Here is a 220,227-nt window from a genome sequence, read left to right as displayed (position 1 = left end):
TAATGTGGTTGGGGGGGGGTGGGGGGGGGAGAGAACGTAGAATAATGTTCATTCAGCGAGAAATGGGCCAAATTTTAGCTCTGCAGATTTGCAGGGTGATAACGTGCCCAATGGCAAGGTGCGATGTTTTTATAACTATCCAAGAACCCTATTCTGGTTACTTTTGATAGCGGCTTTGGGGGCGATTCTCAGCTTTTTCTCCTGCACTATATGAACATTTTGGGAGTGTGGCATTTTTCAGTCCAGCTGTTGAAAGGGCGAGGACCGAGTTTCCAAGTTGGTTGGGGCATGGGTCACAATCGTTCCTGCAAGGTGCATGTGGCTCTCTCAAGCTAACCAAGCTGCTTCGGGCAAAAGGGAAATGTGTTTGTACCGAAGCAGACAGCAGGGGAAGGTGAGTTATACATTTTTCATGAGCGGGGAGGGCGGTATCATACATCGAGAGACTTAAGTGCCTCAACTTAACTTGTAAAAAAAAAAAACTGAGTGAGATGGGGAGGTTGTGGTGACGCTTCAAATAGGGAGAAAAATACCACAATGGCTGGATTATGTAATTGTATAAAATGCTTCCCTTGCAAATTGCTGGATGCTTTACACCAGCGTGTCTAAGCTCTTTGTCTTCACTGTTACACCAGTGCGCACCATGGAGTCTCAGACTGCATCGAAGCACTGACCACACTTGACCAGCTCCGTTGGGTGGGCCGCATTGTCCGCATGCCCGACACAAGACTCCTAAAGCAAGCGCTCTACTCGGAACTCTTACACGGCAAGCGAGCCCCAGGTGGGCAGAGGAAACATTTCAAGGACACCCTCAAAGCCTCCTTGATAAAGTGCAACATCCCCACCGACACCTGGGCGTCCCTGGCCAAAGACCGCCCTAAGTGGAGGAAGAGCATCCGGGAGGGCGCTGAGCACCTCGAGTCTCGTCGCTGAGAGCATGCAGAAAACAAGCGCAGGCAGCGGAAGGAGCATGCGGCAAACCGGGCCCAACTACCCTTTCCCTCAACGACTGTCATCCGCCCAATTTACACACCGCCTGATTGTTAATATCCATTGACTTTGATGGAAATCGGGCCACGTGTCAAACCAACGGCCAATTCACTATGGACCGTCGCGCGATACCAGCCAAGGCACATTTTACCCCGATAAAGTTTAATTCCACGCACATTAATTTGTATGCATCTCAAATACAAAAAGATCTTAAAAGCAAAGTACTGTGGATGCTGGAAATCTGAAATTTAAAAAATATAGAAAATACTGGAAACACTTAGCAGGTCAGGCAATATCTGTGGAGAGCGGGACAGAGTTAACGTTTCGGGTCGATGACCTTTCAGTAGAACTGGAAGGTGTGATTTAACAGTTTTTAAGCAAGTACGGGAAGGGGGAGGAAAGATTAATAGAGGAAGAGCCGTGATAGGGTGGAATGGGGTAGGGCCGTGATAGGGTAGAATGGGGATGGGACGTGATAGGGTGGAATGGGGATGGGCTGTGATAGGGTGGAATGGGGATGGGCTGTGATAGGGTGGAATGGGGAAGGCAGTGATGGGGTGGAATGGGGATGGGCTGTGATAGGGTGGAATGGGGATGGGACGTGATAGGGTGGAATGGGGAAGGCAGTGATGGGGTGGAATGGGGATGGGCTGTGATAGGGTGGAATGGGGATGGGCTGTGATAGGGTGGAATGGGGATGGGCTGTGATGGGGTGGAATGGGGATGGGACGTGATAGGGTGGAATGGGGATGGGACGTGATAGGGTGGAATGGGGACGGGTCGTGATAGGGTGGAATGGGGATGGGCTGTGATAGGGTGGAATAGGGATGGGACGTGATAGGGTGGAATGGGAATGGAACGTGATAGGGTGGAATGGGGATGGGACGTGATAGGGTGGAATGGGGATGGGACGTGATAGGGTGGAATGGGGATGGGCTGTGATAGGGTGGAATGGGGACGGGTCGTGATAGGGTGGAATGGGGATGGGACGTGATAGGGTGGAATGGGGATGGGTCGTGATAGGGTGGAATGGGGATGGGCTGTGATAGGGTGGAATGGGGACGGGTCGTGATAGGGTGGAATGGGGATGGGCTGTGATAGGGTGGAATGGGGATGGGACGTGATAGGGTGGAATGGGGAAGGGACGTGATAGGGTGGAATGGGGACGGGACGTGATAGGGTGGAATGGGGACGGGACGTGATAGGGTGGAATGGGGACGGGCTGTGATAGGGTGGAATGGGGATGGGCTGTGATAGGGTGGAATGGGGAAGGGACGTGATAGGGTGGAATGGGGACGGGATGTGATAGGGTGGAATGGGGATGGGCCGTGATAGGGTGGAATGGGGAAGGGCCGTGATAGGGTGGAAAGCTGTCTTTTCCCAGCCACCATTCTCGCCAGACAAACTAGCGAGTAAGAAACTAGCCACATGCAGAACTGAAGCAAAAACAAAAGTTTGCAAGTCAGTCAACATCTGTCGAGAGAAAAAAAACTGCTTCGTAATTCGGAAAGTGTCCTTCAGAACTGAAGAGTGGAAAACGATTACACATTCTAACACAATCAGGCTGTGTAGAAACCGACAACAGATTGTGGAATCACAGAGAGGTCGTTGGTAGTTGAATGGCCTTCAAACTGAAATAAAAGCAGGTGATTGTTGGATGATACGAAGGATCATCTCAGTCAAGCGATAGGCGTAAGTTAAAGAAACGGTTGAACGTGCATATAGTTGAGAAAATGTTGGAGCATTGTAAAAATACGGAGAAAACCTAGAATTAAAACTCTGGTGCTGGGAAATGGAGCGTGTAGCTAAGATCGGACGTTGCGAAAGTCAATGGCTCGGAATTTGCGGTCAGCGGTGAAGCTAACATTGAAGAAAGCTGCCCACAAGCTAGCGATATCTAACGGTCTCTGTGGCGTCGAGTTCAGCTCTTTCGACCTTTGTTTGAATCTGAAGCCAAATCAAGCAAATCCTAAGCGACCAGAGTCATCAAGCTGGCTAAGCAGCCAATCACATTGAAGAATTCTCAGATAGCAAACCAGGAAGTAAGATGCATAGATAATTTACTTCTTATAAATTTTACAGAGAGCAAAATAAAGATTGGGACATACACATGGGATTAAATTCAACAAACTTTTTTTAAAAATAGCTTAAAAGCCATGTAATTCTTTTTATATTAATGGGAAAATTTGACGTCCCACAAATACAAAATTAGTTTTTCAGTACAGAATGGCTGTTCTGAAATCAGTACACTGTTAAAAAAAACCAGTTACCCCTATTTCAATATAGCTTAACTTTTCTGGGGGTTTTAACAGCGATAGTCCAGAGTAGTAGGGGAAGTTTTCGCCAGGAACTGTGATTTGAATTGATTGCTGGCTCCGGGGAGTTCCACAGTGAAATCCTGTGGTGGAGCAGGGAATGACTGACAGCAACTTCTGGGTTTCCACATGTATCTGCACATGAGCTGACTCTGGAAATTGCGGTGACTTTCAGAGGAGAGGCTGACACATTCACCGTCATCACCGCCACAAAAGCCAGGCCATTATTGGGAGCAGAGAATTGAAAATTTCCTGAAGCTTTTGTTGACCTGGTTTTAAACAATGTACAAGAGTCGAGGACGGAGTGGAAATGGAAGGACGAGCTGAAGGTGGCAAGGCACAGTGAGCTTAGGGTCACATTCGTGGAAACAACTGAGGTGGAAAGTGGCCCCTAATCTGCACTTGATCTTCCAACTTGGAGGGGTACACACCGTGAACAGCCAATGCAACACATTGGGCTAGACTTTACCGAGAGCCCCTCAACGCCCGATTGCCCGTTCAGAAAAACCGGTAACATTTGGTAAGTAACGCTGGTGAAAATTTGCACTTTTAAGTTAAAGCTAATTAAAAAGGGAGTTAGATGTGGCCCTTACAGCTAAAGGGATCAAGGGGTATGGAGAGAAAGCAGGTATGGGGTACTGAAGTTGCATGATCAGCCATGGTCATATTGAATGGTGGCGCAGGCTCGAAGGGCCGAATGGCCTGCTCCTGCACCTATTGTCTATGTTTCTATGTTAAAACTAATCGCCCAGCGAGAAAATGGGTCTTGCACCATTATTCTCGGCGGTTAAAGGGGAAACTAAGTAAAATGGGCGTTTTATTAAAAATTTAGTCCGAGGCTGTGGTTGGGCCGAGGGAGGGGGGAAAACTTTAAAAAAAAATTTTCACTAAAAAAAAGTTTAAAAACATTCCCATGACACTTTTACACATAATCGCCATTTAAAAATTTTTTTTAAATAATAAAGAACCTTTAACTTACCTTTCTTTGCAGAGTGCTCACTGACCGCCCTGTTGGAGCAGCTTTCACAGGGCGGTTCCCGCGGCGATCTGGACGGGCTTCCGTTGAGGCCAAACTTACTCCCTGCCGATTTTCTCGGCGGTGCATGTCGGTGGTTTGGTCCCGGCGGGCATTTTCAGATTTGTGTGATACCATTAAAAAACGAAGGGGGAAACTTTTGCCGGGCGGAAAAACAGCTGTACCGCCGAGAAAATCGCCGAAAACGCAAGAAACGTTTAGCCCATTGGCTTAGACGCAGCAGGTGCATGGCTGTCTTGCACAGAGAGAGCGTCTGGGGCGAAGAGATGGGCATTGAGAATGTTTTTAAAAGTGCTGAGAGAGTAGGGGACAAGGCAGTGAAAGGCTCCCACCAATGCAGGTGCAGAAGATAATAGCTGCAATGTTGAGTTGTGTAAAATTCTAACTACATCCTGTATTTACATAGCGTCTTTAATGTAGTGGTCATTGTAAACTGTGGCAAATGGAGTTCAAAGTAGGCAAATGTGAAGTCATCCACTATGGACCTAAAAAGGATAGAACAGGGTACTTTCTAAATGGTGAAAGGCTAAAAACGGTGGAATCCAAAGAGACGTTATGGGTTCCGGTACATAGATCATTAAAATGTCATGAACAGGCACAGACAATAATCAAAAAGGCTAATTGGATGCTGGCCCTTATATCTAGAGGACAAGAATATAGTGGGATAGAAGTCATACTGCAGCTGTACAAAACCCTGGTTAGACCACACCTGGAGCACTGTGAGCAGTTGTGGGCACCACACCTTAGGAATGATATATTGGCCTTGTGAGTGGTGCACCGTAGGTTTACCAGAATGAGTCTGTCGTTGAATTACAATATGCAGACGACGCTTGCGTTTATGCACACCCGGAGTCCGAACTCCAAACCATCATTGACACCTTCACTGAAGCATACGAGAGTCTGGGCCTTACATTAAACATCAGTAAGATAAAGGTTCGCTACCAACCTGCCCCACCACACAGTACTGCTCCCCGATTGTCAAGATCCATGGCGAGACCTTGGACAATGTGGACCACTTCCCATACCTTGGGAGCTTACTGTCAGCAAGGATGATGAAGAACCGCCATCCGTGTGGCAGTGCAGCCTTCGGCCGCCTGAGGAAAAGAGGTTCGAAGACCAGGATCTCAAACCTGACACCAAGCTCTTGGTCTACAGAGCAGTAGTGATTCCCGCCCTCCTATATGCTTCAGAGACATGGAATATGTATAGTAGGCGCCTCAAGGCACTGGAGAAGTACCACGAACCTGCCTCCGCAAAGTCCTGGAACTCCACTGGGAGGATAGGCACACCAACGTCAGCGTTCCCTCAGGCCAACCTCCCCAGCATCGAGGCACTGACCACACTCGATTGGCTCCGATGGACGGGCAACATTGTCCGCATGCCCAATACTCGACTCCTGAAACAGGCGCTCTACTCTGAGTTACGTCACGGCAGGCGAGTCCCACGAGGGCAAAGAAAACGCTTCAAGGACATCCTCAAAGCCTCCTTGAAAAAATGTAACATCCCCACCGACTCTTGGGAATCCCTGGCCCAAGACCGCTCAAAGTGGAGGTCCGGGAAGGCGCTGAACATGTCGAGTCTCTTTGCCGGGAGCACGCGGAAGCCAAGCACAAACAGCGGAAGGAGCGCACGGCAAATCAAGAACCCCGCCCTCCCGTCCCTCTAACCACCGTCTGCCCCACCTGTGACAGAGACTGTAGATCCCGCATTGGTCTCATCAGTCTCCGTAGAACTCATTTTAGTGTGGAAGCAAGTCATCCTCGACTCCAGGGGACTGCCTAAGAAGAAGACCCTGACTTCAAGGGTTACAAGAAGCGGTTACCAAATTAGTGTTGTATTCCCTGGAATTTAGAATGTTAATGGGTGGTCTGATTGAAGTTTTCAGGATATTAAGGGGAACAGATAGGGTAGATAGAGAGAAACTATTTCTGCTGGTTGGGGATTCTAGGACTAGGGGGCATAATCTAAAAATTAGAACCAGACCTTTCAGGAGTGAAATTAGGAAACACTTCTACACACAAAGGGTGGTTGAAGTTTGGAACTCTATTCCGCAAACGGCAATTGATGCTCGATCAATTGTTAATTTTAAATCGCAGATTGATAGCTTTCTGTTAACCAAAGGTATTAATGGATATGGGCCAAAGGTGGGTTTATGGAGTTAGGTCGCAGCTCATCCATGATCTGAATGAATGGAGGAACAGGATCAAGGGGCTGAATGGCCTCCTCCTGTTCCTAGGTTGCTAAAAAAAATTAACACCGAGCCACGAAATCATCATCACAGGCAGTCCCTCGAAATCGAGGGAGACTTGCTTTCACTCTAAAAGTGAGTTCTCAGGTGACTGAACAGTCCAATACGGGAATTACAGTCTCTGTCACAGGTGGGACAGACAGTGGTTGAGGGAAAGGGTGGGTGGGGAGTCTGGTTTGCCGTACACTCCTTCCGCTGCCTGCGCTTGTTTTCTGCATGCTCTCGGCGACGAGACTCGAGGTGCTCAGCGCCCTCCTGGATGCTCTTCCTCCACTTAGGGCGGTCTTTGGCCAGGGACTCCCAGGTGTCAGTGGGGAAGTTACACTTTATCAGGGAGGGTTTGAGGGTGTCCTTGAAACGTTTCCTCTGCCCATCTGGGGCTCGCTTACCGTGTCGGAGTTCCGAGTAGAGCGCTTGCTTTGGAAGTCTTGTGTCAGGCACGCGGACGATGTGGCCCCGCCCAATGGAGCTGGGCGAGTGTGGTCAGTGCTCCGATGCTGGGGATGTTGGCCTGATCGAGAACACTGACGTTGGTGCGCCTGTCCTCCCAGAGGATCTGCAGGATCACGTAAGGAGATATTAGGACAGATGATCAAAAGCTTGGTCAATGGGGTAGGTTTTAAGGAGCATCTTAAAGGAGGAGAGAACGGCAGAGAAGTTTAGGAAGGAAATTCTAGAGCTGAAGGCACAGCCGCCAATGGTGGAGCGATTATAATCAGGGATGTGCAAGAGGCCAGAATTAGAGGAGTGCAGAGATCTTAGAGGGTTGTGAGGTTGGAGAAGATTATGGAGATAGGGAAGGGTGAGGAATGGAGGAATTTGAACACAAGGATGAGAATTTTAAAATTGAGGCATTGATGGACTGGGACCCAAGGTAGGTCAGTGAGCACATGGGTGATCTGTGAATAGGGCTTGATTTGAATTAGGATATGGGCAACAGGGTTTTGGAGTTATGGAGGGTGCGAGGTTGGAGGCCGGCCAGGAGAGAATTGGAATAGTCGAGTCTGGAGGCAACAAAAAACATAATCCAAACAATTTTATTATCCCATCTTCATGGTCAGCTGGGTCTCAGTGGGCAACACACTCGCCTCTGAGTCAGAAGGTTATGGGTTCAAGTCCCACTCCAGAGACTTGAGCACAAAAATCTAGGCTGACACTCCCAGTACAGTGCTGAGGGAGTGCCGCACTGTCGGAGGTGCCGTCTTTCGGATGAAACGTGAAAGAGGATTTGAGTATAAGAGTAAAGATGTCTTACTGCAATCAAATATTCTTACAGGGCTTGACAGGATAGATGCTGAGAGAATGTTTCCCGGGGCTGGGGAGTCTAGAACCAGGGGTCACAGTCTCAGAATAAGGGATTGGCTATTTAGGACTGAAATGAGAAGAAATTTCTTCACTCAGAGAGTGGTGAATCTTTGCAATTCTCTGCCCCAGAGGGCTGTGGAGGCTCAGTCATTGAGTACATTCAAGGTAGAGATCGATAGATATTAAGGAAATCAAGGGGTATGGGGATAGTGCAGGAAAGTGGATTTGAAGTAGAAGAATTAGCCATGATCTTATTGAATGGCGGAGCAGGCTCGAAGGGCCGAATGGCCTATTCCTGCTCCTATTTCTTATGTTCTTATGTAAACTGAGGGCCCCGTCTGCTCTCTAGGTGGACATAAAAGATCCCATGGCACTATTTCGAAGAAGAGCAGGGAAGTTATCCCCGGTGTCCCGGGGCCAATATTTATCCCTCAACCAACATCACTAAAACAGATGATCTGGTCATTATCACATTACTGCTTGTGGGAGCTTGCTGTGCGCAAATTGGCTTGCTGCGTTTCCTACATTACAATAGTGACTACACTTCATTGGCTGTCAGGCTGTACATGCAAGGAGTGAGCTACAATCTTAGCAGGGGACGTTAAGGTCAAAAAAGAAAGAGATCCGTAATTTTTTAACTTCAGTAATTGAAGTAAAATGTGAATAAGAACTAAAAAGTTAGTCTTATGTATAGACATCCTGAGGTTGTGAAAGGCGCTATAGAAATGCAAGTTCTTCTTTTAGCAGGTAAGTGGCTGGAGCGACGTGTCTTCAATTTTACTTTAAGTTATTTTTTTATCTAAATATTCCAGGAGTTAAGTAAGAGTCTGTTGCTGAGCCTTATAAAAGTGGTGTCTGTGAACTAAATAATTCTGAGTTATCAATTAACTAGAGTTTACAATTTTGAAGTCCCTCGCTATTTCCTTTGGGTATTGGCCACGTTCAAAATAAAAAAATATATTTTATTGAATTTGTCAGAATTTACCTGAGTTTCTTGGAACCTAGTTTTCTCCTGGGATTTTTTTTTGTACTACAAATAAATTCTGATTTAAAAAAAAAAGGCTTTTAAATTGGTTAGTAAACCCAACTTCAATAATTATTATTGATGCACCGATATTCTTCCTGGTTTTGGCAGTCAGTAACACACAGATTGTTTTCATCCTCCCTCCAGAAATAACCCATAAAAATGTCATCATTCATTTTAAAATATTCAAACATTATTTACTGAAGGCTGCATTAAATTTAAAGGGCTAGATAATTAAACGAGCCCCAATTATTCTGCCTGTCCAAGAAGTCGGCTGTGAGTGGGCTAGCTTTGATCGTGCAGGTTGCAATTTGCCAAAAAAAACACTGAGAAGAGAATTTACAATATGCTCTGATAACATTGAATGATTACTAAAGTTAAACAAGCATTGCAATAAGTCCATTTTTTTTTAAAGAGACTGATGTTAAGAGGCCAAAATCAGAATGTTAATTTGTATTTGGGGGTAGGAATATAACCCCCCCTGAGATTTTTGCGCTCCTCTAATTCTGACCTCTTGCAGTCCCCGATTTGCATCGCTCCACCATCGGTGGCCGTGTCTTCAGCTGCCTAGGCCCTAAGCTCTGGAATTCCCTCCCTAAAACCTCTCCGCCTCTCAGACATTCCTCAAAGCCTACCATTTTGACCCACTTTTTGGTCATCTGCCCTAATATTTCCTTACAAGGCTCGATGTCAAATTTAGTTTGATAATGCTCCTGTAAAGCGCCTTGTGACGTTTACTTTGAAATAGTGCCGTGGGATCTTTTAAATCCACCCGAGAGAGCAGACGGGGCCTCGGTTTAATGTCTCATCCGAAAGACGGCACCTCCGACAGTGCAGCACTCCCTCAGTACTGCACTGGGAGTGTCAGCCTGGATTTTTGTGCTCAAGTCTCTGGAGAGGGACTTGAATCTGTCATGGATCCAGACATGTTTACTGCTTGTACTATTACATATGATGTGCCACCAGAGGGCACTACTATGGGAAACTTGTACACCAGCTGTATGGTCACTCAGATGTGCCACCAGAGGGCACTGCAGTGGGAGACTTGTAGGTTACCTGTACAGGTGTGCCTGGCCTAGTATAAAAGGCAGGCCACCAGGTGTGATTCTCACTCTGGAGTTACCAATAAAGGACTAAGGTCACTACAGTTCAAGTACAATACATAGCCTCGTGGAGTCATTATCAGAGCATCTAAAGACATAACAGAATCCACAACCTTCCGACTTACAGGCGAGAGTGCGACCCACTGAGCCACTGGCTTACATGCAAATGATCCTACGAAAGAGCTGCGAGTTTGTGTAAGGGTGATGGGTGATCAGGGAATGTGAAATATGTTGAGAGCCCATACCTTGTGACATACAATCTCAGACTGTCTACAGGGTAATGTCTGGTCATCGCAACCTGGCAGATTCCTTAGTGTCGGCCGTATTTCAGTTGGTCGTTAAACCCGAGGCCCCGTCTATTCTCGCAGGTGGATGTAAAAGATCCCAGGGCTCTATTTCGAAGAAGAGCAGAGGAGTTATCGCTGGTGTCCTGACCATTATAGATAAATATATCTCAATTGGAGGAGCGCTGAGAGATCGTGGCGGAGGTGAGGTGAATATTTGTGACGGAGAAGCGACGAGAGATTGTGGCGTAAGCGGCAAATGAGGGTACGGGACCCAGAAGAGGCGAGGGCCCAGGGGCAGCACGGGCCCAGCCCACACTGCGATATGTGCGCGCACTAGGTCCGTGCAGCAGAGCAGGTCTCCAGCCGTCCTGGTTAACCTTTGCCACTGGATAAAGGCCCAGCTCTGTTGAGCCCGTGTGGTGGCTGGTGTGCAACGGTCACCCCACGTGGAAAAAATCCATGCACAGGCATCTTCCACCCCCTCAATTGGAGTTCAGGACCGGAACATCGGGTCCTTCATTGAAACATCTGTGAACTCTCGTGGAAGCAAGTCATCCTCGTTCGAGGGACTGCCTATGATGATGATGATATATCTTAATTAACATCACTAAAAGCAGATTATTTGGGTCATTATCACCTTGCTGTTTGTGGGAGCTTGCTGTGCGCAAATTGGCTGCTGCGTTTCCTACATTACAACAGTGACTACACTCCAAAAGTACTTGGCTGTGAAGCGCTTTGGGACGACCGGTGGTTGTGAAAGGCACTACAGAAATGCAAGTCCTTCTTAAAATGTGCTGTTTGCTGCATTTGATCCCAAGTCCCTGCAGTTGGTGTAAACAGTCTGGTGGCAGGACAGGTGAACTGCTGTCCTTCGGGAAGAGTGCCCTGCCGTGTCTAGCAGGGAAATCCTCCTTTGCACCCATCCATCTCTTGCAGGCAGCAGCAACTCCACATTGCCAGCTAGCAAACCATCTACAACAACAACAACAACTTGTATTTATGTAGCGCCTTTAACTTAATGAAACGTCCCAAAGCGCTTCACAGGAGTATTATGCGATAAAAATTTGACCCCGAGCCGTATAAGTAAAAATTAGCGTAGGGAATTTGGTCAAAGAAGTAGGTTTTAAGGAGCGTCTTGAAGGAGGATAGAGAGGCAGAGAGGTTTAGGCAGCGAGTTCCAGAGCTTGGGGCCCCGGACAGCTGAAGGCACGGCCAGCAATGGTTGAGCGATTATAATCAGGGATGCTCAGGAGGGCAGAATTTGGAGAGCACAGACATCTCGGGGGGTTGTGGGGCTGGAGGAGATGACAGAGATAGGAAGGAGCGAGGTCATGGAGGGATTTGAAAATAAGGATGAGAATTTTGAAATCGAGGCGTTGCTTAACCGGGAGCCAATGTAGGTCAGCGAGTACAAGGATGATGGGTGAGCGGGATTTGGTGAGGATTAGGGCAGGGGAAGCTGAGTTTTGAATCACCTCTAGTTTACGTAGGGTAGAATGTGGGACGCCAGCCAGGAGTGCGTTGGAATAGTTAAGTCTAGAGGTAACAAAGGCATGGATGAGGGCTTCAGCAGCGGATGAGCTGAGGCAGGGGTGGAGACGGGCGATGTTACGGAGATGGAAATAGGCGGTCTTAGTTATGCTGCGAATACGTCGGCGAAAGCTCATTTCAGGGTCAAATGTGACACCAAGGTTGCGAACAGTCTGGTTCCGCCTCAGACAGGAGTTGGGGAGAGGGATGGAGTCGGTATCGAGGGAACGGTCAGGAGTGTGATGGAATACTCTTCACTTGCCAGGATGAGCGCAGCTCCAACAACACTCAAGAAACTCGACACCATCCAGGACAAAGCAGCCCGCTTGATTGAGACCCCATCCACCACCTTCAACATTCACTCCCTCCACCACCGGCGCACCGTGGCTGCAGTGTGTACCATCTACAAGATGCACTGCAGCAACTTGCCAAGGCTTCTTCAACAGCACCTCCCAAACCCGCGACCTCTACCACCTAGAAGGACAAGGGCAGCAGGCGCATGGGAACACCACCACCTCCACGTTCCCCTCCAAGTCATATACCATCCTGACTTGGAAATATATCGGCCGTTCCTTCATCATCGCTGGGTCAAGATCATGGAACTCTCTCCCTAACAGCACTGTGGGAGCACCTTAACAATTGTACATCCCTGTCTGGAGTAAAAATAAAACGGGGAAGGTGGCTCAACCGTGGCTAACAAGGGAAATTAAAGGAAGAGGCATATAAATTGGCCAGAAAAAGCAGCAAACCTGAGGACTGGGAGAATTTTGTAATACAGCAGAGCAGGACAAAGGGTTTAATTAGAGTATGAGAGGAAGCTTGCTGGGAACATAAAAACTGACTGCAAAAGCTTCTATAGATATGTGAAGAGAAAAAGATTAGTGAAAACAAATGTAGGTCCCTTGCAGTCAGATTCAGGTGAATTTATAATGGGGAACAAAGAAATGGCAGACCAGTTGAACAACTACTTTGGTTCTGTCTTCACGAAGGAAGACACAAATAACCTTCCGGAAATACTAGGGGACCGAGGATCTAGTGAGAAGGAGGAACTGAAGGAAAGCCTTATTAGGCGGGAAATTGTGTTAGGGAAATTGAAGGGGTTGAAGGCCGATAAATCCCCAGGGCCTGATAGTCGTATCCCAGAGTACTTAAGGAAGTAGCCCTAGAAATAGTGGATGCATTGGTGATCATTTTCCAACAGTCTATCGACTCTGGATCGGTTCTTATGGACTGGAGGGTAGCTAATGTAACACCACTTTTTAAAAAAGGAGGGAGAGAGAAAATGGGTAATTATAGACCGGTTAGTCTGACATCAGTAGTGGGGAAAATGTTGGAATCAATTATTAAAGATGAAATAGCAGCACATTTGGAAAGCAGTGACGGAATCAGTCCAAGTCAGCATGGATTTATGAAAGGGAAATCCTGCTTGACAAATCTTCTAGAATTTTTTGAGGATGTAACTGGTAGAGTGGACAAGGGAGAACATAGAAACATAGAAACATAGAAAATAGGTGCAGGAGTAGGCCATTCGGCCCTTCTAGCCTGCACCGCCATTCAATGAGTTCATGGCTGAACATGCAACTTCAGTACCCCATTCCTGCTTTCTCACCATACCCCTTGATCCGCCTAGTAGTAAGGACTTCATCTAACTCCTTTTTGAATATAGTTAGTGAATTGGCCTCAACAACCTTCTGTGGTAGAGAATTCCACAGGTTCACCACTCTCTGGGTGAAGAAATTCCTCCTCATCTCGGTCCTAAATGGCTTACCCCTTACCCTTAGACTGTGTCCCCTGGTTCTGGACTTCCCCAACATTGGGAACATTCTTCCTGCATCTAATCCGTCCAACCCCGTCAGAATTTTAAACAGTTGGTGTAAACAGTCTGGTGGCAGGACAGGTGAACTGCTGTCCTTCGGGAAGAGTGCCCTGCCGTGTCTGGCAGGGAAATCCTCCTTTGCACCCATCCATCTCTTGCAGGCAGCAGCAGCTCCACATTGCCAGCTAGCAAACCATCTACAACAACAACAACAACAACTTGTATTTATGTAGCGCCTTTAACTTAATGAAACGTCCCAAAGCGCTTCACAGGAGTATTATGCGATAAAAATTTGACCCCGAGCCGTATAAGTAAAAATTAGCGTAGGGAATTTGGTCAAAGAAGTAGGTTTTAAGGAGCGTCTTTGGTCTCCTAATCTGAGGAAGGACATTACTGCTATTGAGGGAGTGCAGTGAAGGTTTACCAGACTGATTCCCGGGATGGCAGGACTGACATATGAGGAGAGACTGTATCGACTGGGCCTGTATTCACTGGAGTTTAGAAGGATGAGAGGGGATCTCATAGAAACATATAAAATTCTGATGGGACGGGACAGGTTAGATGCAGGAAGAATGTTCCCGATGTTGGGGAAGTCCACAACCAGAGGACATAGTCCAAGGATAAGGGGTAAGCTATTTTGGAATGAGATGAGGAGAAACTTCTTCACTCAGAGAGTTGTTAACCTGTGGAATTCCCTGCCGCAGAGAGTCGTTGAGGCCAGTTCATTGGATATATTCAAGAGGGAGTTAGATATGGCCCTTACGGCTAAAGAGATCAAGGGGTATGGAGAGAAAGCAGGAAAGGGGTACTGAGGTGAATGATCAGCCATGATCTTATTGAATGGTGGTGCAGGCTCGAAGGGCGAATGGCCTACTCCTGCACCTAGTTTCCATGTTTCTATGTCTATGTTTCACCACACGGACTGCAGCGGTTCAAGGAGGCGGCTCACCACCACCTTCTCAAGGGCAATTAGGGATGGGCAATAAATGCCGGCCTTGCAGCGACGCCCACATCCCGTTAATGAATATCAATGGCAACATTTCCTCCAGTTTGATCAGAAGCCAGAGAGCATAGAGCATAGGGCATGTTGGGTTTGAGGACCAGGGTAAAGGGATATCTGTTTCCATTGTTGAAGATGATTGACAATAAAATTGATTGTAAATGCTGTGATGGGCATCGTTAGGATCAAGGCCCTCGAGACTGCTGGACCTGATGCCATTAATCTAGAGTACTGTTTGAACTGAAGATACATTTTACAAGGTATTGATTAATACATTTATTAGCTCCTTAAGATCTGGGCTCGTTCCAACGAACTGGCAAGTGACTTGTGTGGTCCTAGTGTTTAGGAAAGCAAAGTAATCAGAACCTTGAAATGATCAGCCTATTAGTTTGATGTTGGTTGACGGGGAATTGCTGGAAGGGATAATAAGGAATGTAATCTAATCTAACTCAGAGAGAATCGCAGCACAGCTTTAGGAAACCGAGGTCCAGAATGAGTTCTTCAAGGACTGCAAATAAGTGGATGATGGCAGTGCAGCAGAAGTTAAATAGCTAGATTTCCAGAAAACCTTTGATAAAGTGCTACTGGAAAATATGTCATCACATGAAACACAAAAGGTTAGTATGCAGGTACAGCAAGTAATCAGGAAGGCAAATGGAATGTTGGCCTTTATTGCAAGGGGGATAGAGTATAAAAGCAGAAAAGTCCTGCTACAATTGTACAGGGTATTGGTGAGGCCACACCTGGAGTACTGCGTACAGTTTTGGTCTCCATATTTAAGGAAGGATAAATACGGAGGTTGTTCAGAGAAGGTTCACTAGGTTGATTCCGGAGATGAGGGGGTTGACTTATGAGGATAGATTGAGTAGGTTGGGCCTGTACTCATTGGAGTTCAGAAAAATAAGAGGTGATTTTATTGAAACTTATAATATAATGAGGGGGCTTGACAAGGTGGATGCAGAGTGGATATTTCCACTCATAGGGGAAACTAAAACTAGGGGACATCGTCTTAAAATAAGGGGCCGCCCATTTAAAACTGAGATGAGGAGGAATTTCTTCTCTCAGAGGGTTCTAAATCTGTGGAATTCTCTGCCCGAGAGAGCTGTGGAGGCTGGGTCATTGAATATATTTAAGACAAAGATAGACAGATTTTTGAGTGATAAGGGAGTGAAGGGTTATGGGGAGCAGACAGGGAAGTGGAGCTGAGTTCATGATCAGATCAGCCATAATCTTATTGAATGGCGGAGCAGGCTCGAGGGGCCAAATTGCCTACTCCTGCTCCTATTCGTATGTTCTTATGTTCTTTCATGTGATTGTTGGTCAGCTGTTGTGCCGGTTAGGAAATTGGTTGTCATCTCATATTCAGAAGGTTGTCATAAATGGGAATAGATCTGTATGGACCCAGCTAAATACTATTGTTTTTTTTTGGTCTCCTTAGCTAAGGAAGGATATGCTTGCCTTAGAGGGAGTGCAACGAGGGTTTAATACTGATTCCTGGGATGAGGAGGGATAGAGTAGATTGAACCTATATTCTCTAGAGTTTGAAAGAATGAGAGGAGATCTCATTAAAACATATAAGATTCTGAGGGGGATTAATAAGAACATAAGAAACAGGAGCAGGAGTAGGCCATACGGCCTCTCGAGCCTGCTCCGCCATTTAATACGATCATGGCTGATCTGATCATGGAATCAGGTCCACTTTCCTGCCCGCTCCCCATAACCCATTATTCCCTTATTGGTTAAGAAACTGTCTATCTCTGTCTTAAACTTATTCAATAATTCAGCTTCCACAAATATACTGGGACGCACCAAAATCAGTGTTCTTGATCAGGCCAACATCCCCAGCATCGAAGCACTGACCACACTCGACCAGCTCCGTTGGGTCGTACTCTGGTATGCAGACTATCAGGCCCTGGGGATTTATTGGCCTTCAGTCCCATCAATTTCCCTAACACAATTTCCTGACTAATAAGGGTTTCCTTGAGTTTGTCCTTCTCGCTAGACCCTCGGTCCCCTAGTATTTCCGGAAGGTTTATTTGTGTCTTCCTTAGTGAAGACAGAACCAAAGTATTTGTTCAATTGGTCTGACATTTCTTTGTTCCCCATTATAAATTCACCAGTGATCTAACGCTGCCCTTAAAAAATAAGAGCCGATTTTTTTCCAGGGAGGATTTTCTGACCTCACTCAGTGTCAAACCCACCGATAGGTCAGGCAGAGTCAGCATGGATTTATGAAGGGGAAATCATGTTTGACAAATTTGCTAGAATTCTTTGAGGATGTAACGAACAGGGTGGTTAAAGGGGAACCAGTGGATTTGGTGTATTTGGACCTCCAGAAGTCATTTGACAAGGTACCACATAAAAGGTTACTGCACAAGATAAAAGTTCATGGGGTTGGGGTAATATATTAGCATGGATAGAGGACTGACTAACGAACAGAAAACAGACAGTCGGGATAAATGGTTCATTCAAGGGTTGGCAACCAGTAACTAGTGGGGTGCCACAGGGATCAGTGCTGGGACCCCAACTATTTACAATCTATATTAACGACTCGGAGGAAGGGTCTGAGTGTAACGTAGCCAAGTTTGCCGACGATCCAAATTTGGGAGGAAAAGCAATCTGTGAGGAGAACACAATAAATCTGCAAAAGGACATAGACAGGCTAAGTGAGTGGGCAAAAATTTGGCAGATGGAGTATAATGTTGGAAAGTGTGAGGTCATGCACTTTGGCAGAAAAATCAAAGAGCAAGTTAATATTTAAATGGAGAAAGATTACAAAGTGCCGCAGTACAGTGGGATCTGGGGGTACTTGTGCATGAAACACAAAAGATTTGTATGTAGGTACAGCAAATGATTAGAAAGGCCAATGGAATCTTGACCTTTATTGCAAAAGGAATAGAGCATAAAAGCAGAGAAGTTTTGCTACAGTTATACAGGGTTTTGGTGAGGCCACACCTGGAATACTGCGTGCAGTTTTGGTTTCTATATTTACAAAAGGATATATTTGCTTTGGAGGCAGTTCAGAGAAGGTTCACTCGGTTGATTCCAGCGATCAGGGGGTTGACTTATGAGGAAAGATTGAGTAGGTTGGGCCTCTACTCATTGGAATTCAGAAGAATCATATAAGATTAGAAACATAGAAACATAGAAAATAGGTACAGGAGTAGGCCATTCGGCCCTTCTAGCCTGCACCGCCATTCAATGAGTTCATGGCTGAACATTCAACTTCAGTACCCCATTCCTGCTTTCTCGCCATACCCCTTGATCCCCCTAGTAGTAAGGACCTCATCTAACTCCTTTTTGAATATATTTAGTGAATTGGCCTCAACAACTTTCTGTGGTAGAGAATTCCACAGGTTCACCACTCTCTGGGTGAAGAAGTTCCTCCGCATCTCGGTCCTAAATGGCTTACCCCTTATCCTTAGACTGTGACCTCTGGTTCTGGACTTCCCCAACATTGGGAACATTCTTCCTGCATCTAACCTGTCTAACCCCGTCAGAATTTTAAATGTTTCTATGAGGTCCCCTCTCATTCTTCTGAACTCCAGTGAATACAAGCCCAGTTGATCCAGTCTTGACAAGGGGACTTGACAAGGTGGATGCAGAGAGGATGTTTCCACTGATGGGGGAGACTATAACTAGAGGGCATAATCTTAGAATAAGGGGCTGCCCATTTAAAACTGAGATAAGGAGAAATTTCTTCTCTCAGATGGTTGTACATCTGTGGAATTCGCTGCCTCAGAGAGCTGTGGAAGCTGGGACATTGAATAAATTTAAGACAGAAATAGACAGTTTCTTAGCCAATAAGGGACTAAGGGATTATGGGGAGTGGGCGGGGAAGTGGAACTGAGTCCATGATCGGATCAGCCATGATCATATTAAATGGCGGAGCAGGCTCGAGGGGCCATATGGCCTATTCCTGTTCCTATTTCTTATGTTCTTAGAAAGCCACTTTTTGTGAGTTTTGCCAATAAGGACATTTTTAAGGACAGTGCTAAATGCCAATTTGGAAAAGCTTGCCTTACCTGGTGGAATCGGAAGGAAATCCGCCCTAACGGCACCATCTTGGGCTATCTTCAACATAAATGCATTCACTGGCACCTTTACAATGGATCCGTTAAAATGAAATCACAGCAAAGCACTCCGAATGACCTGGTATTTTTTTTTTAATTGTCACTTTGAAGAAAATAATAAAATTATTTTATGGGACAATATTTTTACCTCTCTGCAATTTCCACACATCAAAGTTCCTCTTTTAAATCAAAGGTCTGTTATAAAAAGAACAGGAGCAGCTGATAAATAAGAAATTCGTTATAGATGCAGCCTTTGCAGGTTGGGTGTTAAAACGGCTGTTTTCTGAACAGTTTTAAAAAGTTGTAAAACGTCAACACCGCCATCTTGGAAAACGGAGCTGAGAGAAAGCTTTTGGAGGGAAGGCTGCATTTAATAATTGAGCTTCTTGTGAGTCTAAAATCGTTATTAAGGACATGTTAAGGCCATTTGACGAAATTGAAAGAATGGGTGGCATTCTATCTCTGAGCATGCTTAAACTGTCCTCACCTATCATCGAGGGGGGCTTTATTCGGGAGTGTTATCGGAGAAGAGCTCACAGAATGGGGAGGAGGCCCGAACGAGGTTACAGGGAGAGGCTCTCATACCTCCACCTGACTGAGGGACAGTATGCATTTCGCAGCACGCTACTCATAGCTGCATGCGACAAGTGACTCATCATCATCATAGGTAGTCCCTCGAAATCGAGGAAGTCTTGCTTCCACTCTAAAAGTGAGTTCTCAGGTGACTGAACAGTCCAATACGGGAATTACAGTCTCTGTCACAGGTGGGACAGACAGTGGTTGAAGGAAAGGGTGGGTGGGGAGACTGGTTTGCCGCACGCTCCTTCCGCTGCCTGTGTTAGATTTCTGCATGCTCTCGGCGATCAGACTCGAGGTGTTCAGCGCCCTCCCGGATGCACTTCCTCCACTTAGGGCAGTCTTTGGCCAGGGACTCCCAGGTGTCAGTGGGGATGTTGCATTTTATCAAGGAGGCATTGAGGGTGTCCTTGAAACGGTTCCTCTGCCCACTTGGGGCTCGCTTGCCGTGTAGGAACTCTGAGTAGAGCGCTTGCTTTAGGAGTCTTGTGTCAGGCAGGCGAACAACGTGGCCTGCCCAACGGAGCTGGTCGAGTGTGGTCAGTGCTTCGATGCTGGGGGATGTTGGCCTGGTCGAGGACGCTAACATTGGCGCGTCTGTCCTCCCAGGGGATTTGCAGGATTTTGCGGAGACATCGTTGGTGGTATTTCTCCAGCACGCACGCAGGATGGAGTTTATAAATTTCCCAGTTACAAGGGAGGCACAACAAGACAGGGCTTTAGGCTTTGCTCGAATTGCTGGCTTCCCTAAGGTGCAGGCTTCGGAGGATCAGGAGCATTACTGAAACACAATTGGATTCCACTCGTTCGACGTGACGATCGTCTGCTTTGATCCTCCGAGAGAGCAGTGTGTCACAGATGTTTCAACAGCAGCCAGAAGGGCAGAGCTGGATGCTGGGGGACAAAGGTCACTGCCCCGCCACTTGGCTCATGACCTCCCTCCGGAACCCTCGGACACAAGCCAAGCAGCGCTATAATGACAGCCATATAGCCACACCAGACATCGTGGAGAAGACAATTGGAGTGCTCAAGCAGCGTTTTCGATGCCTGGACCACTCTGGAGGCTACCCACAATACTCCCCTCAGCAGGTCTCTGAGTTCACTGTGGTGTGCTGCATGCTACACAATTTAGCCATTATGAGGGGATAGATATTCCCACTGGAGGACATTGCAGAACCAGCTCCGGCGACGGGACTGGGGGTGGGGGGGGGCAGGGAGGGAGGGAGGAGGACGAGGAATCACTACAACCTACAGGAGGACGGGAGAGGAGACCTCGTACACCATACGCCATTGTACCAGCCTTGAGTCAGCATCTGATACTTCACCGCTTTGTATGACGGCTGAACGACACGTTTGATCAGCGTGTGTACCCAACATGTTGACTATTTCCAATTCTGTGAATGAAATGCGACACTACCTAAGTTGAAAAAAATCTGGTAAATAAGTTTGGTTTAGTTGAAGAAATCATGTAAATAATTGTTTTACTTGAAAAAATAATATACATAATGTCGTTCTCGTTGAGAAAATGATTTGCAGTTTATTAAATATTTGTACACTTCACTTAACTTTAGTAAAAAAGTTTTATGATAAACTTCAAACTTTTCACTTAACAACATTTAAATAACAATAAAAGAACAAAAAAGCAACAAAACAACAACAACAGCAGCAAACAAACTTCAGCTGCAGCCATCTCTCCCCCACCCTCCCTATTTAAAGACCACCGTGCCCCCCCCCACCCGCCCTTTCCCTTGACCCTTGCCCTTAGCCCTATTCCCGGTGAGCCCAAGGTTTTTGACAAGTGTCTGAGGTAGGATGCTGCTTTTGTTGGGGGAGGGGAGGGGGGAACAGACCCAGGAGGCGGTAATGGGAGCTCTTGAAAACCTGCGGAAGGCCTGGCTTGGGACTCCTCAGCCTGTCGAGCAACCGGCACACTGACACTGAGTGCTGAGGTTGGTCTTGGGGATTGGAGTGGGATTGGCATCACTTGATTGCCGCTGGGTAATGACAGCCTGGGTATGCTCCCGCATTGCAGTAGCCATCTCCGACATACACTCCCTAATCGGTGCAGATATTGCTGCTATTTACCCCGACATGCCCTCCCTAATGTCAGCAGAGTTTGCTGCCAGTCCTCTAGACATAAGAACATAAGAAATAGGAGCAGGAGTAGGCCATAAGGCCCCTTGAGCCTGCTCCGCCATTTATTAGGATCATGGCTGATCTGATCAGGTCCACTTCCCTGCCCGCTCCCCATAACCCCTTATTCCCTTATCGCTTTAAAAAACTGTCTACCTCTGTCTTAAAAATGTATTCAATGTCCCAGCTCCCACAGCTCTCTGAGGCAGCGAATTCCACAGATTTACAACCCTCTGAGAGAAGAAATTCCTCCTCATCTCAGTTTTAAATGGGCGGCCCCTTATCCTAAGATTATGCCCTCTAGTTCTAGTCTCCCCTATCAGTGGAACCATCCTCTCTGCATCCACCTTGTCAAGCCCCCTCATAATCTTATACGTTTCAATAAGATCACCTCTCATTCTTCTGAATTCCAGTGAGTAGAGGCCCAACCTACTCAACCTTTCCTCATAAGTCAACCCCCTCGTCCCCGGAATCAACCTTGTGAACCTTCTCTGAACTGCCTCCAAAGCAAGTATATCCTTTCGTAAATATGGAAACCAAAACTGCACGCAGTATTCCAGGTGTGGCCTCACCAATTCCCTGTATAACTGTAGCAAGGCTTCCCTGCTTTTATACTCCAGTGCTCCGATTTCTCCCTTGATCCCACCAATGGCCTCCAAGAGCGATCTGTTAAGCTCAATTCTCTCCCCGCTCATTACCATGAGCTCTAACACCCCCCGTGTAGCCTGCATTTCAGGAGAGCGCTGTTCAGGTCCCTTCCTCCTCCTCTCCCATACAGACAGGCCTGCTGATGCTGCCCCTGGGTGTGCTGTGCTGCAACCCATTGGGACCCGCCGCGATCTCGGAGGGTGTACAACCATGGAATGTCCCCTCGAGCAGACAGCTGCCGAAAGCGCTTGGAACATGCGTGTCGTGCGCCGCCTCCGATTGCAACGTCGCCGTCTCAAACCCCAACCCCAACCACCGCCCGAATAAAAATATCCTCGTCCTCTCCCTGCTCCTCCTGATTCTGTTCCTCGATCTGATTGGCCGCCTCTGCAACTTCTTCATTATAGCCGAGTTCGGCGAGCTCATCCAATTCTGGTTGTGGCAAGGTGGAGGAGTCTTGACCTTCATTATTGGATGTCTGTGCAACATCTCCAAAATATAACAGAACAGGCGAATGGTTAGCAATCAGGGGAGGGGGCAGGGTGACAAGGGTAGGCTCACGCAGCGCAGGCTCATTTGACGGGACCGCGACGAATGACAGTACATCCCACAAACCAAAGCTTAGCCGACTGAGAGTACATCGCATAAACCGAAGCGTAGCCCACACAGTACTTAACATTGAGCCAAACCGGACTGTGGTATTTGCAGGACTTACCCGCTCTCTGTAACCTGGACCCAGCTTCTGCAAGGGTGGTTGATCTTCTGGCACTAACCAATAATGCCTGCGATCCTCATTTCCAGGGGTGTTAGTGGGCACACCCTTGCCGGACCTCCACCGGTTTTCATCCGCTGTCGGACAACTTCTTATGCAAAGATGGCAATAGAAATTTTTAACAGAGGGTCATCATCAAAGGCAGTCCCTCGAAACAAGGATGACGTGCTTCCACGCCAAAAAAAAGGATGAGTTCACAGGAGTTTCAATGAAGGTCCCGAACTACATGTTGAAGGGCGGAAGATGCCTGTGGGTGGATTTTTTTAACGTGGGGTGACCGTTGCACACCAGCCACCACACGGGCTTGACAGAGCTGGGTCTTGGTCCAGTGGCAAGGGTTAACCAGGATGACTCGAGACCAGCTCTGCTGCACGGACCTAGTGCGCGCACACATCGCAGAGTGGGCTGGGCCCGTGCTGCCCCTGGGCTCTTGGCCCCGAACTCGCGCCTCTGCTGGGCCCCGATCACAGTCCTCCACAGTCTCTTGCTGCTCCTGAGTAAGAACAGAGGGGCCTTCTGCTGTCGTGGCACACACAGATAATCACATTTACAATTCAAGTAATTGTAGTGCATAAATAAAAACATTACTTACTCTAACTACTTGGCGAAAGTCCTGGCACTTTTCTGGCACAGCTTGCCGTCCCCCTGGATGGGTGCCACTGCTGAAATCTGCTCTGCAACCCGCTCCCAAGCTTGAGCCATTGCTGCAGGTTTCAGTTTACCAGCACCCTTCCTGCCAATGTCTCGCCATCCACTTTCTACAGCGGCTACCAGGGCATCACTGGCATCTTGTGTGAATTTTCTGGCCCTTTTCCTTTCCAATTCACGATCTATTTTTCGTTTCGCAGCTCTTGTGTGGAAATACTCAGAAATCTCCTGCTAGTTACAGCTGCCTTTAAAAAATTGGCTGATCCAGGCCAGGAAGTGTACTGAGCATGTGCGGGCACACCCTTCACGTGGGAAACGGACGATTTTTTTTTCTTCTTTTAGTTTTGCGCATGCGCAGAACGGTTGTTATTTTTAAACGCAAAATTTTTTAGCTCCATCCTTAAAAAACAAAGGTATTTTAGCGCCGCGACGAAATTAAAACATCTTTTGTCAAAACTTGGTCCTTATTTTTTTGGCGCTATCTCGGAATTTAAAAAATTGTCCGTTACTCGGAAATATTTGGGTACTGTTGAGGGGGATGACTCATCAGGGGAGGGCAGCAGCAGCCAAGTTCATGGCACCGTGGGTGGCTCTGCTGCACAGGAGGGCAGGAAAAAGAGTGGGAGAGCGATAGTGATAGGGGATTCGATTGTAAGGGGAATAGATAGGCGTTTCTGCGGCCGCAACCGAGACTCCAGGATGGTATGTTGCCTCCCTGGTGCAAGGGTCAAGGATGTCTCGGAGCAGGTGCAGGACATTCTGAAAAAGGAGGGTGAACAGCCAGTTGTCATGGTACACATAGGTACCAACGACATAGGTAAAAAACGGGATGAGGTCCTACGAGACGAATTTAGGGAGCTAGGAGCTAAATTAAAAAGTAGGAGCTCAAAAGTAGTAATCTCAGGATTGCTACCAGTGCCACGTGCTAGTCAGAGTAGGAATCGCAGGATAGCTCAGATGAATACGTGGCTTGAGGAGTGGTGCAGAAGGGACGGATTCAAATTCCTGGGGCATTGGAACCAGTTCTGGGGGAGGTGGGACCAGTACAAACCGGATGGTCTACACCTGGGCAAGACCGGGACCAATGTCCGAGGGGGAGTGTTTGCTAGTGTTGTTGGGCAGGAGTTAAACTAACATGGCAGGGGGATGGGAACCAATGCAGGGAGACAGAGGGAAATAAAAGGGAGACAGAGGCAAAAGATAGAAAGGAGATGAGTAAAAGTGGAGGGCAGAGAATCCTAGGGCAAAAAACAAAAAGGGCCACATTACAGCAAAATTCTAAAGGCGCAAGGTTTGTTAAAAAGACAAGCCTGAAGGCTCTGTGCCTCAATGCGAGGAGTATTCAGAATAAGGTGGATGAATTAACTGTGCAGATAGCAGTTAATGGATACGATGTCATTGTCATCATGGAGACATAGCTCCAGGGTGACCAAGGCTGAGAACTCAACATCCAGGGGTATTCAACATTTAGGAAGGATAGACAGAAAGGTAAAGGAGGTGGGGTGGCGTTGCTGGTTAAAGAGGAAATTAATGCAATAGTAAGGAAGGACATTAGCTTGGATGATGTGGAATCGGTATGAATGGAGCTACGGAATATCAAAGGGCAGTAAACGCTGGTGGGAGAAGTGTACAGGCCACAATAGTAGTGAGGTTGGGGAAAGCATAAAACAAGAAATAAGGGATGTGTGCAATAAAGGTACAGCAGTTATCATTGGCGACTTTAATCTACATATAGATTGGGCTAACCAAACTGGTAGCAAAACGGTGGAGGAGAATTTTCTGGAGTGTATTAGGGATGGTTTTCTGGACCAATATGTCGAGGAACCAACAAGAGAGCTGGCCATCCTAGACTGGGTGATGTGTAATGAGAAAGGACTAATTAGCAATCTTGTTGTGCGAGGCCCCTTGGGGAAGAGTGACCATAAAATGGTAGAATTCTTTATTAAGATTGAGAGTGACACAGTTAATTCAGAAACTAGAGTCCTGAACTTAAGAAAAGCTAACTTCGATGGCATGAGGCATGAATTGGCGAGAATAGACTGGCAAATGATACTTAAAGGGTTGACGGTGGAGAGGCAAGGGCAAACATTTATAGATCACATGGATGAACTTCAACAGTTGTACATCCCTGTCTGAAGTAAAAATAAAACAGGGAAGGTGGCTCAACCGTGGCTAACAAGGGAAATTAAGGATAGTGTTAGATCCAAGAAGCATATAAATTGGCCAGAAAAAGTAGCAAACCTGACGACTGGGAGAAATTTAGAATTCAGCAGAGGAGGACAAAGGGTTTAATTAGGAGGGGGAAAATAGAGTATGAGAGGAAGCTTGCTGGGAACATAAAAACTGACTGCAAAAGCTTCTATAGATATGTGAAGAGAAAAAGATTGTTGAAAACAAACGTAGGTCCTTTGCAGTCAGAATCAGGTGAATTTATAATGGGGAACAAAGAAATGGCAGACCAATTGAACAAATACTTTGGTTCTGTCTTCACGAAGGAAGACACAAATGACCTTCCGGATGTACTATGGGACCGAGGGTCTAGTGAGAAGGAGGAACTGAAGGATATCCTTATTAGGCGGGAAATTGTGGTGGGGAAATTGATGGGATTGAAGGCCGATAAATCACCAGGGCCTGATTGTCTGCATCCCAGAGTACTTAAGGAGGTGGCCCTAGAAATAGTGGATGCATTGGTAATCATTTTCCAACAGTCTATCTACTCTGGATCAGTTCCTTTGGACCGGAGGGTAGCTAATGAAACACCACTTTTAAAAAAAGGAGGGAGAGAGAAAATGGGTAATTATAGACCGGTTAGCCTGACATCAGTAGTGGGGAAAATGTTGGAATCTATTATTAAGGATGAAATAGCAGCACATTTGGAAAGTGGTGACAGGATCGGTCCAAGTCAGCATGGATTTATGAAAGGGAAATCCTGCTTGACAAATCTTCTAGAATTTTTTAAAGATGTAACTGGTAGAGTGGACAAGGGAAAACCAGTGGATGTGGTGTATTTGGACTTTCAAAAGGCCTTTGACAAGGTACCACATAAGAGATTGGTGTGCAAAATCAACGCACATGGTATTGGGGATAATGTACTGGCGTGGACAGAGAATTGGTTGGCAGGCAGAAAGCAGAGTCGGGATCAACGGGTCCTTTTCGGAATGGGAGTCAGTAACTAGTGGAGTACCGCAGAGCTCAGTGCTGGGTCATAAGAACATAAGAACATAAGAATTAGGAACAGGAGTAGGCCATCTAGCCCCTCGAGCCTGCTCCGCCATTCAACAAGATCATGGTTGATCTGGCCGTGGACTCAGCTTTACTTACCCGCCCGCTCCACATAACCCATAATTCCCTTATGGTTAAAAATCTATCTATCTGTGATTTGAATATATTCAATGAGCTAGCCTCAACTGTTTCCTTGGGCAGATAATTCTACAGATTCACAGATTCTGGGAGAAGAAATTCCTTCTCAACTCAGTTTTAAATTGGCTCCCCCGTATTTTGAGGCTGTGCCCCCTAGTTCTAGTCTCCCCGACCAGTGGAAACAACCTCTTTGTCTCTATCTTGTCTATCCCTTTCATTATTTTAAATGTTTCTATAAGATCACCCCTCATCCTTCTGAACTCCAACGAGTAAAGACCCAGTCTACTCAACCTATCATCATAAGGTAACCCCCTCATCTCCGGAATCGGCCGAGTGAATCGCCTCTTTACCCCCTCCAAAGCTAGTATATCCTTCCTTAAGTAAGATGACCAAAACTGCATGCAGTACTCCAGGTGCGGCCTCACCAATACCCTGTACAGTTGCAGCAGGACCTCCCTGATTTTGTACTCCATCCCTCTCACAATGAAGGCCAACATTTCATTCGCCTTCCTAATTACCTGCTGCACCTGCAAACTAACTTTTTGGGATTCATGCACAAGGACCCCCAGGTCCCTCTGCACCTCAGCATGTTGTAATTTCTCCCCATTCAAATAATATTCCCTTTTTTTTCCCAAGGTGGATGACCTCACATTTTCCGACATTGTATTCCATCTGCCAAACCTTAGCCCATTCGCTTAACCTATCTAAATCTCTTTGCAGCCGCTCTGTGTCCTCTACACAACTCGCTTTCCCACTAATCTTTGTGTCATCTGCAAATTTTGTTACAATACACTCTGTCCCCTCTTCCAGGTCATCTATGTATATTGTAAACAATTGTGGTCCCAGCACCGATCCCTGTGGCACACCACTAACCACCGATTTCCAACCCGAAAAGGACCCATTTATCCCGACTCTTTGCTTTCTGTTTGCCAGCCAATTCTCTATCCATGCTAATACATTTCCTCTGACTCCGCGTACTTTTATCTTCTGCAGTAACCTTTTGTGTGGCACCTTATCGAATGCCTTTTGGAAATCTAAATACACCACATCCATCGGTACACCTCTATCCACCATGCTCGTTATATCCTCAAAGAATTCCAGTAAATTAGTTAAACGTGATTTCCCCTTCATGAATCCACATTGCGTCTGCTTGATTGCACTATTCCTATCTAGATGTCCCGCTATTTCTTCCTTAATGATAGCTTCAAGCATTTTCCCCACTACAGATGTTAAACTAACCGGCCTATAGTTACCTGCCTTTTGTCTTCCCCCTTTTTTAAACAGAGGCGTTACATTAGCTGCTTTCCAATCCGCTGGTACCTCCCCAGAGTCCAAAGAAATTTGGTCGATTATAACGAATGCATCTGCTATAACTTCCGCCATCTCTTTTAATATTCTGGGATGCATTTCATCAGGACCAGGAGAATTGTCTACCTTGAGTCCCATTAGCCTGTCCAACACTACTCTCCTAGTGATAGTGATTATCTCAAGGTCCTCCCTTGTATTCACTGGAGTTCAGAAGAGTGAGAGGGGACCTCATAGAAACGTTTAAAATTCTGACGGGTTTGGACAGGTTGGATGCAGGAAGAATGTTCCCAATGTTGGGGAAGTCCAGAACCAGGGGTCACAGTCTAAGGATAAGGGGTAAGCCATTTAGGACCGAGATGAGGAGAAACGTCTTCACCCAGAGAGTGGTGAACCTGTGGAATTCTCTACCACAGAAAGTTGTTGAGGCCAATTCACTAAATATATTCAAAAGGGAGTTAGATGAAGTCCTTACTACTCGGGGGATCAAGGGGTATGGCGTGAAAGCAGGAAGGGGGTATTGAAGTTTCATGTTCAGCCATGAACTCATTGAATGGCGGTGCAGGCTAGAAGGGCTGAATGGCCTGCTCCGGCACCTATTTTCTATGTTTCTATGTTTTTCCCATATTTCCGTGACCAGCAATTTTTGGCATGGTTTTTGTGTCTTCCACTGTGAAGACCGAACAAAATAATTGTTTCAGGTCTCAGCCATTTCCACATTTCCCATTATTAAATCCCCCATCTCATCTTCTAAGGGACCAACATTTACTTTAGTCACTCTTTTCCATTTTATATATCGGTAAAAGCTTTTACTATCGGTTTTTATGTTTTGCGCAAGTTTACTTTCGTAATCGATCTTTCCTTTCTTTATTGCTTTCTTAGTCATTCTTTGCTGTCGTTTAAAATTTTCCCAATCTACTATTTTCCCACTAACCTTGGCCACCTTATACGCATTGGTTTTTAATTTGATACTCTCCTTTATTTCCTTGGTTATCCACGGCTGGTTATCCCTTCTCTTACCGCCCTTCTTTTTCACTGGAATATATTTTTTGTTGAGCACTATGAAAGAGCTCCTTAAAAGTCCTCCACTGTTCCTCAATTGTGCCACCGTTTAGTCTGTGTTCCCAGTCTACTTTAGCTAACTCTGCCCTCATCCCAGTGTAGTCCGCTTTGTTTAAGCATAGTACGCTCGTTTGAGACATTACGTCCTCACCCTCAATATGTCTTACAAATTCAACCCCAGCTCTTCACAATATACATTAATGATTTGGATGAAGGAATTGAGGGTAATAGCTCCAAGTTTGCAGATGACACTAAACTGGGTGGCGGTGTGAGCTGTGAGGAGGATGCTAAGAGGCTGCAGGATGATTTGGACAGGTTAGGAGAGTCGGCAAATGCATGGCAAATGCAGTATAATGTGGATAAATATGAGGTTATCCATTTTGGTGGCAAAAACACGAAGGCAGAATATTCTCTGAATGGCGGCAGATGAGGAAAAGGGGAGGTGCAACGAGACCTCGGTGTCATGGTTCATCAGTCATTGAAAGTTGGCATGCAGGTGCAGCAGGTGTTGAAGAAGGCAAATGGCATGTTGGCCTTCATAACGAGAGGATTTCAGTATAGGAGCAGGGAGGTCTTACTGCAATTGTACAGGGCCTTGGTGAGGCCTCACCTGGAATATTGTGTTCAGTTTTGATCTCCTAATCTGAGGAAGGACGTTCTTGCTATTGAAGGAGTGCAGCGAAGATTCACCAGACTGATTCCAGGGATGGCTGGACTGACATATGATGAGAGACTGGATCAACTGGGCCTTTATACACTGGAGTTTAGAAGGATGAGAGGAGATCTCATAGAAACGTATAAGATTCTGACAGGACGGGACAGGTTAGATGCGGGAAGAATGTTTCCGATGTTGGGGAAGTCCAGAACCAAGGGACATAGTCTTAGGATAAGGGGTAGGCCATTTAGGACTGTGAAGGGGAAATCATGTTTAACTAATTTACTAGAATTCTTTGAGGATATAACGAGCATGGTGGATAGAGGTGTACCGATGGATGTGGTGTATTTAGATTTCCAAAAGGAATTTGATAAGGTGACACACAAAAGGTTACTACAGAAGATAAAGGTACGTGGAGTCAGAGGAAATGTATTAGCATGGATCGAGAATTGGCTAGCTAACAGAAAGCAGAGAGTCGGGATAAATGGGTCCTTTTTGGGTTGGAAATCGGTGGTGAGTGGTGTGCCACAGGGATCGGTGCTGGGACCACAACTGTTTACAATATACATAGATGACCTGGAAGAGGGGACAGAGTATAGTGTAACAAAATTTGCAGATGACACAAAGATTAGTGGGAAAGCAGGTTGTGTAGAGGACACAGAGAGGCTGCAAAGAGATTTAGATAGGTTAAGCGAATGGGCTAAGGTTTGGCAGATGGAATACAATGTTGGAAAGTGTGAGGTCATCCACCTTGGGGAAAAAAAACAGTAAAAGGGAATATTATTTGAATGGGGAGAAATTACAACATGCTGAGGTGCAGAGGGACCTGGGGGTCCTTGTGCATGAAACTCTTTTGAGTTTACCTGAAAAAAAACACGGCAGACATTTTCAAGGCCCCTTTTTTTTTTCTTCTTTGTGTTTTTTTTTTGTTTTTCTTTTTTTTTTGGTTTTTTTTTTTGGGCGCTAAAATCACAATTTTTCCCCAGTGCCCCCTATAAAAGGGAAGGAGGACACTAAAAGCACCGGCAATTAAAACAAATTAAACTTTAAAACGTAAAATCAAATTAAAATTTGGTTGCCGGGCGTGATGATGCACTCCAGTCCCTCCGGTGCCCACCTCTCGCGGAAGGCCGCGAGCGTACCGGTGGACACCGCGTGCTCCATCTCCAAGGACACCCTGGACTGGATGTAAGAGCGGAAGAGAGGCAGGCAGTCAGGTTGAACGACCCCCTCGACCGCCCGCTGCCTGGACCGGCTGATGGCACCCTTGGCCGTGAATCCCAAAAAGTTAGTTTGCAGGTGCAGCAGGTAATCAAGAAGGTGAATGGAATGTTGGCCTTCATTGCGAGAGGGATGGAGTACAAAAGCAGGGAGGTCCTGCTGTAACTGTACAGTGTATTGGTGAGGCCGCACCTGGAGTACTGCGTGCAGTTTTGGTCACCTTACTTAAGGAAGGATATACTAGCTTTGGAGGGGTACAGAGATGATTCACTAGGCTGATTCCGGAGATGAGATAGATTGAGTAGATTGGGTCTTTACTTGTTGGAGTTCAGAAGGATGTGGGGTGATCTTATAGAAACAATTAAACAATTAAAATAATGAAAGGGATAGACAAGATAGAGGCAGAGAGGTTGTTTCCACTGGTCGAGGAGACTAGAACTAGGGGGCACAGCCTCAAAATACGGGGGAGCCAATTTAAAACTGAGTTGAGAAGGAATTTCTTCTCCCAGATGGTCGTGAATCTGTGGAATTCTCTGCCCAAGGAAGCAGTTGAGGCTAGCTCATTGAATGTATTCAAATCAGATAGATAGATTTTTAACCATAAGGGAATTAAGGGTTACGGGGAGCGGGCGGGTAAGTGGAGCTGAGTCCACGGCCAGATCAGCCATGATCTTGTTGAATGGCGGAGCAGGCACGAGGGGCTAGATGGCCAATCCTGTTCCTAATTCTTATGTTCTTATGTTCTTATATGAGGAGGAGATACTGCTTCACTCAGAGAGTTGTTGACGTGTAGAATTCCCTGCCGCAGAGAGTCGTTGAGGCCAGTTCATTGGATATATTCAAGAGGGAGTTAGATATGGCCCTTACGGCTAAAGGGATCAAGGGGTATGGAGAGAAAGCAGGAAAGGGGTTCTGAGGTGAATGATCAGCCATGATCATTTTGAATGGTGGTGCAGGCTCGAAGGGCCGAATGGCCTACTCCTGCACCTTTTTTCTATGTGTTGATGTTTCTATAGCGCTAAACAAATGGAGCTATTTTTCAACGTGGCATTTCCAGCCCGTAGCCTTTTACAGCTCACAAAGGGGCACTCTGCCCCAACTGCTCCGTGCTGTTGTTTATTCTCCACATGAGCGTCCTCCCACCCTGCTTCATCTCACCCTGGTCAAGAGGTAGATGATCTGGTCATTATCATATTGCTATTTGTGGGAGCTTGCTTGTGTGAAAATTTGACTGCCACGTTTCCTACATTGCAACAGTGACTACACTCCAAAAGTACTTCATTGGCTGTAAAGCGCTTTGAGACGTCCGGTGTTCATGAAAAGCGCTATATAAATCCAAGTCTTTCTTTCACCCTAACAACATAGCCTCTATTCCTGTAAAGTCCTTACACAATACCACAAATCCACACGAGGCACATTCTATGGACAAGGTCACTCCATGACCTGAACCTTTATTCACAGGACCCAGAAGTGATGACCCTGCGTGGGACCTCCCTTTATATACCTGGATGACCAGGTGAGAAGTGTCTTCCACAAGTTCACCCCCTGTGGTCAACGTGTGCATTTCTTATGTATATACAGTATTGCAGTGTTGTTACATAAAGGTTACATACATGACATCATCTCCCCCTCAACATCTTATTGGGGTCATAGTATAAGTCTCTCGGGTGGTCTGCGCTCTCTCGTGGAGCGCCGCAGTTGGGGCTCTGGTTGTTGAGCCTTGGTATGCGTCTCTGTCACCTGTGGTGATTCCGGCCTGTCCGGGCTGGCCGCAGGGACTGTGCATGCTGCTGAATGTTCTTGTTGCTCGTTCACTGGCGGTGGTGTGGGCAACATCTCACGATCTTCCTCAGGTTCCTCAGTGTCCATGCTGAACCTTTTTTTTACTTGGTCCAGATGCTTGCAGCATATCTGCCCATTGTTAAGTTTAACCCATATGACCCTATTCTCCTCTTTGTCTATTACAGTACCCTCAAGCCATTTGGGCCCCACAGCATGATTGAGAACAAATACGGGGTCATCAATTTCTATACATCTCCCCCTTGAATTTCGGTCATGGTACTCATTTTGGGACTGGCGCTTGCCCTCAACAATGTCGGACAGGACTGGATGAATGAGGGTCAGCCGAGTTTTGAGTGTTCGTTTCATGAGTAGCTCTGCAGGTGGGACTCCTGTGAGCGAGTGCGGTCGGAACCTATAGGCCAGCAGGAGGCGCGATAGGCGGCATTGAAGGGAGGGTCCTTGAATCCGGAGCATGCCTTGCTTTATGATTTGGACCGCACGTTCCGCCTGGCCATTGGAGGCCGGCTTGAACGGTGCTGTCCTGACATGATTAATGCCATTACCCGACATGAGCTCCAGGAATTTGTAGCTTGTGAAACATGGGCCATTATCGCTAACAAGGGTGTCCGGCAAATCGCAAAGACCGCGCGCAGACTCTCCACGGTGATGGATATCGTGCACGAATTCAAAATGATGCACTCGATCCATTTCGAGTAGGCATCAACCACAATGAGAAACATTTTTCCCATGAACGGGCCCGCGTAGTCTAAGTGAATACGTGACCATGGCCTGGTGGGCCAGGGCCACGGGCTGAGCGGGGCCTCCCTGGGGGCATTACCAAGCTGGGCACACGTCGTGCACCTGCGAACACAGTGTTCCAGGTCCGAATCAATTCCCAGCCATCACACATGTGACCGGGCAATGGCCTTCATCAGCATGATGCCTGGGTGCTTGCTGTGGAGTTCCCTGATGAATGCTTCCCTGCCCCTCTGGGCCATGACTACCCAGCTGCCCCATAGTAGGCAGTCGGCTTGGATGGAGAGCTCATCCATCCGCCTGTGAAACAGTCTGACCTCCTTTGGGCATGCTCCATGTGCGGGCGCCCTGTCATGTATTCAACCAGCATTGTAACCCATGTATAAACTGACCTAACTTGTACACTGTGAGAACACTGACCACTAGGTGGGAGACATTCCTAACCTGGACCTTCAGGTATAAAAGGGGAAGCTCCACCCACCTTCATCACTTGAGTGCTAAGGAATAAAGGACAGGTCACAGACTGACCTTCTCTCAAGCATGGGCCTCGTGTGCATTTATACTGTGTAGTAAGGACGCATCAATGGCGACAAGAAACTGGGATTTAAACCACTCGAGCATGGCCACTAGCAGAACAGACGAGAGGTACTGTGTTAAGGAATGGTTGGGACAGAGATTCAACATTGTTAAAGCAGCACACAGTTCTCCAGGCAGACAAAGGCAGTCAGGCATGCCCCAACATGTAGTCGAACCCAGAGGGGGAGTTCGACAGAGACAATGGCAAGCTGAACAGCGATTCACGCCATTGCAAGGGACAATGCGGCCAGTAATGGGGCCATCAACACCTGTTAATGGTGCACTCAAAGACAATAACAGGGGCAGTCAGGGACGATCGACTGGCAAGGGATCTTTTGTTTCAAACCGCAACTCATGCTGGAGGCGTGGAGGCATACATTCAGCCGGAGTTTGCAGAGATGAGCAAAGTACCTGCAGAAATTGCAGAAATGGACACTGGGGGAAATCGCTGGAAGCTGAAGTTCAGCGAGTTCATGTGGAGCACGTATACAGTTCATACACCAGGACGCCACCGATAATGATGAAAGTGCTCCTCAATGGCATCCCAGTATCAATGGAGTTAGACACGGGTGCCAGCCAGTCCCTGATGGGTATCAAACAGTTCGAAAAGTTGTGGGCATCCAAGGCCAGGAGGCCAAAATTATCGCCGATTGACGCACAGCTACGGACTTACACAAAGCAGATCATTCCGGTGCTAGGCAGCGCCACGGTAGTCGTGACCCACAAAGATTCGGAGAACAGGTTGCCACTCTGGATTGTCCCAGGGGACGGTCCCGCACTACTGGGGAGGAGTTGGCTTGCTGTCATGAACTGGAAATGGGGCGATGTCAATGCAATTTCCTCTGTGGAGCGAATATCATGCTCACAGATCCTGGACAAATTTGACTCATTATTTCAACCCGGCATTGGCACTTTCATGGGGGCCAAGGTAGTGATTCACATAAACCCGGACGTCAGACCAGTACACCACAAGGCCAGAGCGGTGCCGTAAGTGATGCGGGAAAAGATAGAAGGCGAATTGGACCGCCTGTTGAGGGAAGGCATCATCTCGCCAGTCGAATTCAGTGACTGGGCAAGCCCGATTGTGCCGGTGCTCAAGGCGGATGGGTCAGTCAGGATATGTGGCGATTACAAGGCCACCATCAATCGGGTGTCACTCCAAGACCAGTACCCGCTACCGAGAGTGGAGGACCTCTTTGCGACGCTATCCAGTGGCAAACTTTTTTCAAAATTGGACCTGACCTCAGCTTACATGACCCAGGAGCTGGCGAGTGAGTCGAAGAAGCTGACCACCATCACGACACACAAGGGGTTGTTTGAGTACAACAGATGTCCGTTCGGGATTCACTCGGCCGCCGTGATCTTCCAACAAAATATGGAAAGCCTTCTCAAATCGATTCCAGGGACGGTGGTTTTTCAGGACGATATCCTCGTTACGGGTTACGATACTGAAGAACACCTCCACAACCTGGAGGAGGTGCTACGCAGACTGGACCGGGTAGGTCTGCGACTGAAAAAGGCGAAGTGCATCTTCCTAGCTCCAGAGGTAGAATTCCTGGGGATGAGCGTAGCAGCAGATGGGATCAGCCCTACTGCATCCAAGACGGAAGCGATCCAGAGAGCACCCAGACCCCGTAACACGACGGAGCTGCATTCGTTCCTGGGGCTCCTGAACCATTTTGGTAACTTTCTTCCCAAATTGAGCACGCTGCTAGAGCCGCTACACGTGCTCCTATGCAAAGGTCGCGAATGGGTCTGGGCGGACAGCCAGGAAAGGGCTTTTAATAGAGCACGCAATTTCTTATGTTCCAACAATCTGTTAATGCTATATGACCCATGTAAGAAACTTGTGTTAACGTGCGATGCGTCGTCCTATGGTGTCGGGTGTGTGTTGCAGCATGTCAATGCCAAGGGTCAGTTACAGCCGGTAGCTTATGCCTCCAGGAGTCTGTCCCAGGCAGAAAGGGGCTCCGGGATGGTAGAAAAGGAGGCGCTCGCATGTGTATATGCGGTAAAGAAAATGCACCAGTACCTGTTTGGCAGGAAATTTGAGCTGGAGACAGATCACAAACCCCTAACGTCTCTTTTGGCCGACAACAAGGCCATAAATGCAAACGCATCGGCCCGCATACAGAGGTGGGCACTCACGTTAGCTGCCTATGACTACACAATTCGGCACAGACCGGGCACCGAAAACTGCGCCGATGCACTCAGCAGGCTCCCACTAGCCACTACTGAGGGGGCTACCGAGCATGGTGCTGAGATGGTCATGGCTGTTGAAGCTTTCAGAAGCGAAGGCTCACCCGTGACAGCCCGTCAGATTAAAGTCTGGACAAATAGAGACCCGCTATTGTCTCTAGTCAAGAAATGTGTCCTGAATGGGGACTGGGCAGCCACGTACAGGGCATGCCCTGAGAAATTTAAACCATTTCACAGGCACAAGGATGAACTCTCGATTCAGGCCAATTGCCTACTGTGGGGAAACCGCAGATGGGCAGAGAGGTGTTCATCAGAGAACTCCACAATGGGCACCCGGGCATTGTCACGATGAAGGCAATTGCCAGGTCACACGTTTGGTGGCCAGGGATAGACGCAGATCTGGAACTTTGTGTTCGCAGGTGCAACACGTGTGCCCAGCTGGGCCATGCGCCCAGGGAAGCCCCCCTTAGCCCCTGGCCATGGCCCGCCAAGCCTTGGTCATGCATCCATGTGGACTACGCAGGTCCTTTCATGGGGAAAATGTTTTTGGTTGTAGTAGACGCCTACTCCAAATGGATCGAGTGTGACATTTTAAATTCAAGCACATCCTCTGCCACGGTAGAAAGTCTACGGGCAATGTTCGCCGCCCACGGTCTACCGGACATCTTGGTCAGCGACAATGGCCCGTGCTTCACAAGCACTGAATTCCAGGACTTCATGGCAGGCAATGGAATTAACCATGTTAGAACGGCACCGTTCAAGCCGGCCTCAAACGGCCAGGCAGAACGAGCAGTGCAGATAATCAAACAGGGGATGCTCAGATTCCAAGAGGGTTCCCTACAAACCCGCTTATCACGCCTCCTGTTGGCCTATAGATCCCAACCACACTCGCTCACAGGGGTTCCACCCGCAGAGCTGCTAATGAAAAGGACGCTCAAAACCCGGTTATCCCTTATACACCCCACCATGAAAGAAATTGTCGAGAGCAGGCGCCAATCACAATATCACTACCATGACAGGAATGCGAGGGCGCGATGTATTGATGTAAATGATCCTGTTTTTGTCCTCAACTACGCTGCAGGGCCCAAATGGCTCACAGGCACTGTGGTTGCCAAAGAGGGAAATAGGATTTTGGTACTTAAACTTACCAATGGATAAATCTGCCGCAAACATGTGGATCAAACAAAAAGGAGGTTCAGCAACCCCATAAAAGAAGCAGAGGAAGAACACGATATAGAGTTCACTCCACCACAGGTGACCGAACACCGGAACCAAAGGGAGGAGAGCCCAGTCACCGTGGGCAGTCCGGACAGGCCTGAGGCACTGCAAACAGCACAACAACCGGAGCCCCAACTCAGGCGCTCTACAAGGGAGCGTAAACCACCAGAGAGACTCAACCTGTGATCCCAATAAGACTTTGGGGGGGAGGTGATGTCATGTATTCAACCAGCATTGTAACCCATGTATAAACTGACCTAAGTTGTACACCGTGAGAACACTGACCACTAGGTGGGAGACACTCCTAGCCTGGACCTTCAGGTATAAAAGGGGAAGCTCCACCCACCTTCATCACTTGAGTGCTAAGGAATAAAGGACAGGTCACAGACTGACCTTCTCTCAAGCATGGGTCTCATGTACATTTATACTATATAGTAAGGACGTATCATGCCCAATCCCTAGTCAGGACACATTTCTTAATCAAGGAAAGGAGGGGGTTTGTCCAGATTTTGAACTCAGGGGGGTTGTGCAGATTTTGATCTGGCGGGCTGTGATGGGGGAGCCTGCACTGTCAAAGGCATCGACAGCCATGACCATTTCAGCGCTTTGCTCCGCTGCCCCCTTGGTGGTGGCCAGTGGAAGCCTGCTGAGCGCGTCAGCGCAATTTTCAGTGCCGGGCCAGTGCCGGATGGTGTAGTCATACGCAGCGAGCGTGAGAGCCCATCGCTGTATGCGAGCTGACGCATTGGCATTGACAGCCTTGCTCTCTGACAGCAGGGATGTTAACGGCTTGTGGTCCGTTTCTAATTTGAACCTCCTGCCAAAAAGGTACTGATGCATCTTTTTCACCCCATAGACACATGCAAGCGCTTCCTTCTCGACCATCCCATGTCCCCGTTCAGCTTGAGAGAGCGACCTGGAGACATAAGCCACAGTTTGTAGTTGGCCCTCAGCATTGCCCTGCTGCAACACGCACCCAACCCCATAGGACGATGCATCACACGTCAGAACCAATTTCTTACGGGGGTCGTACAGGGTCAACAACTTATTAGAACAAAGTAGGTTCCGCGCCCGATTGAAAGCCCGTTCCTGACAGGCCCCCCAAAACCAATCACAACCCTTACGCAGGAGCATGTGTAGCGGCTCCAACAATGTGCTCAAGTTCGGCAGAAAGTTCCCGAAATAGTTCAAGAGTCCCAGAAATGAACGCAACTCCGATGTGTTGCAGGACCTGGGTGCTCATTGAATCGTCTCTGTTTTGGATTCGATAGGCCGAATCCCATCTGCAGCAACCCTCCTGCCCAGAAACTCAACCTCGGGAGCCAAAAACACACATTTAGACTTCTTGAGTCGCAGGCCTACCTGGTCCAGTCAGCGTAGCACCTCCTCCAGGTTGTGGAGGTGTTCCTCGGTGTCACGACCGGTGATCGGGATGTCGTCCTGAAATACGATTGTTCCCGGAATGGATTTAAGCAGGCTTTCCATGTTTCATTGAAAAATTACGGCCGCTGATCGAATGCCGAACGGACACCTGTTATAAACGAACACTCCCTTGTGCGTGGTGATGGTGGTCAGTAGTTTAGATTCGTCGTCCAGTTCCTGGGTCATATAGGCTGAAGTGAGGTCCAACTTGGTGAACAGCTTGCCGCCTGCCAGCGTGGCGAAGAGGTCCTCCACTCTCGGGAGCGGGTATTGGTCTTGTAGGGACATCCGATTGATGGTGGCCTTGTAGTCGCCACAGATCCTGACAGAGCCATCGCTTTTAGGACGGGAACGATGGGGCTCGCCCAGTCACTGAATTAAACGGGCGAGATGATACCCTCTCTCAGCAACCGGTCCAACTCGCTCTCAATTTTTTCCCGCATTACATACGGCACAGCTGTGACTTTGTGGTGCACTGGTCTGGCATCTGGGGTGATGCGTATCACTACATTGGTACCTTTGAACGTCCCGACGCCAGGTTGAAATAGTGACTCAAATTGCTGTAGGACCTGTGAGCATGAACTTCACTCCACAGACGACATGGCGTGCACATCCCCCCATTTCTAGTTCATCTCAGCTAACCAGCTCCTTCCCAACAGTGTGGGACCATTTCCCGGAACAATCCAGAGCGGCAGCCGGTTCACCGATCCATTGTGTATGACCGCCAACATTGCACTGCCTAGCACTGGAATCATTTATTTGGTGTACGTCCGTAATTGTGTCTCAATGCATTCTAGTTTGGGTCTGCTGGCTTTGAGTGGCCACAGCTTTTCAAATTGTTGAACACTCATGAGTGATTGGCTGGCCCCCATGTCCAGCTCCATGCATACAGGGATGAAGTTTAATAGGATTTTCATCATAAGAACATAAGAACATAAGAATTAGGAACAGGAGTAGACCATCTAGCCACTCGAACCTGCTCCGCCATTCAATAAGATCATGGCTGATCTGGCCGTGGACTCAGCTCCACTTACCAGCCCGCTCCCCGTAACCCTTAATTCCCTTATTGGTTAAAAATCTATCTATCTGTGACTTGAATACATTCAATGAGCTAGCCTCAACTGCTTCCTTGGGCAGAGAATTCCACAGATTCACAACCCTCTGGGAGAAGAAATTCCTTCTCAACTCGGTTTTAAATTGGCTCCCCCGTATTTTGAGGCTGTGCCCTCTAGTTCTAGTATCCCCGACCAGTGGAAACAACCTCTCCGCCTCTATCTTGTCCATCCCTTTCATTATTTTAAATGTTTCTATAAGATCACCCCTCATCCTTCATAACTCTAACGAGTAAAGACCCAGTCTACTCAACCTATCATCATAAGGTAACCCCCTCATCTCCGGAATCAGCCTAGTGAATCGTCTCTGTACCCCCTCCAAAGCCAGTATATCCTTCCTTAAGTAAGGTGACCAAAACCACACGCAGTACTCCAGGTGCGGCCTTACCAATACCCTATACAGTTGCAGCAGGACCTCCCTGCTCTTGTACTCCATCCCTCTCGCAATGAAGGCCAACATTCCATTCGCCTTCCTGATTATCTGCTGCACCTGCAAACTAACTTTTTGGGATTCATGCACAAGGACCCCCAGGTCCCTCTGCACCTCAGCATGTTGTAATTTCTCCCCATTCAAATAATATTCCCTTTTACTGTTTTTTTTCCCAAGGTGGATGACCTCACACTTTCCGACATTGTATTCCATCTGCCAAACCTTAGCCCATTCGCTTAACCTATCCAAATCTCTTTGCAGCCTCTCTGTGTCCTCTACACAACCTGCTTTCCCACTAATCTTTATGTCATCATCATAGGTGGCGTTTTGGTATATGAGCTGTGAATGTTTGCCACATGAACCCGTTGAACTTCAGCATCCATTGATTTGCCCCATGCGTCATCCTGCCTCGCAGACCCCTCATCTGGTTCATCCGCCTCGTATATTAGCCTGGTTACAGGCTTTCTGCATATTCTGGCTAAATGGCCACTGAGGTTACAATTTCTGCAGACGAACTGTTGAAACCTGCAAGTCCTGGCAGAGTGTTTGCCCCCACACCTCCAGCATGGGCTGAGATTCCCATTGTTGTGAACAAAAGAGCTGTTGCAAGGCATTCCTCGCTGATTGTCCCTTTGAGTGCTCTTGAGCACCCTGTTAGTGGGTGTCAATGGCCCCATCCCGGGCCGCATTGTCTACTGGGGGGGCGTAAATGTCCGTTCAGCCTGCCACTGTTTCTGTTGGAGGCTTACTCTTGGGTCTGTTGCTGCCTGGGGTGCATCGAACTGCCCTTGCCTGCCTGCGGGGCTCTGTGTCGCATTTATAATATTGACTCCCTGATCCATCCATGGAGACAGAGTTGCGCGCATATATTATCTTGGTTTCCTCCTCCCCCGCCATAACAGTCTAAGCCATCAACGTCGCCGCTTCCAAGGTCAAGTCCTTGGTCTCGATTAGCTTTCTGAAAATCTCAGCATGACCGATGCCCTCAATAAAGAAATCCCTTAGCATCTCCCCCCTGCAGGCGTCTGTGAACTTACAGAGGCTGGCCAAGCGCCGGAGGTCCGCAACGAAATCCGATATGCACTGTCCTTCCCGACGTCGGTGTGTATAGAATCTGTGTCGGGCCATGTGTACGCTGCTCGCTGGTTTGAGGTGCTCACCGATTAGTTTGCTGAGCTCTTCGAAGGTTTTGTCCGCCGGCTTCTCGGGTGCTAGCAGGTCTTTCATGAGCACGTAAGCCTTAGGCCCACAGCTGGTCAGCAGATGAGCCCTTCGCTTGTCGGCCGCTGCGTCTCCCAGCCAGTCTTTTGTGACAAAACTCTGCTGGAGCCTCTCAATGAAATCCTCCCAGTCCTCACCAACACAATACCGTTCATCTGTGCTGCCGGTGGCCATTCTCGTGGGTTGTTGATTCCCGTTTCTCGTCGCCAATGTAAAGTCCTTACACAATACCACAAATAGACACGAGGCACATTCTATGGACAAGGTCTCGCCATGACCTGAATCTTTATTCACAGGACCAAGAAGTGATGAGCCTGCGTGGGACCTCCCGTTATATACCTGGGTGACCAAGTGAGGAGTGTCTCCCACAAGTTCACCCCCTGTGGTCAAGGTGTGCATTTCTTACATATATACAGTATTGCAGTGATGTTACATAAAGGTTACATATATGACAATTCCTATCTCCCTCATATATTCACCTAGCTTCCCCTTAAATGCTCATTTGAATTCAGAAGAATGAGAGTTAATCTTATCGAAACGTATAAGATTATAAGGGGGCTTGACAAAGTGGATGCAGAGAGGATGTTTCCACTGATGGGGGAGACTAGAACTAGAGGGCATGATCTTAGAATAAGGGGCCGCCCATTTAAAACTGAGATGAGGAGAAATTTCTTCTCTCAGAGGGTTGTAAATCTGTGGAATTCACTGCCTCAGAGAGCTGTGGAAGCTGGGACATTGAATAAATGTAAGACAGAGGTAGACAGTTTCTTAACCGATAAGGGGATAAGGGGTTATGGGGAGCGGGCAGGGAGGTGGACCTGAGTCCATGATCGGATCAGCCATGATCGTATTAAATGGCACAGCAGGCTCGAGGGGCCGTATGGCCTACTCCTGCTCCTATTTCTTATGTTCTTATGCATCAACTTGGACTGTCATCATCATCATCATCATAGGCAGTCCCTCGTATCGAGGATGACTTCCTTCCACGCCAAAAAAGGGATGAGTTCACAGGTGTTTCAATGAAGGATCTAATATTCCAGATCCTGAACTACATGTTGAAGGGTGGAAGATGCCTGTGCGTGGATTTTTTTAACGTGGGGTGACCGTTGCACACCAGCCACCACACGGGCTTGACAGAGCTCGGTCTTGGTCCAGTGGCAAGGGTTATCGAAGACGACTGGAGACCAGCTCTGCTGCATGGACCTAGTGCACACACATATCGCAGTGTGGGCTGGCCTGTGCTGTAGGGTAGGGCCACTATTTCTCCAGTTTTGGTCCCCACAAATTGAGAAGGTATCACGGCCCAGTCAAAGGGACAGAGAAGGATGATTAAAACAATGCCTAGAATTAGTGCTCAGTTATCACGATGGGCTCAAGGAGGTGAGACTTCTTTCATTGGAGAAACACAAGGTTAGAGGAGCTCCGATTGAAGCTTTAACTTAATTCCATCCATTAATGTAGGTCATTCGAGATGGATAAGGATGTGAGAAACATAGAAACATAGAAAATAGATGCAGGAATAGGCCATTCGAGCCTGCACCACCATTCAATATGATCATGGCTGATCATGCAACTTCAGTACCCCATTCCTGCTTTCTCTCCATATCCCCTGATCCTTTTAGCCGTAAGGGCCACATCTAACTCCCTTTTGAATATATCTAACGAACTGGCCTCAACAAATTTCTGTGGTAGAGAATTCCACAGGTTAACAACTCTCTGAGTGAAGAAGTTTCTCCTCATCTCGGTCCTAGATGGCTTACCCCTTATCCTTAGACTGTGACCCCTGGTTCTGGAATTCCTCAACATCGGGAACATTCTTCCTGCATCTAACCTGTCCAATCCCGTCAGAACTAAGGGGCATGTGTGAAAAATCTGTAGACAAAGCGGTAAGATAGATGTGGCTACGTATTCCTTTTCACGAATATTGTTCGCCCTCTGGAACAGATTACCAAGGCATGTGGTGAGTTTGGACTCCCTGCAGTCCTTCATGAAGAAACTTGATACATTCCTGAGGGACGAGACATTTGCAAATTATAACGGGTAAACCTCAGCATGCCTGAGAATCATGAGGTTCGACAAGCCTTGGCCTCCTGGAGTTTGCTTGCTTTCCTTACTGAGTCAGAGGCGAATGTTCCAGAGTTTTTCCGAAACTGACCTCGGATCCTTCCTGGATTTTTCTTTTTGCCTCTTCGAAGAAAGAATGCACATAAGATAAGAATTAGGATCAGGAGTAGGCCATCTGGCCCCTCGAGCCTGCTCCGCCATTCAATAAGATCATGGCTGATCTGATCCTGGCCTCAATTCCACTTCTTTGCCCGCTCCCCATAACCCTTATCGTTTAAAAAAGGTCTTGCATTTCTGTAGCGCCGTTCATGACCTCAGGACCTCCCATAGCGCTGTAGAGCCAATGAAGCACTTTTTGAAGTGTAGTCATTGTTGTAACATGCAGAAAGTGCGGCAGCCATATTGTGCACAGCAAGATCCCACAAATCATCATCATCATCATCATCATCATCATAGGCAGTCCCTTGGAATCGAGGAAGACTTGCTTCCACTCCTGAAGTGAGTTCTTTGGTTGCTTAACAGTCCAATACGAGAGCCACAGACTCTGTCACAATTGGGAAACGGTGGGTGGGGAGTCTGGTTTGCCGCACGCTCTTTCCGCTACCTGTGCTTGCTTTCTGCATGCTCTCGGTGTTGAGACTCAAGGTGCTCAGCGCCCTCCCGGATGCACTTCCTCCACTTAGGGCGGTCTTTGGCCAGGGATTCCCAGGAGTCGGTGGGGATGTTGTACTTTATCAGGGAGGCTTTGAGGGTGTCCTTGTAACATTTCCGCTGCCCACCTTTGCCTCATTTGCCGTGAAGGAGTTCCGAGTAGAGCGCTTGCTTTGGGAGTCTCGTGTCTGGCATGCGGACAATGTGGCCTGCCCAGTGGAGCTGATCGAGTGTAGTCAGTGCTTCGATGCTGGGGATGTTAGCCTGGACGAGGACACTGATGTTGGTGCGCCTGTCCTCCCAGGGGATTTGTAGGATCTTGCGGAGACACCATTGGTGGTATTTCTCCAGCAACTTGAGGTGTCTGCTGTACATGGTCCACGTCTCTGAGCCATACAGGAGGGCGGGTATTACTGCAGCCCTGTAGACCATAGCAATGTGATAAAGGCCAGATAATCTGTTTTTTGGTGATATTGATTGAAGGATAAATATTGGCCCCAGGACACCGGGGAGAACTCCCCTGCTTTTGTTTGAAATAGTGACATGGGATCTTTTACGTCCACCTGAGAGAGCAGACGGGGCCTCGGTTTAACGCCTCATCTGAAAGACAGTACCTCCGACAGTGCAGCACTCCCTCAGCACTGCACTGTAGTGTCAGCCTAGATTTTTTGTGCTCAAGTCTCTGGAGTGACTCTGTAATTCCTGGAGACTCCAGGACAACCCTGGAGGGTTGGCAACAGCCCAGGTAAAGGTGGCAGAGCTATGAAAAAACAGAGCAGGTCAGGCAGGGCAATCGTTGGAAGATGATTAGTCAGGGTGCAATAGCACCACCAACTGTTGGGAGGCCTGCACTGCATGGTAAGTCATGATGAGTCGGTCGGTATTGAAACTTTGAAAAATAAAAGTACCACAGGCGTTAACACATAAAACAAGAGCGCTACTCACTGAGCTACGGATGACTCGAATATAACATTTCTGACAGTATATCTGTAATTTATTAAAAATATTGCAACTGCCTACACTTCTGGTTTGTCACTCTTGTTTTATGTGTTAACGCCTGTGGTACTTTTATTTTTCAAAGTTTCAATACCGACCGACTCATCATGACTTACCATGCAGTGCAGGCCTCCCAACAGTTGGTGGTGCTATTGCACCCTGACTAATCATCTTCCAACGATTGCCCTGCCTGACCTGCTCTGTTTTTTCATAGCTCTGCCACCTTTACCTGGGCTGTTGCCAACCCTCCAGGGTTGTCCTGGAGTCTCCAGGAATTACAGATTAAATCAAAATATCAGGCAAGGCTCAGTCAGTGGCACCCTCACTTCGGAGTCAGAAGGTCAGGAGCCCCACTCTCAACCCAGGGACTTGAGCACAAAAAACCTAGGCTGAGACTCCCAGTGCAGTGCTGAGGGAGTGCTGCACTGTCAGAGGTGCCGTCTTTCGGATGAGACGTTAAACCGAGGCCCTATCTGCTCTCTCAGGTGGACGTAAAAGATCCCATGGCCACTATTTCGAAGAAGAGCAGGGGAGTTATCCCCGGTGTCCCGGGGCCAATATTTATCCCTCAACCAACATCACTAAAAAACAGATTATCTGATCATTATCACATTGCTGTTTGTGGGAGCTTGCTGTGTGCAAATTGGCTGCCGCGTTTCCTACATTGCAACAGTGACTACACTTCAGAAAGTACTTCATTGGCTGCAAAGCGCTTTGGGACATCAGGTGATTCTGAAAGGAGCTATATAAATGCACTTGTGGCCTGAGTTTGGTGGAAGCTAAATTCTGCCACCGTCCACAGGACCGCTGGGATTCTGACAGTACGTTGGGCGGAGGTTTCATGGAAAAATCTGGGAAAAATGGGCGATTCTGGGCGGCAGCTCCCATTCTGGGCGGCAAATGCGATCTTCGGCAAAGTACCGCCAAAAACCGAGTCGGGTCCAGGGAGGCGAGAACTGATCAAATAAAATATTTTCAAAATATTTTTAAAAAACACTAGAAATCCTTCAGGGGACCCTATCCAGCTGATTCCCTGCAAAAAATAAAGAAAAGAAATGAACTAACCTTTTTTTGCAGGTCTTCATACTTACCGTTGAGGTAACGATGAGGTCCAATGCCGCCTCCAGTGCGCCAGCGCAGCCTTCAGCCGCCTGAGGAAAAGAGTGTTCGAAGATCAAGACCTCAAATCTGCCACCAAGCTCATGGTCTACACGGCTGTAGTAATATCCGCCCTCCTGTATGGCTCAGAGACATGGACCATGTACAGTAGACACCTCAAGTCGCTGGAGAACATAAGAACATAAGAATTAGGAACAGGAGTAGGCCATCTAGCCCCTTGAGCCTGCTCCGCCATTCAACAAGATCATGGCTGATCTGGCCGTGGACTCAGCTCCACTTACCCGCCCGCTCCCCGTAACCCTTAATTCCCTTATTGGTTAAAAATCTATCTATCTGTGACTTGAATACATTCAATGAGCTAGCCTCAACTGCTTCCTTGGGCAGAGAATTCCACAGATTCACAACCCTCTGGGAGAAGAAATTCCTTTTCAACTCGGTTTTAAATTGGCTCCCCCATATTTTGAGGCTGTGCCCCCTAGTTCTAGTCTCCCTGACCAGTGGAAACAACCTCTCTGCCTCTATCTTGTTTATCTCTTTCATTATTTTAAATGTTTCTATAAGATCACCCCTCATCCTTCTGAACTCCAACGAGTAAAGACCCAGTCTACTCAATCTATCACCATAAGGTAACCCCCTCATCTCCGGAATCAGCCTAGTGAATCGTCTCTGTACCCCCTCCAAAGCTAGTATGTCCTTTCTTAAGTAAGGTGACCAAAACTGTACGCAGAAATACCACCAACGATGTCTCCGCAAGATCCTGCAAATCCCCTGGGAGGACAGACGCACCAACGTTAGCGTCCTCGACCAGGCCAACATCCCCAGCATCGAAGCACTGACCACACTCGATCAGCTCCGCTGGGGGGGCCACATTGTCCGCATGCCTGACACACGACTTGCAAAGCAAACGCTCTACTTGGAACTCCTACACGGCAAGCGAGCCCCAGGTGGGCAGAGGAAACGTTTCAAGGACACCCTCAAAGCCTCCCTGATAAAATGCAACATCCCCACCGACACCTGGGAGTCCCTGGCCAAAGACCGCCCTAAGTGGAGGAAGAGTATCCGGGAAGGCGCTGAGCAGCTCGAGTCTCATCGCCGAGAGCATGCAGAAAACAAGCGCAGGCAGCGGAAGGAGCGTGCGGCAAACCAGACTCCCCACCCACCCTTTCCCTCAACCACTGTCTGTCCCACCTGTGACAGAGACTGTAATTCCTGTATTGGACTGTTCAGTCACCTGAGAACTCACTTTTAGAGTGGAAGCAAGTCTTCCTCGATTCCGAGGGACTGCCTATGATGATGATGATGATGAGGTTAGACCTGCCTTCGCACGACGGTCTCTTCCCCTGCTGCAGCGGAGGACTGCCCGGACCAAACTGGCAACGTGGCAGCCGGGAGGACTCTTGTGGGCATTGCACGCCGGCGCACACCAACGGACGGTCCCCAGCAGTCTTCACTCCCCGCCGGCGGGAGGTCTCCACCAAACTCGCACAGAAACCAGGGTACCGCCTGTTATATATGCAGACTATCGATATGCTCTCTGTGTAGTCACTGTATAGTTGCATAAGATGGAGACTTGTTTACCTGATGTACTATCAATAAGGTTTACACTGTGTATATACTATGCTGGCACCACTAGAGGGTGTAACTGGTGGAGACCGGGGGTTTCCTGCCCTGGTGGCAGGGGCTGTATAAAAGGCCGCTCGCCATGCTTGTGCCTCACTCTGGAGTTTGGAATAAAGGACCAAGGTCACTATAGTTTGAGTACAACACATTGCCTTGTGGAGTCATTCATAAATACAGTACAGACATAATACCGCTGAGAAAACTTGGCTGGCAACGGACAGTAAGTCATAAGAACATAAAAACAAAAGAAATAGGAGCAGGAGTAGGCCATACGTTCCCTCGAGCCTGCTCCGCCATTTAATACGATCATGGCTGATCCGATCACGGACTCAGGTCCACTTCCCTGCCCGCTCCCCATAACCCCTTAATCGCTTATCGGTTAAGAAACTGTCTATCTCTGTCTTAAATGTATTCAATGTCCCAGCTTCCACAGCTCTCTGAGGCAGCAAATTCCACAGATTTACAACCCTCTGAGAGAAGAAATTCCTCCTCATCTCAGTTTTACATGGGTGGCCCCTTATTCCAAGATTATGCCCCCTAGTTCTAGTCTCCCCTATCAGTGAAAATATTGTCTCTGCATTCCTTTTGTCAAGCCCCATCATAATCTTATATGTTTCTATAAAATCACCTCTCATTCTTCTGAATTCCAATGAGTAGAGGCCCAACCTACTCAACCTTTCCAATTTTGGGCCCCAAGTCATTCATTCCTTATTTCCAGGACACTGCTATGAGCAACCCAGCAGAAAAATCATAGGACCAATTAAAAATTGTGTTTTTAAAAAGAATCTTTAATTAGTAATATTGGACGTGGGAAAAACTGACAGTCAAGAATCTTTCATAAGTAAAAAACAAAAATGCTGGAAATACTCAGCGGGTTCGGGCAGCATCTGTGGAATGAGAAACAGAGTTAACGTTTCAGGTCGATGACACTTTGTCAGAACTGGAGGTGTAACAGGTTTTTAATCAACTGCAGGGGCAGGGAAAGGGGGAGGGGAGAAAAGAACAAAAGGGAAGGGCTGTGATAGGATGGAAGGCAGGAGAGATTAAATGAGAAGAGGTAAGATAGTGTAAAGCAAAAGGACATGGTAATAGGACAAGTAAAGAAACAAAAGATAAGTCTAGAATCATAGAATGGTTATAAAAAGAAAAGACTTGGATTTATATGGCGCCTTTCACGACCACCGGACGTCCCATAGAAACATAGAACATAGAAACATAGAAAATAGGTGCAGGAGAAGGCCATTCGGCTCTTCGAGCCTGCACCGCCATTCAATAAGATCATGGCTGATCATTCCCTCAGTACTCCTTTCTTGCTTTCTCTCCATACCCCTTGATCTCCTTAACCGTAAGAGCCTTATCTAACTCCCTCTTGAATATATCCAATGAACTGGCATCAACAACTCTCTGCGGCAGGGAATTCCACAGGTTAACAACTCTCTGAGTGAAGAAGTTTCTCCTCATCTCAGTCCTAAATGGCCTACCCCTTATCCTAAGACTATGTTCCCTGGTTCTGGACTTCCCCAACATCGGGAACATTCTTCCCGCATCTAACCTGTCCAGTTCCGTCAGAATCTTATATGTTTCTATGAGATCCCCTCTCATCCTTCTAAACTCCAGTGAATAAAGGCCCAGTTGATCAAGTCTCTCCTCATAAGACAGTCCAGCCATCCCAGGAATCAGTCTGGTGAACCTTCGCTGCACTCCCTCAATAGCAAGAACGTCCTTCCTCAGATTAGGAGACCAAAACTGAACACAATATTCCAGGTGAGGCCTCACTAAGGCCCTGTACAACTGCAGTAAGACCTCCCTGCTCCTATACTCATATCCCCTAGCTATAAAGTCCCAAAGCGCTTTACAGCCAATGAAGTACTTTTGGAAATGTAGTCACTGTTGTAATGTAGGAAACGCGGCAGCCAATTTGTGTACAGCAAGCTCCCACATACGCAATGTGATAATGACCTGATAATCTGTTATTTTGTTATGTTGATTGCGGGATAAATATTGGCCCCAGGACACCGGGGATACTTCCCCTGCTCTTCTTCAAAATAGTGCTGGGGGATCTTTTACGTCCACTTGAGAGGGCAGATGGGGCCTCAGTTTAACACATCATCCGAAAGATGGTTATAGCACAGAAGGAGGCCATTCAGTCCATCGAGCCTGTGCCGGCTCTCTGCAAGAGCACTTCAGCTAGTCCCACTCCCCCACTCTTTGTCCGTAGCCTTGTAACTGTTTTTTTCCTTCAGGTCCCTATCCAAAGCCAGTTTAGAAGAGATGGAAATGGAAATGGCTGAATCATCGACAGCTGCCATGTGAAAAAATAGGAGCAGAGGTGATGGTCTGAAATTGTTGAACTCGATGTTGAGTCCAGAAGGCTGTAATGTGCCTGGTCGAAAGATCTTTCCATTGGGTAACTGCTATAGATGCAGACTATAGATATACTCTCTGTGTAGTCACTGTCTAGCTGCCTGAGATGGAGGAGACTTGTTACCGGATGTACTATCAATAAGGTTTACACTGTGTACATACTATGCTGGCACCACTAGAGGGTGCAACTGGTGGAGACCGGGGTTTCCTGCCCCTGTGGCAGAGGCTGTCCACCAGAGGGCACTATTGGTGGGAGACCTGAGGGTCACCTGCATAGGTTTGCAGGGCCCAGTATAAAAGGCTGCCCACCATGCTTGTGCCTCACTCTGGAGTTACGAATAAAGGACCACGGTCACTACAGTTTGAGTACAACACATTGCCTCGTGGAGCCATTCATAAGTGCATTACAGACATAATAGTAACGAGTCTATTTGCTTTCCAATTGGTGTGGGAAGTTTGGGCATATTGGGCAGGATAGTGGGGTTTGGGCAATTGGAGGTCATATGGTGGCACCTCCAGGAATATGTCCAACCCTATCGTTACCTCATTTCTTGGCCTGCTATTTTGCTTGTCCATTCCAAGCCTGTTTTGCCCTGGCATCTGTTTTTTTTTTACCAACACGATCAGTGAAGCAGTTGGGTCTTTAAAACAACCCAGCCGCTTCCAAGTGTCAGTGTTCCAGTAGCAGCCCGCAGATTACCACATTTACTGATTATTATACTTTGCTATGGTGGAATTTGGACTCATGAGGGGCCAATTTTGATGAATTTATCGCCCACTGCCGCCCAGATTGTCGGCGTACGTCGTTAGTTTGCCGCCTGCCGACCTTCGAGGGACCTCGGCGATGAAAATCCCGCCCAAAGTACCGTCTGGCACCCCGCTGGCCATTGACGGCGCTTTGGGCGGTATTTGGGCAGGCGGAGGCTTTGACCAAATTCGGGCCCTATGACTCTTTGGGCTGCTAGTCCAGCAGCATAACCAGCAGGCTAGCATGCTACAAAATCAAACAACTGCTGATGCTGGCAATCTAAGATGAAAGGGTGGTGGAGGCAGACTCAATCGTGGCTTTCAAAGGGGAATTGGATCAGTCCCTAAAGGAAACATTTTCGCAGGGCTACGGGGAAAGGGCGGGGGAGTGGGACTGGCTGAAGTGCTCTTGCAGAGAGCCAGCACGGGCTCGACAGGCTGGATGGCCTCCTTCCGTGCTGTAACCATTCTATAACAGAAAATCCCATTAGTCCCACTCCCCTGCTCTTTCTCTGTAGCCCTGCAAATATTTCCACGTGAAGGATTTATCCAATTCCCTTTTGAAAGTTACTCTGAATCTGCTTCCACCGCCCTGAAAGTCAGGCAGTGCGTTCCAGATCACAACAACTCGCTGCGTAATCACTAACTAAGCTCCCACATGGCCACAGTGTTTCATAACAAGAGCTTTCTAATTGTCTATTATCGTTTATATGATTTCACTGCAATAAAAGCGACTGAAGTGAATCAGAGGAGATTTGATTCGAAAGTGGAGTCTTCTCTTTTTTGACAATAAGCAGGTTCTCCTCAGAAATACGAAGGTTAAGAGGAGATTTGATCGAGGTGTTCAAAATCAGTTAATAGGATAAATAAGGAGAAACTGATTCCACTGACAGGAGGGTCGGTAACCAGAGGGGGCACGAGCTAACATTTTTTTTTACACAGCGAGTTGTTGTGATATAAGAACATAAGAAATAGGAGCAGGAGTAGGCCATACGGCCCCTCGAGCCTGCTCCGCCATTTAATACAATCATGGCTGATCTGTTCATGGACTCAGCTCCACTTCCCTGCCCACACCCCATAACCCTTTACTCCTTTATCGTTCAAAAATGTGTTATCTCCGTCTTAAATACATTCAATGACCCAGCCTCCACAGCTCTCTGAGGCAGAGAATTCCACAGATTTACAACCCTCTGAGAGAAGAAATTCCTCCTCATCTCAGTTTTAAATGGGCGGCCCCTTATTCTAAGATTATGCCCTCTAGTTCTAGTCTCCCCCATCAGTGGAAATATCCTCTCTGCATCCAACCTTGTCGAGCCCCCTCATAATCTTATATGTTTCGATAAGATCACCTCTCATTCTTCTAAACTCCAATGTGTATGGGCCCAACCTACTCAACCTATCTTCATAAGTCAACCCTCTCATCTCCGGAATTAACCTAGCGAACCTTCTCTGAACTGTCTCTAATGCAGGTATATCCTTCCTTAAATAAGGAGACCAAAACTGTGTGCAGTACTCCAGGTGTGGCCTCATCAATACCCTGTACAGTTGTAGCAGGACTTCACTGCTTTTATACTCTATCCCCCTTGCAATAAAGGCCAACATTCCATTGGCCTTCCTGATCACTTGCTGTATCTGCACACTAACCTTTTGTGTTTCATGCACAAGGACCTCCAGGTCCCGCTATACTGCAGCACTTTGCAATCTTTCTTCATTTAAATTATAATTTGCTTTTCTATTTTTTCTGCCTGAATGGAATCAGATGGAAGCAGATTCAATAATAACCTTTAAAAAGAGAAGTGGATAAATACTTGAACGGGAAAAAATGTACAGGGCTGTGGGGAAAGAGCAGGGGGAGTGGGACTAACTGGATCGCTCTTTCAAAGAGCCGGCACAGGCACGATGGGCCGAATGGTCTCCTTCTGTGCTGTGATTGTAAAGATATTTGGCTCTGTCCCAATGGTTATTGCAGATGCTCAGAGAATTGTGAACCTGTGGAATTCTCTACCACAGAGAGTTGTTGAGGCCAGTTCGTTAGATATATTCAAGAGGGAGTTAGATGTGACCCTTACGGCTAAAGGGATCAAGGGGTCTGGAGAGAAAGCAGGAATGGGGTACTGAAGTTGCATGATCAGCCATGATCATATTGAATGGTGGTGCAGGCTCGAAGGGCCGAACAGCATACTCCTGCACCTATTTTCTATGTTTCTATGCAAAAAATGTTTTTGAGATTTTAGAAAAAACTGGTAGATAGGGTTAAAAGCAAAAGGAATGAAAGAGGCCTGGCCTCGTTTTAAGAGAGGAAATGATGAGGATGAGATGCAAATCCGACTGAGAGATTTGACCCCTGAACCTGTGATTTTTAGCAAGGGGGGTGGGGAGGAATCTGTTCTTTGAGAGCAGCGACTGTCCAATGGGAAGTGAATGCTCGGTCGTTAAGGACATTTGCTGATTTGCATTTGCTGTAGTGTTTGTGTATATTTACCAGAAAATACTTGTCCAGGGGGCAAGAAAGAAAGAAGAGTCGGGGGGGAAGGGGCGAGGGAAGATGCAGCATACAAGCTATGGAGGAGAGGATGAAGAGAGGCTGTCTAAAAGCTCGATTTCAATACATGGATGGGAGGACTGTGGGTGGGGAGAGGGTTAACTGTGGCTCTCTCCTCCCCCTGCCCGTCTGCGACAGGCGGTACACGAGGTACTGAGTGACAGGGCAGAGCCTGGGAAGGGAATCAGCGACAGGAGAGCGGTGCATTGTCAGTGTTGCTGAGAGAGTGACACACATAGACAGACCACACATCATTTCCAGCTCTGCGGGCTGCTGCACAGAGCAGTTTTCTAATCTCGGGTCTGTGTGAGAGTGTGGGGCTCGCTCGGTTTTGTGTTTTTTTTGGGGGGGGGTCAGGAGTCATGAGGATGATTTCGCCCTTGGATCGCTGGTATTCAAACAGCTGCTGCTTCTGCTGCCATGTCCGTACAGGCACCATCATCCTGGGAGTCTGGTACATGGTGAGTGAGGGGGCGAGGGAGTGAGGGAGTGGGGGAGAGCGGGTCGGAGAAAGGGTGTGAGGGAGTGATGGATGGGGGGAGAGTGAGGTAGGGAGTCTGGTACATGGTGAGTGAGTAAGTGAGGGAGGGAGTGAATGAGTGGGGGAGAGCGGGTTGAAGGAATGGTGTGAGGGAGCGGTGGATGGGGGGGGAGTGAGGTAGGGAGGATGTGAGGGAGTGGAGGAGAGCAGGTCGGAGGAAGGATGTGAGGGAGTGATGGATGCGGGAAGTGAGGTAGGAAGGATGGGAGGGAGGGAATGAGTGAGGGAGTGAGGGTGGAAGGGAGGGAGTGAGGGAGTGAAGGTATGAGGAAGGGAGAGTGGGAGGGAGTGAGTGAGGGAGGATGTTAGTGAGGAGGGGAGTGAGTGGAGGGGAAGTGAGTGAGGAGGGAGGGAGTGTGTGGGGAGGGGAGTGAGGTGGGAGTGATGGAGTGAGTGATGGTGGGGAATGTGGGGAGAGGAGTGAGATGGAATGGGTGAGGATGGGAGTGAGCGAGTGGAGGGAGCGAATGAGGAGGGGACAGAGGTAGGGAGTGAGGACGGAGGAGTGGGGAGGGATGAGTGAGTGAGAAGGGGAGTGAGTGGAGGGAATGAGTGGAGGGAGTGAGTGAGTGAGGGGGGGATGAGTGAGGAGGGGAGTGAATGAGGAGGGAGGAGTGAGTGGGGAGGGGAGTGAATGAAGGGGGAGTGAGTAAGGAGGGATGAGTGAGGAGGGAGGAGTGAGTGAGGAGGGAAGAGTGAGTGAGGCGGGGAGTAAGTGAGGAGGGGGAGTGAGTGAGGAGGGAAGAGTGAGTGGGGAGGGGAGTGAGTGAGGGAGGAGTGAGGGGAGGGGAGTGAGTGTGGAGGGAGGAGTGAGTGAGGAGGGGAGTGAGTGAGTGGGGAGGGAAGTGAGTGAGGAGGGAGTAAGTGAGTGGAGGGAGGGAGTGGGGTGGGTAGTGAATGAATGGAGAGGGAGTGAATGAGCGGGGGGAGTGAGCGGGGGGGAGTGAGTTGGGAGGGGAGTGAGTGAGTGGAGGGAGTGAGTGAGGAGGGGAGTGAGTGAGGAGTGGAGTGAGTGAGTGGAGGGGACAGAGGTAGAGAGTGGGGAGGGGAGTGAGTGGGAGGGAGGAGTGAGTGAGGGAGGATGAGTGGGGAGGAGAGTGAGTGAGGAGGGGAGTGAATGAGTTGAGGGAGTGAGTGAGGAGGGAGGGATGGTGTGCGAGAGTTGAGTGCCAGGCGGAAGGGCCAGGTTACTGTCTCTATCATGATGCTCTCTCAGTGAGCTGGCGATCTGTGGGGCCAGCCCAGCCTAATCCTGATAAACACCCAGATAAGGCGATGCGATCTCGCGCGGTTGTGATGTTTATGACTGCAGTCTGTTGGACAAAAATGCAGAAAGTAACTGTTCATCTTCAGCCCCACCGCTGGGCAGGGAGATCTCCCCGGTCACTGTGAAAGGTCTCTCAGTCTTGGGGTAACTCGAGATTGTACATTTGGTATCATTTATCCCCCATACAGTGGTGAAAATGCAGCTTATTGAAAGCCGGACTATTAATGGCCTTGGATGGATATTTCTGGAACTGTGTAACCGTCATACGGCTTTATATCCCGAGCGTTATTAAGATAATACTTTAGATTATACGCTCCTTGTAAGTCTCAGAATATCTTATAATGTATTGCAATAGGTTGGATAAGCACGACTGGGTAAAACGGCACAAATTGAATTCCTCGGATAAAGTAGAAAATGCACATTTATAGCACGGCTATTTCACAATTTGTGCACATCCTACTTCAAAGAATTAAAACAGTGTTTCCGTCAGTGAACCAACTGAATTAAATAAAAAATATTATAAAAGGTGTTGTGCTTTAACTGTATAAAACACTGGTTAGGCCACAGCTGGAGTACTGCGTGCAGTTCTGGTCACCACATTACAGGCAAGATGTGATTGCGTTAGAGAGAGTGCAGAGGAGATTTACAAGAATGTTGCCTGGACTGGAGAATTTTAGCTATGAGGAAAGATTGGAGATGCTGGGTCTGTTTTCTTTGGAACAGAGGAGGCTGAGGGGAGACCTGATTGAGGTGTATAAAATTATGAGGGGCCTAGATAGAGTGGATAGGAAGGACCTGTTTCCCTTGGCAGAGAGGTCAACATCCAGGGGGCATAGAGTTAAAGTAATTGGTAGAAGGTTTAGAGGGGTTATGAGGGGAAATTTCTTCACCCAGAGGATGGTGGGAGTCTGGAACTCACTGCCTGAAAGGATGGTAGAGGCAAAAACCCTCACCACATTTAAAAAATACTTGGATGTGCACTTGAAGTGCCGTAACCTACAGGGCTACGGACCTAGAGCTGGAAAGTGGGATTAGGCTGGGTAGTTCTTGGTCGGCAGGTGCGGACACAATGGGCCGAAATGGCCTCCTTACGTGCTGTAAATTTCTATGATTCTATGTGAGTTAAAAAGTGAAGTGTCGGTGTTCGATCTGCCCACGGTGTCCCCAGGGTTGGATTAATTATTTTGAAGTGTGTGTTTTTTTTAAGCTCGGCATTATTCCGCAGTCAATTCGTTGTGCTTGTAGATAAAAGCACAGTGCAAATCAAAAAGGAGTTAGATGTAGTCCTTACTACTAGGGGGATCAAGGGGTATGGCGAGAAAGCAGGAAGGGGGTACTGAAGTTGCATGTTCAGCCATGAACTCATTGAATGGTGGTGCAGGCTCGAAGGGCCGAATGGCCTACTCCTGCACCTATTTTCTATGTTTCTATGTTTCTATCAAATGGATTCTTTTATGTAGGTAGTTGGGCTACTGTTCCATTCATTGATGGGCTTGGAATTCTACCTGACAACCATCTCCTCATACTTTATCTCACACAGAATCCCAGTTATCGGTTTCTCTACCCACTGCCTCCAAAACATAATGAAACGTGTGGCGGGGCTGCATGAGTTACTGAAACAAGCCAAAGGAATTCCCTCGGTCTGTATCTCTTAGCGAAAAGTGCTTTATAATGAAAATGGTGTTCCAGCAAACATAATTACTGTGTCAGATAATTTGTTCGTTTGTGGTTTACTGCAAACTGCTGCAGAAGCATTTTCCTTCCTCTTAATATGTTGACCCAACACTAAATCTACAGGCGAGTGAAAATAATTGCCTTCGTCATGAAATCGGAAAGAATGCACAAAAGCAAAGCAGAAATTCCTGTTGGTGTCAATGAGGACATTTTAGCGACGAGTAAAGATTGGATAAGTTGGGGTTGTTTTCTTTGGAACAGAGGAGACTGAGAATCATAGAGGTTTACAGCACGGAAGGAGGCCATTTCAGCCCATCGTGTCCGCGCCGGCCAACAAGAGGCTATCCAGCCTAATCCCATCTTCCAGCTCTAGGTCCGAAGCCCTGCAGGTTACATCACTTCAAGTCCACATCCAAGTACTTTTAAAATGTGGTGATGGTTTCTGCCTCTAACACCCTTTCAGGCAGTGAGTTCCAGACCCCCACATCCCTCTGCGTGAAGAAATTTACCCTCAAATCCTCTCTAAACCTCCCCCCAATTACTTTAAATTTATGCTCCCTGGTTGTTGACCCCTCTGCTAAGGGAAATAGGCCCTTTCTATCCACTATATCTAAGCCCCTCATAATTTTATACACCTCAATGAGGTCTCCCCTCAGCCTCCTCTGTTCCAATAAAAACAAATCCAGCCTATCCAATCTGTCTTCATAGCTTAGATTCTCCACTCCCGGCAACATTCTCGTAAATCTCCTCTGTACCCTCTCCAGTGAAATCACGTCCTTCCTGTAATGCGGTGACCAGAACTGCACGCAGTACTCCAGCTGTGGCCTAACCAGTGTTTTATACATTTCAAGCATAACCCACCTGCTCTTGTATTCTATGCCTTGGCTAATAAAGGCAAGCATTCCGTTTGCCTTTTTAACCACCTTATCTACCTGACTTGCTACCTTCAGCGATCTGTGGCCCTGCACTCCAAGGTCCCTTTGTTCCTCTACACTTCTCAGTATCCTACCATTTAATCTGTATTCCCTTGCCTTGTTAGTCCTCCCCAAATGCATTACCTCACACTTCTTTGAATTAAATTCCATCTGCCACTGTTCTACCCACCTGACCAGTACATTGATAACTTCCTGCAATCTGCAGCTTTCTTCTTCATTATCAACCTCACACCCAATTTTAGTATAATCTGCAAACTTCTTAATCATACCCCTATATTCAAGTCGAGATCATTGATATATACCACAAAAAGCAAGGGACCCAGCACTGAGCCCTGTGGAACCCCACTGGAAACAGCCTTCCAGTCCCAAAAACACCCATCAACCATTACCCTTTGCTTCCTGCCTCTGAGCCAATTTTGGATCCAACTTGCCACTTTGCCCTGGATCCCATGGGCTTTTACTTTTGTGACCAGTCGGTCATGAGGGGAGGCTTTATTGAGGTGTATAAAATTATGAGGGGCCAAGAGAGAGTGGATAGGACAGAACTGTTTCCCTTAGCAGAGGGGTCAATAACCAGGTGGTGTTGATTTAAAGTAGTTGGTAGAAGGATTAGAGGGGAGATGAGCAAAATGTTTTTCACCCAGAGGGTGCTGGAGCTCACTGCCTGAAAGGGTGGCAGAGGCAGAAACCCTCATCACATTCAAAAAGGACTTGGATGTGCACTTGAAGTGCCGTAACCTTCAGGGCTACGGACCAAGAGCTGGAAAGTGGGATTAGGCTGGGTAGCTCTTTGTCTGCCAGCGTGGACATAATGGGCCGAATGGCCTCCTTCTGTGTTGTTATTTCTATGATTCAATGCTAATTCTTTAAGATATAAAGTTGCTTAAGAGTTAGAACATAGAAACATAGAAAATAGGTGCAGGAGTAGGCCATTCGGCCCTTCGAGCCTGCACCACCATTCAATATGATCATGGCTGATCATTCACCTCAGTACCCCTTTCCTGCTTTCTCTCCATACCCCTTGATCCCTTTAGCCGTAAGGGCCACACCTAACTCCCTTTTGAATATATCTAACGAACTGGCCTCAACAACTTTCTGTGATAGAGAATTCCACAGGTTCACCACTCTCTGGGTGAAGAAGTTTCTCCTCATCTGGGTCCTGAATGGCTTACCCCTTATCCTTAGACTGTGACCCCTGGTTCTGGACTTCCCCAACATCGGGAACATTCTTCCTGCATCTAACCTGTCCAATCCTGTCAGATTTAAAGTCATGGTTTCCTCAAGAATGAAGACCTTTATCTGAAGCTAATGCCTCAAGAATCAGTGCTTGGGACTCAGCTATGTACAGTCTACATCAAGGACTTGGGTGAGGGCACCGAGTTTAATGTATCTCAAGTTTGCTGATGTTACATTGCTAGGTGGGACTGTCAGCTGTGAGGAGGAGGTTGCAAAGTGATATAGACGGGCTAAGTGATGGGTAAGAAGGTAGCAGGTGGAGAATAACATAGGGAAATGTAAAATGATCTACTTTGGTAGGAATAATAGAAAAGCAGAATCTTTTTTAAAAGGTGAGAGACTAGTAAAGGTTGGTGTTCAGAGGGATTTGGGTGTGTGTGTACACGAAATACAGAAAGTTAGTGTGCAGGTACAGCAAGCAATTAGGAAAGCAAATGGTATGTTGGCCTTTATTGCAAGGGGGTTGGAGTATAAGGGTAAGGAAGTCTTGCTGCAATTATATAAGGCATTGGTGAGACCACACCTGGGGTACTGTGAACAGTTTTGTTCTCCTGACCTAAGGAAGAATATACTTGCCTTAGAGGGAGTGCATAAAGGTTCACCAGACTGATTCCTGGGATTAGAGGTTTGTCCGTTGAGGGGCGATTGAGCAGAACAGACCTGAGTTTAGAAGAATGAGAGGTGATCTTATTGAAATATATAAGATTCTGAGGGGGATTGGCAGGGTAGATGCTGAGAGGTTGTTTCCCCCTGGCTGGAGAGCCTAGAACCAGGGGAGATAGTCGCAGGATAAAGGGTTGACCATTTAGAAACATAGAAACATAGAAAATAGGTGCAGGAGTAGGCCATTCGGCCCTTTGAGCCTGCACCACCATTCAATAAGATCATGGCTGATCATTCACCTCAGTACCTCTTTCCTGCTTTCTCTCCATACCCCTTGATCCCTTTAGCTGTAAGGGCCATATCTAACTCCCTCTTGAATATATCCAATAAACTGGCATCAACAACTCTCTGCGGTAGGGAATTCCACAGGTTAACAATCTCTGAGTGCAGAAGTTTCTCCTCATCTCAGTCTGAATGGCCTACCTCTTATCCTTAGATTATGTCCCCTGTTCTGGACTTCCCCAACATCGGGAACATTCTTCTTGCATCTAACCTGTCCAGTCCCGTCAGAATTTTATAAGTTAATACAGGCCCAGTCGATCCAGTCTTTCCTCATATATCAGTCCCGCCATCCTGGGAATCAGTCTGGTGAACCTTCGCTGCACTCCCTCAATAGCAAGAATGTCCTTCCTCAGATTAGGAGACCAAAACTGAACACAATATTCCAAGTGAGGCCTCACTAAGGCTCTGTACAAATGCAGTAAGACCTCCCTGCTCCTATACTCAAATCCCCTAGCTATGAAGGCCAACATACCATTTTCCTTCTTCACCGCCTGCTGTACCTGCATGCCAACTTTCAATGACTGATGTACCATGACACCCTGGTCCCCTTTTCCTATTCTGCTGCCATTCAGATAATATTCTGCCTTCGTGTTTTTGCCACCAAAGTGGATAACCTCGCATTTATCCACATTATACTGCATCTGCCACTCGTTTGCCCACTCAGCTAACCTGTCCAAGTCATCCTGCAGCCTTTCAGCGTCCTCCTCACAGCTCACACCGCCATGCAGCTGAGTGTCATCTGCAAACTTGGAGATATTACACTCAATTCCCTCATCCAAATCAGTAATTTATATTATACATAGCTGGGGTCCCAGCACTAAGCCCTGCGGCACCCACTAGTCGCTGACTGCCATTCTGAAAAGGATCCGTTTATCCCGACTCTCTGCTTCCTGTCTGCCAACCAGTTCTCTATCCACCTCAGTACATTACCCCCAATGCCATGTGCTTTAATTTTGCACACCAATCTCTTGTGTGGGACCTTGTCCAAAGCCTTTTGAAAGTCCAAATACACCACATCCACTGGTTCTCCCTTGTCCACTCTACCAATTACATCGTCAAAAAATTCTAGAAGATTTGTCAGGCAGGATTTCCCTTTCATAAATCCATGCTGACTTGGACCAATCCTGTCACTGCTTTCCAAATGTGCTGCTATTTCATCTTTAATAATTGATTCCAACATTTTCCCCACTACTGATGACAGGCTGACCGGTCTATAATTACCCGTTTTCTCTCTCCTTCCTTTCTCAAAAAGTGGTGTTACATTAGCTACCCTTCAATCCATAGGAACCGATCCAGAGTCGATAGACTGTTGGAAAGTGACCACCAATGCATCCACTATTTAGGACTGAGATGAGGAGGAATTTCTTCACTCAGAGGGTTGTGAATCAAAGGACCATGTGCCATAATCCTGCTCCTATTTCTGATGTTTCTCAGGGCACTTAGTTCAAACATGTTTAAGAAGCATTTCTGATGCAGTGCAAGTTATTCACAATGTCTCTATATTTTTGCACCGGTTAGCCTATCATCAGTAGTGGGGAAAATGTTGGAATCAATTATTAAAGATGAAATAGCAGCACATTTGGAAAGCAGTGACAGGATCGGTCCAAGTCAGTATGGATTTATGAAAGGGAAATCATGCTTGACAAATATTCTAGAATTTTTTGAGTAACTAATTTACAGAAACTTCAAAATCTACCATTTCTTATTTACTGAACAACACCAACAATAACTTATATTTATATAGCCGCCTCTAACGTAGTAAAATGTCCCTAGACGCTTCACAGGAGCGATTATCAAACAAAATTTGAAATAGAGCCATATAATGAGATGTTAGGGCAGCTGACCAAAAGGTGGGTCAAAGAGGCAGATTTTAACGAGCATTTTACAGGAGGAAAGAGAGGCAGAGAGATTTAGGGAGGAAATTCCAGAGCTTAGGGCCCAGGTAACAGAAGGCATGGCCACCAATGGTGGAGTGATGAAAATCGGGGATGCTCAAGAGGCCAGAATTAGAGGAGCGCAGGAGGTTGTAGGGCTGGAGGAGGTTACAGAGATAGGGAGGGGCGAGACCATGGAGAGATTTGAAAACGAGGATGAGAATTTCAAAATTGAGGTGTTGCCGGACCGGGAGCCAATGTAGGGGTCAGCGAGCACAGGGATGATAGGTGAACGGGACTTGGTGCGAGTTAGGATACGATCAGAGTTTTTGAAGAGCTCAGAACCCTACTTTGGGAGGGCTAATAGGGAAAAGGTATACACATTAAGCGGTAGGCCATTTAATAGTGTAGATGAACAAAGGGACCTTGGAGTGATTGTCTACAGATCCCTGAAAGTAGCAGGCAGGTAGATAAGGTGGTTAAGAAGGCATACAGAATGCTTGCCTTTATCGGCCGAGGCATAGAATATAAGAGCAGGAAGGTTATGCTTAAATTGTATAATACTTTGGTTAGGCCACAGCTGGAGTACTGGTGCAGTTCTGGTCGCCGTATTATAGGAAGGACGTGATTACACTCGAGAGGGTGCAGAGGAGATTTACTAGGATGCTTCCTGGAATGGAGAATCTTAGTTATGAGGACAGATTGGATAGGCTGGGTTTGTTCTCATTGGAACAGAGGAGGTTGAGAGGAGACCTCATTGAGGTGTACAAAATATTGAGGGGCCTGGACATAATAGATAGTAAGGGCCTATTTCCATTGGTGGAGGGGTCTATTATGAGGGGGCATAGTTTTAAGATGGTTGGTGGAAGGTTTAGAGGGGGGCGCTGAGCACCTCGAATCTCATTGCTGAGAGCATGCAGAAACCAAGCGCAGGCAGCGGAAGGAGCGTGCGGCAAACCTGTCCCACCCACCCTTTCCCTCAACGACTATCTGTCTCACCTGTGACAGGGACTGTGGTTCCCGTATTGAACTGTTCAGCCACCTCAGGACTCATTTTAAGAGTGGAAGCAAGTCTTCCTCGATTCCGAGGGACTGCCTATGATGATGATGACTGTGGGAGTATTTTCTTCTTCTCTTCTTCTTAGGCGTCCTCCGGAGTCGAGGGTGACTTGCTTCCACATGAATATGAGTTCTCAGGTGACTGATGAGACCAATGCGGGACCTACAGTCTCTGTCACGGGTGGGGCAGGTGGTGGTTGAAGGGACGGGTGGGTGGGGTTCCTGGTTTGTCGTGCGCTCCTCCCGCTGTTTGTACTTGGCTTCCGTGTGCTCCCGGTGAAGAGACTCAGGTGTTCGGCGCCTTCTCGGATGCTTCTCCTCCATTTTGAGCGGTCTTCGGCCAGGGACTCCCAGTGTTGGTGGGGATGTTGCATTTTTTTAAGAAGGCTTTGAGGGTGTCCTTGAAGCGTTTTCTCTGCCCTCCTGGGGCTCGCTTGCTGTGACGGAGCTCGGAGTAGAGCGCTTGTTTCGGGAGTCTAGTATCGGGCATGTGGACAATATGGCCCGTCCACCGGAGCTGGTCGAGCGTGGTCAGTGCCTTGGATGAGGGAATTGAGTGTAATATCTCCAAGTTTGCAGATTACACTTAGCTGGGTGACAGTATGAGCTGTGAAGAGGATGCTAAAAGGCTGTAGGGTGACTTGGATAGGTGAGTGGGCAAATGAGTGGCAGATGCAGTATAATGTGGATAAATGTGAGGTTATCTTTGGTAGCAAAAACACGAAGGCATAATATTACCTGAATGGCAGCAGATTAGGAAAAGGGGAAGTGCAACGAGACCTGGGTGTCATGGTATATCAATCATTGAAAGTTGGCATGCAGGTACAGCAGGCGGTGAAGAAGGCAAATGGCATGTTGGCCTTCATAGCTAGAGGATTTGAGTATAGGAGCAGGAAGGTCTTTCTACAGTTGTACAGGGCCTTGGTGAGGCCTCACCTGGAATATTGTGTTCAGTTTTTGTCCCCTAATCTGAGGAAGGGCGTTCTTGCTATTGAGGGAGTGTAGCGAAGGTTCACCAGACTGATTCCTGGGATGGCAGGACTGATATATGAAGAGAGACTGGATCAACTGGGCCTGTCTTCACTGGAGTTTAGAAGGATGAGAGAGGATCTCATAGAAACATATAAAATTCTGATGGGACTGGACAGGTTAGATGCAGGAAGAATGTTCCCGATGTTGAGGAAGTCCAGAACCAGGGGACATAGTCTAAGGATAAGGGGTAAGCCATTTAAGACTGAGATGAGGAGAAACTTCTTCACTCAGAGAGTTGTTAACCTGTAGAATTCCCTACTGCAGAGAGTTGTTGATGCCAGTTCATTGGATATATTCAAGAGGGAGTTAGATATGGCCCTTACGGCTAAAGGGATCAAGGAGTATGGAGAGAAAGCAGGAAAGGGGTACTGAGGTGAATGATCAGCCATTATTGAATGGTGGTGCAGGCTCGAAGGGTCGAATGGCCTACTCCTGCACCTATTTTCTATGTTTCTATGTTTCTATGCTAGGGATGTTAGTTATGCATATTTGCTTTATTAGTTGTGCATAATGTCCACAGCCTCTTAAAGTGCTTCAGTATTGGTGCATTGGTTTGTGACGGAGGAGCGGCGAGAGATCGTGGCGGAGATGTGGCAAATGAGGGTACGGGGCCCAGAAGAGGCAAGGGCCCAGGGGCAGGACGGGCCAGCCCACACTGCAATATGTGTGCGCACTAGGTCCGTGCAGCAGAGCTGGTCTCCAGTCACCCTGGTTAACCCTTGCCACTGGATAAAGGCCGAACTCTGTCGAGCCCCGTGTGGTGGCTGGTGTGCAACGGCCACCCCACGTTAAAAAAATCCACGCACAGGCATCTTCCATCCTTCGAGTTCAGGACTGGGACATTGGCTCCTTCATTGAAACATCTGTGAACTCATGTGGAAGCAAGTCATCCTCGTTCGAGGAACCACCTATGATGATGGCCTGAGAGAGACCATCATCATCATAGCAGTCCCTCAAAGTGAGGATGACTTGCTTTAACACCAAAACGGATGAGTTCACAGGTGTTTCAATGAAGGACCTAATATTCCAGGTCCCGAACTACATCCTGAAGGGTGGAAGATGCCTGTGCGTGGATTTTTTTAACGTGCGGTGGCCATTGCACACCAGCCACCACACGGGCTTGACAGAGCTAGGTCTTGGTCCAGTGGCAAGGGTTAACCAGGACGACTGGAGACCAGCTCTGCTGCACGGACCTAGTGAGCACACATATCGCAGTGTGGGCTGGGCCTGTGCTGCCCCTGGGCCCTCGCCTCTGAGAGAGAACGCTGACATTGGTACACCTATCCTACCAATGAATTTGCAAGATTTTCACCCGGACTGCAGTGGTTCAAGAAGGAGGCTCGACTCTACCTTCTCAAGGCCCATATGGGACGGGCAATAAATGCCGGCCTTGCCAGTGATGCCCACATCCTGTGAACGAATAAGAAAAAAGGTTTCAGGACAGTTTGGCGCGGGTCAACAAATGATTGACAGGTCTTTAGATGTCGGAAAAATTGCAACATGAGCTGCAATTGTGTTGGAAATGCAAGGACTGGAATTTGAGCTGTTGGGAAGATTCATTACTGGGATTCGTTACTTCAGCCAGCTTTGTATTTGAAGACTGACTCATTGACGATGAAGGCGGCTGTCCAGCAGTTCAGCAAATGTGGCAGAGTTAAGTCTGCCCGTAACGTGCAAGTAGTAATTTATATCCACCCTGATCGGCATCAGAGTGCATGAGTCACGTGGAAAGCTGATCAAGGAAACTGAAACACTATCACCATTAAATTTTCAGCAGCCCCTTTAAGCCTTGGCAAGATAATTGACACGGTGAAATGAGGCAATAAAATACTCATATTTTCATTGAATCCATCGCCTGTCAAGACTTGAATTGGCAAAGGGCGATTCTCCATTTGAAAGGCACGTAACCATTCCTAAATTGCATTTTTTGCTGTAGATTGCTGGTGATTTTGCACTTTGCAGTTGCAAATTATTTTTGAGCTAAGCTGCTGCTCTTGTGATTGGGCAAGTTTCCCTTATCTCCAGCCCGGGCCCCCTGCAAAAAATAACGGCCTCCAATTAAATTGAAATCACCTCGCAGGGGATCGCTTCTGACATTTGAAATAGATTTTATGTCACATCTTTCCAGCTCTTCAAATGTTTACGTTCCAACTGTATTTGGACTTTCAAAAGGCTTTTGACAAGGTCCCACACAAGAGATTGGTGTGCAAAATTAAAGCACATGGTATTGGGGGTAATGTACTGGCGTGGATAGAGAACTGGTTGGCAGACAGGAAGCAGAGAGTCGGGATAAACGGGTCCTTTTCAGAATAGCAGGCAGTGACTAGTGGGGTGCCGCAGGGCTCAGTGCTGGGACCCCAGCTATTTACAATATACATTAATGATTTAGATGAAGGAATTGAGTGTAATATCTCCAAGTTTGCAGATGACACTAAGCTGGGGGGCGGTGTGAGCTGTGAGGAGGATGCTAAGAGGCTGCAGGGTGATGTGGACAGTTTAGGTGAGTGGGCAAATGCAGTATAATGTGGATAAATGTGAGGTTATCCACTTTGGTAGCAAAAAAGCGAAGGCAGAATATTATCTGAATGGTGACAGATTAGGAAAAGGGGAGGTGCAACGAGACCTGGGTGTCATGGTACATCAGTCATTGAAAGTGGGCATGCAGGTACAGCAGGCGGTGAAGAAGGCAAATGGCATGTTGGCCTTCATAGCGAGAGGATTTGAATATAGGAGCAGGGTGGTCTTACTGCAGTTGTACAGGGCCTTGGTGAGGCCACACCTTGAATATTGTGTACAGTTTTGGTCTCTAATCTGAGGAAGAACATTCTTGCTTTTGAGGGAGTACAGCAAAGGTTCACCAGACTGATTCCTGGGATGGCAGGACTGACATATGAGGAAAGACTGGATCAACTAGGCTTATATTCACTGGAATTTAGAAGAATGAGAGGGGATCTCATAGAAACATATAAAATTCTGACGGGACTGGACAGGTTAGATGCAGGAAGTCCAGAACCAGGGGCCACAGTCTAAGGATAAGGGGTAAGCCATTAGGACCGAGATGAGGAGAAATTTCTTCATTCAGAGAATTGTGAACCTGTGGAATTCTCTACCACAGAAAGTTGTTGAGGCCAGTTCGTTAGATATATTCAAAAGGAAGTTCGATGTGGCTCTTATGGCTAAAGGAATCAAGGGGTATGGAGAGAAATCAGGAATGGGGTACTGAAGTTGCATGATCAGCCATGAACTCATTGAATGGCGGTGCAGGCTCAAAGGGCCGAATGGCCTACTCCTGAACCTATTTTCTATGTTTCTATGCAACTTGGCTAATTTCTCTCCTCCGTCGGTATTTTACGCTCACAGAATCACAGAGGTTTACGGCAAGGAAGGAGGCCATTTTGGCCCATTGTGTCCTCGCCGGCCAACAAGAGGCTACCAGTCTAATCCCACTTTCCTGCTCTAGGTCCGTAGCCCTGCAGGTTACGGCACTTCAAGTGCTCATCCAAGTACTTGAGGGGTTTCTGCCTCTAACACCCTTTCAAGCAGTGAGCTCCAGATCCCCACCACCCTCATTGTTGTCAAAAGCCTTTCCCATTCCTTTACTGTTTCTAGACACGACATCTAAGAACATCGGAACATGAGCAGGCCATTCAGCCCCTCGAGCCTATTCCGACATTCAAAGACATCATGGCTGATTTATATGTCTTAACCACATCTACCCACCTTGGTTCCGTAACCCTTAATTCCCTTCGCCTAACAAAAATCTCAGTTTTGAAATTGTCAGTTGAGCCCCAGCCTCAACAGGGAGAGAGTTCCAGATTCCCACAACCCTTTGTGTGAAGAAGGGTTTTCTGACATCACCCCTGAACGGCCTGGCTCTAATTTTAAGGTGACGCACCCTTGTTCCGGACTCCCCCACCAGAGGAAACAGTTTCTCTCGATCTACCCCGTCAACTCCTTTAATCATCTTAAACACCTCAATTAGATCACCCCTTAATCTTCTACACTCCAGGGAATACAAGCCCAGTCTGTGCAACTCATCCTTATAATTCTGGTGAATCTGCGTTGCTCCCCTCCGAGGGCAATATATCCTTCCTGAGCGGCGGGGCCCAGAATTGAACACAGTTACTCCCGATGGGGTCTGACCAGAGCTCTATACAACTGCAGCTTAACTTCCACCCCTTTATATTCTCCAATGCCTTCATTGCCTGTCTCCTGTCCTGCATCCTACATAAGCCCTAAACCCATCGCTTGCATCCTGACCCGCGCGATGTCCTGCTCACCATCACCCCATCCATATTTGATTTGAGGTTTTTAAGATTTTGAAAGGAATTGATAGGGTAGATAGAGAGAACGTTTCTCTGCTGGTGGCTTGGGGGGGGTGGGGGGGTGGCGGGGGGGTGGAGGGCAAGGGAACACAACCTTAAAATCAGAGTCAGACCATTCAGGAGAGAAGTTAGGGAACACTTCTTCACATAAAGGGTGGTAGAACTGTGGAACTCCATCCCATAAAAAGCAACTCATAATTTTAAATCTGAGATGGGTAGATTTTTTTCTAGACAAGGGCATTAAGGGATTATGGAGCCAAGGCAGGTGGATGGAGCTAAGATACGGATCAGGCAGGATGCACTGAATGGCGGAGGTGCGACGACTGATCGAGGCGGAGGAGCGTTGAGGGATTGTGGCTGAGATTCGGGCGAATGTTTGGTGCGGAGGTGTGGTGGGTGATTGTGGCGAAGGTGCGGCGAATGAGGGTACGGGGCCCAGAAGAGCCGAGGGCCCAGGGGCAGCACGGGCCCAGCCCACACTGCGATATGTGTGCGCACTAGGTCCGTGCAGCAGAGCAGGTCTCCAGTCATCTTGGTTAACCCTTGCCACTGGATAAAGGCCGAGCTCTGTTGAGCCAGTGTGGTGGCTGGTGTGCAACAGCTACCACACGTTAAAAAAATCCATGCACAGGCATCTTCCACCCCTGGAGTTCAGGTCTGGAATATCGAGTCCTTCATTGAAACATCTGTGAACTCTTGTGGAAGCAAGTCATCCTCGTTCGAGGGACCGCCTATGATGATGATGAATGGCGGAACAAGCTTGAGGGGCTGAATGTCCTCCTGTTCTTATGTTCCATCCTTCCTAATGTAGCTCCAATTCTACATCTCCAGCCCTTGGTCCCTTCCCGTATCCTATGTTCTTGTGACTCAGTCCCTCCCACTGTTCCAGCAGATCTCAGGCCTGCTCTTTGGGGCTCACTTGCCAAGCATCTCCATCTCTACAGTGTCTCCCCTTCTTCACCAGCCTGCTGTAAGCACAACTCTTTGCTCAAGCTTACGGCCCCCTCTCCTAACCCGTTGTGAATGCTGGGAATCTACTCTTGTTCTCCCCTCTTGGGATGTTTTTCAATAACATCAACTTGCATTTATATAGCGCCTTTAATGTTGTAGAATGTTCCAAGGCGCTTCACAGGAGCGATTATTGAACACCGAGTCACATAAGGAGATATTAGGGCAGATCACCAAAAGCTTGGTCAAAGAGGTAGGTTTTGAGGAGCGACTTAAAGGAGGAGATAGAAGTGGAGAGGCAGCGAGGTTTAGGGAGGGAATTCCAGAGCTTGGGGCCCAGGCAGCTGAAGGCATGGCCGCCGATGGTGGAGCGATGAAAATCGGGGATGCTTAATTTTTTTTAATCCATTTATGGGATGTGGACATCGCCGGCTAGGCCAGCACTTATTGGACATCTCTCATTGCCCTGGAGAAGGTGGTCCACCGAGTGTCTCGCTGGGACATTTCAGAGGGCAGTTATGAGTCAACCACATTGCTGTGGGTCTGGAGTCACATATCGGCCAGACCGGGTAAGGACGGCAGAATTCCTTCCTTAAAGGGACATTAGTGAACCAGTTAGGTTTTTACGATAGTTTCATGGTCACCATTACTGATACTTTCTAAACTCCTGATTTATTTAATTAACTGAAGTTAAATTCCCCCAGCTGCCATGGTGGAATTTGAACTATTTACAACATACATCAATGATTTGGACGAAGGAATTGAGTGTAATATCTCCAAGTTTACAGATGACACGAAGCTGGGTGGCGGTGTGAGCTGTGAGGGGGACGCTAAGAGGCTGCAGGGTGACTTGGACAGGTTAGGTGAGTGGGCAAATGCATGGCAGATGCAGTATAATGTGGATAAATGTGAGGTTATCCACTTTGGCGGCAAAAACAGGAAGACAGAACATTATCTGACAGATTAGGAAAAGGGGAGGTACAACGAGACCTGGGTGTCATGGTACATCAGTCATTGAAAGTTGGCATGCAGTAAAGCAGGCGGTGAAGAAGGCAAATGGCATGTTGGCCTTCATAGCGAGAGGATTTGAGTATAGGAGCAGGGAGGTCTTACTGCAGTTGTACAGGGCCTTGGTGAGGCCACACCTTGAATATTGTGTACAGTTTTAGCCTCCTAATCTGAGGAAGGACGTTCTTGCTATTGAGGGAGTACAGCGAAGGTTCACCAGACTGATTCCCGGGATGACAGGATTGACATATATGAAGAAAGACTGGATCGACTGGGCTTATATTCACTTGAATTTAGAAGAATGAGAGGGGATCTCATAGAAACATATAAAATTCTGATCAGATTGGACAGGTTAGATGCAGGAAGAACGTTCCCAATGTTGGGGAAGTCCAGAACCAGGGGTCACAGTCTAAGGATGAGAGGTAAGCCATTTAGGACCGAGATGAGGAGCAAATTCTTCACTCAGAGAATTGTGAACCTGTGGAATTCTCTACCACAGAAAGTTGTTGAGGCCAGTTTGTTAGATATATTCCAAAGGGAGTTAGATGTGGCCCTTACGGCTAAAGGGATCAGGGGGTATGGAGAGAAAGCAGGAATGGGGTACTGAATTTGCATGATCAGCCATGATCATATTGAATGGTGGTGTAGGCTCGAAGGGCCGAATGGCCTACTCCTGCACCTATTTTCTATGTTTCTATATTTCTATGAACTCATGTCACCAGATCATTAGTCCAGGCCTCTGTATCATTAGTCCAGTAACTTAACCTGCTCTTAGGCAGTCCCTCGAAGTGAGGATGACTTGCTTCCACGCCAAAAAGGGATGAGTTCACAGGTGTTTCAATGAAGGACCTAATATTCCAGGTCCTGAACCACACGTTGAAGGGTGGAAGATGCCTGTGTGTGGATTTTTTTAACGTGGGGTGACCGTTGCACACCAGCCACCACACGGGCTTGACAGAGCTAGGTCTTGGTCCAGCGCCAAGGGTTGACCAAGACGACTGGAGACCAGCTCTGCTGCACGGACCTAGTGCGCACACATATCGCAGTGTGGGCTGACCCTGGGCCCTCGCCTCTCCTGGGCTCCGATCACATCGCTCTACGATCACTCGCCACTCCTTCGTCCCGACCCCGCCGCTCCTGCTGCACCTGCCCACGCTCCAATCACCAACCTGGACCTTGGTGACATCCAGTCCAGTCGACCAGTTCACTGCTGTCGCCATCTTGCACCAGCCTGCATTGCTCCCTGAAGTGGTACGCCTCCAGGCTGTCCAGGCCGTCGCTCACCGCTCCTTTTATGGCCCTGACCGGCCGCTGATGTTCTCACACAGGTTCTAACTTTACCACTATGCTACCGTATCCCATATAGTTAATTGCATTTAATGAATTTTGTATTTAACGTCAATAGGGAAGAGAAACGGATCCTCTACAAGATGGGTGTGAAAGGTTGTGAGCACTCTTACATCTGCCCATGTGTCGCTGTGTAAGCTGGACAATTAATATCATAGGAAAGACCAAATTGGTCGCATGGTATAGTCTCAAACGGTGTGGCTCCATATAGCCAACACATTTTAGTAAATATTACATTAGTCCAAACGATACCTGGTGGAGTATGTAATTATTGCATCATTTAGTTCCCCCAACTTAAATTCCTGATTCTAAGGTAGGCTATAAGAATTCTGGCTTTGACAGACTCCCGAGTGACATCATTTGATTAGTTTCAATTCACATTTGCATTAAGATATTTAAAAACTCTATAAATAAAGAACTTGTCTTATATCGGACCTTTCACAGCCATAGGATCTTCCAAAGCGCTTTAAAACCAATTAAATTCTTTTGAAGTGAAATCACTGTTGTAATTTTTAAAAATTTGTTCACGGAATGTGAGCATCACTGGCCAGGCCGGCATTTATTGCCCATCCCTAATTGCCCCTTGAGAAGGTGGTGAGCCGCCTTCTTGAACCGCTGCAGTCCGTGTGGTGAAGGTGCTCCCACAGTGTTGTTAGGGAGGGAGTTCAGAATGAAGAAACGGTCGATATATTTCCAAGTCGGGATGGTGAGTGACTTGGATGGGAACGTGGAGGTGATGGTGTTCCCATGCGCCTGCTGCCCTTGTCCTTCTAGGAGGTAGAGGTCGCGGGTTTGGGAGGTGCTGCCGAAGAAGCCTTGGCGAGTTGCTGCAGTGCATCTTGTAGATGTAGGAAATGTGGTGGAGAATTCGTGCACAACAAGCTCAGACAAACAGCAATGAGATAATGACCAGATAATCTGTTTTAGTGAGGGATAAATATTGGCGAAGTCACTGGGAGAACTCCCCTGCTCTTCTTCGAACTAGTGCCGTGAGATCTTTTACGTCCACCTGAGAGAGCAGGCGGGGCCTCGGTTTAACGTCTCACCCAAAAGACGTTAAACTTCGAGATCATTTCCATAGTTAAGTCTAAGGTGGGCAAAGTTTAAGTAAAATTAAGTTACAATTTTGAATTTCAATCTATGCTTTGATTTTTTGGAGAGTCAGTATGGCACTTATTGCCATCACTATAGCTGCACAATTTGCTTCAAGAGAACTAATTTTGTAGGATTAAGGGTAAAAATCTGGGGTGTGGGACTAAATTGGACCGCTCTCTCATAGAACCAGCATCAGTACAATGGGCTGAATGGCCTTCTTCTGTAAAATTCTTATTGTGTCTGTAAGCACTCTCGTAATGACTCCACGAGGTAAGGTATTGTACTTGAACTGTGGTGACCTTAGTCCATTTATTGCAGCTCGTGAGTGAGGGTACTGTAAGGTGAGCTCCCTTTTATACCTGGTTACCTGTCGTGTGCAGGTGTCCCCTAGATCTCCACCAGTTGCACCCTCTGGTGGTACAGGCATACTGTATACAGTGTGAAGGTACAATAGTCTTATGTAACTATACATTGAGTGTACAGGGAGTATACTTATGTTATACATACACAACAATTCTATGATTCTATCTCACTGCATCTTTTATTTATTTGGGTGAATCATAGTGAAGGATGTCAGTATTCTGGAACGGAACATTCTACCCTTTTTTTTGCGGCCATCAACATCACTGGTAAAATAAATCTCCCTCTACTCTAATCCAACAGTGTATCTCTGACCTCAGAATAACATCCCACTTCCTGCTTAGTGTCAGCCGTGGCTCAGTGGGTAGCTCCGTCGCCTCGGAGTCAGAAGGTTTGTGGGTTCAAGTCCCACTCCAGGGACTTGAGCACAAAAATCTAGGCTGACACTCCCAGTGCAGTGCTGAGGAAGTGCTGCACTGTCGGAGGTGCCGTCTTTCAGATGAGACGTTAAACCGAGGCCCTGTCTGCTCCCTCAGGTGGACATAAAAGATCCCACGGCACTATTTCCTAGAAGAGCAGGGGTGTTATCCCCAATATCCTGGGGCCAATATTTATCCCTCAATCAACATCACTAAAACAGATTATCTGGGTCATTAGCACATTGCTGTGTGTGGGAGCTTGCTGTGTGCAATTTTGGCTGCCGCGTTTCCTACATTACAACAGTGACTACACTCCACAAAGTACTTCATTGGCTGTAAAGCGCTTTGGGAGGTCCGGTGGTTGTGAAAGGTGCTATATAAATGCAGGACTTTCTTTCTTTCCACAAGAAGAAGTTTGTTATGGCCTCTCGAAGTGAGACAACAACTTAAATGCACTTATACATTGTATTTAAAGAAGCCCTACTTCCCGAGGTGCTGCAGTGGGATGGGAGACGGAGCAGGGATTGGGAGAGAAAAATATGAGGCAAGACCGAAGGCCGAGGTTGTGAGGAAACATTTGACAGAGGGGAGAAATCTAAGACAAAACCTGAGAGCAGAGCCCGGATGGTTGAAAGCTACGCGACTGATGGTGGATGGAGGGGAGCGGGGGAACACATAGTTGTGCAGATTCAGAAGAGCGCGAGGAGGTTATAGAGATAAGGTGGAGTTAGGCCGTGGAGAAATATCCAAACCAGGCCCAAGAATCTTGAAGTCTGTGAGGATAGGGGTGATGGATGGGCAGGACTCAGTGTGGGATTGGATGTAGGTCACGGAGAACTATTTTCCATACCTCGGGAGCCTCTGTCAACAAGGACAAACATTGATGACGAAGTCCAACACCGCCTCCAGTGTGCCAGTGCAGCCTTCAGCCGCCTGAGGAAGAGAGAGTTTGAAGACCAGGACCTCAAACCCAGCACCAAGCTCGTAGCCTACAGAGCAGTGGTGATACTCGTCCTCCTGTATGGCTCAGAGATATGGACTATGTACAGCAGGCACCTCAAAACACTGGAGAGGTATCACCAGCGCTGCCTCCGCAAGATCCTGCAAATCCATTGGCAGGATAGGCGCACCAACATTAACGTCCTCGCTCAGGCCAACATCCCCAGCATCGAAGCACTGACCATGCTCGACCAGCTCTGTTGGCCACATCATCTGCATGCCTGACACAAGACTCCCAAAGCACGCGCTCTACTCAGAGCTCCGACAAGGCAAGCGAGCCCCAGGTGGGCAGAGGAAACGCTTCAAGGACACCCTCAAAGCCTCCTTGAAAAAATTTAACATCCCCACCAACACCTGGGAGTCCCTGGCCTAAGGCCGCCCAAAGTGGAGGAAGTGCATCCGGGAGGGCGCTGAGCAGCTCGAGTCTCATCGCCAGGAGCAAGCTGAAACCAAGCGGAAGGAGCGTGTGTCAAACCAGACTCCCGCCCCCACCCATTCCTCCAACCACCGTCTGCCCCACCTGTGACAGAGACTGTAATTCCTACATTGGACTGTACAGTCACCTGAGAACTCAGTTCTAGTGTGGAAGCAAGTCTTCCTCGATTCTGAGGGACTGCCTATGATGAATTTGATGGATGAGTAGGACTTAGTGTGGGATTGGATGTTGGTCATGGAGTGTTGATCGAGGTGTTGGAAATCATGAGGGGTCTGGACAGAGTAGATGGAGAGAAACTGTTCCCATTGGTGTGGGGGTTGAGAACCAGAGGACACAGATTTAAGGTGATTGGCAGAAGAAGCAAAGGCGACACGAGGAAAAACCTTTTTACGCAGCGAATGGTTCGGACCTGGAATTCATTGCCTGAAAGGAAGGCAGACTCAATCGTGGCTTTCAAAGGAGAATTGGATAAGTACCTGAAGGAAATCATTTTGCAGGGCTCCGGGGAAAGGGCTGTGCTGGTGACTCGGAGTGACGGCCCGCTCCGATCCGAGGGCACATCTGCCCCGCAGCCGACAGCAAGACCGCCCCCCCCACCCCCCCACCCCAAAAACTAAACAAGCAGCTGAACATCGCTCGAGTCTCCGCTCCATGGACTGGAGCGAAGAAAAAACTACAAGGGCCCGAAATTGCCCCTTCCCTTAAGGCCTGTTGGGGGCGGGCGGACTGTCCTCCGCCGTCAGTCATCAGCGGAGCGCAATGGGCGCCGATTTCTCGTGGAACGGCCGCCATTTTGAAAATTCCGCTCCTGCGGTATCCCGGCGGTGACCCGCTCCCCCCGCTACCGCTTCGCTGCTGCCGATCCGTCCTAAGTGCGTCATCAGAGCGCGCACTGCCGATGTTCCGGCCCCCCCCCCCCACCGAACGCGAAATTCCGCCGAAAAAAATCTTGCGCCCGCCGCTCGGTGCCAATGGCAGCGATTTCTGCCGGTGCGCTGAGCATGGAATCCAGGTAAAATGGCGGAGCGGCTCCCGTTAAAGGGGAGGAGGGGGGGGATCCCCACTGCCGCTGCCGCCATGTTTTTTTTTTGTCGTCGGCTTTGTTGGCAGCCTGGCGGCCCCCTCTTGGGTGCCAGGCCACTGGCCCGGCTGAAACCCTCGCTGGTGGCCCAGCGGATCGAACTTAAAGAATCGCGCAGGCTCTTTAAGTGAAGAGGAGCGCCGTGGTGACGTGATGACATCATCAGCGCTACGCTGATGACTGACAGCGGCGGACACTCCGCCCGCCCCCAACCTCCGCCCCTCCAGTGCATAACCTCGGCTCACCACCGCACATTCCACCCTCGTTAGGACCGACTTCCGGGCCGCTCGGAAAAAAGCCGAGGAGCAGAATTTCGCTCAAGAGGCCACTGCACCCACTGCGCCGGTAAAAACAACAGAAACACAGCAGGTGTGCCCCGTTTCCAGCAGTGGCCAATCTCGGCCCCTTGAGTGTGGCACTTTTCCGTTGGGGGTTAATTTCTGCCCCCAGAACTGGAGGAGCGCAGAGATCTCAGAGGGTTGTAGAGGCTGGATGAGGTTACGGCGATAGGGAGGGGCGAGGCCATGGAGGGATTTGAAAGTGAGGCTGATTATGTACGTTAAAGGCTCGATATAAATGCAAGTTGTTACTTTTGAGAACTTTCAAAAAGGTTGCTTCCATGTGGTAGCCTCGATAGTGCTGTTCAGGTGATAAGGTGTCAGTACAATTGCCGGCACAGACTCGATGGGCTGAACGGCCACCTCCTGTGCTATACTATTCTATAAGATGCAGCACTGTATTTCATTGCATAACAGGGTAGATTTTCAAGTTGGCGCCTGGGAGTAAAACTGGAATTTTATTGCAATCGGTACAAATGAAAATCAGGTGGTTTCTGTAATGGCCAATCTGCACCTGGGTGACGAATTGAAAATATACTGTGTCAGATTCTTCTAATATTCATTCACAGGATGTGGGCATCGCTGGCAAGGCCGGCATTTATTGCCCATCCCTAATTGCCCCTTGAGAAGGTGGAGGTGAGCCGCCTTCTTGAACCGCTGCAGTCCGTGTGGTGAAGGTGCTCCCACAGTGCTGTTAGGGAGGGAGTTCCAGGATTTTGACCCAGCGACGATGAAGGAACGGCCGATATATTTCCAAGTCAGGATGGTGTGTGACTTGGAGGGGAACGTGGAGGTGATGGTGTTCCCATGCGCCTGCTGCCCTTGTCCTTCTCGGTGGTAGAGGTCGCGGGTTTGGGAGGTGCTACAGAAGAAGCCTTGGCGAGTTGCTGCAGTGCATCTTGTAGATGGTACACACTGCAGCCACGGTGCGCCGGTGGTGGAGGGAGTGAATGTTGAAGGTGGTGGATGGGGTGCCGAGCAAGCGGCTGCTTTGTCCTGGATGGTGTCGAGCTTCTTTGAGTGTTGTTGGAGCTGCACTCATCCAGGCAAGTGGAGAGTGTTCCAGCACACTCCTGACTTGTGCCTTGCAGATGGTGGAAAGGCTTTGGGGAGTCAGGAGGGGAGACACTCGCCGCAGAATACCCAACATTGCGGAGCTAATTAATGTCAATGACGGGTTAAGACAGCTGAAGTACTGCCCAGGGCAACTGGTGCAGACAGGTAAAGGTCACTGCCAATCCTGCTGATGTATCAGTGAGGGCTTAGGAGTAAGCAGCGCTATTTGTGGGATCAGTCTTCATCACAGCATCGGACAGGTTTGAGACGTGACACTTACAAATGCACAAGACTCACGATCCGAGATTTCGGGGGAGAAACATAGAAAATAGGTGCAGGAGTAGGCCATTTGGCCCTTCGAGCCTGCACCACCATTCAATATGATCATGGCTGATCATGCAACTTCAGTACCCCATTCCTGCTTTCTCTCCATACCCCTTGATCCCTTTAGCCGTAAGGACCACATCTAACTCCCTTTTGAATATATCTAACGAACTGGCCTCAACAACTTTCTGTGGTATAGAATTCCACAGGTTCACAATTCTCTGAGTGAAGAAGTTTCTCCTCATCTCGATCCTAAATGGCTTACCCCTTATCCTTAGACTGTGACCCCTGGTTCTGGACTTCCCCAACATCGGGAACATTCTTCCTGCATCTAACCTGGCCAACCCCGTCAGAATTTTATATGTTTCTATGAGATCCCCACTCATTCTTCTAAAGTCCAGTGAATATAAGCCTAATCGATCCAGTCTTTCTTCATATGTCAGACCTACCATCCCGGGAATCAGTCTGAGACGTAACCTGCACCAGATGTGTGACCGAGTGGGACATCTGCCTGTCTGACCTCGTGCAGTGCCGACTCCCGCTGGGATCTCTGGGATCAGCCTCATTTTACATAGAATGGCACAGAACGTACGTCACCGAAACAGACCATTCAGCCAGACTGGTCCGTGCTGGCGTTTACGCTCCATGCAAGCCTCCTCCCAATCCTCTTCATCAAACCCCGTCAACAAGTAACGGGAGTTGAGGAGCACCTTATTCACCCAGAGGGTGGTGGGGGTCTGGAACTCACTGCCTGAAAGGGTGGTAGAGGCAGAAACCCTCACACATTTAAAAAGTACTTGGATGTGCACCTGAAGTGCCGTAACCTACAGGGCTACGGACCGAGAGCTGCAAAGTGGGATTAGGCTGGATAGCTCTTGGTCGGCCGGCACAGACACGACGGGCCGAATGGCCTCCTTCCGTGCTGTAAATTTCTGAACATAACCCTCTATTCCTTTCTCCCTCATATGCTTATCTATCTTCCCCTTAAATGCATCGATACTATTCGCCTCAGCCACTCCCTGTGGCAGCGAGTTCCACATTCTCACCGCACTCTGGGTAAAGAAGTTTCTCCTGAATTCCCCATTGGGTTTCTTCGTGACTGTCTTATGTTTATGGCCCGGTAGCTTTGGAATTATCCCCCCCCCCCCCCCCCCCCCGCTGCCCTCCCACCCCAACCCTGCCCCCTGCGCCCCCCCGCCCCGACAAGGGGAAGCATCTTCTCTACATCCTTTGAACAGTTAGCTCGGGGATTGGAAAGTCCTGTCGTGGGGAAGCTTGCCCACTTGCCTGCCGAAATTGCCTGCTGCGGCAGCTTAAAGGGCTCGACGTCATCATAATCACTTCTGGCTGAAGCACAGGAACACAGGCTTGTAAAGATGTGTGGACTGCTGCAGAGTTCGCTGATATATGGATCCTGATGTGGAAATACTGCCGCAGATTAGAAAGAACGAAAGCCTTGTATTTATATAGCGCCTTTCACAAGCTATCTGTCCCACCTGTGACGGGGACTGTGGCTCTCGTATTGGACTGTTCAGCCACCTAAGGACTTATTTTTGAGTGGAAGCAAGTGTCTTCCTCCATTCCGAGGGACTGCCTACGATGATTCACAACCTCAGGACGTCTCGAAGCGCTTTACAGCCAATGAAGTACTTTTGGAATGTAGTCACTGTTGTAATGTAGGAAACGATTTGCGCACAGCAAGCTCCCACAAACAGCAACGTGATAATGACCAGATAAACTGGGTTTTTTTGTTATATTGATTGAGGGGTAAATATTGGCCAGGACACCGGGGATAACTCCCCTGCTCTTCTTCCAAATAGTGACATGGGATTGTTCACACCCAGCTCAGAGAGCAGACAGGAGCTTCGGTTTAACGTCTCATCTGAAAGAAGGCGCCTCTGACAGTGCAGCGCTCCCTCAGCCACAGCCGACACATTGGTTAGGTATAGGAAGGAGGCGTTGTTTGGGATGTCTTTGACACTGTTACCCGCGAGGGATTATGGAGCGTCGTACTCCGTTTCAGATGCCCGCAAAAGTTTGTCACCATCCTCCGCCTGCTCCACGACGACATGCAGGCCGTGATCCTGACCAATGGATCCACCACAGACCCAATCCACATCCGGTCCGGGGTCAAACAGGGCTGTGTCAATGGGCCAACCCTCTTCTTAATCTTCCTCGCTGTAATGCTCCACCTCACTCTCAACAAGCTCCCCGCTGGAACTAAACTACAGAACCAGTGGGAACCTGTTCAATCTTTGTCGCCTCCAGGCCAGATTCAAGACTACCCCAACCTCTGTCATTGAGCTACAGTACACGGACCACGCTTGACTGTCTGCGCACATTCAGAGGCTGAACTCCAAGCCACCGTCAACATCTTCACTGAGGCATATGAAAGCATGGGGCTTACACTAAACATCCATAAGACAAAGGTCCTCCACCAACCTGACCCCACCACACAGCACTGCCCCTTGGTCATCAAAATCCATGGCGTGGCCTTGGACAACGTGGACCATTTTCCATACCTCAGGAGCCTACTGTCAACAAGGACAGACATCGACAATGAGGTCCAACACCACCTCCAGTGTGCCAACGCAGCCTTCGGTCGCCTGAGGAAGAGAGTGTTTGAAGACCAGGACCTCAAATCTGGCACCAAGCTCATGGTCTACAGAGCAGTGGTGATACCCGCCCTCCTGTATGGCTCGGAGACGTGGACCATATACAGTAGACACCTCAAAGTGCTGGAGAAATACCACCAGCGCTGCACAAGATCCTGCAAATCCCCTGGGGGGACAGACGCACCAACATCAGCGTTCTCGATCAGGCCAACATCCCCAGCATCGAAGCACTGACCACAGTCAACCAGCTCCGTTGGGCGGGCTACATTGTCCGCATGCCCGACACAAGACTCCCAAAGCAAGCACTCTACTTGGAACTTCTACATGGCAGGTGAGGCCCAGGTGGGCAAAGGAAATGTTTCAAGGACACCCTCAAAGCCTCCTTGATAAAGTGTAACATCCCCACCGACACCTGGGAGTCCCTGGCCAAAGACCGCCCTAAGTGGAGGAAGAGCATCCGGGAGGGCGCTGAGCACCTCGAGTATTGTCGCCGAGAGCATGCAGAAAGCAAGCGCAGGCAGCGGAAGGAGCGTGTGGCAAACCAGTCCCACCCACCCTTTCCTTCAACCACTGTCTGTCCCACCTGTGACAGAGAATGTAATTCCCATATTGGACTGTACAGTCACCTGAGGACTCACTTTAGAGTGGAAGCAAGTTTTTCTCGATTTCGAGGGACTACTAGGATGATGATGCTGTTTGGGATGGACCAAAAGAGGCTACAATGAGAGCAGCTCACAGTCAATAGAAGGAGATGACCCGGGCAACTGGTGCGAACTTAAAGCACCCTAGCACTTCTACTCTACAGGAAGATGTTTAATGACCTTACCAGGCCAGGCAAGTCAGCCACATCTTTTAAGGTGCTTAAGCCACTGACAGTGACCTCCCCATCACATTAGATGTGGGCCTTATAGCTAAAGGGATCAAGGAGTATGGAAAGAAAGCAGGAATGGATTACTAAAGTTGCATGATCAGCCATGATCATATTGAATGGCGGTGCAGGCTCGAAGGGCCGAATGGCCTAATCCTGCACCTATTTTCTATGTTCCTATGTTTCTATGTATCGAAACGCTTGCATGGCTCACCATCCACTAGGCCCTTTACACCCCAGCCTTCCTCTGGGACTGATCATCCACTCACATCCTTGGATGCGGTCATCCCATGAAATGTCGTTGTCGGTTGAATGTATCTGTCATCACGTTCATTATGGGCTGCACATTGACACCTGGGTGCATGAAACTAATACAGTTTATCCTTTCACAAGGTCAAGATAATCCGTAACAACACAATGAGATGAAGCCCTTTTATTAGGGGGACATTTTTTTTATTCGATCATAGAATGCCGGCATTGCTGGAAATGCCAGCATTTATTGCCCATCCCTAATTGCCCCCAGGAAGGTAGTGGTGAGCTGCCACTCTCAGTTAAGAGTCAACAACATTGCTGTGGGTCTGGAGTCATAAAAACATAGAAAATAGGTGCAGGAGTAGGCCACTCGGCCCTTCGAGCCTGCACCGCCATTCAATAAGATCATGGCTGATCATTCCCTCAGTACCCCTTTCCATACCCCTTGATCCCCTTAGCCGTAAGGGCCATATCTAACTCCCTCTCGAATATATCCAATGAACTGGCATCAACAATTCTCTGTGGCAGGGAATTCCACAGGTTAACAACTCTCTGAGTGAAGAAGTTTCTCCTCATCTCAGTCCTAAATGGCCTACCCCTTATCCTCAGACTGTGTCCCCTGGTTCTGGACTTCCCCAATATCGGGAACATTCTTCCCGCATCTAACCTGTCCCGTCCCATCAGAATCTTATACGTTTCTATGAGATCACCTCTCATCCTTCTAAACTCCAATGTATAAAGGCCCAGTTGATTCAGTCTCTCCTCATATGTCAGTCCTGCCATCCCGGGAATCAGTCTGGTGAACCGTCGCTGCACTCCCTGAATAGCAAGAACATCCTTCCTCAGATTAGGAGACCAAAACTGACCACAATATTCCAGGTGAGGCCTCACCAGGGCCCTGTACAACTGCAGTAAGACCTCCCTGCTCCTATACTCAAATCCCCTAGCTATGAAGACCAACATACCATTTGCCTTCTTCACCGCCTGCTGTACCTGTATGCCAACTTTCAATGACTGATGAACCATGACACCCAGGTCTCGTTGCACCTCCCCCTTTCCTAATCTGCCGCCGTTCAGAAAATATTCTGCCTTTGTGTTTTTGCCCCCAACGTGGATAACCTCACATTTATCCACATTATACTGCATCTGCCATGCATTTGCCCACTCACCTAACCTGTCCAAGTCACACTGCAGCCTCTTAGCATCCCCCTCACAGCTCACATCGCCACCCAGTTTAGTGCAAACTTGGAGATATTACACTCAATTCCTTCATCCAATTCATTGATGTATATTGTAAAGAGCTGGGGTCCCAGCACTGAGCCCTGCGGCACTCCACTAGTCACTGCCTGTCATTCTGAAAAGGACCCATTTATCTGCTTCCTGTCTGCCAACCAGTTCTCTATCCATGTCAGTATTTTACCCCCAGTACCATGTGCTTTGATTTTGCACACCAATTTCTTGTATGGGACCTTGTCAAAAGCCTTACGAAAGTCCAAATACACCACATCCACTGGTTCTCCCTTGTCCACTCTACTAGTTACATCCTCACAAAATTCCAGAAGATTTGTCAAGCGTGATTTCCCCTTCATAAATCCATGCTGACTTGGACCGATCCTGTCACTGCTTTCCAAATGCGCTGCTATTTCATCCTTAATAATTGATTCCAACATTTTCCCCACTTCTGATGTCAGGCTAACCGGACTATAATTACCCATTTTCTCTCTCCCTCCTTTTTTAAAAAGTGGTGTTACATTAGCTACCCTCCAGTCCATAGGAACTGATCCAGAGTCAATAGACTGTTGGAAAATTATCACCAATGCATCCACTATTTCTAGGGCCACTTCCTTAAGTACTCTGGGATGCAGACTATCAGGCCATGGGGATTTAGTGGCCTTCAATCCCATCAATTTCCCTAACACAATTTCCCACCTAATAAGGATATCCTTCAATTCCTCCTTCTCACTAGATCCTTGGTCCCCTAGTACTTCTGGAAGGTTATTTGTGTCTTTCTTCGTGAAGACAGAACCAAAGTATTTGTTCAATTGGTCTGCCATTTCTTTGTTCCCCATGACAAATTGATCTGAATCTGACTGCAAGGGACCTACGTTTGTCTTTACTAATCTTTTTCTCTTCACATATCTATAGAAGCTTTTACAGTCAGTTTTATGTTCCCGGCAAGCTTCTTCTCGTACTCTATTTTCCCCCTCTTAATTAGAAACATAGAAACATAGAAAATAGGTGCAGGAGCAGGCCATTCAGCCCTTCTAGCCTGCACCGCCATTCAATGAGTTCATGGCTGAACATGAAACTTCAGTACCCCCTTCCTGCTTTCTCGCCATAACCCCTGATCCCCCGAGTAGTAAGGACTTCATCTAACTCCCTTTTGAATATATTTAGTGAATTGGCCTCAACTACTTTCTGTGGTAGAGAATTCCACAGGTTCACCACTCTCTGGGTGAAGAAGTTTCTCCTCATCTCGGTCCTAAATGGCTTACCCCTTATCCTCAGACTGTGACCCCTGGTTCTGGACTTCCCCAACATTGGGAACATTCTTCCTGCATCTAACCTGTCTAAACCCGTCAGAATTTTAAACGTTTCCATGAGGTCCCCTCTCATTCTTCTGAACTCCAGTGAATACAAGCCCAGTTGATCCAGTCTTTCTTGATAGGTCAGTCCCGCCATCCCGGGAATCAGTCTGGTGAATCTTCGCTGCACTCCCTCAATAGCAAGAATGTCCTTCCTCAAGTTAGGAGACCAAAACTGTACACAATACTCCAGGTGTGGCCTCACCAAGGCCCTGTACAACTGTAGCAACACCTCCCTGCCCCTGTATTCAAATCCCCTCGCTATGAAGGCCAACATGCCATTTGCTTTCCTAACCGCCTGCTGTACCTGCATGCTAACCTTCAATGACTGATGTACCATGACACCCAGGTCTCGTTGCACCTTCCCTTTTCCTAATCTGTCACCATTCAGATAATAGTCTGTCTCTCTGTTTTTACCACCAAAGTGGATAACCTCACATTTATCCACATTATGCTACATCTGCCATGCATTTGCCCACTCACCTAACCTATCCAAGTCACTCTGCAGCCTAATAGCATCCTCCTCGCAGCTCACACTGCCACCCAACTTAGTGTCATCCGCAAATTTGGAGATACTGCATTTAATCCCCTCGTCTAAATCATTAATGTACAATGTAAACAGCTGGGGCCCCAGCACAGAACCTTGCGGCACCCCACTAGTCACTGCCTGCCATTCTGAAAAGTACCCATTTACTCCTACTCTTTGCTTCCTGTCTGACAACCAGTTCTCAATCCACGTCAGCACACTACCCCCAATCCCATGTGCTTTAACTTTGCACATTAATCTCTTGTGTGGGACCTTGTCGAAAGCCTTCTGAAAGTCCAAATATACCACATCAACTGGTTCTCCTTTGTCCACTTTACTGGAAACACCCTCAAAAAATTCCAGAAGATTTGTCAAGCATGATTTCCCTTTTACAAATCCATGCTGACTTGGACCTATCATGTCACCATTTTCCAAATGCGCTGCTATGACATCCTTAATAATTGATTCCATCATTTTACCCACTACTGAGGTCAGGCTGACCGGTCTATAATTCCCTGTTTTCTCTCTCCCTCCTTTTTTAAAAAGTGGGGTTACGTTGGCTACCCTCCACTCGATAGGAACTGATCCAGAGTCAATGGAATGTTGGAAAATGACTGTCAATGCATCCGCTATTTCCAAGGCCACCTCCTTAAGTACTCTGGGATGCAGTCCATCAGGCCCTGGGGATTTATCGGCCTTCAATCCCATCAATTTCCCCAACACAATTTCCCGACTAATAAAGATTTCCCTCAGTTCCCCCTCCTTACTAGACCCTCTGACCCCTTTTATATCTGGAAGGTTGTTTGTGTCCTCCTTAGTGAATACCGAACCAAAGTACTTGTTCAATTGGTCTGCCATTTCTTTGTTCCCCGTTATGACTTCCCCTGATTCTGACTGCAGGGGACCTACGTTTTTCTTTACTAACCTTTTTCTCTTTACATACCTATAGAAACTTTTGCAATCCGCCTTAATGTTCCCTGCAAGCTTCTTCTCGTACTCCATTTTCCCTGCTCTAATCAAACCCTTTGTTCTCCTCTGTTGAATTCTAAATTTCTCCCAGTTCTCAGGTTTGTTGCTTTTTCTGGCCAATTTATATGCCTCTTCCTTGGATTTAACACTACCCTTAATCTCACATCTCACGGCAGAATTCCTTCCGTAAAGGGACATTAGTGAACCAGATGGGTTTTTAGTGATAAACGAGTAGTTTCATGGTCACCATTACTGATAAGAACATAAAAAATAGGAGCAGGCGAAAGCCTTTTGGCCCCTCGAGCCTGCTCTGCCATTCAATAAGATCATGGTTGATCTGTCGGGCATGCGGATGATGTGACCCGCCTAACAGAGCTGGTCGAGTGCAGTCAGTGCTTCGATGCTGGGGATGTTGGCGCGTCTGTCCTCCCAGGGGATTTGCAGGATCTTGCGGAGGCAGCGCTGGTGGTATTTCTGCAGCCCTTTGAGGTATCTACTGTACATGGTCCACATCTCTGAGCCACACAGGCAACTCCTCAGCTTTTTTATCCCCTTTTGAAAATTTCTTTAACATTGATTGAATTTAAATTTCCCAGCTGCCGTGGTGGGATTCGATAATGAATCTGATCATCAATCCAGACCTCGGGATTACTAGTCCAGTTACACAACCACTATGCTACCGTACCCTTACATGGCTGCTCATCCTGGAGAGGGAGGCCATCGAGGACGTGGAGATGGGAAAGTAGGAATGCATGTGCCAGCTATGGGTTCCCCATGATGCTCTGCTCTCTCCCTATTGTCCCCTTTGTTAACTGCTGGTAAACCATATCATGGACAACCTTCCTGTCATTCCTACTGAATGAGATTTGTGAGCCGTGCTCAGGAAACCATCTTCGTTTTTCTCTTTACTTGTTCTTCTAGAATGGTGCAAGGTCAGAAGTGGGGATGTTCGCTGATGATTGCACAGTGTTCAGTGCCATTCGCAACTCCTCAGATAATGGAGCAGTCCATGCCCGCATGCAGCAAGACCTGGACGACATTCAGGCTTGGGCTGATAAGTGGCAAGTAACATTCGTGCCACACAAGTGCCAGGCAATGACCATCTCCAACAAGCGAGAGTCTAACCACCGCCCCTTGATATTTAACGGCATTACCATCGCCGAATCCCCCACCATCAACATCCTGGGGGTCACCATTGACTAGAAACTTAACTGGACCAGTCACATAAATACTGTGGCTACAAGAGCAGGTCAGAGGCTGGGTATTCTGCGGCAAGTGTCTCACCTCCCGACTCCCCAAAGCCTTTCCACCATCTACAAGGCACAAGTCAGGAGTGTGATGGAATACTCTCCACTTGCCTGGATGGTTGCATCTCCAACAACACTCAAGAAGCTCAACACCATCCAGGATAAAGCAGCCCGCTTGATTGGCACCCCATGCAGCACCTTAAACATTCACTCCCTTCATCACCAGCGCACCGTGGCTGCAGTGTGGACCATCTACAAGATGCACTGCAGCAACTCGCCAAGGCTTCTTCGGCAGCACCTCCCAAACCCGCGACCTCTACCGCCTAGAAGGACAAGGACAGCAGGCGCATGGGAACACCACCACTCCACGTTTCCCTCCCAGTCACATACCATCTTGACTTGGAAATATATCGTCTGTTCCTTCATCGTCGCTGGGTCAAAATCCTGGAACTCCCTCCCTCTGTCACCTGAGGAAGAGAGTGTTCGAAGATCAGGCCCTCAAATCTGGCACCAAGCTCATGGTCTACAGGACTGTAGTAATACCCGCCCTCCTGTATGGCTCAGAGACATGGACCATATACAGTAGACACCTCAAATCGCTGGAGAAATACCACCAACGCTGCCTCCGCAAGGTCCTGCAAATCCCCTGGGAGGACAGATGCACCAACATCAATGTTCTCGATCAGGCCAACATCCCCAGCATCGAAGCACTGACCACACTTGTCCAGCTCCGTTGGGCAGGCCACATTGTTCGCATGTCAGACACGAGACTCCCAAAGCAAGTGCTCCACTCGGAACTCCTTCACGGCAAACAAGCCCCAGGTGGGCAGAGGAAACATTTCAAGGACACCTTCAAAGCCTCCCTGATAAAGTGCAACATCCCCACCGACACCTGGGAGTCCCTGGCCAAAGACTGCCCTAAGTGCAGGAAGAACATCCGGGAGGGCGCTGAGCACCTCGAGTCTCATCGCCGAGAGCATGCAGAAATCAAGTGCAGGCAGCGGAAGGAGCGTGCGGCAAAGCAGACCCCCCACCCACCCTTTCCTTCAACTACTGTCTGTCCCACCTGTGACAGAGACTGTAATTCCTGTATTGGACTGTTCAGTCACCTGAGAACTCACTTTGATAGTGGAAGCAGTTCTTCCTCGATTTCAAGGGACTGCCTATGATGATGAGATTCTATTACATAGGATTACATAGGGTATACAGCACAGAAACTCCATGCCGGCTTTTATGCTCCTGTCTTTCCTCATCTAAATCAATCAGCATAACCCTCTATTCCCTTCTCCCTCATGTGCTTGTCTAGACTCCCCTTAAATGCATCGATACTATTCGCCTCAACCACTCCCTGTGGTAACAAGTTCTACATTCTCACCACTCTTTAGGTAAAGAAGTTTCTTCTGATCCTCCCTATATGTATACCCTCGCATTTCTGGTAACATCCTTGTAAATCTTCTGTGCACCCTCTCCAGTGCCTCTATATCCTTTTTATAATATGGCGACCAGAACTGTACACAGTGCTCCCAGTGTGGTCAAACCAAGGTGCGATACAAGTTTAGCATAACTTCGCTGCTTTTCAGTTCTATACCTCTAGAAATAACCCTAGTGCTTGGTTTGCTTTTTATGGCCTTGCTAACCTGTGTCGCAACTTTTAGTGATTTTTATATCTGTACCCTGAGATCCCTTTGTTCCTCTACCCCATTTAGATCCTTATTCTCCAAGTAATAAGTGACCTCCCTATTCTTCCTACCAAAATGTAATACCTCACATTTATCTGTGTTGAACCTCATTTGCCAATTAGATGCCCATTCTGCAAGTTTATTAATGTCCTCCTGTAATTTGTGGCAGTCCTCCTCAGTATTGACTAACGCCCCCAATTTGGTGTCATCTGCAAATTTAGAAATTGTGTTTTTGTTTCCAAAGTCTAAATCGTTAATATAAATTGCGAACGACAGTGGGTTCCGGCCCTGATCCTGGTGGAACCCACCTTCTGCCTCTGTGAATAGCTTGGGGTTAGATTAGGTTAGGGTTAAGAGTTTGGGTAAAGAGTTCATAGTTCACATTCACCACACAATTTTTAAGCTTGTGCATTTATAACCTGGAACTCAAGTTTAGAATCACACAGCACAGAAGGAGGCCATTCGGCCCATCGCTCCTGTGCCGACTCTTTGAAAGAGCTATCCAATCAGTCCCACTCACCCCCTTGCACTTTCCCCATAGCCCTGCCAATATTTCCTTTTCAAGATGCAGGCAGAATGTTGGGGAAGTCCAGAACCAGGGGTGACAGTCTAAGGAAAAGGGGAAAGCCATTTAGGACTGAGATGAGGAGAAACTTCCTCACTCAGAGAATTGTGAACCTGTGGAATTCTCTACCACAGAAAGTTGTTGAGGCCAGTTCGTTGGATATATTCAAGAGGGAGTTCGATCTGGCCCTTACAGCTAAAGGGATCAAGGGGTATGGAGAGAAAGCAGGAAAGGGGTACTGAGGGAATGATCAGCCATGATCATATTGAATGGTGGTGCAGGCTCGAAGGGCCGAATGGCCTACTCCTGCACCTATTTTCTATGTTTCTATGTTTCTAAGTATCTATCCAATTGCTTTTTGAAAGTTATTATTGAATCTGCTTCCACCGCCCTTTCGGGCAGCACGTTCCAGATCACAACAACTCGCTGTATAAAGAAAATTCTCCTCATCTCCCCCTCTGGTTCTTTTGCCAATCTGTGTCCTCTGGTTACCGACCCATCTGCCACTGGAGACAGTTTCTCTTTATTTACTCTTTCAAAACCCTTCATAATTATATACACCTTGATCAAATCTTCCCTTAACCTCCTCTGTACTAAGGAGAACAATCCCATTGTTCTCCAGTCTCTCTATGTAACTCAAGTCCCTTATCCCTGCCATCATTCTGGTAAATCGCCTCTGCACCCTCCCCAAGGTCTTGACATCTGTAATGTATTTGCTTCAAGGGTTCTTTGTTTAAGAATTCATAGCAACACATTGCTATTAAGAACTAGTTGGTTTATTAGCAAAGGTTTAACAATCACACGACACATTACTAGTTTACTAGTTTATCCACCAGGCTCACAACCACCTGCCTCATCGTGAACCCAACTGGCTGGGGTTTTATTGAGTCTTGTGAACATCACGTGACTGGCCATGCCACTCACGACTCAACAACTCTACAGCTATTTTAAGTAGAAACTTTAAATCAAGTGCCCCCTTTTGGCACTAGAACCCACAAATTTCCAAATAAAACTTTTAACGGAAACTTAGATCAAATTAAAATTTGGTTGCCGGGGGTGATGATGCACTCCAGTCCCTCCGGCTCCCACCTCTCGCGGAAGGCCACGAGCGTACCGATGGACACCGCGTGCTCCATCTCCAGAGACACCCTGGCTCAGATGTAACCGCAGAAGAGAGGCAGGCAGTTGGGCTGAACGACCCCCTCGACCACCCACTGCCTGGACCAGCTGATGGCTACCTTGGCCATGTCCAGGTGCAGTCCTACGAGGAGGCCTTCGGACCTACCCGCTCCCCTCCGCACAGGGTGCCCAAAGATCAGGAGCGTGGGACTGAAGTGCAACCAGAATTTGAGGAGCAGCCCCTTCAAATAATGGAACAGGGGCTGCAACCTCACACATTCAACATAAACATGGAACACGGACTCCTCCGGACCGCAGAAATTGTAGATGGCCTGGGAGTCCGTGAACCGACTTAAAAACTTATTGCACGGGACTGCTCCGTGCAACACCCTCCAGGCCAAGTCCCCAATAAATAGACGGAGGACTCCCGCGTAGAATGCATTCCATTGGGGACCCCCGCCTCCTCCGGTCAATAACTCTATAAACCTCTGAGCATACTCACAGGTGCATACATTACAACACCCTTCCTGAAGTGTGTTGTCCAGAATTGGACAGAATACACCAGTTGATGTCTAACCAGTGATTTATAAACTGATCTCTGATCTGTATTAAAGCAAATCTTTTGAATGGTATCAGATTCTTCTCACATTCTATAAATGTTGTCATTTCATAGAGACCACGTACAGGATATATATAACGTTATATGATTTATAGGTGACAATTAAATATGTTAACATTGATTAATTGGACTATTGAAAACAAATTGGATTTTCTTAAAAGGCATTGGGCTAGACTTTCCATTCTGATTATTATCGCCCAAAAATGTGCAACGTTCGTGGTTGTTTTATTTTTCAGGATCGCCAGAATATCGTCCATTTTAAAAACCGCTAGTTTCGCCTTTTTAATTTGGGCGATAGCCTCAGCGATGTGAAATGGGCCTTAGCGATGTATTCAGTCGTGCAAGGCTGGCGTCCATAGCAACGGCCGTGCTGCGCATGCGCGTTTTTTAAAAAATCAGGCAAAGAACTTTTTCTGCGATTCAGGAGGTCAGGGGTCATCTGCGCATGCTCAGAAGACAAAGGGAGGGAGAGAGAGAGAGGGACCGCATTTGAGAAGGAAGGTTGTGTTTTTTTGTCGATCTGCTTTCGATCTGTGTTATTGACTGACTTGTTCTTCTCTTCTATCAGCTGATCAATGGTGTGGCGCTGCTGATCTTACTGTCTGCTCTCAGCGACCCAGAATGGTACCACCTTCCCCGTGCTGAACTAGGCAGTGACTTTGAATTCACCGATGATGCCAGTAAGTCCATTCGTTTGTTCACTCTCGCTCTCCCTCGCCCTCTTCCCCGCACCACCCCACCTTTGCTTAACCCCACCCCTTTGAGATGTCTGCGCTCCTCTAATTCTGCCCTCTTGAGCATCCCTGATTATAATCGCTCAACCATCAGTGGCCGTGCCTTCAGCTGCCTGGGCCCCAAGCTCCGGAATTCCCTGCCTAAACCTCTCCACCTCTCTTTCCTCCTTCAAGGCGCTCCTTAAAACCTATCTCTTTAACCAAGCTTTTGGTCACCAGCCCTAATTTCTCCTTATGCGGCTTGCTGTGAAGTTTTTTTAATCTCGTAATACTCCTGTGAAGCACCTTGGAACGTTTCACTACCTTAAAGGCGCTATATAAATACACGTTGTTGTTGTTGTTATCTCTTAAGGTCTTTTTAAAATAACAAAACTTTGGTCTCCAGTTCAGTGCTGAGGGGGTGCTGTACTGTCGGAGGTGCCATCTTCGGATGAGACACTCATCATCATAGGCAGTCCCTCGGAATAGAGGAAGTCTTGCTTCCACTCTTAGAATGAGTCCTTAGGCTGAATACGAGAGCCACAGTCCCTGCCACAGGTGGGATAGACAGTCGTTGACGGTAAGTGAGGGTGGGACTGGTTTGCCATGCGTTCCTTCCGCTGCCTGCGCTTGGTTTCTGCATGCTCTCGGCGACGAGACTCGAGGTGCTCAGCGCCCTCCCGGATGCACTTCCTCCACTTAGGGCGGTCTTGGCCAGGGACTCCCAGGTGTCGGTGGGGATGTTGCACTTTATCAGGGAGGCTTTGAGGGTGTCCTTGTAACATTTCCTTTGTCTACCCTTGGCTCGTTTGTCATGAAGGAGTTACAAGTAGAGCGCTTGCTTTGGGAATCTCGTGTCTGGCATGCGGACTATGTGGTCTGCCCAGCGGAGCTGATCGAGTGTGGTCAGTGCTTCGATGATGGGGATGTTGGCCTGGACGAGGACGCTAATGTTGGTGTGTCTGCACTCTCAGGGGATTTGTAGGATCTTGTGGAGGCATCGTTGGTGGTATTTCTCCAGCGACTGAGGTACCTACTGTACATGGTCCATGCCTCTGAGCCATACAGGAGGGCGGGTATTACTACAGCCCTGTAGACCATGAGCTTGGTGGTAGATTTGAGGGCCTGGTCTTCGAACACTCTTTTCTTCAGACGGTCGAAGGCTGCGCTGGTGCACTGGAGGCGGTGTTGATTGTCCTCATCAATGTCTGCTTTTGTTGATATGCGGCTCCCGAGGTATGGGAAATGGTCCACGTTGTCCAGGGCCGCGCCGTGGATCTTGATGACTGGGAGGCAGTGCTGTGCCACTAAAAACATACCAATAGTTGCTAATCAAGTGGCTATAGGGAGGGAGGAACTTAATACAATCACTATCACTAAAGAAGCAGTACTCGGTAAAATAATGGGACTAAAGGTGGACAAGTCCCCTGGACCTGATGGCTTACATCCTCGGGTCTTAAAAGAAGGGGCTGCAGAGATAATGGATGCATTGGTTGTAATTTACCAAAATTCCCTGGATTCTGGAGAGGTCATAGCGGATAGGAAAACGACAAATGTAACGCCCCTGTTTAAAAAAGGAGGCAGACAAAAAGCAGGAAACTATAGACCAGTTAGCCTAACATCTGTCCTCGGGAAAATGCTGGAGTCCATTATTAAGGAAGCAGTAGCAGGACATTTGGAAAAGCATCATTCAATCAAGCAGAGTCAACATGGTTTTATGAAAGGGAAATCATGTTTGACAAATTTGCTGGAGTTCTTTGAGAATGTAACGAGTAGGGTGGATAAAGGGGAACCAGTGGATGTGGTGTATTTGGATTTCCAGAAGGCATTCGCTAAGGTGCCACATAAAAGGTTACTGCACAAGATAAAAGCTCACGGGGTTGAGGGTAATATATCAGCATGGATAGAGGATTGGCTAACTAACAGAAAACAGAGAGTTGGGATAAATAGGTCATTTTGAGGTCGGCAAACGGTAACTAGTGGGGTGCCGCAGGGATCAGTGCTGAGGCCTCAACCATTTACAATCTATATTAATGACTTGGATGAAGGGACCGAGTGTAATGTAGCCAAGTTTTCTGATGATACAAAGATGGGTGGGAAAGCAAATTGAGAGGAGGACACATGGCTGCAAGCTTGCCCAGCATTGGCTGCTGATTTTTCGGCGCCCAGTGAATCTTTTTGACGCCGAAGCCCAATTGAAAGATTCCCCAGTGCCGGGGCACCGGCGTCTACTACAAGTGGCAGAATGTTTGGCGCGATACCTTCTGCCGCTGGTGTACCTGTAAAAGAAGGTTGCGTGCCATTTCTGGGCATAAGGCCAACTTTCCCCACCAACATTTTTTAAACCGGCACACAGACCCTAGAAGCCCCGGAGGAAAAACTCTTACCTGCAGTTCGAGAAATCCACGCTGGCCCGCTCCTAACCCCGGCTGAAGGCACTCCCTGTCTCTTACAAATAAACTTTAAGGTAATTTAAAAAGCGAACACTAACTTTATAATTAAAAATAAATATAAACATACCAATACTGATGCTCCGTGCGATGATAAATGAACGCTGGCAAACAAAGAAAAAACCTTTAGCTTTTTCCATCGATGTTCTCACTGCCCAAAATCATCCAAACCTTTTGAAACCTCCAATACTGAAAAAGCAGCAGACAAATTGAAGTCTTCTTCTTTTGCCAGCGAGTACAGCCTTCCCCCGATTCTCCACGCTATCGACCTCAGCCGCTGGTATCCCAGGCCGAAGGCCCTCCACCACGCGGCCCAGTGCTTGGGTGGAAACTACATATTTATATTAAATATTCCCACCATAAATCTTTTATTTTAAAGGAGTGTTGGAGTGCTTAGGTGAACATTACATTATGTTTATTAAATAGTTCCATCACAAATCTTTTATGTTTTAATGGAGTACTGGAGTGCTTAGGTGGGCATTACATTATGTGTATTAAATATCCTCACCACAAATCTTGTATGTTTTAATGAAGGGTTGGAGTGTTGGAGTGCTTAGGTAGACAACAATACCAAGTTATTCATGGATCCAGACTGGGTGAGGGTCACTGACATACGCACCATGGTCCTTCGTTGCATGTATCAGTGACCCAGAACAAGGCAGGCCCCATGAACACCTTAGCACTGGAACCTGCCCCTGTATCATTTAAACCAATCGATTGCAAGGGCTGAGGCCATTTTACACATTGAGTCCGGTTATCCTATGATATTTATTAGTGCAGCATTAAAAAATGGTGCAGGAGTCAGGTTAAAAGTCCAAAATTAAAATGTTTATTAAACATTTGGACAGCCCAGTTATAATTAGCTTAACATTACTTATCTTTAAACCTTCATAACTTTAAAAGCTTTATTCAAAACCCTGGCAAACTTTACAAAGAACAATCAACTAAAGTAACCAAAAAACAAACAAGCCATTGATCCTCCTCCTTAGCGCTGTGCGCCAATCCTGCCCCAGTAGATGCCACTACCCCTGCGTGTGCCCGTAGTTGCAGACTTTTGCTTCCTTGCCCCCTGTACCCCCCAGGGTGTAATCTGTTTATTTTCCGGCGCGGCGTTTCTTGATGCTGGGCTACAACAGGGACAGAGCCAAAATGTGTCATTGTGGAAGGCCCAGGTTCCTCTTTCTAGTCAACCTCAGCCTCAGGATCAACCCTTGATTTTGGTGCAGAACAGAAACCGTTCCTCACATTAAGGACAGCCTGAGTGGGCCCAGCTATTGCCGATACTACCTCGTTCAACCGTCCTGAAAGTCTTTCCACCTGTAATGACAGTTCCCCCACATCTCCCTCACCTCACCAAAGGCTTCCAGGAGCAATCGAGATTGTTGGATGTTCTCCCCGCTCATCCCCACAAGATGTCCGATGTTCTCAGAGTCCAGTGTTTCTGCATCAGGTCTGGAGTTCGCCCTCCTATGACGTCTCGTAGGTGTGGCTTGCTGTGACACACAGCCCCGCAGCCTCAGACGTCACACCGAGAAAAGTCCTCTCGCTTGATTCGCTCATGAAAGGGCTTGGAATCCTCGAGGGGTTCAGCACCTCCAAATCCAGGGTAGCCATCTCGTCATCTATGACTTCTTGCTGCCCGAGTTGGAATATCTGGCGTGGCGTTTCCTTGAACATTCTCTCCTTCAACTTCAGGTGCACCTTCGGTCTCCTCCTGATTCTCAGCCTCTGCGAAACAAAAGATAGATGCTTGGTTATCAGCATTGAGGTAGGCAGCCCACGCAGTACGTAACATTCAGCCAACCCAGAATGTGCAATTTGCAGGGCTTACCCTCTAATGGAAAACTGGGCCCAGCTTCCGCATTGGTTGCTGGTCTTCTCCTGTGACATTTAATCATTGACGCTATCCTCTGCTCCACGGCTGATCTGTGACAACATCTTTTGCAAAGATCAAAATGGACACACGCACGCTCGCACGCACACACGCACACACACACACACACACACACACACACACGCACGCACGCACGCACACACACACACACACACACGCACGCACACACACACACACACACACACACACACACACACACACGCACGCACGCGCGCGCACGCACGCACGCACGCACGCACGCACGCACGCACGCACGCACGCACACAGAGTCACTGCTTGTCTGAGGTCTTGCCACTCCTGCGCACTGGTTCTCGGGGTCATGGACATTCCATTAAACTCGACCGTGACCTGGTCCCAAACTTTTGCGACTGCAGACGGTTTGAGCTTATTTTCGCCGAAGCTCCCCTTGTTCTCAAGAACTCCCCATCTACTCTCGATTAAGTCTGCCAGGCGCTCAATTTCACCTGCGCGAAATCTCCTCACCCTCACGGTTTCCCCTTCTCCGTCCCTGGCCCTTTCGCCTTCTCCACGCCCCTCCATTGCAGCCATCTCGCGGATCGAAGCTGCATTTCCTACCTGTGAAACTAGCTCTGCCACCAATGGATCTCAACTGTGATCCACACAGTCCCCACACGTGCTTTTTTTTAATACTTTCTACAGCGCATGCGCAAATGGATATTTTTTTTGTCTTGTCCGCGTGCCCAGTGGGTTTAAAAACATTTTTCTTTTGAGTGCGACGCGCATGCGTGATTGGCGCCCGTTATTTTTCCAGCGCACGTGCTGTGCGGTTTAGATGCGCTTTGGAGGCTCCGGCCTGCGAGTTTGGATCGGGTAGTGCTGGTGCCAGAGGGTGTGCATGTGGCGAGAAAACTCTGCATTTTTATTTTCAGCGCTGAGGGGCTGAAAAAAAACAGGCGTCCAGGTAAGTGAGCGCCATTTTGTTTTTTCTTCAGCGAAACTTGGGCCCATAGACAGACTAAGTGAGTGGGCAAAAAATTGGCAGATGGAGTATAATGTGGGAAAAGGTGAGGTTATCCACTTTGGCAGATAAAAAATAGAAAAGCAAATTAAATGGAGAAAAATTGCAGAGTGCTGCAGTTCAGAGGGACCTGGGGGTCCTTGTGCATGAAACACAAAAAGTTAGTATGCAGGTACAGCAAGTGATCAGGAAGGCAAATGGAATGTTAGCCTTATTGCAAGGGGGATAGAATATAAAAGCAGAGAAGTCCTGCTACAACTGTACAGGGTATTGGTGAGGCCACACCTGGAGTACTGCGTACAGTTTTGGTCTCCGTATTTTAGGAAGGATATACTTGCATTGGAGGCTGTTCAGAGAAGGTTCACTAGGTTGATTCCGGAGATGAGGTGGTTGACTTATGAAGAGAGGTTGAGTAGGTTGGGCCTATACTCATTGGAGTTCAGAAGAATGAGACGTGATCTTATCGAAACATATAAGATAATGAGGGGACTCAACAAGGTGGATGCAGAGAGGATATTTCCACATAGGGTGAAATAAATAAACCCTAGTGCTTGGTTTGCTTTTTTATGGCCTTATTAACCTGTGTCAGCACTTTTAGTGATTTGTGTATTTGTACTCCGAGATCCCTTTGTTTTTCTACCGTAAATCTAAATTAGATTCTTATTTTCCAAGTAATAAGTGACCTCCTTATTTTTGTTACCGAAAAGTAATAGCTTGTATTTATCTGTGTTGAAATTCAGTTGCCAATTATAAGTTGCATAGCAGTGCTATTCCGCCATTCCACCCCTCACATCTTGCTCCTCTACCACGTTTGTACAGCTCTAACATCGTGGCTGCCAAAAGGAAAGGCTTCCTTTGCCTTGTATATTTAAAGCTTTACATCTGCACATACTTCCTGTCCACACAACTTGACTGCTTGTCACATTTTCTGCATTGACTTGTTTCCATCACAAATTCCTAAGTCCAAATGTAAAATGGGATCTTTCCTATGTAAGCTCTTTTGTGTAATATGTCTGCCAGATTGCTTAAAATTGCTTAGAATACTTTCTGAAAAAATGTTTCACTCCCATTTTTTCAGTAACTGAAATTTCTAATGTCCAAAATACAGATTTAACAAAAAAATAAAAAATAAATGAAAAATTATGTATCTTGCAATAAGATGAATAATTTAAGCTGTAGAATTGTCTTTTGTATCTTTTAATGCCTTCGTTAAAAATAATACTTGAAACCTCAGCCTCTCACAAAACCTCGTTCTTGAACTTGATGTTTTTACCCAGAGCGTTGACTGTGAGCAGAATTTATATTAGGCCTTACGGCAAAAAGGATCACGGGGTATGGAGAGAAAGCAGGAATGGAGTACTGAGGTGAATGATCAGCCATGATCATATTGAATGGTGGTGCAGGCTCGAAGGGCCGAATGTCCTGCTCCTGCACCTATTTTCTATGTTTCTATGTTTCTATGTGCAGTCTGAACATGTGCAGTATACTTAATTTCCCAGCCGCATCATAGAATCATCGGGGGAGAAATTGCCCTGCGCTCCGATTGGGGGCAGTAACCTGCACGGAGCAGTACTTCCTGCGCCCGGCACGGAAGTCTCGGCCCAGCCGCGGATTTAACCGTTACTGCCCCTCAGGTTGTACTCCACTTCCTCTTGGGGCGGGTCCAGCGGGGCGCTAACGGGGCGCAATCATCAGCGCGACGTGGATGCTCCGCGAGACGCTGACGTGTTTCAACGCCCTTCACTGCCTCTGATGGCCTCCACTACAGATTAACAGTACAAGCCCACAGGTTTCGGATTTTTTAAACACAGCACCCACCATGTCAGCTGTGGCTCAGTGGGCAGCATCCCTTGTCTCTGAGTCAGAAGGCTGTGGGTTCAAGACCCGCTTGAGTGCAACAATCTAGGCTGACACTCACAGTGCAGTACTGAGGGAGTGTCGCACTATCAGTAGGTGCTGTCTTTCGGATGAGACGTTAAACCGAGGCCCTGTCTGCTCTCTCAGCTGGACGTAAAAGATCCCACGGCACTATTTTGAAGAAGAGCAGGGGTGTTATCTCAGGTGTCCTGGGGCCAATATTTACCCCTCAATCAATATCATTAAAAAACAGATTATCTGGTCATTATCATATTGAAGTTTGTTGGAGCTAGCTGTGCACCAATTGGCTGCCTTGTTTCCTACATTACAACCATGACTACACTCCAAAAGTACATAATTGGCTGTAAAGTACTTTGTGACATCTGGTGGTGTAAGGGGTTCTTGGGGAGTGTTGTTGTGCCTTGGGTGTCTCTCTCTGGGCTTCTGCCCTCACAGCTTATGCCTGGCCTGTGAGGTACCCTGAGTGCTGCAAGAGCACCCCTGGAGAGACTGTGTCCACAGCTTATGAAGGGGGTTTTGAGACTCGTGCGTCCCCACAGCTTATGCCTAGCCTGTGAGGCACCTGAGTGTGTCAAACACTCCTAACCCCTTCTTCCCTAGCCTGTGACACACAGTTGAGCGTTTTCGAGGCGCTCCTAGCTTCCCTTACGCTGTTCTGACATAAGACTCACGATCAGGAGATGTAATACAACAGAACTGAGACGAGGCGATTCCAAGAGGAACGTTAAGCTTCCAATTTATTTGACGAGATGTATCTCAACAACAGCAATACACCAACAAAACAATCCCCCTAAATCCCACTAAACGGACACAACGAAAATTTTTACACAAGTTTAACAGCAGTGCAATGCCCAACCTCCCACCTTCCTGACCTAACTGAGTTGGGAGTTCTGGGGACCAGAGATTATACTCACCACAGCCTTTACAGTCTTTCCAGGTCAAAACGTGGTTTCGGGGTTCTCCTTTTGCTATCTTCAGGATCTTGAAGTTACTTTTTCGGTTGTGATTTTCTTGGAAACTTGGTTGTTGTTGCTGTGGATCTACCTGAGTCCAGCTCTCAGGGGAAGATCCTTGTGGAAAAAACGGAAAAGGTTCAGTCTCCAGTAGCGAGAGGAGGCTGAACTGATGCCGTCTCGGGATGGTGGTTTGCTTCTTCTGTCTTCGGTGTCTTCGGACACTGGACTTCCTTCTGTGTCGAAAGGCTGACTGCTTGCTGGAACACGAGAACGGAACAACTTGTCGAGGCAGAAACCCTTTCTTATATCCAGTTATCCAGCCAGACTTTCGTGCTGAAATAAATCCTTCCCATTGGTGGGCTTGTGATTTTTGAAAAATGCAGCTGTGTTGGATTTCGCGGGGGGTTTTTCCACTGGCCATCCCTGATGTTAACCTAATCAAGTGTTGAGTCGGTGTTAATTAAGTTGGCAGGTTGTGGGCCTCCTGTAGCCGTTGTGTAGGCCCTCGGTTTGTTTTGGGTTCCCTAGTTTTCTTAAGGCCTGTATAATATCCCTCCATAGTGTAAACGTGGGGGAGACAATAGCCTGGTATCGGTGATGAGTCAGTCTTGCGATTTCGAGCAAGGGCACTTCCATTGGCTTGGAGTCCCTTGCTTCGGGCTGACTCTGTCCCACCATTGGCCCTCCGGTGTCCTCCCCCATCCAATCACTGCCCTGCCAAGGCCAAATCGTCTCGGTTTCAATCCACATCTGGCTCTGAGTTCCCTGTTCCTTCCAGGACACTGGCCTATCCCAGCACAGACAGATCCCAAAGCTCTCATCCTTCTGGGTAAAATGAGGGGTTTTCGTCCTCCCCTACAGTGGTTGTGAAAAGCGCTACATAAATGAAATAATAATTATAGAATGGTTACAGCACAGAAGGAGGCCATTCGGCCCGTCGAGCCCGGCCAACCCTCCGCAAGAGCACTTTAGCTAGACCCTTTCCCCATAGCCCTGCAAATCTATTTCCTTCTGGTATTTATCCAATTCCTTTTTGAAAGCCAGGATTGAATCTGTCTCCGCCACCAGTGCATTCCAGATCCTAACCACTCGCTGCGTAAAAATATTTTTCCTCATGTCGCCTTTGGTTCTTCTGCCAAACACCTTAAATCTGTGTCCTCTGGTTCTCGACTCTTCCGCCAATAAGAACATAACATAAGAACATAAGAAATAGGAGCATGAGTAGGCCATACGGCCCCTCAAGCCTGCTCCGTCATTCAATAAGATCATGGCTGATCCGATCATGGACTCAGGTCCACTTCCCCGCCCGCTCCCCATAACCCCTTATCCTGTTATCGTTTAAGAAACTGTCTATCTCTGTCTTAAATTTATTCAATGTCCCAGCTTCCACAGCTCTCTGAGGCAGCGAATTCCACAGATTTATCACCATCTGAGAGAAGAAATTTCTCCTCCTCTCAGTTTTAAATGGGCGGCCCCTTATTCTAAGTTTATGCCCTCTAGTTCTAGTCTCCCCTATCAGTGGAAATATCCTCTCTGCATCCACCTTGTCAAGCCCCCTCATAATCTTATATGTTTCAATAAGATCATCTCTCATTTCTCTGAATTCCAAAGAGTAGAGGCCCAACCTACTCAACCTTTCCTCATAATTCAACCCCCTCATCCCCGGAATCAACCGAGTGAACCTTCTCTGAACTGCCTCAAAAGCAAGTATATCTTTTCTTAAATATGGAAACCAAAACTGTACGCAGTATTCCAGGTGTGGCCTCACCAATACCCTGCATAACTGTAGCAAGACTTCCCTGCTTTTATACTCCATCCCCTTTGTAATAAAGGCCAAGATTCTATTGGTCTTGCTGATCATTTGCTGTACCTGCATACTATCCTTTTGTGTTTCATGCACAAGTACCCCCAGGTCCCGCTGTACTGCAGCATTTTGCAATCTTTCTTCATTTAAATAATAACTTGCTCTTTGATTTTTTTTCTGCCAAAGCGCATGACCTCACACTTTCCAACATTATACTCCATCTGCCAAATTTTTGCCCACTCACTTAGCCTGTCTATGTTCTTTTGCAGATTTTCTAATGTCCTCCTCACACATTGCTTTTCATCCCATCTTTGTATCATCAGCAAACTTGGCTACGTTACACTCGGTCCCTTCTTCCAAGTCGTTAATATAGATTGTAAATAGTTGGGGTCCCTGCGGCATCCCACTAGTTACTGATTGCCAACCCAGAATGAACCATTTATCCTGACTCTCTATTTTCTGTTAGTTAGCCAATCCTCTATCCATGCTAATTTTTTGCCCCCAACCCCATGAACTTTTATCTTGTGCTTTAACCTTTTATGTGGCACCTTGTCAAATGCCTTCTGGAAGTCCAAATACATCCACTGGTTCCCCTTTATCTATCCTGTTCGTTACATCTTCAAAGAACTCCAGCAAATTTGTCAAACATGACTTCCTTTTATAAATCCATGCTGACTCTGCCTGACTGAATTTTGCTTTTCCAAATGTCCTGCTACTGCTTCTTTAATAATGGACTCCAACATTTTCCCAACCACAGATGTTCGGCTAACTGGTCTATAGTTTCCTGCTTTTTGTCTGCCTCCTTTTTTAAATAGGGACGTTACATTTGCAGTTTTCCAATCTGCTGGGACCTCCCCAGAATCCAGGGAATTTTGGTAAATTACAACCAATGCATCCACTATCCCTGCCGCTACTTCTCAAGACCCTAGGATGCAAGCCATCAGGTCCAGGGGATTTATTCGCCTTTAGTCCCATTATCTTACTGAATACCACATCCTTAGTGATTCTTGCTGCAAAGACTTGGAAAATGATATATAATTAAAGAAGCCTGTGGCTCTGTTCCGTATTTAACCTCTTTTAGTACTGAATGTTATTTTTAGATTTTTAATTGGACACAAAGTCTTTCTTCTTTCTTGTGTTATTGAATATATTTAAGGCAGAGATAGACAGATTTTTGGACGATAAGGAAGTGAAGGGTTATGGGGAGCGGGCGGGGAAGTGGAGCTGAGTGGATCAGATCAGCCATGAATTTTTGAATGGCGGAGCAGCGTCGAGTGGCCAAATGGTCTACTCCTGCTCCTATTTCTTATGTTCTTATGTTCTCATACCAAGACTCTGAAATTTGAGCTTACACATTCCTGCACTGCCACCCAGTGCCTCTACAGTAGAAGTTCAAGAATGAGGAAGCTGAAATGTAGAACCACTAATGGCCGTACTACAGCTAACGTTATGTGACAGCTTTTTCACATTGGAAGGACCAGGCACAGAACCACCTACAGGAGTAAATGTCACTGTTGACACTTTTAAACTGGGTGTTCCATTTGCAAAGCCTAATAGAGAAGGTTTTAGTACATTTTGAGAATGTTGCAATCTGCTCAGCGTTTTTCATATATGAGTGGGAGGACCAAGTTGGGACCAAGACTACCTGGTACCAATTAGTGGTTTGAATTGTGGTTAAACCATGCAGGAAACATATTCATAGAATTGTGAGAATTAGAATTAGAAGAATGAGAGGGTATCACATAAAAATATATAAAATTCTGACGGGATTGGACAGGTTAGATGCAGGAAGAATGTTCCTGATGTTGGGGAAGTCCAGAACCAGGGGTCACAGTCTAAGGATAAGGGGTAAGCCATTTAGGACCGAGATGAGGAGAAACCTCTTCACTCAGAGAGTTGTGAACCTGTGGAATTCTCTACCACAGAAAGTTGTTGAGGCCAGTTTGTTAGATATATTCAAAAGGGAGTTAGATGTGGCCCTTACGGCTAAAGCGATCAAGGGGTATGGAGAGAAAGCAGGAATGGGGTACTGAAGTTGCATGATCAGCCATGATCATATTGAATGGTGGTGCAGACTCGAAGGGCCGAATGGCCTACTCCTGCACCTATTTTCTATGTTTCTATAGAATCATAGAATGATTACAGCACAGAAGGAGGCCATGCAGCCCATTGAACCCGTGCCGGCTCTCTGCAAGAGCACCTCAGCTAGTCCCACTCCCCCGCCCTTTCCCCGTAGCCCTATAAAGTTTTTTCCTTCAGACGCTTATCAAGTTCCCTTTTGAAAGATAGGATTGAGTCTGCCTCCACCCCCATTTCAGACAGTGTATTCCAGATCCTAACCACTCGCTGCGTGTAAAGGTTATTCCTCATGTCGCCTTTGGTTCTTCTGCCAATCACCTTAAATCTGTGTCCTCTGGTTCTTGACTTTTCCGCCAATGGGAACAGCTATCCACTCATGATTTCGAGCACCTCTATCAAATCTCCTCTCAACCTTCTCTGCTCTAAGGAGAACAACTCCAGCTTCTTCCGTCTATCCACGTAACTCAAGTCCCTTATCCCTGGAATCATTCTCGTGAATCTTTTCTGCGCCCTCTTTAAGGCCTTCACATCCTTTTGATATTAATAAAATCAATAGCCATTATTATAAACGCAAGGCAAATATATCTTTTGCAAATTTACTGCACGTCAATATAAAAAAAGGAAGACGTGCACTTATATAGTACCTTTCATAACTATCAGTCCTTCCAAAGTGCTTTACAGCCAATGAAGTATTTTTCGTGGTGTAGTCACTATTGTAATGTAGGAAATGCGGCAACCAATTTGCGCACAGAAAGATGAGATCATTAAACTCATTGGTGTTTATGGAGATTCCACAGTCACCGCACAGAAATCAAAGGCCACCAGAAAAGATCTTCAAATGATGAGATAATCTGTTTCAACAGTACTGGTTTAGGACCTTTGCCAGGACACTGGGGATAACTCCCAGTTCTTCGAAGTAGTGGCCATGGGATCTTTTACGTCCACCTGAGAGAGTAGACGGGGGCCTCGGTTTAATGTCTCATCCGAAAGACGGCTCCTCCGACAGTGCAGCACTTTGGGATGTCCTGGGGTAGGGAAAGGAGCTACGTTATTGCAAGTCTTTCTGTCATGGCAGCAACTACAGGGTTCAGTTAGTTGGCAATATCCATTGTCAACTCTGACATTACAGAACTATACACCGGCTTGCTTCGTATCTCCAGCAGCTCAATAAGAAAAGCAAAGAGCTATTCCTCACCGAGTGAAATTAGACTTTTTAAAATTAATTCATGGGATGAAGGCCGGCATTTATTGCCCATCCCTAATTACCCTGGAGAAGGTGGTGGTGAGCTGCCTTCTTGAACCGCTGCAGTCCATGTGGTGAAGGTGCTCCCACAGTGCTGTTAGGGAGGGAGTTCCAGGATTGTGACCCAGCGACGATGAAGGAACGGGCGATATATTCTCAAGTCAGGCTGGTGTGTGGCTTGGAGGGGAACTGCTTCAGAGGAGAGTTCTGCCATGAGAGAGGGAAATTCCCATTTACTTTTTCCATATAAAACTCCTGATCCAGGGGATAATGCTGGAGCGTTATGGTAAACGTGGTGAATTTACATTCCTGGCAGAGAGCCTGACACGCATCGAGTGCGCAGGTCACTTAGCCCCACAAAGTGTTCTGTCTAGCCACTCCTCCAACGTCTCAAAATGTACTCCACAGCAGGAGCACAAATTCATAACCTCCTCTCTCTCTCCCCCTCAGTCTGTGGGGTAGATCTTGACTGGAACTCTGCCCCCAAAAGCTGTTGTCAAACTGATACTTTCGAAACCCAGATTAATCGCTTTTCGTTAAGCAAGGGTATTATGTCGCGCAGGTGAAAAGCAAAAGAAAGACTTGCATTTATATAGTGCCTTTCAGGATCACCGGAGCTCCCAAAGCATTTTACAAATTTACTGCACGTCAATATACAAAAAGGAAGACTTAGAAACATAGAAACATAGAAAATAGGTGCAGGAGCAGGCCATTCAGCCCTTCTAGCCTGCACCGCCATTCAATGAGTTCATGGCTGAACATGAAACTTCAGTACCCCCTTCCTGCTTTCTCGCCATACCCCTTGATCCCCCGAGTAGTAAGGACTTCATCTAACTCCCTTTTGAATATATTTAGTGAATTGGCCTCAACTACTTTCTGTGGTAGAGAATTCCACAGGTTCACCACTCTCTGGGTGAAGAAGTTTCTCCTCATCTCGGTCCTAAATGGCTTACCCCTTATCCTCAGACTGTGACCCCTGGTTCTGGACTTCCCCAACATTGGGAACATTCTTTCTGCATCTAACCTGTCTAAACCCGTCAGAATTTTAAACGTTTCTATGAGGTCCCCTCTCATTCTTCTGAACTCCAGTGAATACAAGCCCAGTTGATCCAATCTTTCTTGATAGGTCAGTCCCGCCATCCCGGGACTTGCGTTTCTATAGCGCCTTTCACAACCATCGGCCGTCCCAAAGCGCCTTACAACCAATGAAGTACTTTTGAAGCGTAGTTACTGTTGTAATGTGGGAAACGCGGCAGCCAATTTGCGCACAGCAAGCTTCCACTAACAGCAATGTGATAATGACCAGATAATCTGTTGATTGAGGGGTAGATATTGGCCCCAGGACACCGGGGATAACTCCCCCTGCTCTTCTTTGAAATAGTGCCATGGGATCTTTTACATCCACCTGAGAGAGCAGGCAGGGCCTCGGTTTAATGTCTCATTATTTTTCTTCAGGTACTTTAAATGTCATTAAATTTAATCTGCCACGTGTCCGCCCATTCCCCCAGCCTGTCTGTGTCCTCCTGAAGACTATCACTATCTTCCTCACTGTTCACTATACTTTCCAAATTTTGTGCCATCTACAAATTTTGAAATTGTGCCCTGTACACCCAAGTGCAGGTCATTAATATACATCAAGAAAAGCAGTGGTCCCAGTACCGACCCCTGGGGAACACCACTGTATACCTTCCTCCAGTCCGAAACACAGCCGCTCACCACTACTCTCTGTCTCCTGTCACTGAGCCAATTCCATATCCATGATGCCACTGTCCCTTTTATCCCATGGGCTTCAACTTTGCCGGCAAGTCTATTATGTGTCTTACCTGGAGTACTGCTTACAGTTTTGGGCTCTGTATTTAAGAAAGGATATACAGGCAACTCTCGATTATCCGTACACGGATCCAATGGGAAACCGTTGGAACGGGATTAAAATTCTGTTGCTAACAAGTGAAAAGACAGCTCCAAATACTTTGAAAAAAATCATCTTCCAAACACTGTGCTCATTTATATTTGCTCATTCTCTCTCTCACACACATTCTCTCTCACAATATGGTACTCTTAGAATAAGGGCCACCTATTTAAAACTGAGATGAGGAGGAATTTCTTCTCTCAGAGGGTTGTAAATCTGTGGAGTTCTCGGCCCCAGAGAGCTGTGGAGGTTGGGTCATTGAATATATTTAAGGCGGAGATAGATAGATTTTTGAGCGATAAGGGAGTAAAGGGTTATGGGGAGTGGCAGGAAAGTGGAGCTGAGTCCATGATGATCTTATTGAATGGCGGAGCAGACTCGAGGGGCCAAATGGCCGACTCCTGTTCCTATTTCTTATGTTCTTATGTGGCACTTTACCAAACGCCTTTTGGAAATCCATGTATATCACATCAATGGCATTGCTCTCATCAACCCTCTCTGTTGCCTCATCAAAAAACTCAATCAAGTTGGTTGAAGTACATGAAGGAAAATAATTTGCCGAACCACGGGGAAGGGATGCAGGAGTCATCATCATCATCATCATAGAGAGTCCCTTGGAATCGAGGAAGACTTGCTTCCACTCCTAAAGTGAATCCCTCGGTGGCTGAACAGTCCAACACGAAAGCCACAGACTTTGTCACAGGCGGGGCAGACATTCGTCGGGGGAAGGGGTGGGTGGGACTGATTTGCCGCACGCTCCTTCCGCTGCCTGTGCCTGATCTCTTCACACTCGTGGCGTTGAGATTCGAAGAGATCAAAGTCCTCCCGGATGTAGTTTCTCCACCTAGGGCGGTCTTCGGCCAGGGACTCCCAAGTGTCAGTGGTGATGTCGCACTTCCCCAGGGAGGCTTTGAGGGTGTCCACCTTTGGCTCGTTTGCCGTGAAGGAACTCCGCATGGAGCACTTGCTTAGGAAGCTTCGTGTCTGGCATGCGAACTATGTGGCCTGCCCAGCGAAGCTGATCGAGTGTGGTCAGTGCTTCAATGCTGGGGATGTTAGCCTGGTCGAGGACACTGATGTTGGTGCGCCTGTTCTCCCAGGGGATTTGCAGGATCTTGCGGAGACATCGTTGGTGATATATCTCTAGCGGCTTGAGGTGTCTTCTGTAAATCGTCCATGCATCTAAGCCATGCAGGAGGGCGGGTATTACTACAGCCCTGTGGACCATGAGCTTGGTGGTAATTTGAGAGCTTGGTCTTCGAATACTCTTTTCCTCAGGCGGCAGAAGGCTGCACTGGTGCACTGGCGGTGATATTGGCCCCAAGTTTCCGAGCTGGGTGCCTGTTACTCGCGCCGTAAACTGTGCTTAAAAAAAAGTCCGATATTCGGAGCTCGATGTCTGCTTGGCGCGGCGCGCTCTTCGCAGCAGGGGGCGGAGCCTAACACTCACGCCGATTTTCTAAGTAGCAGGGGGCGGGTACAATTTAAATTAGCCTTCGTGGTGCCGGCAAACCTGCGCGTGCGTGTTGGAGCGTGCGCGCATGCGCAGTCTCAAACAAACATTGGCACTTGGCCATTTTTAAAAGGACTGCAGAAAAAGTGAAGATTTGTTTCTTGGACCCACTGACGCCGCCCCATAAGCGTAGCCGAACGGCCTAAAGAATCTTAATCAGCTGCGTGTGTCCTGTGTTCTTTCTTCGGCTCCCGGCCAGCCACTGACGGCGCTGCAATCCCATGGCCGAATGGCCTCATGTCCGTCCGGGTGCTGCATCTTCGCGGGGAATGAAGGCCTGCCTCAAGCACCGCAGCTCAGCTCGAAGGCTGCTTGCTGCCTACCGCTGCCGTCGAGACACTGACGCCACACCCCTGCCTGTCTCCAACATGAAAGGCCTGCCTGAAGCACAGCAGCTCGAATGGTGCTGCTGTTTCACGCAGGTAGGAAGATGGTTTATTTAATCTTTTCTTTGCTTATAAATTTTTATTCAGGTTGGATTTATTTGTATAATATTTGTATAAGTATAACTAAGGATTGATTGTAGAATTTAATGACTTCCCTTTCCCCCCCTCTCCCCACCCCCCCACCATTCCCTACGTCTGATTTGTAACCTACGCCTGATTTTCTAAAGTGTAGACAAGGTTTTTTCGAGCGTACAAAAATCTTCACTTACTCCATTCTAAGTTAGTTTGGAGTAAGCTTTCACTGCCGAAACTTTGAAAACAGGCGTAAGTGGGCGGACACGCCCCCTTTTGAAAAAAAAATTCTGTTCCAAAGTGAAACTGTTCTAACTGACTAGAACTGGAGCAAACCAAATGGCGAGAATTCCGATTTCTAAGATACTCCGTTCTACACCAGTTGCTCCTAAAAATCAGGAGCAAATCATGGCGAAAAATGGGGCCATTGAATCTCCGCATCAATGTCTGCCTTTGTTGATAAGAGGCTCCCGAGGTATGGCAAGTGGTCCACGTTGTCGAGGGCCGTGCCGTGAATCTTGATGACTGGGGGGCAGTGCTGTGCGGTGAGGACAGGCTGGTGGAGGACCTTTGTCTTACGGATGTTAAGCGTAAGGCCTATGCTTTCATATCCTGGGGAGTGGGACTAGCTGGAGTGCTCTTGCAGAGAGCCGGTACGGGCTCGATGGACCGAATTCTAATCCAATCCTTTTGTAATGAAGGATAACATACCATTTGCTTTCCAAATTTCTTGCTGCAGCTGCATGTTAACTTTCAGTGATTCGTGTACAAGGACACCCAGCTCCTGCTGAACACCAACACTAGCCAGTGTAGTCATAACTAAAGTTGTATAAGAACAATCTGAAATATGTTATCAGACCACTTCTAGACACTACAACCTGAACTGTTGGCAGACTTAAAACAACGACCTACCTCCTGTGAATTATGCTGTTCTGTATAGAAAAGTATTTGAATTTACTACGCATCAATATTTCTGTACGCCTCCAGTTTGACACACTCGTACACTAGCACACTGAGCACCTCGAGTCTCATCGCCGAGAGCATGCAGAAATCAAGCGCAGGAAGCGGAAGGAGCGTGCGGCAAACCTGTCCCACCCACCCTTTCCCTCAACCACTGTCTGTCCCACCTGTGACAGGGACTGTGGTTCCTATATTGGACTGTTCAGCCACCTAAGGACTCATTTTAAGAGTGGAAGCAAGTCTTCCTCGATTCCGAGGAACTGCCGATGATGAGCACAATTTGTGCCTGGCAACACGTCAAGGGCAACGGTTGCTAAGGTTTAGATTGGCCTTTATCTCAAGGGGGTTGCAATACAAAAGGGTGGAAGTTACGTTACAGTTATTTAAAACTACTTCAGGAAGGATATGTTGGCCTTGGAGAGAGTGCAGTGCAGATTCACCAGAATGATACTGGTAGCTAAAAAGATTGCATCGGCTCGGCTTGTGTCCCCTTGAATATTGAAGATTAATAGAGCTTAGAAGAATCAGAGGTGATCTCATTGAAACGCGCAACATTCTGAGGGGGATTGACAGGGTAGATGTTGAGAGGTTGTTTCCCCTGTCTGGGGAGTCGAGAACTCGGGGTCACAGTCTTTGAATAAAGAGATGGCCATTTAGGACTGAGATGAGGAGGAATTTCTTCCCTCAAAGGGTTGTAAATCTTTGGAACTCTCTACCCCAGGGGGCTGTGGATGTTGAATGATTGAGTATATTCAGAGACAGAGATCGATAGATTTTTGGACACTATGGAAATCAAGGGAAATAGGGATCGGGCGGGAAAGTGCAGTTGCGGTTGAAGATCAGCCACGATCTTATTGAATGGCGGAGCAGGCTCGAAGGGGCCGAATGGCCGACTCCTGCTCCTATTTCCTATGTTCTTATTAAGGGGGTGATCTAATTGAGGTGTTTAAGATGATTAAAGGGATTGATAGAGGTAGATAGAGAGAAACTGTTTCCTCTGGTGGAGGGAGTCCAGAACACGGGGGCATAACCTTAAAATTAGAGCCAGGCCGTTCAGGGGTGTTGTCAGGAAGCACAAAGGGCAGTAGGAATCTGGAACTCTCTTCCTCAAAGCTGTTGAGGCTGGGGGGGTGGGGTCAATTGAAACGTTCAGAAGTGAGATTGAGAATTTTTTGTTAGGAAAGGGTATGAAGGGTTAGGGAACCAAGGCGGGAAAATGGAGTTAAGATACAGATCAGCCGTGATTGAATTGAATGGTGGAATAGGCTTGAGGGGCTGAATGGCCTCCTCCTCTTCCTATGCTGGTATCACATGAATCTTGGAGATGTACAAATCTGGCTGTTAAGTTTAAGATGAAGAGCAGAACCAGTAGATCCGATATAAATCAACTGAAGTACAAAAAATAATTTGAGTATAACATTTCAGTTCAGCTGTAACAGAGACTGAGAAAAGCCCTATTGTGTCAACACACAGCCTGTTAGATCAAGTTTGTTATTCTTATCTGAAAATACAGTCAATGTATTAAACGTTGGTGCCCAAAATGGACGAAGTGCATCCGGGAGGGCGCTGAGCACCTCGAGTCTCGTCGCCGAGAGCGTGCAGAAAACAAGCGCAGGCAGCGGAAGGAGCGTGCGGCAAACCAGACTCCCCACCCACCCTTTCCTCCAAACACTGTCTGTCCCACCTGTGACAGAGACTGTAATTCCCGTATTGGACTGTTCAGTCACCTGAGAACTCACTTTTAGAGTGGAAGCAAGTTCTCCTCGATTTCGAGCTACTGCCTATGATGATGTATTCATCATCATAGGCAGTCCCTCGAAACGAGGATGACTTACTTCCACGCCAAAAAGGGATGAGTTCACTGGTGTTTCAATGAAGGATCTAAAATTCCAGGTTCCGAACTCAATCTTGAAGGGTGGAAGAGGCCTGTGGGTGGATTTTTTTAACGTGGGGTGACCGTTGCACACCAGCCACCACACGGGGCTTGACAGAGCTAGGTCTTGGTCCAGTGGCAAGGGTTAACCAGGACGACTGGAGACCAAGCTCTGCTGCACGGACCCAGTGCGCACACACATATCGCAGTGTGGGCTGGGCCCGTGCTGCCCCTGGGCCCCGAACTCACGCCTCTCCTGGGCCCCGATCACGACCCTCTACAATCTCTCGCTGCTCCTTCGGCCCCGACCTCGCCGCTCCTGCTCTACCTGCCCGCACTGCAGTCACTCTTTGCTGCCGTAGCCCCCCTGCACCAGCTCGCTCTGCTCTCTGAAGCAGTACGCCTCCACGCTGCTCCCGAGGCCTCCACGCCGTTCCTTTTATGGCCCCGACCTGCCGCTGGTGTTCTCAGGCAGGTCGGGGCCTCCACGTATTAGAGGAACTTACAATGATACAACCATTTCTTCTCCTCCTCCATTACCAACAATTCTCGACAACAATCCTTGGCTTGAGACAACGAATATGCAATGTACTGTCAAATGTCAGCCAATGCCAAGCTGGCCACTAGAGAATACACAAGAATAGCCCAGAATAGTTCTCTGATTTTTTTTTCATTCTTCTGTTCAAATCCCTCCCCAGCCTCGCCGCACCCCCTCCCCCCCGCTCTCCCACCTCTGTAACCTCCTCCAGCCCTACAATCCATTCTCCCTCTTGAGCATCCCTGATTTCAATCGCTCCACCATCGGTGGCCATGTCTTCAGCTGCCTAAGGCCTAAACTCTGGAACTCCCTCTGTAAACCTCTCCACCTCGCTACCTCTCTGTCCTCCTTTAAGACGCTCCTCAAAACCAACCTCTCTGACCGAGCTGTTGGTCATCTACCCTAATTGCCCTAATTATGCGGCTCGGTGTCAAATTTGGTTTGATAACCGCTCCTGTGAAGCGCCTTGGGATGTTTTAGTATGTTAAAGGCGCTATATAAATGCAAGTTGTTGTTAGAAAGATAGAAACTAGGTACAGGAGCAGGCCATTCGGCCCTTCGAGCCTGCACCACCATTCAATATGATCATGGCTGATCATTCCCTCAGTACCCCTTTCCTGCTTTCTCTCCATACCCCTTGATCCCATTAGCCGTAAGGGCCATATCTAACTCCATTTTGAATATCTCTAACGAACTGTGGTAGAGAATTCCACAGGTTAACAACTCTCTGAGTGAAGAAGTTTCTCCTCATCTCAGTCCTAAATGGCTTACCCCTTATCCTTAGACTGTGACCCCTGATTCTGGACTTCCCCAACATCGGGAACATTCTTCCTGCATCTAACCTGTCTAAACCCGTCAGAATTTTATATGTTTCTATGAGATCCCCTCTCATTCTTCTAAATTCCAGTGAATATAAGCCGAGTTGATCCAGTCATAGAAACATAGAAACATAGAAAATAGTTGCAGGAGTAGGCCATTCGGTCCTTCGAGCCTGGACCGGCATTCAATGAGTTCATGGCTGAACATGCAACTTCAGTACCCTATTCCTGCTTTCTCGCCATACCCCTTGATCCCCCGAGTAGTAAGGACTACATCTAACTCCTTTTTGAATATATTTAGTGAATTGGCCTCAACAACTCTCTGCGGTAGAGAATTCCACAGGTTCACCACTCTCTGGGTGAAGAAGTTTCTCCTCATCTCGGTCCTAAATGGCTTCCCCCTTATCCTTAGACTGTGACCCCTGGTTCTGGACTTCCCCAACATTGGGAACATTCTTCCTGCATCTAACCTGTCTAAACCCATCAGAATTTTAAATGTTTCTATGAGATCCCCTCCCATTCTTCTGAACTCCAGTGAGTACAAGCCCAGTTGATCCAGTCTTTCTTGATATGTCAGTCCCGCCATCCCGGGAATCAGTCTAGTGAACCTTCACTGTATTCCCTCAATAGCAAAAATGTCCTTCCTCAAGTTAGCAGACCAAAACTGTACACAATACTCCAGGTGTGACTTCATCAAGGCCCTGTACAGCTGTAGCAACACCTCCCTGCCCCTGTACTCAAATCCCCTCGCTATGAAGGCCAACATGCCATTTGCTTTCTTAACCGCCTGCTGTACCTGCATGCCAACCTTCAATGACTGATGTACCATGACACCCAGGTCTCGTTGCACCTCCCCTTTTCTTAATCTGTCACCATTCAGATAATCGTCTGTCTCTCTGTTTTTACCACCAAAGTGGATAACCTCACATTTATCCCATTATACTTCATCTGCCATGCATTTGCCCACTCACCTAACCTCCAAGTCACTCTGCAGCCTCATAGCATCCTCCTCGCAGCTCACACTGCCACTCAACTTAGTGTGATCCACAAATTTGGAGATACTACATTTAATCCCCTCGTCTAAATCATTAATGTACAATGTAAACAGCTGGGGCCCCAGCACAGAACCTTGCGGTACCCCACTAGTCACTGCCTGACATTCTGAAAAGTACCCACTTACTCCTACTCTTTGCTTCCTGTCTGACAACCAGTTCTCAATCCACGTCAGCACACTACCCCCCAATCCCATGTGGTTTAACTTTGCACATTAATCTCTTGTGTGGGACCTTGTCGAAAGCCTTCTGAAAGTCCAAATATACCACATCAACTGGTTCTCCCTTGTCCACTCTACTGGAAACATCCTCAAAAAATTCCAGAAGATTTGTCAAGCATGATTTCCCTTTCACAAATCCATGTTGACTTGGACCTATCATGTCACCTCTTTCCAAATGCGCTGCTATGACATCCTTAATAATTGATTCCATGATTTTACCCACTACCGATGTCAGGCTGATTCCCTGTTTTCTCTCTCCCTCCTTTTTTAAAAAGTGGGGTTACATTGGCTACCCTCCACTCCATAGGAACTGATCCAGAGTCTATGGAATGTTGGAAAATGGCTGTCAATGCATCCGCTATTTCCAAGGCCACCTCCTTAAGTACTCTGGGATGCAGACCATCAGGCCCTGGGGATTTATCGGCCTTCAATCCCATCAATTTCCCCAACACAATTTCCCGACTAATAAGGATTTCCCTCAGTTCCTCCTCTTTACTAGACCCTCTGACCCCTTTTATATCCGGAAGGTTGTTTGTGTCCTCCTTAGTGAATACCGAACCAAAGTACTTGTTCAATTGGTCTGCCATTTCTTTGTTCCCAGTTATGACTTCCCCTGATTCTGACTGCAGGGGACCTACGTTTGTCTTTACTAACCTTTTTCTCTTTACATATCTATAGAAGCTTTTGCAGTCCATTTTAATGTTCACTGCAAGCTTCCTCTCGTACTCCATTTTCCCTGCTCTAATCAAACCCTTTGTCCTCCTCTGCTGAGTTCTAAATTTCTCCCAGTCCCCGGGTTTGCTGCTATTTCTGGCCAATTTGTATGCCACTTCCTTGGCTTTAATACTATCCCTGATTTCCCTTGATAGCCACGGTTGAGCCACCTTCCCTTTTTTATTTTTACGCCAGACAGGAATGTACAATTGTTGTAGTTCATCTATGCGGTCTCTAAATGTCTGCCATTGCCCATCCACTGTCAACCCCTTAAGTGTTATTCGCCAATCTATCCTAGCCAATTCACGCCTCATACCTTCAAAGTTACCCTTTTTTAAGTTCTGGACCATGGTCTCTGAATTAACTTTTTCATTCTCCACCCTAATAGTATTTCCACATATGTCAGTCCTGTCATCCCGGGAATCAGTCTGGTGAACCTTCGCTGCACTCCCTCAATAGCAAGAATGTCCTTCCTCAGATTAGGAGACCAAAACTGTACACAGTATTCAAGGTGTGGTCTCACCAAGGCCCTGTACAACTGCAGTAAGACCTCCCTGCTCCTATATTCAAATCCTCTCGCTATGAAGGCCAACATGCCGTTTGCCTTCTTCACCGCCTGCTGTAACTGCATGCCAACCTTCAATGACTGATGTACCATGACACCCAAGTCTCGTTGCACCTCCCCTTTTCATAGAAACATAGAAAATAGGTGCAGTAATAGGCCATTCGGCCCTTCGAGCCTGCACCACCATTCAATAAGATCATGGCTGATCATTCACATCAGTACCCCTTTCCTGCTTTCTCTCCATACCCCTTGATCCCTTTAGCCATAAGGGCTATATCCAACTCCCTCTTGAATATAGCTAAGGATGTTTTGAGGATGTTTCCAGTAAAGTGGACAAAGGAGAACCAGTTGATGTGGTATATTTGGACTTTCAGAAGGCTTTCGACAAGGTCCCACACAAGAGATTAATGTGCAAAGTTAAAGCACATGGGATTGGGGGTAGTGTGCTGATGTGGATTGAGAACTGGTTGTCAGACAGGAAGCAAAGAGTAGGAGTAAACGGGTACTTTTCAGAATGGCAGGCAGTGACTAGTGGAGTGCCGCAAGGTTCTGTGCTGGGGCCCCAGCTGTTTACATTGTACATTAATGATTTAGACGAGGGGATTAAATGCAGTATCTCCAAATTTGCAGATGATACTAAGTTGGGTGGCAGTGTGAGCTGCGAGGAGGATGCTATTAGGCTGCAGAGTGACTTGGATAGGTTAGGTGAGTGGGCAAATGCATGGCAGATGAAGTATAATGTGGATAAATGTGAGGTTATCCACTTTGGTGGTAAAAACAGAGAGACAGACTATTATCTGAATGGTGACAGATTAGGAAAAGGGAAGGTGCAACGAGACCTGGGTGTCATGGTACATCAGTCATTGAAGGTTGGCATGCAGGTACAGCAGGCGGTTAAGAAAGCAAATGGCATGTTGGCCTTCATAGCGAGGGGATTTGAATACAGGGGCAGGGAGGTGTTGCTACAGTTGTACAGGGCCTTGGTGAGGCCACACCTGGAGTATTGTGTACAGTTTTGGTCTCCTAACTTGAGGAAGGACATTCTTGCTATTGAGGGAGTGCAGCGAAGGTTCACCAGACTGATTCCCGGGATGGCGGGACTGACCTATCAAGAAAGATTGGATCAACTGGGCTTGTATTCACTGGAGTTCAGAAGAATGAGAGGGGATCTCATAGAAACGTTTAAAATTCTGACGGGTTTAGACAGGTTAGATGCAGAAAGAATGTTCCCAATGTTGGGGAAGTCCAGAACCAGGGGTCACAGTCTGAGGATAAGGGGTAAGCCATTTAGGACCGAGATGAGGAGAAACTTCTTCACCCAGAGAGTGGTGAACCTGTGGAATTCTCTACCACAGAAAGTAGTTGAGGCCAATTCACTAAATATATTCAAAAGGGAGTTAGATGAAGTCCTTACTACTCGGGGGATCAAGGGTTATGGCGAGAAAGCAGGAAGGGGGTACTGAAGTTTCATGTTCAGCCATGAACTCATTGAATGGCGGTGCAGGCTAGAAGGGCTGAATGGCCTACTCCTGCACCTATTTTCTATGTTTCTATGTTTCTATGAACTGGCATCAACAACTCTCTGCGGAAGAGAATTCCATAGGTTAACAACTCTCTAAGTGAAGAAGTTTCTCCTCATCTCGGTCCTAAATGGCTTACCCCTTATCCATAGATTGTGACCCCTGGTTCTGGACTCCCCCAACATCGGGAACATTCTTCCCGCATCTAACCTGTCCAATCCCGTCAGAATTTTATATGTTTCTATGAGATCCCCTCTCATTCTTCTAAACTCCAGTGAATACAGGCCCAGTTGATCCAGTATCTCCTCATATGTCAGTCCTGCCATCCCGGGAATCAGTCTGGTGAACCTTCGCTGCACTCCCTCAATAGCAAGAACGTCCTTCCTCAGATTAGGAGACCAAAATTGAACACAATATTCCAGGTGAGGCCTCACTAAGGCCCTGTACAGCTGCAGCAAGACCTCCCTGCTCCTATACTCAAATTCCCTAGCTATGAATGCCAATATGCCATTTGCCTTCTTCACCGCCTGCTGTACCTGCATGCCAACTTTCAATGACTGATGTACCATGACACCCAGGTCTCGTTTCACCCAGGTCCCCTTTTCCTAATCTGCCGCCATTCAGATAATATTCTGCCTTCATGTTTTTGCCACCAAATTGGATAACCTCACATTTATCCACATTATACTGCATCTACCATGCATTTGCCCACTCACCTAACCAGTCCAAGTCACCCTGCAGCTTTTTAGCGTCCTCCTCACAGCTCACACTGCCAGCCAGCATAGTGTCATCTCAAACTTGGAGATATGACTCTCAATTCCTTCATCTAAATCATTGATGTATATTGTAAATAGCTGGGGTCCCAGCACTGAGCCCTGCGGCACCCCACTAGTCACTGCCTGCCATTCTGAAAAGGACCTGTTTATCCCGACTCTCTGCTTCCTGTCCGCCAACCAGTTCTCTATCCACGTCAATACATTACCCCCAATACCATGTGCTTTAATTTTGCACACCAATATCTTGTGTGGGAGTTTGTCAAAAGCCTTTTGAAAGTCCAAATACACCACATCCACTGGTTCTTCCTTGTCCACTCTATTAGTTACATCCTCAAAAAATTCTAGAAGATTTGTCAAGCATGATTTCATGATTTCCCTTTCATAAATCCATGCTGACTTGGACCGATCCTGTCACTGCTTTCCAAATGTGCTGCTATTTCATCTTTAACAATTGATTCCAACATTTACCCCACCACTGAAGTCACGTAACCGGTCTATAATTCCCTGTTTTCTCTCTTACTCGTTTTTTAAAAAGTGGTGTTACATTAGCTATCCTCCAGTCCATAGTAACTGATCCAGAGTCGTAGACTGTTGGAAAATGATCACCAATACATCCACTATTTCTAGGGCCACTTCCTTAAGTACTCTGGGATGCAGCCTGAGGATTTATCGGCCTTCAATCCCATCAATTTCCCTAACACAATTTCCTGGCTAATAAGGATTTCTTCAGTTTCTCCTTTTCGCTAGACCCTCGGTCCCCTAGTATTTCCGGAAGGTTTTTCCTTCGTGAAGACAGAACCAAAGTATTTGTTCAATTGGTCTGCCATTTCTTTGTTCCCCATTATAAATTCACCTGATTCTGACTGCAAGGGACCTATGTTTGTCTTCACTAATCTTTTCTCTTCACATATCTATAGAAGCTTTTGCAGTCAGTTTTTATGTTGCCAGCAAGCTTCCTCTCATACTCTATTTTTCCCCTGCTAATTAAACCCTTATTCCTCCTCTGCTGAATTCTAAATTTCTCCCAGTCCTCAGGTTTGCAGTTTTTTCTGGCCAATTTATATGCCTCTTCCTTGGATTCAACACTATCCCTAATTTCCCTTGTTAGCCATGATTTAGCCACCTTCCCCGTTTTATTTTTACTCCAGACAGGAATGTACAATTGTTGAAGTTCATCCATGTGATCTTTAAATGTTTGCCATTGTCTATCCATCATCAACCCTTTCAGTATCATTCGCCAGTCTATTCTAGCCAATTCACGTCTCATACTATCGAAGTTACCTTTCCTTAAATTCAGGACCTGAGTTTCTTAATTAATTGTGTCACTCTCCGTCTTAATAAAGAATTCTACCATATTATGGTCACTCTTCCCCAAGGGGCCTCGCACAACATGATTGCTAATTAGTCCTTTCTCATTACACATCACCCAGTCTAGGCTGGCCAGACCTCGAGTTGGTTCCTCGACATATTGGTCTAGAAAACCATCCCTAATACACTCCAGGAAATCCTCCTCCACCGTATTGCTACCAGTTTGGTGAGACCAATCTATATGTAGATTAAAGTCGCCCATGATAACTGCTGTACCTTTATTGCATGCATCCCTAATTTCTTGTTTGATGCTCTTCCCAACCTCACTACTACTGTTTGGTGGTCTGTACACAACTCCCACTAGCGTTTTCTGCCCTTTTTGATTCCACATCATCAAAGCTAATGTCCTTCCCAACTATTGCGTTAATTTCTTCTTTAACCAGCAACGCTACCCCACCTCCTTTTCCTTTCAGTTTATCCTTCCTGAATGTTGAATACCTCTGGATGTTGAGTTCCCAGCCTTGGTCACCCTGGAGCTATGTCTCCGTAATCCCAATTGTATCATAATCGTTAATAGCTGCCTGCGCAGTTAATTCATCCACCTTATTACAAATTCTCCTCGCATTGAGGCACAGAGCTTTTAGGCTTGTCTTTTTAACACACTTTGTCCCTTTAGAATTTTGCTGTAATGTGGCCCTTTTTATTTTTGCCTTGGGTTTCTCTGCCCTCCACTTTTACTTTTCTTCTTTCTATCTTTTGCTTCTGCCCCCATTTTACTTCCCTCTGTCTTCCTGCATAGGTTCCCATCCCCCTGCCATGTTAGTTTAACCCCTCCCCAACAGCACTAGCAAACACTCCCCCTAGGATATTGGTTCCAGTCCTGCCCAGGTGCAGACCGTCCGGTTTGTACTGGTCCCACCTCCCCCAGAACCAGTTTCAATGTCCCAGGAATTTGAATCCCTCCCTCTTGCATAACACCTCAAGCCACGTATTCATCTTAGCTATCCTGCAATTCCTACTCTGAGTAGCACGTGGCACTGGTAGCAATCCTGAGATTACTACCTTTGAGGTCTTGCTTTTTAATTTAACTCCTGGCTGCCTAAATTCAGCTTGTAGGATCTCATCCCGTTTTTTACCTATATCGTTGGTACTAATATGCACCACAACAACTGGCTGTTCACCCTCCCCCTCCAAAATGTCCTGCAGCCGCTCCGAGACCCTTGACCCTTGCACCAGGAAGGCAACACACCATCCCGGAGTCTTGATTGCAGCCGCAGAAATGCCTATTTATTCCCCTTACAATAGAATCCCCTACCACTATAGCTCTCCCACTCTTCTTCCTGCCCTCCTGTGCAGCAGAGCCACCCACGGTGCCATGAACTTGGCTGCTGCTGCCTTCCCCTGATGAGTCATCCCCCCCAACAGTACCCAAAATGGTGTATCTGTTTTGGAGGTGGATGACCGCAGGGGACCCCTGCACTACGTTCCTTCCTCCCTGATGGTCACCCATTCCTTATCTGCCTGAGTAACCTTTGCCTGCAGTGTGACCAACTCACTAACCGTGCTATTCACAACATCCTCAGCATCGTGGATGCTCCAGAGTGAATCCATGCGCAGCTCCAGTGCCGCAATGCGGTCTGTCAGGAGCTGCAGTTGGACACACTTCCTGCACACATAGTAGTCAGGGACACTGGAAGCGTCTCTGAGTTCCCACATAGCACAGGAGGAACATGACACGTGTCTGGGCTCTCCTGCCATGACTTAACCCTTGGATTAACTTAATTTAGCAACAATGCCAAAGGTTACCTACTGATAAGGAAATAAGAATCTGTTACCATTCAGATAATATTCTGCCTTCCTGCTTTTGCCACCAAATTGGATAACCTCACATTTATCTACATTATACTGCATCTGCCATGCATTTACCCACTAACCTGTCCAAGTCACCCTGCAGCCTCTTAGCATCCTCCTCACAGCTCACACTGCCACCCAGCTTAGTGTCATCTGCAAACTTGGAGTTATTACTTTCAATTCCTTCGTCTAACTCATTAATGTATATTGTAAAAACTGTGGTCCAGCACTGAACCCTGTGGTATCCCACTAATCCCTGCCTGTGATTCTGAAAAGGACCCGTTTATTCCTACTCTCTGCTTCCTGTCTGCCAACTAGTTTTCTATCCATGTCAATACATTACCCACAATACTATGTGCTTTCATTTTGCACACTAATCTGTTGTGTGGGACCTTGTCAAAAGCATTTTGAAAGTACAAATACACCACATCCACTGGTTCTCCCTTGTCCACTCTACAAATCCTCAACAAATTCTAAAAGATTTCTCAAGCATGATTTCCCTTTCATACATCCATGCTGACTTGGAGTGATCCTATCACTGCTTTCCAAATGCGCTGCTATTACATCTTTAATAATTGATTCCAACATTTTCCCTACTACTGATGTCAGGCTAACCGGTCTATAATTACTCGTTTTCTCTCTCCCGCTTTTTTTTTTAAAGTGGGGTTACATTAGCTACCCTCCAAACCATAGGAACTGATCCAGAGTCTATAGAATGTTGGAAAATGACCACCAATGCATCTACTATTTCTAGGGCCACTTCCTTAAGTACTCTGGGATGCAGACCATCAGGCCCTGGGGATTTATCGGCCTTCAATCCCATCAATTTCCCGAACACAATTTCCTGACTAATAAGGATTTCCTTTAATTCCTCCTTCTTGCTGGATCCTCGGTCCTCTATTATTTTTGGGAGGTTATTCGTTAGTGAAGACAGAACCAAAGTATTTGTTCAATTGATCTGCCATTTCTTTGTTCCCCATTATGAATTCACCTGATTCTGACTGCAAGGGCCCTACATTAGTCTTCACTATTCTTTTTATCTTCACATATCTATAGAAGTTTTTGCAGTCAGCTTTTATGTTCCCTGAAAGCTTACTCTCATACTCTATTTTCCCCCTCCTAATTAAAACCGTAGTCCTCCTCTGCTGAATTCTAAATTTCTCCCAGTCCTCAGGTTTGCTGCTTTTTCTGGCCAATTTATATACCTCTTTCTTGGATTTAACACTATCCCTAATTTCCATTATTGCTTTGGAGGATTTTATAACCACCCACCCTCCGACCCCCACCCGATTGGCTGCTCAGTTATGCATTCATTGCTTCGTATGAATGAGCAACGAGTTACTGAGTTAATCTCACTATTTATGCGAGTTCGCTCATAAAAAGGAAGAAAAATAATAAACTTATTTATCATCATCATCATAGGAAGTCCCTCGGAATCGAGGAAGACTTGCTTCCAGTCTAAAAGTGAGTTCTCAGGTGAGTGAACAGTCCAATAAGGGAATTACAGTCTCTGTCACAGGTGGGACAGACAGTGGTTGAAGGAAAGGGTGGGTGGGGAGTCTGGTTTGCCGCACGCTCCTTCCGCTGCCTGCGCTTGTTTTCTGCATGCTCTCGGCAACGAGACTCGAGATGCTCAGCGCCCTCCTGGATGCTCTTCCTCCACTTCGGGCGGTCTTTGGCCAGGGACTCCCAGGTGTCGGTGGGGATGTTGCATTTTATCAAGCAGGCTTTGAGGGTGTCCTTGTAATGTTTCCTCTGCCCACCTGGGGCTAGCTTGCCCAATCAACTTATTTAATGCACGGTGTGTTAAGGGCAAATTAAACCCTCCTGCCGCTTCTGAGGTTGGTCTGTTTTCTTACTTTACAACAACAACACCTTGCACTTACATAGCGCCCAGGATCCTGATTTTAACCCCAGGTGGATTCTCTGCTCAGGCCTGAGTTAAAATTACAGTCGGGTCTCAATGATGTCATCGGGCCGCAACCTGTACATGCAAAGAAGGACCCTGTTGGCTCCGACCGGGTGTCCTCACTGCCTGTTCAGGGGAGCAGGTTAAAATTGCAGATGTTGCGATTGTGGCGACCTTCGGACAGGTACGAGCTCAGGGGCGATTTTAACTGTCCACTCCACCCGGATTTCTGCTGCGCAAGTGGGGAATCGCCCCCATTTAATGTATGCTTCCTAAAGTGTATAACTCCCATTTTCTATTCCAGACATATACATCGCGACGGCAATTTCCCTCCTTATGATAACGATCTGTGGAATGGCCACTTACGGCGCATATAAGGTAGAGTAAGTTACCAGCAGAAATGGAGCTCCAATACTTCACAGTTAAAATTTGACGGCTTTCGCTTCACTGAGAATTATTGTGACTAATTTTGCATTTGATAAGATATTCAATTTGGAGCAAGTGACTGCAATTTTTGCAAATCTTATGTCTTGAAATGAAAAGTGGTTTCATACTTTCTGAGAGGTATGTTTAACAAATTATAAGATGTTCACCTTTTAAAAAAAATTAGTTCATGTGATGTGGGCATCGCTGGCAAGGCCGGCATTTATTGCCCATCCCTAATTGCCCCTTGAGAAGGTGGTGGTGAGCCGCCTTCTTGAACCGCTGCAGTCCGTGTGGTGAAGGTGCTCCCACAGTGCTGTTAGGGAGGGAGTTCCAGGATTGTGACCCAGCGACGATGAAGGAACGGCCGATATATTTCCAAGTCAGTGTGGTGTGTGACTTAGAGGGGAACTTGCAGAAGTTGATTTTCCCATGCGCCTGCTGCCCTTGTCCTTCTAGGTGGTAGAGGTCACCGAGAATTGAATCTGTCGTATGAAAAAAACTTAGCATTAGCACTAGAGAGGGTACAGAGGAGATTTACAAGGATGTTGCCAGGACTGGAAAACTTTAGCTATGAGGAAAGATTGGATAGGCTGGGGTTGTTTTCCTTGGAACAGAGGAGGCTGAGGGGAGATTTAATTGAGGTGTATAAAATTCTGAGGGGCCTGGATAGAGTGGATAGGAAGGATCTATTTCCCTTGGCAGAAGGGTCAACAACCAGGGGACATAGATTTAAAGTCACTGGTAGAAGGATTACGGGGGAGATGAGGAGAAATTTCTTCACCCAGAGGGTGGTGTGGGTCTGGAAGGGTGGTAGAGGCAGAAACCCTCACATTTACAAAGTGCTTGGATGTGCACTTGACGTGCCGTAACCTACAGAGCTACGGACCAAGAGCTGGAAAGTGGGATTAGGTTGGATAGCCTCTTGGTCGGCCGGCGCAGACACGATGGGCCGAAATGGCCTCCTTCCGTGTCGTAATTTTCCTTTGATTTCTGTGCAAGTACATCCTTCTCTCCTTTTGATAAATATGAGAAAATTGTAATACTCCTCTCCTGGTGGCCAGTGAACAGCTTTTCTGGCACACCACTAAGAGGTAGAAATTGTTACGGGTTTCTTCCGCTCCGACATGACTCTGTTTAACCCTCGGCGCCACAAAGAGATTGAAGATGTCGATTATGTGCGTGATGATCGGGGATACGATTTGGGGGTGCTCACAGTGTGGTCACTTGTTCTGGGGTGAATCTTTAGCAGTACTGCACTTTCTGGTTCCAGAGTCAATAAAAAGTGCGTCAGAGAGAAAGCCCATCCAACTGTGCTAGACTTGCCGTTTGCAAAACTTACATATTTGTTTCCTCCTTGTTTTCCAGCAACACAGCGCTTGGATCATCCCATTCTTCTGTTACCAGATCTTTGACTTTGCCCTGAACACTCTTGTACTGATCAGTGTGGTCGTCTATCCAAACTCTATTCAGGACTACCTGCGGCAACTGGTACGAAATGGACAATTTCAGCTCAAATAGTTTACTGTTGAAAGACCAAAAGGGATTATAATATCTCAGGACCTAGGAACAAGAGCAGGCCGTTCAGTCCCTCAAGCCTGTTCCGCCATCCGATTAGAACATCAGATTATAAGATAAAATCAGATTACAGCAAGTGATCAGGAAGGCCAATGGAATCTTGGCCTTTATTGCAAAGGGGATGGAGTAAAAAAGCAGGGAAGTCTTGCTACAGTTGTACAGGGTATTGGTGAGGCCACACCTGGAATACTGTGTGCAGTTTTGGTTTCCATATTTACAAAAGGATATACTTGCTTTGGAGGCAGTTCAGAGAAGGTTCACTCGGTTAATTCAGGGGATGAGGGGGTTAACTTATGAGGAAAGGTTGAGTAGGTTGGGCTTCTACTCATTGGAATTCAGAAGAATGAGAGGTGATCTTATCGAAACGTATAAGATTATGAGGGGGCTTGACAAGGTGGATGCAGAGAGGATGTTTCCACTGATGGGGGAGACTAGAACTAGGGGGCATAATCTTAGAATAAGGGGCCGCCCATTTAAAACTGAGATGAGGAGAAATTTCTTCTGAGGGTTGTAAATCTGTGGAATTCGCTGCCTCAGAGAGCTGTGGAAGATGGGACATTGAATAAATTTAAGACAGAGATAGACAGTTTCTTAACCAATAAGGGAATAAGAGGTTATGAGGAGCGGGCAGGGAAGTGGACCTGAGTCCATGATCGGATCAGCCATGATCGTATTAAATGGCGGAGCAGGCTCGAGTGGCCATATGGCCTACTCCTGCTCCTATTTCTTATGTTCTTATATAGGAGCAGGAGTAGGCCATACAGCCCCTCGAGCCTGCTCCGCTATTCAATAAGATCACGGCTGATCTCCGACCCCAACTCCACTTTCCCGCCCGATCCCCATATCTCTTGATTCCCTCAGTATCCAGCAATCTGTCGATCCCTGATGACTAAGCCTCCACAACCCTCTGGGGTAGAGAATTCCCCAAAAATTAGATCATGACTGATCTGTATCTTAACTCCATCTACCCACCTTTGCTCCGTATCACTTGATACCTTTGCCGAACAAAAATATATCAAATTTTCAATTGACCCCCAGCCTCAACAGCTGATTGGGGGGGAGAGTTCCAGATTAAAATGCCCTTTGTGTGAAGAAGTGCTTCCTGACATCGCCCCTGAACAGCCTGACTCTAACTTTAAGGTTATGTCCCCTTGTTCTGGACTCACCCCACCAGTGGAAGAAGTTTCTCTCAATCCCACCTGTAATGTATTTTCTTCACGGATTCTTTGCTAAAGAATTCATAGCAACACATAGCTATTAAGAACTAGTTGGTCTATTGACAAAGGTTTAACAATTACCAGTTCATCCACCTGGCTCACAACTGCATATCTCATCGTGGGTGATCCAGACCCAACTGATTGGGGTTTTATTGAGTCTTAATAACATAAGAATTTAAGAATTAGGAGCAGGAGCAGGCCATTCAGCCCCTCGAGCCTGCTCCGCCATTCAATAAGATTATGACTGATCTGATCATGGACTCAGCTCCACTTCCCACCCGCTCCCCATAACCCTTTATTTCATTATTGCTCAAAAATCTGTCTATCTCCGCGTTAAATGTATTCAATCATCCAGCCTCCACAGCTCTCTGTGACAGAGAATTCCACAGATTTACAACCCTCTGAGAGAAGAAGTTCCTCCTCTTGTGAACATCATGTGACTGGCTAAGCCACTCACAATGCAACAGCTCTGCAACTATTTTAGTAGAAAATTTAAATCAAGAGCACCCTTTTGGCAAGGGCACTAGAACCCACAAATTTCGAAATAAAACTTTAACTGAAACTTAAATCAACTTAAAATGTGGTTGCCGGGGGTGATGATGCACTCCAGCCCCTCCGGCGCCCACCTCTCGCGGAAGGCCATAAGCGTACCGGTGGACACCGCGTGCTCCATCTCCGGGGACTCCCTGGCTCGGATGTAAGCACGGAAGAGAGGCGGGCAGTCGGGCTGAACGACCCCCTCGACCACCCGCTGCCTGGACCGGCTGATGGCCACCTAGGCTATGCCCAGGCAATAGCTCTACAAGCCTGTGAGCATACATTACACCACCGTATCAGCTCCCTTAATCATTTCAAACACCTTCACTATATCACCCCTTAACCTTCGATAATTCAGGGGAGTGCGAGCCTAGTCTATGCAACCAGTCCTCATAATTTTTCCATTCCAGTCCCGGTATCACTGCACTCCCTCCAAGGCCAACATATCCTTCCTGACAACTGCGGTATCAAAATGTTTCTAAACAAAAACAGCATCTGGTGAAGGAGAAAGGAACAGAAGGGCAATGCAGATAGGGTTAGATGAGGTAGGGTTGGAGGAGACCCGTGTGTAGCAGAAACACTCATAATCATGAGGGGTCTGAACAGAGTAGCTAGAGAGAAACAGTTCCCATTGGCAGAAGGGTGGAGAACCAGAGGACACAGATTTAAGGTGATTGGCAGAAGAACCAAAGGTGTCATGAGGAAAATCTTTTTTACGCAGCGAGTGGTCAGATCTGGAATGCGCTGCCTGAGAGGGTGGTGGAGGCAGACTCAATCGTGGCTTTAAAAGGGAGTTGGATAAGTACCTGAAAGAAAAAATTTACAGGGCTACGGGGAAAGGGCGGGGGGAGTGGGACTGGCTGAGGTGCTCTTGCAGAGAGCCGGCAAGGGCTCGACGGGCCGAATGGCCTCCTTCTGTGCTGTAACCATTCTGTGATTCTATGGGAGGAGGATGGTATGGAGCATAAACACCGGCATGGACCTGTTGGTCCAAATGGCCTGTTTCTGTGCTGTAAAATAATTTTGGGTAGCTCATAGAAACATAGAAAATAGGAGCAGTAGTAGGCCATTTGGCCCTTCGAGCCTGCACCACCATTCAATATGATCATGGCTCTATCTCAACGCCATTACAGAAATGTGGTTGCAGGGTGGCCAAGACTGGGAATTAAACATACAGGGATATCTGACAATTCGGAAAGATAGACAAGAAGGGAAAGGAGGTGAGGTAGCTCTGTTAACAAAAGAAGATATCAGGGCAGTTGTGAGAGACGATATTGGCTCTAATGAACAAAATGTTGAATCATTGTGGGTGGAGATTAGAGATAGTAAGGGGAAGTAGTTTATAGGCCCCCAAATAATAACTTCACGGTGGGGCAGACAATAATCAAGGAAATAATGGAGGCATGTGAAAAAGGAACGGCAGTAATCATGGGGGATTTTAACCTACATATCGATTGGTCAAATCAAATCGCACGGGGTAGCCTGGAGGAAGAATTCGTGGAATGCATACGGGATTGTTTCTTAGAACAGTATGTTACAGAACCTACAAGGGAGCAAGTTTTCTTAGATCTGGTCCTGTGTAATGGGACAGGAATAATAAACGATCTCCTAGTAAAAGATCCTCTCGGAATGAGTGATCAAAGTATGGTTCAATTTGTAATACAGATTGAGGGTGAGGAAGTAGTGTCTCAAACGAGCATATCATGCTTAAACAAAGGGGACTACAGTGGGATGAGGGCAGAGTTGGCTAAAGTAGACTGGAAACACAGCCTAAACGGTGGCACAATTGAGGAACAGTGGAGGACTTTTCAGGAGCTCTTTCATAGTGCTCAACAAAAATATATTCCAGTGAAAAAGAAGGGCGGTAAGAGAAGGGATAACCAGCCGTGGATAACCAAGGAAATAAAGGAGAGTATCAAATTAAAAACCAATGCGTATAAGGTGGCCAAGGTTAGTGGGAAACTAGAAGATTGGGAAAATTTTAAACGACAGCAAAGAAAGCAATAAAGAAAGGAAAGATAGATTATGAAAGTAAACTTGCGCAAAACATAAAAACAGATAGTAAAAGCGTTTACAGATATATAAAACGGAAAAGAGTGACTAAAGTAAATGTTGGTCCCTTAGAAGATGAGAAGGGGGATTTAATAATGAGAAATGTGGAAATGGCTCAGACCTTAAACAATTATTTTGCTTCGGTCTTCACAGTGGAAGACACAAAAACCATACCAAAAATTGCTGGTCACAGGAATGTGGGAAGGGAGGACCTTGAGATAATCACTGTCACTAGGGGGGTAGTGCTGGACAGGTTAATGAGACTCAAGGTAGACAAGTCCCCTGGTCCTGATGAAATGCATCCCAGGGTATTAAAAAAGATGGCAGAAGTTATAGCAGATGCATTCGTTATAATCTACCAAAATTCTCTGGAATCTGGGGTGGATTGGAAAGCAGCTAATGTAAAGCCTCTGTTTAAAAAAGGGGGCAGACAAAAGGCAGGTAACTATAGGCCGGTTAGTTTAACATCTGTAGTGGGGAAAATGCTTGAAACTATCATTAAGGAAGAACTAGCGGGACATCTAGATAGGAATAGTGCAATCAAGCAGACGCAACATAGATTCATGAAGGGGAAATCATGTTTAACTAATTTACTGGAATTCTTTGAGGATATAACGAGCATGGTGGATAGAGGTGTACTGATGGATGTGGTGTATTTAGATTTCCAAAAGGCATTCGATAAGGTGCCACACAAAAGGTTACTGCAGAAGATAAAGGTACGCGGAGTCAGAGGAAATGTATTAGCACGGATCGAGAATTGGCTGGCTAACAGAAAGCAGGGAGTCGGGATAAATGGGTCCTTTTCGGGTTGGAAATTGGTGGTTAGTGGTGTGCCACAGGGATCGGTGCTGGGACCACAACTGTTTACAATATACATAGATGACCTGGAAGAGGGGACAGAGTGTAGTGTAACAAAATTTGCAGATGACACAAAGATTAGTGGGAAAGCGGGTTGTGTAGAGGACACAGAGAGGCTGCAAAGAGATTTAGATAGGTTAAGCGAATGGGCTAAGGTTTGGCAGATGGAATACAATGTCGGAAAGTGTGAGGTCATCCACCTTGGGGAAAAAAAACAGTAAAAGGGAATATTATTTGAATGGGGAGAAATTACAACATGCTGCGGTGCAGAGGGACCTGGGGGTCCTTGTGCATGAATCCCAAAAAGTTAGTTTGCAGGTGCAGCAGGTAATCAGGAAGGCGAATGGAATGTTGGTCTTCATTGCGAGAGGGATGGAGTACAAGAGCAGGGAGGTCCTGCTGCAACTGTATAGGGTATTGGTGAGGCCGCACCTGGAGTACTGCGTGCAGTTTTGGTCACCTTACTTAAGGAAGGATATACTAGCTTTGGAGGGGGTACAGAGACGATTCACTCGGCTGATTCCGGAGATGAGGGATTGATGATAGATTGAGTAGACTGGGTCTTTACTCATTGGAGTTCAGAAGGATGAGGGGTGATCTTATAGAAACATTTAAAATAATGAAAGGGATAGACAAGATAGAGGCAGAGAGGTTGTTTTCACTGGTCGGGGAGACTAGAACTAGGGGGCACAGCCTCAAAATACGGGGGAGCCAATTTAAAACCGAGTTGAGAAGGAATTTCTTCTCCCAGAGGGTTGTGAATCTGTGGAATTCTCTGCCCAAGGAAGCAGTTGAGGCTAGCTCATTGAATTATTCAAGTCACAGATAGATAGATTTTTAACCAATAAGGGAATAAGGGTTACGGGGAGCGGGCGGGTAAGTGGAGCTGAGTCCACGGCCAGATCAGCCATGATCTTGTTGAATGGCGGAGCAGGCTCGAGGGGCTAGATGGCCTACTCCTGTTCCTAATTCTTATGTTCTTATGTTCTTATGTACCATATTCCCGCTTTCTCCCCATATTCCTTGATGCCTTTTGTGTCTAGAAATTTATCTAACTCCCTCCTAACTATATTCTTGTATAATCAGTGTACAAGCGTTCCAGGAATAATTCGTTTTCCACATTCTGTTTCCACAGCCAGCGAATACCCCTTACAAGGAGGATATTATGTCGATGAACCCAACATGCCTGGTGTTTGTAGTTCTTCTCTTCATTGGTATCATTCTGGCCTTTAAGGTAAGTTTGAACTCTGAATTTATCAGACCCGGTTAACATGAAAGATTGCTGAACTGTTAGAAAGATGCATGATCGATACTGCCTGTCCTTGCTTGGTTTATTGCTGAAGGTGCTGAGCTCCTCGAGCCTCATCGCCGAGAGCATGCATAAAGCAAGCGCAGGCAGCGGAAGGAGCATGCGGCAAACCAGTCCCACCCTCCCTTTCCTCCAACCACTGTCTGTCCCACCTGTGACAGAGACTGTAATTCCCGTATTGGACTGTTCAGTCACCTGAGAACTCACTTTTAGAGTGGAAGCAAATCTTCCTCGATTCCGAGGGACTGCTTATGATGATGACTTAGTTTCATGGCCAGTGGGCTGTTGGCACTGATTTTGCCTCCGATATCATAATCCATCATTTTTATGAATGACTCTTAATTCTCAAAGAAGTAGCGGCCGAAATTGCACTCGGCGGGAAATTGGGGTGGGCACATTGAATTAACCGGAAATTTACCGCCCGGCGGGAGTCAGAGGGAAGAACTGGAACCTTGGGCTCGTTAACTCTGACACCGCCGCCCAGCGCTTGGAGCGTCGTTTTGCGATGGTGTCGGGGCAGGATCGCGAGGGGGCGGGGCAGTCATGACGTCAGTGCGACGTCTGACCAGATTCAGCGTCTCCAGCATTTTCTGACTCATATCATAGACGGTCCCTCGAACGAGGATGACTTGCTTCCACAAGCGTTCACAGATGTTTCAATGAAGGACCCGATGTTCCAGTCCTGAACTCCAATTGAGGGGGTGGAAGATGCCTGTGCGTGGATTTTTTTAACGTGTGGTGGCCTTTGCACATCAGCCACCACACGGGCTTGATAGAGCTAGGTCTTGGTCCAGTGGCAAGGGTTGAACCAGGACGACTGGAGACCTGATCTGCTGCACGGACCGAGTGCGCACATGTATTGCAGTGTGGGCTGGGCCCGTGCTGACCCTGGGCCCTTGGCTCTTCTGGGCCCTGCACCTTCGCCCACTTCTGACTGAACATTTACTGGCCACACACAAAGCTCTGTTCATGTAAACTTTTACGCTGAGTTTTTGAATCCAAGTTTTTGGGTGACGACTATTTCTCAACATATTACAATTTTTTTTTAAACTACTGATTTACAAAAACGTTTTGACTTGGGGTTTGCTACTTTATGGGCACAATTCAAATAACCTTATACTGAGTAGCTGACAAATGCAGTATTATTATTTACACATAGATATGAAAGATATTTGATCAAATGTATATCTGAGGAAGAGAGTGTTCGAAGATCAGGCCCTCAAATCTACCACCAAGCTTATGGTCTACAGGGCTGTAGTGATACCTGTTATATATGTGGACTTGTATTTACTCTGTACAGCCACCAGAGGGCTCATTCCCCGGACTCCCAAGGGATCCCATAATCCCTTGGGAGCACAGGTATTTAAGGAGGCTTCACAGGTTGGAGAGTCACTCTGGAGACCTGCAATAAAAGACTAAGGTCACACTTTACTTTGAGCTCATAGTGTTCAGTCTGACTCTTTCTCCATACAAAACAATACCCCCTTCTTGTATGGCTCAGAGATGTGGACCATGTACAGTAGTCACTTCAAATCGCTGGAGAAATACCACCAGCGTTGTCTCTGCAAGATCCTGCTAATCCCCTGGGAGGACAGACATGCCAACGTTAGTGTCCTCATTCAGGCCAACATCCCCAGCATTGAAGCACTGATCACACTCGATCTGCTCCATTGGGTGGGTCACATTGTTCACATGTCCGACACAAGACTCCCAAAGCAACGCTCTACTTGGAACTCCTACATGGCAAGCGAGCCCCAGGTGGGCAGAGGAAACTTTTCAAGGACACCCTCAAAGCCTCCTTGATAAAGTGCAACATCCCCACTGACACCTGAGAGTCCTTGGCCAAAGACTGTCCTAAGTGGAGGAAGTGCATCCGGGAGGGCGCTGAACACCTCGAGTCTTGTCGCCGAGAGCATGCAGAAAACAAGGGCAGGCAGTGGAAGGAGCGTGTGGCAAACCAGACTCCCCACCCACCCTTTCCTTCAACCACTGTCTGTCCCACCTGTGACAGAGACTGTCATTCTCGAATTGGACTATTCAGTCACCTGAGAACTCACTTTTAGAGTGGAAGCAAGTCTTCCTTGATTTCAAGGGACTGTCTATGATGATGATAATGATACTAGCTTTTTAATACCAGACTTAGAAAAAAAATTAACCGAATTTAAATTCCCCAGCTGCCATGGTGGGGTTTGAACTTAGTCACCCAATCATTAACCCAGGCCACAGGATTACTAGTCCAGTAACATAACCACTATGCTACTGTTGCCCTATTTTGGTCACCTGCGCTAATTTCTACTTATGCGGCTTGGTGTCAAATTTTTTGATCTCATAATACTCCTGTGAAGCACCTTGGGACGTTTCACTATGTTAAAGGCGCTATATAAATACAAGTTGTTGTTGCTATGGAGCAATTAAATGGATTTTGGGATGGGGTTTGAGGTGGGTAAGTATCTGGTTATAAATTTGTCTATCAGCAAGAGTAGATAGGTTTGACCATTCAGTGAAAGTATTCAGTCATATCATGCTATTGTTTGTGTATAGAGATGTAGTTTTTAAATTCATTCCTGGGACGTGGGCGTCGCCGGTAAGGCCGGCATTTATTGCCCATCTCTAATTGCCCCTTGAGAAGGTGGTGGTGAGCCGCCTTGAACCGCTGTAGTCCCGTGTGATGAACGTACTCCCACAGTGCTGTTAGGGAGGGAGTTCCAGGATTTTGACCCAGTGACGATGAAGGAACGGCCGATATATTTCCAAGTCAGGATAGTGTGTGACTTGGAGGGGAACGTGGAGGTGATGGTGTTCCCATGCGCCTGCTGCCCTTGTCCTTCTAGGGGGTAGAGGTTTGGGAGGTGCTGCCGAAGAAGCCTTGGTGCGCCGGTGGTGGAGGGAGTGAATGTTGAAGGTGGTGGATGGGGTGCTGATCAGCGGGCTGCTTTGTTCTGGATGGTGTTGAGCTTCTTGAGTGTTGTTGGAGCTGCATTCATCCAGGCAAGTGGAGAGTGTTCCATCACACTCCTGACTTGTGACTTGTCGATGGTCGAAAGACTTTGGGGAGTCGGGAGGTGAGACACTCGCCGCAGAATACCCAGCCTCTGACCTGCTCTTGTAGCCACAGTATTTATGTGGTTGGTTCAGTTAAGTTTCTGGTCAATGGTGATCCCCAGGATGTTGACGGTGCGGAATTTGGCGATGGTAATGCCGTTGAATATCAAGGGGCGGTGGTTAGACTCTCGCTTGTTGGAGATGGTCATTGCCTGGCTCTTGTGTGGTGCGAATGTTACTTGCCACTTATCAGCCCAAGCCTGAATGTTGTCCAGGTCTTGCTGCATGCGGGCATGGACTGCTCTGTTATCTGAGGAGTTGTGAATGGCACTGAACACTGTGCAATCATCAGCGAACATCCCCACTTCTGACCTTATGATGGAGGGAAGGTCATTGATGAAGCAGCTGAAGATGGTTGGGCCTAGGACACTGCCCTGAGGAACTCCTGCAGCGATGTCCTGGGGCTGAGATGATTGGCCTCCAACCACCACAACCATCTTCCTTTGTGTTAGTATAACTCCTGCCAGTGGAGAGTTTTCCCCCTGATTCCCATTGACTTCAGTTTTACTGGAGCTCCCATTTCAAGGGTATTTACCTGTAAATTGAAGTAAGTTTTTCTCACCTTATACAAATCATTGGTCACACCACACGTGGAGTTTTACCTTCTGAACGACGATGATGTGTTGGGAGGGTTCAAAGAAGAGAAATGATCATTCCAAAGCAAGACACTCTAGTATAGAGAGGGAATGTCAGACAGAGACTTAAGATGAGACTTAATCCAGTTTATTTAGAGGTTGGCAAATAATTGCTCATTTAGATACAAGTAGATGACTTAAATCGGATTAAGAGCACAAGACTTAAGTTTACGCGATGCACTCTTTGGAACAGAGTATGTTGAGGGGAGATTTAATTGAGGTGTATAAAATTATGAGGGGTCTGGATAGAGTGGATAGGACGGACCTATTTCCCTTAGCAGAGGGTCAATAACCAGGGGGCACAGATTGAAAGTAATTGGGGGGAGGTTTAGAGGGGATTTGAGGAGAACTTTTTTCACCAAGAGGGTGGTGGGGGTCTGGAACTCACTGCCTGAAAGGGTGGTAGAGGCAGAAACCCTCACCACATTTAAAAAATACTTGGATGTGCACTTGAAGCACCGTAACCTACAGGGCTACAGACCAAGAGCTGGAAAGTGGGATTAAGCTGGATAGCTCTTTTTTTCAACCGGTGCGGACACGATGGGCCGAATGGCCTCCTTCTGTGCCGTAAATCTTTACGATTACAAAATAACAAGCTTCAAGCAAAACAAGTACCAAAATTATTTCCTCATAATCCTTTGAAACAGACACCTAATTAAAGTAATTATTGATGTCAACCAACGCCTTTTAAAAAGGGTTGGATAAATATCTGGTTAGCAATGGGATAAAAGAAAATAGAGATATTGAATGCTGTGAGGAATATTATGGTCCTGAGCTGATCGTGGATATGTTATGCCACCAGGTTAAGGATAAGTCATTTGGATGCAAAGATCATCAGGTGTCAGCTGTGGTTCAGTGGGTCAGAAGGTTGTGGGTTCAAGTCCCTCTCCAGGGAGTTGAGCACAAAATCTAGGCTGACACTCCCAGTGCAGTGCTGAGGGAGCACCGCACTGTCGGAGGTGCCGTCTTTCAAATGAGACGTTAAACCGAGGCCCCGTCTGCTCTCTCAAGTGGATGTAAAAGATCCCATGGCCACTATTACGAAGAAGAGCAGGGGAGTTATCCCCGGTGTCCTGGTACCAATATTTATCCCTCAATCAACATCAGTAAAACAGTTTAGCTGGGCATTATCACATTGCTGTTTGTGGGAGCTTGCTGTGCGCAAATTGGCTGCCACGTTTCCTACATTACAACAGTGACTACACTCCAAAAGTACTTCATTGGCTGTAAGGTGCTTTAGGACGTCCGGTGGTCGTGAAAGGCGCTATATAAATGTAAGTTCTTTCTTTCTATTTTGAACGTTTACTTGGTTTGCCTTTGAGAGGAGCTTTGCGGAGATTTTCCTCAGGAAATGAAACGTGGTTAGACTCCATTAATGAATGGAAATCTGTGTAAACAACATTTTGATTGGTCTAATAGCTTTTTTCTCAACCCATGCTCACTACGGTTCGATAGCTGAAATTAGCTTTATAATCCCGATTTAACAATTTAGAGCTATTAACCTCGCTGAAGTCTGAGGGGCGGTATGTGCCTCCCGTTAGTGCCTACGGGAGGGGCGGTAACAGGGCACTAAGGGGTTACCGACCGGGCGCGGCGAATTCACCGACGCTCGCGAACTTCCTTGGCGGTTTTGCGCTGACGCTAACACTTACCGCCTCGCTCTGTAGCGCCCCGTAGATCGTAGCAGAGCTCTGTCAAGCCCGTGTGGTGGTTGGCGGTCAGCGGCCCTGGGAGCAGCGTGGAGGCCCACTACTTTAGGGAGCAGCGCGAGCTGGCGCAGGAGGGCGACGGCAGCGAGGAGTGACGTCACCAAGGTCCAGGCCGGTGATTGGAGCGTGGGCAGGTACAGCAGGAGCGGCGAGGTCGGGACGAAGGAGCGGCCAGAGACTGTAGAGGGACGTGATCGGGGCCCGGGAGAGGCGTGAGTTCGGGGCCCAGAAAAGGCGCCCCGTTACCGTCCCGGATGCAATATTCGCTCCCGCCGTCTGACACATCGCTGGGTGTCAACAGCGGCAGCTGCAGGTGGCGTGGTCACCTCGGCTGGCTGCTTGGGGAGCGTTATTTAAAGGCAGTCAGGTAGGGCAAAGTTTGTTAATCCCCCCAGTCTGGTGTCTTTTGCTTTTTTCTCGAACCAGCGATTGGTCAGCCCTGCTCTCTCTCGGCGTGCTTGGGGCTGTCATACACATAGCGCGGGTCCCATGGCCCAACAGAGACAGGATGCAGATTGAATAAAACCAAAAATGGCCCTTCCCTTTAAGGGAGGTGTTATATATGCAATAAAGGTTCAAACTCAGTACTGTTTATCTAAGCAAGCTACAACCTTGGCTGTGCTTTATTTAGACCCAAAGGGCCTGATTCTCAAAATGGCTGGCCTTTTATACCTGAGCAGCACCATGTGCATGCTACTCAGTGGCCTCCAACAATGACGCCATCTGGTGGCTACAAATAGAATGTACATACAGGACAGGAGGGAAGGAAGCTGTCATCATCATCATCATAGGCAGTCCCTCATATCGACGATAACTTGCTTCCACGCCAAAAAAAGGATGAGTTCACAGGTGTTTCAATGAAGGACCTAATATTCCAGGTCCAGAACGACATGTTGAAGGGTGGAAGATGCCTGTGCGTGGATTTTTTTAACGTGGGGTGACCGTTGCACACCAGCCACCACACGGGCTTGACAGAGCGAGGTCTTGGTCCAGTGGCAAGGGTTAACCAGGACGACTGGAGACCAGCTCTGCTGCACGGGCCCAGTGCGCACGCACATATCGCACAGTGTGGGCTGGGCCCGTGCTGCCCCTGGGCCCTCGCCTCTTCCGAGCCTCAGATTCACGCCTCCCCTGGGCCCCGATCACGTCCCTCTACAATCTCTCGCCGCCCCTTCGCCCCGACCTCGCCGCTCCTGCTGTACCTGCCCACGCTCCAATCACCGACCTGGACCTTGATGACGTCCCTCTTCGCTGCCGTCGCCCTCCTGCCCCAGCTCGCGCTGATCCCTGAAGTAGTACGCCATCGCGCTGCTCCCGGGGCCTCCACGCTGCTCCCAGGGTCGCTCGCCGCTCCTTTCATGGCCCCGACCTGCCGCTGGTGTTGTCACGCAGGTCGGGGCCCCCACGATGAGCCTGTACAGACGGCAGCGTTGCACTGAACGTTACTCAGCGCTCTGCCGAAACTGCCCCCCTCACTCCCTTTAGCGCTCTGAGGGAGGTGGTAGCGCTCGATTCAGAGCTCCACTTCTCTCTTGGAGCGCTAAAGCGGAATTTCCCATCAGCTGCAAATCTTATTCTTCCGCCGATACTTCTGGGCTCCCGCAAAAGTTATCGTCCCAACCGGGGCGCTAAGCAATGTCTAGCCCTTATAAGAAGGCATACAGAATGCTTGCCTTTATTAGCAGAGGCACAGAATACAAGAGCAGGTGGGTTATGCTTGAACTGTATAAAACACTGGTTAGGCCACAGCTGGAGTACTGCGTGCAGTTCAAGGACGTGATTGCACTGGGGAGGGTACAGAGGAGATTTACGAGGATGTTGCCGGAAATGGAGAATCTTAGCTATGAGGACAGATTGGATAGGCTGGGTTTATTTTCCTTGGAACAGAGGAGGCTGAGGGGAGACCTCATTGAGGTGTATAAAATTACGAGAGGCCTGGATAGAAAGGGCCTATTTCCCTTAGCAGAGGGGTCAACAACCAGGGGGCATAGATTTAAAGTGATTGGTAGAAGATTTAGAGGGGATTTGAGGGGAAATGTCTTCACCCAGAGGGTGGTGGAACTCACTGCCTGAAAGGGTGGGAGAGGCAGAAACCCTCACCACATTTAAAAAATACTTGGATGTGCACTTGAAGCACCGTAACCTACAGGGCTACGGACCAAGAGCTGAAAAGTGGGATTAGGCAGAATAGCCTCTTGTTGGCCAGCACGGACACGATGCTGTAAACTTTCAAAAGTTCTCAAACCTTTCAATTTTTTTTAAAGCGATGAGAGTCATCACGAACAAATGCATGGTAATCCTTTTTAATTTTGTTCGTAAAACAGCATGGAATCGTTGAATCATAGAATGGTACAGCACAGAATGAGGCCATTCGGCCCATCGAGTCTGCGCCGGCTCTTTCAAAGAGTGATCCAGTTAGTCCCACTCTCCCTGCTCCTTCCCAGTATCACTGCAATGTTTTCTCCTTCAAGAATTTATCCAATTCCCTTTTGAAGGCTACTAATGAATCTGCCTCCACCACCCTACCAGGCCGTAGGAATTGCAAGATAGCGCAGATGAATACGTGGCTTGAGGAGTGGTGCAGAAGAGAGGGATTCAAATTCCTGGGACATTAGAACCGGTTCTGGGGGAGGTGGGACCAGTACAAACCGGATGGTCTGCACCTGGGCAGGATCGGAACCAATGTCCTAGGGGGAGTGTTTGCTAGTGCTGTTGGGGAGGGGTTAAACTAATATGGCAGGAGGATGGGAATCTATGCAGAGAGACAGAGGGAAGTAAAATGGGGGCAGGAGCAAAAGATAGAAAGGAGAAAAGTAAAAGTGGAGGGCAGAGAAATCAAAGACAAAGATGAAACATAATTCTAAAAGGACAAAGAGTGTTAAAACAACAAGCCTGAAGGCTCTGTGTCTCAATGTGAGGAGCATTTTTAATAAGGTGGATGAATTAACTGCTCAGATAAAACGGATATGATATAATTTGGATTATGGAGACATGGCTCCAGGGTGACTAAGACTGGGAACACAACATCCAAGGGTATTCAATATTCAGGAAAGATAGACAGAAAGGAAAAGGAGGTGGAGTAGCGTTGTTGGTTAAAGAGGAGATTAACGCAATGTTAAGGAAGGGCATTAGCTTGGATGATGTGGAATCTGTATGGGTAGAGCTGCGAATTACAAAAGGGCAGAAAACACTAGTGGGAGTTGTGTACAGACCACCAAACAGTTATAGTGAGCTTGGAAATATTGGAATCAATTATTAAAGATGAAATAACAGCGCATTTGGAAAGCAGTGACAAGATCGGTCCAAGTGAGCATGAATTTATGAAAGGGAAATCATGCTTGACAAATCTTCTAGAATTTTTTGAGGATGTAATTAGTAGAGTGGTCAAGGGGGAGCCAGTGGATGTGGTGTATTTAGACTTTCAAAAGGTTTTTGGCAGGACCCACATAAGAGATTAGTGTGCAAAATTAAAGCGCATGGTATTGGGGGTAATGTACTGACGTGGATAGAGAACTGGTTGGCAGACAGGAAGCAGAGAGTCAGGATAAACGAGTCCTTTTCAGAATGGCAGGCCATGACTAGTGGAGTGCCACAGGGCTCAGTGCTGGGACCCCAGCTATTTACAATATACATTAATGATTTAGACAAAGTAATTGAGTGTAATATCTCCAAGTTTGCAGATGACACTAAGCTGGGTGGCGGTGTGAGCTGTGAGGAGGATGCTAAGAGGGTGCAGGGTGACTTGGACAGGTTAGGTGAGTGGGCAAATGCATGGCAGATGCAGTATAATGTGGATAAATGTGAGGTTATCCACTTTGGTGGCAAAAACATGAAGGCAGAATATTATCTGAATGGTGACAGATTGGTAAAGGGGGAGGTGCAACGAGACCTGGGTGTCACGGTACATCAGTCATTGAAGGTTGGCATACAGGTGCAGCAGGCAGTGAAGAAGGCAAATGGTATGTTGGCCTTCATAGCTAGGGGATTTGAGTTTGGAGCAGGGAGGTCTTACTGCAGTTGTACAGAGCCTTGGTGAGACCACACCTGCAATATTGTGTTCAGTTTAGGTCTCCTAATCTGAGGAAGGACATTCTTGCTACTGAAGGAGTGCAGCGAAGGTTCACCAGACTGATTCCCGGGATGAAGAAAGACTGGATCAACTCGGCTTATATTCACTGGAATTTAGAAGAATGAGAGGGGGTCTCATAGAAACATATAAAATTCTGACCGGATTGGACTGGTTAGATGCAGGAAGAATGTTCCTGATGTTCGGGAAGTCCAGAACCAGTGGTCACAGTCTAAGGATAAGGGGTAAGCCATTTAGGATCGAGATGAGGAGAAACTTCTTCACTCAGAAAGTGGTGAACCTGTGGAATTCTCTACCACAGAAAGTTGTTGAGGCCAGTTCATTAGATATATTCAAAAGGGAGTTAGATATGGTCCTTATGGCTAAAGGGATCAAGGGGAATGGAGAGAAAGCAGGAAAGGGGTACTGAGGGAATGATCAGCCATGATCTTATTGAATGGCCTACTCCTGCACCTATTTTCTATGTTTCTATGATTTCTCCTTCAAGTATTTATCAATTCCCTTTTGAAGGCTGCTATTGAGTCTGTATCCACAGCCCTATCAGGAAGTACGTTCCAAACCTGTAAAAATGTTTTTCCTCATGTCGCAATGCATCATCATATAATTTGCATATGGTGTCAAATTGATGAAAATGTCACACACCTTTTCTAGATATTCCTTCTCACAAATCAAAATAAAAGCAATTTTAGAGACATATTTTTCATGCGTGCAGTTGTGGTCGCCGTATTATAGGAAGGACGTGATTGCACTCGAGAGGGTGCAGAAGAAATTTACTGGGATGCTGCCTGGAATGGAGAATCTTGGCTATAAGGACAGATTGGATAGGCTGGGTTTGTTCTCATTGGAACAGAGAAGGTTGAGAGGAGACCTCATTGTTGAGATATTGAGGTGCCTGGACATAGTGGATAGTAAGGGTCTATTTCCATTGGTGGAGGGGTCTATTACAAAGGGACATAGTCTTAAGGTGGTTGGTGGAAGGTTTAGAGGGGACTTGAGGGGGGGCTTCTTTATGCAGAGGGTTGTGGGGATCTGGAACTCGCTGCCTGGAAGAGTGGTGGATGCAGAAACCCTCACCTCATTTAAAAGGTGTTTGGATGGGCACTTGAAGTTCCGGAACCTGCAGGATTACGGACCTAGAGCTGGTAATTGATATTAGACTGGATAACCTCTTGTTGGCTGGCGCAGATATAGTGGTAAGTACTGCAGGGAATCGAATACGGCCAGAGTGATCTCCTGGACAGTTTCAATCGCCTGGATGGGTCAGAGAGGAATTTCCCCAGATTTTGTTCCCTAACTGGCCTGGCTTTTTATCCGGTTTTTTTTGCCTCTCTCAGGAGATCACATGGCTCCGGTTGGGGTGGAGTGTAGAATGTTTCAGTGCAAGGGGTGTCGCAGTTGTGTGGGGCGGACTGGTTGGGCTGGGTGCTCTTTGTCTTTCCGCCATTGTTCATAGGTTTATATGTAACCTTCAGGGCTGCTGACCGAGGGCCGTGCGGCTCTTTGTCGGCCGGCACGGACACGATGGGCCGAAATGGCCTCCTTCTGTTTCTATGCAGAAACCCTTTGAACCCTAATATTGATTATAGAAAATTAGAGGCGGGGGAAAGAAAGATAAACTTGCATTTAAATAGCGCCTTTCACGACCACTGGATGTCCCAAAGCATTTCACTGCCAATGAAGTACTTTTGAAGTGTAGTCACTGTTGTAATGTAGGAAACGCGGCAGCCAATTTGCGCACAGCAAGCTCCCACAAACAGCAATGTGATCATGACCAGATAATCTATTTTTTAGTGATGTTGATTGAGGGATAAATATTGGCCAGGACACCAGGGATAACTACCCCTGCTCTTCTTCGAAATAGGATCTTTTATGTCCCTGTGAGAGGGCAGACGGGACAGTGTTTCGTTCCCTCAGCACTGCACGGGGAGTGTCAGCCTAGATTTATGTGCTCAAGTCTCTCGGAGTGGAACGTGAACACACGACCTTCTGACTCAGATGTGAGGGTGCTGCCCACTGAACCACAGCGGACATGGTGAAAAAAAAAAAGTCGCCAATAAAACGGACGTGTTTTTATTTCTAAGATTATTAATGGAGGTGGAGCAGAAACGCTGTTGCACTTTTCAAAGATCAAGCGACACATTTCTGTGTTATTTGAATTGGAGCCTCTTCCTGCATTTTTTATAATGTTCAGATTTGTACATCACAGCAGGAGATTTAAAATATTTATATATCTTTATACATATGTTTTAGTAAGCGTGCCAAAGAAAATTAATAGTCAATGGATTTAACCGATGTTGAAGGAACTGGAATCGGCACAAGTCGCAGAATAATATTGTTGCTGGCTGGAGTTGAACATTTTCTCGTGTTGGTAACTGGACTCGAGCCTCCGTACAGTCGTTGCAGTCCCGTGTCAGGATCAGAAGATTGATGATATCTACCAAGTTCTGTTCTGTCTGCCCTCTCAGGTGGACATAAAAGATCCTATTTTGAAGAAGAGCAGACGGGTTATCCCCGTTGTTCTGGCCAATGTTTAACTCTCAATCAAGTCACTGGAGAAATGCCACAAATGATGTCCCCCCGCAAGATCCTGCAAATCCCCTGGGAGGACAGACGCACCAACGTCAGAGTCCTCGACCAGGCCAACATCCCCAGCATCGAAGCACTGACCACACTCGATCAGCTCCGCTGGGCAGGGCCACATTGTTCGCATGCCTGACACGAGACTCCCAAAGCAAGCGCTCTACTCGGAACTCCTTCATGGCAAACGAGCCAAAGGTGGGCAGCGGAAACGTTACAAGGACACCCTCAAAGCCTCCCTGATAAAGTGCAACATCCCCACCGACACTTGGGAGTCCCTGGCCAAAGACCGCCTGACGTGGAGGAAGTGCATCCGGGAGGGCGCTGAGCACCTCGAGTCTCGTCGACGAGAGTGTTATATTTGTAAACTTTTATTTACTCTGTACAGCCACCAGAGGGTTCATCTCCTGGAGCCCCAAGGGATCCCATAATCCCAAGGAGCACAGGTATTTAAGGAGGCCTCACAGGTTGGAGAGGCACTCTGGAGACCTGCAATAAAAGACTAAGGTCACACTTTACTTTGAGCTCACAGTGGGCATCCTTGGAGGGAGATGATTGGGAAACTTTTGTGGAGCGACTCGACCAATACGCCGTGGCCAATGAGCTAGATGGGGAAGAGAGCGTTGCCAAATGAAGGGAGATCCTCCTCACTGTCTGTGGGGCACCAACGTAAGGCCTCATGAAGAATCTGCTCACTTCAGCGAAAACCACGGAGAAATCGTACGATGATTTGTGCACGCTGGTCCGAGAGCATTTGAACCCGAAGGAAAGCGTTCTGATGGCGAGGTACCGGTTCTACACCTACAATAGGTCTGAAGACCAGGAAGTGGTGAGTTATGTCGTCGAGCTAAGACTCCTTGCAGGACATTGCGAATTTGAAGGACATTTGGAGCACATGCTCAGAGAACTTTTCATCCTTGGCATTGCCCACGAAACCATACTTTGCAAACTTTTGACTGTAGAGACCCCAACCTTGAATAAGGCCATAGCGATAGCCTAGGCGTTCATTGCCACCAGTGACAATACAAAGCAAATCTCTCAGCACACCAGTGCTGCTACAAGTACTGTGAACAAAGTGATGTTGTTTTCGAATCGTAACGTACAGGGCAGGTCACACATACCTGCAGCTACAAGTCCGCAGATGTCTCAGAGTCCACCATCAAGGGTGATGAATGCAAGGCCATTAACACCTTGTTGGCGCTGCGGGGGTGATCATCGTTTCCATTCATCCTGATTCAAAGGATACGTTTTCAAGGACTGTGGAACAATGGGACACCTCCAACGTGTGTGCAGGTGAGCTGCAAATCCCATTAAACCTGCAAACTACCATGTTGCAGAGGAGGACAGATCCACAGAGGATCACGACGAACCAGAGCCTCAGACCGAGGAAGCAGAGGTACATGGGGTGCACACATTCACCACAAATTATCCCCCGATAATGCTGAACGTTGAACTAAATGGACTCCCGGTGTCAATGGAGCTGGACACAGGCATGAGCCAGTCCATCATGGGCAAAAAGACTTTTGAAAGGTTGTGGTGCAACAAGGCCTCAAGGCCAGTCTTAACTCCAGTTCGCACAAAACTAAGAACTTACACTAAAGAACTGATTCCTGTAATAGGCAGTGCTACCGTAAAGGTCTCCTACGATGGAGCGGTGCACAAGCTATCACTCTGGGTGGTACCAGACGATGGTCCCACGCTGCTCGGCAGGAGCTGGCTGGGAAAGATACGCTGGAACTGGGACAACGTCTGAGCGCTATCGCCCGCTGACGACACTTCGTGTGCTCAGGTCTTAAACAAATTTCCTTCGCTGTTCGAACCAGGCATCGGGAAATTCCAAGGAGCAAAAGTTCAGATCTACCTAATTCCGGGGGTGCGATTCATCCATCGCAAGGAGAGAGCAGTATCGTACATGATGAGAGAAAGGGTAGAGATCGAGCTAGACCAGCTGCAAAGAGAGTGCATCATTTCACCGATCGAGTTCAGCGAGTGGGCCAGTCCTATCGTCCCAGTCCTCAAGGGAGATGGCAACGTCAGAATCTGTGGCGATTACAAAGTAACTATCAATCGTTTCTCCCAACAGGACCAATACCCACAACCAAAGGCCGATGACCTCATTGCAATGCTGGCGGGAGGAAAGACGTTCACGAAGGTGGATCTGACTTCAGCCTACATGACGCAGGAACTGGAGGAATCATCGAAGGCCCTCACCTGCATCAACACGCACAAAGGTCTTTTTGTATAACAGATGCCCGTTTGGAATCCGATCAGCGGCGGCGATATTCCAGAGAAACATGGAAAGTTTACTGAAGTCGGTCCCACACACTGTGGTCTTCCAGGACAACATCTTGGTCACAGGTCGGAACACAGTCGAGCACCTGCAGAACCTGGAAGAGGTTCTTAGTCGACTCAACTGCATGGGGCTCAGGTTAAAATGCTCGAAGTGCATTTTCCTGATGCCTGAAGTGGAGTTCCTGGGAAGGAGGATTGCGGCGGACGGCATCAGGCCCACCAACGTGAAGATGGAGGCAATCGAGAACGCACCGAGGCCACAGAACGTGACGGAGCTGTGGTCGTTTCTGGGACTCCTGAACTACTTTGGTAACTTCTTACCGGGTCTCAGCACCCTGCTCGAAGCACTACATGTCTTACTACGAAAAGGGGGCGAATGGGTTTGGGGCAAAAGCCAAGAAAATGCCTTTGTAAAAGCGAGAAAATTGTTCTGCTCAAACAAATTGCTTGTGTTGTATGATCCATTTGGTACGTTTGGTACGAGCATGTGATGCGTTGTCATATGGCGTCGGGCGTGTATTGCAACAAGCTAATGATTTCGGGAAACTGCAACCGGTTGCCTATGCATCCAGGGTTCTGTCTAAGGCTGAGAGAGCCTACAGCATGATTGAGAAAGAAGCGTTAGCGTGTATCTATGGGGTAAAGAAAATGCATCAATATCTGTTTGGGCTAAAATTCAAATTGGAAACTGACCATAAGCCTCTAATATCCCTGTTTTCCGACAGTAAAGGGATAAATACCAACGCATCGGCCCACATCCAGAGATGGGTGCTCACGTTGTCCGCATACAACTACGCCATCCGCCACAGGCCAGGCACAGAAAACTGCGCCGATGCTCTCAGTAGGCTGCCATTGCCCACCATTGCAGCCCGCAGATCTAGCCATGGTTATGGAAGCATTTGAGAGTGAGCAATCACCCATCACTGCCTGACAGATCAAAACCCGGACAAGCCAGGACCCCTTATTATCTCTAGTCAAAAGCTGTGTGCTTCACGGGAGCTGGTCCAGTGTCCCAGTGGAAATGCAGGAAGAGATAAAGCCGTTCCAGCGGCACAAAGATGAAATGTCTATACAGGCAGACTACCCCTTCATCATCACCTCAACAATACCCACCCAGGCATCGTAATGATGAAAGCGATAGCCAGATCCCACGTGTGGTGGCCCAGTATCGATGCGGACTTAGAGTCCTGCGTTCACAGATGTAATACGTGCTCGCAGTTAAGCAATGTACCCAGGGAGGCGCCACTAAGTTTATGGTCTTGGCCCTCCAAACCATGGTCTAGGGTACACGTCGACTATGCAGGCCCGTTCTTGGGTAAAATGATTCATGGACTACTCTGAGTAACCCACCTTGGACCCTACCTTTTTTGATCCCCCAACATACACACCAGTGGCAACCGGCACCACGGTTGACCACGAAGCAGAACCCATCATCCACAGCAGCCCAGCAGGGCCCAACACACCAGGCAGCCCAGCAAGGCTGGCTGCACAGCAGCCCAGCGAGGGCCCAACAAGTGATTCAACACCACCAGCTTTCACACCGAGACGATCAACCAGGGCAAGAAGGGCCCCCGATTGACTCACATTGTAAATAGTTACACTATTGACTTTGGAGGGGGGGGGAATGTTGTTATATAGGTAGACTTGTATTTACTCTGTACAGCCACCAGAGGGCTCATCCCCTGGAGTCCCAAGGGATCCCATAATCCCTTGGTAGCACAGGTATTTAAGGAGGCTTCACAGGTTGGAGAGGCACTCTGGAGACCTGCAATAAAAGACTAAGGTCACACTTTACTTTGAGCTCACAGTGTTCAGTCTGACTCTTTCTCCATACACAACAGAGAGCATGCAGAAAAGAAGTGCAGGCAGCGGAAAGAGCGTGCGGCAAACCAGTCCCACCCTCCCTTTCCCTCAACCACTATCTGTCCCACCTGCGACGGGGACTGTGGCTCTCGTATTGGACTGTTCAGCCACCTAAGGACTCATTTTTAGAGTGGAAGCAAGTCTTCCTCGATTCCGAGGGACTGCCTATGATGATGATATTTGACCCTGCGTTAAGTCACAGCCGCAACTCATCTACGAATGCGCTTGAAATAGCAACGTGCGGGAGATGAAAAGAAAACCCACAAATGGAGGAAAAACGAATGGAAAATGATGCCAGTGCACACAGCAAGGCAGTCGGGACCTGATCGAGCAGGTTGTCAGTGGAAACCTTTCAAGCCCCGATGAGGATGGGCGAGGGGCCAATTCCTCGTCCCAATATAGTGACATAGCACTTGCGAGGTCTGTCCAGTTCGCCCTCTGCCATCGCTGGCGTGGTAGGTCGCATCGACCTGCGGGCGAATGGCGGGCATCGAACCTCTATCAATGGGCGGGAATTTTAGCCCAAGATACGGGGGGGTGGGGAGCGTTAGGGGTTGGGGCCGTGTGGGAAGTTAATGTGTTAACAACCTCAATCCTGACCTCAACACGCCTCCAACCCGCCCACTTCCGATTTTAACGGAGGCGGGACAGAGGGCAGGCAGCCAATCCGCTGCAAGGAGGAGGGGCGTTGATTTAAATATTATAATGAGGCTGGAAGCTGCTTCTTCAAGCACCATTTTGAATTTAGCTTTAGCGGGTCGGGTTTTGCACGTCTCGTGTAACCCGTCTGGGTCCAGGAGGTAAGTGCCTGAATCCAAGGGACCGGCACAAACCACTTCCTGCAATTCAAGGTCACCCCCGCAGGCCCCCAATAACACCCCCAAACCCCCGATCACTCCCCCAAAACCCCGATCACTCCCCCAAACCCCCGATCACACCCCCAAACCCCCGATCACACCCCCAAACCCCCGATCACTCCCCCAAACCCCCGATCACTCCCCCAAACCCCCGATCACACCCCCAAACCCCCGATCACTCCCCCAAACCCCCGATCACACCCCCAAACCCCCGATCACACCCCCAAACCCCCGATCACTCCCCCACTCCCCCGATCACACCCCCAAACCCCCGATCACACCCCCAAACCCCCGATCACTCCCCCAAAGCCCCGATCACACCCCCAAACCCCCGATCACTCCCCCAAACCCCCGATCACTCCCCCAAAGCCCCGATCACACCCCCAAACCCCCGATCACTCCCCCAAACCCCCGATCACACCCCCAAACCCCCGATCACTCCCCCAAACCCCCGATCACTCCCCCAAAGCCCCGATCACACCCCCAAACACCCGATCACTCCCCCAAACCCCCGATCACACCCCCAAACCCCCGATCACACCCCCAAACCCCCGATCACTCCCCCAAACCCCCCATCACTCCCCCAAACCCCCGATCACACCCCCAAACACCCGATCACTCCCCCAAACCCCCGGTCACTCCCCCAAACCCCCGATCACACCCCCAAACTCCCGATCACTCCCCCAAACCCCCGATTACACCCCCAAACCCCCGATCACTCCCCCAAACCCCCGATCACACCCCCAAACCCCCGATCACACCCCCAAACCCCCGATCACTCCCCCAAACCCCCGATCACACCCCCAAACCCCCGATCACTCCCCCAAACCCCCGATCACTCCCCCAAACCCCCGATCACACCCCCAAACCCTCGATCACACTCCCAAACCCCCGATCACTCCCCCAAACCCCCGATCACACCCCCAAACCCCCGATCACTCCCCCAAACCCCCGATCACTCCCCCAAACACCCGATCACTCCCCCAAACCTCCGATCACACCCCCAAACCCCCGATCACTCCCCCAAACCCCCGATCACTCCCCCAAACCCCCGATCACACCCTCAAACCCCCGATCACACCCCTAAACCCCCGATCACTCCCCCAAAACGCGATCACTCCCCCAAACCCCCGATCACTCCCCCAAACCCCCGATCACTCCCCCAAACCCTGATCACTCCCCCAAACCCCCGATCACTCCCCCAAACCCCGATCACTCCCCCAAACCCCCGATCACTCCCCCAAACCCTGATCACTCCCCCAAACCCCCGATCACTCCCCCAAACCACCGATCACACCCCCACTCTCCCGATCACACCCCACTCCCCCGATCACACCCCCACTCCCCCGATCACACCCCACTCCCCCGATCACACCACCACTCCCCCGATCACACCACCACTCCCCCGATCACACCCCCACTTCCCCGATCATATCCCCACTCCCCCGATCACATCCCCACTCCCCCGATCACACCCCACTCCCCCGATCACACCCCACTCCCCCGATCATATCCCCACTACCCCGATCACACCCCCACTCCCCCGATCACACCCCCACTCCCCCGATCATATCCCCACTCCCCCGATCATATCCCCACTCCCCCGATCACACCCCCACTCCCCCGATCACACCCCCACTCCCCCGATCACACCCCCACTCCCCCGATCACTCCCCCAAACCCCCGATCACTCCCCCAAACCCCCGATCACACCCCCACTCCCCCGATCACACCCCCACTCACCCGATCACACCCCACTCCCCCGATCACACCCCACTCCCCCGATCACATCCCCACTCGCCCGATCACACCCCCACTCCCCCGATCACACCCCCACTCCCCCGATCAAATCCCCACTCCCCCGATCACACCCCCACTCCCCCGATCACACCCCACTCCCCCGATCACACCACCACTCCCCCGATCACACCACCACTCCCCCGATCACACCCCACTCCCCCGATCACACCCCCACTTCCCCGATCATATCCCCACTCCCCCGATCACATCCCCACTCCCCCGATCACACCCCCACTCCCCCGATCACACCCCACTCCCCCGATCACACCCCACTCCCCCGATCATATCCCCACTACCCCGATCACACCCCCACTCCCCCGATCACACCCCCACTCCCCCGATCATATCCCCACTCCCCCGATCATATCCCCACTCCCCCGATCACACCCCCACTCCCCCGATCACACCCCCACTCCCCCGATCACACCCCCACTCCCCCGATGACTCCCCCAAACCCCCGATCACACCCCCACTCCCCCGATCACACCCCCACTCCCCCGATCACACCCCCACTCACCCGATCACACCCCACTCCCCCGATCACACCCCACTCCCCCGATCACATCCCCACTCCCCCGATCACACCCCCACTCCCCCGATCACACCCCCACTCCCCCGATCACACCCCCACTCCCCCGATCACACCCCCACTCCCCCGATCACACCCCCACTCCCCCGATCACTCCCCCAAACCCCCGATCACACCCCCACTCCCCCGATCACACCCCCACTCCCCCGATCACACCCCCACTCCCCCGATCACTCCCCCAAACCCCCGATCACACCCCCACTCCCCCGATCACACCCCCACTCCCCCGATCACACCCCCACTCCCCCGATCACTCCCCCAAACCCCCGATCACACCCCCACTCCCCCGATCACACCCCCACTCCCCCGATCACACCCCCACTCCCCCGATCACTCCCCCAATCCCCCGATCATATCCCCACTCCCCCGATCACTCCCCCAAACCCCGATCACACCCCCACTCCCCCAATCACACCCCCAAACCCCGATCACACCCCTAAACCCCCGATCACACCCCCAAACCCCCGATCACTCCCCCAAACCCCCGATCACACCCCCAAACCCCCGATCACTCCCCCAAACCCCCGATCACACCCCCAAACCCCGATCACACCCCTAAACCCCCGATCACTCCCCCAAACCCTGATCACTCCCCCAAACCCCCGATCACACCCCCAAACCCCCGATCACACCCCCAAACCCCCGATCACACCCCAAACCCCCGATCACACCCCCACTCCCCCGATCACTCCCCCAAACCCCCGGTCACACCCCCAAACCCCCGATCACACCCCCACTCCCCCGATCACACCCCCACTCGCCCGATCACTCCCCCAATCCCCCGATCATATCCCCACTCCCCCGATCAAACTCCCACTCCCCCGATCACACCCCCACTCCCCCGATCATATCGCCAAACCCCCTATCACACCCCCACTCCCCCTATCACACCCCCACTCCCCCGATCATATCGCCAAACCCCCTATCAAACCCCCACTCCCCCTATCACACCCCCACTCCCCCGATCACACCCTCACTCCCCCGATCATATCGCCAAACCCCCTATCACACCCCCACTCCCCCGATCACTCCCCCAATCCCCCGATCATATCCCCACTCCCCCGATCACACCCCCACTCCCCCGATCACACCCCCACTCCCCCGATCACACCCCCACTCCCCCAATCATATCGCCAAACCCCCTATCACAACCCCACTCCCCCGATCACACCCCCACTCCCCCGATCACACCCCCACTCCCCCGATCATATCCCCAAACCCCCTATCACACCCCCACTCCCCCTATCACACCCCCACTCCCCCGATCACACCCCCAAACCCCCGATCACACCCCCATTCCCCCGATCACACCCCCACTCCCCCGATCACACCCCCAAACTCCGGATCACACCCCCAAACCCCGGATCACTTCCCCAAACTCCCGATCACACCCCCACTCCCCCGATCACACCCCCACTCCCCCGATCACTCCCCCAAACCCCCGATCACACCCCCACTCCCCCGATCACACCCCCACTCCCCCGATCACACCCCCACTCCCCCGATCACTCCCCCAAACCCCCGATCACACCCCCACTCCCCCGATCACACCCCCACTCCCCCGATCACACCCCCACTCCCCCGATCACTCCCCCAAACCCCCGATCACACCCCCACTCCCCCGATCACACCCCCACTCCCCCGATCACACCCCCACTCCCCCGATCACTCCCCCAATCCCCCGATCATATCCCCACTCCCCCGATCACTCCCCCAAACCCCGATCACACCCCCACTCCCCCAATCACACCCCCAAACCCCGATCACACCCCTAAACCCCCGATCACACCCCCAAACCCCCGATCACTCCCCCAAACCCCGATCACACCGCCAAACCCCCGATCACTCCCCCAAACCCCCGATCACACCCCCAAACCCCGATCACACCCCTAAACCCCCGATCACTCCCCCAAACCCTGATCACTCCCCCAAACCCCCGATCACACCCCCAAACCCCCGATCACACCCCCAAACCCCCGATCACACCCCAAACCCCCGATCACACCCCCACTCCCCCGATCACTCCCCCAAACCCCCGGTCACACCCCCAAACCCCCGATCACACCCCCACTCCCCCGATCACACCCCCACTCGCCCGATCACTCCCCCAATCCCCCGATCATATCCCCACTCCCCCGATCAAACTCCCACTCCCCCGATCACACCCCCACTCCCCCGATCATATCGCCAAACCCCCTATCACTCCCCCAAACCCCCGATCACACCCCCACTCCCCCGATCATATCCCCACTCCCCCGATCACACCCCCACTCCCCCGATCACACCCCCACTCCCCCGATCACACCCCCACTCCCCCAATCATATCGCCAAACCCCCTATCACACCCCCACTCCCCCGATCACACCCCCACTCCCCCGATCACACCCCCACTCCCCCGATCATATCCCCAAACCCCCTATCACACCCCCACTCCCCCTATCACACCCCCACTCCCCCGATCACACCCCCAAACCCCCGATCACACCCCCATTCCCCCGATCACACCCCCACTCCCCCGATCACACCCCCAAACTCCGGATCACACCCCCAAACCCCGGATCACTTCCCCAAACTCCCGATCACACCCCCACTCCCCCGATCACACCCCCAAACCCCGGATCACACCCCCAAACCCCCGATCACACCCCCACTCCCCCGGTCACACCCCAAACCCCCGATCACACCCCACTCCCCCGATCACACCCCCACTCCCCCGATCACACCCCCACTCCCCCGATCACACCCCCACTCCCCCGATCAAATCCCCACTCCCCCGATCACACCCCCACTCCCCCGATCACTCCCCCAAACCCCCGATCACACCCCCACTCCCCCGATCACACCCCCACTCCCCCGTTCACACCCCCACTCCCCCGATCACACAACCACTCCCCCGATCACTCCCCCAAACCCCCGATCACACCCCCACTCCCCCGATCACACCCCCACTCCCCCGATCACACCCCCACTCCCCCGATCACACCCCCAAACCCCGATCACACCACCAAACCCCGATCACACCCCCAAACCCCCGATCACTCCCCCAAACCCCCAATCACACCCCCACTCCCCCGATCACACCCCCAAACCCCTGATCACTCCCCCAAACCCCCGATCACTCCCCCAAACCCCCGATCACTCCCCCAAACCCCGATCACACCCCTAAACCCCCGATCACTCCCCCAAACCCCGATCACTCCTCCAAACCCCCGATCACTCCTCCAAACCCTGATCACTCCCCCAAACCCCCGATCACACCCCCAAACCCCCGATCACACCCCCAAACCCCCGATCACACCCCCAAACCCCCGATCACACCCCCAAACCCCCGATCACACCCCAAACCCCCGATCACAACCCCAAACCCCCGATCACTCCCCCAAACCCCCGATCACACCCCCACTCCCCCGATCACTCCCCCAAACCCCCGATCACACCCCCAAACTCCCGATCACACCCTCGCTCGCCCGATCACTCCCCCAATCCCCCGATCATATCCCCACTCCCCCGATCACACCCCACTCCCCCGATCACACCCCACTCCCCCGATCATATCCCCACTCCCCCGATCATACCCCCACTCCCCCGATCATACCCCACTCCCCCGATCACACCCGACTCCCCCGATCATATCCCCACTCCCCCGATCACACCCCCACTCCCCCGATCATATCCCCACTCCCCCGATCACACCCCCACTCCCCCGATCACACCCCCACTCCCCCGATCACATCCCCACTCCCCCGATCACACTCCCACTCCCCCGATCATATCCCCACTCCCCCGATCACAACGCCACTCCCCCGATCATATCCCCACTACCCCGATCACACCCCCACTCCCACGATCACATCCCCACTCCCCCGATCACACCCCCAAACCCCCGATCATATCCCCACTCCCCCGATCACACCCCCACTTCCCCGATCACACCCCCACTCCCCCGATCACACCCCCACTCCCCCGATCACTCCCCCAAACCCCTGATCACTCCCCCAAACACCCGATCACACCCCAACTCCCCCGATCACACCCCCACTCCCCCGATCACACCCCCACTCCCCCGATCACACCCCCACTCCCCCGATCATATCCCCACTCCCCCGATCACTCCCCCAAACCCCCGATCACACCCCCACTCCCCCGATCACACCCCCACTCCCCCGATCACTCCCCCAAACCCCCGATCACACCCCCACTCCCCCGATCACACCCCCACTCCCCCGATCACACCCCCACTCCCCCGATCACTCCCCCAATCCCCCGATCATATCCCCACTCCCCCGATCACTCCCCCAAACCCCCGATCACACCCCCACTCCCCCGATCACACCCCTAAACCCCCGATCACACCCCCAAACCCCGATCACACCCCAAACCCCGATCACACCCCCAAACCCCCGATCACTCCCCCAAACCCCCGATCACACCCCCAAACCCCCGATCACTCCCCCAAACCCCGATCACACCCCCAAACCCCGATCACTCCCCCAAACCCTGATCACTCCCCCCAAACCCCCGATCACACCCCCAAACCCCCGATCACACCCCCAAACCCCCGATCACACCCCAAACCCCCGATCACACCCCAAACCCCCGATCACACCCCCACTCCCCCGATCACTCCCCCAAACCCCCGATCACACCCCCAAACCCCCGATCACACCCCCACTCCCCCGATCACACCCCCACTCGCCCGAACACTCCCCCAATCCCCCGATCATATCCCCACTCCCCCGATCACACTCCCACTCCCCCGATCACACCCCCACTCCCCCGATCATATCGCCAAACCCCCTATCACACCCCCACTCCCCCTATCACACCCCCACTCCCCCGATCATATTGCCAAACCCCCTATCACACCCCCACTCCCCCTATCACACCCCCACTCCCCCGATCACACCCCCACTCCCCCGATCACTCCCCCAATCCCCCGATCATATCCCCACTCCCCCGATCACACCCCCACTCCCCCGATCACACCCCCACTCCCCCGATCATATCGCCAAACCCCCTATCACACCCCCACTCCCCCTATCACACCCCCACTCCCCCGATCATATCCCCAAACCCCCGATCACACCCCCACTCCCCCGATCACACCCCCACTCCCCCGATCACACCCCCACTCCCCCGAACATATCCCCAAACCCCCTATCACACCCCCACTCCCCCTATCACACCCCCACTCCCCCTATCACACCCCCACTCCCCCGATCATATCCCCAAACCCCCGATCACACCCCCACTCCCCCGATCATATCCCCAAACCCCCAATCACAACCCCACTCCCCCGATCATATCCCCACTCCCCCGATCACACCCCCACTCCCCCGATCACACCCCCAAACTCCCGATCACACCCCCACTCCCCCGATCACACCCCCACTCCCCCGATCACACCCCCAAACTCCGGATCACACCCCCAAACCCCGGATCACTTCCCCAAACTCCCGATCACACCCCCACTCCCCCGATCACACCCCCAAACCCCGGATCACACCCCCAAACCCCCGATCACACCCCCACTCCCCCGGTCACACCCCAAACCCCCAATCACGCCCCACTCCCCCGATCACACCCCCACTCCCCCGATCACACCCCCACTCCGCCGATCACACCCCCACGCCCCCGATCACACCCCCAATCCCCCGATCAAATCCCCACTCCCCCGATCACACCCCGACTCCCCCGATCATTCCCCCAAACCCCCGATCACACCCCCACTCCCCCGATCACACCCCCACTCCCCCGATCACACCCCCACTCCCCCGATCACACCCCCACTCCCCGGATCACACCCCCACTCCCCCGATCACACCCCCACACCCCCGATCACACCCCCACTCCCCCGATCACTCCCCCAAACCCCCGATCACACCCCCCACTCCCCCGATCACACCCCCACTCCCCCGATCACACCCCCACTCCCCCGATCACACCCCCACTCCCCCGATCACACCCCCACTCCCCCGATCACACCCCCACTCCCCCGATCACACCCGCACACCCCCGATCACACCCCCACTCCCCCGATCACACCCCCACTCCCCCGATCACACCCCCAAACCCCGATCACACCACCAAACCCCGATCACACCCCCAAACCCCCGATCACTCCCCCAAACCCCCACTCCCCCGATCACACCCCCAAACCCCCGATCACTCCCCCAAACCCCCGATCACTCCCCCAAACCCCCGATCACTCCCCCAAACCCCGATCACTCCCCCAAACCCCGATCACTCCCCCAAACCCCCGATCACTCCCCCAAACCCTGATCACTCCCCCAAACCCCCGATCACACCCCCAAACCCCCGATCACTCCCCCACTCTCCCGATCACACCCCCAAACCCCCGATCACACCCCCACTCCCCCGAACATATCCCCACTCCCCCGATCACACCCCCACTCCCCCGATCACACCCCCAAACCCCCGATCACAACCCCACTCCCCCGATCACTCCCCCAAACCCCGGATCACTTCCCCAAACTCCCGATCACACCCCCACTCCCCCGATCACACCCCCAAACCCCGGATCACACCCCCAAACCCCCGATCACACCCCCACTCCCCCGATCACACCCCAAACCCCCGATCACACCCCCACTCCCCCGATCACACCCCCAAACCCCCGATCACACCCCCACTCTCCCGATCATATCCCCAAACCCGCGATCACACCCCAAACCCCCGATCACACCCCCACGCCCCCGATCACACCCCCACGCCCCCGATCACACCCCGAAACCCCGGATCACACCCCCACTTCCCCGATCACACCCCCACTCCCCCGATCACACCCCCAAACCCCCGATCACACCCCAAAAACCCCGATCACACCCCCACTCCCCCGATCACAACCCCACTCCCCCGATCACACCCCCACTCCCCCGATCACACCCCCACTCCTCCGAACACTCCCCCGATCACACTCCCATTCCCCCGATCACACCCCCAAAACCCCGATCACACCCCCACTCCCCCGATCACAACCCCAAAGCCCCGATCACACCCCCACTCCTCCGAACACTCCCCCACTCCGCCGATCACACCCCCAAAACCCCAATCACTCCCCCACTCCCCCAATCACACCCCCACTCCCCCGATCACACCCCCACTCCCCCGATCACACCCCCAAAACCCCAATCACACCCCCACTCCCCCGATCACACCCCCACTCCGCCGATCACACCCCCAAAACCCCAATCACACCCCCACTCCCCCGATCACACCCCCAAAACCCCAATCACACCCCCACTCCCCCGATCACACCCCCACTCCCCCGATCACACCCCCACTCCCCCGATCACACCCCCAAAACCCCGATCACACCCCCAAACCCCCGATCACACCCCCAAACCCCCGATCACACCCCCACTCCTCCGATCACACCCCACAAACCCCCGATCACACCCGCAGACCTTCGATCACACCCTCCCCCAGGGCTACCCCTAGGCCTTTGACTCTTCCCTCCCCCACAATGCTTCCAAATCCCCCTCCCCACAGTCCTTCCTCCCCGACCCCTCACTCCTCCAGACCTCCCTGCACTGCTCCTACACCCAAGCTTCTCCTGACGCCCCCCCACCCCCGACTTTCTGCTGCTGCTACTGCACCCTGTGCCCCCGATCCTCATCGGACCCCCCCACCTCACTCTCCCCCCCGCCACCCGCCCCGCAGTTTTGTTTACGATGTGACAAAGACGGACAGAAGTGAGATTACACGGCAGTAATCTCCTCAGGAGATTCAGACAATGCCGTCAAGCAATGTTCCCTCCAACCTGCACTCGTGCGCGGTGGAGCAGCGCTGGGGAAAGTCCCACGCAGCCGCTCACAAACCCCTCCCACTAAGATACCGCGCGGCAAATTTAAAGGCACCACGCACACAGTTTTTTTTCGGAGAGAAGATTGGTGCCAATTGTGTGAGCCCTTTGAGCTGCAGACACCTACCACCTGAAGCTTGAGTTCCATTGTAAGCTGTCGGCCTTGGCTCAGGGGGAGCACTTTCGTCTCTGAGACACACCCAGTGCAGTGCCGAGGGAGCGCTGCACTGTCGGAGGTGCCGCCTTTCAGATGAGACGTTAAACTATTGCATTATTACGTTTCCACTAAGTATATCCTTTCCTTTTTCAAATTAGGATTTAATTTCAAATTTCGTAACCTGTTCGCGGAAGGACTAGGCTTTGAAACCTGAATGCTCGAACTTGCAGGTGGATATAAAAGTGACTACACTTCGGAAAGTACTTCATTGGTTGTAAATCGCTTTGGGAGGCCCTGACAGATGCTAGAGAAATGCAAAGTCCTTTCTCTCAGGACACTAGACACGAAGTAAGGAAATACATGCCATCATCATCATCATAGAAACATAGAAAATAGGTGCAGGAGTAGGCCATTCGGCCCTTCGAGCCTGCACCGCCATTCAATAAGATTATGGCTGATCATTCCCTCAGTACCCCTTTCCTGCTTTCTCTCCATACCCCTTGATCCCCTTAGCCGTAAGGGCCATATCTAACTCCCTCTTGAATATAATAATCGGCAGTCCCCCTATCAAGGATGATGTGCTTCCACGCCAAAAAGGGATGAGTTCACAGGTGTTTCAATGAAGGACCCAATATTCCAGGTCCCGAACTGCATGTTGAAGGGTGGAAGATGCCTGTGCGTGGATTTTTTTAACGTGGGGTGACCGTTGCACACCAGCCACCACACGGGCTTGACAGAGCTAGGTCTTGGTCCAGTGGCAAGGGTTAACCAGGACGACTGGAGACCAGCTCTGCTGCACGGACCCAGTGCGCACACACATCGCAGTGTGGGCTGGGCCCATGCTGCCCCTGGGCCCTCGCCTCTTCTGGCCCCAAACTCACGCCTCTCCTGGGCCCCGATCACTTCCCTCCATGGACTTTTGCCGCTCCTTCGCCCCTCCTGGTGTACCTGCCCGTACTGCAATAGAAACATAGAAAATAGGTGCAGGAACAGGCCATTCGGCCCTTCAAGCCTGCACCACCATTCAATAAGATCATGGCTGATCATGCAACTTCAGTACCCCACTCCTGCTTTCTCTCCATACCACCTGATCCCTTTAGTCGTAAGGGCCACATCTAACTCCCTTTTGAATATATCTAACGAACTGTCCTCAACAACTTTCTGTGGTAGAGAATTCCACATCAGCGACCTGGCTTTGTAACCGTCACCCTCCTGCAGCAGCACGCGCTGCTCCCTGCAGTGGTATACCGCCGCACACTGCTCCCTCCAATGGCCCCGGCCTGCTGATGGTCTTGCAGGCTGGGACCGTGCCATAGAGGGAGTGCAGTGAAGGTTCACCAGACTGATTCCTGGGATGGCAGAACTGTCGTATGAGGAGAGATTGGGCCGACTAGGGCTGCATTCATTGGAGTTTAGAAGAATGAGAGGAGATATCATTGAAATGTATAAAATTCTGACGGGGTTGGATAGACTGGATGCAGGGAGGATGTTTCCCCCTGGCTGGGAAGTCTAGAACAAGGGGTCACAGTCTCAGGATACGGGGTAGGAAATTTAGGACCGAGATGAGGAGAAATTTCTTCACTCAGAGGGTGGTGAACCTGTGGAATTCTCCACCACAGAAGGCTGTGGAGACATAGTCACTGAATATATTTAAGAGGGAGATAGATAGATTTCTAGAAACAAAAGGCATCAAGGAATATGGGGAAAAAAATGGGAATATGGTGTTGAGATAGAGGATCAGCCATGATTATATTGAATGGCGGTGCAGGCTCGAAGGGCCGAATGGCCTACTACTGCTCCTAGTTTCCATGTTTCTATGAAACGTTAATCCTGTTCCTCTCTCCACAAAGGTTGCCTGACCTGCTGAGTATTTCCAGCATTGTCTGCCTTTATGATGTTTGCATTCAGCCACTTTGTTTTACTGGGTCACCGGGTTGCATATTGTGCAGCTCCGTGTAAAATGTACTTGGCTTTTGATTTTGGAGTTTGGTTGGAACTGCGTAGTGTGGCGGGGAATACAAGACAGTGAGTTTATTTTCAGTTGGCAGTGTAAAGGGAATGCAGGAAATTCCAGCTTTAGTTTGGTTTAGGGAGGGAAGGGTTGTGCTATGGACATGGTCATCATCATCATAGATAGTCCCTCAGAATCGAGGAAGACTTACTTCCACTCTAAAAGTGAGTTCTCAGGTGACTGAACAGTCCAATACGGGTATTACAGTCTCTGTCACAGTTGGGACAAGCAGTGGTTGGAGGAAAGGGAGGGTGGGACTGGTTTGCCGCACGCTCCTTCCGCTGCCTGTGCTTGGTTTCTGCATGCTCTCGCTGACGAGACTCGAGGTGCTCAGCGCCCTCCCGGATGCTCTTCCTCCACTTAGGGCGGTCTTGTGCCAGGGACTCCCAGGTGTCGGTGGGGATGTTGCACTTTATCAAGGAGGCTTTGAGGGTGTCCTTGAAACGTTTCCTCTGCCCAGTAAATGGATATGTTACTGTGGCGGTCGTGGGATGTGGACCAGTAACCCGGAGATTCAATGCCACTGTGCCAAGCTGTGAAACAGGAGTCAACATTGAAAGAAGAAAGAAAGACTTATATTTATATAGCGCCTTTCACGACCACCGGACGTCTCAAAGCGCTTTACAGCCAATTAAGTAGTTTTGGAGTGTAGTCACTGTTGTAATGTGGGAAAAATGCCAGGTTGTTGAAAAAGCCCAACTGTCCTTCTGGAAATGGCACCTTCCATTCATACCCGAGAGGCCTTGCTATTGAGGGAGTGCAGCAAAAGTTCACCAGACTGATTCCCGGGATGGCTAGACTGACATATGAGGAGAGACTGGATCAACTGGGCCTTTATACACTGGAGTTTAGAAGGATGAGAGGGGATCTCATAGAAACCTATAAGATTCTTACGGGACTGGACAGGTTAAATGCAGGAAGAATGTTCCTGATTTTGGGGAAGTCCAGAACCAGGGATCACAGGCTAAGGATAAGGGGTAAGCCATTTAGGACCGAGATGAGGAGAAACTTCTTCACTCAGAGAATGGTTAACCTGTGAAATTCTCGACCACAGAAAGCTGTTGAGGCCAGTTTGTTAGATATATTCAAGAGGGAGTTAAATGTGGCCCTTACGACTAAAGGGATCAAGGGGTATGGAGAGAAAGCAGGAAAGTGGTACTGAGGTGAATGATCAGCCATGATCATATTGAATGGTGGTGCAGGCTCGAAGGGCCGAATGGCCTACTCCTGCACCTATTTTCTATGTTTCTATGACTCCAGTCCCACACTGTTCGGTTGACTCTTAACACTCTCGGAAGTGACCTAGCCAGCCACCACTTTCTCAAGGCACTGGACAAGGCAATAACTGTAACCTTGCTACTTAGTCGGCAATGCTCACATCCTAGAGCCAATGTAAGAGAATATTATGGAGGATGTTCGGTGGAATTTGCTTCATTGGCATTTGTATTACACAGTATTTACAGCACCGAAACAGGCCATTCGGCTCCACGGGTTCGTGCCGGTGTTTATACTCCACTCGAGCCTCTTCCCACCCCTCTCCATCTCACCCCATCACCATATCCTTCTATTCCTTTCTCCCTTAAATGCATCGATACTATTCGCCTCAACCACTCACTCCCTGTGGAAGCAAGTGACACATTCTCACCACTCTCTGGTAAAGAGGTTTCTCCTGAATTCCCCATTGGACTTATTAGTGACTGTCTTATACTGATAGTCCCTAGTTCTGGTCTCACCCACACGTGGAAATATCTTCTCTACATCTACCCTATCAAACACTTTCAGGATCTTAATTCTATAGATATGTGAAGAGAATAAGATTAGTGAAGACAAACGTAGGTCCCTTGCAGTCAGAATCAGGTGAATTTATAATGGGGAACAAAGAAATAGAAGACCAATTGAACAAATATTTTGGATCTGTCTTCACGAAGGAAGACACAAATAACCTTCCGGAAATACTAGGGGACCGAGGGACTAGTGAGAAGGAGGAACTGAAAGAAATCCTTATTAGTTAGGAAATTGTATTAGGGAAATTGATGGTATTGAAGGCCAAAAATCCCCAAGGCCTGATAGTCTGCATCCCAGAGTACTTAAGGAAGTGGCCCTAGAAATAGTGGATGCATTGGTGGTCATTTTCCAACAGTCTATCGACTCTGGATCAATTCCTATGGACTCGAGGGTAGCTAATGTAGCACCACTTTTAAAAAAAGGAGGGAGAGAGAAAACGGGTAATTATAGACCGGTTAGCCTGACATCAGTAGTGGGGAAAATGTTGGAATCAATTATTAAAGATGAAATAGCAGCGCATTTGGAAAGCAGTGACAGGATCGGTGCAAGTCAGCATGGATTTATGAAAGGGAAATCATGCTTGATAAATCTTCTAGAATTCTTTGAGGATGTAACTAGTAGAGTGGACAAGGGAAAACCAGTGGATGTTGGTATTTGGACTTTCAAAAGGCTTTTGACAAGGGCCCACTCAAGAGATTGGTGTGCAAAATTAAAGCACATGGTATTGGGTGTAATGTACTGACGTGGATAGAGAACTGGTTGGCAGACAGGAAGCAGAGAGTTGGGATAAACAGGTCCTTTTCAGAATGGCAGGCAGTGACTAGTGGGGTGCCGCAGGGCTCAGTGCTGGGACCCCAGCTATTTACAATATACATCAATGATTTAGATGAAGGAATTGAAGGTAATATCTTCAAGTTTTCAGATGACACTAAGCTGGGTGGCGGTGTGAGCTGTGAGGAGGATGCTAAGAGGCTGCAGGGTGACTTGGACAGGTTAGGTGAGTGGGCAAATGCATGGCAGATGCAGTATAATGTGGATAAATGTGAGGTTATTCACTTTGATGGCAAAAACATGAAGACAGAATATTATCTGAATGGTGGCAGATTAGGAAAAGGGGACCTGGGTGCAACAAGACCTGGGTGTCATGGTACATCAGTCATTGAAAGTTGGCATGCAGGTACATCAGGTGGTGAAGAAGGCAAATGGTATGTTGGCCTTCATTGATAAGGAATTTGAGTATAGGAGCAGGGAGGTCTTATTGCAGTTGTACAGGGCCTTAGTGAGGCCTCACCTGAAATATTGTGTTCAGTTTTGGTTTCCTAATCAGAGGAAGGACGTTCTTGCTATTGAGGGAGTGCATCGAAGGTTCTCCAGACTGATTCCCGGGATGGCAGGACTGACATAGTGGAGAGACTGGATTGACTGGGCCTGTATTCACTGGAGTTTAGAAGAATGAGAGGGGATCTCATAGAAACGTATAAAATTCTGACGAGATTGGACAGGTTAGATGCAGGAAAAATGTTCCCGATGTTGGGGAAGGCCAGAACCAGGAGTCACAGTCTAAGGATAAGGGGTAATCCATTGAGGACCGAGATGAGGAGAAACTTCTTCACTCAAAGAGTTGTTAACCTGTGGAATTCTCTACCGCCGAGTGTTGTTGATGCCAGTTCGTTAGATATATTCAAGAGGGAGTTAGATATGGCCCTTACGGCTAAGGGGATCAAGGGGCATGGAGAGAAAGCAGGAGTGGGGTACTGAGGTGAATGATCAGCCATGATCTTATTGAATGGTGGTGCAGGCTCGAAGGGCTGAATGGCCTACTCCTGCACCTATTTTCTATGTTTCTATGTTAAAGACCTCTGTTAGGTCACCCGTCAACCTTCTCTTTTCTACAGAAACGATCCCCTGCCTGAACAGGTGGGTTACAGCGCTACCCCTTATCACTGAAAACTGTGCGTTTAAGGAGAGGCTAGATAAACACATGAGGAAGAAAGGAATAGAAGGATTTGACGATAGGGTGAGATAAAGAGGGGTGGGAGGAGGCTTGTGTGGAGCATACACACCGGCACGGACCTGTTGGGCCCAATGGCCTCTTTCTGTGCGGTAAGATGGAACATGGAAATTAATGGTCAATCATCTCTTTGCGAACCGTTTAAAGGTGACATTCTCCAGTCATGTTTTTTTACCCCTCTCAAGCTGTGCAAGTGTAAATCAGCAAAGGATATTGTGGAGGAAGCAAATCCTGAATTCATTAAAAGTGAGGCGAGGGATCTCACAATCAAAGGAAAATATTGGACAAGTTAATTAAACTAAAGGAGGGCAAGATGCTAGGACCATATTATGTGCTATAGTGCAGAAGTTATGCTGCAGCTGTACAAAACCCTGGTTAGACCACATCTGGAGCACTGTGAGCAGTTGTGGGCACCACACCTTAGGAAGGATATATTGGCCTATGAATTCCATGTAGAGAGAGGTCCTGCGGGAAGAACGAAGGAAGGAGTATGTTTGAGTTTGTGAGTTTGTGTCTCCTCAAGATCCTACAAATCCCCTGGGAGGACAGACGCACCAACGTCAGTGTTCTCGATCAGGCCAACATCCCCAGCATCGAAGCACTGACCAGCTCCGTTGGGCGGGCCTGACACGAGACTCCCAAAGCAAGCGCTCGACTCGGAACTCCTACACGGCAAGTGAGCCCCAGGTGGGCATAGGAAATGTTTCAAGGACACTTTCAAAGTCTCCCTGATAAAATGCAACATCCCCACCGACACCTGAAGTCCCTGGCCAAAGACCGCCCTAAGTGGTAACACATCACTTGCTACGAATACTTTGTTAGATACATATACAGCTGTTTGGGGTTCGCCCGCTACTTTGGGCTTGCTGTACAACACACCCGACCCCGTGTGATAACACATCACTTGTTACAAGTACTTTGTCAGATACATATACAACCGGTTGGTGTTCTCCCGCTACTTTGGCTTGTTGTAAAGTACCCCCGACCCCATATGACAGTACATCATTGGCCGCGAAAGAACGCTTATTGGAATGTGGTGGTCTCCTGGCCTTCTCAGTGGCCGCCCCTTTACCTTTGCCCCAAACCCAGTCGTCTTCCTTGCTGGGCAACATATTTCTCTGTTCCGATGTGGTGCTCCCGTGGTCTGGACGCTCTCTCGTCCCGTGGTCTGGACGCACTCTTGTCCCGTAGTCTGGACGCATTCTCGTCCGTGTCAGTGATGCCGACTGCCGTGATCTTCCTCCCCAGGGATTTTGCCTCTGGCGTCGGGAAGACGCATTCGGATCGTTTCGGCCGGAGGCACACTCTGCATGGTCGACCTGGAGCCTCTTCCACGTCGCGGAGGTCGTCGGCTTTGGGTGGTGGGTACCGTGCCTGTACGGCTGCTCGGTTGATCTTCACCTCCTCATGGTCGTGATGAGCGGCCTGTGCCTCGGGTATTAGCACTTCGATGCCTGGTTCAGCTGAAGGTGGGGGTTTGCTCAGCCATTGAGAAGGGGAGACGTCGTTCGCCGGAGAAGGTACGCAGAGATCTTCCCAGTTCCATCAAAGCTTCCCCATCCACCTTCTACCAAGCAGCGTTGGCCCATTACCTGAAACAATCCACAGTGGTAAATCATGCACCGCTCCCTCATGGAATACTCTTATGTCCGCACTACCAATAACTGGTATCAGTTCCTTGGTGTAGGTGCGCAGCTTTGCCTGAATCGGGATCAGCTTGGGTCGCTGTGCTTTGTCGTCCCACAGCCTCTCGAATGCCTTCTGGCTCATAACTGATTGACTTGTCCCCGTGTCTAGTTCCATGCGGACTGGAGTGTTGTTAAGTTCAACTTTTAACATTATCGGAGGGCTTTTGGTGGTGAAGGTGTATATCCCATATACTTCCTCTTCATCATCAGGTTGAGTTGCCTCTCCTGCTCGTTCAGCGTGATCCTCACTGGATCGGTCGTCCTCTCCTGACTCTGCCACGTGGTGAGTCAGAGATAGTTTGCACATTCACTGGAGGTGCCCCATTGTTCCACAGCCCTTGCACACAGGGCTTGAATTGACATTGATGATCTCTATGACTGCCCCCGCAGTGCCAACATGGTGCTAATGGATACGTATTCACACCCACGGTGGACTCTGAGTCACTCTAGGCCTAGGTCTGGCCTCTGCAGGTGGGTCCTGCCCTGTACAGTTCTGCCTGCTGAAAACATTATTTTATGCACAGTACTTGCCAGTGAGCTTTGATTCTGTGAAGATATCTGTTTCGTGTTATCGCTGATGGATATGAAAGCTTGGGCTATCGTGATGGCGTTGCTCAAATCTAGGGATTCGGCAGACAGCAGTTTGAGAAGGATGACCTCGTGGCCAATTCCAAGCATGAAAAAGTCCCACAAGATTTCCCCCAAGGATCCTGCAAATTCACACTGTCCCGCAAAGCGTATTAGGTCGGCGACAAAACTCGCCACGTTCTGGCCCTCGGAGCGACGGTGCGTGTAAAAGCCGTACCTGGCCATCAGGGTGCTCTCCTTCGGCTTGAAGTGTTCTCCAACCAGCATACACAGTTCTGTGTAAGTCTTGTCCCTTGATTTGACCGCGCCTTCCCCTTTAAGGAAGGCCACACGCAGCTTCCCGCCGGGGCAGAGCTGTAGGGGGCACCGACCGGCGATTTCCCGCGCCGGGCGGAGAGGAGTCACCGCCGAGAGGAAGGGGGTCGGCGCGTGCCCGGTGGGCGGCAGCACGGCGGCCCGGTAAACCCCGCCTTCCCGGCCCGGGGGGCAATGGAGAAAGATCCATCTGCCCCCGCTCGCTAAGGCCTAGCTGATTCATTACCACCTAATGGAGCTTGAGGAGGGGGTTAATTTAGGGCCCCGTTATCGCTTATTCCGTTGAGTCTGTCGAGGTTGTGTAACACAGCAGACTGTAATGCATTTGAGGTACAGCAGCCCCGAGAGCAGCGTGGAGGCGTACTACTTCAGGGAGCAGCGCGAGCTGGTGCAGGAGGGTGATGGCAGCGAAGAGTGACGTCATCGAGATCCAGGTCGGTGATTGGAGCGTGGGCAGGTACAGCAGGAGCGGCGAGAGATTGTAGAGGGACGTGATCGGGGCCCAGGAGAGGCGTGAGTTCGGGGCCCAGAAGAGGCGAGGGCCCAGGGGCAGCACGGGCCCAGCCCACACTGTGATATGTGCGCGCACTAGGTCTGTGCAGCAGAGCAGGTCTCCAGTCGTCCTGGTTAACCCTCGCCCCTGGACCAAGACCTCGCTCTGTCAAGCCCGTGTGGTGCTGGTGTGCAACGGCCACCCCACGTTAAAAAAATCCACCCACAGGCATCTTCCACCCTTCAACATGTAGTTCGGGATCTGGAATATTAGGTCCTTCATTGAAACACCTGTGAACTCATCCTTTTTGGCGTGAAAGCAAGTTATCCTCGATACAAGGGACTGTCTAAGATGAATGCATTTGGGGAGAGGCTAACAAGGAAAGGGAATACACATTAAATGGTAGGACACTGAGAAGTGTAGAGGAACAAAGGGACATTGGAGTGCAGGTTAACAGATCCCTGAAGGTATCATCATAGGCAATCCCTCAAAATCGAGGAAGACTTGCTTCCACTCTAAAAGTGAGTTCTCAGGTGACTGAACAGTCCAATACAGGAATTACAGTCTCTGTCACAGGTGGGACAGACAGTGGTTGAGGGAAAGGGTGGGTGGGGAGTCTGGTTTACCGCACGCTCCTTGCGCTTGGTTTCTGCATTCTCTCGGCGATGAGACTCGAGGTGCTCAGCGACCTCCCAGATGCACTTCCTCCACTTGGGGCGGTCTTTGGGGATCAGTGGGGATGTTGCACTTTATAAAGGAGGCTTTGAGGGTGTCCTTGAAATGTTTCCTCTGCCCACCTTGGGATCGCTTGCCGTGTATGAGTTCCGAGTAGAGCACTTGCTTTTGGAGTCTCGTGTCGGGCATGCAAACAATGTGGGCCGCCCAACGGAGCTGGTCGAGTGTGGTCAGTGCTTCGATGCTGGGGATGTGGGCCTGAATGAGGACACTAACGTTGGTGCACCTGGCCTCCCAGGGAATTTGCAGGATCTTACGGAGGTAACCCTGAAGGTAGCAGGCCAGGTGGATAAGGTGGCTAAGAAGGCATACGGAATGCTTGCCGAGGCATAGAATATAAGAGCAGGGAGGTTATTCTTGAACTGTATAAAATACTAGTTAGGCCACAGCTGGAGTACTGCATGCAGTTCTGGTCACTGCTTTACAGGAAAGATGTGATTGCACTAGAGTGGGTACAGAAGAGATTTACGAGGATGTTGCCTGGACTGGAGAATTTTTAACTATGAGGAAAGATTGGATAGGCTGGATTTGGTTTCTTTGGAACAGAGGAGGCTGAGGGGAGATTTAATTGAGGTGTATAAAATTATGAGAGGCCTAGATAGAGTGGATAGGAATGACCTATTCCCCTTGGCAGAGGGGTCAACAACCAGGGGGCATAAATTTAAAGTAATTGGTAGGAGATTTAGAGGAAATTTGAGGGAAATTTCTTCACCCAGAGGGTGGTGGGGGTCTGGAACTCACTGCCTGAAAGGGTGGTAGAGGCAGAAACCCTCACCACATTTAAAAAGTACTTGGATGTGCACCTGAAGTGCCGTAACCTGCAGGGCAACGGACCGAGAGCTGGAAAGTGGGATCGGGCTGGGTAGGTCTTGGTCGGCCGGAGCGGACACGATGGGCCGAAATGGCCTCCTTCCAAGTTGTAAATATCTATGATTCTATAAAGCATACACTGTATCTGTGTTGAAATATAAATGTAATCTTCTGTACTTTGTAGGCTTACCTAATCGGCTGCGTCTGGAACTGCTACAGGTACATCAATGGCAGGACTTCAGTAGATGTTTTAGTCTATGTCACCAATGACACTGCGGTAAGCATTATCATTGAGCCTAGGGCTTTCATTTCTGTTCAAGTTGCATTTTTTTTGTTCCTATCTGTTTTTCTCCTTGAGGGGAAGGTTTGCCTGATCACAACCGCCCCCCTTAGCTCGGATGGTGGATGAATGAACCACAACTTGGTGGGAGTCTGGAACTCACTGCCTGAAAGGATGGTAGAGGTAGAAACCCTCACCTCATTATTTTAAGGGAGAATTTAAGACAAGGGTTAATGTTATCACCTAATAGTTTCCGCTGCTTTAAATAATATCTTGCGTTTTACAATAAGTTCCACATCTAGTTTTAAACTTGATCGACTAAGCTCAGAGTGTTCCATCACACAGGGGCGTGACTACTTTCTACCGTATTATTGATCAATGTTCAGTCTAATCGTGCATGGACACAGCACAATAATGCTGGTACTGGCTGTCCCACAGGTATCGTGTATGTGTGATTTATTTAGAGCAACTGACCCACAAACGTTGTTTTAAACAATCTTCTGTTCTCCAGTTGATAAGCAAAGAATTCAGTCTTAATGTTATAATCACTTTATTTTTTCTACCTCTGCTATCTGAAAGTGGAGTATAATTTCTTCAGATTATGGCACAGTTTACAAGTAAAGTTTTGTCAGCTGTGGCTCAGTGGGTACCTTGCCTTTGGGTCAAGAAGGTCATGGGTTTAAGTCCCACTCCAGAAACTGAACACAAAGATCTAGGCTGACACTCCCAGTGCAGTGCTGAGGGAGCGCTGCACTGTCAGAGGTGCCGTCTTTCGGATGAGGCGTTAAACCGAGGCCCCGTCTGCTCTCTCAGGTGGATGTAAAAGATCCCATGGCACTATTTCGAAGAAGATCAGGGGAGTTATCCCCGGTGTCCCGGGCCCAATATTTATCCCTTAATTAACATCACTCATTATCTGGTCATTATCACATTGCAAATTGTGCACAAATTGGCTGCTGCGTTCCCTACATTACAACAGTGACTACATCCCAAAGTACTTTATTGGCTGTAAAGAGCTTTGGGGCATCCTGAGGTTGTGAAAGGCGCTATATAAATGGACTGACTATTTGTTCTGTCCTTCTGCGCTTGCGTCCTCTCGGGACTCTTCCCCCGATGCCTCCCGCCCAAAACCGTAACAGGAGCCGGAAGTGGGGGCCGCAATCAGTCCGACCACGTCGTTCCTCAGGAAAGAAGCAGGGCAGCGTGGAGAGAAGCGGCAGGGAGAGAGAGCATTGGGGGAGGGGAGGGAGGAGAGAGAGCCTGGGGGGGAAGGAGAGAGAGAGATAGAGAGAGAGCGAGAGAGAGAGAGAGAGAAAGAGAAAGAGCCGGTGGGTGGGGGGCAGGGAGTGAGAGACAGATGCTGGGGGGGGGGGGGTGCGGGGGACGGTGGAGGGAGAGAGAGGGAGAGAGAGAGAGCCGGGGAGGGGGCGGCAGGCGTGGGAAGAGAGAGACTTGGGGCGGGGGGGGGGGGAGGGAGAGCGAGAGCATGGGGGGAGGGGCGGTGGAGAGAGAGAGAGAGAGAGTCGGTGGGGGGGGCGGCGGGTATGGAGAGAGAGAGACTTGGAGGGGAAGGGGGGTTGGAGAGAAAGAGCCAGGGGGTGGGGAGGGGGGGGGAGAGAGAGCAAGCCTGGATTCGGAGGGAATGAGAGAGAGAGAGCATGGGGGGGGTGGTGCGGAGCAAGAGAGAGAGAGACACATGGGGGGGGGGTGGGAGCGAGAGAGCCATGGGGGGGGAAGAGAGACTAGATGGGGGAAGAGAGAGACACGGGGAGGGGGGATCGGAGGGGAGACGGATCATGTTCTTCCAACCCACTTTACACCCACACCTGATTTTTCGGAAAGCTCGGTGCGTGTGTTACAAGGGACATCGTTGGGGTGGATGAATTCCAGAGGTCACGACACTGTCACTATTCACTTCATACCCAATAAACCTGTTAACAATCCACACACAGTGCCCCATCTATGGCAGGGGGAGGGGAGATGGATGGGCGGGGGGGGTGGAGGCAGTACTTGCGCTGGGGTAATGGACCGGCCGAAACTTGGCGGTTTCGGGGAGATCTATCCTCTGTGGCTTCTGAAATCAAAATGGATTGAATTATAAATTGGAAAGTCACTCAGAACTTGGGCTGGGAAGTTCCAGTCACACATTCCAGAGCAACGTCAGGGTGTGGCTTATCCTCCGTGGACCAATCAGCAATAGATCAAGTGATATTGGAGAGCCAATCAGAGACAAGGTGGCCATTTTGGCAGTACAAATAGACACATCCCTATATAAATGCACATCCTTTTTTTTGCCACTTTCATTGTCTTTCTTTTCGTCACATAAATAATTTCTACAGAAGCCAAAATGTAAAGGTTTCATAAGACTTCAAGAGAAAAATTGCCTCATCAGCTACTTTAAAATGTTTAATGGATGCCTTCAGTGTTTGCTTTTAGGGCATATCTTAATAGCAGTTAATCTATATTAATCACAAGGTACAAGAAGTTAATTAGTTGCATGTGAGGCTGACAGAATCAAATGTAACGCACCTATCACGGAGTACGGGAACTATCTCAGCAGCTGTTTAGTCCATAATTAATTAACTTGCTAATAGCTATTTACATATTGTAGCTATCAGCATAATCCATGAACATAATTAACACAGTTTTGATTTCCGTATCTAATGAAGGATATCCTTGCCTTAGAGGCATTGCAATGAAGATTCACTGGATAGACTCCGAGATGAGAGGATTGTTCTATGAGGAGAGATTGTGTCGAATGAGCTGATACTCTCTGGAGTTTAGAAGAATGAGAGGTGATCTCACTGAAGCATATAAGATTCTGAGGGGCATTGACAGGGTAGATGCTGAGAGGCTGTCTCCCCTGGCTGGAGAGTCTAGAACCAGGGGTCATAGTCTTAGCCATTTAAGACCGAGGTGAGGAGGAATTTCTTCACTCACAGAAAGAAAGACTTAGTGTATTCACGACCACTGGACATCTTAAAGTGCTTTACAGCCAGTAAAGTACTTTTTGGAAGTGCAGTCACTGTTGTAATGTCGGAAACGCAGCAGCCAATTTGCACATTGCAAGCTCGCACAAACAGCAATGTGACAATGGCCAGATGATCTGCTTTTTAGTGAGGCTGATTGAGGGATAAATATTGGCCAGGACCTTGGGAATAACTTCCCTGCTCTGCTTCGAAATAGTGTCATGGGATCTTTTACATCCACCTGAGAGCGCTGCACTGTCGGAGGTGCCGTCTTTCGGATGAGAATGGGGCCTCGGTTTAACGTCTCATCCGAAAGACGGCACCTCCGACAGTGCAGCGCTCCCTCAGCACTGCACTGGAGTGTCAGCCTGGATTTGTGTGCTCAAGTCCCTGGAGTTGCTACCCACTGAGACACGGCTGACATACTGACAGAGGGTTGTGAATCTTTGGAATTATCTACCCCATGAGGGCTGTGGCTGCTGATTCGTTGAGTATATTCAAGGCCGAGATCGATAAATTTTTGGACTCGAGGGGAATCAAAGAATATGGGGATCGGGCGGGAAAGTGGAGTTGAGGTCGAAGATCAGCCGTGATCTTATTGAATGGCGGAGCAGGCTCGAGGGGCCATAGGGCCTACTCCTGGTCCTAATTCTTATATTCTCAGATTTATCAATATAATTATGAGCAAGCTCCTTTTAATATTGCGTTGCAGCATCAAAGCATGAATGAATGGTTGAATGTTATTGTGAGTAAAGAGAGAACTTGCATTGATAAAATAAACGTAACTAAATAATGTCCACCTCAGTAATCTTGCTAATTACTCAGGAAAGTGGCGCACGTTAAATTTGAGCTCCAGTCACTTACGTAGCAAACAAATCTCCTTAGAATCATAGAATGGCTAGAGCACAGAAGGAGCCAATTCAAGCCCGTGCCGGCTCTTTGAAAGAGTCCATTATTAAGGAATCAAAAGCAGGACATTTGGAAAAGCATAATACAGTCAGGCAGAGTCAGCATGGTTTTATGAAAGGGAAATCATGTTTGACAAATTTGCTGGCTTTCTTTGAGGATGTAATGAGCAGGGTGGATAAGGGGGAACCAGTGGATGTGGTGTATTTGGACTTCCAGAAGACATTCGATAACATAGAAACATAGAAAATAGGTGCAGGAGTAGGCCATTCGGCCCTTCGAGCCTGCACCACCATTCAATGAGATCATGGCTGATTATTCCCTCAGTACCCCTTTCCTGCTTTCTCTCCATACCCCTTGATCCCTTTAGCCGTAAGGGCCATATCTAACTCCCTCTTGAATATATCCAATGAACTGGCCTCAACAACTCTCTGCGGTAGGGAATTCCATAGGTTCTCTGAGTGGAGCTGAGTCTATGATCGGATCTTATTGAATGGTGGAGCAGGCTCGAGGGGCCAAATGGCCTACTCCTGCTCCTATTTCTTATGTTCTTATATTCACTTCAGCTAGTCCCACTCCCCCGCCTTTTCTCCGTAGCCCTGCAAATTTTTTGCTGCGTAAAAAACATTTTTTCTCATGTCGCCTTTGGTTCTTTTGCCAATCACCTTAAATCTGTGTCCTCTGGTGCTCGACCCTTCTGCCAATCTCTGTCTACTCTGTCCAGACCCCTCATGACTTTGAACACTCCTCTCAACCTTGCCTGCTCCAAGGAGAACAAGCCCAGCTTCTCCAGTCTGTCCATATAACTGAAGTCTCTCATTCCTGGAACCTTTCTCATCAATCTTTTCTACACCCTCTCTAAGGCCTTCACATCCTTCCTAAAGTGCGGTGCCCAGAATTGGACACAATACTCCAGTTAAGGCCTAAGCACCCCCTTTAGGATTGTACCCTTTAGTTTATATTGCCTTTCCTCATTCTTTCAACCAAAATGTATCACTTCGCAATTTTCTGCGTTAAATTTCATCTGCCACGAGTCCGCACATTCGATCAGCCTGTCTATGTCTTCTTGAAGTCTATCACCATCCTCCTCACTGTTCACCATAGTTTGCTGATTGTGGATAAATCAAATATATAGAAACACACTGGGAGAAAACTACAATCTGTTTTAATTAAACAAAAGTTTGGACATTCTTCCCCCGCCTCCCCCACCACAAACCCGTACTCCCAATCTCCATTTCAAGTCACATGACAACTGAGGGAGAACTTAGACAATTTAGGAATAGAATAGGCTTTTTCGGCAGCATCTCCGAAACCCGCGACCTCTACCACCTAGAAGGACAAGGGCAGCAGGCGCATGGGAACACCACCACCTCCACGTTCCCCTCCAAGTCACACACCATCCTGACTTGGAAATATATCGCCGTTCCTTCATCATCGCTGGGTCAAAATCCTGGAACTCCCTCCATAACAGCACTGTGGGAGCACCTTCACCACACGGACTGCAGCGGTTCAAGAAGGCGGCTCACCACCACCTTCTCAAGGGGCAATTAGGGATAGAAACATAGAAACATAGAAATTTACAGCGCAGAAGGAGGCCATTTCGGCCCATTGTGTCCGTGCCGGCCGACAAAGAGCCGCACGGCCCTCGGTCAGCAGCCCTGAAGGTTACATATAAACCTATGAACAATGTACAATGGCGGAAAGGTAAAGAGCACCCAGCCCAACCAGTCCACCCCACACAACTGCGACACCCCTTACACTGAAACATTCTACACTCCACCCCAACCGGAGCCATGGGATCTCCTGGGAGAGGCAAAAACCAGATAAAAAACCCAGGCAAATTGGGGATAGAATCTGGGAAAATTCCTCTCCGACCCATCCAGGCGATCGAAACTAGTCCGGGAGATCACCCTGGCCACATTCGATTCCCTGCAGTACTTACCATCGTATCTGCACCAGCCAACAAGAGGTTATCCAGTCTAATCCCAATTACCAGCTCTGGGTCCGTAACCCTGCATTACGGCACTTTAAGTGCCCATGGGCAATAAATGCTGGCCTTACCAGGAATGGAATGGGACCAAAAAATGTTGATTCTTTTGAGAAATATAATTGGCATCCAATAAATTGTTGGGAAGGCTAAGCATTACCTTTTACTTGAACCCTGCTCTCTTGCAACCTTCAGCAGTGCTTATAGTTTATTAATGAAACGCAACCTGGCCCTGTTCTTAATGAATTTACAAAAGCTCAAAGCGATAGTGTCTAAATGCAGCTTGTGTCTCACTCCGCCATGTGGATTAATACTTCAAACACATGTCTTTGGCCAGTGCCAAGCTGGCCGGGATCAATGAAAGAATTTGATACCCAGGAATTGAAGCACTTCTGTTGCCAAACACTTTAGCAGTCAAGTTAACCGCAGTGGCAAGCAGCGCCTTTTATTCCAGCTCGTGGTTTGGATAGGAAGATGAAGATGAATGGGTAAGTTTCCAGCCTCCCAAGGTTGCCTTCCAGTGGGTTGTGTGTTGAGAATTTTGAACGACGAGTTGCATTTTCCATCGGTGAAACAGATCAGCGTTCTCAAACCTTTTCAGTTGATGGACCCCTTTTCATAGGAACATAGGAACTGGAGGAGACCATTGAGCCCCTCGAGCCTGTTTCGCCATCTGATGAGATCATGGATGATCTGAGAACCTAACTCCATCTACCCGCCTTTGTCCCAATATCCCTTAATAGCTTTAAGAAATAGGTTAACAATTAACAAAAATCAATCAATCTCAGATTTAAAATTAACAATTGATCTAACATCAATTACCATTTGCGGAAGAGAGTTCCAAACCTCTACCACCCTTTGTGTGTAGAAGGGATTCCTAATTTCACTCCTGAAAGGTCTGGCTCTAATTTTTAGACTATGCCCCCGAGTCCTCGATTCCCCAACCAGCGGAAGTAGTTTCTCTCGATCTACTGTGAGTCCATGATCGGATCAGCCATGATCGTATTAAATGGCACAGCAGGCTTGAGGGGCCGTATGGCCTACTCCTACTCCTATTTCTTATGTTCTTATCTTCTTATGTACTCTATCTATTCCCCTTAATATCTTAAAAACTCCGATCAAATCACCCCTTAACCTTCTAACTTCTAGGGAATAAAACCTTAGTTTGTGTAATCTCTCCTCGTTACGTAACCCTTGAAGTCCGGGTATCATTCTGGTAAACCCACACTGCACTCCGTCCAAGGCCAATATATCCTTCCTGTTGTGTATATGTAAAGCATGCACTCCCATGTTCCGCCACCAGGGAGCTCATCCCCTGAAGTCCCAAGGGATCCCAGCATTCCTTGGGAGCACTGTATATAAGCCGGGGAAGTTGCAACCTGTTGCCTATGCTTCCAGGAGCTTGTCCAAGGCCGAGAGGGCCTACAGCATGATTGAGAAAGAGGCATTAGCATGTGTGTTCGGGGTAAAGAAAATGCATCAGTATCTGTTTGGCCTCAAATTTGAGCTGGGAACCGATCACAAGCCCCTCACATCCCTGTTCGCTGAACAAGGGGATAAATACTAATGCCTCAGCCCGCATACAAAGGTGGGCACTCACGCTATCAGCGTATAACTATACCATCCGCCACAGGCCGGGCACCGAGAACTGTGCGGATGCTCTCAGTCGGCTACCATTGCCCATCACGGGGGTGGAAATGGCGCAGCCTGCAAACTTGTTGATAGTGGCGCAGCCCGCAGACTTGTTAATGGTCAAGGAAGCGTTTGAAAATCATAAATCACCTGTCACGGCCCGCCAGATTAGGACTTGGACCAGCCAAGATCCTCTGCTGTCCCTATTAAAAAACTGTGTACTGCATGGGAGCTGGGCCAGCATCCCCGTTGAAATGCAAGAGCTAATCAAGCCGTTCCAGCGGCAAAAGGACGAGCTGTCCATTCAGGCAGACTGCCTGTTGTGCGGTAACTGCGTAGTGCAGGGAGACGTTCATCTCGGATCTCCACAGCACACACCCGGGTATAGTAACGATGAAAGCGATAGCCAGATCCCACGTGTGGTGGCCCAGTATCGACTCTGACTTAGAGTCCTGTGTACGGCAATGCAGCATGTGTGCTCAGTTAAGCAACGCGCCCAGAGAGGCACCACTAAGTTTGTGGTCCTGGTCCTCCAGACCATGGTCGAGGATCCATGTTGACTATGCGGGCCCGTTTCTCAGTAAAATGTTCCTGCTGGTGGTGGATACTTTTTCAAAATGGATTGAATGTGAAATAATGTCGGGAAGCACCGCCACTGCCACCATTGAAAGCCTGAGGGCCATGTTTGTCACCCACGCCCTGCCTGACATTCCCGCAATGGAATCAAACATGTCACCTCGGCCCCGTTTAAACCAGCCTCCATTGGGCAGGCAGAGCGGGCAGTACAAACCATCAAAGTGAGCCTTAAACAAGTCACAGAAGGCTCACTCCAAACCCGCCTGTCCCGAGTACTGCTCAGCTACTGCACGAGACCCCACTCGCTCACAGGGGTGCCCCCGGCTGAGCTACTCATGAAAAGGACGCTTAAAACCAGACTCTCGCTGGTTCACCCCAACCTGCATGATCAGGTAGAGAGTAGGCGGCAGCAACAAAATGTAAACGATGGTCGCGCCACTGTGTCATGGGAAATTGATCTGAATGACCCTGTGTATGTGCTAAACTATGGACATGGTCCCAAGTGGATCGCGGGCACAGTGATAGCTAAAGAAGGAGTCGGGTGTTTGTAGTCAAACTAGACAATGGACAAATTTGCAGAAAGCACCTGGACCAAACGAGGCTGCAGTTCACAGACTGCCCTGAACAACCCACAGCAGACACCACCTTTTTCGAGCCCACAACACACACCCAAAGGATCAACGACACCACCTCGGACCAGGAAATCGAGCCCATCACGCCCAACAGCCCAGCAAGGCCAGGCTCACCTAGCAGCCCTGCACGGCCAACAACACACCAGCCCAGCGAGGGCACAGCCAACACACCAGAACTGACATTTGTACCGAGGCGGTCCACCAGGGAAAGAAAGGCTCCCGACCGCCTCACCTTGTAAATAGTTTTCACGTTGACTTTGGGTGGGGGGGAGTGATGTTGTGTATCTGTAAAGCATGCACTCCCATGTTCCGCCACCAGAGAGCTCATCCCCTGAAGTCCCAAGGGATCCCAGCTTCCTTGGGAAGCACTGTATATAAGCCGGCCCCTAAGGCCTGTTCCTCACTCTGGAGTGTCTTATTAAAGACTGAGGTCACTGTTGCTTTAACTTCCCTATGTGCAGCCTCACCTGTGTTAGGAACACAATATGGACCGTGGTCAAACAGGGTTGCGTCATCGTCCCAACCCTCTTTTCAATCTTCCTCGCTGCCATGCTCAACCTCACAGTCAACAAGCTCCCTGCTGGAGTGGAACTAAACTACAGAACCAGTGGGAAGCTGCTTAACCTACTCTGCCTCCAGGCCAGGTCCAAGACCACACCAACCTCTGTCGTCGAGCTACCGTACGCGGACAACGCCTGCGTCTGCGCACATATAGAGACTGAATTCCAGGACATAGTCGACTTATTTACTGAGGCGTATGAAAGCATGGGCCTTACGCTAAACATCCGTAAGACAAAGATCCTCCACCAGCCTGTCCTCACCGCACAGCACTGCCCCCCAGTCATCAAGATCTACGGTGCAGCCCTGGACAACATGGACCATTTCCCATACCTCGGGAGTCTCTTATCAACAAGAACAGACATTGATGACGAGATTCAACACCGCCTCCAGTGCGCCAGTGCAGTCTTCAGCCACCTGACGAAAAGAATGTTCGAATACTAGGCCCTCAAATCTACCACCAAGCTCATGGTCTACAGGGCTGTGGTGATACCCAACCTCCTGTATGGCTCAGAGACATGGACCATGTACAGTAGACACTTCAAGTCACTGGAGAAATACCACCAACGATGTCTTCACAAGATCCTACAAATCCCCTGGGAGGACAGACACACCAATATTAGTGTCCTCGACCAGGCTAACATCCCCAGCATTGAAGCACTGACCACACTTGATCAGCTCCGCTAGGCGGGCCACATAGTTCTCATGCCAGACAGGAGACTCCCAAAGTAAGCGCTCTATTCGGAACTCATTCACGGCAAGCGAGCCCCAGGTGGGCAGAGGAAACGTTACAAGGACACCCTCAAAGCCTCCCTGATAAAGTGCAACATCCCCTCCGACACCTGGGAGTCCCTGGCCAAAGACCGCCCTAAGTGGAGGAAGTGCATCCGGGAGGGCGCTGAGCACCTCGAGTCTCGTCGCCGAGAGCATGCAGAAACCAAGTGCAAGCAGCGGAAGGAGCGTGCGGCAAACCTGTCTCACCCTTCCTTACCCTCAACGACTATCTGTCCCACCTGTATTGGACTGTTCAGTCACCTAAGAACTCATTTTTAGAGTGGAAGCAAGTCTTCCTCGATTCCGAGGGACTGCCTATAATGATGATGATGATGATGAAGGCTGAGATCGATAAATTTTTTGACACGGAGAATCGAGGGATATGGGGATTGGGCGGGAAAGTGGAGTTGAGGTCGAAGATCAGCCATGATCTCATTGAATGGCGGAGCAGGCCTACTCCTGCTCCTATTTCTTATGTTTTCCTGAACTGAGCTGCACTGTTGTGAGAAAGCATTGAGATTCTTCTGAATAAAGAGGGAAGGAAGAATTGAAAATCAGCCGCCTCCCCCTAACTAGGCCGCATTCCTTTCATCCAATTCTGGCCTCTTGTGCATCCCCAATTTCCATCGCTCCGCCATTGGTGGCCCTGCCTTCAGCTGCCTGGGCCCCAAGCTCTGAAAATTCCTCCCTAAACCCCACTCACGCCTCTCTCCCTCCCTTTCCTCCTTTAAGGCGCTCCTTATGATCACCTGCCCTAATATCTCCTTCTGTGACTCGGTGTCAAATTGTGTTTGATAACGCTCCTGCGAAGCACCTTGGGAAATTTTTACTACGATAAAGGCGCTATATAAATGCAAGTTGTTGGTTGTTCCTGGTGGGCATTGGCAGAGCTGGGATATGGTAGCATAGTGGTTATATTGCTGGATTAGTAGTTCAGAGGCTTGGACTAATGATCTGGGGACATAAGTTCAAATCTCACAATGGCAGCTGGGGAATTTAAATTCAGTTAATTAAATAAATCTGGAATAAAAAGCTAGTGCCGGTAATGGTGATCATGAAACTACTGGATTGTCGTAAAAACCCCAACTGGTTCACTAATGCCCTTTAGGCAAGGAAATCTGCCGTCCTTACCCGGTCTGGCCTATAGGTGACTCCAGAACCACAGCAATGTGGTTGACTCTGAACTGTCCTCTGCCACTCTGCTGTATTCATCAACTTCTCAAAGGTGATTAGGGATGTGCAATAAATGCTGGCCTTGTCAGCGACGCCCACATCCCAGGAATTAATAAATACAAAGATCAGGCCACCTGCGTATCCCGCAGCTTGGTATAAGAACATAAGAAATAGGAGCAGGAGTAGGCCATACGGCCCCTCGAGCCTGCTCCGCCATTTAATACGATCATGGCTGATCCGATCATGGACTCAGGTCCACTTCCACTCCCGCTCCCCATAACCCATTATTCCCTTATCGGTTAAGAAACTGTCTGTCTGTGTCTTAAATTTATTCAATGTCCCAGCTTCCACAGCTCTCTGAGGCAGCGAATTCCACAGATTTACGACCCTCTGAGAGAAGAAATTCCTCCTCATCTCAGTTTTAAATGGGCGGCCCCTTATTCTGAGATTATGCCCCCTAGTTCTAGTCTCCCCCATCAGTGGGAACATCCTCTCTACCTTGTCAATCCTCCTCATGATCTTATACGTTTTGATAAGATCACTTCTCATTCTTCTGAATTCCAATGAGTAGAGGCCCAATCTACTCAACCTTTCCTCTTAAATCAACCCCCTCGTCTCCAGAATCAACCTGGTGAACCTTCTCTGAACTCCTCCAAAGCAAGTATATCCTTTCTTAAATATGGAAACTAAAACTGCATGCAGTATTCCAGGTGTGGCCTCACCAATACCCTGCATAACTGTAGCAAGACTTCCCTGCTTTTATACTCCATCCACTTTGCAATAAATGCCAAGATTCCATTGGCCTTCCTGATCACTTGCTGTACCTGCATACTAACCTTTTGTATTTCATGCACAAGTACCCCCAGGTCCTGCTGTACTGCGGCACTTTGCAATTTTTCTCCACATAAATAATAACTTGCTCTTTGATTTTTTTTCTGCCAAAGTGCATGACCTCACACTTTCCAACATTATACTCCATCTGCCAAATTTTTGCCCACTCACTTAGCCTGTCTATGTCCTTTTGCAGATTTTTCATGTCCTCCTCACACATTGCTTTTCCTCCCATCTTTGTATCGTCAGCAAACTTGGCTACGTTACACTCGGTCCCTTCTTCCAAGTCGTTAATATAGATTGTAAATAGTTTTGTCCCTGTAAATAGTCCCAGCACTGATCCCTGCGGCTCCCTACTAGTTACTGGTTGCCAAACCGAGAATGAACTATTTATCCTGACTCTCTGTTTTCTGTTAGTTAGCCAATCCTCTATCCATGCTAATATATTACCTCCAACCCCGTGAACAGTATGAGAAAACCAGGAAAGGCAAAAATTAGAAATCTTTCTTTCACCTGTTGTTTTTCCCTATTTGCAGATGGGTGGAGATGGAGCTTGTTCGATAATTCAACAATGTTATGTCAAAAATTAATCTCAGTTTTATCATACAATTATACAGCGCAGCAGAAACCATTCGGCCCATCATCCCTTTGAAAGAGCAATCCAATTTACTCCCCGCCCTTCCCCCATAGCCCTTAAATATCTCCTTTTTAAGTATTTATACAATTCTCTTTTGAAAGTTACTCTTGAATCTGCTTCCACCTCCTTTCAGGCAGCGCGTTCCAGATCACAACTCGCTGCGTAAAAATAACTCTTCCGAGTTCCTCCCTGTACTTTTTGCCAATTATCTTAAATCTGTTTCCCCTGGTTACTGACCAGATTTAAATTATTTTTTCTTCTGGTTTTGTTTCAGTAACATTTGGATAAAAATGTTTACAGAATGTATTGCTTTTGGTAAAAGGTGAACATGAGCTGTCACGTTTTGTTATGTATGCGAAAAAGGTACAAACTGAGTACTGTTTAACTGAACAAAGTACACCCTTGGCTCTGCTTCATTACGGCCCAAAGTGCCTGACTCACAAAGTGGCTGGCCTTTTATACCAGAGCAGCACCATGTGCGTGCTGCTCAGTGACCTCCAATAATGACACCATCTGGTGGCTACAACCAGCATGTACATACATGACACGTTTGATGAGAAGATAAGAAATAGGAGCAGGAGTAGGCCATACAGCCCCTCGAGCCTGCTCCGCCATTCAATAAGATCATGGCTGATCTTCAACTGGAGATCTTCATCTTGGTTAACCCTTGCCACTGGACCAAGACCTAGCTCTGTCAAGTCCGTGTGGTGGTTGGTATACAACGGCCACCCCACGTTAAAAAAATACAGGCATCTTCCACCCTTCAACATGTAGTTCGGGATCTGGAATATTAATTATGGATCTGGAACATTGAAACACTTGTGAGCTCATCCCTTTTTGGCGTGGAAGCAAGTCATCCTCGCTTCGTGGGACTGCCTATGATGATGATGATGATGGGCTGACCTTTAACCTCAACTCCACTTTGCTGCCCGCTCCCCATAGCCCTTGATTCTCTTGCTATTTATTCTGTTGGTTAGACCACACTTAGAGCACTGTGCACAGTTCTGGACTCCATATTACAAAAAGGATATAGTGCCATTGAAGAAAGTGCAAAGAAGATTCACAAGGATGATACCAGAACTGAGAGGATATATTTATCAGGAAAGGCTGAACAGACAGGGGAGCTTTTATCATAGAATCAAATAATCATAGAAATTTACAGAAGGATACCCATCGTGTCTGAGCCAGTCGAAAAAGAGCTATCCAGCCTAATCCCACTGTCCAGCTCATAGAAGGCAAGTGCTGCACCGTTGTTAGGCTGTAGGTCTGCCTGTATGAGCCAAAGGTGGACAGAGGAAACGTTACAAGGACACCCTCAAAGCCTTCCTGATAAAGTGCAACCTCCCCACCAACACCTCGGGGTCCCTGGCCCAAGGCAGTCCTAATTGGAGGAAGTGCATCCGGGAGGGCGCTGAGCACCTCGAGTCTCGTCGCCGAGAGCATGCAGAAACCAAGCGCAAGGCAGCGGAAGGAGCGTGCGGCAAATCAGCCTAATCTGACGAAGGACGTTCTTGCTCCTAATCTGAGGAAGGACGTTCTTGCTGTTGAGGGAGTGCAGCGAAGGTTCTCCAGACTGATTCCCGGGATGGCAGGACTGAGATATGAGGAGAGACTGGATCAACTGGGCCTTTATACATTGGAGTTTAGAAGGATGAGAGGGGATCTCATAGAAACATATAAGATTCTGATGGGACGGGACAGGTTAGAATGTTCCCGATGTTGGGGAAGTCCAGAACCAGGGGACACAGTCTTAGGATAAGGGGTAGGCCATTTATGACTGAGATGAGGAGAAACTTCTTCACTCAGAGAGTTGTTAACCTGTGGAATTCCCTGCCACAGAGAGTTGTTGATGCCAGTTCATTGGATATATTCAAGAGGGAGTTAGATATGGCCCTTACGGCTAAGGGGATCAAGGGGTATGGAGAAAAAGCAGGAAAGGGGTACTGAGGGAATGATCAGCCATGATCTTATTGAATGGTGGTGCAGGCTCGAAGGGCCGAATGGCCTGCTCCATCACCTATTTTCTATGTTTCTATGTTTCTCCCCACCCTCCCTTTCCCTCAATGACTGTCTGTCCCACCTGTGACAGAGACTGTGGTTCTCGTATTGGACTGTTCAGCCACCTAAGGACTCATTGGTGGAAGCAAGTCTTCCTCGATTCCGAGGGACTGCCTACGATGATGAGTTGGTGTATCTCTGTGACCACCTCTTTTCTGAAGTGCAGCCTTCTAACGCACTGTGCCTCAGAGAGCTGGAGGTATGAGCGTGTTCCCTGTAAACCCCGTGGGGGGTAAGGCCTCCTCCCCATAAGTCTGCGACCTCTTCGATTACGTTGCAATCGATCAACAATAAGTCTTCTTCCAGCTTGAAGCCGTATGGCAATAGCAGCCAGGATTACTGGCTCCCGATCTAGCATGGCCCCCATCTTTTAAAATGTCCTTAAATGTCGTTTATAAAACAAACGCAGAGAATTGTGAACCTGTGGAATTCTCTCCCACAGGAAGTTGTTGAGGCCAGTTCGTTAGATATATTGAAGAGAGAGTTAGATGTGGCCCTTACGGCTAAAGGGATGAAGGGGTATGGAGAGAAAGCAGGAAAGGGGTACTGAGGTGAATGATCAGCCATGATCTTATCGAATGGTGGTGCAGGCTCGAAGGGCCGAATGGCCTACTCCTGCACCTATTTTCTATGTTTCTATGTTTCTAAACTAGAAACTCAGATAAACTTCACAATGAGAGGTGTGCAGTAACGCAGCGTTCCTTCTCCCAATCCGTGTAATCGCTCACAACTGTGACTTCCTCCTCGCCTTTCGACATGGCGGCGTTAGCGCCCGGGGCCCGTCTGGTTTTTCTGGGCGGGTTCCCGGGCGGACGCTAAACCGGGAAAAATTCTGGAAAGTTCCGCCCGGGGCGCGAGCGCAGCGATGCACGGCGATTTACGTCACCCCAGCGGTGAAAACAGCGGCGGGACGGTAAGTTTTAACGTCGCCGCAACACCATTGACTAAAGTTCCGCCCGGGCGCAAAATCTTGTGCGCCTCGTTTCACGCCCAAAATATCATTTTTGCGCCCCGCCCAGGTGCTAAATGGGGCGCAAATCGGCTGAAAATTCACCCCCACAATGTGTATTTAAGCCCCTTTAAAGGCAAACTAAAACAGAAGTTGCAATGCTAGCAACTAAATAAGAATTCAGTACAAAATGTTTTTTATGCCAAGGAGTAGGATAGGCTAGAATTGTTTTGAAATAGAGCATTACATTGAAATGTGATTTTTGGAAGATGTAAATATATCAGTGGTTGAAATTGCATTTTTAAAAATGTTTCCACTAATGAATCGTACCTCCAGGCTGCTTATCTGGGCAGAATCTGTGAAGTCATTAAAGTGCAATCAACTTTACAATGAACTATTGATACCATTTGCACAAAGCATTTTCAAACCCTCTCTTTTTTTTTTTGGTTAACTAATTAAAGACCAGGGCAGTTTTGCCCAGTCTCCTGTCCAATACCATGGCTCAGTGGGTAACACTCTCGCCTCTGTGTTAGAAGGTTGTGGGCTCAAGTCCCACCACAGAGGTTTGAGCACAAAAATATAGGCAGGCTGATTCCTGTGAGGAGAAATTGAGTAGACTAGGCCCGTATTCTCTGTAGTTTAGAAGATTGAGAGGTGATTGTGTTGAAACATACAACATTCTGACAGGGTAGATGCAGGGAGTATCTTTCCCCCTTGCTGAGGAGTCTAGAATTAATAAGAACATAAGAATTAGGAACAGGAGTAGGCCATCTAGCCCCTTGAGTCTGCTCCGACATTCAATAAGATCATGGCTGATCTGGGATTGGAATAAGGGGTCGGCCATTTAGGACTGAGATGAGGGGAAACTTCTTCATTCAGAGGGTGGTGAATCTTTGGAATTCTCTACCCTAGAGGGCTGTGGAGGCTCAGTCTTTGAGTATATTCTAGACAGCGATCGATAGATTTTTGGATATTAAGAGAATCAAGGGATATGGGGATAATGCAGGAAAGTGGAGTTGAGGTAGATGATCAGCCATGATCTCATTGAATGGCGGAGCAGGCTCAAGGGGCCAAATGGCCGACACCTGCTCCTAACTCTTACACTCTTATCGTCTTAGGACACAGTGCAGTGCTGAGGGAGTGCAGCACTGTAGGAGGTACTGACTTTTGAATGAGATGATCAAATAAAGTCTCATCTGCCTTCTCAGGTCAATGTGGCATTTGCATGGTCATAGTTACTAATTTTTTTTTAAATTACAATTTATTTAATTAACGGAATTTAAATTCCCCAGCTGCCATGGTGGTATTTGAACCCATGTCCTGGTCCTTGGATTATACATCATCATAGATAGTCCCTCGAAATCAAGGAAGACTTGCTTCCACTCTAAAAGTGAGTTCTCAGGTGACTGAACAGTCCAATATGGGAATTACAGTCTCTGTCACAGGTGGGGCAGACAGTGGTTGGAGGAAAGGGTGGGTGGGGAGTCTGGTTTGCCGCACGCTCCTTCCGCTGCCTGCGCTTGATTTCTGCATGCTCTCGGCGACGAGACTCGAGGTGCTCAGCGCCCTCCCGGATGCTCTTCCTCCATTTGGAGGGGTCTTTGCCCAGGGACTCCCAGGTGTCAGTGGGGATGTTGTACTTTATCAGGGAGGCTTTGAGGGTGTCCTTGAAACGTGCCCTCTGCCCAACCTGGGACTCGCTTGCCGTGTAGGAGTTCCGAGTAGAGCGCTTGCTTTGGGAGTCTTGTGTCGGGCATGCGGACAATGTGGCCTGCCCAACGCCTTGGATTATTAGTCCAGTAACATAACCACTATGCAACCATTCAGACTGGTGTTGGGTGTTAATTACTTGGATTCCCTATGGAGTTGCTTTTTCACATACCTACAAAAGACAGTGTTCCCTGGTTTGTCGGGAAATGGAAATTTTACACCATGTTGTTGGTATAGAGATGGAAGAGTTCATTTATATTACAAGTAACCACCTCACCCCCACCACTTTAAACTTGTTCTTTTACACCATTAAGATTCCACTCTATACATAAGAGGATCATTAATGCATTTTATTTTCCATAGCCTTGTCAGAAAAGTCATGCATTCTTCGAGAAATTTAGTGATGGCATTTGCAGTGCAAAGAAAAGATCATACACCTTTATATATGTCTCTATAAAAAGCACTTCTGTATTCAGCCTGAATTCCTAAAGAAATTGGTGTTACTTGTCGCTTTAAATTATGTCCAGTCTTGGCTGTGAAAGGTATCGTTAAGTTTAGTTTGTGTTACATTTTTATACTGTTGAAGATGAACAATTCTACCTGAAAACTAAAATGTTTTAAAAACCATGAAGAATTAATATTAACCGTGGCTCAGTGGGTAGCAAACTTGCCTCTGAGTCAGAAGGTTGTGGGTTCAAGTCCTACTCCAGGGACTTGAGCTCATTAATCTAGGCTGACACTCCAGTGCAGTGCTGAGGGAGTGCTGCACTGTCGGAGGTGCTGTCTTTCAGATGAGACGTTAAACCGAGGCTCCTTCTTCCCTCTCAGGTGGATGTAAAAGATCCCATGACATTATTTTGAAGAAGAGCAGGGGGAGTTATCCCCGGTGTCTTGGGGCCAATATTTATCCCTCAATCAACATCACTAAAATAGATTATCTTGTCGTCATCACGTTGTTTGTGGGAGCTTGCTGTGCGCAAATTGGCTGCTGCATTTCCTGCATTACAACAGTGACAGCACTCTAAAAGTACTTCATTGGCTGCAAAACACTTTGGGACATACCGAGTCTGTGAAAGGCGCTATATAAATGCAAGTCTTTCTTTCTTTCATTCAACGTAATCAGCATAGTCAAGTGTTGGAGCACATGGTGATTGGAACATATGTTCTTTCAGCCTTTTCTTTTCTTTCTTTCAGAAGTGTGAGGTAATGCATTTGGAGAGGGCTAACAATGAAAGGGAATATACATTAAATGGTAGGACATTGAGAAGTGTAGAGGAACAAAGGGACCTTGGAGTGCAGGTCCACAGATCCCTGAAGGTAGCAGGCCAGGTAAATAAGGTGGTTAAGAAAGCATATGGAATGCTTGTCTTTATTAGCCAAGGCATAGAATACAAGAGCAGGTGGGTTATGCTTGAACTGTATAAAACACTGGTTAGGCCACAGCTGGAGTACTGCATACAGTTCTGGTCACCACATTACAGGAAGGACGTGATTGCACTGGAGAGAGTACAGAGGAGATTTACGAGGATGTTGCTGGGAGTGGAGAATCTAAGCTATGAGGACAGATTGGATAGGCTGGGTTTGTTTTCGTTGGAACAGAGGAGGCTGAGGGGAGACCTCATTGAGGTGTATAAAATTATGAGGGCTACCTCGATATAGTGGATAGAAAGGGTCTATTTCCCTCAGCAGAGGGGTCAACAAACAGGGGGCATAGTTTTAAAGTAATTGGTAGAAGGTTTAGAGGGGATTTGAGGGAAAATTTCTTCACCCAGAGGGTGGTGGGGGTCTGGAACTCACTGCCTGAAAGGGTAGTAGAGGCAGAAACCCTCACCACATTTAAAAAGTACTTGGATGTGCACTTGAAGTGCCGTAACCTACAGGGCCATGGACCTAGAGCTGGAAAGTGGGATTAGGCTGGATAGCCTCTTGGTCGGCCGGCACGGACACGATGGGCCGAAATGGCCTCCTTCCGTGCTGTAAACTTCTATGATTCTACGATTCTGCTATGATTCAGTCTTTCTTTATTTCTTTCTTTTTCTTTCTTTTAATAAACTGTTTATTTTTAATTTTAGATCCTTCTGCCGCCCTACGAGGAGGCCGTGATGATGCCGACAAAAGATCCACCTCCACCTTATATGTCAACTTAAAGGTCGTAAACACAAGAACATATCAGAAAACCTGGGCAAGAATTGAAACAACATTGTCAGACCAAAAACTATTTAAGAAACACGTCCCATCCATTGTCCATGGCATTTTTGTTGTTCTGGGAGTGAAGCGTTCTTTCATTAAGATTTTTTTTTGTTGTGATTTTGGTTGATGGTATCAGAAATAGAAATCGAGACTATTTATCTGCGTTTTATCATTTATTTTAATGTTGAGAATGCGATGCATCATCTGAAATTGATCACAAACCCTATTGTAATAATTCCCTGCCACGTCGGAGATTATTGTAGTGCGTCTGAATACAGATTTCAAAGAGGGAAAAAAAAATGACCATATTCAGTATTTTACAAGCAGACTATTTTGTCAATGCGAAGAATAGGCCGACATTTTTGAGCACTTTGATTCTTGGTAGTTGTTTTGAGTAGTTTATTTTTGTTGGTAACACTTGTTTGCGCGTCACCATTATAAAAGGTACAAATGTTCATCTTTCATTGATCATCAGCCTAGGGTAAGATGTCACAGAATCTTACAGCATGGCAGGGGGCCATTCGGCCCATCGTGCCTGTGCCGGCTCTATGAAAGAGCTCTCCAATCAGTCCCACTCCCCCGACTCTTTCCCTTGAAAGGAAACAAAATTACAGGGCTTTCAAGTATTTATCCAGTTCCCTTTTGAAAGTTACTATTGAATCTGCTCCCAACACCCTTTCAGGCAGCGCGTCTCAGATCTCAACAACTCGCTGCGTAAACATAGAAACATAGAAAATAGGTGCAGGAGTAGGCCATTCGCCCCTTTGAGCCTGCACCACCATTCTATAAGATCATGGCTGATCATTCACCTCAGTACCCCACTCCTGCTTTCTCTCCATACCCCTTGATCCCTTTAGCCGTAAGGGCCATATCCAACTCCCTCTTGAATATATCCAATGAACTGGCCTCAACAACTCTCTGCGGTAGGGAATTCCACAGGTTAACAACACTCTGAGTGAAGAAGTTTCTCCTCATCTCGGTCCTAAATGGCTTACCCCTTATCCTTAGACTGTGTCCCCTGGTTCTGGACTTCCCCAACATCGGGAGCATTCTTCCTGCATCTAACCTGTCCAGTCCAACATAAAAAAACATTCTCCTCATCTCGCCCCTGATTCTTTCGCCAGTTATCTTAAATCCGTGTCCCCTGATGATCAACCCTTCTGCCGCTGGAAACAGCTTCTCCTTATTTATTTGATCAAAAACCCCTCCATAAATTTGAACGCCTCAATCAAATTTAATTAAACAAATCTATTTTTATAGATTTATAAATTTTATTTCTTGCTCGTTAAACTTCACGGCTGACTTTTGTTCTACTGTGAACACCCGCCAAACCTTCAAGGTGAATCAGGTTGAAACTAGGGCAGAACTATTTAAATTATAAACAGAAAATGTTGGAAATACTCAGCAGGTCGGGCAGGGTCTGTGGAGAGAGAGAAACAGAGTTAACGTTCTAGGTCGGTGACCTTTTGTCAGAGCTGATCAAAAAAGTTCTGCAATGTGGTCTCGTCTACATTGGGGAGACCAAACGCAGATTGGGTGACCGCTTTGCAGAGCACCTCCGTTCAGTCCGTAAGTGTGACCCCCAAGCTTCCGGTCACCTGTCACTTTAATTCCTCGCTCCACTCCCACTCCGACCTCTCCGTCCTTGGCCTCCTGCACTTTTCCAACGAAGCTCAATGTAAGCTCGAGGAACAGCACCTCATCTTTCGTTTAGGCACTTTACAGCCTTCTGGACTCAACATCGAGTTCAACAATTTCAGACCATAACCTCGGCCCTTATTTTTTTGGATGCCAGCTGTTGATGATTCTGCCATTCCCATTTACACCCTATCTAGATGCATCTTTTGTTTCTTAACTTGTCCCATTACCATCTCCCTTTGCCTCGCACCATCATCCTTTTGGTCTCTCTAATCTCTCCTGCCTTCCACCCTATCACAGACCTTCCCTTTTGTTCTTTCCTCCCCTCCCCACTTACCCTGCCCCTGCACTTGCTTAAAAACCTGTTACACCTCTAACTTTTTCCAGTTCTGACGAAGGATCACCGACTGGAAACGTTAACTCTGTTTCTCTCTCCACAGATGCTGCCTGACCCGCTGAGTGTTTCCAGCATTTTCTGTTTTTATTTCAGATTTCCAGCATCCGCGGGATTTTGCTTTTGGGCCTATTTAATCCTGGGAACGAAAATAAACCTACGAATTTGTCTGAACTGTGAGCATTTAAAGAGCTGTTTATATGTATGCTGAAATAAAGCGTAAAAATGAATCACTTACTTGCACGTAATGTACCATAGGTCTGATTGTTAATGAATGAAATCACAGCACCTTTACTGAAAACTTGTCTGTTTATACACGGACTTGCCTGTAAATACTTCTGGTTCAATAAATGCTGGACAAGCAGACTCTGTAAGTCTTGTGTTTGATTCCTGTGTCACCTTGTGCTTCCAAAAGAAATAGTTTGTCTCCTTGGACAACAGGGACGACGGAGGAAGTTGTACAGGCGTAGTACACACAATAATTTCACAGGATTGGTAACTGTTATGTATTTAACCCTTAGCAACCTGGATTACACCACCACCAGAGGGCCTACCTGTTGGAGTCCCAAGGGATCCCAGCATCCCTTGGGAGCACGGTATATAAACAGACCTCCCACGCTGTACCTGCACTCTGGGGTCTAATTAAAAGGAGCTAAGGTCACACTTACTCATTGCTTACAGTACTCAGTTTCATCCTTTATGATGAGCGTAATAATAACCATTTCAGGGTATGACCTCTTCAATCACTGAGTCAGCCAACGCTTAGTGGGTAACACACGAGACTCCCAGAGAAGTGCTCTACTTGGAACTCCTACACGGCAAGCAAGCCCCAGGTGGGCAGAGGAAATATTACAAGGACATCCTCAAAGTCTCCCTGATAAAATGCAACATCCCCACCGACACCTGGGAGTCCCTGGCTAAAGACCACCCTAAGTGGAGGAAAAGCATCCGGGAGGGCGCTGAGCACCTCGAGTCTCGTCGCCGAGAGCATGCAGAAATCAAGCGCAGGCAGAGGAAGGAGCGTGCGGCAAACCAGTCCCACCCACCCTTTCCTCCAACCACTGTCTGTCCCACCTGTGACAGAGACTGTAATTCCCGTATTGGATTGTTCAGTCACCTGAGAACTCACTTTTAGAGTGGAAGCAAGTCTCCCTCGATTCCGAGGGACTGCCTGTGATGAGAGTACCCTTGCCTCTGAGTCAGAAGGTTGTGGGTTCAGGTCCCAGTCCAGAGACTGGAGCACAAAACTCTAGGCTGACACTCCAGATTTCCACAGCCCTTTGTGTGAAGAAGTGTTTCCCGACATCACCCCCTGAACGGCCAGGCTCTAATTTAAAGGTGATGCTGTATAAATGTAGGCCGTTGTTGATAAGGATTCATTCAATTCGTGTCATTTGCCATTTGACTCCATGATCACCGACACAAGCTTGGCACCTTGGGAGGTGCAACGTTTTGACTCCTCTCCGTGTAGTGGCACAGACTGGGGAGACATGGGCTGGTAACTAAAGCTGACTCTCTCTGCTCAACTTTTCATAGAATCATAGAAATCTACAGCACGGATGGAGGCCATTTCGGCCCATCGTGTCCGTGCCGGCTGACCAAGAGCTATCCAGCCTAATCCCACTTTCCAGCTCTTGGTCCGTAGCCGTGTAGGTTACAGCACTTTAAGTGCACATCCAAGTATCTTTTAAATGTGGTGAGGGTTTCTACCTCTCCCACCCTTTCAGGCAGTGAGTTCCAGACCCCCACCATCCTCTGGGTAAAGAAATATCTCCTTGAAAGCTCCCCTCAATTAATTTAACTCTATGCCTCCTGGTTGTTGACCCCTCTGCCAAGGGAAACAAATCCTTCCTCTCCACCCTATCCAGGCCCCTCATCATTTTATACACCTCAATCAGGTCTCCCCTCAGCCTCCTCTGTTCCAAAGAAAACAGACCCAGCATCTCCAATCTTTCATCATAGCCAAAATTCTCCAGTCCAGGCAACATTCTTGTTAATGTCCTCTGCACCCTTTCCAGTGCAATCACATCCTTCCTGTAATGTGGTGACCAGAACTGCACACAGTACTCCAGCTGTGGCCTAACCAGTGTTTTATACTGTTCAAGCATAACTTCCCTGCTCTTGTATTCCATATGTCTTCTTAACCACCTTATCTACCTGGCCTGCTACCGTCAAGGATCTGTGGGCCTGCACTCCCAGGTCCCTTTGTTCCTCTACACTTTTCAGTGTTGTACCATTTAATGTGTATTCCTTTCTGTCATGTATGTATGCTGTTTGTAGCCACCAGATGGTGTCATTGTTGGAGGCCACTGAGCAGCACGCACATGGTGCTGCTCGGGTATAAAAGGCCAGCCATTTTTGTGAGTCAGGCACTTTGGGACTAAATAAAGCACAGGCTTGCTTAGTTAAACAGTGCTCAGTTTGAACCTTTATTGCATACATAACATTTGGCGACGAGATACAAGAACCTTTGTTTGCAAAATGAGCACGATTGGATTTTTAGAGCAATTCTTGGAGGGAGAAGATTGGGCAGACTTTGTGAGCCCTTTGAAGCAGTACTTCGTGGCCAAAAAAATGAAGGGGGTCGACAATGCAGATCGGCGCCGGGCCGTGTTCCTCACTGTGTGCGGTTCAAAGAATCTACTCATGCCTAGTGATCTAACAGAGAAAACATATGAGGAGTTGTGTACATTGGTATGGGAGCACCTCAAGCCAGATGATGGCATCATAGAACATAAGAACCATAAGAATTAGGAACAGGAGTAGGCCATCTAGCCCCTCGTGCCTGCTCTGCCACTCAACAAGATCATGGCTGATCTGGCCGTGGACTCAGCTCCACTTACCCGCCCACTCCCCATAAGCCTTAATTCCCTTATTGGTTAAAAATCTATCTATCTGTGATTTGAATACATTCAATGAGCTAGCCTCAACTGCTTCCCTGGGCAGAGAATTCCACAGATTCACAACCCTCTGGGAGAAGAAATTCCTTCTCAACTCGGTTTTAAATTGGCTCCCTCGTATTTTGAGGCTGTGCCCCCTAGTTCTAGTCTCCCCGACCAGTGGAAACAACCTCTCTGCCTCTATCTTGTCTATCCCTTTCATTATTTTAAATGTCTCTATAAGATCATCTCGAGATACAAGTTTTATACACACGTTCGATCGGAGGTCCAGAGCGCGATGGAATTTGTTGCCGACCTGTGACGTCTCGCGGGACCATGCAAGTTCGGGACGGTGTTGGCAGACATGCTGCGGGACTTCTTTGTTATCGGTATCAACCACGAGGTGATCCTGTGCAAACTTCTGGCGGTGGAGGAGTTGGATTTAAAAAGGGCCATCCAGATCGCTCAATCATGTGTGACGACGGACAGGAGTTTAAAGTAAATAGCGGTGAAGAACCGAACCTCGGCAAGTACTGTAAATGCGATTAATTCGGCGTTCGGCAGAGCGGCACATGGCACGGCCTATCCAGCTGCGTTCGCGAAACCTGTGGCTGCCCAAAGTCCGCCAGAGGGAATGTATCCGACTTCTCTGTGTTGGCGCTGTGGGGGAAATCATCGGCACCAGCAGTGACGATTTAAGCAATATAGTTGCAAAGGCTGTCTGAAAGTGTCCGCAGATGAGCAAGCGTGCTGCGACACACCACGTGGAGGATGAGAGTCAGACTAGCGTGGATCTGGATACGCAATCTGAGATGCCAGAGGAGGAAGTGTATGGACTGTACTCTTCCATAACCAAGAGTAAACCAATTTTGATTAAGGTGAAGTTTAACGGGATACCGGTATCGATGGAACTGGACACGGGGGCGAGTCAATCGATCATGAACGAGAGGGCATTCAATAAGCTGTGGGATACTAAGACTGCAAGGCCCAGGCTGAGCCCTGTTAACGCCAAGCTGAGCACGTACACCAAAGAACTGATAAAGGTGATTGGCAGTGCACAAATTAATGCGTCGTATAACGCTGCGGTTCACGAGTTACCGCTGTGGATTGTTCCAGGCAATGGCCCAAAGCTGCTCGGCAGGAGCTGGTTGGAGAAAATCAGATGCGACTGGAATGACATAAAGGTGTTGTCATCGGAGGAAGATACATGTGACCAAGTATTGAACAAGTTCCCTTGCTGTTCGAACCGGGTATCGGCAACTTTACCGGAGCAAGGTGCAGATCCACGTGGACTCAGATGCAAGACCCATCATAAAGCTCGGGCAGTGCCGTATATGATGAGGGAGAAGGTCAAAGTTGAACTGGACAGACTCCAGCGTGAAGGGATCATATCACCAGTCGAATTTAATGAATGGGCCAGCCCCATTGTTCCTGTGCTGAAAAGTGATGGCACAGTCAGAATCTGTGGCGACTACAAGGCTACGATCAACAGGGTTTTGAAACAAGATCAGTACCCGTTACCGAAGGCTGATGACTTGTTTGCGACGCTAGCCGGAGGGAAGTCGTTCACAGAACTGGACTTGACATCGGCCTATATCACACAGGAGTTGATTGAGACGTCAAAGAGACTTATATGCATTAACACGCACAAAGGACTGTTTATTTACCACAGCTGCCCATTTTGGAATTCGCTCGGCTGTAGCAATATTCCAGAAGAATATGGAAAGTCTACTGAAGTCCGTTCCCAGAACCGTCGTGTTCCAAGATGACATCCTGATCACCAGTTGTGACTCCAAGGAACATCTGAACAACCTGGAAGAGGTTCTATTGCGTTTGGACAGAGTGGGACTCAGACTTAAACACTCGAAGTGCATCGTCATGGCACCGGAGGTCGAATTTCTCGGGAGGAAAATCGCCGCTGATGGTATCAGACCTACTGACGTGAAAACCAAGGCCATCAAGAATGCACCCAAGCCGCAGAAAGTGATGGAGCTGCGTTCGTTCCTGGGTCTACTCAACTTCTTTGGTAACTTCCCACCTAAATTGAACACCTTACTTGAACCACTGCACATGCTATTGAGAAAAGGTGACAACTGGGTGTGGGGCGCATCACACGACAGAGCTTTCGAGAAAGGCACCAATCTGCTTTGCTCAAACAAGCTGCTGGTACATTATGACCCATGTAAACGTTTAGTTTTGGCCTGTGTCGCATTGCCTTATGTAACTGGTTGCGGGTTACAACAAGCCAATGAGCCAGGGAAACTTCAACCTGTCTCGCATGCATCCAAAATTTTGTCTAAAGCAGAAAGAGCCTACAGTATGGTAGAAAAATAAGCTTTAGCGTGTGTGTACGGTGTTAAAAAGATGCATCACTATCAGTGGCATGCGAGATTTCTGTTAATGATGCTGTCTATGTGTTGAATTATGGTCAGGGTCCAAATGGATTGCTGGTACGGTCATGGCCAAGGAGGGCAACAGAGTATTCGTTATTAAGCCGAAGAATGGGAAAACTTGCAGGAAACACATCGCTGAGGCACACAGACGAGCCAGAGCAGTCGGACGAAGAAACCATCGACGACCAACCAACCAACCAGCCTTCAGTGGACTCAAGGATCATCAGTGAACCCGGAATTTCCATCACAGACCTGCTCAATAAAAATGGACTTGCAATTCCTGACATGGCCACTGCCACCCCTGACAAGTCAGCCATCCAGCCACCAGCCACAACAGACCCCGTACATTCACCCAAGGCCAGAATCGAACTGAGACGGTCAACCTGGGAGCGTAAAGCATCGGACCGTCTCAACCTGTGAAAGACTGTGATAAGATCTCAGAGGAGGGTATTGTCATATATGCTGGAGGAGGAAGAGCCAGCGGGAGCGGGAGGCTCGAGACCTAAAAAAGGCCAGCGGCAGATTGGGAGGAGCAGCAGTCGGGAGCAGCAGTCGGGAGCAGCAGTCGGGAGCAGCAATCGGGAGCAGTCGGGAGCAGCAGTCGGGAGCAGTCGGGAGCAGCAAGCTGGTGCAGGGACAAAAAGCAAAGTAGAAGTAAAAAGAAATCGAAGCGTGACATCACAGCCAAGCAGGTAAGTGATTGGTGAATATTTTTTCTTTTTCTTTTTCTTTTCTTATCAGTAGGAAATCTTTGGCAGTGTTGCCAAATTAAGGGTTAAGTCATGGCAGGAGAGCCCAGAGCCATGTCATGCTCCTCCTGTGCCATGTGGGAAGTCAGGGACACTTCCAGTGTCACTGGCTACTATGTGTGTGGGAAGTGTGTCCTGCTGCAGATCCTGACAGACCGCATTGCTGGAACTGCGGATGGATCCACGCTGGAGGATTCGCGATGCTGAAGATGTCGTGGATAGCACGTGCAGTGAGTTGGACACACCGCAGCTAAAGGTTACACAGGCAGATAGGGAATGGGTGACCATCAGGAAGAGCAGGGGAAGGAAGGTAGTGTGAGGGTACCCTGCGGTTACCTCCCTCCAAAACAGATATACCGTTTTGGATACTGTTGAGGGAGGTGGCTCATCAGGGGAAGGCAGCAGCAGCCAAGTCCATGGCACCGTGGGTGGCTCTGCTGCACAGGAGGGCAGGAAAAAGAGAACTATAGTGGTAGGGGATTCTATTGTAAGGGGAATAGATAGGCGTTTCTGCGGCCAAAAACAAGACTCCAGGATGGTATGTTGCCTCCCTGGTGCAAGGGTCAAGGATGTCTCAGAGCGGGTGCAGGGCATTCTGGAGGGGGAGGGTGAACAGCCAGTTGTCGTGGTGCATATAGGTACCAATGATATAGGTAACAAGTGGGATGAGGTCCTACGAGCTGAATTTAGGGAGCAAGGAGTTAAATTAAAAAGTAGGACCTCAAAGGTAGTAATCTCAGGATTGCTACCAGTGCCACGTGCTCATCAGAGTAGGAATAGCAGGAAAATTCAGATGAATACGTGGCTTGAGGAATGGTGCAAGGGGGAGGAATTCAAATTCCTGGGACATTGGAACCGGTTCTGGGGGAAGTGGGACCAGTACAATCCGGACGGTCGGCACCTGGACAGGACCGGAACCGATGTCCTAGGTGGAGTGTTTGCTAGTGCTGTTGGGGAGGATTTAAACTAATATGGCAAGGGGATGGGAATCTATGCAGGGAGGTAGAGTGAAATAAAAAGGGGGCAGAAGCAAAAGGTAGGAAGGAGAAAAGTAAGACTGGAAGGCAGAGAAAACTAGGGCAAAAATCAAAAAGGGCCATATTACAACATAATTCTAAAAGGACAAAGTGTTAAAAAAACAAGCCTGGAGGCTCTGTGCCTCAATGCGAGGAGCATTCGTAATAAGCTGGATAAATTAACTGCGCAGATAGCTGTTAACGGATATGATATAATTGGGATTATGGAGACATGGCTCCAGGGTGACCAAGGCTGGGAACTCAACATCCAGGGGTATTCAATATTCATGAAGGATAGACAGAAAAGAAAAGGAGGTGGGGTAGCGTTACTGGTTAAAGAGGAGATTAACGCAATAGTAAGGAAGGACATTAGCTTGGATGATGTGGAATCTGTATGGGTCGAGTTGCGAAACACCAAAGGGCAGAAAACATTCGTGGGAGTTGTGTACAGACCACCAAACAGTAGTAGTAAGGTTGGGGATGGCATCAAACAGGAAATTAGGGATGCGTTCAATAAAGGTACAGTAGTTATCATGGGTGACTTTAATCTACATATAGATTGGGCTAACCAAACTGGTAGCAATACGGTGGAGGAGGATTTCCTGGAGTGTATAAGGGATGGTTTTCTAGATCAATATGTCGAGGAACCAACTACAGAGCATGCCATCCTAGACTGGGTCTTGTGTAATGAAACAGGATTAATTAGCAATCTGCTCGTGCGAGGCCTCTTGGGAAAGAGTGACCATAATATGGTAGAATTCTTCATTAAGGTGGAGAGTGACACAGTTAATTCAAAGACTAGGATCCTGAACTTAAAGAAAGGTAACTTCGATGGTAAACGTTTAAAGATCACATGGATGAACTACAACAATTGTACATCCCTGTCTGGCGTAAAAATAAAACGGGCAAGGTGGTTCAACCATGGGAAACAAGTGAAATTAGGGATAGTGTTAAATCCAAGGAAGTGGCATATAAATTGGCCAGAAAAAGCAGCAAACCTGAGGACAGGGAGAAATTTAGAATTCAGCAGAGGAGGACAAAGGGTTTAATTAAGAGGGGGGAAATAGAGTATGAGAGTAAGCTTGCATGAACATAAAAACTGACTGCCAAAGAGTCTATAGATATGTGAAGAGAAAAAGATTAGTGAAGACAAATGTAGGTCCCTTGCAGTCAGAATCAGATGAATTCATAATGGGGAACAAGGAAATGGCAGACCAATTGAACAACTACTTTGGTTCTGTCTTCACTAAGGAAGACACGAATAATCTCCCGAAAATACGAGGGGACCAAGGGCCTAGCGAGAAGGAGGAACTGAGGGAACTGAAGGAAATCCTTATTAGTCAGGAAATGGTGTTAGGAAAATTGATGAGATTGAAGGCCGATAAATACCCAAGGCCTGATAGTCTGAATCCCAGAGTACTTAAGGAAGTGGCCCTAGAAATAGTAGATGCATTGGTGGTCATTTTCCAACATTCCATGGACTCTGGATCAGTTCCTATGGATTGGAGGGTAGCTACTGTAACCCCACTTTTTAAAAAAGGAGGGAGAGAGAAAACAGGGAAGTATAGGCCTGACATCGGTAATGGGGACAATGCTGGAATCAATTATTAAAGATGCAATAGCAGCGCATTTGGAAAGCAGTGACAGGATCGGTCCAAGTCAGCATGCATTTATGAAAGGGAAATCATGCTTGACAAATCTTCTAGAATTATTATTTGAGGATGTAACTAGTAGAGTGGATGAGGGAGAATCAGTGGATGTGCTGTATTTAGACTTTCAAAAAACTTTTGACAAGGTCCCACACAAGAGATTAGTGTGCAAAATTAAAGCACATAGAGCAGACAGGGAGCAAACAGTGGGAATAAACGGGTCCTTTTCAGAATGGCAGGCAGTGACTAGTGTGGTACTGCAAGATTTAGTGCTGGGACCCCAGCTATTTACAATATATATTAATGATTTAGATGAAGGAATTGAATGTAATATCTCCAAGTTTGCAGATGACACTAAGCTGGGTGGTGGTGTGAGCTGTGAGGAGGATGCTAAGAGGCTGCAGGGTGACTTGGAAGGTTAGGAGAGTGGGCAAATGCATGGCAGATGCAGTATAATGTAGATAAATGTGAGGTTATCCACTTTGGTGGCAAATACAGGAAGGCAGATTATTATCTGATTGGTGACAGATCAGTAAAAGGGGAGGTGCAACGAGACCTGGGTGTCATGGTACATTAGTCATTGAAAGTAGGCATGCAGGTACAGCAGGCGGTGAAGAAAGCAAATAGCATGTTGGTCTTCATAGCTAGAGGATTTGAGTTTAGGAGCAGGGAGGCCTTGCTGCAGTTATACAGGGCCTTGGTGAGACCACATATCTTGAGTATTTTGTGCAGTTTTGGTCTCCTAATCTGAGGAAGGACATTCTAGCTATTGAGGGAGTGCAGCGATGGTTCACCAGGCTGATTCCCAGGATGGCAGGACTGACATATGAAGAAAGACTGGATCGACTAGGCTTATATTCACTGGAATTTAGAAGATTGAGAGGGGATCTCATAGAAACATTTAAAATTCTGACGGGATTAGACAGGTTAGATGCAGGAAGAATGTTCCCGATGTTGGGGAAGTCCAGAACCAGGGGTCACAGTCTAAGGATAGAATCATAGAAACGTAGAAACATAGAAAATAGGTGCAGGAGTAGGCCATTCGGCCCTTCGAGCCTGCACCACCATTCAATAAGATCATGGCTGATCATTCCCTCAGTACCCCTTTCCTGCTTTCTCTCCATACCCCTTGATTCCTTTAGCCGCAAGGGCCATATCTAACTCCCTCTTGAATATATCTAACGAACTGGCATCAACAACTCTCTGCGGCAGGGAATTCCGCAGGTTAACAACTCTCTGAGTGAAGAAGTTTCTCCTCATCTCGGAGCTAAATGGCTTACCCCTTATCCTTAGACTATGTCCCCTGGTTCTGTACTTCCCCAACATCGGGGAACATTCTTCCTGCATCTAATCTGTCCAGTCCCATCAGAATTATATATGTTTCTATGAGATCCCCTCTCATCCTTCTAAACTCCAGTGAATACAGACCCAGTCGATCCAGTCTCTCCTCATATGTCAGTCCTGCCATCCTGGGGTAAGGGGTAAGGACTGAGATGAGGAGGAACTTTTTCACCCAGAGAATTGTGAACCTGTGGCATTCTCTACCACAGAAAGTTGTTGAGGCCAGTTCATTGGATATATTCAAAAGGGAGTTAGATGTGGCCCTTACGGCTAAAGGGATCAGGGGATATGGAGAGAAAGCAGGAATGGGGTACTGAAGTTGCATGATCAGACATGATCATATTGAATGGTGGTGCAGGCATGAAGGGCCGAATGGCCTACTCCTGCACCTATTTTATTCTATGTTTCTATCTTTCTATGTACATGCTGTTTGTAGCCACTAGATGGTGTCATTGTTGGAGGCCACTGAGCAGCACACACATGGTGCTGCTCAGGTATAAAAGGCCAGCCATTTTGAGAGTCAGGCACTTTGAGACTAAATAAAGCACAGACAAGGTCGTACCTTGCTTAGTTAAACAGTACTCAGCTTGAACCTTTATTGCATACATAATACTTTGCCTTGTTAGACCTGCCCAAATGCATTACCACACACTTATCCGGATTGAATTCCATTTGCCACTAATCAGAACATTGATATCTTCCTGCAGTCCGCAGCTTTCTTCTTCATTATCAACCACACAGCCTGTTTTAGTGTCATCTGCAAACTTCTTCATTATAACCCCAACATTCAAGTCCAAGTCATTAATATATACCACAAAAAGCAAGGGACCCAGCACTGAGCCCTGCGGAACCCCACTGGATACAGCCTTCCAGTCACAAAAACACCCATCAACCATTACCCTTTGCTTCCTGCCTCTGTGCAATTTTGGATCCAACTTGCCACTTTGCCCTGGATCCCATGGGCTTTTACTTTTGTGACCAGTTTGCCATGTGGAACCTTATCAAAAGCTTTGCTAAAATCCATATACACGACATCATATGCACTGCTCTCATCGACCCTCCTGGTTACCTCCTCGAAAAATTAAATCAGGTTAGTCGGACACAACCTTCCCTTTACAAATTATTGCTGATTATCCTTGATTAATCCACGTCTTTCCAAATTAAGATTTATTCTGTCCTTCAGGATTTTTTTCAATAAGTTTCCCACCACCGAAGTTAGGCTGACCAGCCTGTAATTACTCAGTCTGTCTCTTTCTCCCTTTTTAAACAAAGGTACCACATCAGCAGTCCTCCAGTCCTCTGGCACCACACATGTAGCCAGAGAGGATTGGAAAATGATGGTCAGAGCGACTGCTATTTCCTCTTTTGCTTCACTTAACAGCCTGGGATACATTTCATACAGGCCTGGGGATTTATCCACTTTCAAAGTTGTTAAGCCCCTTAATACTTCCTCTCTCACTATTTTTATCTTGTCTAATATTTCACACTCTTCCTCCCTCATTGCAAAGTCTGCATCACCCCTCTCTTTTGTGAAAATGGATGCAAAGTATTCATTAAGAATCATACCCACGTCTTCCGCCTCCACAGACAGATTTCCTTTGTGGTCTCTAATAGGCCCCACTCTTTCTCTAGTCTCAGCTACTTTAAGAAACTGCTAAACCTAATTGAAGCATTAGCTTAGAGAAGGCAGGTAAAACAGAGCACAATTATTACTGAACCGCTGTTTAGCGCCAATGAAGTTCATGAATTGGTGCAAGAATGTAAGAATTAGGAGCAGGAGTAGGCCATTCGGCCCCTCGAGCCTGCTCCGCCAATCAGTAAGATCATGGCTGATCTTCTACCTCAACTCCACTTTCCCGCCCTTCTCTCCATATCCCTTGATTCCCCTAGAGACCAAGAATCTATCGATCTCAGCCTTGAATATACTCAACGATTCAGTATCCACAGCCCTCTGAGGTAGAGAATTCCAAAGGTTCACAACCCTTTGAGTGAAGAAATTCCTCCTCATCTCTGTCTTAAATGGCCAAACCCTTATCCTGAGACTGTGCCCCCTAGTTCTAGACTCTCCAGCCAGGGGAAACAACCTCTCAGCATCTACCCTGTCACCTCAGAATCTTGTATGTTTCAATAAGATCACCTTTCATTCTTCTAAACTCCAGAGAGTATCGGTCTATTCTACACAATGTCTCATCATAGGACAACACTCTCATCCCAGGAGGGATACTTGAGGACTCCAAGCGGGTAATTTTAACCCCCAAAAATGGGTGGGTTTGGGTCGGGTGGGAGATTACAATTTAAAAAATTTCAAACCCAATTCGAAACTGCCTCGAGCCTGCCCACGACCAGTTATAGTGGAAGCAGGTCGCTCATTTAAATATTTTAATGAGGCTGCATGTTCTAGCTTTAACCCTGGTCATCCGGGTTTCCCAGGCCACGGGAAACGCGGCAGCTTAAAGGGAGGCAAGGATCGCTGCATGGAGCAGGACTGCTTCCTCCACCCCACCATGCACACCTGTTAATCTCCCCAGCGATCGGGCCCCCTCCTCGTCACCCAATGCCCTCCCAAAGTCCTCCGGAGGCCCCCCGCCACCTTCTCTCCCCTCCGCCCGATATCTCCCTCGCGAACTTCTCTCCTCCCGTGATCTTTCCCAACCCCCAGCGATGCCCGCCGTAACCCCCGATCTCTGTTTCCCCCCCCCCCCATCCTCCTGTCGATATCCTCCCGACCTCCGATCTCTGTGCCGCCCCACGCCCCCGTCGATATCCCCCCCCCCGACCTCCGATCTCACCCTCCCTCCCTCCTCTCCACTCCCCAGTTGGGGCCTAGTGTCACAGGCCTCGCCACCCGACAGCCGGCCTCTCAAATCTGGCTGTCTGTGGCCGGGAAACAGATTCCAGAAATTGCTAATCAGGTCCCGCCGTTTAATTCAGCAGCACCTGAGGGAAACCTGTTCTTCTGGGTTTCCCGACCGCTACACTGCCCCTCCCCCCCTCCCCCCTCGCCCTCACTCCCTCCCCGCCTCTCCTCAAATACGGAGGCCCAGTAGTCCTCCCAATGCGAGTGCGGGCTGCCCAAGGATCTGCCTATAGCGCACTGCGACCACAGAGCAGGAGCTCCTGAGCGAACTCACGAGGCAAGTACACGGGGGATACGAGGAATAAGGAGCTCACACATGCCTTGCCAAATAAGAATGTAAATGGGTGTCATGTATTTGCTTCATGGGAATGTTGGCCGTTATTGCAAGAGAGATGGAGTTTATAGTAGGGAAGTCCTGCTACAGTCCAATACGGGAATTACAGTCTCTGTCACAGGTGGGACAGACAGTGGTTGAGGGAAAGGGTGGGTGGGGGGTCTGGTTTGCCGCACGCTCCTTCCGCTGCCTGCGCTTGTTTTCTGCTTGAACTCGGCGACGAGACTCGAGGTGCTCAGCACCCTCCCGGATGCTCTTCCTCTACTTAGGGCGGTCTTTGGCCAGGGACTCCCAGGTGTTGGTGGGGATGTTGCATTGTGGCGATGTCAGGTTGGTGGAGGACCTTTTTTCTTATGGATGCTCAGTGCAAGGCCTATGCTTTCGTACGCCTCACTGAAGATGTTGACCTTACAGCTGTGCAGGGCCTTGGTAAGACCACAGCTGGTGGATGCAGAGAGGATATTTCCACTCATGAGGGAAATTAAAACTGGGGGACATACTGAGATGAGGAGGAATTTCTTCTCTCAGAGGGTTGTGAATCTGTAAAATTCTCTGCCCCAGAGAGCTGTGAAGGCTTGTTCATTGAATATATTTAAGGGGGAGACAGATAGATTTTTGAGCGATAAGGGAATAAAGGATTATGGGAAGCGGGCAGGGAAGTGGAGCTGAGTCCATGATCAGATCAGCCATGATCTCATTAAATGACGGAGCAGGCTCGAGGGGCCAAATGGCCTACTCCTGCTCCTATTTCTAAAAAAATAGCTGGAGTACTGCGTACAGTTTTGGTCTCCTTATTTAAGGAAGGATATACTTTCATTGGAGACAGTTCTAAGAAGGTGCACTAGGTTGATTTTTGAGATGAGGGGGTTGTCATATGAAGAACGATTGAGCAGGTTGGACATATACGCATTGGAGTTTAGAAGACTGAGAGGTGATCTTATTGAAACCTATAAAATTCTGAAGGGACTTGACAAGGTGGATGCAGAGAAGATATTTCCCCTTGTGGGGGAATCTAGAACTAGGGGGCATAGTTTCAGAATAAGAGGTTGTCCATCTAAAATGGAAATGTGGAGAAATTTCTTCTCTCATGGGGTCATGAATATTTGGAATTATCTATCCCAGAGAGCTGTGGAGGCTGGGTCATTGAATATATTTAAGGTGGAGAGAGACAGATTTTTGAACGATAAGGGAGTAAAGGGTTATGGGGAACGGGCAGGGAAGTGGAGTTAGGGCCAGGATCAGATCAGCCATGATCGTATTGAATGGCGGAGCAGGCTCGAGGGGCCAAATGGCCTACTCCTGGTCCTAATTCTTATGTTCTTATGTTCCTTGCTGAAGAATTCATAGCAACACATTGCTATTAAGAACTAGTTGGTTTATTAGCAAAAGGTTTAACAATCACACTGCACATTACTAGTTTATCCACCAGGCTCACAACCACCTGCCTCATCATGGAATTTCCGATCCCAACTGGCTGGGGTTTTATTGAGTCTTGTGAACATCATGTGACTGGCTAAGCCACTCCCAACTCAACAGCTCTACACTACTTTTTGTAAAACAATAAATCAAGTGCCCCATGATTAAATGGGCACTAAAACCGACAATTTAAACAAGTTAAACTTTAGAGATTAAGAATCAAATTAAAATTTGGTTGCCCGGGGTGATGATGCACTCCAGCCCCTCCGGCGCCCACCTCTCGCGGAAGGCCGCGAGCGTACCGGTGGACACGGCATGCTCCATCTCCAGGGACACCCTGGCTTGAATGTAACCGCGGAAGAGAGGCAGGCAGTCAGGTTGAATGACCTCTCGATCGCCCGCTGCCTGGACCGGCTGATGGCCACCTTGGCCATGCCCAGGAACAGTCCTACGAGGAGGCCCTCTGACCTGCCCGCTGCCCTCCACACAGGGTGCCCAAAGATCAGGAGCATGGGACTGAAGTGCAACCAGAATTTGAGGAGCAGCCCCTTCAAATAATGGAATAGGGGCTGCAACCTGACACATTCCACATAAATATGGAACACAGACTCCTCTAGACCGCAGAAATTGCAGGTGGCCTGGGAGTCCGTGAAACGACTTAAAAACTTATTGCACAGGATTGTCCCGTGCACCACCCTCCAGGCCAAGTCCCCAATACCAACAGCTCTACAAGCTCACAGGTGCAAACATTACAATGGGTTCAAGGAGCAGCGGGATTTACGGAGGCAGATCACTAAAAGGTGTGATAGTACTTAACAAATGCAAACCATGCACTGTTGGTTCATTGCTCGAGGAATAGACTTGAAAACCAGTGAAGTTCATTTAAACTTGTATAGAACCTTCGTTAGACCAGAGGACGGTGAAATGATGGGAGTCCCTGGCCAAAGACCTCCCTAAGTGGAGGAAGTGCATCCGGGAGGGCGCTGAGCACCTCGAGTCTCATCGCCGAGAGCACGCAGAAATTAAGTGCAGGCAGCGGAAGGAGCATGCGGCAAACCAGTCCCATCCTCCCTTTCCTTCAACGACTATCTGTCCCACCTGTGACAGGGACTGTGCCTCTCGTATTGGACTGTTCAGTCACCTAAGAACTCATTTTTAGATTGGAAGCAAGTCTTCCTCAACTCCGAGGCACTGCCTATGATGATGAGAGGGTGAACTATACCCAAACCGTGCCGCAGGAATGGTCCGGACAATGAAAGGCCAGGTTACCACAACCACCTATTTTCTGCTTTTGCCTTATTCGAGAGCAGCGTATCGATCAGCTGACAGCGTGAGCCAACATGTTGCCCACACGTAGGGATGACTGATGCATTGATCGGCACTGTCATCTCTAACAACAACATCTTGCATTCATATAGCACCTTTAACATAGTGAAACATCCCAAGGTGCTTCACAGGAGCGATTATCAGACAACATTTGACAACAAATATAGAAACATAGAAAATAGGTGCAGGAGTAGGCCATTCGGCCCTTCTAGCCTGCACCGCCATTCAATGAGTTCATGGCTGAACATGCAACTTCAGTACCCCATTCCTGCTTTCTCGCCATACCCCTTGATCCCCCTAGCAGTAAGGACTTCATCTAACTCCTTTTTGAATATATTTAGTGAATTGGCCTCACCAACTTTCTGTGGCAGAGAATTCCACAGGTTCACCACTCTCTGGGTGAAGAAGTTTCTCCTCATCTCGGTCCTAAATGGCTTCCCCCTTATCCTTAGACTGTGACCCCTGGTTCTGGACTTCCCCAACATTGGGAACATTCTTCCTGCATCTAACCTGTCTAAACCCGTCAGAATTTTAAACGTTTCTATGAGATCCCCTCTCATTCTTCTGAACTCCAGTGAATACCAGCCCAGTTGATCCAGTCTTTCTTGATAGGTCAGTCCCACCATCCCAGGTGTCATGTATTCAACCAGCATTGTAACCCATGTATAAACTGACCTAAGTTGTACACTGTGAGAACAATGACCACTAGGTGGGAGACACTCCTAACCTGGACCTTCAGGTATAAAAGGGGAAGCTCCACCCACCTTCATCACTTGAGTGCTAAGGAATAAAGGACAGGTCACAGTCTGACTTTCTCTCAAGCATGGGCCTCGTGTGCATTTATACTGTGTAGTAAGGACGTATCAATGGCGACAAGAAACTGGGATTTAAACCACGCGAGCATGGCCACGAGCAGAACAGACGAGAGGTACTGTGTTAAGGAATGGTTGGGACAGAGATTCAACATTGTTAAAGCAGCACACAGTTCTCCAGGCAGACAAGGACAGTCAGGCATGCCCCAACATGTAGTCGAACCCAGAGGGGGAGTTCGACATAGACAATGGCAAGCTGAACAGCGATTCACGCCATTGCAAGGGACAATGCGGCCAGTAATGGGGCCATCAACACCTGTTAATGGTGCACTCAAGGACAATAACAGGGGCAGTCAGGGACGATCGACTGGCAAGGGACCTTTTGTTTCAAACCGCAACTCATGCTGGAGGCGTGGAGGCATACACTCAGCCGGAGTTTGCAGAGATGAGCAAAATACCTGCAGAAATTGCAGAAATGGACACTGGGGGAAATCGCTGGAAGCTGAAGTTCAGCGAGTTCATGTGGAGCACGTATACAGTTCATACACCAGGACGCCACCGATAATGATGAAAGTGCTCTTCAATGGCATCCCAGTATCAATGGAGTTAGACACGGGTGCCAGTCAGTCCCTGATGGGTATCAAACAGTTCGAAAAGTTGTGGGCATCCAAGGCCAGGAGGCCAAAATTATCGCCGATTGACGCACAGCTACGGACTTACACAAAGCAGATCATTCCGGTGCTAGGCAGCGCCACGGTAGTCGTGACCCACAAAGATTCGGAGAACAGGTTGCCACTCTGGATTGTCCCAGGGGACGGTCCCGCACTACTGGGGAGGAGTTGGCTTGCTGTCATGAACTGGAAATGGAGCGATGTCAATGCAATTTCCTCTGTGGAGCAAGTATCATGCTCACAGGTCCTGGACAAATTTGACTCATTATTTCAACCCGGCATCGGCACTTTCATGGGGGCCAAGGTAGTGATTCACATAAACCCGGACGCCAGGCCAGTACACCACAAGGCCAGAGCGGTGCCGTACATGATGCGGGAAAAGATAGAAGGCGAATTGGACCGCCTGCTGAGGGAAGGCATCATCTCGCCAGTCGAATTCAGTGACTGAGCGAGCCCGATTGTGCCGGTGCTCAAGGCGGATGGGTCGGTCAGGATATGTGGCGATTACAAGGCCACCATCAATCGGGTGTCACTCCAAGACCAGTACCCGCTACCAAGAGCGGAGGACCTCTTTGCGACGCTATCCGGTGGCAAACCTTTTTCAAAATTGGACCTGACCCAGGAGCTGGCGAGTGAGTCGAAGAAGCTGACCACCATCACGACACACAAGGGGTTGTTTGAGTACAACAGATGTCCGTTCGGGATTCGCTCGGCCGCCGCAATCTTCCAACGAAATATGGAAAGCCTCATCAAGTCGATTCCAGGGACGGTGGTTTTTCAAGACGACATCCTCATTACAGGTTACGATACTGAAGAACACCTCCACAACCTGGAGGAGGTGCTACGCAGACTGGACCGGGTAGGTCTGCGACTGAAAAAGGCGAAGTGCGTCTTCCTAGCTCCAGAGGTAGAATTCCTGGGGCTGAGGGTAGCAGCAGACGGGATCAGCCCTACTGCATCCAAGACGGAAGCGATCCAGAGAGCACCCAGACCCCGTAACACGACGGAGCTGCATTCGTTCCTGGGGCTCCTGAACTATTTTGGTAACTTTCTTCCCAAATTGAGCACGCTGCTAGAGCCACTACACGTGCTCCTACGCAAAGGTCGCGAATGGGTCTGGGGGAACAGCCAGGAAAGGGCTTTTAATAGAGCATGCAATTTGTTATGTTCCAACAATCTGTTAACGCTATATGACCCATGTAAGAAACTTGTGTTAACGTGCGATGCGTCGTCCTATGGTGTCGGGTGTGTGTTGCAGTATGTTAATGCCAAGGGTCAGTTACAGCCAGTAGCTTATGCCTCCAGAAGTCTGTCCCAGGCAGGAAGGGGCTACGGGATGGTAGAAAAGGAAGCGCTCGCATGTATATTTGCGGTAAAGAAAATGCACCAGTACCTGTTTGGCAGGAAATTTGAGCTGGAGACAGATCACAAACCCCTAACGTCCCTTTTGGCCGACAACAAGGCCATAAATGCAAACGCATCGGCCCGCATACAGAGGTGGGCACTCACGTTAGCTGCCTATGACTACACAATTCGGCACAGACCAGGCACCGAAAACTGCGCCAATGCACTCAGCAGGCTCCCACTAGCCACCACTGAGGGGGCTACCGAGCATGCTGCTGAGATGGTCATGGTTGTTGAAGCTTTCAGAAGCGAAGGCTCACCCATGACAGCCTGTCAGATTAAAGTCTGGACAAATAGAGACCCGCTATTGTCTCTAGTCAAGAAATGTGTCCTGAATGGGGACTGGGCAGCCACGTACAGGGCATGCCGTGAGAAATTTAAACCATTTCACAGGCGCAAGGATGAACTCTCGATTCAGGCCGATTGCCTACTGTGGGGAAACCGCGTAGTCATGCCCCAGATGGGCAGAGAGGTGTTCATCAGAGAACTCCACAATGGGCGCCCGGGCATTGTCACGATGAAGGCAATTGCCAGGTCACACGTTTGGTGGCCAGGGATAGACGCAGATCTGGAACTTTGTGTTCGCAGGTGCAACACGTGTGCCCAGCTGGGCCATGCGCCCAGGGAAGCCCCCCTTAGCCCCTGGCCATGGCCCGCCAAGCCTTGGTCACGCATCCATGTGGACTACGCAGGTCCTTTCATGGGGAAAATGTTTTTGGTTGTAGTAGATACCTACTCCAAATGGATCGAGTGTGACATTTTAAATTCAAGCACATCCTCTGCCACGGTAGAAAGTCTACGGGCAATGTTCGCCGCCTACGGTCTACCGGACATCTTGGTCAGCGACAATGGCCCGTGCTTCACAAGCACTGAATTCCAGGACTTCATGGCAGGCAATGGAATTAACCATGTTAGAACGGCACCGTTCAAGCCGGCCTCAAACGGCCAGGCAGAACGAGCAGTGCAGATAATCAAACAGGGGATGCTCAGAATCCAAGGGGGTTCCCTACAAACCCACTTATCACGCCTCCTGTTGGCCTATAGATCCCGACCACACTCGCTCACAGGGGTTCCACCCGCAGAGCTACTAATGAAAAGGACGCTCAAAACCCGGTTATCCCTTATACACCCCACCATGAAAGAAATTGTCGAGAGCAGGCGCCAGTCACAATATCACTACCATGATAGGAATGCGAGGGCGTGATGTATTGATGTAAATGATCCTGTTTTTGTCCTCAACTACGCTGCAGGGCCCAAATGGCTCGCAGGCACTGTGGTTGCCAAAGAGGGAAATAGGATTCTGGAAGTTAAACTTACCAATAGACAAATCTGCCGCAAACATGTGGATCAAACAAAAAGGAGGTTCAGCAACCCCATAGAAGAAGCAGAGGAAGAACACGATATAGAGTTCACTCCACCACAGGTGACCGAACACCGGAACCAAAGGGAGGAGAGCCCAGTCACTGTGGGCAGTCCGGACAGGCCTGAGGCACTGCAAACAGCAGACACTCAGGCCAGCGCCCAACAACCGGAGCCCCAACTCAGGCGCTCTACAAGGGAGCGTAAACCACCAGAGAGACTCAACCTGTGATCCCAATAAGATTTTGGGGGGGAGGTGATGTCATGTATTCAACCAGCATTGTAACCCATGTATAAACTGACCTAAGTTGTACACCGTGAGAACACTGACCACTAGGTGGGAGACACTCCTAACCTGGACCTTCAGGTATAAAAGGGGAAGCTCCACCCACCTTCATCACTTGAGTGCTAAGGAATAAAGGACAGGTCACAGACTGACCTTCTCTCAAGCATGGGCCTTGTGTGCATTTATAATGTATAGTAAGGACTTATCACCGGGAATCAGTCTGGTGAACCTTCGCTGCACTCCCTCAATAGCAAGAATGTCCTTCCTCAAGTTAGGAGACCAAAACTGTACACAATACTCCAGGTGTGGCCTCACCAAGGCCCTGTACAACTGTAGTAACACCTCCCTGCCCCTGTACTCAAATCCCCTTGCTATGAAGGCCAACATGCCATTTGCTTTCTTAACCGCCTGCTGTACCTGCATGCCAACCTTCAATGACTGATTTACCATGACACCCAGGTCTCGTTGCACCTCCCCTTTTCCTAATCTGTCACCATTCAGATAATAGTCTCTCTCTGTTTTTACCACCAAAGTGGATAAACTCACATTTATCCACATTATACTTCATCTGCCATGCATTTGCCCACTCACCTAACCTATCCAAGTCACTCTGCAGCCTCATAGCATCCTCCTCGCAGCTCACACTGTCATCCGCAAATTTGGAGATACTACATTTAATCCCCTCGTCTAAATCATTAATGTAAAAATCTGTCTATCACTGCCTTAAATATATGCAATGACCTGTCCAAGGACAGCAGGTATCCTTCCCCAAAGGACATTAATGACAATCCGGTAATTTTATAGTCACCATTACTAATACTAACTTTTTATTCCAGAATTATTTAAATACTTAAATTTGAATTCCCCAGCTGCTATGGTGGGATTTGAATTCATATCTATCTGGACCATTATTCCAGACCTCTGAATTACTAGCCCAATAACATAACCACTATGCTACCATACTCCCAGGCAAGCCCCATAACGAGAAATTAGGACAGGTTTGTCCAAAGAGGTGGCTTTAAAGAGGAGGGAAAGGTGGAGAGGTTGAGGGAGGGAGTTCATGGGTTTGGGACCCATGCAGCCGCAGGCACAGCTGACAATGACGGACCGATGAAAATTGGGAATGTACAACACACTGAAATGTCAGCTAGATTGTGTGCTCAAGTCCTGGGGTGCGTCTGTAACTACAGCCTTCTGACACAGAGGCAGGGGTGCTACCCACTAAGGCAAGGGTGCTACCCACTGAGGCAAGGGTGCTACCCACTGAGGCAAGGGTGCTAGTCACTGAGCCAAAGATGTTACCCACTGAGCAAGGCTGACCAAGCCCTGCCTGTATTTGTTGTTCAGTAAGAAAGTTGTTTTCTAAGCTGAAGACGGAAGCGTTTTTCCCTGTTCCTTATCCTTTTGCATCGAGGCATTACAAGAAGTGAAGTGGGTCCAAGGCAATAGTTTTCAGAAGCCTGGGGCTGGTTGTGGTTATGGCTATGTTGTGGGATATTTTTTGCTTTTACTGTAACTTGTGAACGTGCTTTTCTTTTGGAAAATCTTGAAGTAACTAAAAATCAAGTTACTGCTCCTCATTTACACTTTGAATCGGACGGGTATCGCTCAGAAGTAATTATTTACAGCAGTGCACTTCAGAATTACAAGATTAATTTGTCAATACGATGGTGTGATAGTATAAGTGGATTTTATTGTGTTCCTAACACAGATGAGACTGCACACAGGGCGGTTAAAGTAACAGTGACCTCAGTCTTTATTAAGACACTCCAGAGTGAGGAACAGGCCTTAGGGGCCGGCTTATATATAGTGCTCCCAAGGGATGCTGGGATCCCTTGGGACTTCAGGGGATGTGCTCCCTGGTGGCGGAACATGGGAGTGCATGCTTTACAGATACACAACATCACTCCCCCCACAAAGTCAAAGTGAAAACTATTTACAAGGTGAGGCAGTCAGGAACCTTTCATTCCCTGGTGGACCGCCTCGGTACAAATGTCTGTTCTGGTGTGTTGGCTGTGCCCTCGCTGGGCTGGCGTGTTGTTGGCCCTGCAGGGCTGTTGGGTGAGCCTGGCCTTGCTGGGTTGTTGGGCGTGATGGGTTCGATTTCCTGGTCCGGGGTGGTGTCGTTGATCCTTTGGGTGTGTGTTGTGGGCTCGAAAAAGGTGGTGTCTGCTGTGGGTTGTTCAGGGCAGTCTGTGAACCGCAGCCTCGTTTGGTCCAGGGGCTTTCTGCAAATTTGTCCATTGTCTAGTTTGACTACAAACACCCTACTTCCTTCTTTAGCTATCACCGTTCCCACGATCCACTTGGGACCATGTCCATAGTTTAGCACATACACAGGGTCATTCAGATCAATTTCCCGTAACCCAGTGACGCGACCATCGTTTACATTTTGTTGCTGCCGCCTGCTCTCTAACTGATCATGCAGGTTGGGGTGAACCAGCGAGAGTCTGGTTTTAAGTGTCCTTTTCATGAGTATCTCAGCCAGGGGCACCCCTGTGAGCGAGTGGGGGTCTCGTGCGGTAGCTGAGCAGTACTCGGGACAGGCGGGTTTGGAGTAAACCTTCTCTAACTCGTTTAATGCTCTGTTTGATGGTTTGTACTGCCCGATCTGCCTGCCCATTGGAGGCTGGTTTAAACGAGGCCGAGGTGACATGTATGATCCCATTACGGGTCAGTATGTCAGGCAGGCCGTGGGTGGCAAACATGGCCCTCGGGCTTTCAATGGTGGTGGTGGCGGTGCTTCCCGACATTATTTCACATTCAATCCATTTTGAAAAAGCATCCACCACCACCGTGAATATTTTACCGAGAAACGGGCCTGCATAGTCGACATGGATCCTCGACCATGGTCTGGAGGGCCAGGACCACAAACTTAGTGGTGCCTCTCTGGGCGCATTGCTCAACTGAGCACACACGCTGCATTGCCGTACACAGGACTCTAAGTCAGAGTTGATATCGGGCCACCACACGTGGGATCTGGCTATCGCTTTCATCATTACTATACCCGGGTTTGTGCTGTGGAGATCTGAGATGAACTTCTCTCTGCCCTTTTTGGGTAGCACTACACGGTTGCCCCACAGCAGGTAGACTGCCTGAATGGACAGCTTGTCCTTTCGCCGCTGGAACGGCTTGATTAGCTCTTGCTGGCCCAGCTCCCATGCAGTACACAGTTTTTTACTAGGGACAGCAGAGGATCTTGGCTGGTCCAAGTCCTAATCTGGCGGGCCGTGACAAGTGATTTATCATTTTCAAACGCTTCCATGACCATCAACAAGTCTGCGGGCTGCGACATTTCCACCCCCGTGGTGGGCAATGGTAGCCGACTGAGAGCATCTGCACAGTTCTCGGTGCCTGGCCTGTGGCGGATGGTATAGTTATACGCTGATAGCACGAGTGCCCACCTTTGTATGCAGGCTGAGGCATTAGTATTTATCCCCTTGTTTTCAGCGAACAGGGATATGAGGGGCTTGTAATCGGTTTGCAGCTCAAATTTGAAGCCAAACAGGTACTGATGCATTTTCTTTACCCTGAATACACACGCTAAAGCCTCTTTCTCAATCATGCTGTAGTCCCTCTCGGCCATAGAAAAGCTCCTGGAGGCATAGGCGACAGGTTGCAACTTCCCCGCAACGTTAGCTTGTTGTAATACACACCTGACTCCGTACGACGACGCGTCACATGTTAGCATAACTCTTTTACACGGGTTATACAATACAAGCAGCTGTTGGAGCATAAAATGTTTCTGGCTTTCTCAAAAGAAATTACTTGTTTTTTTCCCCATATCCAGTTCTCATCTTTATGCAATAACACATGTAGGGGCTCTAAGAGGTTGCTTAACCCCGGTAGGAAGTTACCAAAATAGTTGAGGAGTCCCAGGAACGACCGCAGCTCCGTGACATTCTGTGGCCTGGGCGCGTTCCTGATAGCCTCTGTCTTGGCGTCTGTGGGCCGAATGCCGTCCGCCGCGATCTTTCTCCCCAAAAACTCAATTTCTGTTGCCATGAAGACGCATTTCGACCTCTTCAGCTGCAGCCCCACGCGATCCAGTCGCTGGAGGACCTCCGCCAGGTTTTGTAGGTGCTCGACAGTGTCCCGACCCGTGACCAATATGTCGTCCTGAAAAACCACCGTGTGTGGTACCGACTTGAGTAGGCTCTCCATGTTTCTCTGGAAGATCGCTGCAGCCGACTGAATTCCAAACGGGCATCTGTTGGAGATGAACAATCCCTTGTGCGTGTTGATGCAGGTGAGGCCCGTCGAAGACTCCTCCAGCTCCTGCGTCATGTAGGCTAAAGTCAGGTTGAGGTTGGTGAATGTCTTGCCTCCTGCCAGCGTCGCAAATAGGTCATCTGCCTTAGGTAGCGGGTATTGGTCCTGTAGCGAGAAACGATTAATAGTTACTTTATAATTGCCACAAATCCTGACCGTGTCATCACTTTTGAGTACTGGAACAATCAGGCTGGCCCACTTGCTGAATTCCACTGGGGAGATGTTGCAGCCTGTCCACCTCAATTTCCACTCTCTCCCTCATCATGTGAGGTACTGCTTGCGCCTTCTGGTGAATGGGTTGTGCCTCTGGGACCAAGTGGATCCATACCTTCACCATGGAAAAGTTTCCAATGCCTGACTCAAAAAGGGAAGGAAATTTGTTAAGAACCTGGGTACATGAGGCCTCATCGACGTGTGATAGCACTCGGATGTCATCCCAGTTCCAGCAGATTTTGCCCAGCCAGCTCCTTCCAAGCAGTGTGGGACCATCACCTGGGACAATCCAGAGTGGCAGTTTGTGCACCGTGCCCTCGTAGGTGACCTTGACCATGGCACTGCCCAGGACAGTGATAAGCTCTTTGGTGTACGTTATCAGTTTCGTGTGGATGGAGCTCAGGGCTGGTCTGAGTGCCTTGTTGCACCACAGTCTCTCAAATATCTTTTTACTCATGATGGATTGGCTAGCGCCAGTGTCCAGTTCCAGGTAAGCCATTCAATTTTACATTTAGCATTATAGGTGGACATTTCGTCGAAAATGTGTGCACCCCGTGTATTTCAGCTTCTGCCTCCTCTCTCTGAGGATCAAAATTGCTTTGATCCACCATGGGCCGATCTTCCTCTGCCATGTGGTGGTTAGCAGGTTTTGCAGAGCTTGCAGCTCGTCTGCAAGCTCGTTGGAGGTGCCCCATTGTTCCACAGCTCTTGCAAACATACCCTTTGAAGCGGCATGAATAGGCTGAATGGGAGCCTCCACAATGCCAAGAAGGTGTAAATTGCCTTGCATTCATCCTTTGTCACGGACTCAGTCATGTTGTTCACCTGAGGCCTGCTGGCAGTTGCGGACTCGTGGTTTCTGCCCTGTACATTTCTGCTCATAAACACAGTTCCAGTTAATTTATGAACATTGCTAGCACTTGTGTGCTGAGAGATTTATTTGGTGTTATCACTGGTGGACATTAACGCCTGTGCTATCGCAATGGCCTTACTGAGGGTCGGTGTCTCTACAGTCAAAAGTTTTCGTAGGATGGTCTCATGGCCAATGCCCAGTACAAAAAAGTCTCTGAGCATCTGCTCCAGGTAGCCATCATGTCCTTAGCTCGGCGACGTAGCTCACCACTTCCTGACCTTCAGATCGCTGGCATATGTGGAACCGATACCTCACCATCAGCACGCTCTCCCTCGGGTTAGGATGCTCCCGAACCACTGTACACTGCTCCTCATATGACACATCTGTGGGTTTCACTGGAGCCAGAAGATTCTTCATGAGGCTGTAGGTCGGTGCCCCGCAGACCGTGAGGAGGACCGCTCTCCTTTTTGCAGTGCTTCCTTCTCCGTCCAGCTAGTTGGCACAAAGTACTGGTCTAGCCGTTCGACATAGGCTTCCCAGTCCTCACCCTCTGAGAACTTCTCCAGCATGCCCACAGTTTGCTGCATCTTTGCGTTGGATTCGTATACTCGTCGCCAGTTATTGTGTTCCTAACACAGATGAGACTGCACACAGGGAGGTTGAAGTAACAGTGACCTTAGTCTTTAATAAGATACTCAAGAGTGAGGAGCAGTCCTTAGGGGTCGGCTTATATACAGTGCTCCCAAGAGATGCTGGGATCCCTTGGGACTTCAGCGGATGCGCTCCCTGGTGGCGGAACATGGGAGTGCATGCTTTACAGATACACAACAGATTTATTCTTTCAAATCTGCTTTCAAAGAATCATGGAATGACACAGCACAGAAGGAGGCCATTTGTCGCATCGTGCATGTGCCGGCTCTCTGACAGAACTATCATCTGCCCATTCCCCACAGCCCTGCAAACGTTTCCCCTTCAGGTATTTATCCAATTCCCTGTTTGAAAGTTATTATTGAATCTGCTCTCACCGCCCTTTCAGGCAGCGCGTTCCCGATCACAACAACTCGCTGCGTATAGAAACGTCTCCAAATATGACTCCTGGTTCTTTTGGCAATCATAAGCAGCGTGGAGGCGTACTACTTCAGGGAGCAGCGCGAGCTGGTGCAGGAGGGCGACAGCAGCGAAGAGTGACGTCATCAAGGTCCAGGTCGGTGATTGGAGCGTGGGCAGATACAGCAGGAGCGGCGAGGTCGGGGCGAAAGAGCGGCGAGAGACGTGATCGGGGCCCAGGGGAGGCGTGAGTTCAGGGCCCAGAAGAGCCGAGGGCCAGGGGCAGCACGGGCCCAGCCCACACTGTGCGATATGTGCGCGCACTAGGTCCGTGCAGCAGAGCTGGTCTCCAGTCGTCTTGGTTAACCCTTGCCACTGGACCAAGACCTAGCTCTGTCAAGCCTGTGTGGTGGCTGGTGTGCAACGGCCACCCCACGTTAAAAAAATCCACCCACAGGCATCTTCCACCCTTCAACATGTGGTTCGGGACCTGGAATATTAGGTCCTTCAGTGAAACACCTGTGAACTCATCCCTTTTTTTGGCATGGAAGCAAGTCATCCTCGACATGAGGGACTGCCTATGATGATGATCAATAGAATCATAGAATAGTACAGCACAGAAAGAGGCGATTCGGCCCATCGATTCCGCGGGATAAATTGGTCCTTTTCGGGATGGAAATCGGTGGTGAGTGGTGTGCCACAGGGATCGGTGCTGGGACCACAACTGTTTACAATATACATAGATGACCTGGAAGAGGGGACAAAGTGTAGTGTAACAAAATTTGCAGATGACACAAAGATTAGTGGGAAAGCGGGTTGTGTGGAGGACACAGAGAGGCTGCAAAGAGATTTAGATAGGTTAAGCGAATGGGCTAAGGTTTGGCAGATGGAATACAATGTCAGAAAGTGTGAGGTTATCCACCTTGGAAAAAAAAAACAGTTAAAGGGAATATTATTTGAATGGGGAGAAATTACAACATGCTGCAGTGCAGAGGGACCTGGGGGTCCTTGTGCATGAATCCAAAAAAGTTAGTTTGCAGGTGCAGCAGGTAATCAGGAAGGCAAATGGAATGTTGGCCTTCATTGCGAGAGGGATGGAGTACAGGGGCAGGGAGGTGTTGCTACAGTTGTACAGGGCCTTGGTGAGGCCACACCTGGAGTATTGTGTACAGTTTTGGTCTCCTAACCTGAGGAAGGACATTCTTGCTATTGAGGGAGTGCAGCGAAGATTCACCAGACTGATTCTCGGGATGGTGGGACTGACCTATCAAGAAAGACTGGATCAACTGGGCTTGTATTCACTGGAGTTCAGAAGAATGAGAGGGGACCTCATAGAAACGTTTAAAATTCTGACGGGTTTGGACAGGTTAGATGCAGGAAGAATGTTCCCAATGTTGGGGAAGTCCAGAACCAGGGCTCACAGTCTAAGGATAAGGGGTAAGCCATTTAGGACCGAGATGAGGAGAAACTTCTTCACCCAGAGAGTGGTGAACCTGTGGAATTCTCTACCACAGAAAGTAGTTGAGGCCAATTCACTAAATATATTCAAAAGGGAGTTAGATGAAGTCCTTACTACTAGATGGATCAAGGGGTATGGCGAGAAAGCAGGAATGGGGTACTGAAGTTGCATGTTCAGCCATGAACTCATTGAATGGCGATGCAGGCTAGAAGGGCCGAATGGCCTACTCCTGCACCTATTTTCTATGTTTCTATGTTTTTTTACTCGTTGGAGTTCAGAAGGATGAGGGGTGATCTTATAGAAACATTTAAAATAATGAAAGGGATAGACAAGATAGAGGCAGAGAGGTTGTTTCCACTGGTTGGGGAGACTAGAACTAGGGGGCACAGCCTCAAAATACGGGGAAGCCAATTTAAAACCGAGTTGAGAAGGAATTTCTTCTCCCAGAGGGTTGTGAATCTGTGGAATTCTCTGCCCAAGGAAGCAGTTGAGGCTAGCTCATTGAATGTATTCAAGTCACAGATTGATAGATTTTTAACCAATAAGGGAATTAAGGGTTACGGGGAGCGGGCGGGTAAGTGGAGCTGAGTCCACGGCCAGATCAGCCATGATCTTGTTGAATGGCGGAGCAGGCTCGAGGGGCTAGATGGCCTACTCCTGTTCCTAATTCTTATGTTCTTATGTTCTTATGCTCGCTCCGGGGAAGAACCTGTGTCCAATGGTTATCGACCCTCCTGCCACCGAAAAAGTTTCTCCTTATTTACTGGATCAAAAACGTTGACCATTTTGAACACCTTTATCAAATCTCATCTCAAAAACATCTGTAAAATCTATAACCATCAGA

At 48.5% G+C, this 220,227-nt stretch overlaps 1 protein-coding gene across 1 annotated transcript; it reads left to right on the top strand.

Moving 5' to 3' along the window:
• The first annotated feature begins 54,288 nt into the window (after window positions 1-54,288).
• Window positions 54,289-191,407, top strand: laptm4b (lysosomal protein transmembrane 4 beta). The gene is made up of 7 exons (XM_070877029.1): window positions 54,289-54,387; window positions 91,838-91,949; window positions 123,555-123,628; window positions 125,042-125,164; window positions 131,051-131,149; window positions 169,338-169,430; window positions 188,898-191,407. Exons 1-7 carry the CDS (start codon window positions 54,289-54,291, stop codon window positions 188,970-188,972), a joined length of 675 nt encoding a protein of 224 aa, XP_070733130.1. The 3' UTR covers window positions 188,973-191,407.
• Window positions 191,408-220,227: the final 28,820 nt, after the last annotated feature.

This window comes from Pristiophorus japonicus, chromosome 1 (assembly GCF_044704955.1).
Source record: "Pristiophorus japonicus isolate sPriJap1 chromosome 1, sPriJap1.hap1, whole genome shotgun sequence".
Lineage (NCBI taxonomy): Eukaryota > Metazoa > Chordata > Chondrichthyes > Pristiophoridae > Pristiophorus > Pristiophorus japonicus.
The sequence above is the reverse complement of the archived record's forward strand: the minus strand, read 5'-3'. Positions and strand labels throughout refer to the sequence as shown.

Coding starts and splice junctions, on each gene's coding strand:
- laptm4b (XM_070877029.1), top strand. CDS start 54,289: ATGAGGATGATTTCGCCCTTGGATCGCTGGTATTCAAACAGCTGCTGC. Junction 91,950..123,554: donor TGAATTCACCGATGATGCCA/GTAAGTCCATTC, acceptor TTTCTATTCCAG/ACATATACATCGCGACGGCA. Junction 125,165..131,050: donor AGGACTACCTGCGGCAACTG/GTACGAAATGGA, acceptor CTGTTTCCACAG/CCAGCGAATACCCCTTACAA.